Consider the following 288,358-nt stretch of genomic DNA (forward strand, 5'->3'; position numbering starts at 1 on the left):
CTCATGTCTCTGTTTAATGTTAGTCTTTTCCTCCTGCTCTTCCTCCCTGCTCTGTTCTTAGTTGCTCTCATTATATCAAAGAAGACATTTGGCATTTGTTAAAAAGATCAATTTAAATCACTCATTCACACAATGTTGACTTTAAAAAAAGCACATGGTACAGAATAGAGGACACAGTAACCAATCCACAAAACTACAACTATCTTATATTTGATAAAGGGGCTAAAAGCATGCAATGGAGGAAGGATAGCATCTTCAACAAATGGTGCTGGGAAAACTGGAAATCCATTTGCATCAAAATGAATCTGAATCCCTATCTCTCGCCTTGCACAAAAGTTAACTCAAAATGGATCAAGGAGCTTGATATTAAATCAGAGACACGGCATCTGATAGAAGAAAAAGTTGGTTATGATCTACATACTGTGGGAGCAGGCTCCAAATTCCTCAATAGGACACCCATAGCGCAAGAGTTAACAACTAGAATCAACAAATGGGACTTACTCAAACTAAAAAGTTTTTTCTCAGCAAAAGAAACAATAAGAGAGATAAACAGGGAGCCTACATCCTGGGAACAAATCTTTACTCCACACACTTCAGATAGAGCCCTAATAACCAGAATATATAAAGAACTCAAAAAATTAGACAATAAGACAACAAGTAACCCAATCAATAAATGGGCAAAGGACCTGAACAGACACTTCTCAGAAGAGGACATACAATCAATCAATAAGTACATGAAAAAATGCTCACCATCGCTAGCAGTCAGAGAAATGCAAATCAAAACTACCCTAAGATACCATCTCACTCCAGTAAGATTGGCAGCCATTAGGAAGTCAAACAACAATAAGTGCTGGAGAGGATGTGGGGAAAAGGGCACTCTTGTTCATTGCTGGTGGGACTGCAAATTGGTGCAGCCAATTTGGAAAGCAGTATGGAGATTTCTTGGAAAGCTGGGAATGGAACCACCATTTGACCCAGCTATTCCCCTTCTCGGTCTATTCCCTAAAGACCTAATAAGAGCATGCTACAGGGACACTGCTACATCGATGTTCATAGCAGCACAATTCACGATAGCAAGATTGTGGAATCAGCCTAGATGCCCTTCAATAGATGAATGGATTATAAAAATGTGGCATTTATACACAATGGAGTATTACTCTGCATTTAAAAATGACAAAATCATAGAATTTGGAGGGAAATGGATGGCATTAGAGCAGATTATGCTAAGTGAAGCTAGTCAATCTTTAAAAAACAAATACCAAATGACTCCTCTGATATAAGGGGAGGAAACAAGGACAGGGTAGGAACGAAGAGCTTGAGACGAAGATTTTCATTAACAGGGTTGAGAGGTGGGAGGGAAAGGAAATGAGAAGGGGAATCGCATGGAAATGGAAGGCGATCCTCAGGGTTATACAAAATGACATATAAGAGGAAAGGAGGGGTAAGACAAGATAATTCAAATGGAAGAAGTGATTTACAGTAGAAGGGGTAGAGAGAGAAAAGTGGAGGGGAGGGTGGGGAGGGGGGATAGTAGAGAATAATATAGACAGCAGAATACATCAGACACTAGAAAGGCAATATGTCAATCAATGGAAGGGTAACTGATGTGATACAGCAATCTGTATACGGGATAAAATTGGGAGTTCATAACTCATTTGAATCAAACTGTGAAATATGATGTATGAGGAACTATGTAATGTTTTGAACGACCAACAATAAAAAAAAAAAAAAAGCACAAATAAGGGGAAAAAAATCCATGCCTTTCTGTTGCAGTCTTGTTTTGAGTTGGGGTAACAGAGTCTATTTTGAGATCTTTGATCTCTGTGCACATGGGAGGCTCTTGTAGGAAGGCTATTTCATTTCTTAAGTGCTAAAAGTCTATACTACCTTTCCTGTGGAACTGAAATGTACTTTATTTTTCTTTAAATTCAACCTAAATTTTAAATATCAGCTGAAGATTTTGGCTGAGTGCATTATCAAGGTCTTTGTTCTTTTCAAGCCAACCACTGAAAAGGCAGTTTTGGAAAGGCATACATTTCAACAAAAAAGGGAGGAAGTGTATAAATTAACATAGGAAATTGCACATTACTTGAAAGTAATCCGAAGTTGTGTGGGTGCTTCAATTTTAAATCAGAGTTATGTAGTAATATTTAACAGTACTGAATAATACTCCATAAGTCCATTGTGCAGCTCAGAGATTTTCAAGCTTTATCATTTACATTATCAAAAGAGAGAAACAGAAAGAAAAGAAGAGGGACAAAAAAAGAAGTAATAAGAGAGAGAGGGAGAAGAAAGAAAGGGAATAAAAAGGGAAAATTACGGGCTGTGATGCTGGTAACTTTCCACACCTGCATCATGGACAAGTTCAAAGTGAGCTTCATAGTCCCCCCCCCCGCTTTTTTTAAGAGAGAGAGAGGGAGAGAGAGAATGTTTTTAATGTTTATTTTTTAGTTTTCGGTGGACACAACATCTTTATTTTTTTTTTTTTTATGTGGTGCTGAGGATCGAACCCAGCGCCCGGCGCATGCCAGGAGAGCGCGCTACCACTTGAACCACATCCCCAGCCCCCATAGCTCCCCTTTTTATCAGACCTGGGCTTCTGGAAATAAATCAACTGTCCAAAATAGTCATCAAATAGTTCGTTCTTGAAAGTCGTGTCTGTAGCCTTCGAAAACATGCATTCTTCTTTGAGGATGGAGAGGAGGCCCATGGGCTATTGGACATACACAAAGACAGCACATTTTTTAAAACTCTAGAAACAGTGTATCCAATGGGGAATCAGTATGCATCCATTCCCTAATAATTGAAAAAGAAGAGAATATTCACTGCATGTAACTAGCCAATCATCCTTTCAACAAAAATTAAATACCTACAATTCAATAGTGATAGATACCTGCAGCAGCTGCTGATGCTGCAGTGACCACAGACTCTCCTCAGGATGCTTACATTCTGGTGGAGCAGACAGATCACAGTCAAGTAAACAAAGATATAACAAGAAAAAATAAATAACTTAATCTCATATAACTGCCCTGAAGATGCAAAGTAAAGGGAGACAATACAGAAGGGAGCAGGCTGAGGAAAATCTACTTTAGATGGGAGTGATCAGAGAAGACCTCTCTGACTTGAGTGAGAAGAATAACTTGAAAAAATCTGGGCACAGGTATTCCTGGCAGAAAAATGAAGAGCACAAAGGCCCTAAGGCAGAAACACACTTGACAAGTTTGAGTCCTATCGGAACCAAATAGGGACAGAAAACGGCTAGCAAGGTAGAGTTAAGTGCAGCTGGATCCCAAAGAATTTATAAACTATGGTAAGACATTTGGACTTTACATGTAATGAGAAGCCTTTGGAGACTTTTAACATGAAGTGACATGATTTGATTTATCCTCAAAAAGAACCATTGATTTAGAACAGGAATGGGCGAAGTCGATAGGGAAATCATGAGCTAACAATGATTTTTTATATTTTTAAAGGATTGTAAAAACAAAAAAAGAATGTTGACAGAAAACCCTATGACTGTCTTAAGCAAATTCTTCTCTAAAGGGTCACTGATTCTCTTTCATACCTTTACATCCACTCAGTAATTGTGGCACTGAAAGCAGCAGTTAACATGTAAAATAAATGAGTGACAATGTTCCAATAAAACTGTATTTACCAAAACAGATAGCAGGCTATATTTGACCCACAAAGTTATAGTTTGCTGACTCCTAACCTAGACTAGTCAAAGTGTTAGAACTCATCAGAAATGTGATGTATGTTGAAGGTAGAGCTTTCACAACTTCCTGATGGATAGAATGTTAAGTGTAATAAAAAGAAGTTCTTGGCCTGAACAATTGGATAATGGATACTTCCATTAACCAATATATACATACATATACAAAAGGAGACACATGCAGAAAACAGGCTTTGGGGACAAGGAAGTATCAAGGAATCTTATAGTTGTGTATGAATTTTTATATCTATAGATTTACTTATCTACTCCACAAATATTTGGAAGTGCCTTTTATAACCAAATCACTGTACTGAATACTTTAGTTTATATCAGAATGAATCACATATGGGTTTTGGTTCCAGAGCATCTAGCTAAGAAGATAAGTAAGACAGCAAAACAAACAAAACAGAGGTACAGATAAAATGTCATAAGCATTTCAAGGTATAACAAGCAAGACAGAACATGACCCCATACTCCATAACATATATTTCATGATTTTCTACCAACTCTTTGTACTTAAGAACCATAGACAGCCAGGTTCAGAAGAGACACTAAAGGTGTGATTGAATTTTCCTAATAGAACCTTGAATTCCCTTCAATTCCCTTCCAAAAGACTGGTTAGCATATGCTTGAATATCTTCCTGGAAAGAAACACACTGACTCAGAATCAAGGCCCTGAATGGGTGATATAATAAAACAAAATTTGTTTAGAGGTTAAAGTTCTTTTTTCTAAATTATTCCACTATATATATAAATGGGTCTAATTCTTCTATGTGGTGGTTCATCAAATATTTCAAAATCATGTTTTTTATCCACCTGAGTCTATCACTCTAATATGTGTATGTACCATGGCTTTCTACTGCTTTTGTATTTTCTTGTAGACAAAATATATGGTACAATATGGACTCCTAGCTTCTAAAAGCTCACACCAGTGCATCAGCTGTATAATTTATGGGAGTCCTTATTTCCCTTCTCCTCTCCTTTTTTCCTGTTCTTCCTTCTCCTTCCATTCTCCCTTCTTTTTTGCCAAAAACTCACAAGGTCAGTGTTGTCAGGATCAGGATAATGTTGATTTCATTTGGAGTACTCTGTCTTCATTTACAATGGTTCACCTACTTGCTTTCTGCATCATTCCCCACTTAGATGCTTGGGAGGAAGTATGGTGCTCAGAACTCTTCAACCACTATTGCTAGAATATTGTTTAATATTCTTTGAAAAAATGCTTTTAGAGGCTTGGAGTCCATCTGACACCATGTATTTTGCTACAGATCTGCATCCTCCAGCATAAGGTAGAATGAATAATTTTAAAATTTAAGTGTCTAGGAATGTACCTGTTAACAAAAGGGTTGTGGCAAAACCTCACAAGAAGCAACCATTCCCATCTCAAGCAAAGTCATTTCACACACATGAGAATTTCTGTTTTCCTGGTCCTCAGTCAAGACAACTTTGGGATGGATGGAGGTTTTTTATGAAGCAAGCATATTTCATATTTTAAAATGTTACCATAATAACAACACTGAAAAGACAAAAACAACTTCTTCAAGTTCTTATCTATTTCTCAAGTTGTCACAGGTGTAGCTTCTAATAAATATGGGGCTTCCCAGCAAATTCATTTCCAAATACATTGGCAAAAAGTAATTATTTTCTGCCCCATAGCATCAATTGTCCTATATAATACAGTAAAGTATTTCAGTCAGTTGCCTATGTCCTCTCCCTCTTCAAATATTATCAATTTTCTTTCTTACTGTCTTTATCTTTGTCACTTTCTCACAACTTGCACTTCTGCTGTCCTGGGTCAAGACAACTCTTGATTTCTTACCCATACTACTATACCAGCTTCCTACCTGCTTATGATAATCCTGTCTTCCCATCCCAGACATCATGTACAAACGTACCAGATTAAACACAAGCAACTCTGACTTCTCCATTACCTAGCTCAGATCCCTCTTTGACTCCCATTGCCTTAAAATCGGGTATAAGTTAATTAAAATTCCTTTAGAATCTGACCTTCCATTTTTCTTATAGGTACTTCCTTCTGCATGTACTGTGCTCCAACTAGATTACCTAACATCTCAGAACATATTCTTTGCTTTCCTGTCTCTATGCCTTTGCTCTGACTTGCCCCCAACCTTCATACCATCTTCCTATCTTTACCTGCTAAAATTATATCATTCTTTAATATCTAACCTAAATTTAGCACTTCTCTCTACCAGGCCTCTCTAGATTCCTATAAGCAGGAATTTGTTTTCATTGAAAGAATAAGTAAATTTGTTTAGCAACAAACAGTTACCTGCTTCCTCCTCACCCCACTGGTAGAATGATTCTTGGCTTAGGGTTATGGGGATGGCTGCTCATCTCTAGGCCTTTCTTTGTCTATGCCTTTTATTGTATTTATATTACATTTAACAATTTTAAATGCATTTCTTCATTTATTAGACTTACTTGATTGCATATTTCCTAAAGGCAAGCACTGCTTATAACAAATGTTACATTTTCTATAGCATTTAATTCAAAGTCTTTTACAGAGTAGTGTGCTATAATTAAGGCCCAATATTATGTTTGCCTTGACATCTGGGGAAAATTAAAAGTAGCTCAAGTGACCTAATCACAAGTTTCTTTCCCATCATGGTCCCCAGGTTAGGTCCCCCAGCAAACAGTCCTACTTATGACAGATTTCTAGGAACAGTATTTTCTCCTTATCCCTGAGAAACAGGTTTTGATTACTTCTCAGCCTGTGGAATTATGCAAACAAGCAACCCATTCTTTTGTTTGAACATAGCGTCTCACTCACCATATGATTGCTATAAAGCCAACTTCCCAGAGTCCCTGCTCATTCACTTTATTCTGAATATAACACTTGTATGGCCCTGGTGTGGGATATCTACCTCTCTGGGGATGTGAACATTTGTGACTAATAAGATGCTGATATCATCCATCCAGTGTTGGATGTCATATGTTCAGGCATCCCCATAACCCTAAGCCAAGAATCATTCTACCAGTGGGGTGAGGAGGAAGCAGGTAACTGTTTGTTGCTAAACAAATTTACTTATTCTTTCAATGAAAACAAACAAATCATAAATGTCTTGGTTTTTAGATATCTTTCCAATTATATCAGCAGTTCCTTGCGTGCCAGGATGATGCCTTCTGGCTTTGCATTCCTCCAAACCTTTAGCACAGTAGGTCCTGAGGTGACTAAATTGTAGGGCTTCAGCAAGTTTCACCTGAGGGATTGATTGACAGGTAAACACGGAAACATGCTCAGATAGGAACAGTAGTACATGCCTGTTATCCCACTGACCAGGGAGGCTGAGGCAGGAGGATAGTCAGAAGTTCAAGGCTCGCTTTAGCAACTTAATGAGACCTTGTTGCAACATAAAAATAAATAAATAAAAAGGGCTGGGACATAGGTGGGTAATAGAGAGCCTCTACGTTCAATCCTCAATACCACAAAACAAACAAACAAACAACAACAACAAAATATATATATATATATATGTGTGTGTGTGTGTGTGTGTGTGTGTGTGTGTGTGTGTGTATATATATAAATTAGCACATCCAAAGATCTCCTTTTGGGAGACAACATTTATATAATTCCAAGATGCTACCAGGGTTTAACTATTTTAGAACTTGATTTGTAATAGTTTACACCACTGACTACTGACAAGGAAAATTCCTGCTGCCTGATGGCATATCACTGTATAAAAATTATCAAAAGTTTTCAGGCCAAATTAGTTAAAAAAGGCAAATAAGATAGTATGGACTCAAAAACTAGTAAGATGATAAATACTGAAATGAATTTTCTTTTTTTTTTTTAGGTTTTTCTTTTTTTTTTTTTATTGGTCGTTCATAACATTACATAGTTCTTAATACATCATATTACATGGTTTGATTCACGTGGATTATGAACTCCCCCTTTTACCCCGTATACAAATTGCTGTATCACATCAGTTTCCCTTCCATTGATTGACATATTGCCTTTCTAGTGTCTGATGTATTCTGATGTCTGTCCTATTCTCTACTATACCCCCTCCCCTCCCCTCCCCTCCCCTCCCCTCCCCTTTTCTCTCTCTACCCCTTCTACTGTAAATCATTTCTTCCATTTGTATTATCTTGTCTTACCCCTCCTTTCCTCTTGTATGACATTTTGTATATCCCTGAGGATTGAATTTTCTTTTAAGTATTGTATAATTCTAAACTCTTAAACTCAATCCTGTAAGAGTATTTCCCAAAAAGTTGAATTATTGGAAGAAGGATATATTCTTTCAAAGTTGCTATACTACAAGAGTAATAAGATTTTAAGTGTATAATTTTTGTTGTATTTGTTAAGAAATAATAGGGATAATCATATATAAATGTAAATATGTAATCACGATAATATGTAAATCATTGACAAAAGTTCTAAACAAACTAGAATATTTAAAGTAACAAAATAAGTATATATTTACAGCATATATATGAAAGGAGGTCACTATAAGCTTGAAGACCAGATTAAAAATTAAAATTGGTGTTAAAATATAGTTTAATTCTGTATAAGATAAACATTTTTGTAAACTTAAAAATATAAACTTTTATGTATGAAAATTTCTTTTCCTTATACACAGAATAGACATGCTATAAGACACTTTGGACTTATGGATGTATTTTAGTTATTTTGTATTTTTAAAACTCCCCATTATTTATTCTTTTGCAAGAACTAAGTATCTAGACCATTAATATTAGCTACAAGCTTTCTTCATAGACCTCTAATCAGCATAATGAATCTTTTAAAATTATAGGATCTTTGCAAGATATGTTTTGCTATTAATATTCCTGACCTAAACTGAATTCTTTGAAATTGTTCATAGAAAACCAAAGACTTATCTTTGCTTTCTACTATCTGTTCAGTATTTTTTTTCTTCATTTTATCATATCAGTAGAAAATACAACAGGAAATTACATCCATATTGGCTAGCAAAAATGAGTTAAAAACCTTCAGGTCAACTAAAAGTAAATAACATTCTCAGACATATCACGATCTGAACAAACACTATATCCCATCTTTCTGCTTGAAAATAGTGTCTTGTCATAATGAAAGTAAGCAGATGTCACAGGTAGCAATTAAATTTCCAGAAATTAAATCTGTCCCTCTGAGGACCTCCAGTTTTCTTGTTTAATTGCTAGTCAGAAAACTACAGTTTTATAATGCCACAAAACATCTTCCAGATATTGGTTGGTTCACTACTATTTTTAATGAGCGTATAGTAAATCCATTATCATTTTTTTTCGATTGTGCCTGTCCTCCCCCCCCCACTAAATTTACTCATTAGAAAATAAACAAAATCAATGTGTGTCCACCTCTGTTAGGAACATATTATTTTAAAGGAAGATATAGTCTTCTCTAAAGCATAATAAATAAAACTGATAGGGTACTGATTGATAAAATCTGAGATCTGAAAAGGAAAATGAGAGGTCAGTCATCCCAGATCTTTCTTGACAGGGTCATTGAGAACTAAATATAACAACATAGCTAGAGAACTTTCAGAAGGTCAAAGGCTTTGGACTGTCCAGGTCTGTCTCCAAAATTCATTGCGGTTCTTGATTACAGCAGGAAACAAGGGGCATGTAGCTGCAAGTATGCCACTGTGCTTGTTCATGTGGATAAAGTCACAGAAAAGACCATCAGAACTCCAGTAACAAATCTCCTTAATCTTTTCCAGAGCACGGGGAAATTTTTAGAGTCCAGGGACAAACTAAATTCAGAAACCATACACTGCAGCTAATTTACTAATAAATGATGAAGTACTGTCATAATTACTTAAACTAACTGGTACTTTCCAATTAAATGAACAAACTACATTCTGCAAGGTAGTAGCCTTGAGATTTATGGCAGTTATTTGTTTGCATGTTAATTTGCCAAAATTTGTTAAGCATCTTTGAATCTACACATTCACTATATGTTAATCAGCCACACTCTACAGTGCTCATAGCTCTGTTTTTATTTTTTTTCCCCAATCAAGAATGTGGCCATTTTTAATCTCAACAAATCTCCTCACATATTAATGGTAAAAGTAATGCACAAGCTGCAAATATATAGCCATAGTCTGCATTAGAAATGATGGAGTAAGAGGAACTGCTGTGAGAGTTTAGTTAGAATGCCAAGAGTGCTGCACACAAGGATCATTAAAGAAAATGTGCAGTACCTTCTGGCCCTATTTCCTATTCTCTGGCAGAGGCTTATGCCTGGCATGGATCAACATGTCAAGCAGAGACAATTCTTAAATGAAAATGGATGGGGAAAAATATATATATTCCCTTCTTAATGAGATCTATGCAGGCTTGTAAAACCAGAACAAAGTCAATGAATACCCAGTCAATGCTCTCTTTCCTGTATTCTTCTTGCATCAAAATAAACGTATGCTGATTGAAGAACTGTTGTCATTTTTCCCTGGTAAAATTAATGCAAAGTTGCTCAAGGCTATTATACTTCAAAGATATGAATAGGTAAGAAGAAGAGATAAAAATAATATAGAGTTCTAATTATAAGAATACACATTAAAGAGAAAATCATACCCACTATCATATGATGGCAAATAGACCTAGACAGCAAAAAATGCTAAAAATAAAGTCTTCCCTTTTCAAATATATCTACAAACTAAAGATTATTACAATAAAATAATATATAATATAATTGTAATTTAAAATCACAGAAGATTTCTTCACTTCTGTTTACCTTTATGTAAGGCTTAACTAAGACATTAAATTCTTGCACTAATTCTAGTAATACTAATTATTATTAATATTGATTGTAGCTCTTTTCCATGCAATAGAGCCTTTAAGGTTTGTACATAATAATTCTTATCATGCTTTGGCCATATTTTCCCATGTTCAAGTGACATTTTTCTAATCTATATTAAATATTCATTGATTTAATTCTTAGTATATATACTGCCATCAAGGATTTCAAAACCAGTAATGTCAAGCATGCTAATGAAGAACTGCTTTGACAGTTTAGCATCCAGGACCTGTCAATACATGCCACCAGCCACTTAAGCATCCTTTCACATATTGACTTGGACAAGGAACCAACAACACAGGTTACCTAGAAGTGATATTGAAAACACTACTTTATCTCACAACAGTGTTCATTTTAATCCCGGGTAGCTCTCAGGAAATACCATCTAGTCAAATCATGATTTATTTATTGACCTTCTGTGGTTTTACCTTTCTGTGGAATACAATAAGAACAAAGAAAAGAAGAAGAAAGGAAGGAGAAGAGGAAAAAGGAGGAAATAAGGGCAGAAGAAAATAGTGAGCTAGCTTCCTACCGAAAGCACAGACCAGAGAAATCAGATTTCTACTAATAAAGAACTAACTACTGGGGATAGGGTGTGACAATGTGCTCTTAAAGCCTTCCTATTCAGTGTGATCCAAAGACCAGAAACATCACATTATTTGGGAGCTTGTGAGAGATGTAAACTCTTAGTCCCAATCCCAGACATACTGAATCAGATTCAGTACTCTAATACTATTCCTAGATAATGCCTATTGTCAAAAGCTCTCTCCTTAGCCAACTTTAGTTAGGCAATCTTATCTTACTTGCTCTGTCTTTAGTCTGTCTAGCCCAGTTGCAGCAAGAATCACTTTAGGGAAATTTTCCCCAACCTTGATATCATGTTCCTCAAAGTCCAAATTTTATGTGTAAAGTCTTAGCCTGTCTTCAGCAATAAACCTGTTAGGTCAGATCAGCAAGAATACTCCTATCCTTGAGGTCTCCTTTAGTAATTTTCTATGCACTGACCTCTTCCCACTGTTATTTGCCTACAAATCTCATTTGACCTGGATGTATTTGGAGTTAGGTTCAATGTCTCACCCTTATTGCAAGTCCTTAATAAAGTTTTCCTTACCTTTTTTAACACTACACACAATTAGATTTGAAAAGTATTTTTATAGTGAATTAGAAATCTGTAACCTCTAAACTTTGTTCTGTTGCTACTGTTGCTGTCACTTACAATTTGTATAACTTTTGGCAAGTGACTGACTCTCTCTAGAATGCAGTACCGTCTTGCAAATGATGGAGTTGAAGGTTCTTTTCTAGTCCTTGCTTCCAAATCTTCATTATATTAGATCCCAGTGTGAACCTCATCTCCCTAAATGGAGAATGACCATTTTTAGCATCATTCTGGCTCAGATTCTCTTACTGTCAAAGTGAGGCTGCATGTCCCTTCCCTGGAGGGCTGTGGCAAAGGCTTTCATGCAACCTACAGGGGACAGATCCAATCTCTGTGCCTGGATGATGCCATAGAAATGCAGATCCTGCCTCCACAATGCAAAAGTGCTATTGTAATAGCAGGTTTCTGACAGAATCCAAATAGGAGTGAATTTTATCTGCACACTCTCCAAACCAGGAAACAGAATGTGTCCCCAAAGTGTAACTTGCAAAACAGGCCTATCACATGCCTCCTTCTGCCCAGGAGAAAACACACAGCAAGGTCAGTTAGTGTCTGGTGGTGATTTAGTTGTAAGTCACCTCTCTAATCAGTTATCTTGAGTCATTGTCACAGGAATCCATAAGTTGGATGACATCAGTTCTTAATTATGAGAGTTAAGAGCCCAGTATACAAAGAAAATATCAGGAAGATTTTTATCTTCTGTTAACATCAAGGAAATTACCCTGTCTATAGTGGTCAGTTTCAAACTTTAAAAAAAAAAAAAAGGACTAACTCACTTATCCATTTTATTCTCTAAATAGTCAAGAAGTGGTTTGGTCAGGAGTGGGGAGTACTAGAGAAACACAGGAAGAAAGTCTGGAGAGGTAAGCAGAAGGAGACTGTTATGATTTGGATATGAAGTTTCCCCCAAAGCTCCTGTGTTAATGCAGGAATATTCAGAAGTGAAATCATTATCTCATGAGTGGTATAACCTAATCTGTCCATCCTAGTTTGGATGATTGGCTGGTACCTGTAGGCAGGTGGGGCATAGCTGAAGGAGACCGGTCACTGGTAATGTGACTAGAAAGGTATATCTTCCCTGAGCCCCTCTCTCTCTTAGAAAACAGAAGTGAACAGATTTCTTCTGCAGTTATCCCTCCAACACGATGTTCTATTTTATCCTAGTCCTAGACCAATGATGCTGACCAAGCATGGACTGCAAACCTCTAAAACTGTGGGCCAAAATATACTTTCCCTCCTCTAAGTTATTCTGGTAAGGTATTTTGATCACAGCAATGAAAAACTAACCCAGAGATTCAGAATGGTGTCTACTGAGTTAATTAATGAAACTTATAGAGCAATATACTGCTGGATAAGTTATAATTCTAATAATTTTTTTTCTGTCCAATGAAGAAGGAAAAAAGGAGCTGAAAATATACTTCTACATTTCAGGAGTAAATGGATACATGCCACCATGCCAGGCTTACTTAGCTCTTTTAAACAAAACTTCATAGAAGACTTTGATTATTGTAGGGCACTAATGCATGATAGAAAACAAAAACATATAAAAATGAAATGGAATTAAATAGTCAAAATTCAACCATTTTGATATTAACTTTCATCTGTAAGAAAACAACAAAAATATACATTTCTCAGGGGTGTTGTGAGAGATCTAATGAATGAGAGAATGTAAATTTCTTTAGCATAACACTTGGAGTTAGTTTCCAATAAATATTAGTTTCCCCTTTCCATCCCTTTATCATTCATTATCCCTTCTTCATGCTCACCTAAGTATTTACTAGCTGTGTCACCTTGAGTAGTCAATATTTCTAAGAGTCACTATCTTTATACATTGGAAATATTAATTAGGGCTACCTTTCTGGCTTATTATTAGATTGAATTAGGTACTTCATACAAATCCTTTAGCCAGCATTCATAGTAAGTAGTCAGTGCTTATTGATAATTGTTATTGTTTTGCCATCATTATTAATCTTTTTAAAATTATATTTACTTATTTCTAATAGAGTTATAATTCATGCAATCATAAAATACTAGACCTGTAGACCTTAGTTCTTGGTAATTAGGTATAGAGGTTTTCAACTTGGGAGAAGTGCATTTGGAAGATGGGGGGCATCTTTTGGCTGTCCTAGTGACTAAAAATGCTTCTGGTATTTAGTATATGGGGGTCAAAACATTTACAAAGTATAGGACACTGTAATCCATAAAAATCGTCCCATCTTATTAAATGCCAAATACCTCTCCATTGAGAAACAAAAAATCATTCAACCTCTTCACTGCAGAGCTCAGAGAAATGAAGATATCAAAGTGAAGTAGCATTAAAGTTAGAGCTAAACTTTGTATAGATTATTAATGCTGCAGAAATTTTCCCCATCTTTTGCAAATGCCATTAACAAAGCATACACATTTCTATTCTTAGCAGTGGTAATTATCTCTATAAAGTCAGCAAACTTTCTAAAAATCCTTTTAGTATTCTTTCTTACTCTGTCTCCAGGAAAGAGAAAGAAAATGAAGTTCATGTTTTATGTTGAGTAATAATATATTAAATTACTTAGTGTGATAGTAGAGACTGGAGTGGTAACTCACTCCCCCAGAACACAATACTAAAGGGGCAAAGGTTTGATTTTAGACCTCTTATGGGCTCATTAGTTTTATAAAGAGAAAGGCCCTGTTCTATAATCATGAATGTCATACATATGCATGTTACAGTGAATGTCTAAGAAAGCATGAAACTGCCAAACACCTCTAACCCCAATGGAAAAAAAATAGCTCAATTATTGTCCTGCTGAACATGATTCAATTTCCACTCAATTCAGTGTATTTTAACATTTGGGGAGCAATTACGAGTTTCAGGGAACTATGCTAGATGCTGGGATACTAGGACGAATCAGACACAGTCTATGGCCTCAAAGTGCTTAGGTCACCAGGAAGGACAAAATTATAAGGAGATAACTTCAATATAGTATAATTAATATTACAATAGAGGTTGAATTACTGGTTTATAAAGTAAGCTAAGCTATAAAATTGATTTTGTTTAGTTGTCTTAATGTTTTAAATAACAGACAAATTAGATACCTCAATATAACAAGGGAAACAGTTCAATGAAGTCAAAATAATTGTCTTCTATTCCAAACTTCATCATTTGTCAATCTCCTTTTCAGATTTAAAATGTAATACAATTTTGAGTGTCACATGACAACTAGCTGAGCTTTCTTTGGAATATTAACTATATTTCCTTAGCTTCAGTCTCCTCAACTGGAAAAATATAGTATTCCTGCTCTACTTACCTCTGAGTGTTGTAAAATAGAAGAATAACATACCTGTGAATGCTTTATACATGTTACAGATTTCAAAAGCAATTGCCACTTCACTGTATCATTCTCTCTTTCAGAAGATAATTTGACCAATTCTTACCATTGGCATATTAATGAAAGCGATATTCCCTCTACCCTGACACAGTTGAGATGGCTATGCTTCCTCCACAGGTTATCTTTCCCCCTTGTGCAGCAACTTTGGAGACCATGTGTACCAGTTGGCATAAGTACAGAATGGATGAAAGCTTTGCAATATATATTGGACTTGGTTGAGTAAAAATAAATCTTTTGTTGTCATTGAGATTTTAGTGTATATTAACTGCAGTGTGGCCTATATTATACTGACTAATACATATAACAGATGTAAATTATTATTTTGAAATATTTCAGCATATATAATTGATCATATTATCCAACACCCTTGGGAATATTTATTGCATAGACAAGGCCCAAGTTCAACAGTCCTCAAACTATTTGTTATTCTTTCATCATAACAGCCTTCTGTATGCTAAGTAAAACTTACATTGCCTTCCACCTCTCCTATCTGTTCAATTCCCTGTACCTTCAAATACTAACTTCAACATATGTTCTGAAACCTTTTCTCAACTAATGTGCCACCGTGTGTCTGTTACTCTAAATAAATCAATATGCCAAATAGTTAAGGGATGCCAATTTATCAATTTAATTCATGTCAGAAATCGATAGTTATGAAAGATTCTTAACTGGACAACTAAGATGTTGATTGCAATACATGATGGGTTTGTCTGCATCTACAAAGAAATTGTTACATAAGGGAAAACTGTCAAAACATATTGCAGAATAGAAAGGCTCTTAATTGAAGAGTTTTTTGATATGATTTTCATTATACATAAAAATATCTGGAATACTCATCAAAGTAGTTCTTTTGTTCTTTTTATAGAAGCCCTTATTGCAGTCATTCCCAGTAGTTGCAAAATATGCAAGTACAATGTGTATACAATTATAACAAGATGATGTAATTATAATGCCCTTGAAATATCACCCTACCTGTTCTATATTTTGACTTCTGGAAATATATCCATTACCAACTTTGATTTTAGGATGGACCGAGCCCTTCACGAACTCCAAAGAATCAGTGCCCATGAGGAACACAGTTTTGTCGGCACCTGGTCACCAGAAAGGAAGAAAAGAAGGTGAGAGTGAGGAGGAGGAAAACAGTGTAAAACTTCATTACAGGATAGCCAGCACACTACCCAAAGAACTGAAGGATAGATATATGTGTCAATATAGATTACATCTTTGAAATAAATGACTAAATTTGAAAGTATAAAAGAAGCTATTGTTTTGAGGATGCAAATCAAAGCTGCACTGAAAAACTTAGAATGGCTATAATATCTAAAAAGAACAACAACAAAGAGTGGCTATAATTTAAAAAGCCATAGATAATAAGAAGTGTTGGTGAGGATGAAGAAATTTAGAACCCTCTTGTGTGCTGTGGCCACAATAGTTTGATCATTACTCAGTAGTTAAGCATAGAGTTACTATAGGACCTAACAATTTCATTCTTAGGCATGTACCCTGGAAAAATGAAAACATATTTACAGACAAAAAAATTATACATAGTATTCCTAGCACATTATTTATAACAACCAAAAAGTGGAAAAATGCAAATCAACTGGTGAATAAACAATATGTGGTATATTCATACAATGGAATACTATTTTGCTATAAACAGAAAAAAGTAAATCATGTATGTTATGATGTGGCTGCAATTTGAAAACATTACACTAAATGAAAGAAGAAACAAAAGACCACATATGATATAAACTGTCCAGAATGAACCAATCCCCCCAGTGAAGGGCTGGAGAGAGGAGAGAATAGGGAATAATTGCTAATTGGTACAGGGTTTCTTTGGGGAAGATGAAATATTCTGAATTCACTTAGTGGTCAAGATTGTATAATACTGTGAATATATTGAACTATATACTTTAAATGGGTAAATGTTGTGGTATGTGAATTATATTTCAATTTTTAAAAGAATCTATTTCTTTATCGTCCTCTTTTAAAAAGAACTGTATATAGGACATGGAAAATCTCATCTTTATTATTTGCATTCTCCTTCTATGAAAATAGTCATTTATTTCCCCATTCTTATTTTTAAAATGTTTATTTTTAAGTTTTAGGTGGACACAATGTCTTTAATTTACATTTATGTGGTGCAGAGGATCAAACCCAGTGCCTCGTGCATGCTAGGAGAGCACTCTACCACTGAGCCACAACCACAGTCCCTTATTTCCCCCTTCTATGAAGACATATGCTTGTAGATTTTTTTCAGTGGGCTGTGGAATTTGATCATCAAGGCAATCACCGATTGACACAAGTCTGGATACCTTTCCAGTATCTATCAGAAACTTTTCCTTTTCCTGAGAAATTTGTTTACTCCATAGTGCCCTCTGATGCCCAACAGGATTACATACACCCCACAAAACTAGTTTTATAAAACAGAACTTTAATTTTCTGAAGAAAGAAGTAGAGAAGAATAAGTGCTGCCAGAAGAAAATATAAATAAGCCTTTATTCTATTGAGGGTTAAAATATGACAGTAATAAAAAAAAAGAATACCCCAGGCAAAAAGTTATAAACACATTTCAAATTGTTGATTATTTCAGTTACTGAAAAAAATATTCTACTCATCTGAAAATTCTTCCTGCTATGCCTTCAATTTTAAATGAGTCCTGAGATATACCAGTTTTTCTGCATCATCAGAAGAGCCTGAAAAACCTAATAAAGGACCTAAGGACTAGGTATATTGAAATGGTTTAGGGTCTAAGCCACTCTAAGTTTATCATGTTACTTAGGTCATTCTGATACTCGGAAATTTTCAAAGAAAAAGTCCTTATTAAAGTGGTTTTCAACCTTGCCAGCAGACTGGGATAACCTGCAATGGTAAAAACAAATACTAATGACTTCATCCCACTCCCAAAGATCTGTTTTCTTTCATCTGGGCAAGACTCTTACTTCAGGAATTTAAAAATCCTTCAGGTGGATTCTGGTACACCACTAAGTTTGCAAAGCAGCATCTAGAAAATGGTAGAAAGATTTGGTAAGCACATTTATTAAGTCAAGAAGATGGAGAGAATAAAGTACATGTTATGGTTTGGATATGAGTTGTCTGCCAAAAGCTCACGTGTGAGACAGTACAAGAATATTCAGAGGTGAAAGGATACAATGGAAGAGCTGTAAACTAATCAGTGGATTAATTTGCACTTGAATGAATTAACTGGTAACTCTAGGCAGGAAGGGTATAGCTGTAGGAAGTAGGTCATGGGGACATGACTTTGGGGTTTATATTTTGTCCCTGGTACCTCAATCTCTCTTTCTCTCTCTAATTCCAGGCTGACGTGAGATGAACAGATTTCATCTGCCATGCTATTCCATCATGAATTTCTATCTCACCTCAGGCTCAGAGTTATGGAGTCAGCCAGACATGGACTGAATCTCTGAAATCTTTTTTTTTATAATTTTTTATTTGTTTTAATTAGTTACACATGACAGTACAATAATCTTGACATATTATACATTTGAATCAGATGGGATATAATTTCTCATTTTTCTGAGTGTACAGGCTGCAGAATCACATTGGTCATGCAGTCACTTATATACACACAGCAATAATAATGTCTATTTTATTCTGCTGTCCTTCCTGAAGGGGGAAAAGGAAGGACAGCAGAATCTCTGAAATCTTAAGCCAAAAATAAGTTTTTTCTCAACTTTGATGCAAAGCTGACTAAAAAAGTACAACTTTACCAAAATCAGATAATGAAGTAGAGAAATCTGAAATTTTCAACTTTACAATTCTATACCAGTGCAGTCCCATCTGTAAATAACCAGATATAAAAGAAATAAACAAAAATGACTTTTGTCAATATAAAATATGACAAATTTGAGGAGGGGTTATGGCAATGACATTAAATTAAGTCTTTCATGAAGGATTAGTGATTTCTGAACTGTTTGCATCTTATTATTTTATTGAACAAAATTTTACTAGGTACTTACAATATGCAAACCTTGCTACTAAATGCTGTAGTAAAAGATAGATAAGCCAGACAAAATTCCCTGGCATCAAAGAGTTTATCAGTCATAAGAGTAAATAAAACACAGTTATAAGTTGCCTGTCAGTAAAATAACTACATAAGAAACACAGAAATTAAGCATCATGAAAATCAGCAATAGAGAAATGACTCTATGAACATGGAAGTTCGAAAAATAAACAATATTTGATGTGAAAATGAGCCAGAAAGTAATAAATTTTGAGACATAGAATAATACAACTTAAAACAACATAGGTGAACGAGTTCAAATTATGGTCTTAGTATTTAGTGCAGACAAACTAGACCATGATAAACTGAGAAGTCAGTGATTTGTGGTTTATTTAAGACATCTGATGCCATTTTCAAGTATTAATCAAACAATAGAGAAAATGTTAAAGGAACTTTGAGCAGAAAAATGGCATACTTCACATTACACTATGGGACAATTAATTTTATGGAAGTGTGCAGGGCAGATCAGAATGGGAAGAGTCTGAAAGTACAGAGACAGTGCAAGATGCCCAAGTGCAAGACGGGAAGGTCTAAACAAGTAATAGGAACAGGAATAAGAGATCTAGAAACATAGCTAACATGTTTCCAGTCTGTGAAGTACAGAGAAGAGCAGTATCATGAATATAAATAGAAGCCAATAGGAAGATAACACTTGGGGAGAATATGATGCCCTAAATTTTAGCCCTGGAGAATTTAGGATACCAAATAATATACAGTAGAAAGTTTATAAATGTGGAGTAGGAAGTCAAGAAAGAGGTAAAGGCTAAGATGCCCTTTTAGGTTTGAGTGCCCTCCCCTTTCCACTTACTTCTTTATTGGTTTTAGTCAACTTTTCATGTTTATGAACAAAATACCTGACAAGAATAATCTAGAGGAAGAAAAGTTTGTTTTGGCTCACTATTTCATAGGCTCAGTCCAAGGTGAGCCAACTCCTCTGCTCCAGTCCAAAAGAACATCCTAAGAGAAGAGCATGGTGGAGGGAAGCTGCTCAAAAGCCCAAAAGCAGAAAGAGAGGAGGAGAAAGCATCAGGGTACTAAATATAAACCCTAAGCACACTCTCCCAGGGACTTACTTCCTCCAGCCATCCCACCTGCCCATAGTTACCACCCAGTTAGTCCCTTCAAATTATTAATCCAACAAATGGATTAAATCATTGATTAGGTTACAACTCTCATAATCTAATCATTTTTATCTGAGCATTCCTGCATTAAACAGAAGCTTTGGGGGGATACTTCATATCCAAACCATAACACCATCTGTCCAGCTCCTTCAATTTTATCCTAAATGATTAATTCTAAAAGAAAAATCACAAAAGCTTAATAAATTGAAAGCCCTGAGACATCAATTTTTTTTAAAAAACTCAGCACTTTAATTTCTAAAATAGGCTACAAACAAAAATTCATGAAGAAACAGTACAAAATGATGACAATATAAAAAAAGATTGAAATGTAAATTAAAATACAACCTATCAACTAAAAATAGAAAAAAAAGTATGAGTAATAGTGAAGATAATAAAAGAATTACTCTCATGCTGCTGATAGAAATATGATAAAACAGAGCAATTTGAGAAAGAAACTTACTTTTGGATACTTATTTTAAGAAATTTATATATATAAATATATATATATATAAATTTATATATTTATATATATATATATATCTTAAAATCTATAAGGATTTTCACCAAAAATTTTTAATAATGGAAATAAATATTCAATGAGATATTTAAATTATTTTGTTACATAAAACTGAAATATTTTAGCCACATAAATGATAATGCAGGAAAGATGAAGTTGAAACATAATGAAAAGATTAAATATAAAACAACATTAAGATTATGGTTGAATATTTTTATTTAAAAGAGTCTACATGCATTATGTTCAACCAGAAAAAGATGAAAGAGGTCCTATGGCATTAAATGATTGTTTTTTGAGCAGATAGGATTCATTAAACAATTATCTACCACTATGTGCCAGGAACATTTTAAACCCTGGAATATAGCAGTGAACATACTGATTAGATCCATGCTCTTATGGAGCTTACATCTGGTGAGAATTGATGTAGGTAGAGGTTAGGAAGGACAGGTAATTTATATATATATATATATATATATATATATATATATATATATATATATATCTGTAGGAATCACGAATAAAAGAATTCAAGGAAAAGGGATGATATTGGGGAGGTAGTAGGTTGGTCAAAGAAGGCCATATATCCAGGGCTTATAGTTTCTCCCCATGACCATGTCTATTGCCACCACCTAGCCTGAGACACAATTTCTTGACATATTATTGCAATAGTCTCATTATTGGTCTCCCTGCCTCTACTCTCATCTATGGTAGGTTCTTTTGCACACAGAAGCCAGTGCCAGTTTTTTCACAGTATAAATCAGACCACATGTCTCTCCTCTATACCTAACAGTGTCTCTCACCTTACTCTAAATACAACCCAAGCCCTGTAATAGCCTCCTTGTCCTCTTAATACCTTTCTAAATCTCTCTCTAATCTCATTTCCTGCCATTCCCTATTCTCTCACTCCCCTCCACTTAGGCCCATGGCTACTTGGCTCTTTTTTGAGAAAGAGAACATTTCTTTGCAGGAATTTTTCTCTAATCCTCTCTCTGTCTGGAACGATTTTCCTAGGTATTTTCATGGCTTACTTCTCACTTTATGAAGGTGACTTCTTGAGTTATCTCATAAGAAAAGCCTTCTCTCATAAAATGAAAAAGTAAAACAGTGCTTTCCTGAGACTGGGGGAAGTGGGAAAGAGCTCTTTCAATTTGGGATGATGAAAGAATATTGGAGATGAACATTGGTAATGGTTATACAACAATGTAAATGTAGTTAATGCCACTGAGCTATATATTTTTAAGTGGCTAAAATGATAAATTTTGTTATGCATATTTTGCCACAATTAAAAACATAAAACAACTATTTGCAAAATATGAATGAATGCAAAAGAATTTTAATATTAAATGTAATAACTGCAGTAGATACACTTCCTTCTAATAACTGTGGTTTTTCTAGTTTAATTATCATTCTATACAGATCACTGAATATGCCTCAAATCTTTTTGGTAAGCAGGCAAGAGTATAGATTGTTAAAATGTGAAAACAGAAAATGATGTCTTATGTTTTCACCCTTTTGAATTAGTTATTTTGTTTTTAGAATTCCAAGAGTCTTTGTTCACCTCTCCAAGCCATTTAAAGTATTTTATGGTAATTTGCTCCCTTCTCTGATTTCCCACAGTTTATATGCTAAAGGCAGAGTCTAAATCAATCCTATTTCACATAGGTATAGGAAATTCATGGGTATCATCAATTATTAATTGAGGAACGCTTCTTATTCTTCAATAGGCAGATACTCCATCAGAATAGTGATTAAAAGAATAAATTTTAGGAACAAAATTGAGGATGATAGTATTGGTTATCTTCAACTTTTTCCAGAAAAAAAGTGAGCTTAACTACAGATAAAAAGGAGTGAGCTTAGAGTCAGGAATTTGAATAGAGGTTAAGCCAGAGTAATTCTTACTTTCTGTGCCATCTGCTTCCAGTTGCTTCTTTCTGGGTTTCTGTTTATATTTCATGTTTCCAAAATGCATGATGGCTCCCGGGAGTCTGTAGCATCCATACTTCTTATGTGGAAGAAAACACAAGATGTCCACGCCTTTCTGTAAAAAGAGAAACAGATGATCCATCTTCTTTTTCCTAATGGCTGCAGTAAGCACCTACCCTACGGTGTGTCTCACCTCCCCCACTAGGATATAAACTGGCAGGAATGAGACACCACAGACCCAGGATTGAAAACTATGTTCTAAGAAATGCAAATAGGCCCTGTTGACAATTGATTACCAGCAATCTCCTCATCCCTTTTTTTTTTTTGACTTGGTACTTTGCCAAGGAGCTACATCTCAGTCCTTCTTATTATTTATTTTTGAGGCAAAATATTGCTTGGTTGCTGAGAGTCTTCCTACATTGGAAAGGCTGGCCTTAACCTTGTGATCCTTTATGCCTGGCTTCTCGACCCCTTTAAAAGAGACTTAGGAAGGCACAAGACTTGGCTTATTTCATTTTCAGTAATTTTAGAATTTTTCCATGAGAGCCAGGTGCAGTGGTACATGCCTGTAATCCCAGTGACTCAGGAGGCTGAGGCAGAAGAATCACAAATTAAAAGCCATCCTCAGCAACTTAGCAAGGCCCTAGGTAATTTAGCAAGACCCTATCTCAAACTAAAAATGGTGAAAAATGTGGCTCAGTGGTTAAGCACCCCTGGGTTCAATCTCTGATACAAAAATAACCCATCAGTACCATGTTCCTCTCCTCTTCCTTCTAGCAATAAATCACTAACTTGCTATATAAAATTAATTATTTTGCCTTTCACAATTATGGCAGCAAGCGCTATATATCTATTGGGTTGCTCATTCTTTGATCCCATATATTCTTCCAGAGCAGACTCATTTCAAGGACTGGCAAAAGGAAGTGTTTAAGAAAAGCCACATCATCACAGAATTGTATCCTAAGAAGACACTGTATATCATATGATGTCATGAGCAGTATATAAATCATTACTTTGAACTATGTAAACCCCAGACAGTAAGACACTGCTTCTGGGAATGCTGTGGTGTTAAGAGTGCTAGGGGAACACCCATTTGAAGGTGACCCCTGTGGATAAGGAAAATTATTCCATGCTTGTCATGGAATTCCCTAGTTCAAAAACATTGATGTCAAAATCCCAGCTACCCAGAGGTAGAAGAGATGGATGTAACTGCTAAGCCCCCACCAAGTTGTCTTACCCAACTTGGTGGGGGCTTTAAAAACTTTTGGGCATTAAAAACTTCACCCTGTTTACCTCAAGAAGTTTTTCACACTGAAACTCTTTAATGCTCATACCTATATAATAAATGCTCAGGCTTTTGTTCCATTGTTAGATCTAGTCTCTATCAGAGCTTGGATCACCCACTGGATTTTCATATTCTTCGTCTTTAGTTCTTAATACAATTCTTTTTGACTTTTATTTTCTCAAGTCGGCTCACAGTCTGCATTTAGTTAACTGTTTACTTGCTATGTGGGCTGCAACAGACAATATGATGTGCATTCTTATATACTCCAGGAGGGAGAAGTTTACTAAAATTTTTTTAATGGTTAATTTAGAATATGCATCATGAGACTATAAAAAATTCATATTCCTTGCCTAGTAATTTCACATCTAGGAGTCTAGCATAAGATGAATATGATATGCAGAAAAAGCATTTACCTACAAAGACTCACCAAAGTAGGGTATGGGGCAAAAAAGACTTGAGTCCATCAACAGGAGACCATCACAATAAACAATAGAACAAATCTCTGATAAAATATTGATATTAATTTAAATGTTTCTAAATAATTTATAACAACATTTGGAATGCTTATAAGATGAAATTAAAAAGACAAACTCTATAAACCAAATAATATATAGGCAGTGTGATGATAAACTTCTGTTGAAAAGCAAACAAAAAAAAAAAAACCATAATGACCACACAAAAGTAACCCAAATGAGAATAAAGAGTATAAAGATATACACCAAATGAAAGAGGTACTTGCCATTCAGTTGAAATCTTTTTCCATAGTTCCAAAGTTACTCCACTGACAATGTGCACTTTTAATCAGTAAGCTTTGGACAGAAGCAGCCCTCTCCCACCAGGGTCACTTCTGCAAGTCCTTTAAGAAGAATGGAGCACTAAGCTGCTTTCTATCATTCCTCATTGTCATCAACAGAGTGTGCTTTGACAATTAACAAACCTTACTTCTGTGGCCAGCAATTCTTCAGCACCATTCGGGCTCTCCATAGCAACTACTGCACAGGAACAAATATGAAAGTCAGAGGGATTTGCAGACACCAGGAATATGACTATAGTAGGGAAACCCAGTTTAGAGAGATCCAGAAGGCCTGAGAAAATTTTGTTGAACAATATTCACAGCTTATTCTTATAGCTTATAGCATGCTTCTAAATAAGCCTTATAAAATACATGTTCTAGAGCCAAACCTCTTTAATCAATTTTTGTCTCTTGTCAGTCATGTGTTAATGCTTCCCAACAGAAGACAAGGCTAGCCAAATCCAAAAACTCAATTGCAGCAGCAGCTTGAATTGGTATTGGGGGGAAAAAGCAGATAAAAACAGGAATTTGAGCTAAAATCATGGCTGAGGGCCAGAGAACAAAAAAAAAAAAAAAAAAAAAACTTTTGTAAAATTATAAGTAGAACAGACCTGAGCTTCAAAGGCTAGGTAGCAGCCAGACCCTGGGGTCAGCACCCAAGGATCATCAGCAGTGTAGCCTGTCACATCACATTCTCACTCTTAGGAGGTTAAGTCTGACTTTCAAGGGATCCATAAATCAGCTACTGTGTTTAACACTGACATGCCTGACTCCAGATGTGATTCACTTCATCAGGAAACATGATGCAGGTCAAAGCCAAGGCAGGCTGTCAGTGACTTGGCAGAATCACTCCAGCCTCACCAAGAAACACTTGCTCCTGAGGAAGTTTTTTTGAGCTGGTCATATTTTCCTATTTATCACTCACTGAAGTGAAGATCTATTATCCTGAATCTCAATCTCAGAAACAAGAAATCAGACTACAGGAATGCTATGCAGATCTATTTGGAAACAAGCCAAATATCTATAGCAGTTGAATGAATTAACAACTGCTGTAATATCCACACAGAGGATTGTTATTCAGCAAACAAACAAAAAAAATTGCTGCAACATGGAAGAATGTCAAAATAATTATGCTGGTAGAAATCAACCAGACAAAAAGAGTATATACTATATAATTCTGCATTATAAAATTCTAGAATGTACACTCTAGTCTGTAATGACAAAAAGCATAACAGTAGTTGCCTAGGGATTGGGAATGGAGGGGAGAGCTCCAATAAGTGAGGAGGGACAAAAGGGAGGGATTGTAAAAGATCCTGAAGAAACTTTTCTATCGGTATGTGAATTATTTTGATTTTGGTAATGATTTCTCATATAAATACATATACCAACACTTAGCTATTATACACTTAAAACATATGAAGTTTATTTTAGGTCAATGGTACTTCCATTAAGCTGTTTCATAAAATAGTTTTTTACAAAGAAAGTGGACTTTCCCAAAAGAACTCAAGCAATGGCAAATATAACACATTATTTTTAATGAAAATGCAATCCATAATTTTAAGTATTTATATTTTAAGTGATTTTTCTTTGTTAATTGACCAAAATTTTGTGTATTGTCAACATGGTGTTTTGAGATATATATATCTAGATATAGATAAATGTGTGTGTGTGTACACACACATATGTATTTTGGAATAACCTACTTCAACTACTTAATTTGGCCACTACCTTACATACATATGTTTTTTGTGATAAGAACATCTAAAATTTACTCTCTAGCAATTTTCAAATACATAATACACTGTTATTAGCTATAAACACCATGTTGTATAATAGATCTACTGAATTTAATTGACTCTGAGATTCCATGAGTGAGATCACACTGCATTTATCTTTCTGATAAATTACTTCACTTAGCATAATGTTCTTCAGATTCTTCCAAGTTGTTGAATATGTCAAGATAGCATTTTTTATTTGAATGAATAGTATTCCATTGTGCGGGTAAATCACATTGTGTAATAGATTCAACTTTGATGGAAACAGGTTGGTTCAGTATTTTGGCTATTGTGAAAATGCTGCAATTTCATTGCCTTTGGATATATACCTGTGCTTGGATTACTACATCATATGATAATTCTACTTTAATTTTTTGAGAAACCAACATACTCTTCCATGATGGCTAAACTAATTTACATTCCCAGTAATGGTATACAGGGTTGACTTTTCTCCACATCCTCACCAACACTTGATATCTCTTATCTTTGTGATAATAGCCAATATAACAGACATGAGGTGATATCCAATGTGATTTTGATTTGTATTTCCTGAGAATCTATTTTTCACAAGCATTTTTTTCACAAACCTACTGTATGTCTCTATTGTAGTCCTTTGCCAACTTTTAATTAGTTTGTTTTATTGCAACTGAGTTGTTTGAGTTCCTTGCATACTTTGAATATTTATCCCTTATCAGATGTATAGTTTATAAATATCTCCTCATATTCCATAGGTTACTTCTTCACTATTTATGATTGTCACACACTGTAGGAAATGAATATTAGGGTGCTAGGCAAAGTGACAAAGATTCCATAAGGCTAGGACTTCTTGGTCACTGATCTCTATTCCTAAAATTTATTCACAAGTTGAATAGCAAGAATGAGCACAATGAATAAAAAAATGGAAAGGGTACCAGAGAGTATGTGTGTAGGATGGGGGGACATAGGTAGAAACAAGATAAACAGATGGTAGTAAGAAGTAAAGGATTTTGAAGGAGTCATATCTAAGAGAACTGAGGCAGTGAGTCTCAGTCACATCTGAAACAAAGATCAGACTTAATTAAGAGTCAAAGAGAGAACAGGAATCCACAATAGATGGGGGCTGGCTCTGTAGTAACACATCACCTCATTTCCTAGGCTTCTTCAGTGAGCAGGCAGCTTCTCTGCTGTAATTTTCTATACCAGATTCTTTTATAGTACAGACAATTGCTTTTACTTTAGGAGATCTGGACATAATCCTCATATTGCTAAAATGTTCCTTCTTATATCAATCCTCATGATTCTCTGAAACTATTATTTTGCAAACAAGGATGGAAAGAGTACATAATTTAAAAAAAATATTTCTCAAAATGACAATGGATGTATAATAAATATGGAAAAACAAGTAGAGTGACAATACCCAATTGTTACCACCAGATGTCAGGCATTGCACAGTAATCAATCTGAGCAGTCCCCAAAGACTCAACAAGATAAATGGTTTCAGTACACACATAAATGTTCTAGAGAAGTCCCAAAGCTTCAGATGGCTCTACATTATCAGTAATCATAGATGCTCAAAGAAATATTAAGGTCAGAATTGGTTCCTATCTAAGACCATATTTAACAGGTACAGCATAGAAATTAATGTTAAGAATGTTAGATTTGACAAAACTAATTTAAAAAAAATCTGTTTCCAAGTTTAGGTAGAAGAAAGGGGAGGAAATACGTGTTGCTTATGTATCACGAATTATACTCATGGGAATAAAAATTTTCTAGTTAGAACAGCTTTTCCCATCTGATCTGAGTAATTAGGAGTTAAAGACCAAGTAATCAAAATGCTGCCAGATTTCTACCATTCTTTATCTAAACATAATGGACTGGGAGAACTGTTCCCCAAAATCTGCTCGCCTGTATCTGCAACTTCAGACCACATCCACTCTTGTGGGAATACTGCTATCTTCAATGTCTTACCTGAAATGCAACTGAGTAAGTTTGCCATTTTCCCCTTCCAGAGACTTCCCATAGCACTCAAAACACTAAGTGCTCTCTATCATGGCCTGCAAGGTGCTACATGATCTGGCACCTGCCTAATTCCCCCTTCCTCTCCACTACCCACAGAAACTACTTTGCTATTCCAAAAAGAAGCCAGATATGTTCCTGCCTGGAAGCTTTCACACTTATCATTTGATCCTCCTGGAATTGTATTTCTGGAAATCTTTCCCTCTTGCTCTCCCATTCATTCATGTGTCTGCAAAAATATTGCCTTCTCCTAGAGAAATTGCTTGACTGTTCTATCTAAAATAAAATGACCCACAACATTACCAAACCCCATTCTCTCTAGCCCTCACCCTATTTTTTTCTTTATACACCTACTGCTCTCTGAAAATCTCTTATTATTTATTTGTTACTTGTTTATTGCCTACCTTCTATACTAGAATGTGATTTCACAAGGGCAAGGAACTGTTTGTACCACTCTATCCTTCATGTTTAATTTGTAGCTCCTGCTGCACAGAGAGCAATCCTACAGTATACGTATTTGTTGACTGAATACATGAAATCCACTTTCTGGCCCAATAATTTATGTTTATCTTTCTGTTCATAGCAGTTATCCACATTAACTTGCTAATAAGTTTTGAATAATCATTCTACCTCATTCTTCTATTCATTCAGTAGCAAGATCTGTCAATTTTTCCTTCTCTTTTCCTTCCATTCCCACAGACACTACCTTGGGTAACTGTCTTCTCATCTTACACTGACTCTATTACAGTCACTTCCATCATCATTTTTTTCTTTTTGCCTCCTAGCCATCCTGCCCATCACACAAGCTTAATCACCCTAAACACTACTCTTGATACGATCAGTGACCTCATATTATCCTATCAATGCCTACAACACACAGATGCACATACAGCCTCCCAAGTCCCTGGCTGCAAAACCCATCAGAATAAAATCTCACTGTTCCTCTTATGTAAAACCTTTCTTCCAGTCAACTTGCACTCTGCTCCTGCTCTTGGTTTGCCCTGTACTGGCATTGTTTACCTTATTCCTTCTTCCATAAATGCCTTCAATCCTCAACTCTCTGTTAAATCCTATTACTCTTCTTCATATCCCAAACCAAATTCCTTTTCTTATAAAACTCCCACTGACCACCACACACCATGTCTACCCGCCCAGGTGGTTCTAATAATTTAAGACCTTAAATCTTCTAATACTTTTAAAACACACACACACACACATACTAAACTGTACTGGGCGCACATCTTTTCTACCTCCAAGAATGCTTCTTTCTTTTACTACCACATTGAAAAATAGTGTCACCATTTATATTGTACCCATATAGAATTATGGAACATTGGTTCTATAATTGGTTTAGTTCCCTAAATTGTAACATGAATAAACTGAGATTTAAAATGGCTAAGAGAATGAGGCTCAGTGACTCATTCTGAGTTATGTATAATACGAGTTGGCATATAACAGTACACCTCTGTTATTCAGGAGGTTGAGGCAGAAGGATCTCGAGTTTGAGGCCAGCCAGGGAAACTTGTCAAGAAAATGTTCCTAAAGAAACATTTTCCAGAGCCCAGAATCTGTCAACTTTTCTTTTTCTTGTTCTGCAATGACCCTCAGCTCCACAATATTGCCATGAAGTTCTTTTTTTTTCCAAATAGAATTTGAAAGAATATATGGTAGTTCCTCTCTCCATGCTGCTGGTAAATCACCCGAGGTTTCTCAAGTAAATCTGAGTGGGTGGAAAGTGAATGAAGATGCATATTTAGATGTTCCTGCAAAACTTAGGGGAAAAAAAAAAAAAAAGAAAACAGGTGCTATAGCTCAGTGGTAGACTGCTTGTACAAGGCCCATGGTTTGATCCCCAGAATGACAAAAATTGAAGAAAAAAGAAAAGAGGAGATCCAACATGGTGGCGGGCGCGGAGAGATCAAGTCTCTGACCTTTTCAGCTGCACAGGCATAGGGAGTCGTAAACTGTCTAAATGCTGTTAGCTCAGGATCACTAGGCAATGCTGAGCTGATGTGGATCTTGGGTAAACAGTCTGGGCCCCTCAGAACACACACCAAGCCCGGATCGGCTGCATTCAAGCTCCGGTTCGCCTGCTTCTCAAGACTCAGCACTAACAATCCCGCTGAAATAACTGGTCAGCCCTTCTGAACTTACAGAGGTAAGAGCCAACCGAGCCTTCATAGGCAGTGGCCACAGGATTGAAACGGGGCTTGGGAGAGACAGTCAGGACCCACCCGTTGCATTGGTCACCTGGCAAAGGGAACGAACAGTCACCATTTGCATGGGATACCACCATGGCAGAGAACTGACGTCACCATAACACAGCGGAGGAGATAACTTCATTGAAACCAGCAGCGACGGGGGTGTAATCCCCTTGCCATCCCTCTCCACACAGCGGGGAAACCTTTAGGGCCCCTCCCAGCTCTCCCATGAGCGTGATAGCCAGACCGAGGGAATCAGGAGTGGAGCGGGACTCACAGCGCGGAACTCCCGGCTACCGCTCCCACCAATGCTGACAACTGAGGTCTCTTACACCAGCTACCAGGGGTGTGGCTACCGGAGGGCAAGCAAATTCGCTGGGGGTTCTCAGCCCCAAGCTCTACAAACTTAGGGTCTGAGGGAGGCAAACAGGAAAAGTGTGCCCAGGCGTTCATGAAAACAGGGCTCCCAGGAGCAGCAGACCTGGCGTGTAGTCAGTATTGTGGTGAGTGTCACAGGTGAGCGGGGACTGGCTTGAGGAAACTCAAGAGAAGGCCCTAGACACTCAGGATTGGAGACCCGGCCAGTCTGGGAGGAAGAGCTGCTGCACAGTGATTGGTTCCCACCTATTGAGAGGAAAAGCTTGGCCCAGTGGGCATAGCTCCACTTACTGGAAGAGGAGTTAATCGAACTCTAAGACTGCATTTATTATTATTATTTTTTTTTAATTTGGGTTTTTTTTTCTTTCATTTTCTTTTTTTGTTGTTGTTGTTCTTTAACTTTTTTAATGTTTTTAATTTTTTATTTTATTATTATTTTTTTTAATTTTAATTTTCATTTTTTTATTATCATTATTTTTTTTAAAAAATTTCTTTCTTTCTTTATTTTATATATTTTTTCTTTTGTCTTTTTATTTCTTTTCAATTTTCTTATTCCCCCTTCCTTGAATTCTACCTGCCTACTCTCATTCTCTTTAGTGACTTCTTCCCTTCCCTTCTAATATCTTCCCTCCCAAGCATCAAATAAATTTATAGAGTAAACAGTAACTCAGCAGTCAAACAGAACAAGAAGTAACATGAGCAGCATAAAAAAGCAAGGAAGAAAAGGAGTACAAATAATGAAGGACAGCCTAAATATTCAGGAGGACCTAGAGTCATCAGAAAAATGGTCATATAAAGAACTCAAGGAGTACCTTAGACAGATGGAATGGAACCTTAAAGAGGATACGAGACAGCAAATCCAAACAGTGAAAGAACACATTGAAAATGAATTACATAAACAGATAAAAGAAGAAGTTAAGCATCTTTATCAGGAGATAGAGATTATTTAAAAAATCAAACAATAATTCTAGAAATGAAGGAAACGATAAACCAAATTAAAAACTCAATTGAGAGTATCACTAACAGAGTGGAGCAAGTAGAAGCCAGAACATCAGATAATGAAGACAAAATATATCATCTTGAAAAGAGTCTAGCCAACTCAGAAAGGCTGGTAAAAAATCATGAGAAAAACATCTAAGAGATATGGATAACATAAAAAAACCAAACTTACGAGTCATCGGGATAGAGGAAGGTACAGAGATTCAAACTAAGAGAATGAGTAACCTGCTGAATGAAATAATTACAGAAAACTTTCCAGAAATAAAAAAGGAAACGGATATACAAATTGTAGATGCATACAGGACACCGAGCACACAAAATCACAGTAGACCATCGCCAAGACACATTATTATGAAGACAGCCAATATACAGAACAAAGAGAAAATATTAAAAGCTATAAGAGAAAGGAGGCAGATTACATTCAGGGGTAAACCAATAAGGTTAACAATGGATTTTTCATCACAGACGCTGAAAGTGAGAAGATCCTGGAACAACGTATTTCAAACACTGAAAGACATGGGATGCCAACCAAGAATTCTGTATCCAGCAAAATTAAGCTTCAGGTACGACAACGAAATAAAAATCTTTCATGATAAACAAAAGCTAAAAGAATTTGCAGCCAGAAAACCAGCACTGCAAAGCGTCTTGAGCAAAACACTACACGAGGAAGAAATGAAAAACAACAACCAAAACCATCAGTGGGAAGTGCCTCTGTAATGACAGAGGGCGGGGGGGAAAGCTAATCATGGAGAAACAAACTAAATTAAAAAAACAAAATAAAAAAGATAAATAATCAAACATGGCTGGCAATACAAACCATATATCAATAGTAACTCTAAACATTAATGGCTTAAACTCTCCAATAAAGCGACACAGGCTGGTAACATGGATTAAAAAAACAAATACAACAATATGTTGCCTCCAGGAGACACATCTGATTGGAAAAGACATACACAGGCTGAAGGTGAAAGGTTGGGAAAAATATACCACGCACACTATCCTCGTAAGCAAGCAGGGGTGGTCATCCTCATATCGAATAAAATTGACTTCAAGACTAAGTTAATCAAAAGGGATAAGGAAGGACATTATATATTGTTAAAAGGAACCATTCACCAACAAGACATAACAATTATCAATATTTATGCACCAAAAAATGGTGCTGCGAAGTTCATAAAACAAATTCTCCTCAAGTTCATGAATCAAATAGACCACAACACAATAATTATGGGTGACTTCAACACACCTCTCTCACCATTGGACAGATCCTCCAAACAAAAGTTGAATAAAGAAATTATAGAACTCAATATCACAATCAATAACCTAGACTTAACTGACATATATAGAATATATCAACCATCATCAAGTGGATATACTTTTTTCTCAGCAGCACATGGATCCTTCTCAAAAATAAATCATATATTATGCCATAGGGCAATCCTCAGTAAATATAAAGGGGTGGAGATAAAACCATGCATTTTATCTGATCATAATGGAATGAAACTGGAAATCAATGATAAAAGAAGGAAGGAAAAATCCTACGTCACATGGAAAATGAACAATATGTTACTGAATGATCAATGGGTTACAGAAGACATAAAGGAGGAAATCAAAAAATTCTTAGAGATAAATGAAATACAGACACAACATATCGGAATCTATGGGACACAATGAAAGCAGTTTTAAGAGGGAAATTCATCGCCTGGAGGTCATTCCTCCAATAAAGGAAAAACCAACAAATAAATGAGCTCACACTTCATCTCAAAGCCCTAGAAAAGGAACAGCAAAACAACAGCAAATGTAGCAGAAAGCAAGAAATAATTAAAATCAGAGCAGAAATCAACGAAATTGAAAAAAAAGAAACTATTGAAAAAATTAACAAAACTAAAAGTTGGTTCTTCAAAAAAATAAATAAGATTGACAGACCTTTAGCCATGCTAACGAAGAGGAGAGAGAACCCAAATTACTAACATACGGGATGAAAAAGGCAATATCACAACAGATGCTACAGAAATACAGAAGACAATTAGAAATTATTTTGAAAACCTATATTCCAATAAAATAGAAGATAGTGAAGACATCGATACATTTCTTAAGTCATATGATTTGCCCAGACTGAGTCAGGAGGATACACACAATTTAAACAGACCAATATCAATGGATGAAATAGAAGATGCAATCAAAAGACTACCAACCAAGAAAAGCCCAGGACCAGATGGTGGAGTTTTACAAAACCTTTAAAGAAGAATTAATACCAACACTTTTCAAGTTATTTCAGGAAATAGAAAAAGAGGGAGCTCTGCCAAATACATTCTATGAGGCCAACATCACCCTGATTCCGAAACCAGACAAAGACACCTCAAAGAAAGAAAACTACAGACCAATATCTGATGAACCTAGATGCAAAAATCCTCAATAAAATTCTGGCAAATCGGATACAAAGGCACATCAAAAAAATTGTGCACCATGATCAAGTAGGATTCATCCCTGGGATGCAAGGATGGTTCAATATACAGAAATCAATAAATGTTATTCACCACATCAATAGACTTAAAGATAAGAACCATATGATCATCTCGATAGACGCAGAAAAAGCATTCGACAAAGTACAGGATCCCTTTATGTTCAAAACATTAGAAAAACTAGGGATAACAGGAACTTTCCTCGACATTGTAAAAGCTATCCATGCTAAGCCTCAGGCTAGCATCATTCTGAATGGAGAAAAACTGAAGGCATTCCCTCTAAAATCTGGAACAAGACAGGAATGCCCTCTATCACCACTTCTATTCAATATAGTTCTCGAAACACTGGCCAGAGCAATTAGACAGACGAAAGAAATTAAAGGCATAAAAATAGGAAAAGAAGAACTTAAATTATCACTATTTGCGGATGACATGATAATATATCTAACAGACCCAAAAGGGTCTACAAAAAAACTACTAGAACTAATAAATGAATTCAGCAAAGTGGCAGGATATAAAATCAACACCCATAAATCAAAGGCATTTATGTATATCAGCGACAAAACTTCTGAAACGGAAATGAGGAAAAACACTCCATTCACACTATCCTCAAAAAAAAAAATAAAATACTTGGGAATCAACCTAACAAAAGAGGTGAAAGATTTATACAATGAAAACTACAGCACCCTGAAAAGAGAAGTAGAAGAAGATCTTAGAAGATGGAAAAATATACCCTGTTCATGGATAGGCAGAACTAACATCATCAAAATGGCGATATTACCAAAAGTTCTCTATAGGTTTAATGCAATGCCAATCAAAATCCCGATGGCATTTCTTGTAGAAATAGAGAAAGCAATCATGAAATTCATATGGAAAAATAAAAGACCCAGAATAGCAAAAGCAATTCTAAGCAGGAAGTGTGAATCAGGTGGTATAGCGATACCAGATTTCAAACTATATTACAGAGCAATAGTGACAAAAACAGCATGGTACTGGTACCAAAACAGGCGGGTGGACCAATGGTACAAAATAGAGGACACAGTGACTAATCCACAAAGCTACAACTATCTTATATTTGATAAAGGGGCTAAAAGCATGCAATGGAGGAAGGATAGCATCTTCAACAAATGGTGTTGGGAAACTGGAAATCCATATGCAACAAAATGAAACTGAATCCCCTCCTCTCGCCATGCACAAAAGATAACTCAAAGTGGATCAAGGAGCTAGATATCAAATTAGAGACTCTGCGTCTGATAGAAGAAAAAGTTGGCTCCGATCTACATATTGTGGGGTCGGGCTCCAAATTCCTTAACAGGACACCCATAGCACAAGAGTTAATAACAAGAATCAACAAATGGGACTTACTTAAACTGAAAAGTTTTTTCTCAGCAAGAGAAACAATAAGAGAGGTAAATAGGGAGCTTACATCATGGGAACAAATTTTTACTCCTCACACTTCAGATAGAGCCTTAATATCCAGAGTATACAAAGAACTCAAAAAAATTAGACAATAAGATAACAAATAACCCAATCAACAAATGGGCCAAGGACCTGAACAGACACTTCTCAGAGGAGGACATACAATCAATCAATAAGTACATGAAAAAATGCTCACCATCTCTAGCAGTCAAAGAAATGCAAATCAAAACCACCCTAAGATACCATCTCACTCCAGTAAGATTGGCAGCCATTATGAAGTCAAACAACAACAAGTGTTAGCGAGGATGTGGGGAAAAGGGTACACTTGTACATTGCTGGTGGGACTGCAAACTGGTGTGGCCAAATTTGGAAAGCAGTATGGAGATTCCTGGGAAAGCTGGGATTGGAACCACCATTTGACCCAGCTATTGCCCTTCTCAGACTATTCCCTGAAGACCTTAAAAGAGCGTACTACAGGGATATTGCCACATCAATGTTCATAGCAGCACAATTCACAATTGCTAGACTGTGGAACCAACCCAGATGCCCTTCAATAGATGAATGGATAAAAAAAGTGGCATTTATACACCATGGAGTATTACCCAGCACTAAAAAATGACAAAATCATGGAATTTGCAGGGAAATGGATGGCACTAGAGCAGATTATGCTTAGTGAAGCTAGCCAATCCCTAAAAAACAAATACCAAATGTCTTCTTTGATATAATGAGAGCAACTAAGAACAGAGCAGGGAGGAAGAGCAGGAAGAAAAGATTAACATTAAACAGAGACATGAGGTGGGAGGGAAAGGGAGAGAAAAGGGAAATTGCATGGAAATGAAGGGAGACCCTCATTGCTATACCAAATTACATATAAGAGGTTGTGAGGGGAATGGGAAAATAAACAAGGAGAGAAATGAATTACAGTAGATGGGGTAGAGAGAGAAGATGGGAGGGGAGGGGAGGGAGGATAGTAGAGGATAGGAAAGGCAGCAGAATACAACAGTTACTAATAGGGCATTATGTAAAAATGTAGATGTGTAACCGATGTGATTCTGCAATCTGTATTTGGGGTAAAAATGGGAGTTCATAACCCACTTGAATCTAATGTATGAAATATTATATGTCAAGAGCTTTGTAATATTTTGAACAACCAATAAAAAAAAAGAAAAGAAAAGAAAAACTAATCAAGTACCACAATGGTGACTTACAGATCTTTATGTCGGCATATAATAGTACACCTCTCATATCAAAGTTCATCCTGATGAATTTTCCCTAGCTGAACACAGAGCTCAATTTCCTATTCAAACTTCCAAACAATCACAATAGTTTCTTTATACATATGATTCTCAAAGTGAATATTTCCCCAAAAGATTCAAACACATGGAACATAGGCTGGGTGTGGTGGCACACACCTGTAATACCAGTAGCTCGGGAGGCTGAGGCAGGAGGATCACAACTTCAAAGCCAGCCTCAACAACTTATCAGGCCCTAAGCAACTCAGCCTAAGACCTGTCTCTAAATAAAATACCAAAAAGGAGTCTGAATGTGGTTCAGTGGTTAAGTACCCCTGGGTTCAATCCCCAGTACCAAAAAAAAAAAAAAAAAAAAAAAACCCTGCAACATGGGCTTGAGAGGATATAGAACCAGTTAATGTTTGGAGGGAACTAGAACAACTGCCAGAACTAGAGTGGTCCTGATTTCTATTCAGATCTATCTCTTGCTACTGTATATTCTTGAACGCACTATGGAATTTCTAGGTGTCCTGATATTCTTATTTAAAATTGAGAAATATAATATTTTTCAGCATAATTCTTCATTCATTCATTCATTCAACAAACATTCATTGAAAATCTGCTAGAATCCAGAAAACCTGCTAAGCACTAGAGATACTACATAAGAGAAACCTGCATGATCCCTACCCCTTTGAAGTGTGTATTCTGGAGAGTAAGTAGCTGCTACAATAGTTCTAACACAGAAATATTTGGTATGTTTTAAATTCTAAAGAAAATCCAGTTGTATTGTGTTTTAGCAGATAAGAGAAAATAAAATATATGACAATCTAAAAGACAGATTAGAACCATATTGTATGAAACATGTAGGACACAGTAAAGAGTAGGGCTTCATTTCATGTGTACTCAAAGATATTTAGAAATTTTAAGAAGAGTAGTTATGTGATATGATTTATTTTCAAAACATACCTTGGCATAAACAACAGTAGGGCACTGCTCCTTCCTTTACAAAAAGCCATAAGCCTGATGGAGGTCACACCATGCCAGAAAGGCACAGCAGAGGACAGCAGCCTGGCAGCAGCAGGAGAGTAACTACGTGCTGGGGGATTGAGCTAGTAAGTTAAAAATTGTAGGACAATGGGAGCCACGCACACAAACATACACATGTATAATTGAACACATACAAGAGTGTACATATGTATATGTGTATGTATATACATTTAAATATATGTCTACATACATGCATAGCATTAAGTAAAAGAATTTAACTTTGATTTCTTGATTTTCTCTCTTTCCTTCTCCCTTTCTTCATTGCTTCCTTCCTATCTTTATGTTTGTTTAGTTCTCGACTACCTTCAATTCTTCTAAATTTGTTTTTTCTTATTCTCTTTCAATTTCTTTCTTTTCTACTTTATTTTTCTTTCCTTTCTTCCTTTTCTTTAACTTTCTACAAATCCCCCCTTCCATCTTTTTCTTATTCTTGTTTCTGCTTTCCATCTTTCAGCAGAAAATTTCTTAGCACTCCAACAAATTTCAAATTTAGCTGTTGTTTATGTACCAGTTATTAGTACCTACTGTGACCAGGTAGATACTGCAAGTAAATATAAGTGTGGACACAGCAACTCTAAGACTTTGAATGGCAACTAGGCAAATCAGCATGAGATCATTATTTAATTATGCCCAGAGACTCAAACAGAAAGCCTTCTTCAAATTTGCTTGTAAATTATATGGTGACTCCTTGCTCTCATTCATGACATAAAATGCATTTGTAAAACTAGATTTTAAAAATCAAAATTCTTCCTCTGTCATGGGACTTCTGTTATTAAAAAGTACATAAAAATATTTTCCTAATTAAAAATTCCTCTGCGAAAATATACAGATATATGGAGGCTATAGGCAAGAATAGAAAGAATAATCACAATAAGAAAATTAGAAAATACCTACTAAATTCCTTGTAATGAGGAGTATTGAAAATTATGTAGAATTTACAAATCTGTAAAATTTAATATGAATTTACTATAATACAAAAGAAAAACAAGCTTTCCTCCTTGGAGGGGAAAGATAGTTCAAACTATTAAGATAAATACTTTCTTCCTGAAATTGACCAAATCAGAGCTGCTCAAACACATATTTATAGGTAGTGTTAATTATTTTAGCAATGAAGAAAGTTAATTTTTTTCAGGCATCTAACCCTACTACTATAGACTTTAAAAGACTTTCTCTGAAATTCTAGATTTTTTTCATGTGTTTAGACATGAGTTTACCATTGCTTAAAAATTAAAGATTCCGATATTATGATAATTATGTTACTTACAAAACAAGAGAAATTGTCATTTCTCAAGGTCTGGAATTTCCCAAATGCTTCCAAGATAGGATTCACTTGCATGATTAGAACTCCTAAAGTCCTTGAGAAGCATAAAAAAGAAATATAACTACAACTGATTAACTTTAATGAGAATTTTATAATATGACAAGTCCTCCATTTCCAGGTTCATCACCATTCTTGCTTTAATAACCAGTAGCTAAAAGCTCCTTCCAAACTTGGTCATAAAATGTTTTTTGGGGATGGAGATTCAGAAAAACAGATGGATGAAAGACAATGTATTGCTCTTATGATTACATATGGAAGCTCATTAATTGGTTTTAATCATTATTAGCCTGAGTGGGAAGATAAAGTGGTTATTTAACAAAACAAAACAAAAATACCACATTCTATTTCCACACAAACTTCATTCCATAATATTTCTCCATTGTTAATCTTCCTGTCTTCCCTCTCAATCTTCATGCCTGGAATGATATCCTAGGATAATATAACAGACTTTTGCCATTATTAAACTATATTTTTGCTTCCTGCTATTCCTAAGTAATCTAGAGTTTCACACCAAGCAGTGACTTGTAATGGTACTGACCTTGAATTTGTTTAGGCACATTCAAACAAATGGGACCAAACAGGTCATCTACACAGAGTAAACCTGAATGACCAGCCAGTGGCCACATTTCATCATGTCTTGTGGTTTTCTACTCATCCTCAAATATCCATTTTATGGAAATAATTACATAGAATATAGTATTCAAGAATATGTTGGGGCTGGGGATGTGGCTCAAGGGCAGCACGATTGCCTGGCATGTGTGGGGCCAGGGTTCGATCCTCAGCACCACACACAAACAAAGATGTTGTGTCCGCCGAAAACTGAAAAATAAATATTAAAAAATTCTCTCTCTCTCTCTCTCTCTCTCTCTCTCTCTCTCTCTCTCTTTAAAAAAAAAAAGAATATGTACAGTTACAAATATTATATCCCTTCTAAATAATATGCATTCACTGTCCTTTAAATAAGTAAAAGGGCTATATGAGCAAAGACTTTCATAGAAGTGCTATGTATAATGAAGTGTTATGTATTATGAAGTGTTATGTATTATGTATCATCATACATTCAATGGCTAGACCTACCCATTAGAACACACATCCCCCCACACACACACATAAGCCTAAAATGCATGCTAAAACAAATTTTTATCTAGAAAATAGTAGAGTTCAAATAGTAGAAATCAATCAAATTCAGAAATATGGTGGTTGGTTGGAAAAGTAATTTCTATAGATTAAAGATGAACCAGATGGCTATTTTGAAATACTTCTTGATTAGCAAAAACAGCTGGCAACATCCAGAATCAAGCTGGAAAAGCAAACTAATAAAGCCAAAAGTGAAAAGGTTTTAAGTTTAGCAGTTCAATAATTCACTAATTTTGAGTTATACTCAATATTACCTAATCTTGTTTTACATACCAAATGTAATGGTCTAGTTATCTTTAAATTATTATATAAAAGCCCACTAACCTATCAAGGGCTAAACAAACTAGGCTAAATTAAAAATTGCCAAGGATCAAAAATAGAAAAATAAAGTAAATTTTTTCAGAACATGGATTGTGATTAAAGTTGAGAGTATATGCATCAAGAAATCAGGATTTGATAACAGGAGTTAGGAGCAAAGGAAGCACACTTCTTTTGTGCATATTTGTGGAAATCTAACATCATACTATAGCCAATGAAATTAAGAAATATCAAAAGTGGCCATTGAAGGAAGTCAGATAGCTTGGATCTTAAGGGCATAACTTACAAAGGATTGAACCAACAGGATCTGGCTTGAAGCAGATCTGAAATTACATAAATTATCAGATTATTAGTATAGGGCACTTGAAGATCCTCTCAAGGGGTAGAGGAAAAATATAAAACAAGACTTTTCTTAACTTTACTAATTGTTCTGTGGTTATTTCCACCTACCCCTCAGGTGGTCATGGCAAAGCTGCCATGATCCAGTGGATAGAGCCATTTCACCTTTGCTGCCATGATATTTGAACACTTACCAGCTTTTTCCTGGTATCACTCATGGTGACTATGGTAGCAAAATATTGCAAAATTTTTGGTGTTCATAATCTTTCCAGCACCAGATTCTACTCTGTGGTTTGAAATTCAGTGACTCAGTTAACTAGTTCTGATTATCAGTGTGATGGAAATTAAGTAATTTTGATCAAATCCAATCCTCTTCTCAGAAAAACATCCACCAATTCTTTCACCAGGCAATTTTGCTTTAGGCTTCCCCCTTTACATTTCATACCCTGCTAACTCTATATTACCTACAGTATCATAGGACAAAGACCTTCCTTTGAGGAACAGGCCTATATATCTACAAAAGTCTGAAGTCGAACTACTCATCTAGTGCTATGATTCTGAGACCATGTACCCCTCCTGGGATAGCAGAAGCCAATGAGGAGCCCAACACACAAGGTGACATCATCATTGCATGGGAAAGCCAAGTACCTGAGCACCTTACAGGGGTGGGTCTTTGTCACCTGGTGATATTCAGCTGTCCTGCCAGCATTATTTTCATCAAAATTAACATATAAAAAGGTATTACTAAGGCCCTGTCCTTCCTTCCTCTTCACTCTCTTCTCTTTTCCTTCAGAGCCACATTTTTTAGTTTTCACTGTAACAGTGGTTCACTTTCTGCTTTGAGTATTCTGCTTTTTGACCAGCAGGTGGCTTATTTTAAAACTGATTTTTTTTTCTTTTTTTTTCCTCTCCTCTCCTTCCCCTCCCAATCCTGGGGCAGCGGAAGCAAAATTAGCATTCTTCCCATCCCAAATTAGTTACCCTGCCTTTTAGCTCACTGACTACAGGAATGAAGGATTCTGTGTCAGTAAGATAAATGTGAAGACCTGGGAACTGGTGCCAGTAGGGCTGTTCGATGGATAACTCCAGGTCACCATTTTAACATGAATAATGTCGTCTGACAGGCATACCCAGAGCCTAGTCCCTGAATTTCCTTATAAATCCTTTTATTTCCCTTTGGGAGGGGGACAGTAGCTCCTAAGACACTAGATTGCTGCTCTCCTCATTTGATGGCAAATCAATAAAACTTCTTTTTCCTTTTATTCAAAGCATTCTCCTCATTATTTGGATTGGCACCGGGAACAAGACTGAGCTTTCAATAATACCACTACTTACAGTACCTTGTCCTACCCCACACTAGCTGCCCACGAAAGCATATTTTCTGTTCTGTGCTCCCATCCACTGAATTTTCAGTCCATCTTCTTTATTAGTCAGTACAGAGATCTTTGAATGTGATCATTTGGAAAAATAGAACCCAGCTTGTGTACTATGGTTTCTAAAGTGTCCGTTGAAATGATGGAGCCAGACTACCTGATACTATAATTGAAGTAATCACTGACAGAAGCATTATGATAACTTGCTGAGTATCTTATTTTCACATAGAATGTATTCTACATCCAAAAATCAAACAATTCATAGGTGTTAAATTTAAGTTTTATTCTCAGTGAAACATATCTCTTTCCACTGAAACTTAGTGCAGGCCCCAAACAAAACAACAACAAAAAAAAAAACATGGCAAACACTTTTATGAAGAGTATAGACTGGTTCTCTTGCTCTACAAAAAAAGAAAAAGAAAAATGTCAAAATATTCTTATGCTATAGGCACTTTTATTTCCATGAATTTATCCACAATTTCCTTGGCTGCAGTTTGAAGTCAGGAACAAGGGAAAGTATTTGTTTCATTTAATTAGTTGAAAAAAAAAACAAAGCAAAACATTTAAATAGGATGGAATAAAATAGATTTCCCTATGTACATAAAAAAGTCATAAGAACATATAAATTCCAGGCCTATTGTCTTCTCTAAACATAAATTGAAGGATATGGAAAACGACAACCCCCAGGGAAAAAGGAGAACAACAACCTCTGGAGAGAAGGCAAATAATGGGCTCTGAATTTTCACCATTTCACAGCAACAATGGTCTTTGAACTTGCACAACCATTTCCCTGACTGCCTAACCGACACATTCTGTTAATGATTAAGTCTCTCTAAACTCTATAAAAATCAGACCCCTTTTGTAACCTGTTGTCATTTTCTCTCCTGAAAATGTGTCTTTCTGCTGCTTAATAAAGAAAGCTTGCTGATCTGTTGAGGTCTGTTCTCCATTTCAGTTATGTTTTGCTTTCATAAATGGAAAACAGGTAATGGCTTATATTTTTGCAATTCTAAGCCTTTTAAGAATGTTTAATAAGAGCTATAGAATAACTTCTATGTGTCAAACGATACAGTAGATGCTTTGTGTGATGAAAGCTGATGTCTAAAGGGTGTTTACTCTGGGCCAGTCATCAGCCACAACTCTATAAATGCATTATTTCACTCTGAAGTCTAAGCTAATTGTCCCAATCAGCCTAGGAGATATGCACTATTTTGCCCACATATTATTCAGGAGGAAAGAGGGGCTTCACCATATTAGATACCTGTAAAGGCCAGGCTCTGCACACAATGCTTACGTGCCACTTGGTGACAGAGAAATCGCAGATCAGATGGTTTTGCTTTTCATTTTCTCGGGCAGCTACTTATATGAAGCATATCCTGAAAGAAATTATCAGCAAAAGCAAAGATATGAGCCTCCAAGCACCTCTTCCCTTTGTAGGCAGGTACGACTTCTTTCTGATACACAGAAAACCACTTGTAAGGGTTTATGGCCACGTAGAAGAGACCTAAATATGTCTGAGGAAAGATCAAAACAGATTTCAGAAAATAGATTAAAATACATTCAAGCTTGTCAGTTCTTCCCCTGTCAGGTAACATGTGATCAAATATTTACTCATAAAGGAATACAAAAGAAGAGAACTTTTAGATTCTTATACAGAAGGGACTTCTAACTGGAAGATACAGAACCAGGTTAGACTAACATAAGGACCTGGGACTACCTCTTCCTTGAGAGATTTGCTGTTATGGTATAGATATGAGGTGTCCTCCAGAAGCTCCTATGTTAATGCAGAGGTAAAATTATTAGATTATGAGAGTTGTAACCTAATCAGTTCATTTTAGTTTAAATGGACTGAGTGGTAACTGTAAGCAAGTGGGGCATGACTGGGGGAGGAGATTCACTGGAGGCATGCCCTAGAAAGGTTCATATTCGCTGTGGCACATTCCCTTTTTTTTTCTCTCTCTGCTTCCTAACTATCTGCCGTGCCCTTCCACCATGATGTCCTGTCTCACTTGAGCCGAGAGCCGAGAGCAATGGTATTGCCCTACCATGGACTAAACCTCTTAACTATGAACTCTAGTTGCATTAATTGAATATTTTGGTCACAGCAAAGCAAAACTGAGTAAAATATCTACAAACTGCTAACATGTCTAATACAGACAGCTTTTGAAGACAAAGAGAACACTAACAGCAGGAATTTTGATAAGTATCCATCAGATATTTGAGGCTAGAAGGGAATCTCTGTCTCAGCAAGATTAACACCGAGAGAAAATAAATAGCTCCTGTGGGTCAGTCTGTCACTGAAGTGGTTGAATTATGGATCCCAAAAAATATGTTTATATTGTGTATATTCTAAGCCCTAGAACAGGGTTTAGACAAAGGTTGGTGAACAGTGTGGTATTCATTATTACCATTGGGCCTATAAATGAAACATGTTATTTTTTCATTAAGTGATTCATTAAATACGTGTTTATTGCACACCTGGTAGGAAAATCAAAGCATGACAGAAACTTGGTGTGTCTTTAGTGGGCTCACAGTCTAATGGTCACTATAATGCATAAACTATCTGATCGCCAGGATGACAATTTCTATCATCGATACATGTACACTTTAGGGGTTCCGCTCATTTCTTTCTCTAATGCCATGTAAGATACTCAATAACTGCTTTTAGGAGTGTTGAATAAATGATTATCTATCTCTACACAGGTATTCATGTGTGTATAAATATGTTGTGTGCATATTCATGAATACAAGCAAACCCCATAAACTATGTCAAAAGAAAGACAGCTCAAATATAATTTCCACTCACAAAAATTTCTTAAAAAGAAGTTGAGGGGGCTGGGGTTGTGGCTCAGAAGTAGAGTGTTTGCCTACCACATGTGAGGCCCTGGGTTCAATCTTCAGCACCACATATAAATAAATAAATAAAATAAAGGTAAAAAAAAAAAAAAGAAGTTGAGAAACTTAATTGATAAGGAACAGAGTTAACCAGGTCTATCAGGATCTAAGACTTATGCTTTTAACTTACCCAAATGACCTGTGGGAAGAAACATTAATGCTGACAAAATAAAATTGAGGAAATGCTAAGATAATTCCCTCCCAAATGGGTGTTCCTCAAACACAGTTCCTATGTAAGTGTGCATTAGTTAAATGTAAAATATCACCTAGGAGAAGTGAGTGCAGGCATGATATTTTATCAGTAAACAGATATACATACACAGATCATCCGATGGTCATAGCGTCTCTTAAGGGTACGTAGCACAGATGTTTCTTTGAAGTGAGTCAGCACTAGCATGTCTTCAATCATTTCAAAGATTCATTCCCCATCTCTCCTTTGATTACTCATTTTAACTTGTACTGGAAACAATATTCAGAGGAAAAAAAAATGCTTTCTTAGAGATAGGACCAGAAGAAATTAAGAAAATTTCCATGGAAGAAACAGGTTCTCCCCCTAGAAGAAACAGTTTCTCCCCCTACCAAAGCCCCCTTCTTGCCTGAAAATAAAGAAAAGCATCATTTTATAGAATCAAAATTTTCTATCTTACAATGCCCTAATTTTACGGTTTTTCACTGACCCTGAGGAGCTCTGAGAGTACAAAGAGCACACTATGCATGATTTAGCCCTTCTATTGATGTTCCAACATATGTTAGAAGTTCTGAAGAAGCAATCTGAAGGGCAGAATCAAAGATGTAGATATCATCCTTTCAGATATAGTTCAAAACCTAAGTCTCCCTCTATCAACTATCCTAACTTGTAATTTTTTTCCTTTGTTCATTCTTACCACATATACAACCTATACTACTGCCTTGATATCAGTAACTTGTGTGCATATTTTAATGACTATGTTAGATTATTTTACAACTACGTTATAAGTGCCTTAAGAAAAATTTAGATTCTGTCTTCTGTAGCTACTAAAGCACCTCTTGCAATGACAGGGACATTAATCACTCATATTTTTTTCAGTACTGACAATTGAACCCAGGGCCTTGAGCATGCTAGGTGAGTATTCAAGTCACTTGGATTATAGGAGTACGCACCCCACCCAGGAATATTAATATTTTTTATTAATATATGTGCATCGTTACTATCAAATTGTTGCTTGGGTTTTTTTTCAAAGGTTTCCTACTACCTTTGTTACAACCCTTTTTCTTGATTAGAAAGTACTAATGTCAAGTGACTGCCCCATTTTACTCCAGCTGACGATGCCTTCTTCTTTCAAGGCTCTCATTCTCTTCGTGGTCTTGATCCAATTCCCATCCATAGGAACTTTGACAGTGTTCCAGCAGTAATCCCTTCTCTTTGGGGGTTACTTTGATTTTCAAGTTTTACAGATTCCTTCTCTTCTGCCTTTCAAAAACATATAGAACATATGCCAATCCCTACATCATCAAAAACCTCCTTTTAGCCTTGATTCTTTCTATTTTCTGACGTGACTAGTTTTTTTTCAATGCATGATACTTTATATTTACTGGCTTTATTGGCTTTGTTAACATTACAAGCATCATAGGAAATCAAAAGTTTAATAACTTCTAATATGGGGATGAAGAAGACTGGAGCCAGGGAGATATATTATGAGGTTGGGAGAATGAGACCTCCATTACACAGTGGAAGATCAAGCAGGACACAGTAAGTCACCTTTAGACTCCTCCTTCTAGATGCATTAATGTCATACATGTTCTTCTTCCAATGATTTCCTTTTATAGTATAACCTCATTGTATTTACAAATCACTTTAAATATTGAAGAGACAATGAGTTTAACAAATGTGCTCAGAAAAATAAACTTGTATTTGGAGGCCTAATAAATTGCTTTGGACATTATCAAGAAAGTGAAGACAATAAATAGACGGGGAAAAATATTTGAAAATGATATATCTGACGAGGAACTTATCAGCAATATATCTGAACATGCAGCAAAGTTCAAGTCTGAGCTTTTGCTTTGGGGAAATGATGGGATCATGAGGGTTCTGACCTCAACAGTGGATTAATCCATGGATGATTGAATGAACAACTGGGAGGTAGAAACTGTAATCAGTACATACAGTTGAAGGAAGTAGGTCACTGGGGGTGTGACCTGGAAGGCTATTTCCTGTCCCAGCTCCTTCTCTGCCCCCTGCTCATTCCCACACTTGCTCTCGCCCACCCCCACCACACACTGCCTGGTTACCATAAGTTGAGAAGCTTTCCTTCTCTATGCTCTTATGCCATGATGTTCTAGCTTTCCTCAGACCTAAAGAAATGGAGTCAGCTAAGCAGGGACTAAAATCTCTGAAACCATCAAACAAAATAAACTTTTCTTCCTTTAAATTGTTTACATTGGTTATTTTGTTTACAGCAACAAAAAGCTGACTTTTTGTTGAAAGCCCTGCCACTCTCTGTCCTCTTGTAGCTTCCTGACTAACAAGCAAATGATCCCCTTGGTCTCAGATGAACTTCTTCCACTGTGATTCCATTTGTCACAATAGTCTCACCAGCACCAAAGCTGACAGTGGCAACATGTCCTTGAAGCTCCATAACTGAGAACTAAATAAAATCATTTACATAAATAAAGTTACCCAGCTTCAGGTATTTCAGTGTAGTAACAGAAAATGGACTGCTACAGAAAACAGAAAACCAGTACCAAGGAATGAGGTTGATACTATAACTATACTTGAAAACATTGAGATAGCTTTGGAACTGGGTGATAGGAAGAAATTGGAAGAGTGTGGAGAAGCATGCCAGGAAAAATACAGAATGCTTAAAGCAGAAATGTGGGGAGATTCTCTGAATGACCATTCCTTCCAGTCCTGATACACCAGCCTCTGACCAACCACTGCATCCATTGTGGCTTGGGCGGTGACCTGCTTGGACAGCAAGGCCAGTCTTCCGAGTAGGTATACCCCTGGAATTGAGCTATACTCACCTATTCTTTTGTAATCCTACCCCTTTGCCCTGTTCAGAATAGAATGTTTCATGGAAATTTCCTTTATGTGTCCCCTTCTCTTGCTCTGCCCTTGGTTGTGACCTTCCTAGATGTCAGTCAATCTGCTGACAGCAGACAACATGAAGCTAGACTCAACCCCCTGAAACCCTTGCCTCATTTGAATGGCTTCTTTCCAATAAAAGGGTTCTACACATCCATCTCCATCTCTCTCTCTCTATCTCTATCTCTCTCTCTGTCTCTTTCCCCAATTCCCTAAGGTGGGAACAGCTGTCACAGGACCCAAAGAAAAAAGTATTTCTCTGTCTCTGTGTGGTTATTTTGTGCAGCCCAGTTTGCCTGGAGTGACCTTGATTGTTTAGTCATGGAACACGACACAGAATCTTATGAGTGATTCTGTTGAGTGCTTCAAAGATGAAAAGACTAAGAAATGGTTTCAGATGAAAAGAATGATTCAACTGGAAATTGGAGAAAAGATCATCTTTGTTACACAATTGCAAAGAACTTCAATGCATTGTGTCCATGCCTTAGAACTTTATGGAAGTCTGAATTTAAGAATGATGAACTAGTTTATTTAGTTGGAGGATATTTCAAAACAACAAAGCATTCAGGCTGCAGAATAGGTATAATTGACTGCTTGTAGTCAAATTTATAATTAAACTTGAAATAAAAAATAAACAGAGTGGAAAGATTTGGGAAAGATTTACCTAGAAAACAGAGTGGAAAAGTGTATTCAGTAGAAAAAGACTAGGGTGAAGCCTGTAACTGTTTGCTAACATAATTAGCATGGATAAAAGGGAATCAGTTGCTTTGTACCAGGACCATGAGAAAAAAAAATCCAATGGCATCACAGAAACCTTTGAGGCTACCCCTCCATCATATTTTAGAGGACAGGAAAGGCATAATTGTTTCAGGAACCTCTCCCAGGGAGCTCTCCATGGGAATGTTGCCCAGTACTGCCCCAGGATTCATTTCCTTGGATTGAGTCAGTGAAGCCCTCTATGGCTCCCTCTCAGGTACAAGTCATTCCTTACACTCAAGCTAGTAGTGGACCTTGTAGCATCAACATGAAGCTGGTTTTGCAAGCATACAAAATGCAAGATTTTAAAGGAGAGTCTGGGGATCAGGCAGAAGTTTGCCACAGGTATAAGCCCCTGCAAAAATTATGAGGCCATACCAAGTGGAGTCATTAGGGTGACTGCTGACCTCAAAAAGTAGAGTGATGACAACATACAGTTCTTGCTGGAGAAAGCTCTACACATTGTGAAGATGCAACCTGAGAGAGTAACCACAAGGCCTGTGACAAGCAACGCCATAGAGGTGGGGCTGCACAAAGTTGTGGAGACTGCTATAGTTTGGATCGTGGATGTCCCCCAAAGACCTCTGCGTTAAAGACTTGGTCCCCAGGGTGGTGCTATTGGGAGAAGGTGGGGCCATTAAGAGGTAGGGCCTAACTATCAGGTCTCCTGATAATTGGGGGCATAACTTTGAGAGATAGAGTGATTAGCCAGACTACTCCTCATTCCTAGTCATAAGCTAAGGAGGTCTTACCCTGCCACTTGCTACTGCCATTTTGAGCTGCCTCACAACGGGCCTAAAAGCAACAGGGCAAAACAACATTAACTAGAACTTCCAAAACGGAGTTGAAATAAACCTTTATTTCTCAGTTAATTATCTCAGATAGATTGTTATAGTGACAGAAATCTGACTAACATAGCCCTCCCCCATAACAATTTGAACAGAATGCCAGACTTAAACTTTAAGATTTAATGTCCACTTTACTGAGTTTAAGGCATGCTTTGAATTAACTACTTCTTTATACTTGCCTGTTTCTTCCATTTGAAATAAGAATGTTTATCCTGTATCTGTTCTTCCACTGGATTTTGAAAGTATATAACATTTTTTTTTTCCTGTTTTTACAAGTGCTCCTTGCTGGAAAAAGTTTGTCTTAGATCTCAGATAAACTTTTGGACTTGAACTTTTAATTGATGATGGAAGGTAAGAATTTGAATTACTGGCATGGAATGAATACATTCTGTATTATGAGACGAATGTGAATCTTACGGACCAGGGGCATGATGTTATGGTGTCCCTCAGCTGTTTATATATTGGAAATTTGATCCCAGCGTAGCAATGTTGAGACATAACATGGAACACTTGAGGTGGGGCTTAATAGAGATGTTTAGGTCACCGGGAATACTACATTCAAAAGGGAATAGCTAGTTCTTAAGAGATCTTGAATTAGTTCTCAAGAAAGAGTTGTTATAAAAGAACAAGTCTGGCCAGTCCCTATTGTCTTCGACTTCCAGACAACTATGTGATCTCTCTCTCTCACATGTACTTCTACCATTTTGATACTATCCACCATAAGATCCTCACCAGCGCTGAGTTTATCCTGGTACTATGTCCTTGAACATCCAGAAGTGTGAGTAAATTAAATCCCTTTACCTCATAAATTTATCAAGAGAGATAAATTTCATTATAGAAAATGAACTAATACATAACTCAATAGCAGAAAGGCAATAACCCAATTAAAAATGGGCAAAATTCTTAAATAGATACTTTCCAAAGAAGATATACAAAGACAAGTACATGAAATAACGTTCAACAACGTTACTTATTAGAAAAATGCAAACAAATTATATCAAAATACTCCTTTACACCCATTAATATGGATGTAATCAAAGAGATACTATCACTATCATGTATTGGTGAGAACAAGAAGAAATTGTATCACTTATGCATTGCTGTTAGGAATGCAAAATGGTGCAGCTACTATGCAGTTTGGCTAGTCCTCAAAATGCTAAACATGGAGTTATATGACTCAGCAATTTTACTTTTACATCTCTATCCAAGACAAATGAAAATATATATTGAAACAAAAACTTTCACACATTAATGGCAGCATTATTTATAATGGCTAAAACATGTAAACAACCCAAATAACTATCAACTGGCAAATGGCAAAACAAAATGGGCTATATTTAGCTATGAAAAGGAATTAAGTATGTATATATGCCACAAAATTAAAGCACTTCAAAAAGTTTTCTAAGTGAAAAATCCAGACACACACAAATATGCAAAAATCTATTTTATGATCCCATTTATATGAAATGGCTAGAACAGGCAAATTTATAAAGACAGAAAGCAGATGAGTCATTGCATACGGGTACTGGGGGAGACAAGAAGGAGTAGTGATTGCTAATGGGCACAAATCTTCTTTTGGAGATGATAAAATTATTCTAAAATTACATTATGGTGATGGTTGTAATATATAACTCAGCCAAAATTCAAGATAATTATTACACAGACTAAATATGTTTTTACTCTTATTAACTTTATTTTGTATTTTCCTTATAAACTGGCTAAATGTTTCCTGTTAATGTTTTGTAGAGGTATGACTTCAAGAACAAAACCTGGGTTAATTTAAGATAATAAGCTATCACCTATAGGGCAGATAGGATATTACAGGCCCCAATTAATAAAAAGGGTAAATGATTATAAGGTTATAGACATTAAGGTTAAAGCCCAGTACTCTTAATTTAAGACTGGTGAAACCTATTTGCTAGATGTTTAAGATCAAGACTTAACAATTAAAGTTAAATTAAAAGGGCCAAGAAAACCAATATTTAGCTCTTGCCCTTGAGTCAATCTGAATCCAGGGAACAAGGAACTTCTCTAAAGAGCTTTGCATCTGTGGGCCACATAACCTCCTTCCAGGGAGATTAATGAGACCACTGGAGAACAGAAAGCCAATCAGTGTACTTGCTATGAACAGGAGGTTCATTGGAGAAGGGAGACATCCAAGGGAAGCCACATACTCGCAAGACCTGTCCTCATCCTAGCACAAATGGCACTAGCATTTTTTTTGTTATCTTATTGTTTAATTTTTTGAGTTCTTTGTATATTCTGGATATTAGAGCTCTATCTGAAGTCTGAGGAGTAAAAATTTGTTCCCAGGATGTAGGCTCCCTATTTACCTCTCTTATTGTTTCTCTTGCTGAGAAAAAAACTTTTTAGTTTAAGTAAGTCCCATTTGTTGATTCTTGTTATTAACTCTTGTGCTATGGGTGTCCTATTAAGGAATTTGGAGCCGGACCCCACAATATGTAGATCGGAGCCAACTTTTTCTTCTATCAGACGCAGAGTCTCTGTTTTGATATCAGGCTCCTTGATCCATTTTGAGTTAACTTTTGTGCATGGTGAGAGAAGGGGATTCAGTTTCATTTTGTTGCATATGGATTTCCAGTTTCCCAACACCATTTGTTGAAGATGCTATCCTTCCTCCATTGCATGCTTTTAGCCCCTTTATCAAATATAAGATAGTTGTAACTTTGTGGATTAGTCTCTGTGTCCTCTATTCTGTACCATTGGTCCACCCGCCTGTTTTGGTACCAGTACCATGCTGTTTTTGTTTCTATTGCTCTGTAGTATAGTTTGAAATCTGGTATTGCTATGCCGCCTGATTCACACTCCCTGCTTAGAGTTGCTTTTACTATTCTGGGTCTTTTATTTTTCCATATGAATTTCATGTTTGCTTTATCTGTTTCTACAAAAAATTCCATTGGGATTTTGATTGGCATTGCATTAAACCTATAGAGAACTTTTGGTAATATCGCCATTTTGATGATGCCTATCCATGAACAGGGTATATTTTTCCATCTTCTAAGATCTTCTTCTATTTCTCTCTTTAGGGTTCTGTAGTTTTCATTGTATAAATCTTTCACCTCTTTTGTTAGGTTGATTCCCAAGTATTTTATTTTTTTGAGGAAATAACCCAATCAACAAATGGGCCAAGGACCTAAACAGACACTTCTCAGAGGAGGACATACAATCAATCAATAAGTACATGAAAAAATGCTCACCATCTCTAGCAGTCAGAGAAATGCAAATCAAAACCACCCTAAGATACCATCTCACTCCAGTAAGATTGGCAGCCATTATGAAGTCAAACAACAACAAGTGCTGGCAAGGATGTGGAGAAAAGGGTACACTTGTACATTGCTAATGGGACTGAAAATTGGTGCGGCCAATTTGGAAAGCAGTATGGAGATTCCTGGGAAAGCTGGGAATGGAACCACCATTTGACCCAGCTATTGCCCTACTCGGACTATTCCCTGAAGACCTTAAAAGAGCATACTACAGGGATACTGCCACATCAATGTTCATAGCAGCACAATTCACAATTGCTAGACTGTGGAACCAACCAGATGCCCTTCAATAGATGAATGGATAAAAAAAAAATGTGGCATTTATACACCATGGAGTATTACGCAGCACTAAAAAATGACAAAATCATGGAATTTGCAGGGAAATGGATGGCATTAGAGCAGATTATGCTAAGTGAAGCTAGCCAGTCCCTAAAAAACAAATGCCAAATATCTTCTTTGATATAATGAGAGCAACTAAGAACAGAGCAGGGAGGAAGAGAAGGAGGAAAAGATTACCATTAAACAGAGACATGAGGTGGGAGGGAAAGGGAGAGAAAAGGGAAATTGCATGGAAATGGAAGGTGACCCTCATTGTTATACAAAATTACATATAAGAGATTGTGAGGGGAATGGGGAAAAAAAAACAAGGAGAGAAATGAATTACAGTAGATGGGGTAGAGAGAGAAGATGGGAGGGGAGGGGAGGGGGATAGTAGAGGATAGGAAAGGTAGCAGAATACAACAGTTACTAATATGGCATTATGTAAAAATGTGGATGTGTAACCGATGTGATTCTGCAATCTGTATACGGGGTAAAAATGGGAGTTCATAACCCACTTGAATCTAATGTATGAAATATGATATGTCAAGAGCTTTGTAATGTTTTGAACAACCAATAAAAAACAAACAAAAATAAATAAAAAAATAAAAAAAACAAATGGCACTAGCAGAACTAAGAAGCTGCTCTCAAGTTCCCTCAAGAGTGACTCCCATGGGAACTCATCTGACTCTTAACAATAGATAGAAACAGAGTCAGTTTGACCTGCTTCATCTTAAACACCTAGCAAAAACAGCTAAAACAAAACACAGCTATTCCTGAACATTTAAAAAATAATAATAGTTAAATGTAACTTAAGATATACACTTGTGTTAGCCTCCCAAAATAAATAAGACTGGAGACTATAAAAGAGAGATTCTTAAGAAGGAACACTTAATAACTATCAAGTGAAACAGCCAAGTCAGAAGTTTTTAGCCAGTTTAAGGCTTACAGATCTTCCTAACCTCCTACACAGGTAGGATTAATATTTACTAACATGATTATCTAGCCCTAAGTAATAGACATAAAGCATTCTCTACTAGACACAGAGGTCATACAACTACAAAGATTTTACGAGATCAGATGACATTAAGTAGCTTAACTACATCTTATGGTAATGGACATCTGTAACATTAAAAGTTAAATGTGTGTTTACCTTCCTGATAACTCTGAGGATGTTAAAGATTTATATTCCCAAATAAAAGCCTTGTCCACTCTGGCCTTATTATGGGGACAACTTCTCAGCCCTCACACCCCCTGGTGAGAGAACTTCTATCATCTTCATGTTATACATTGACATGTTCCAGACGCTGAAATGTTTACTCAGTTCTCATGTTTTTGTTTCTCTCATGGAAGCACCCATCCCCAGATGACTTTACAATCTGATCTTCCCCAACCAGATTTCAATCTGACCCAAATTCTAAAAGGGAAATCCAAACTGCTTGCCTCACCTCACGTCGAGCTCCCACACTCAGCTCAAAGAAGCCAGAGCAGTCTTTGCCCCTTTTCCTTACAGTAGTAAGGAGTTCCTAAAATTAGAGTGCGGAATGAAGCCAGAATTAGACAGGCAATAAGTATTGGTAGGTAAATCGAGTCAAGTCAGATCAAGGAGGCCAAATTTGAGTGAGTCCAGGAAGTTGGAGACTGGCCTCTGAGAGACTGAAGTGTTAATTTCTTTAGAGCCCTTCCTTCATCCTTATCAAGAACTTGCCTCTGCTCCCTGTTGCTAAGGTAACCTATCCCAGGAATTGCCCCTCCCTACAGGGAGCTATAAGGTTGTTAATTATTGTATCCAGGGCTGCTCTGTCCTGCCCTTTCCCCTTCATCCCACCTGTTTCCCATCTTTTGACCATCCCACTGAGTATTCCTGGGCCTGCTCTGAGGCTACCAAGATACAGAACTCATCACCGATAACCGGTGGTATTATTGCATAATTCTCAACCATACTTGTTAAAACTATTTACTGTAGACTTTAAGGAGGTGAACTATATAGTATGTAAATTTTATCTCAATAAAGTCTTTTTATCTAAGTTGACAATTGGGCTGGGAGGATAACCCACTGGTAGAGTGATTGTACTAAGAACCTCTGATTGATCCCCAACACCAAAAAGAAAAAAGAAAAGCACAAACAATGATGGAAAAGAGATAAAAGACATTTAGATCTACGTTTTGCTTTTTTTTTCTTTCTTTTTTTTTAAAGAGAGCAAGAGAGAGAGAGAGAGAGAGAGAGAGAGAGGAGAGAGAGAGAGAATTTTTTAATATTTATTATTTAGTTTTCGGCAGACACAATATCTTTGGATGTGGTGCTGGGGATTGAACCCTGGCCGCATGCATGCCAGGCGAGTGCGCTACTGCTTGAGCCACATCCCCAGCCTCTGCTTTTTTTTCTAATACTATATTATCTCAAAGCAAATGTCCCTTTGTGTCCATACTTAACTGAATCAGGGCATTCTGAATTTCCCGTTGTACTTACCTTTTAAAAAGGACCACTTTTAAAATTTTTCCTTAATTCCATTACTTAGTTATAAAATCCATCAAATATGGGATTATTTTACACACAGATATCTACTCTCTGGAAGACATTAAAGAATGGTATTTACAAATGGCATCCAGAATTTTACAACTGCAAAGGCACTCCCTTAGATTAAAGTTATTTCAATAAAAAGATAAGAACATTAAAAAGATAAACTTTGGGGCTGGGAATGTGGTTCAAGTGGTAGCGTGCTTGCCTGGTATGCGCGGGGTGCTGGGTTCGATCCTCAGCACCACATAAAAATAAAATAAAGATGTTGTGTCCACCAAAAACTAAAAAATAAATATTAAAAAATTCTCTCTCTCTTTAAAAAAAGATAAACTTTCTTGATAGTAATTATAACTGTTCATTATAGGTTATGACTTGATTCAAAGTAGGGATGGAAAAGAATTAGAAAGAATTCAGAGAAGGCCAAAGAATTATCTATAAAATCCACAAAGAAGTGTTCATCAAAGTCAGGCAAAAATGTTCATTCTGTGGGGCTAGCAGATCAACACCAGGTGAGTGATAGAGGTGAAGGTTCTGAGAGTGAGCTGTCTCCTCCTACACAGCTGCTTTGAATGTTGTGATGATAGATAGGTAAAAGAGGTTGGGGGCTGTCTGTCATGGTTTCATGTCACCTTTCCCCTTGAACCTTACAGTACTGTGACACAGCACTTGACCTAATCTTTTCTTTCAGAGGTCATAATTCTGAAATTCAGGCTTATTTTTTTCTTTTCTTTCTTTCTTTCATTGTCTTTTTCTTTCTTTCTTTCTTTCTTTTTTTTTTTTTTTTTTGGTACTGGGGATTAAACTCAGGGGCACTTGACCACTGAGCCACATCCTTAACCCTATTTTGTATTTTTATTTTGAAACAAGGTCTCACTAAGCTTCTTAGTGTGTGAACGTCTAGTGCGTTCGGGTCCCTGGGTAAGGGTCGCGAAATCACCGGGACACAGGGGATGCAGAGCCAAGGCAGCAATTGCAACTGCATGCTGAGGTTTATTTGCAAGTTCCTTTTATATTCTTCTTCTAACAAAGCAAGCAATTCTTCAGTAACACTTCATCCACATTGCCCAAATATCATGCCTCAGCGGGTACACAGAGCTAAATTCAAGTTGTTCCTGTTCTTTTTGATAAGTACCCTCCCAAAGTTCTTTGTAGACATTATCTAATCCCCAAATGTACTGTTCCCAGGTCCAGTATGCAGGAAGCTTCTTCCTCTAGGCCAAACCATGCAGAAGCTTGTGTCTTGTGATAAGGGGAAGAGGACTTTTCCTCCTCCTAGCGAGGCATGCCTTCAGCTGACCTAAATCACAGCCACAGCTTCTTGCAAAGTGTCAGGCTGAGGGAGCTAAACTCTGCACACTTAAACCCCAACATTAGTGCCTCACTTTTGTTGAATCTGGCTTTGAACACACAATCCTCTTGTCTCAGTCTCCCTCCTGATTGGATGGGATTACAATCTTTCTTCAAGCCTTCAATGTCTTTCTCTAGCCTTTGACATAATTGGCCATTTCCCCCATCTCTTGGCTCTCTGACACTGTGCTATTTTTATTCAGATTATATACCTCTTCCTTTATCCAACAAACATAACTTGGTTAATAGATCTATTAGGTCATTATTTACTCCAAGGTCAATCTTAAAAAAAAAAAAGACCTTGAACCATTGATGTAGAAAAGGACATGAATTTCAGATCCTATGATGTTTGCCATGGCAACTGTTTTATTTATTAAATTGTGTTCATTGAATCTTTGATGGTAAGTAGAGGAGTACTTTAAAGACAAGTGCGATCTCTGACTGGTATCAGTGCCATCTCCTACCCCAGGTTTTTAATGAAAATATTAGAGAAAGGAAATGTTTAATGACTGATTAAATAGAGAACATTACCAAGATGAATTTGATGTTCTTTTACCTTTCCCTCTCTAGTCTCAACAATTATTTTTCCATCATCTTCACTCCCTTTAACCATAGCCTCAATATATGAATTCTTCCCATCACAAACCCAATATTTCTTCTTCCCTGAAGAGAAAACAACAACAAATATACTACTGTTATACTACTTGTAGAAATATCCACTGGGTATGTTCATATTGATTGACATGATCTCATTTCTAGTAAATCTGCTTATTGACTTGGAGCCATCAAAATATATAAAATTGTAAAAGTCATATAAAATCGTATCCTGAAAATGCATATCCTGAAAATACACTCACATGATGATTCTATAGGAAAAAACAATGTCTCAGCAAGCAGAGGTTTATATTTCCATCTAACTCATTGCCCTCTGGCTTTCCATTTGTTGTTTGTCTTTTAAATACTGGGTTTGCTTTGCATTTAATATTCTGATCCATTTATGCAAACAATGATTTTGTTTTGTGTTGTGTGTACAACACAGCACCATAGAACACTTTGTTGCAAGAATGTTACCTACTATACCAGCGAATACTTACCTACTTTTCCAAACCCCATAACCTATCTCCACTAATAACTCCATGCCCTAGGCCATTACCTTGGTCCTTGTAAAATTTCCTCAGTTCCCCTTAAAAATCTTCACTCAGAAAGGTCTGGTTACTGCTAAACAAAATTTTGGTCCATGGTCTTCATTAAATCTTTGATGATAAGTGGATGAGCACCTTAAAGACAAGTGAGGTCTCCAAAGGAGGTCTGTTGCTCAATACTTGTTATTATAATCTATGATGTCCTTCCTTCTGTTTCCTTGATTACAAACAATCTGCCACTAAAGCTTCTTGGTAAGAATATTTTATATTTCCATCTAACCCATTATATACTGGTTTTCCATTTATTGTTTGTCTTTTAAATATGGGGTTTGCTTTGCATTTAATATTTTGGTCCATTTATGCAAACACTGATTTTGCTTTGTGTTGTGTTTACAAAAATATGCTTGTTTTTTAAAAATTCCCATTTAGCATATATTTTGTATGTGTATGCTTCAAGTAAATGCTGTGCATTTCAAAACAAATATCATCAATTGAAAGAAATTTGAAGATAACCTTGAAAAGTGTCTCTTCTCCCCCATTTTCTTAGTAAATAATCCAGGAAGAGAGAGATGTGCATAATACCATAGTTACATAGCCAATTAGTGACAGTCAATAAAACAATGATTCTATAAATTAGATCACCCACCTCCTAAATCAGTGCTCCTCCATTATAGCATACTTTCTTTAGCGAATGCTTAGCTTTTCTACCTCCAATTTTTTATCTCAATCAGTAGGTTCACACTTGCCCCATGATGCACTCTATTTCATTACCTCCAGAAACAGTAGGAGAAAGTAGTTTTTGGAAAACCTTTCCTATGTGAAGTTCAGGCCCTTGCAGGGATATTTTAAAAAATGAAGTACATGAAATCTGTCAACTTTTAATTCCTTAAGATTATAAACAATGCAGAGCTGGAAATGCAAACTGCAATGTATTTGAATCAGGCAACATGAATTTTACTACTGACTTTCCTACTTATGATATATAAAGCAATCATCTCATCTCTTAGAGACTTGATTTTCTCATATGTAAAGTGAAATTTTTGCTTACATGATTTCATAGATTTAGATGATTAAATATCTTGCACAATATAAAGATGACATCATTTATTGGAGAAAACGTAAAGAGAAATGTATAAAGAATTTAATAATCCACCCACAAACAACTCAGAAGTAACTGCTATTATCTCTCTCTGAATATTTTTTTATGAGTCTCTTTCTATGGTATTGAATAAAATTAGAAGGATTGTTCAAAAAAATTAAAAATGATGTTGACTGGTATATTTTGAGTAACTATTTACAATGCTGATTCTACTAAATGAATCATCCAATCATCTCTAATATTTTGGTTCAATTTTGATTTTCTTCCTGCCACCACTATTGTCTTGTCCTTAAATGTCTAACTACCTGTGATAAACTTGTGTATAAACAGCCAGACTTCAGGAATGCTTCTATTACTGTATTTGACTTGATGGATTATAATTAGGTACTTTGAAATTTAATCACAGTAATGAAATCCAATGACTGGACACTGGGAACTGATCCAAGTCTGATTGATATGATGGAAATATAATGTCTTAAATAACTAGCTTGAGTTATAATTGATATTACTAAAGTCTAATGTTAACTAATTCTGGATACTAGAACAAAATTCACTTTTTATGGTACACTGTTAAATGACTTTGGAATTAAAACACATATGTGACCTGATTCTAGACCACACTGTGAATCTGATTTCTTAATCTCCAATTAGCTGAAACTTGGAGGATGGCTATGTAGCCCAGACATGTAAAGGGAAAGGAGATAAAAGGTAACATGTATTTAGAGATTTTAGTGTAGAACTTGGCCTTTTTCTTGAGACTAACCTTATTAGCCTTTGTTCTTGTATAAACGGACCAAAAAATTATGAATTGCAGTAAGTGAATTACCTTTCCTTTAGTGTCGGCCCCTACCTCTAGGTTAAGTCACTGTCTAGTCTCTCTCTCCTAAGGCATTTATTCACCTACAACTAAGTCTTCTAACAATGTCTTTATTGGTGGTCCTCTCCTGGGTCATACATGTTGTAATAGTGGCTTCTGAAAAAAATACAACTGTCTGAAGGCCAAGTGAGTAGGGCCTGGGCCACCTCCCAGCTGTCTTTCATTCCTAGTGTGGACACTCTGAGCTCTTCATTGCTCAGAGTCAGAGATTCATAGAGGCTGACTCAACCCCAAGCAATAAGTTTGGCTCCAGAACTGATGGCTCCTCTCAATCAATCAAATATCATAGTTACCACCTTGAAGTAGTAAAATGAGTGAAGCCAACAGACATCATGAGTCTTACCAAGGTCATGGTCTGGAGCAGAAGCAAGTCAGCTTCACTTCTGAGGAAGGTTGAAGCTTCATCAAGCTCTAACAGATCCATGCTTCTAAGGATATTCTCTGAAAAAGAGTAGGCCTAAAAGTGAGCTGAAAGCATTTGCTCAAGATAGGTAAGGAAGCATCATGTGCTAAAGTGAGAAATGATTCACCACAGACACATAAAAGAGGGTTACTTTTCTTTTATCCATCTGTGCCCCTTTTTTCTCTCTGGCACATCTCAAGTTCATGTAAAACAGAACTCAAGAACATCTGCCTCGGGCTGGGGATGTGGCTCAAGCGGTAGTGCGCTCGCCTGGCATGCGTGCGGCCCGGGTTCGATCCTCAGCACCACATACCAACAAAGATGTTGTGTCGGCCGAGAACTAAAAAAAAATAAATAAATAAATATTAAAAATTCTACCTCTCTCTCTCTCTCTCTCTCTCTCTCTCTCTCTCTCTCTCTCTCCCCCTCTCTCACTCTCTCTTTAAAAAAAAAAAAAAAAAGAACATCTGCCTCTCACAAAGCTGAGTCACCTATCAGGATGGAAGTCACAATGCCAAGGGCCCACAGTGCTCTCAGGGACGCATGAAAATGTTTTGTCTTAAGACAAATCAGAAGAAAAATATGAGTGTAATATTAATGACAGATAAAATAAACCAGCCCAGATTATATTTGTCTTTACATCAACACAACTGTAAACCTACCTTAATATTTCTTTGTGGATAAAGGGTCCCCACAAGATAAAAGTGCCTGCCTAGGACCTGTGAAAATCACAAGGCAACTTTTACCCACAGAGTTTGGACCTTGGCAGATGCTAGAATGGGCCAGAGCAACCAATATCAAGCTGTAGAGAGTAGGGGCCTTGGTAGGAGTAGAAGAAGGGCTTTGAAATATGTACCTGTATCCAGGTATATTGAGCATCATAGCCAGAACATGATGACAAGGGGAGGAAGTTATTGAGATACAAGTTCAGTTTTAGAGAATAAAGGAATGAAAACAATGAGTATCCTGACAGAGAAGATGGTTTACAAAAACTTCACATAGGCAGGAAGACTGGATTAGGGCAGGGGTGAAAAAGCAGGAAGTGGGAGCAAGCAGGTTGTGGGGAGAAGGACATGGAGCAGGTTTGAGTGAAGGAGTTCATTGGCTTAAGTCAGTATTGGAGGGATTGAGTTACTGAGTAAGTAAGGCTAAATGCATTGGACATTCTCCCTTTACCAAATAATTTACAATATTATTTCATTTTCATACTTTATATTGATAACAGGGATAAGAAGAAAGGGAAAACAGGTCATTGTGATCCCAAATGAAAGCTCTCTTTCTCTGAGTGGACAAAAAATTCTCCCTCTCCACTCAAGTGTGCAAGGCAAGTATCACTGGCCCCATTACAGAGCAGAAGGTGGAGAGTCACTCATCCAGTTTGCTTAACTCAGATGCTGCACCAGAGGACTCCTCAGCACCCCAGTCTACCCACTCCAGAATGAACTGTGATTACTTTCTTGTGTTACTTGTACTTACACACAGTAACAATGAAGAAACCCAATAAACTAATGCATTTACCACACTTAACTCTTTTCTTCATGGCTGCTTGTTAACATATCTGGAATTGATTTTAATGAAATGTAGGGTAAAGCAAAAACTAGTGGTCCAGGGTAAAAGTTATTTCTATCACTTTCAGAAAATAGGCATGAGCCTTGTAGGAAATCATTTAATCCTGGTAGGCACAGTTTTCTTACCCATGCCATGCATGGTTTAGGTATAATGTATAGGAACATTCCCTGAGCTGAAGAGGGGAAAAGATCCTCAAGTGAAACAACATAAGCAAATGTCCAGGAGATGGGACTGAGTTGTGATATTTCTCAGGGGAAAAAGATAAAATTGACCTTTCTGCAGGTAAGCATTCACATTTAAGATTTGTAATTATTAATAATGTTAGGAACACTATTAGATATTTTAATAAATTGAACAGCATGATTAAAAAGCTCAGAAACTTAGCCAGAGAAATTGAGAAATTGATTATAGGAAACATTATTGACTCCTGGAGCAGAGACATGTAGAAAGCAGTACTTTAGGAAAATAGCCATGGCAGCCTGTCTGGATGGATTGGGACAGGGAGAAGCTATAGTCAGAGAGACAAGTTGTATGGTGCATTTGGAGCAAAATTGTACTTTATCCAATTCTGATCTCAGTGGTGACTTCCTCATGGTTTGCATTCAATGGACAGTAGAGTTCAAGGAGTATATTTGTGATATTGAAGATATCTAAAAGTGTGTGTGTGTGTGTGTGTGTGTGTGCGCGCGCGCGCGCGCACATGTGCACATGCATGTGTACAAATTTCTAGAATGTACCTAGGAAACAAAATGGGAACAAGAGATGTGTGAGAAGAGAGAAGTAAGTTTCATTAAACTCCATTCAAACCTCTTTCTATGTATGCTATTGCTTATACTCTCATACTTAACAAATTTTTTAAAAGTAGTTTTATCACTTAAAGGCATAGAGCAAACAGCTATGTAAATCTCCTTTTAAGTTTGAAGCACTTAGCATATTTTGAAGGCTTACAAGGAATAAAATGTGTAGGAGCAGGCACTAGGTATTAGGAAACACAAGTGTCATGAGCAGAGAGGACCTGGAAACCAACCATTTGGAGGGAGATAACTGAGCCCAAGAGACTGACTCACTGAGCAAGGAAGGATTAGAATCCTCCCTCCTCTGTGACCTCCCTCAGTATCCATTAATACCCTAATATCCTTCTGATCTTTAGATTCCTTTAAGTTTGAAAGAGAAGGAGAAGGAGAAGGAGAAAGAGAAGAAGAAAGAAGAAAGAAGAAAGAAGAAAGAAGAAGAAGAAGAAGAAGAAGAAGAAGAAGAAGAAGAAGAAGAAGACCTACCCAGTTAGCCACTTAACTTTGAGTCACTTTTCCAGGACTTCAAAACTTGAAAATGACTCTCTGGAGTAAAAGGCTTTCAGACTGTTTAAATAACTTTGGTGAAATGATGTTAAAAAACAAAATACAATTCTGAGTTAGATTCAACAGCTCATGCAATCAGTTTTCACTACTAATGGCTACTTTGGCATAACTATTCCTCAAACCAATTAATTCACCATTTCTCATTGGGGAAAAAGAGAAGATAGTAGAGACATCTATATTGAATCATCTTACAGTAATAATTGAGAGTAGAAATAGACTAACAATAAATTCTGAAGCACTTACTACAAAAATTATAACTAATTAGTTTTACTAAAAATATCAAATATGACAGTCTAATTGAGATGATCTTTGTTGCTTCTTACAAGAATATGCTTTTAATTAGAATTTGTAAACTGACAGTCAACAGTAACCTCACAGAAATCCCAGGCCATATGAAATAAAACTAGAGAAACATCATCCTGACTGGCTTTTGATTTGTATGACATGGACATTAGAACTTGCCATGTGATTTTAGAAAACAAGTGTGGTATGTTTGGACATTTTAAAAAGAGTAAATCCAGAGAAAGCAGACAGAACAATTTAACTTGGATTTCAATAAGCTCTAAGGATTCAAAATATCCAAATGTAGAAGAAACTAACTAGACTGATCTTCAGAGAGGTTTAATTCAGAATTAATGACAGGCAAATGCTAAAAATCATAAGTCTGTTTTCATTTCTGACTGATCTGGAGACATGCACTAGTAGGTTCTGAAGACATATGGTGGGGAGCAATGGAAGGTGTGTATAGTAATGGTGGTATAGGTGTTATGACTGTGTCTGAAAAATAATAAGTCCCAAGAAAGGGAAGAATCTGTGAAATGCTAATGTGGCTTAGTTGATAGTTGGTAGATGCCAAATGTATAATGTAAATAGGCATGGCAGTCGGAGATTCATATTTGACCTATGATATTATTATATTACTACTTAGGTGTAAGAGACACAATTACCTCTTCCCTATGCTGAATAAAGAAAGGGAATTAAAATATGGGCCTAAATATTAAGTAGTGACTTTAAAAAAATCAGGTGAGCCAGTCCTAGGTGGCACATGCTTGTAATCCCAGTAACCCAGGAGGCTGAGGCAGGAGGATTGTAGGTTCAAGATCAGGCTTTGCAACTTAGCAAGACCCTAAGCAACTTAGCAAGGCCCTGTCTCAAAATAAAAAGCAAAAAGTCTGAGGATGTCAGACTCCCATGAGTTCAATACCTGGTACCAACAATAACAAAAACAGCAACAACAAAAATCAAGTAAGAAGTATATTCTGTCAACAGTTGTTATACTCAAATGATCAAATCTCATAAATAATTGGCTTGAGAATAAAATGAAAAAATTATTCTTAAATATAGAGGACCCTTTGAGGATCTCTTATAAATTAATGAACACAATTCATTCCACTTAAAATGTAGTTGATCAAATACTCTAATATACAGAACCCAAAGTCAGATCTCAAATCTTACAATAATTTCTTCTAAAGAGGAAATGTTATGCAGCATTGACTGTACAGACATTAATCAATTGTTTGGGAGCCAAAGAATTTATATTCTTAATAGTCATTCTTTCTCCTTCCTAAGATAGAAGGGTTGATATCATAGAAGATGTTATAATATATTACATGCTGGAAAGAGAAAAAGAGAATGATTTCCATATACAGATTTGCCAAAGATTTATTATGAAGTAAAGAACAATGCTTTCAAACCCTCTTATTTCCCTTCCCAATTTTCATTGGGATTTAAGAATGAGAACATTTGTGAAAGAACTTGATATGTGACTAAAGAAGCAATAGTTTAATATTTGTTATAATGTAAGATCATATGCTTCTGAGAATTATTAAAGATGTTTGTAAACTTAAGAATGAATTGCAAAACAGTATCTGTGGGAATACACACATATATATGGAATTATGGATTTAAAAAAATATTTTGTATTTTCTACTCTTCCTACAACATATTTTTATGTAACAAGATGGTGACATTGCCGAGCATGGTGGTGCATGCCGGTAATCCCAGCAACTTGGGACGTTGAAGCAAGAGGATTATAAATTTGAGGTAAGCCTCAGCAATTTAGTAAGGTCCTAAGCAAATTAGCAAGACCCTGTCTCAAAATGAAAAATAAAAAAGGGATTGAAGATATGACTCAGTGGTTAAGTGCACCTGGGTTCAATCCCTGGTACCAAAAAAAAGAAAAGCTGGTATTTCTTGATATAAAATTAGGATTAGAATTCAGTATATGTCTACAAACATGTATATATAAAACATATAATTAATTCTATATATAAATAAGTCAAACATATTCTAAAACTTGGTTTTTCTTGGCTTGCCTTTTTTCTGTTGCCACAACCTATATCAGGTCTTCATTCTTCTATCCTTCCACTCACAACATTCCTCTTGCTTTTAGCCACCCCATATCTAATCTTGGTTAGCAAGTGTTTATTTATTTATTTATTTGTTTGTTTGTTTGTGTGTGTGTATGTATGTGTGTGTGTGTGTGTGTGTGTGTGTGTGTGTGTGTGTGAAAGAGAGAGAGAGAGAGAGATATGCTGGGGATCAAATTCAGGGCCTTGGATATGTCAAGTTCTCTACCACAGAACTACATACCCAGCCCTTGGTTAACAATTTAGAATGAATTTTCAAAATTTTTATCTATGTTTTTATGTTTAGGTAAACATATTGACTCATCTTACACTGGTGTTAGTTGTTTAATAAAATGGGATCAATCATATATATATGATTGTGTGTATATCCTTATGTTCCGATTTTTCTTACTCAAAAATACTACTTAAAACGTCTTTCTGCTGGAATCTAAGGAGTATTTATTATGCCCCCTTGTGGTGAATTATTGATCCTTTTACAATTTTACTTGAAGTGCTCCACAATTATTTCGTAACTTTATATAACTTCAGTGTGTTTTGGAACTATGTATTTTTTATTTTTTACTTAAAATCCATTTTTTGTTATATGATACAGTTTAGTTAAGGACTATAAAGTTGGGGCTTTGCCTTATAAATTTATTTCTGCTGGAGAACCTTCTTGGCTGTCCTGGAAATGCATTCCCAAAGCTAGATAACTGATCTAATTGACTTTTATAATGCTCATGCATTTGGGGAGTTTCAGAAGGAAATTTTTCTTCATCACAAATACTAAATTTTGTAATTCTAAATTATAATAAGTCATTCAGTGTTCATTTATGGTGCTTTTATTTTAACTTAAAGGCATCTCTCTGGGTTTCATAGTCCCTGATTTTCTTAGATTAAGAAATAAGGAAATAGGATGAGGCTTTTTCACCATGTTTACATAAAACATCTCAGAAAACTAGAAGATAATTTGGCTTCCTTACTGCTTCACTGTATTTCCTTTGAAAATCTCCCAAAGAATATAATAATGATGAAATTATGGTCTTCATTAGCACCTCAACCATTTCTTTAGATTTTTGCTTAAGAAATATGAATTTTAACAATATTTCATCATATAGTAAAACTAGGGCTTGAAGTCTCCTTTAAAAAATATTTTAACATTCCATGCAAATTTTGACCTATTATTAACAAGTTACAAATATTCCTGTTTTTCTAAGTACCAAAAATTTAAGTTGCTACCTATTGATGATAGAAATTTTTGAACGTTAAGATTTTAATAGGGCTGGGCATGGTGGTCCACAATTGTAATCTCAGTGACTCTGAAGGCTGAGGTAGGAGGATTGCAAGTTTAAGACCAGCCTCAGCAATTTAGTGAGACCCTGTCTCAGTAAGAGGAATTGGGGAGGTAGCTCAATGGTAAAGCACTCCTCAGTTTAATCCCCAGTACCAAAAAAAAAAAAAAGGACATGCAAATAAAATAAAATCCATTTCAAGGAAAAAAAAAAAAAAGAAAACCTGCCTTATCAAGTTACCACTTCAATTCATTATTTTAATGACTGCATGCTTTTCCATATCATATAGTATCATAATTTATTCAGCAAGTATCCTATCAAAGTTTCCAGAAGTTTTGTTGTTGTTATTCTGTTGTTATTTTTTTTGTTTTGTTTGCCACTTTGAAAAATATTGCGATCAGTATTCTTGCATATTTCTCACCATTTTTACTTGGAAAAGTGTTCCAGAAATGGGAATGTTACATTTTTAAAAATGCATTTAAAACTTTAATTGATATTGCCAAATTGTTTTCCAAAAAGCCAGTAACAACTAATAATTTCCCCAGCCACCAGCCATGCATGAAATCACTCTTCTTCCTGCATTACTAACAGTGATAGACATTCTCATTCTTTTTAACTTTTGACAGTCCAAAAGTAATAATATCTCATTGTTACTTTAATTTCCCTATCAAAAGATTGGAGGACCTTTTCAAATGCTTTTAAGGCTTTTGGATTGGTTCTTCCTAAGTTGTTTGTTCTGCATTTATTTTGTCTATTGTTCTATAGGGATATTTGTTTTCTTTTTCCAAATGCAATTGTTCTTTGTACATTTTATATCCTAATGCCATGTCTGCCATTAAAGCTCATTAAATTTACCAAATCCTTTATTTTATCTTCTAAATTTGTTTATGGTAATTTTTAACACTTTGATATGGTTAAATTATTTATCTTTTCTTTTTATTATTTATGATTTTTCATCCAGTTTTGGAGGATTGTATTTGGTTGTATTTAGTCAATGATTCTTGATAGTTCCTGTATTAGCTACCAAGGGGAACAAAAACAATAACAAAATTGATCTTTGAAAGTGGACATGTTAAAAACAGAAACCCCCAAAATAACAATGACAACACAGAAGTTTATTTTCTCTTAAGAAGTCTGGAAGGAGTTAATCCATGGCTTTCATGTGTATCCCAGTATAAAGGATCAAATTTCTTCTAGCTTGATGACATTCTCTATAACAAGTTATGATTCAAATTGTTAGAGACCCAACCATTTTGTCCATTTACAATTGGCAAAAATAAAAAAAGGATAAAAAGCATCTTTTGCAACTTGGTATAATAAACCTGCTAATGGGATATAAAGAGTGGTAGACAATTTCTGTGGAAAGAAGAACCATATCCTTTAAGGATTTTTTTTCCACAGAAATTGTCTACCACTCTTTATATCCCATTAGCAAGTTTATTATACCAAGTTGCAAAGGATGCTTTTATTACCCTGGCCACTAGAAACAGTCTTAATTCCAGGAGCCCTCGTGCCCAGCTCGAAACTGAGGGTTTCCAATAGTTTGGAGAATAAAGAAAATGAATATTTGATCACTGCAAGAGACTCAAAACCATAACTATCTGAGCCTAGCATGGGCAAGGTTCTGGGTCCAATTTTGGAATTAAAGCAAAACAAAACAAAACAAAACAAAAAGTCCTAAATAATTAACTGAGATACTTTGAGACTAATGATTTTGGGGAAAAATATATCTTTTTTTAAAACTTAATGTTACTTAATAAAGACATAATTAAACAATGCATGAATAAACTCAATTCTAATATTTTTCCAGAGCTCATTTATTCCTCCTAACCTCTCCCTTACAACATGAACACCCCCAATCATCATTTTCTTCTAAAGCTAGGTGGCACAGATATTTTAACAGATGATGTCTACTTGGAAAATTGTTATAACTGGAAGTGACCAAGTACTACCGCATAGATTTTTTTTTCTCCTCTCCACTGCTCAGTTGTATCAGTTGCTCACTCTACACACCTAATAGTCTCAACAATCTGTAAACTATTTTGTGAGTCTGGTAAAATGATCCAAGAAAGAAGATGCTAGAAAAGAATATTTTACAGACAAAAGTGTTAATGCCACTTGGTGTTTTTTTAATGAGTGGGTAGGTTTAAAGGAGTAACCTCTGCTTAGATGCTCTTATGTAAAATGCTTATTTTAAATAAGGTTACACATTCAAATGAATATAATAAATGTTATCTGTAACAGATAAGTATGGAGGCAAAGCCATGGCTTATAATGTAGATTATAAGCCTGTCTGCCTTTTGGAACTAGATGGATGCCACAATACATTTCACCAATGTCTTATGTATATTAAAAATACTGTAAACTTCTTGAGAAAATCATGTCTCTAAATTTGAGTTATGTTTTTTATTAAAGAAATAGTCTATAATTAGAATTAAGAGCACAAGATAGGCAAACAAATCTCTCTTGATTTTTTCTTTGATCAGGTATAGAAGTAATGAAAAAGAGGAAAGAAATATCTCGTATCAAACTGATCATTTATAATTTCAAAATATCTAAAAATTCCTGGAGTATGATTCAGAAAGACAGTATCTTTCCTCATGATCAAAATTGAATACAAATATACAAAATGGGCAAACAAAGCTAGATGCTTATTCAGTGATGTTTCAATAAACAAACTCTCCATGCAGTACTTTATTAATCAATTTATGCTACCAATGAGCACTTTAAAATTATAATCATGCAAATTAAAGTTACCTGATTTTGCAGCTACTAGTATATACTTCTAAGTAGAGCTTTGATTACCCTTCAGTAAACCGAAGAAGACAAAGTTGTCAAGTCTGAAATTTATTTCCTCATTCCAACTTTTCCTTTTGCTATTTCTGTTCTCTTAATTGTGAAGTTAATGCACGATGATGTTTTCATTCCTTTCCAGTCAGTTCAGCTTGTGATAGTTTATTGAGCAGCTGGCTCCTTGTCAGTCACAGGAGAAACACAAATGAATTAGGAAGGTAAGTTTTGGATTAATATCATTCTGCTTTCTTAAAAAACCTAGGTATCTTATTAGTATTCTGTTAGCATTGTAATGATTTGTACAGCGGCTAAGATACTACAAAGATAATATACAAGAGTCCTTACATTAATGACAAGAAATGCCCTGGTAGTAATCCATATATAGAAAATAGGAATCTTTCAAAAAGCTCTTCAGATTTATAAGCCTATCTTTTTCAGAATAAGTAGTTTTTAAAATGCTGATATGAAGGATCTACTTGGTTCTATCTGATATCTCTCTTTACCTTCAAGCCTGCAACACATCATTTATTTTCATCTGTAAATTCAGCCTCTTAAAATATTCTGAACTCAGTCTTGGTTTTGACTAGTAGGCATTAAAAAACAAAACAAAAAAATTAGGGGAAGGTAAGGCAGGGGTTACATGTTATTGAAATCAATGATGTTCTATGTCCAGATTCTACTACTTTGACTTTTGTTTTTTAATTAAATCCTAAATTACAAGACTTATCAAGTACTAAAATATTAAGTCCTAACATATCACATGTATTCTGCTTTCTGTATAGAATTTCAATTCCTCCATAATTAAAGACTTGATTAGTCCTCATATCTTTCAAGAAATACAATCCCAAATTTCTCCTCATTGTCTGAGACTCTACCCTCACTTTCGAAGACTTTTGCTTGACTCTTGAGGATTCAAGTATATCTTCTTGTGAATGATCATATATAATTATGCATAATAGTGGGCAAAATCAATATTTGTACAGGACTTTAGCTTTGAAAAATTACCATTACCTTTTAAAGTATCCTGATTTGAACATCAAAAGTGATGAAGTGAGTATGGTGGTGGTGTTTCAATATAATTTAATAACAATTTAATTTCAGAGACTCTAAAGCTCAGAAGAACTAAATAAGTTGCCTAGGATTCAGAACTAGGAAATAATAGTCACTTATACAAAATCAGGTTTTATGAGCATAGTTTATATATATTTTTTCATTCTCACTCTCCTTTTGTGCCAGAATTTCCTGAAATTCTGGGTAGAAATTTCTGCCTGATGTTCTTTCTACTGCTTTCTGTTGGGACCTTTTCTAGGGCAGCAGTCTGCTTCCAGATCAAACTTGCTCTTGCCCATTTTGTCTACTCCTCTCTGCAAAACTAATAATAAGAAAAACTGCTTTATTGTCCTTCAAAATATTTTACTAATTTGAAAATAGGAAAAAAATTCATGAAAACCTAATTTATCTCATAAAGCAGGCTCTTGGCTTATAGAAAACTTTATTTAACTGTCATCATGACCATATCATTGTTCATCATCAATTACAATAAAGTTATGAAGTATTAGAACACTGGTAAAGTAGAACTATAGCCTCAATAGCAAATTTGTTGGCTTGACAATACTTATTTATTCTTGATGAATTAATCACCCCAAAGGGTATGGCCTGGAGCTTTTTACTTTCTTATACACATTAACTTTTAATTTTAACTAAATTTTCCTAATAAGGGGTTGTATATTCTAGTTTTATCTTAAAAGACTACAGAATTTCTGGAATCCTCAGAGAAAACCCTCATAAGATGTGATAGACATGTAAGCAACTATGGTGACAGAGAATCAATTCAGTGTATCTAGAGAGATTGTTTTTAAAAAGGGACTTCTGATCGTACAGGCTGAGCAGCCTCAAGATCTGTAGTTGGCCAGATGGCGACACAAAGAGTTGATGGAAATTTCTAGTCTCTAGGCCAAAAGCCTAAAAGTTAATGGTATAATTTCCAGCCCCAAAGCTGGCAGAGTATAAAAAAAAGAAGACCCAGTGTTTAAGTTAGAGGCTTCACAGTTTGGATCTGTAATGTACTCTAAAAGCTTAGGTATTGAAATCTTGCTTCCCAGTTGGTGGTACTATTAGGACATTGTGGGAACTTAGGAGGTGGGGCCTAGTTGGAGGAAGTTCACTAGGAACATAGCCTTGAAGAGATCTTTTTTTTTTTTTTTTTTGCTTTGAAGGTTTTCAATTTTTATTTCTTAAAGTATTTATACAATTGTAGATTCACATGCAGTTGTAAGAAATAATACAGAAATACACCATGTACACTTTACCCAGTTTTACCCAATAAAAATGCCTGGAAATTTTGTAGTACTCTTTCACATTTAGGATATTGGTATCACCAAGATAAAATAGCTGCATTTCCAGAAGGTTCTCTTGTGATACCCTTCTCAGCCAAATGTATCTGTTGGTATTATACAGCAATTCAATGGATATTTGTATATCCTAAGTTCAGATGGTACTAAACTCAATAGTTATGAGACTTTTCTTTGTATATTCTGCAATTTCCTACATAGATAATCATGCCATATGCAAATAGAGACTATTTTATTTCTTCCATCCTGATTTTTATACCTTTTGTTTCCTTATATTGCCATATTCAACTGGCTAGAACTTCTACAACCCTATCAAATAAATTGATAAAAGTGAATATCTTTGCCATGTTCCCAAATATTGTGGAAAGATTTCAATCTTATTAAGTGTGATGTTAGCACTGGGTATTTTTGTAGTTGTTCTTTGTCAGGCTGAAAAAATTCCTTTTTATTCCTAGTTTTCTGAGAGTTCTAAATTATGAGAGGATATTTAATTATTAAATGAATTTTCTGTATCAATTAATATAATAAAATGATTTTCTTATTTAACCTGTTAATATGTTAGATTAATAAGATAAATCACATTTGATTGCTTTTTTCTTAAAATTTTTTTTATTAGTTGCTCAAAACATTACAATGATCGTGACATATCATACATTTGATTCAAATGGGGTACGTAATCTTAATCTTATTTTTCCACGTGTACAGATTGCAGGATCACATTGGTTATACAGCCACATTTATACATAGGACCATACTAGTGTCCATTGATTTTGTCCCTAGCACCTTCTTTTCTTTCTGACTACCAAGGTAAGCAGCTTTGTTCCACCAACCCCTTTTCACCATGATGTACTGCCTTACCACAAGGCCAGAAATAGCAGAGCTGGCTAACCAGAACTGAAAGTTCTGAAACCACGTACTAAAATAAATATTTCCTTCTTTTAATATTTTTCTTCATGCATTAAAAATAATGGGATTCATTGCGATATATTTGTTATCACAATGACATAATTTGGTGAGTTTAATTAAACATTACCTCCACCACCACCACCACCACCAATTCCCCATCCTATACTCTACTGGTCTCCCTTCTTTGACTCATAAAAATCCTCCCATTTATCTCTCTTCCACATGTGAGAGAAAATATATGGTGCATGACTTTCTGAGTCTGGTTTATTTCACTTAATATGATGCTCCCTAGTTTTATCCATTTTCCTTCAAGTAACATAATTTCATTTTTATTTATGGCTGTCTTGAACTCAAATGTGTATATATAACCACATTTTCTTTATCCATGAATTTGTTGATGGCACTTAGGCTGGTTCCATAACTGAATTATTATGAATTGTGATACTATAAACATGAGAATGCAGGTAACATTAGAGTATAACGACTAAATCTTTTGGATAAATACCAAGGAGTGGTACCACTGGGTCATATTACCATATGGTTCTATTCACATCTTTGGACTGTTTCCTAGTGTTTGTACTAATTTACAATACCATCATCAGTATATGTGTTATTTTTTCTACACATACTCACTGGAATTTATTTTTATTCTTTATGACTGCCACTCTAGCTGGAGATGAACTCTTGGTATAATTTTTATTTGCTTATCTGATTGCTAAAGATTTTGAATACTTTTTCACATATTTGTTGGCCATTTGTATTTCTTGTTTTGAGAGATATATGTTTAGTTCATTTGTTCATTTATTAAATGACTAAGTAGGCTTTGAGTTCTTTATATATTCTGGATATTAATTATCTGTCAGAATTACAGTGGACACAGATTTTCTCCTGTTCTGTAGATTTTTTTTTTACAATCCTTTGTTTCTTTTGCTGTGCAAAAGTAGCTTTTTAGTTCAATGCCAACTCATTTACTAATTCTTGGTTATATTTCTTTGGCTTTAGGAGTCCTATTGAGGAAGTCATTGCATCTACGTGTTGGAGTTTTGACACTACATTTTCTTCTATCAGTTGCAAAGTGTCTGGTCTAATTCCTAGGTCTTTGATAAACTGAGTTAACTTTTGTACAGGGTAAGATAATAAATAGGGCACATTTCCATTTTTTTTTGGTATTTATTTTTTAATTACTTTTATTTTTTAAATACATGACAAAGGAATGCATCACAATTCTTATTACACATATAGAACACAATTTTTCATATCTGTTTGTATATAAAATATGTTCACACCAATTCATGTCTTCATACATGTACTTTGGATAATGTCCTTCACATTCTACTATCATTGCTAACCCCCTGACCCCTCCCTTCCCCTCCCACCCCTCTACCCTATCTAGAGTTCCTCTATTCCTCCCATGCTCCCTTTCCCTACCCCATGATGAGTCAGTCACCTTATATCAGAGAAAACATTTGTTTCTTTGAGATTGGCTAACTTCAATTAGCATTACCTTCTCCAACGCCATCCATTTACCTGCAAATGCCATAATTTTATTCTCTTTTATTGCTGAGTAATATTCCCTTGTGTATATATGCCACATTGTTTTAATCCATTCATCTACTGAAGGGCATCTAGGTTGGTTCCAGTTTAGCTAATGTGAATTGTGCTGCTATAAACACAGATTGGCTGTGTCTCTGTAGTATGCTGTTTTTAAGTCCTTTGGGTATAGACGGAGGAGAGGGATAGCTGGGTCAAATGGTGGCTCAATTCCAAGCTTTCCAAGAAATCTCCATACTGCTTTGCATATTGGCTGCACCAATTTGCAGTCCCATCAGCAATGTATAAGTGTGCCTTTTCCCCCACATCCTTGCCAACACTTATTGTTGTTTGTCTTCATAATAGCTGCCATTCTAACTGGAGATGGTACCTTAGAGTAGTTTTGATTTGCATTTCTCTAATTGCTAGAGATGATAAACTTTTTTTTCATATATTTGTTGATTGATTGTATATCCTCTTCTGAGAAGTGTCTGTTCATGTCCTTGGCCCATTTATTGATTGGGTTATTTTTATTATTATTATTTTTTTTGGTGCTTAGCTTTTTTGAGTTCTTTATATACCCTATAGATTAGTGCTCTATATGATGTGAGGGGTAAAAATTTGTCCGTTTTTCTTTTATTTATTTATATTGGTAGGGGGGACTGAATCCAGGGCACTTAACCACTGAGCCACATCCTCAGCCCTTTGTTGTATTTTGTTTAGAGAGCATCTTACTGAGTTACCAAGACTCACTTTGAAATTGCAATCCTCCTGCCTCAGCCTCCTGAGCAGCGGGGATTACAGTTGTGTATCACCATGCCCATCATGCTTCCATTTTTCTATATGTAGATATCTAGTTTTCCCAGCTCCATTTGTTAAAAAAAGGTGTCTTTTCTCCAAGATATGTTTTTGGCAATGTTGTCAAGGATCAGTGTTTCTGTGTGGACTTGTTTCTGTCTTCTTTTCTACTAAAATGGTCTGAGTCTATTTTTATTCTGGTACCACACTGGTTTTATTACTATTATCCTATATTAAAATGTAAAATTGGATATTATGATTGCTCTTATTGCTCAGAATCACCTTGGCTATTCTGGTTGTTTTTGTTCTTCCTCATGAATTTTAGGGCTACCCCCCTCCACCTCGCTAGTTCTGTGAAGAATGACAATGGTGTTTTGATGGGTACTACAAAAATCTGTAGATTGATTTTGGTAATATGACCATTTGAATAAACTTAAGTCTACCTATTCATAAACATGGAAGTTCAAGATGAGAAGATGCTAGAGTGTCTTCTTCAATATCTTTCTAGCTTTTGAGGCTTTATATTATAAAAGGAATGTTTTCCTAATTTTTCAGTGGATTAATTATTGATGTATAGACAAACTAGATTTTTGTGTGCTATTTTTTGTAGCCTGCTACTTAGCTGAACTTATTTGTCCGTTCTAGAAGTTTTCTGATGAAGTGTTTTTGGATTTCCTAAGTATAGAATGGTGATAATTTGACTTCTTCTTTTCTTAGTTGTATCTATTTTATATTCTGTCAGGGGCTGCCCTGATCAGGAGCTATGCACACAACTTTAAGTCCCGAATAAAGAGGTATTGGATTGGTATTGCACCCTGCTATGCAAGTGAACTTTACCTCAGCTGGGATAAATAAGAAAGGTACAGTTCTGGGAGTGGGTGTCACCTAAATGGGGTTGAATTACACCCACCTGTTTGTTGTAGTCCTACTCCTTTGCCCTTTTTTTGGATAGAATGTTTCATGGATTAGCTCCTCCCATTAATAAAACCTGGGTTTGAGGCGTGCTCCCTCTTTTTCTTGCCTGCCTTGCCGCCTTTATGGGAGCTGGGTCAGAGGGGCCAGTCACAGAACCCAAAGAAAAAGGTATTTGTCATTAATTTGTGCCAGTCCAGTTCTCCTTGAGTGACCCTGACTGGTTTAGTCGCGTGCCGCAGGCAACACTTCTCTTGCATAATTTTGCTGATTAAAATTTTGAATACTATATTGAATAGGAGAGATAAAGAGTAGACATCCTTGTCTTATACATGATTTTATAAGAAATGCTTCCAGTTTTTCCTCAACCAATAGGACATTGGATATTGCTTTGCCATATATAGCCTTTATGGTGTCCAGGTAAGCTCTTTGTTATGGGTTTTGTTGCTTTTTACATGAATGGATGCTGCATTTTGTTGAAGGTTCTTAAGCATCTACTGAGATGATCATGTAATTTTAGTTCTATTTATGTGGCGAATTACGTTTATTGATTTGCATTTGGTAAACCATCCTTGCATCTCTAGAATAAAACTAACTTGATCATGATATATAATCTTCTTAATTATTACTATAAATTGTTAATATTTTAATAACTCTTCTATGTTCCTTAGAAATACTGATTTGTAATTTTCTTTCCTGAATGTTTATCTGGTTTTGGCATTGTTAATATAGGCTTCATAGAAGAAATGTGGGAGTACTACCTTCTCACTTGTAGTTCATGAGATAACTTGAAAAGCACTAACATTCTTTATCTTTTTTTTTTTTTTTAAAGATCTGGCTATAGTCAGCTGGGAATGTTTGCTCCTGGGTTTTTCCTTTATTGGAATGCTTTTTATTACTGCTTCAATTTCACTGCTTATTATTGATCTGCTTAGGCTTTTCTATATCCTGTTGGTTCAATTTATGTAGGGTGTATTTGTCCATTTCTTCTTGATTTTCCAACTTATTGGAATCTAAGTTTTCAATATACTTGCTAATGATCCTCTGGTTTTCAGAGATGCTATAGTGATATATCCTTTGCCTTAATTTTACTAATTTGCATACATATTTTCTCTTTTGGTTAATTTGCCTAAGGAATTCATCAATCTTGCTTATCTTTTCAAAGAATCAATCTTTGTTTCATTTTTTAAAATTCTAGTTTAATTTTTGCTTTCTATTTTAGTTTTTTTCCTCCACTTCTTTTGGAATTGAATTAATCTTGTTTTTCTAGTCTCAAGATTCATATCTAATTTAATTCCATTACAATCTTATAAGATGCAGGAAAATTATATCAATGTTTTTGTATTTGCTGACTTGTTGTGACATAAAATATGGGCTATTTTGAAGGTTTCATGAACAGATAAGAAAAAAGTGATTTCAACTGTTGTTAGATAAAATACATACTACAGATGTGTATTAGGCATATTTCATTTAAACCATTTTTTAAAATCTGAAAGGCCTTTATGAATTATATCCGAAAACCTCTATGGATGAGAAGGTGCATTTAAATCACCCAGTGTTGTATGTGGGTCTATCTGGGCATTTATGTCAATGACTTTATGTAAACAGGTACAGAATTTTGTGGCATGGATATTTACTATTGTTATTTCTTCTTGTTGGAGTGTTCCCTTTATCATAATCAAGCGATCCTCTTTGTCTCTTCCAATTAACTTTGATTTGTAGTCTGCTTTCAGAGTAGCCACTCCTCTTGCTTTCAGGCTTCATTCACAAAGAATATCATTTGTCAATTTTCACTTTCAGCCTAGGATGTCTTTGCCTGTAACTGAAGTTTCTAGCAAACAGTTGTATTATTTTATTCTACTCTGCCAGTCTTTTAAAAGGAGAGTTATGATTTACACTGATATTTGAGATATTTTTATCTCCTGTCATTTTGGTCACTTTATAATTTTTTAAAATGTTTTTTAGTTGTAGATGGTCAAAATACCTTTATTTATTTTTATGTGGTGCTGAGGATCAAACCCAGGGCCTCGCATATGCTAGGTGAATGCTCTATTGACCAGCCACAACCCCCAACCCACTTTATAATTTTTGACTCAGTCTGAGTACTCATTAATCTTCTCTTCAGACGAGATTTGTCCATTTGTGAGTTATAGAGTTTGCTCTACATAAGTATTTTCTGCAATGATGTCTTAGTATCCATGTTTTTTTTTTTTTTTTTTTTTTTTTTTGTACTGGGAATTGAACCCAGAGACACTTAACCACTGAGCCATATCGCCAGCTCTTTTTGTTTTATTTTAGGACAGAATCTTGCTAAATTGCTTAGGGCCTTGCTAAGGCTAGCTTTGGACTCCTGATTCTCCTCCCTCTGCCTCCTGAGTTGCTGTGATTTCAGATGTGTGCCACTGTGCCCAGCTCCATGAATTCTTTCAGTTTGTGTTTATCTTGAAAGCTATTTTTTTTACTACATTCTGAAGAACAACTTCTCTGGACGCAGAAATGTTGGTTGGCAATTATTTACTTCCAGGGCTTGAAGCATCACTCTAAGCCCTCTTAGAGTTTAGAATTTCTGCTGAGAAATCAGAATTATGATTGATTTACTTCTAAACGTTAGCTAATTAATTTCAGTCTTTCAGTTTCCAATAGTTTAAAGTCCCAAAGTTTCTGATCATATTTCTTATTTTATTGTATTTATTGCCAAGTGCTGAAGTTCATAGACCTCATTCTCAATAATTGAAAATCTTTCTACATGACCTAATCGCTTAGAGAGACTTTCAACTGACTCGATCAAGTCTACCATCTCCAACATTTCTATTTGGTCCTTTTTCAGAATCTCTCTTTATTAAAATGTTATTTCACCTCCTGTATTTTCTCTCTTTCATTCCTTAGGTCTTCTTGTAGTTCACTGATATTTAACCATCAACTTTTAAATTATCTGTCCAGGATTTCATCCACTTCCATACCAATAGATCGATTCTGTTATGGGATATTAGAAACTGAACATTGTCATGTTTCTTTGCTTTCTCATGTTACCTGCTTTTCTATATTGAGATTTGTCATATGCTGGAATGGATCTCTCTCCCATTGCTACTGGGAAGATTCTTCAGTTCACTGTTTTCACTATATTATAGGTCGCAAGCCAGAGGTCTATCTCTGTGTCAAAGAATCCACTCAATGTGTCACCATGCTTTGATCAATCCTTTATGCCACTCTGTAGGGAGAAGATGATCCCTTTAACTGTGAATACTTGAATAATCATAAAAACTTATTAAAAATGTTTTTCTATAACTCCAGTAGTTCAGAAGTGAAAAGAGGGAGCAATACCTTAGTGTAGGTTAATGAAATAGTTTTAAAGAAAGTGGAATTGATATTACACTAGATAGGGTATTTTAAAAAATAAGAAAGAAGAGGCATAAGGAGGAAAAATATAAGTAGATGGAGAGAAGACAGGTGGAAAACAAAAAAGTGAGTAGAAAAAAAAGGATGGGAGTTAAGAAAAAGAAGAAATGTATAAAAAGAACATTAACACAAGGAAATGGACAAAATAACAAAAACAAAGTAAACAAGTCAGCAAACAAAACTAAAAGAACAAATTAAGTGAAAAAAGAAACAAAAAAGCACAAGAATCTGAAAAGAAAATCTAAAAACCAACCAAAAACAAAACAGGGAAACAGGTCGAGGGTAGGCAAAGAAAGGGAAAAGTGATGAGACTGAGATAGAAAAGACAGCAAGTACAGAAAGGAGTAATAATAAAAACAGAATGATTAAGCCCACTAAATACACTACATCTCTGTCTCTCTCATTCTCGCTCTCACACACACAGCTAGGCATGGTGGCTCTTTCCTGCAGCTCCAATCACTTGGAAAACTGAGGTGAAAGGAATGAAAGTCCAAGGGCCACCTTGGCATATGCTGGAATGGATCTCTCTCCATTGCTACTGGGAGAACCTATCTTCCAATTTTTTAGTTGAGAATTTCCCTACATATGCACTCTTATTTAACAGTCTTCATTTTAGAGAACCTATCTTAAAACAAAAAGTGCTGGGGAAGAATTTTCAGTGCCAGAGCTCCTCTGAGTTCAATCCCTTCACCAAAACAACAACAATGAAAACAGCACCAAAAAACAAACAAACAACAACAACAATAACAAAACCACAAAATAAAGCCATCCTACAGGGAGAGGCAGAAGAAATAGCAGGCATAGATATACAAGAGGGTCAGAATATAACCAGAGAGAATAGTAGTTTAATACCTCTGATTAACACATTATAACATTAAAGATAAAAAATGTATAAAATCAAATTAAGAAAATGCAATATCAAAGAGTCAACAATTTTTGAAGTATCTCAAATGGAGGGAATTCTTACTGAAGATTCCTTCTTTGGATTACCCCACATGATTGGCAGTCATTTATTCAAGCCTTGATTGCACAGTCTGTATGTCTGGGCATGGAGGCAGCAACCATATCAGCCAGCTCTCCTTAACCTGTCTTGATCAGTTGTCCTCTTAAGCTTCCCAACACTCAGGTTCATTTGCCTTTCCATCCTGACTTCTACCTTTCCAACCTGGTGTAAACACTTGGAGTTCCAGTGTTTCCATAGCATTTCAAGTTGCATGAAAGCTTTTAAGAGGGTCTGAGGGATTTACCCAAGTGTCTTCAGTCCTATTGCCTGCTTTTACCCCAGCTGAGAGAGCAACTTTGTGTTCTGTGGAAAACGCTGTGTCCATAAAGCTAAACTCAAATACCTCACTCACCTTTCTTTTGGTTAGTAGGCAACTCTAAAAATAAAAGCACCACACAATGAATCACACCAATTGGGCTAGATGTGTGTGCACTTATGCTCAAGGGGTTAGTAACAATTATCTTGTCTGCCCATCTCCTGCTCAGCCAGAGTATCTCTGAGAGCACTGTCCACTGATTCTGTGGTTGAAGTGAATGCCTTACACTTCTTCAGGGCAGTGGGGAAGGGTCTGAAATTCCCTGCACTGAATCTCTAAAATGAAGACTGTTAAATAAGAGTGCATATGTAGGGAAATTCTCAACTAAAAAATTGGAAGATGGAAAGATTTCCCATGCTCCTGGATGGACAGAATTAATATTGGCAAAATGGCCATACTATGAAAACTTAAACAGATTTAATGCAATTACTATTAAAATCCCAATGACATTGTTCACAGAACTAGAAAAAGGAATCATGAAATTCATATGAAAAAATAAAGAGACCCAGAATAGCCAAAGCAATATTTAGCAAGAAGGGTGATGCAAGAGGCATCATAATACCAGACCTTAAACTATACTACAGAGGTACAATAACAAAAACCAAATGGTGTGGGCACCAAAAAAGAAATACAGACCAATGGTACAAAATAGAAGACACAGAGACAAACCTACATAAATACAGTTCTCTCATTCTAGACCAAGGTGCCAAAAATATACATTGGAGAAAAGATAGTTTATTCAACAAATAGTGCTGGGAAAATTGAAAATTCATATGTAACAAGATGAAATTAGTCCTCTACTCTCACCCTGCACAAAACTCAACTAAAGGTGGATCAAAGACTTAGGCACTAGAACAGAGACCCTGCACCTAAGAAAAGAAAAAGTAGGCCCAAATCTTCATTATGTTGGCTTAGGGCCTGACTTCCTTAATAAGACTTCTGAAATGCAAGAAATAAAATCAAATATCAATAAATGGGATTGATTCAAACTAAAAAGCATCTTCTTGGCAAAGGAAATAATCAATAACATGAAGAAAGCACCTACAGAATGGGAGAAAATCTTTACCACACACATCTCAAACACAGCACTAATCTCCAGAATATATAAAGAACTCAAAAAACTTAATACCAAAAAAAAAAAAAAAAAAAGAAAAACCCACAATAAAAAAACAAATAACCCAGTCAATAAATAGGCTAAGGAACTAAACAGACACTTCATAGAAGAAATACAATCGATCAACAAACATGAAAAAAATGTTCATTATCTCTAGCAATTAAAGAAATAAAAATCAAAATTACTCTAAGATTTTACATCACTCAAGTCTAAATGGCAATCATCAAGAATACAAGCAATAATAAGTGTTGGTGAGGATGTGGGGAAAAAGGGACACTAATACATTGCTGGTATGACTGCAACCACTATGGAAAGCAATATGGAGATTTCTCAGAAAACTTGGAATGGAACCACCAAGTTATCCCACTCCTCAGTTTATACTAGAAAAACTTTAAAATCAGCATACTATACTGACACAGCCACATCAATGTTTATAGCAGCTCAATTCACAATAGCTAAACTATGGAATCAAATTAGATGCCCTTCAACAAGTAAATGGATAAAGAAAATGTGGCACATATACACAATGGAATATTACTCACCTTTAAAGAATGAAATTATGGCATTTGCAGATAAATGGACAGAAGTAGAGAGTATCATGCTAAGTGAATTAAGACAATCCCTCCCAAAACCGAAGGCCAAATGTTTTCTGATAAGTGGATGCTAATCCATAGTGTGTGTGTGTGGGGGGGGGTGGGGGGTTGAGGGAGGGGCAGGGTGGGTAGGAAAAATGAAGGAACTTTGGATTGTGCAGAGGGGAGTGAGGGGAGAGGGATGGCAGTGGGGATGGGAAGGATGGTAGAATGAAACAGACATTATTGCCCTATAATAATAACACTTAAGTTCACACTACTGGTGTGACTCAGCACCTCATACAGCCAGAGAAATTAGAAGTTATGCTCCATTTGTCTACAATGTGTCAAAATGCATTCTGTCATGTATAACTAATTAAAATAAAAAATGGGAAGACCACTGCTAGAAAATACTAAAATATTATCAAGCAGTAATAATAAAAAATTGGAAAGATTATAAAAGTATAAGTGAAAAAATTCATACAAAAAATACAGCATAAGCAAAAAAAATCGTCAACTGAGTGGGAAAATGTATTTGCAACTTTTACTATAAACAAATGGAAAATTTACAATCTAAAGTTTGCTTCCAATCCAGTAGGAAAAAATAACTGGAGAAAATTTGGAAAGTAATTGAGATAGCTTTATATAAACTATTACTATAGCTTGATAGAAAAGGAAACAGAGTTTCTCTTTATATTTACATGTTTATATATATATGGCAGCTAAGAAAATGCTGGATCACAATGCAATGAGGAAACAAGGGAATAACCATTAATGGTAGGATGTTAAAAATGCATACACTTCAAGTAATTCTATTTCAAATGACATCTGTTTAAGGATATTAACTACAATATCTTCATAACAACAAAAATAATTTAGGGGTTCATTAATTTGGGTTAAACAAACTTATGAAACTGTCAGAAACTGATCAAGTTCTAAGTGTATTGCTATTCTGGAAAAATTCCCAAGATATGCCATTTTAACAAATGGGTGTTATGTGTTCACTCTTATAGTATTGTGCAGAATAATTACCACTGCCTTAAAAATCCCCTTTGATCTAACTCTTCACCTCATTCCCCACCAGTTTAAACACTATCTTAGTTTTTACTTTTTCAGGTCATATAATTGGAATCATATAATACTTAACCTTTATGAATTGGTGTTTTCGATTAGGGATGTACATTTTATGTCTTCAAAGATCGTTTATTTTTAGCACTGAACAATCTTCTATTGTGCGCTACAATAAGTTATCCATTAAATCATACTTGGTTTTATATAATTATTTGTTACACATTATGGAATTCAGATTGATATTACTTGGTTGGTCTGATATTGATATTCTAGGATCTTTTTGTGGTTTTGGTATTTGGGCAATGCTGGCCTCAGAATGAAAGGAAGCAACATTTCTACTTTCTTTTTTTCCTTAAATGTTTGCCTTAACACCAGTGAAAGTGTGTGCCTGATGCTTTCTTTTTTAAATTTATCTTTTAACTGATACATTAAAACAAAAATTATACATATTAATGTGGTAAGATCATGTTTCAATACATGTATATACTTTGTAATGCTTATTAAGTCAGTTAAGCAAACTCTCTTCAAATGTTTATAATTTATGGTGAAATTTTTCAAAATTCTTTCTTCTAGCTGTATATTACTGTTACCTAAAGTCACCTTACTGTGAAATAGCACACCAGAACTTTTTGATTCTAACCAACTCTAACCTAATTGCCATTGATCAATCTTTCCACATCCTTCCTCTAGTGTACTCGTTTTGGAAGGCTACTGATTGAGCAGTTCTTTGATATGGGCTTTTCATATCATCTATTGCTGCTTATATGTATCTCGGTAGTCTGTGCATCAAGATACTGGTCATTTCATCTAAGTTACCAAGTCTGTGGGCAGAGTTGCATTGAATAATAATAATCCTTTATTATTCTTTTCATATCATGGGATCAGTACTAATGGCCACATTCATTTAGTGGATATGTGCGATTAGGCTGTAACCTTTACAAGTTCTTTTATTTATTTATTTAAAAAAATCTCCTTCAGTGAGACTTGAAGGCTAGAATTGGGTAATTTGCCCTCTGCTCCTCTGATAAGGCAGTTCTTTTCCTTGTTAGGTAGACATACTACAAAAAGTCTGTAGAATGTTCTGGGTAAATTTCATTACTCTCTTTGCTCCAACTTGGGTTAAAAACGAAGGAAATTTTGTGTGATGACCTTGAAGAACCTGGTGGAGCTGTCAGGAGAAAAGCCTGAGCAAGTATCAAGGTAGAATGAGAACTTATTACAAACTTCCAACAGCATTTCAATTTTTCTATTCAATATCCTGTTCTGATATTTCCTTGGTCCTTTTCATGCAAATGCCCAAATGCTGTGTATTGACAGAAGACAAGCCAAGTCTGGCAAATTCCTAAAGTTCTCAGTGATTACTCTGTCTTTCCTACCTGCAGTCATTACTCTTCCTACCAGTTTGGTGGCCAATTTGAATTCAAAACTGCCTCCTTTCTTTGTTCCTGAAGTGAGCTTGGGAAGGTACTACCTCACAGTACATTAGCCAGCAGGAACCCCATGGGTTTGTTTCAAGTCCTCAGATCCACAAAAATTCTAATGACCTGGGCCAGTTACGTAACTCTTCCACACTGAAACCCAGGATAGCTGATATGTTAGTGCTTTTGCTCCCTGTGGGACATTTTACTATTGGCTTGATGGGTTTAGAAGGACACTGGGCAATTTTTTTTTTTTTTTTGAATTTGTGGAACTTCCAAACTAGCTAGTTGAACCATATAATCATTGCTGCCTTGCTACCTTGAGTCCTTGGGGAAAATATGTATTTTCATGGTGTTCTAGCTGAGTGTCATAGTTGCCTATGGTCCTCCAAAGGAAGGCTGATTGGAAAGGTCCTACAGGTCTAGCTAGTTCAGGTTCTAGCAATTTATCAATGTTACTATTAAAGTGTTCCTATCAATGTTTCAAGTACATTTATATATGTATGTATGCACCTATGCATATTTATGTATTAATCTATCTCTATTGTTTTCAGGATGGAGGTTTATCTGTAACTTGAATTATCTGATGGATGTAAGAAAAACAATAATTTTTTTTTTCATTTTCTTCAGCTGTCTTCTTGTTGTGAGGGTGAAAGACAAGTTCTCTGTATGTCAGGTAGAAATTGGAAGTAAGGATCCTTTCTAAATTTTGAATTTGGCATCATTTACTTATATTCAATCCCTTAATTTCCTTCAATTCCCCAAACAGAAAATCTCATTTATAACTTACATAAAGTTAAGGTGATACTATTGCCCATATAAAAGGACGGATATAAAAGGACATAATAAACCAAATTTAACCATATGTAATAATCAATGAACTAACCTTAGGAAGAAACACAGACTGAAATCAGCACAATGATCTAAAGTTAAATATACATCCAAAAGACCTAGCAAATCAGATATTATACTACTTGGATCAACCTACAATAGCAATAACCAAAGTCTCTTACTCACTAGCTCAAAGATAGTAGCAATTCAACTGATGGCTTCAATCAGTCTAATAACCTCCTGGGTATTTGCATAAAATGCCATTCAGACTACTTGGTTCAAGGTGACCTTGCTTATCATTCTCTTCAGTGTTTTAACACAGCAAGCCCCAAATATGTATTACTAATTTATTGTTCTTCTTTGCCATATTTCAATTTTCTAATACTCTTAAAACTCTTTCTTTATATTATAACCAAAGATTTATATTTTTCACTATTTTTGTAAAAATCATATGTAAGTCTTTACTTTGGGTACACAGAAATAAACATTTATGGACTTTTTAAAAGAAGCTAAAAATGACAAAATAGGTAAACTAATTTATATTAAGTTGAAAATTAATGAGGCTATTACACATATGTAGCTTAAGTAGTTAAGTATAATTTAAAAACTGGTTTGTTCTTAGCGTTCATAAATCTGTCAAGAGATAGAAATACAATGAGATCCAAATCTGAAATATATTGTTTTGTTATTAAAATATGGCAAACTATGTCTAGGCTTTCTATATATAATCGCTTCTAGGAAGTTGAAAAAAATATGAGGTGTAACTTCAGGACAAATTTTACAGGCACTCATTAATTGGAAAATACTGTGACATTCAAGGGAAGGCAGATTTAAAAATCCTCTCTCCTAGCTATTTTGAAATACAAAAGTAATTGCTGTCAACCACAAAGATAAAAATATTTACTTCTTAAAAATAGCTATTTAAAAGAAATAAATTATATTGAAGTGCAATCCAGACTAGTAGTCAATAAAACTGTCACTCTAGTTGTAGACAAACATGATATATAAAGTTTTATATTCCATTTCCCATCAAGGAAGATAAACACTAATTGATAATCTAATTAAAACCCATAAAGTTCATTTCTGAGTTATTTTTCTAATAAGTGCATATTATTCTCATTTCATAGAATACTAAAATGGGTTAAATACAACTTTCTTTGCATAAAACCAAAAGTCAAATTATATATAGTCAGAAAATCAAAACCTGGCTTTAAAAAGTTAAGTCAACATTTATTATAAAATCTAAGAATACCAATAAAGTTAATCATAATTTCATTATTTGGAACCCATCACTGTTCAGTTCTCATTATACATTCATGAATACATATATACACACATATATCTTAAAGAGAGACATGTAAATCTTTTTTTTGAGTTTGGTTTATTGCTTTTTCTACTTCACAAACTGAAATCAATTTCTATGTACTTTAAATATATTTCAAAATCTGGATGTATTTTATACTGATTAACCAATCTCCTACAATATATAGTCCATAGTATATAGGACAGTTTCCAAATTTCATGCGAAATTAATGTTGTACACAACTACTAATGTACCTAAATCCATCCTTATTTCCTTAGGATAAATTCCTAGAAGTAAAATTGCCCAAAAAACTCATCTTAAGTTTTTTGGTGGGGTGGTGATAAGAGAGATGGAACCATGGTCCCAAGCATGCTAGGTAAGCACTCTCCTACTGAGCTACATTCCCAACCATTTTAATTTTTGAGACAGTTCTCACTCAGTTGCTCAGGCTGGCTAGAACTCCACTGGCTGGGATTTCAGGAATGGGCCACCATGCCTAACTATACCTTAGGGGAATTTTCAATCGAATTGGTTGGTCTATGTTTTGAATCATGGGTCACTCTTCCTGAGAATACCACAGAACTTTAAATATCTTATTCTAAACTAAGAAAGCTAAGCTGTTTTTAGAATCCTTTCAGTTCTAACATGCTGATTAACTGTATTACACAAATCACTAGGTAGGAATTCATATTACAATTCGTGAGCAAATAAAATCTCTATTTAATTGAGCATGAACAATGCTATTTTTTGCTAGCACTAATAATAAGACTTTGATAAAAGGATAAGGATAAGTTTGATAAAACGATAAGGCCAGATACTCTTACTAAAGTACTTTATTTTTTTGTTAAGTGAAACAAAAATACAACTCTCAAAATAACTGAAGATAATATAATGGAAAGGCAAACTCATTCACTACCAAATCGTTGCCAAATGCTCTGCTTCTTACTGGAAAATTAGTTTTAAATATAATAAAACCAAAATCTGGGCTATTCTTAATCACTTTGAAACTGCCATTCTCTTATTAGATTTTTTTGTAGGTATACTAGGATTAGCCATTTTCAAGATTCTAAGAGTATAGAAACAGTAGGTCCTTGAGGAATTAGAAACTGAAGAAAAAAATACAGCTAATATAGAGGAAAAATGCTTACTTCTCTTCATAATGAATGGCTTCTATGAAGAAATATTTGTAGCTCAATAAGCAAAAAAAGAATTAGGACAGCATATATTCATGGGATATGATAATTAAATTTTCTCTAGTGTATTTAGGAAATGCTTAGATGAAAACACGTAGAAACAAAATAGGCCACCCAGTCTTTGAATACCAACAAGAAAGTCATTTTTGATACAAAATGCTTAACAGTTAAGACCATATAAAATTTCAATGTGATTTGCATATTCAAAAGAACCCCTTTACTTTTACACTACAACTAAGTACTTATCAGGATCATTATATATATTTTTTTAAAAAAGCAAAACATCTGCCTATTTTGTTTTAAAATTATCTTGAATGCTAGCTCAGTGAAGGCTAGAAATGTATAATTATGTTCTTAATCCAAAAGACATATTCACTGAGGATAATAAACATTTAATACTTATCAGTGATCACTGACAGAGCCCAGGAAAGTGATGACCCAAACATTTGTAATAAGAAGGTATTAAGAGACAGAAAGTGATGAAGAATATTAAATTGACTTACCTTGAGCGCTTAAGTATGGATTTTCTTCTTCAGAAAAATCAAAAGTAGGTTAAGATTATATTTTTAACAAGTCTATTAAAAATATACATATAGAGTACAATAAGTCTCCTCATTATCTACAGAGGTTATGTTCCAAGATATTTAATTCCTGAAACCTAGTACCAATTTTTATAATATATTCTTTCCAATAATACATATTTACAAATAGATAAATAAATTAGGTACAGATTAACAATAGTTAATTAAAAAAACAATTATACAATATACTGTAGTAAAAGTTACTGAAATATGCTTTTTCTGTCAAAATTTTATTGCACTTTTTTTTTTTGTGTGTGTGTGTGTGTGTGTGTGAGAGTAGGTAAGATGATACTAAAAGATGCACTTAACTGATTTCTCTCCAGAATATCCAAATTGTCAGCAGTGCTACACTTGTAGTTTGGGCTATTAGTAAGTACTGTAAAATAAGAATTACTTAAACACAAGCACTCACTACAATACCTCAGCAGTTAATTTGGTAACTGTAATGACTACTAAATGACTATGAGTAGGTAACACATAAAGCATAGACACTGGATAGAGATGATTTATGTCTCAAAATAGAGTTGAATGATTCCATCATAGTACTACTAAGTATGATAAACAATTTAAAGCTTATGAATTGTTATTTTTGGACCAAGATTACCCATGATAACTGAAAACGAAGAAAGTAAACTCACAGATAAAGTGGGAATACTTCATTTGCCTATCCAGGTCTATTTAGGTCTTTAAAAATAGGCAAATTGAATTCTTTAAATAAACACATACTTTCTAAAATCAGGTTAGAGCTTCACTGTCCAGTAGAATGGTCAATAAAATAAAATGAAATTAAAAATCCAATGCATTAGTTGCACTGGCTACATTTGAAGTACTAAAGAGCCATAAGTGATTAATGGTTATGGTAATGGACAGCACAGGTAAAGGATACTACTATCATCACAGAAAATTCTACATGGCGGAACTGGGCTAGGCTATGCCTAGAGATGCTTAAAAAAATTTTTTGGGGAGGGGGGTACTGGAGATTGAGCTAATGGATGCTTAACCACTGAGCAACATCCCTAGCCTTTTTATTTTTTATTTTGAGACAGGGCCTCGCTAAGTTACTTAGGGCATTGCTAAATTACTAAGGCTGGCTTTGAACTTGTAATCCTCCTGCTTAAGCCTCTCGAGTCACTGGGATTACAGGCGTGTGCTACTGTGCCCAATCAAGAAATGCTTAAAATTATAAAAATATGATTTTCCTTACTTTTTAGTTATTCAAATATTTTTTAACTTTTAGTTTTCACTTTGTAAAAACGTTCATTCTTCAGTTATATCTATCCATTTGTAGAATTTCTCACATTAAAATATACACATAATTGCAAGAGACTGAACCTCAATAGAATAATTTAAAATGTCTTACTCTGCACAATACTTTTAAAAACAATTTGCAGAACTGAACAAAATGTAGATAAATATAATAAAAGTAGTGTAGATTTATATTCCTTAATGCAATAAAATGCAAAAATGTATTTAACTTTTAAACATAAATTCAGAAAATTAGGGTTGAAAAACAGAAGTGCAGCTAAATTCACCTGAAACAAATAGAGATATAGTGAAAAGAGCAAATTAATAGCTATAATTGTATAGCAATAAAATCAAACAAAAATACTAAAAAATGTTCCTTTGAACAAAATAATATTTAATCTATACTTTTAAAATTAAATGGCACAGAGGTTTTCAAGATGGAGGCATAGAAATTGCTTGGCTGAGTGCTCCATGGCACAAAAACAACAAAGCAGATATGCAGCTTCTCCACAAATGAAGTACTGAAAACCTTTAGGAACACTAAAGTCAACAAGGTAGAAACTCTACTGCTTCAGATCCATACTGTTAGATGGGTAGACATACAAACAGCATGAAAAAGCAAACAAACTAACTGCCCCAAACAAACCAAGATACTCTAATAGTAGAATCCATTGATACCACAGTGGAAAAAAATGTCAGAGAAGAAGTCTAGAATGTACATAGTTAAACTGATCTGTGAGGTAAAGGATGGTACAAGGAGTGAAATCAGAGAGAAAATACAGGGAGTAAAAGATTATGTCAATAAAGAGGCAGAGATCCTGAAGAAAAAGAAAACAAAAAACCAAGCAGAAATCCTCAAAATACAGGAATCAATAATCCAAATTAAAAATTCAAATGAAAGCATCATCAACATTTGGAAGACAGAGTGTCATGCAATGAAGACACAATATATATTTTGAAAACAAAGTTGAACGTGGAGACTATGAACATAACTTTCAAGAAATAGGGGAAAACCTGAAAAAACCAAATTCAAGATTTATTGGGATAGATGAAGGCTTGGAGATACAAATGAAAGGAACACACAATCTTTTCAATGAAATAATAACTGATAATTTGGCAAACCTAAATAATGAAATGTAAAATCAAATACAGAAGGCTTAAAAGACCCCAAAATATACAAAATTAAAACAGATTGACACCAAGGCACATTATTATGAAACATTCAGAATATGGACAGAATTTTACAGGCTTCCAGAGAAAAAGGACAGATAATATTTAGAGGGAATCAACCCAGACCCTCAAAACTAGGAGGTCTTAAAATAATATATTCCAAGCTCTGAAAGAAAATGAATACCAGTCAAGAATACTATACCCAGCAAAATTAAGCTTCAGAATTGATAAAATAAAAACATTCTATGATAAACAGAGTTAAAAATTCACAACTAGAAAGTCTGCACTACAAAACATACTCAATAAAATATTTCATAAATGAAAATTAAAAACCAGAAATAAATCAAAATGACAGGGAATAAAAATCATCTCTCAATAATAACATTGAATGTAAGTGGCCTAAATTCATCAATCAAAAGACATAATGGGCCAGTTTGGATGAAAAAACTGGACCCAACAATATGCTGTCTACAAAAGACTCATTTCATAGGCAAAGATATCCAGTAAAACCATGGGGAAAAACATATTCACACGGAGCTCATCAACAAGCAGGGGTTTCCATTGTCATATCAGATAAAGTAGACTTCATGCCAAACTTAATCAGAAGGGACAAAGGACATTTCATATTGCTTAATGGAATAATACATTAACAAGACATAACAATTGTAAATATTTATGACCCAAACAATAAAGAATCTATGTACATCAAACAAACCTTTCTCAACTTCAAGAATCAAATAGACCACAACACAATAACACTGGGTGTCTTGAATACAATTCTCTTACCATTTGATAGCTCCTTCAAATAAAAACTAAATAAACTATGGAACTAAAAAATACAATTAATAACTTAGACTTAAAAGACATCTATAGGATCTCATCCATCAATGACTCAATATACTTCCTTCACATAGATCCTTCTCTAAAACAGACCAAATCTTAGGCCACAAAGCAACTCTTAACAAAAATAAAAAAAACAAGGATAATATCTTGCATCCTATCAGATCATAATAAAATTCAATTAGAAGTCAATGATAAAACAAAAAACAGAAGGTATTTTAACACCTGGACATTAAATAATATGCTATTGAATGATGAATGGATAGCAGAAGAAACATACTTAAAAAATACTTAAGACTTAAAATAAGAATAGTGATTCAACATAACAAAATCTCTAGGGTAGTGCTAAGAGGAAAGTTCATTGCATTGCACTCATTCATTAAAAGAACAGAAAGTCAATTAATAAATGACCCAGTTACATCTCAAAGTCCTAGAAAAAGAACAAATCAATACCAAAAGCAGAAGACAGGATAGGATAGTAATTAAAATCAGATCTGAAATCACTGAAACAGAAACAAACAAACAAACAAAATAACTGAAAAAAAATGGCAAAACAAGTTGGTTCTTAGACCTACACAAATTGAATGAGGACAACACAGAAAATTTAAATAGATCAATTTCAAGCAATAAAATTGAAGATGCCACTAAAAGCCTACCAAAGAAGTAAACTGCAGGACCATAGGAATTCTCAGCCGAGACTTTAAGACCTTCAAGAATAATTAACACCAATCTTCCTCAAAAAATTCTATGAAATAGAAAAGGAGAGAACCCTTCCAAATTCATTCTATGAAGCTAGTAACACCTAAATACCAAAATGAGACAAAGACATATCCTGGAAAGAAAATTTCAGACCAATATCCCTGATGAACATAGATGTAAAAATTATTCATAAAATATTGGCAAATTGCATACAAAAACATATTTAAGGGGATGGGGATGTGGCTCAAGTGATAGCGAGCTTACCTGGCATGCACAGGGCACTGGGTTCGATCCTCAGCACCACATAAAAATAAAGGTTCTGTGTCCACTGAAAACTAAAAAATAAATATTAAAAAAATAAAAAAAACATATTTAAAAGATAGTGCACCATGATCAAGTGGGGGTTCATCTCAGGGATGCAGGGTTGGTTCAACATACGGAAATCAATAAACATAATTCATCACATCAATAGACTTGAAGACAAGAACCACAAGATTATCTCAATAGATGCAGAAAAAGAATTTGACAAAATACAGCCACCATTCATGTTCAAAACACTAGAAAAACTAGGGATAGTAGGAACATACCTCAGCATTACAAAAGTTATATATGCTAAACCCAAGGCCAATATCATCCTAAATGGAAAAAAAAAAAATGGAAGTATTCCCTCTACAAACTTGAACAGAACAGGGATGCCCTCTTATACCACTTCTATTCAACACAGCCCTGGAAAATCTAGCCAGAGCAATTAGACAAAGGAAAGAAAGGGATACAAACAGGAAAAGAAGAAGTGAAACTATCACTATTTGTTAATGACATGATTCTGTATTTAGAAGATCCAAAAAATTTCCATCAGAAAAGTTCTAGAGCTCATAAATGATTTCAGCAAAATAGCAGGATATAAAATTAACACCTATAAATCAATTGCCTTCCTATACATCAGTGTCGAGTCCACTGAAACAGAAATTAGGAAAACTACTCTATTCATAATAGCCTCGAAGAAAATAAAATATTTGCAAATCAATCTAACAAAGGAGGTGAAAGACCTCTATAAAAAAACAAACAAACAAACAAACAAAAAAACTACACAACACTAAAGAAAAAATTGAAGAAGAATTTAGAAGATGAAAAGATCTCCCATGCTCTTAGATAGGCAGAATTAATATTGTCAAGTTGGCTATACTACCAAAAGCACTAAACAGATTCAATGCAATTTCTATTAAGGTTCTGATGATGTTCTTCATAGAAACAGAAAAAGCAGTCATGAAATTCATTTGGAAAAACTAAAGGCCGAGAATAGCCAAAGCAATCCTTAGCAAATGTGAAGCAGAAGGCACCACAATACCAGATCTGAAACTATACTAAAGAGGTACAGTAACAAAAAAACAGCATGGTATGGGTATCCAAATAGAAATGTAGACCAATGGTACAAAATAGAAGACAGAGACAAACCTACATAAATACAGTTATCTCATACTAGACAAAGGCACCATTAACATATATTGGAGAAAAGATAGTCTCTTTAATAAATGGTGTGAGAAAAACTGAAAATGCATATTTAACAAAATGAAAGTTTGTCCCCTACTCTTACCCTGCACAAAACTCAACTCAAAGTGGATCAAGGACCTAGGCATTTGACCAGAGACCCTGCACCTAAGAGAAAAAAAAGTAGGCCCCAATCCCTCCACTATGTTGATTTAGGAACCAAATTTCTCAACAAGACTCCTACAATGCAAGAAGTAAAATCAAGAATTAATAAATGGGATGGTATCAAATGAGAAAGCTTCTTCACAGCAAAGGAAACAATCAAGAATGTGAAAAGAAATTACAGAAAGGGAGAAAATCTTTGCCACTTGGACTTCAGATAAGAGCATTAATCTCCAGGATATATAATAACTCAAAACACTGAACACCAAAAAAGACAAATAACCCAATCAATAAATGGACAAAGAAATTGAACAAGAACTTCACTGAAGAAATAGGATCGGTTGACAAATATATGAAAAAATGTTCAATATCTCTAGCAATTAACAGAAATGCAAATTAAAACTACACTGTGATGTCATCTCACTCCAGTCAGAATGGCAATTATCAATAATACAAGTAACAATAAATGTTGGTGAGGATATAGGGAAAAAGGCACACTAATACATTGCTGGTGAGACTGCAAATTGGTACAACCACTCTGGAAAGCATATGGAGATTTCTCAGAAAACTTGGAATAGAATCACCATTTGATGTTAGTTATTCCACTCCTTGGCACATACCCAAAGACTTGAAATCAGCATAGTATAGTGCCTCGGCCACATCAATGTTTATAACAGCTCAATCCATAATAGCTAAGCTATGGAGCCAACCTAGGTGCCCTTCTACAGATGAATGGATAAAGAAAATGTGGCATATACACAGTGTAGTATTACTGAACCATAAGAAGGTTCGCATCTGTTAGTAAATGGATGAAACGGAGATTATGCTAAGTGAAATAAGCCACTCTCCCAAAACTAAAGGCTAAATATTTTCTCTCATAAGCAGATGCTAACTCACTCATAGGTGGGCAGTGAGTCGGGAGGTGAGTTTCACTAGATTGGATAGGGAATGGGAGAAGGGAGGTGGAATGGAAATGGGAAAGACAATAGAATGAATCAGATATAACTTTCCTATATTCATGTGTGAATACATGACCAGTATAATTCCACATCATGTACAATCACAAAAGTGGGAAGTTATACTCCATGTACGTATGATTATGTCAAAATACATTCTTTGTCATGTATAACTAAAAAGAATAAAAAATTAAATGTCCCAATTAAAAATTATTTACACATTAAATACATATCAGTATAATTAACAACAAACACATTTCTGAATATGTAGCAAGAATAGAATTTAAACTCTCCTTATGTAAATCATAAGAAATTTATAAGCGATGGGAAGTGTAGTTCAACATACATTTTACAAAAAAAAAAATATATATATACAAACTAATATACCTTACAAACTGTTCTTTAAATTAGTTTTGTTAGATGATGTATTCATTCAACAGCTATTTCCTAATTTTTATACATTATTTCTGATAATTATTCACTGTATTTTTTCCCCCAAATTTAAGTTTCTGCTATTTATCTTACTTCATGTTAAATGCAATAATAATTATTTTAAATTCACTGATTTCTCTTAGGCTACTTTAGAGACAAACTTCTTTGCATCATATCTCTTTTTACTAAATAACTGTTTTCAACATATTAACCTTTCAAAATGTTATTTTAAGAAAGTTTGATTTTAAAACCTAAGTAAGGTCATGTGCCCAGTGTAATGTCATTTCCTTCAGTAACAGACCACATTTACCATGGTAGTCCCATAAATGATACTGCCTAGTGATGTCTTAGCTATCTTAGTTTGTGTAAATATGACCTATGATGTTCTCACAATGAACAAATCACTTAATTATGTATTTATCAAAATGTATCCTTGTTAAGTGACATATGACTATAATCACAAATGAGGGTAGACAAGGAAAACAGTAGTTTAGAAAGACAATAATGCAGGTTTCTTAAGAATACTCTAATGTAAGAAAGAAAGCTTTAAGCAATAAAAGCCAAAAACAGAAAGTAAAAGTTTAAAAAAATTTCTAATTCAAAACACCAAATAAAACATGCATCAAATTATGATCTTTACTAAATTATTAACTAAATAAGAATTTCCCATTGTTTTGGAGTCACAAGTAACCTTCTTTAACCACCCCCCTCCAATACATAAATACACCCAAATTATCATTATTACAAATTCCAAAATGCCATGATGTCTATATACTAAGATTCACAGTTTCTGGACTTATTTTTCCACCACTTAAACTGTGAATCATTGCTATCATATGAGAGTGTTTGTTCAACTCTTCTTGTTGAAGTTTCACCAAATTTTCTTTTTCTTCCAAACGACCTTCTAATTGAGCCTTTTGAACCTCTAGAGAGGAAGCCTATGGAATTGGGGATTGGGGTAGGAGAAAATGAAAAATTGAGAAGAAAAATAGCTTAGTATGATTTCTCTTTAGGTATTTTAAGATCCTTTATTTTTCATTTGTGTGTAAGACAACCATTTCAAGATAACTATATAATGTGTATTATATTGCAGTTAGCCAAATTATATGGTAAAGGTAAGTAATAATATAATGTAAATTAGGAAGATACTTTCAAATTATCTTTTTAAGTCAATAGCTAGCAGCTAAGGTTTTGCAGAAACTACTATATACTACTACATTAAAAATTACTAAAAAATGCATTAAGGCAGACAACAAAAAATGTAAAAGTGGTATTAAATTTTATGTCTCTCCTATTACTCATGGTTTATAATAACTGGTAGCTTAATTGGCCAGAGAGAATAATTCATGGCTAACACTCAAGTTGGGTGACCATAAAATAGAAAGAGCATTATTTTTATTTTTGGAATATTTATGACCATGATTCTGTTACTTCAGACTTCATTTTTTCATTTTTAAATTACATGTATTAATATTAAAGTATTAAAACAACATTTGTTAATCTGAAGAAAATTAAGAAAAAATGTTTGTGTCCTTTGCAAATTACAAAGTTCTAAACAGCTATGAAGGATGATTATAAGCAGAAATATAAGTACTTGCATATGACATCAAGAACCAAGAATCCCTTTCTATATTTTTTGAACACTTGAAAGCTGTAAGTGCTGGTAATGCAGTATACATTCAATAAATGTTTGATGATTTTATGAAAAACAGTGTTAGAGAGCTCTCATAACAAGTGACAAATGGCTTTGAAATCCTAATATCTTTTAAACAAAATTACAAATAAAACAGAACATAAATTTATCCAAATTTATCCTTTTCAAATGCAAACGAGTCTTACCTTAATGCTCAACTCTTTTCTTATCTGTTCTGTTCTGTTTAATTCTTTCCTAAGGATATCAATGGATTCTTCCTTATCTTCCCTTTCCTTTTGTAAGACTTTAATCTTTTCTTCTTGTGCTTTTGTTTTTTGATGCAAATCTTAAAACAAACAAACACCAGCTATGTATTCATTTATTTATTCATTGGTCTTATACTGATATTACCTTAAAAAACATTAGTAACTATTATGAAAGCAAAAAAAAAAAAAAAAAAACACAAAACACAAAAAACAAAAAAACAAAGCAATGAGTAAGATATAGAGATATCTTGCTGGGGCTGGGGCTCAACTGCAAAGTGCTCGCCTAACATGTATGAGGCCCTGGGTTTGATCCTAAGCACTACATAAAAATAAATAAAATATTGTGTCCAACTACAATTATTAAAAAAAAAAGAGAGAGAGATCTTGCTGCAAATACATGTTTTTACAGAATTTGCTGATTAGAAATTACCATGAAACTCTTCCACTATGTGAGTATAATACAGATATTACCAAGTATTCATTCCATTCCCTGTTTCCTCTGTTATGAATATAAATATAGTATACATCAAAGACAGGAAGAACAACTCTTAAGAGCATAAGGGTTAGGAGAAAAAACAGTGGGAAGAAAACCATGAAAAATTATATAGGTATGTTTCTGTGCTCTAAGGCAAGTGAGTTAGAACAAAATGTTTTTATACATCATTTCACAGACGCAGCATTAAGAAACTAGAAGCTAAAAGTTACCTAGCACTGCCACCTGCTGTTATGCCTCTTAAAATTTTTAAAAGGAAATTATTTCTTGTACCCCTAGATTTAATAAAATATATATATATACATTGTCTTTTCAACTTGGATCAAGCTAAGGAAACTACTTCTATGAAATATTACAAAAAGAAAAGGGAAGTTGTGAGTCTCACTTAAGGTTTAAAAAAGTTGAGAAGTAAAAAGTAATTAAAAAGTAAAAGAAGCCACACATGCATTTCTTCCAATGCAAAACATGCTAAAAATAGGCAATGTATTAAACAAGAAGTTACTTACTTGCTAATTTACATTCTCTATCTACTAACTGGTTTTGGACTTCTTTTCTCTGTTCTTCTTTTTCTAGCAATTGGGTAATAGTTCTGAAGTTAAAAAAAGAAAAACCATTGGACCACATTATTTGTGACATTTTGTTCCCAAGTATTTCTTTTCTTTTTTTTTAATTATTGGTTGTTCAAAACATTACAAAACTCTTGACATATCATATTTCATATATTTGATTCAAGTGGATTATGAACTCATATACAGATTGCAGAATCACATTGGTTAGAAATCCACGTTTTTACATACTGCCATACTAGTGTCTGTTGTATTCAGCTGCCCTTCCTATCCCCCCCTCCCCTCCCCTCTCTCTACCCCATCTATCTTAACTCATTTTTCTCTCTTTTTTTTCCCTTTCCCCTCACTTCCTCTTATATGTAATTTTGTATAACAATGAGGGTCTCCTTCCATTTCCATGCAATTTCCCTTCTCTCTTCCTTTTGTTCCCAAGTATTTCACAAGAAAATATCACAAGAACCATAATTACTTGTGAAATCTGCCAAATATATATTTTTCTTTTGTAAAATCCCAACTAGAATATATAAGATATTAGAATAAAGAAATTTTACTTTTCATTTTGTTGCTTGAGTGACTCATTCAACTTTTTCACTGTCTCAATTTGTTTATTCAGGGAATCACATGTGATCTCCAAATCTTTATTCTTCTGTTCAGTAGTTTCATTTCTGAAATGACAATGAATTGGTAACTTTATGAAAGAAAACACAATGGAAAAAATAGTACTAATAAGAGGAATGTTATGAACAAACCGATTTTAATGAACTCTAAGATAGTAAAGATATATTCAGGTTGACTGATGTGGTTAAAAATTAATATGAAATAGAAATATGTGAGACAAGCTGGGTGTGGTGGTACATGCCTGTAATCCCAGCAGCTTGGGAGGCTGACGCAGGAGGCAGGAGAATCCCAATTTCAAAGCCAGCCTCAGCAACAGGTAGGCAGCTCAGTGAGACCCTTTCTCTAAATAAAATACAAAATAGGGCTGGGGATGTGGCTTAGTGGTTGAGTGTCCCTGAGTTCAATCCCTAGTACTAAAAAAAGAAAAATGATATGTGAAGAGCTATGTAATGTTTTGAACAACTAATAATAATAATAATAAAAAAGAAAACAAGAAATATGTAAGACATTAGCCTTATTTTATGGATATAGTGTCAGTTTACCTACTAAAAGTTTTAGTTACTTACTAAGCCACTAAAGAAGTTTTATTTTTGGTGGACATAAGCAGGTCACAGTAAAAAGATTAAAACAAACAACTAAAAAACCCTAATCAACAAAAATGGGTGCCACTGGCCAAATGTGGCCAACAGAAATATTTCATCTGTGGTAACCACCTATTAAAACCCTTCTCTCTCTGTGAGAACTATTTCTTTTCCTCTTGCTTGAATCTTACTCTTTCACACTCAAAAAAAAAGAATAAATAAATAAATAAAGACTTCATCTATCACACAGTATACGAATTTGAATACTTTTATTGAATTTGAATACCTTCAGATATTCCTGATAATTAAAATGAACACTCCCTAACAATTAGCTTCCCTTTATTACCTACCTACATGGCAACTGAAATTTTACTTTTGGTGGCCACAAGTAGGTCCCAGAAACCATGTATTTCTTTTGGACCACAGCTTACATCCTTACATGTTAATCTGATTTAACACAGAGTTCATGTTATCAGTGGTGTCTCAAAAGTTGTTGGGGGAAACTACCCTGTTTAGAAATGAATTAGTCACCACAAATATTCTAGATGCTGCTCAACTTCCACTATTTTTATTGATAGACAAATAAACAAATGAACCTTGCAAAGTTAAAAATTTCTACATCTATATTAACACAATTTTAAAATAAGTTAAAAAAAAAGTTCCTCAGAATGTTTTCATTTTTATTGTTTGCTAGAATATACATAATTCCTGGAAATTCAGAAGTTTTAAAAATGGTCTGAAAGTTTGACAAGGGAGGAAAAAAATAATCAAACCTTTTATTAGTAGGAATAAGAATTATATGACTATAGATCTCTAGAAGTTCTTATAGATGAATTGTTGTGTATAACCTTTTTAGATATAAATCTGAAAATATCTGTCAAAATTTTAAAATGCACATACTCCAGTAATTCACCTATAAAACTTATTCTACAGATCTGTAGTCATAAAAGAAAATACATATAATTTAACATCATTAAGAGATGAATTAAACACAACCAAATCTCTCTGCTATTAAGGTTGAAAGTTAGGAAACTACCAACATACAACTATTTTTTGAACTGCAGAAATGACAACTCATATGGTTTGACCTGATGATAACTGTAACAACTAAGTTCATTCAACAATTAATGAGGTGCTTAATTATGTATGAATCAAGCACCATTCTAGGCTTTAGGGATTTTTCAGTGACCAAAAAAACAAAGAAATTTGTTCTTATGGAGCTTACATCCCATATGATTGGTGACTATATGAATAAAAGAAGCAAAGTTAACTGCAAAGAAATAAAGACACCTGTATTCTATTTCCAAATTTACTAATGAGTTTGAGGAAGCAATAGTTCATTTCACCAAGACTCAAGTTTCTTGATAACTACTTATTTTATGGGGTTAGCAAAATATATGAAATGCTTGCAAAAGAATCTTAGTATCACAGAAAAAAAATATAGTGTGTTCATTCTAGGTTGTAACCTTAGACAGAAACCTTATTTACCTCTGAAGAAGTTCCATGTAAGATTTTGTCAGTATTTCATGTTCTTCGGCCACAGTCTCTAACTTCCTATTATGCTGAAAGAGATGCTCGATATCACTTTGGGCTCTTTCTGACTCAACTTGTTGTGATTTCAGTAATACACTAAGTTCTTCATTTTTTCTTTCAACTTCTCTTAACATACCAGCAAGTGTTCGTGCCTTAAAAGAAAAAAGCAGACTATCATTTATATATAACTATGCATCATCCATAACATTTCAGTTAACAAATCACGTGTACAATGAGGTCCATTAAGAATTTATACATAGCAATTCACCTATAAGAACTTATTCTAGAGATCTATAGTCATATATCTTAGTGCATATAACTTAAGGTCATTAAGAGATGAATTAAATACCAACACCAAATCTCTGTACTATTATGTTAAATGATATGAAATTGCCAATATACAACTACTTTTGACCTGCAGAAATGAAAAAAATGACATGGTTCAACCTAATACTAATTGTGACAACTAAGTTCATTCAATGATTATATTGCTTAGCTATCCATGATTTAAAAGATTCACCCAGTATCAAATAAGTCAGTATCTACTGACTATAGAGAGTTACATTAATCATATATACTTATTACTTAACTGAATTTTTAATAAATAAGACATAGGGTGAGTATTCCTATCCCCAATGCTTGGAATAAAAGTGTTTCAGATTTCAGATTCTTCAGAATTCTGGATTATGTGTATATACATAATGAAGTATCTTGGGGATAGAGCTCTATCTAAACACAAAATTCATTTCTTTCAAATACACCTTACATAGATACTCTGAAGGCAATTTTATAGAATATGTTAACAATTTTGTAAACAAAACAAAAAATTTCATGGTAAGAAATTTTCCTTTGGATTTTGAAGTGTTTTGGATTTCAAAATTTTGCATTAGGAATGTTCAACTGTGTTATTATAGTTTTATATTTAGTAAGTCATTCTCATAAAAACAATTTCAGATGACCAGGCTAAAGGAAATGAACAAAAATTTAACATAAAAGTAGCTGTAGGGGCTGGTGTTGTGATTCAGTGGTAGAGTGCTTGCCTAGCACTTGTGAGGCGCTGGGTTCGATACTCAGTACCACACTAAAATAAATAAACAAACAAATAAATAAAAGTAGTTTTAGCTATAATTAAAGGTTAGCCATTAAAAATAAACTACTAGTTGCATACGTCAGTTCTTCCATTTCATGTAAGAATTAAGAATAAGACCTTAGTTACATCACAGATCCTTAATACTTAAAATTAAGGTGGCATACTCAAGAACATAGCAATATTTAATAAGTGACATGAAACATTAAAGGATAAAAGTAACTAAAATGAGAAATGGATTATCCCTACCCTTCTAGCCTTAAAAATACTACTTATTTTCAAATGCCAAATAAAAACCTACATCCTACTCTTGTTTTTATGACGTAGACTATAAAAAAGTAATATCAATTACTGTTGTTTTTATGAGAAACATTTCTAGTACATGAATAAAATATTAAATTTTCTTTTTTAATCTTTATTTACCTATTTATTTATTTATATGTGGTGCTGAGGATGGAATCCAGTGCCTCACACATGCCAGGCAAGTGTGCTACCACTGAGCGACAGACCCAACCCCAAATATTAAATTTTCTAATAAAATGCAAGACATGTCCAATAGACATAGAATATAAGAATGCACTAGGAGAAAAGATGGAAAGAAATTATTTCAATATCATTAATTTTTTAAATTGATACTTAAGTTCAATATGTCTCACTGCTTTTACTGCCTTTAAAAATCCAAGCAACTTTATCATATCATAATTCATTACAAATAAAATTAAATTGGGTAGATTTGTTTGTGACTGATGGGAATTTCATATTACTGAATTAAACTCAGACCTATAAGGTATACATCTTATATATATTTGTACATAGCCAGTATCAATCTTACCAAGCATCTACCATATGCTAAATATGTGCTATGTATGGCTTAGAGATGCACAAAATTTCCAATGTCCCAAGTAAGGGGAAGATAACAGTATTTGCACATAATGTGAGAAACATTATTAAGCACAGCATTGACACACAGTAAAAGAACAGGCAAACACATGAATGGGTTGGAAAAGATCATAGCAGAATTCTGGGAAATAGAGGTATTTAAATTGCAATCTGAAGACTATAAGGAGTCAGGCAAAGAAAGACAAGTTGTTCTAGACAGGAGACAGAAATTAAAAAGATAAGGAAACACAAAAGTATGGCAAGTTTTAGAAAATGCAAAGTAGTCTAATATGGTTGACTTCACTAAATAAGAAGCACTAGATATGGATTAGGAAGTAGTTGTAATCCACATATGCTACACTAAGAACAATCAATGATATTCTGAGAGCAATGGCAGCTACTGTGAAGGATATTCAGCACAGAAGGGATAATCATATTATTGCTTCAGAGATCTCTAGGGGTGGGGTGAAGAAGGGCAGAACCAAACATAGGAACCAACTTTGGCTTTAGTATAGAGGGTGGCTAAAAATAGAGTACTAGACTCATGCAGGAGGACTCATTAGAGGTTCTGTTGTGACTCTTCCTATGAAAAAGAAAAAGGAATTGACCTATAGTAAACAGAATTAGGAACAGACATAAGGCAGAAGAGTGTAATTTTTAGGAGGTAGAATCAACAGGACTTGGTGAATAATTATAGGATGTAAACTGTAAATTTTAGATATCTTACTTGGAAACAGAACAGCGGTGGGAATACATAAGAAAAAGTTTATGGTTTTTTAAAATAATTTTTAAAGTTGTAGATGGACACAATTCCTTTATTTTAATTATGTATTTGTATGTGGTGCTGAGGATTGAACCCAGTGCCTCACAGGTGCAAGGCAAGCACTCTACCACTTAGCCACAACCCCAGCCCAAGAAAAACGTTTTTTAAAGGGAAAGGTGATTAATTCACTACTAGTTATGATGGGTTTTAAGTATTTGCTGTACATTTAAATGTAGCTGTATAGGAAGCTCTAAATGTAGCACAGGAAAAAAAAATCTGTGCTTGCCATAAATTGGGAACACTAACATTTTAATAATGGTTAAAACCAAAAAATACATAAAGAATATCAATTAGATAGAAAACAAAATCAAAAGATAGACTTAACCATAATTAAAGGGAAGAAAGTTTCAAAGTGGAGTAGATGCATCAAATCCTCAGGAAAATACATTTTGATTATAGTAATAAAAATATAATATCGTGCATATGATTTACTTCATTCATTAAATTTTCTACTAATCAGACGCATCTTTATATCTGCACATACCTCTGTTTCAGCTTGAGTTCTTTGACAGCGATACTGAGCAATCAGTCTATCAGCTTGTGCGAGAGCTAGAGCTTTGGCTTCCAAGAGATCTTGTAATCTGCTTTCTTTGGACTGTTACAAAAACATCATTAATTTTTATCAAATTCCAAAACAACTATTAAAACTTTTCAGAAATAGTTAAAATAAACTTATACTCACAGCTAATGTGGAGAGTTTCATCTCATAAACATCCATTATATCAGATATTCTCACATCATTTATCTGATCCTTGACCTAAGTTTTTAGATTCAAAATCAGAAAATTGTTAACATGACAAAAATCATAAAATAAATTCCTACTTTGCAATTAAATCATTAAAACTTAATGATGAATAACAAAGAAAAATAAAAGAATGTTATACATCAGATGCTCGCTCTGGCAGCACATTTACTAAAATAGGACTCCTTTGGTGCAAGAATTAAAATCAAGAATCAATAAATGGGATAGATTCAAACTAAAAAGTTTCTTCTCAGCAAAAGACACAATCTGTGAGGTGAATAGACAGCCTACATCTTGAGAGCAAATCTTTACCCCTCACACATCAGATATAGTACTAATTTCTAGTGTATATAAAGAAATAAAAAAAACTAAGCACCAAAAAAACAAATAACCCAATCAATAAATGGGCCAAGAACATGAACAGACACTTCTCAGAAGAGGATATACAATCAATCAACAAAAATTAAAAAGTTCATCATCACTAGCAATTAGAGAAATGGAAATCAAAACTACCCTAAGTTTTCATCTCACTCCAGTCAGAATGGCAGCTATTATGAAGATAAACAACAATAAAGCATGTGGGGAAAAAGATATACTCATACACTGCTGGGGGGACTGCAAATTGGTGCAGCCAATGTGGAAAGCAGTATGGAGATTTCTTGGAAAACTGGGAATGGAACCATAATTTGACCCGGCTATCCCTCTCCTTAATCTATACCCAAAGGACTTAAAAACAGCATACTACAGGGACATAGCCACATCAATGTTTATAGCAGCACAATTCACAATAGCTAAACTGTGGAACCAACCTAGTTGCCCCTCAGTAGATAAATGGATTAAAAAAAAAAGTGGCATATATACACAATGGAATATTACTCAGCAATAAAAGAAAATAAAATCATGGCATTAACAGGTAAATGGATGGCGTGCGTTGGAGATAATGCTAAATGAAGTTAGCCAATCCCAAAAAAACAAATGCCAAATGTTTTCTCTGATATAAGGAGGCTGATTCATAGTTGGGTAGGGAGGGGGAGCATGGGAGGAACAGAGGAACTCTAGATAGGGCAGAGGGGTGGGAGGGGAAGGGAGGGGCATGGGGTTAGAAATGATGGTGGAATGTGATGGACATTAATATCCAAACTACATGTATGAAGAAACGAATTGGTGTGAATACACTTTGTATACAATCAGAGATATGAAAAATTGTGGTATACATATGTAATAAGAATTATAATGCATTCTGCTATCATATATAAGTTAAAATTAAAAAAAAATTTACATAAGGTGGGTCACAAATATTCACTAACCTGGTGGGGGGTAAGGAGGAAGAGAAAGAGGAAAGATTTGATAAGCTTATAGCAACTTTAAAACTACTTCTTAAGCTGGCTGGATGGTAGAAAGGGGACTAGGAAGGACTGATAATTGTGTTAATAAAGGCTAAAATTTTATGACTGATTTCTGTTCCTTTCCTTTCAAAATTTCCACAATAATATACTTTTTATGTCAAAAGAAAGTTTCAGTGATGAAATGAACATTTAAGGTTATTTAAATAAATGTTATCATTGGAGGTAATTTTTAGCTGGGAGATACCAGGCATCATCCCATTTAATATTGGTATCACTCACCATTACTCCAGATTGAAGTTTCTCTATTAATTCCTCAATGTTCAACCCAGGAACATTATCTTTCAAAAGGGGAGGTGTTAAACACTTTACTGATGTTGGAAAACTGTGACTTAATGATTGAAAAGGCATTCTTCTGGGCATATGTTCTGTTTCCTGTTGTCTATATGCATTATTTGCTGCTATACTTTCTCCAAGTCTGAATGAGAGTAAAAAAGAAAACAAAGTAATAACAAAATAAAGTTTAAAAAAGTGCATAATTAGGGAATCTTTTAGACTTTTTTTTCCAAAATATTTATTTTTTTGTAGTTGTACACAATAACTTTTATTTTATTTATTTTTAATGTGGTGCTGAGGATCGAACCCAGGCCTTGCACATATGAGGCGAGCGCTCTACCGCCAAGCCTTAACCCCAGCCCCTAGAATGGGTCTTTTTGAATAGAAATCTTTAAATCTTCTCAAAATAATATTGGAAAGCATGAAAAAACGGGTTTTGGGAAATGTCCTAAATTTACTAAAGAACTTACTTTTTCACTTAAATCCTTCATTGTAACAAATCCATCTTTGGTTTGGAGGTATTGCAGAACTAGTTTGTGAGTGTGCATTATTTGCAATTTTACAAAATTATTGGTAGTGTTCAAAGCAACCTTTATGCCATGAGAGAGATCACCTGGCCTTTATGTCCTTGATTTTTTTTTTAAACTCTGTTCTCACCAACCTGACTTCCATCCTGCCCACTTAAAAGCCCATCTTGTTCCCATCTCAAGGCTTTGTATGAGCTCCTCAGATAGGTCTTTGCTAATGCCCTATGCAATATTAATATTAAGCACCTCTCCTTCCCATAACAAAATGTACAAAATGAACTCACCCTCACTTTTAAATATTCTCCACTGACTATACTGTAAATTTATGACAGCAGGAACATAGTCAATTTACTGCTGCGGTCATAATGTCCAGAAAAGCGAATGACACACAGTCATAACCCTTACCAAATGTTTGTTAAAGGTTAATAAATAAGCATATACAGAAAAATCTACTTACTTATCCATCCTATAAATTCACCTTATTGAATTGCCCAAGATAATATCAAATAAGAACACTAAACAGTAAACATAAATGAATGTTTTGAGAAAAGTATCTATAATACAAGACAAGGATGGTCAAAATAGTGAAAATGGTAATGAAAACCTCATGTACAGAGGCAGAGGTTCAGATGCCCATGTTCATTGTGGATGCAGTCTTCCCTCTGAAGCTTGAGAAATTTTTAAATATTAACACTATTAAAGCAATCAAGCAAACACCAAATGGAGCTGCTACATTTATAGACCATTTATATCTTGTTAACTTTAGAAGCTTCCTGTATGACCATTTATTTGATGACCTTTAGTAGACATTTTGATGGCAACCATTTAGTTTACAGAGAACTACTCCCAACACAACAATTTGAAATTTTTTTAAACATCATTGCAAGTATTCTTTTTTGTTATTTAAAATTGGTGAGCATAGAGAAAAAAATCTTGCCTGGCCAGTGTCTATTCCATTTTCTGATAAAAGCACAGAATTTTTCACCAGGAACCTTTACAGCAAGCTTATCCAAATAACTTTTAATCCATGTAGTTTTCACAGCTAACCCCTTCTGGTCAAGGATAGTTATGCTTATACTATTCACTTAAAACAACTAGAAAGGAAAAGTTCTTCCTATAAAGGAACTAATATGGTAGGATCCAAGTGTAAAAAGAATCCTGAACCTACTACATTTTTAAAAACAGGCAGTAAGAGACAAAGAAGGATGGTATCTGGATAACATCTTTTACTTCATGGATCTAGTGTTCCCATGATTGAGTACATGTCTGGCCCTTTCAGTTGTAGGAATCAAAATTTTATTTTAATCGAATGAAAAATTACTGATAATCACAAAATCTTCAATTCAGTAATCTATTCATATTAAGCATTACTGCACAAATAGTAATCATTTCAATAGCATAAGAGATACATTGCAAATAACCGTAACTCACACCAATGCAGGAAAGTCTGGCAGTGGAGCAGCTTCCAATAATATTCCCAATCCAGATTGTACTTGTTCTCTATTATCTGACGTTAAAGCAAAAGCCAAAGGAGTAATCAAACGAGGATCCTAAACAAATCAGAAACCAGAAAATGAGAGGCAGAAAGAATATGTCAGGTCTTTAGAGCAAAGTGGCAAATTCTAAAATGTCTCTATTTAATGTCTGAATGCATTAATGGACTTTACTTGTTTATAGCTATTTACACTGTTATGCAATCAATATGAACACTAGCTTAAAAATTTAGCAAAAGTTTGGGATGCTTTCAATTATGTCTATGAAAATTACATCTTAAATATTTTGATGAATTTAAAATATCATTCACACCTTACTAATGTTTAGAATCACTGTTTACTTTTTCTAATTACCATTTAATGAAAGAAAAAAATGGCTAATAATGTCCAAATTGGCAGTTATCAATTAAAAATAACTACCATTTAATGAAAGAAAAAAATGGTAATAGTGTCCAAATTGGCAGTTATCAATTAAAAATTCAAATGAACTCAAATCAGAAAATTTAAGTTTAATGACTAAAACAGTATAAAGTATTAGTTCTCTATATTAGTAAATATTTTATATTGGTACTGTCAGCCCCAAATCATCCACTATGAAAAACATCCCCTAAGAACATAAAAATCACATTTTTGGACTCAATTCTTTAAAAGGCACGTTGTTAATAAAGATATTAATATATAAGTCCTTTATACTTAAAACATTCATTAGGTGACTTGTAGGTACTCAAGCATAATTTGTGCTACAGAATTATGGTAACAGCAGGTCTTTAATTACACAACCCTCAATGAATATCTTTCTTTATAATTTCTCCCACAAAGAAGAATCCAGTTTGCAGTTTGGAAAATTTAAATATAGAGAGAGGAAATTACTCACTCAAGCCTACATCAACAATGGGTACAGTCAAACTCTGAATCATTTCTATGCTTTTACACATAATACTCTCAAAAGTGTATAAGTGGACGTGCCTAAAAAGTTTGTTTTGGCTTCTACCCTTTCTATACATTTTAGAGATATCTTTGCTAAGTTACGGTACTAACAATTCAGCATTAACAGTAATAATTAATTAAACATTTTTGCTAAATACCTACAAATGGCAGGTGTTATTAAAATAGACACTATTAAACAAATGTTGATCTAGGCCCCAGAAGATCAGAAATAATAAGAATGAAGTCATTTGTACTAAATGTTACATAATCAAACTGAACTTTGATTTGAGTGTTTTTAAATACAAACAAAAATGACCAATTGCTTTTTGTTTCTTGTTTCTGGATTTTTTAGAACTTTTTCTATCTAGAAAGCCAATCTTCCTTTGCCTAGCTCATGAGAACACTTATTTTACTTGATAGAACGAGATGTTGCCTGATTCTAGAACTGTAAATAAAAGGCCAATTAGATATTTAAACTAATTATGGTATTATTGTCTTCTTTTTTTAAAAAAAAATAGGATTTATTTGAAACAGTTTTAGGTTGACATACAAACTGAACAGTCAGTATATAAAGTTCTCAACCCTACCCCAGTTTCCTTCTTAAAAATGCTTTTAGTTGTGCATTATAATTATGCATAATAGTTAGATTTGGTTTCCTTTTTTAAACAATTTGCCATAGTGTTATTTATTTATTTATTGCAAGGACTGAACAAATGTTAGTAAATTATTCTTTTTTAAAAAATTTTTATTATTAGTTGTTCAAAACATTACATAGTTCTTGACATCATATTTCATACATTTGATTCAAGCGGATTATGAACTCCCATTTTTACCCCATATACAGATTGCAGAATCACATCGGTTACACATCCACTTTTTTACATACTGCCATACTAGTGTCTGTTGTGTTCTGTTGCCTTTCCTATCCTCTACTATTGGTATTATTGTCTTCTGATAACATGTAGAGCTTTTTTCATACACTACCGTTTTGAAATCTGAGTGAGCTATTTTCTGCACTCTTCCTCTAATCTTATTCTTTTTCATAACTGAATTGAGTCCTCTTCTCCTGTTAGCTTTTCATTGCTATGACCAAAAGACCTGATAACAACACTTTAGAAGAGGAAAAGTTTATTATGGATCACAGTTTCAGAGGTTCAGTCCATGGCTAGCTCTGCGCAGAAGGTGAAGCAGAACATCACAGCCAAAAGGTGTGGAAGAGGAAAGTAGCTCAGGATAATGGCAACCAGGAAGCAGAGAAAGTTCTGCTCAGGAGGGACAAAATATAAATCCCAAAGGTATGCTCCCAGTGACCTACCTCCTCCAGTCACACTTTACCTGCCAAACATCACCACCCAATTAATCCATATCAGTGTACAGATATAGCTATGTACCAATTAAGTTAAGGTTCTCAGAACCCAATAATTTACTTTTGAACTTTCTTGCACTGTCTCACACATGAGCTTTTGAGGGACACTTCATATCAACCATAACAGACATTTTCCTGTCCCCTTAATATTCTCATCAACCCTAATCTAAACAAAACAAAACAAAATCTAAAATAAATACCACTTTCCTAATGCCAAGTGAAACACATAAAGAAATCCTCAAGTATGACACAAGAAAAGGATGAAGAGTATTGTTATCACTAACATTCTATACATTTAAATCAGGAGCACTTAATATTCAGTTTTGGGGAAAATATGTAAAATAACAGTATAACGAGAATATCAAAAGTACTGATAAAAGTTAACTTTAAACCGTCTTCTGGTGGCCAATTCTAAAATAAATATCCTTTAAAGATTTAGAATATTAAAACAAATATATTCATTAGACATCAGTTATATATAAATCAACTTCACTGTTTAAGAAGTTTAAACTCACCTGAAGGATTTTGTAGAAGCTTACTTCCATACCAGGAATCAACTGTTTAAGTTTGTTCATCAAATCAAGAGTTTTCAAAATTACATCAGCAGCAAGTTTGCTTTAAACATAAATCATATTTAAATTAGATAACTAAAAAAAATTCTTTGAGCTTATTTCTGTTCATAATTCTAAAGAAAATGAACAAACACCGCCCCCCTCACCTTAAATGGAACTGGAAATTAAATTCAGGGCCTCATGCATCCTAGGCAAGCACTCTAACACTAAGCTACATCACCTGCCCTATATCTTTGTATTTAAAACTCAAGAAGATAAGGAATTACGTCTGCTGATGAGTAAAAATATTAGAGATCAATATTCTTAAAACTCAAGACCCAAAGAGAACAAACTTGCATTAGTAATCTAAGTTTAAACAGTGTTTCTTTTTCTGTTCTCAAATAGCAATATCCTTTAAGCTGTATTGGAATATGACCCATTTAATTCTTAGTTTTGTCACTGGATTATAAAAGGGAGGGTAATCTTAGGTAATTAAGAATACCCAATACAAAGTGAAAGAATTATACTAGGCCATGTTCTCTGCTCCATTCCTCAGAGTATAAAAAGTAACAAAGAGATAATTTTTGTTAGATTATCTTCGTTCATGATGAGGAAGAAGCATAAAAGAATGTCTTCTTACTATCAGTGAAAATCTACCTTTAACCACAACTCCTGACAGGCCAAGAAAAGTTGTCTTTGTTAAAAAACTATCAGCAGTGATTCATTATCTTAAATAAAACTATCCCATTTTCCCCCATACATTTCATTAAACATTATGAACAAAACTCTATGAACAAACTCATTAAACTCTATGAATGAAGATATTAAATAACGATTGAGGCAATATAAAAAAGAATTTCCAGAAAAGGAATGTGCAGGACCCTTAGCTATTCACACATGCACATACCCAAAACCCTAAACAATGATACAAAACCACAGAAGTTAATAATTTTCTTAAGAAGTACACAATCTATAAATTAAATGTTTTTAAACAAATTCATTATGAAAAAATACTTTAATTCTCTGCTATACCTTGAGTTAACTGAACATACACTAAGATGATCTTTAAAGATGAACATCACCATATCTTTGATTTTTATTGCCCTTGATTACTTTGCAATATGAATTTCTTATACTCACCATAACTCAGAATCTGCTACCTTTGTTCCAAACCCCAAGTCAATTTTGCCATATGTAAACTGCTGTTCTATCAGAGTGGTACATTTGATAGTAGTCAGAATTTTTGCAATGTGCATTTTCAAAGTATCATCTCCACACAGAGGTTAAGTTTTGTTAAGACACAAACAAAAAATTCTCAATATACTATATATTTGTGTAGTACTTTATAACAGAATAATTTCACATTAATTATTTATTTGTCACTGCAATCCAGTATAATTACTGTTATATTTCCTCAATGACAGAAAACTGGAACTGAGGGTAGTAAAGTGACTGGTAAGTGGCAAGTGAAGAACTCATATGAAGTTTCTGACTCAAAGATAAAACAGAAAAGATGGGGGCTGGGGTTGTGGCTCAGTGGTGGAGTGCTCACCTAGTACATTCGAGGCCGTGGGTTCGATCCTCAACACCACATAAAAATAAATAAAGTGGAAGTATTGTGTCCAACTACAACTAAAAAAAAATATATATATATATTAAAAAAAAGATGTTTTTCCACCGGATGTACACGTTTTCTTAGCAAAGATCACGTTTCAATAAATATTTATTGAATTAAGGGAAGTTATTTTCTCACATTTTGCATATTGTAAATTACTGTGAATATCTACCACCAAAAAGAGGCTGTTACGATGGCATTCAATGAACAGGCCTGAGTATATCAATTGCAAATATCTATAAAGTCAAGCAGAATAAACATGAATCTGTAAAGCAGTGGTTCTCAAATCTGGTGGCATATTATAATCCCCTAGACTGATGAATCAAACAAACAAACAAAAAGTCAACACACAGAACATACAATCTCCACTAATCCTAAGGTTTCAAAATTACTTTCATTACATCAGATTCACTGGAAGGTTCCTATGTCTAAATTTTTTTGTTTCTCAAATAATTCTAATACCAAACCAGAGTGCTGTAAAAAGTTGAGTATATTCTGGTTCCTCTATACAGCAAGAAACTTGACCAGGTGAATTAAGAGATCTGGTTAGATTTGCTTATGGGGGAGAGGGTATTAATTAAATATTTTAAAATGGGATTTGCAATTAATTAGCAACTCAGAATTAACTATATAGAAAAAGCAAACACAGGAAAGAACTAAAAATGAAGTTAGAAGTGAAACTAATTGTACTTAAGGTTTTCTTTTAAAATAAAGTTCTGTTGATAACACTTATTGATGGACCTTTATTTTTATTTATTTGTATGCGGTACTGAGAATCGAACCAGTGCCTCAAGTATGCTAGGCAAGTGTGCTACCGCTGAGCCACAACCCCAGCCCAAAGGCTTTTATTTTTAAAACACACAATTAAAAAAAAAAAAAAAGAAAGAAAGAAAAGCTGGGCTAAAATCATGACAACTACATAAATATTTATTACTGATATACTCCACTAAAGACTGGCAGGACTTACACAGGGGTAACAATTAGAATTAAAAGCAAAAGACATAAGATAATCTTAGAATGCATCTCTAAATCTCAATTTATAATACAAATGCTTTCAAATTAAGATTAGAAAGCATTTATTAAAATGCACTTTAGTTTAAACATTTTACACAGAAAAGAGGGAAAGTATATATAACTTCTTAGAGACTTTTTATTGTAACTTTTTAAAATTTTCAGTTTTAATATTTCTGAACAGAGATGATCATTGGAAGTGACAAAATACAAAGACAAAATGTAATAAATGAAGTACTGGAAAAAAATATCATTTCCATACTTATAACAGCAAAGGATATTTAACAAAACTTCAATGGCCTTAACCATCCTTTCACATTTTTTTCTTAGTAAGGCCTCATCTAGATTTTGTTCTGTGAACTGAAGCTGATCAAGGATTGTAGGCAACAGAAGGGTCACAAAACGATCAGCTGAGGAACAGTTAGCAGTATCTATGGCATCCTAGAAAATTAATAGTCAACAATGATTAAAAATAAAGATGAAATACAGAGTATAAAAACAGTCATCATCCAGCTGTCACAGTCTCTTTAGATGTCTTATTTACTTTAATACTTCCTTGACTTGAATCTCCTGTTTAAAATTTACCTTTGCATCCCTTTTTGAGGGCCATGATGGCTATTTTTTTCCTCAAAGGGAATAATAAGATTTTGCAAATAAGACATTTTTAAAAGACCTGGTGATTTAAAATTTTTCAAAATAATTTAAGTATTTACTAACCACCCCCCAAATTTGCTAAAAATAATTATAATAAATAATAACAGATTGGTCTTAATGGTTAATAACCATAATTTCCATCAAGAATCTCAAAGGCTTTTTAAAAAATACTCAAACTGTTGAGAATCAAGATCAAGTTAAAATAGGATAATTTGTGCATAATCTTTAATGTATGTAATCACTCACACAAATATTTATTTGTAGTTCAGAAGTATCCACCAATGAGAAAGGAAATGCTTTAGGAAGACAGTGGAATATAAAAAAAAGTAAAAACAGGGAAAACAGTAGAGAATGCTAATTTGCAGAGATAGTAGAATCTATTGACTAAGGTGATTTTTTTCTCATATCCTAAGTGCGTAGCATATAGTCTGGTATGTTCACTCTATCTTATATTCAATTAAATTTCATATTCTATCTTTACAAACTCAACAGCTAATAAGGACAATGAGCAATTTCTACTGAGAAAGACAGAATGTGACTGTTAAAAGTATAACCATACAACAAAACTATACAATTCTCATCAATACCTTTACTTATTAAATAGAAACAAGAATACAGAAGCTATTCAATGAAAAAGGGAAAAGTAATGAATGTGAGTTTGGCTGAAAAAACACTTGGTAGTTGAATACAGCAAGTAATTCTAGAGTGACTGTTTCAGAATAATTTTCCAAAAGTATACAAACAATTGGAAGTTTACTATGAATGTTCTTGAAAACAAAATGTTAAGGGTAATGAAAAGTAGAAAAATCAATTTGTCTATTATTTTATTACCTCAAATATTTCCCTGAACAACTCCAGAGCTAAAACAGAACAGTTTTCTGATCCATCCAATGGTTGGTTCAACCAGCGAAGCAAAGCCACAGTAGGTTCTAAGCACTTAGAACGGCTTCCCAGAATGGTATTGCCAGATGCAGACTGTTCAAACATCATCTGAGTAAGCACATGGCGTAGCTGAGTCACTGAACAGAAGGCAAGAAGTAATTCTAAAACCTGTATAATATAAAGTCTTCATTTAATGTCAATTTCATCGGACTGCATCATACAAAGCATGATGAAGCTAAAACGCCATGTTTTTAAAGAAAATATTCTCAAAGTTAAAAGTGGCTTCCAATTTATCTTTCAGTATTATTTTTCAAATGTGTGATAAGTTTCGGGGCTATAAAGAAATTTGTTAACAGTGCTTACCTCTGATAAGCAGGACTATGAGAACAAAACAGGGAAGGGTGACTTAAACTAATGTTATACTCTTTTTATAGTACTTAAATCATTTTAAAACACAAGCATGTTTTGTTATGACAAAAACTTCAAAAGAATTAATCCTCAGTGTCAAGAATCAGTATAAAGTATACTGTAGGATAAAATAAAAAGTGGCATCTCAAAACCTTAAAACCATATGGATGAGTGTTTCCATACTATTCTTTACATACTTGTTAGCATTATGACCCTTAGCTACCCTACTATACTCAGTTCTCCATTTTGTAAAGTGGGCTATAACCACTACATTTATCACCAGTCTGCTTATTAGCCATCAAGTTAAAATCTATCTTATTTCATGTACTATCAAACTAACAAAAGTTTTTTATTTGCTATCTCTTTGCCTATCTACTACTTTTTAAGTGACATAATCAGGATTTGCATTTTACTCAACATGACAGTATCTGATTTTAATAAAATTCATCCCATATTCATGTATGGTAATAAATGATGAACAATCTTTAATTTACACTTGCAAATATAAACTACAGACTTTGTTTCTGAATAGGTAAATAGATTCACAATGCTCCAAAATCAAACCCTGATCTCTAGCTCCAGAAACTTTGACCTGGAGACAAGCAAAGTTTATTGTGTATTTCACAGAGCTATTTTATGCATATTTAAGGAGATAGTTTTCCACCCATATTGATTTTCTTAAAACATTCATAAAGTAAATAAATCAATCATTATTTCCTATATTTTGTTTCCTGTTTAATTTTTCCTGCTTAACAAAATCTTCGTCTATCCCATGGCTGTGAAGATATTCTGGCTAGATGTTTCTGTTAAAAGCTTCACTGTTTTTACCATTCACATTTACATCTACAACTTTTGTATTAATTTTTGCATTTGGTTCAATATAAGCTTAAGGTTAGGGCTTTTTTTGTTTGTTTCCTAGACATATATTCAACTGATATAGTGTCATTTAAAAATCACCATACTTTTTAAGAGTCTACTGCTATCAATCAGAAGACTATGTACTTTGAGTCTGGTTTAAGACGATACCGTGTTCCATTGGGCTAGCTATCTTATCATTATGAAATCATCATTCTGCTCTATTATGGTAGTGTTACATTAAGTTTTGGTATCTGTACTATGAATCATTCAATTTTGTTCTTCAGAACAGTTGAGGTTATTTTCAGAACTTCTATATATCCATATAAATTTTATAAACAGTGTCTCAATTTTTATATAACACCCAAACCAAAACTAATGCTAAAACAAAAACAACCAAACCTGCTGGGTTTTGATTAATTACATATTGCAAACTCTTCTAACCAAAGAACTTGGTATACTCATATTTGCTTAGCTGTGTTTTTCTAAACTGTTTTGTAATTTCACAGCAGAGGCTCCGCACACATTTTGCTACATTTATGCCCTAATCATCTGATATTTCCTTAAAAATCAGTAAATGCCATCTTAAGAACTTTATTTTCCATTTATTTGTCACCAGAATAAAAAAATAAAATTTAATTGTATGTACTGATCTTACATCCAGCCCAACTTGCTCAACAGGTTCACTTAATTTTTATGATTTCTATAGATTCTAGATTTTCTATATTCACAATAACATCATCTGAATAATAAATTTTATTTCTTCCTTTCCAATTTCTATAACTTTTATTCATGTTCATTTTCTTACTGGGCTGTTTGGCATCACCAATAAATACTGTTGAATACAACTGGTTATATTGAACATTCTTTTCTTAATTCTAAAATGAAGGAAAGTTCTCATAATTAGCCATTAGAAATGATGATGCAATCGATTTTTGGTAGTTATTCTATGAGGGAAAGAAACTTCTGTTTATTCCTACTTTGCTAATCTTCATCATGAATGACTATTAAATTCTATCAAATGCTTGTTCTTCCTCTAATAAGTTAATACCATTATTTTTTTGCTCTTATTAATGTGAGAAATTATATTATATATATTTTTCAAAAGTTAAACCATTTTTGTATTCCAGGGATAAATCTCATTAGGTAACAAAGCATGATCCTTTCTAAATATTGGCTTTGATTTGGTAAATATTTTGTTTGGAATTTTCACAACTAAGTTCATGGACAACATTAATATATAATTTTCCTTTCTCACATTATTCTTTCAGTTTCTGCTATCAAAGTCATTGTGGTCTTATAATCAAACATACTTGCATGCTATTTTATATATAGACATTACACACACACACACACACACACACACACACACACACACACAACTATATAAGACCAATCCCTTTGGTTCCATGATATTTAATAAAGCATATGTATATTCCATGACAGAGCAATTCTGCTTTTAGGTACACAGCCAAGACATACATGTCCATAAACTCACCAAAAGACATGTAGAAAATAGTTAATATAAGATTCTTCCCAATAGTCAATCAACAACAACAACAGCAGCATCTGTAAAGCTTTACAAAATGTGGGTAAATCTCAGAACAACAACAAAAAATAAATGCAAAAGTACATGTTTTGTGTTTTTGTTAACATAAATTAAAAATTAGAAAAAATAGCCTATCAGAAGTCAGTTTGTGTCATCCTTGCTAAGGAACTGGCAGGTACTGACTTAAAAGGGAGAACAAGAAGAGTTACTAGGGTTCACATAATATTCTACTTCCTGGTCTCAATATTTATTACACAAATGTATTAAGAAAGCAGTACACTTGGATTTTTCTGCCCATTATAGTTTATAAAAGTTGAAGACAAAATGTGTTTTTACATACCTTTGAGGAAGAATCAGGATCTTTAGCATTAAGAAGACCTAATACTTGATTAAGGCATGAAGAAAAGTGTTCATACCTAGGTTTAAATAAAAAGCATATATCAATTAATGATATATTAAAAAGGATTTATTTATAACATAAATGAAACATAAGTATTTCTTCCACTATTTATTTATTCTAATATAGAACACAATTTTTGTAAAGTTTACACAGATACTTCTTGACTTATAATGCAGTTATGTCCCAATAAACCCGACCTAAGTAGAAAGTATTTTAAGTTGAAAAAGTATTTAATACAACCTTATCTACTTAATAGCTTAGCCATATAATACACTACGGAGTATTGGTTGTTCAGTAGCTTACTGGTAGCTGGTTCCTTATAGCCACCACTCAGCATTGTAAGAAAATATGACACTACATATTGCTAAAACAAAAGATCAAAATTCAAGATCCAAAGTATAGTTGCTACCAATCTGAGTATTTCTTTTACACTACTGTGACGTCAAAAAAATTCTTAAGAAGTCAGATCACTGAAAGTTGGGTACCTATGTTTAAAATCTGGAATCTATCTTATACTATTATAAACATAAATTGGCCCTCTCTTTATTGAAACATAGTAACTCACTTGGCAATAATCATTGAATTTTAATATCTCAACTGTCTTATGTTGAAAAAGATTTGTGTTCATTTTATAAAAATTCAAAGGTCACAGGAATATACTAATAAATTACATATCTACTTATTTATATAAAACATCTAAAATTGGCAAGCATTAAATTAGGCTCTGCAAACACATGATACTGAACTCAAGGAGAGGTACCATTCATGCTATGTTCTATATAACTAAATTGGAGAGAGCTCACAGAAGAAGTAATGTAAAACATAACAGTATAATGGAAGAACATGTGTGATGATACAGAACAAAGAATGGGTATCAGGCCTAGACTTGGCAGGGCAGGCCTAATTAGGTAATGATGTTTCTTAGACTTAAGTATTAGAAGAATAAACATGAGTTAGAAATACAAAGTTTTTCAGCCTTACAGAGGAAATAAAAAAAGAAAGTGTGAAGAGGTTGCCAGGGACCCTGATTTTGGATGAAAATTTGGATATACACCTAAAAAAGAAAGGACATATGGTTAAAAGAAAAGCTGACACTGAGCATGTTTATAAGAAAAGGAGAAAGAGACAATTCAGTGAGAGGTACAAAAAAGATGGAGAAACTGCTAACTATAGGACAGAATAAGACTTAACACGTACAATAAATAATATTTATTAACGAAACAAGAACTGGTATAAACACAAATAAATTTGTCTGCAGACACAGATTTGAGCAAATTCCAGTCAGATGGGATTCCATTTCATTTTTTCTGTGTGTTAAACAAAGATAAGGTAATGTGCACAAAAGGTGGCAAGAAGCAACAAATATTTGAAAGAACCATTGTAAGCAATGAGAAAGGAAGTCAACTAGCAATCAATAATTCATGAGGGCTGGCCCAGATAAAGTTGTGTGATTTGTTGAAGTTGTGATTAGTAAGCTAGGCATTAAGTTTGAATTTGGAACAGACTTGGGACTCAGGTTTGCTAAATGGTATAACAGGTCTACAAGTAGACTTGTAATTCTTGGGTTCTAGTCTTCTTGGATTCTAGTCTGCACAGAGGAAAAAGTAAATAATAAAACTGTGATATTTTCAGAAGCAGTGATCAAACAATGTCTTACTAATGCTAAAACAGATTATCTTTCTATACTCCTAGGAAGATATATCTCAAAGAAATTTCCAGTATACAAAGCTGTCAAGCACTATCTGGTAGCCAGAATGAATACACATGGATACTGAGACACTTATAAAAGATGAGAAGAGGCAAGTAAAGGGAGGGCATGTGGAACAAAAAGTGCTCTCATTTATAGAAGTTTAAAAGAAAATAAAGTGAAATACTAATGTAAATTCCTCTAATTTTTTTATTTTGAGACAGGGTCTTGCTAAATTGCAAAGGCTGGCCTTGAACTTGTGATCTCCTTCCCTAGTTGCTGGAATAATTGCACCAATCAGCTTTTTGTTTGTTTAAGTTCTTTTCTTTTCTTTCTTTTTTTGGTGGGTTAGGGATTGAACCCAGGCCTGGCACATGCCAGCAAGCACTCTACCACTACCATTGCTTCATATCCCCAGCCTCTCCCTTTTAAATTTCTTCATTCTATGTTTTTTTTTTTTCCCCTTTCCTTTCCTTTTTTTTTTTTTTTTTTGGTACCAGGGATTGTACCTGGGGTGTGCTTAACCACTGAGCCACATCTGTAGCCTTTTATTTTTCATTTTGAGACAGGATCTCGTTAAGTTGCTCAGAGCCTCAATAAGTTGCTGAGGTTGGCTTTGAACTTGCAATCCTACTGCCTCAGCCCCCCAAGCCCCTGTGATTACAGGCAAACACCATTGCATCTGGCACTTGATTCCATGTTTCTTAAAAATCAGGAACTGTCTTACATTTTGCTACTGCAAGAACCCATCCTTCCTGAGTGTCTGATAATAGTAGGAGCTCAATAAACGCTTTCCTATTTGTGAATGATGACTTAATTTAACTCTTTAAAGTGTTTTCAACAATTTCTTCAGTCGGGACCACAGTGCTGCTTAGGCACTATGGAAATTTAACTTAAGATGTTAACAGACCATGAGATCTTTGGAAAAGAGCTACAACCCAATCTCAAAAGATAGATGGTTACATGAAACTCACTGATAGAAAGGACATATAAACATTTCATTTTAACTATGACACAAAAGTGGCATGTACCAAGGAAAACATTAATATTTTGATAAAAAAATTTAAAGTCATAGACATACTAACATAAATGTTAATAAAAATATTATTTCAATGAATTATAATGTTCAAGATTTAAAATTAATTTTAAAAGATACTAGTTAAGAATATCTACATTTTTAGAGAATGACAGCAGAATCCTACTGATGTAAGACATAGTTGAAATATACATATACCACCCCATCATCACCAACTTGTTATATTTTGTTATGGTTCAGGAGAAAAAGAATGGGAATTAATAAAAATATCAAAACATTTCAATTTAGTATTCTATGAATCAGTAGAATGCAAGTTTATCATCTTAAAAAGTAGTTTTATTTAGCAAAAACAACACATCTTAATTAAAAAAGAAAAAAGAGAGAAAGAGAGAACCTATATTTAATAAAGAGTGTCATACCTGGTAAGATAATCAGCAATTTTTGGATTCTTGAGGAGATCCATAAGTAGATCAACTGAATACTTTCTTGTTAGGGTACCATCACCATTTATAAGAATATTGAATATTAGTTGAAAAGTCTGATGAATGTTTCGAGCATGAAATAGCTTAAAAACAAATTAGGAAAAGTATATTACATAAAAAAATTTAAGTTGACACCATACTAAAATGCAAAAAACAGCTTCAATGATTTTTTAAAATATCAGAGACTATAAACACTCCATATATAATAGAAAAATAATTATATTTACCTTTTCCCCCACCTCTTCATTTAATGTCAAACTGGATAATATTGAAAGTGCAAACACAACCACAGTTAAACTACTATGGGCTAGGAAGGTTATAAGAGTTCGATAAAAGGATTTCACATTACTCTGAGGAAGAAAAAAATTAAAAATGAATTAGAATAAAAAATTATAAGTTTTATATTTCAGTTTATAAAGTGAATGTTGCACAAAATGGGTGAAAGTATCAACTCTTTTTAATAATGATTGCCATCTTTAAAAGATGAATGCTCTAAAGGAGCAATTTATAACAAAGATAAATTTAAATTTAAAAACTATTTGACTAATTTTATAAACAAAAAGGATCTACAGAAAAAATAAAATTTGGTAAACATGTCAAATTGGTGGGAGATCAATTTTTCCCAAGCTTTGTCACTTTAGAATAAATAATGAACAGATAATAAATGTGTCCCTTCTAATAGTTCAAAATGGATACAGAGAAAGGAAAAAACTTAAATACTACGGGAAGTTGTTTTACCATTTAAGTTAATAAAAACAGTAATGAGGAACTCTCTTAATTGTGGTATAAAGCAAGAAAATATTCAGTCAATTAGACAATTTATCTTATTTTGAGGTAGCAATGAACTTTTCTCATTTGCTAATTACCATTTAGACTTATGAGACCATTCATGAGGTAAGTAAGATCGGTAAGTTCATAAACTACTAACAGTAGTACAGATAAGTACAGTCTTGGTAAAGAGCAGTTTCTACGTAAGGAATTATGAGCAAATGTTTATTATTTATTATATTTAAGTGTTTTCTGCATATGGACATTATTTTTGATTCAGAAATTAAAAACAGGTGTGTATACCTACCAACCCACCCATACATGGAAGCTTTCCTTTTTCTAAAAACCTTTCAAACACTTTAAAGGCTCAAAAATCAACTCCACTTCCAAAGTAGTCAGACTAGGTCAGTAAAACCCAGCACTTGAACAATTAAAATAGCATTTAATTTAAAATCAAAAAGATAATTCAGAATATTGCACAGTAGAGATGTGTTCAAAAGCAATTCAAGTAATCAATCAATTTTCCCAATTTATTCTACTTCTATATGTGATTCTGTTAGTTTATTTGGATGCTTTCACTTACAACAAGTATTGATAGTTGATATTAGGTGATTACTCATGGACCTTTCTGGAGGAGTTGCCCTTGACAATGCAGACTTAGGTAAATGGGAGTGCTAGTGACATGCCTGCATTATTAGCACAGAATAACTTAACAATTCTTGCCTTATTCCATGTGACAATGGGATACTACAGAGAAGGAAACATTTTAGATATCAATATTTGCATTAACTCTGAACTTACATCGTCTTTAAGAAATAACATATACAAAACTAGAATATTTCAAGTCTTTATATGACAATCTGACACTACATTAACTTTAATATATCTGCTGGATGGTCTTAAATTAATCTTTTTTTTTTTTTAAAGAAAAATGTGTAAAAACAAACTTCTTACCAAAGTCTTTATGTGTGTTTGAACAGAAAGATTGTGCCGACATAGATTTGCCAATAATCCTAGACAAGGCATTGTTAACTCATCTTCAGATGATTGACTGTTATTGTATATTGGTGTTTTTTTTTAAAAAAAAAAAGACAAAAAAGATTAAATACATTCTAAATCAATCAAAAAGATAAACTAATTCATACATCTAATTCCTTTTTATATTTAAAAAGTTTAACATCTGAAGACTGTCAAGCTCTAAATAGTAATTAATAATTATTTCACTCTTTGAAACCAAATTAGTCAACTGCATCATAGAAATATGAAAATAACTGTCAGAGTGACAATGTGCTATTTCATTGATATATTTCCTATCAAGAAGATTAAGCATATATACATAATGTCTACTTTCATTAACTTTTTTCCTACCCAAACCAATGTTTCGTGACTCCTAGCTATGAAAATTGAAGCAGTTCTGTTTTGATCTTTTAAATCATCTAAGAGGACCAAATAAGAGTCAGTCTCACTTAGTTTAAAAAGTAAAAAAAATAAAAACAAACCTAAGAAAAATTAATCTACCACATCATTTTAGTTTAAAAATAAACCAATAAATTATTTGGTTACATGTTTAGTGCATACTCACATATGATCTATCAAGAATGTAATTAATTCATCCATATTGGCACCAGAATGGAAAACTCTGACATTATAAGTTAACCTCTGCAGAAGCTGAATGCACTAAGAATAAAAAAATATTTATGAATATAAACACATAAAAACCCATTGGTACCTACTCACATGACTGGGAAGTTGCACATATTATGAGAATGTCATCATTTGAAGAGGCAAAGGTTAGGGCAAGAATTTTGTCATTTCTTAGAGCAATATTTTTTTCCTTTTTTAAAAATTTCAAACACATACCAAGTAATGAGACTAATAGGAAGCTTTGAGTTTATCACTTAATTCACACATTTCTACACATTCTATATGAAAAAGCACATCAGTGTTAACAATTTGGGAGTGGTATAATTGTATCTCTCAGGGGGTCACTGTTATTAAAGGTTTGATTCCCAGGCTGATGCTATTAGGAGGTGGTGGAACATCTGAGAGGTGGGGCTTGGTGCTAGGTATTTGGGTCACTGGGTACATGAAATCTTTCTCATGTGTCCTCTTTGGTAGTTCTCAAGAGAGAAAGGTTGCAAAAGGAGCAAGCTTGGCCCTATTATCTCACTATGATTATGCTCTTGCTATTGCTATCTGATATGATGTGACTGCAGCCATAAGGGCCTTTGTCAGAACGGAACTGATATAGATGCCATGCTCCTGAACCTCCCAAACTGTGAGCCAGTAAACCTTTTGTCTTTAGTGTACTCTCTCAAGTTCTGAAAACTTAGTAACATAAAACTAACATAATCATCAACATTGTTCACTTAATCATCCTACTAGTGAATACAGAGTGAAACACATACATAGCTCATTAATTGATTAAAAGATATTTTTTCAAATTTAATCAATTCTAAAATTGCATGCCAATTTAATTGCTGATGTTTCTCCATCTTACAATTGCTTACATTTTAGATTCAATGAAATTTCACATTTTTAAGAGCTTTCAATCTTTACTAAATAAAACTATGACCATAGCTTTAATTTTTGTAGGATGTTTCATCAATAGATTGAGACTAGATGCCAACTCAAGTTACATTTTAATATGAATAGCTTACATTTCAAAATGCAGACATCTGTTATAAAGTAGATTTAGGTTTCTTCAAGAATGATTATAGTATGGGTAAAATTCCTTTCTCTAGAAACAATTACATGTGTGACCAAACAGCTCTTTATGACAAGAACCATGCCTAATCGTGTTGTTATATCATCATATATAGTTTAACAGTTTATAACAGATATTGTCAGTTTTGATCTGGAAATAAGTGTTACAGCATACTATGTGGGTATGCATACCTGCAAAAACACTGAATCACTGTGGCATGTGCTGCTCCGACAGATCACTCCTGCCAGCACACTATTCAGATTATATGTATTCTGAAGACAATCTCTGGTTTCATTGTCTACAGCTGTAAGTTAAAATAAAATGGTACAAACTATATTTTTTAAAAATTATTTTTAGGTATATATAACAGTATAGTGCATTTTGACATATTATACACACATGGAGTATAACTTCCCATTATACGTGATGGTTGTACCCGAAGTAAAGCTTCACTGGTCGTGTATTCATATATATATGAACCTAGGAAAGTTAGGTCTGATTCTACTGTCTTTCCTATTCCCTTCCACACTCCCTTCTCTTCATATTTTTTTTATATGGACTTCATGAATGAAAGGAAAGTAATTTTAAATTTATTTCACATAAGTTGTCATTTAAGAAAATAAAGTGTGAAAATATGGTTATTTATCAACACCCTCCAATTCAGAAACTCAAATGATTTCTCTATGGAGAATAAATTAATATCAAAGAAAAAACTCATTTTACATCCTTATAGAAATATTGCTATTAACAGATTATCACTTTGACTTTTGTTGTAAACCAGAAAGCTTCTACAATATAAATCTATTAATTAAAAGTATATATAACTTAAAAATAAAGATTATCACTTAAAAATTGTCTAGTATATTTAAATGTTGAAATTGCACCTAAATTGTTGGTGGGTGTTAGAAGAGGAATAAATGTTTTAAAAGCAATTTATGCAGGTGGCACACCCCAGCCAGATGCTAAGGAAGCTGAGACAAGCATATTGGAGATTCAATGCCAGGCTCTGGAACTAAGTGAGACCCTGTCTCAAACATAAAAAATAAAAAGTGTTGGGGATATAGCTCAATGGTCAATAGCCCCTGGTTTCAATCCCTGGTATATAAAGAAAAAAAAAAAAAAGCAATTTACTTCCTGTAATAGCTATTCAATTTTAAAATGACCTGAAAATTTTACTCGGAATTTTTGAGGGAAATTACGTAAAAAAATGTTCATTGCACTATTGAGTTTATTTATTTTTTGGTACTAGAGATCAAACCCCAGAGGCAGTCACTGGGTTTACACGATGCTGTATAGACAGGGAATGGCAGAAGTTTAGAAGAATGAATAATCTTCTTTCACACTGATACCCATTTCTGCATACTCAGCAGTTGTTTCCATAAGTTCTGCACAAAGGCATTCACTATCAATGCCCCCATGCCCAGCACACTATTGACTCTAGAAGCAAAAGTTGAAAAATAACATCACCATTAGGAAAATGGCTACATAAATTATAGCACCCTCTAATTATAGTAGCAGACAGCTACTAGAATTATACTGATATAGGATGAAACATCTGGTGCTCTACACCACCAACTGCATTGAAAACAACCATCTAAATATCTAAAATCATTGTTCTAAAATAGAAAAATATCTAAAAAGATACATATCAAACCAAAAAAAATGAGATTTCATTCCCCAAAGTGAATGCAATAATGAGAAGAGCTGTGGTAATGAGTAAAGACTCATCCCATCTTACTCTACAACTAGGCTTACTAATTTGGTAGCCATTATGTTATATATGTGGTTATTTATATTTAGATTAATTAAAGATTTAGTTTCTCAGTATTCTACCTATACTTCAAATGCTTAATGGCCCTGTGTAGCAAGTACTTACTTGACTGGACAATAAGGATCTAAAAAATTTCTATCATTAAAAAAACTTCTATTCTTCTATTGGACAATGCCTCCCTGTGCTAGTATTTCCATATCACTTGAGTTTATTAAGCTTATCTTCATTTTACAACTACACACAGAAATATTCCACTCCTTCCACCTCATGCTCAAATGGGGGATGGGGGCTAATCATTAAGTAAATGCAAAGGGAAAAAAAATTAGAAAAAGCAACCACAGTATTTTTATCCCTAGTTCAAAATTCTCTGTAATGTCTATCACAGAAAAAAATGATTTTTTGGTTGGTAACTATGATTTTCTGAATGGTGTATTCAATACTGCCATTATGTAGGTACAGATTTTTGTAGTTTATAAATTCCAAAGCAGCTTAACATTTCCCAAACTGCATTCTTTCCTATAAAACATGGAATCTTTGAAATGCTTTTGATTCCTTGACCTAATATTTTAAGAAATAACATATTATCCTTTTTCTAAAGATTCACAATGCATAGTAACTCTGAAAAGTTCTGCAATGAAGAAATCTTTTGAATGTGACTTGTTCTCTAAGGGAATTTATAATTAAATTTGGACTACAGAAAATATTAAATTCATATATTTTCCAAAAACTGGGAATAAAAAAAAAGAAAGAAACTAAATGCATTACCTAGTTGAGACAGCAAACTGATAATACTTAAGATCAGTGAAGCACTTATGTTTGGGTCTTCCAGTAGCTCCACAAGGCAACTCAAGCATTCACTTGGTAGTATCTGATTTGAGGTAAACAGTCGTGTGAGCTTTTGTCCAGAAATTACCTATTAAATGGTATACAAAAAGTGTCAGTTAAGAGTTGGCAATTTTCACCTCTTCTTTGTTTCAAATAATAAGCTCAGTTTTTTCAAAGTGCTACTGCCACTTTCTTTCCCATTATGAAAAATTCACACATCCTAGATTATCTAATCCTCCCTCACTAGCTACAGTAATCACTTGGATCTTAGTTTAAATTCTTTCCTTCCAGTCAATTTTTCTTAAGTCACACCATATAAGTTAGGTTGACTTGTAGCCTACCATACACTATACCTCTTTTTCATGTGGTAGCAAACTTTTGACTATCTAGTAATATTTGTCTTCCATACTATATTGAACACTCTACAAAACTCTAGACTAAAAATTTGCCCTTTATTACTTATACATTTATTTTATAAATGAATTCTAGTTTCACTGACTTTGAGGGAGAATGAAAAAATGAAACCTCAAGGGTAACTATGGATTGCTCCTTTGCAAAGATAAGACCTAAGTCCAAAAAGTAAGAGATAATAGAGAATATAGTTAAAAAAGAATTTTAAGTAGCCGGGATAGGCATTACAAATTTAATTTTTGTTTATTCAATTTTTCATTCCTCTTTTTTTTTTTTTTGAGAGAGAGAGAGAGAGAGAGAGAGAGAGAGAGAGAATGAGAATTCTTTAATATTCATTTTCTAATTTTCGGTGGACACAACATCTTTGTTTGTATGTGGTGCTGAGGATCGAACCCGGGCTGGGCCGCACGCATTCCAGGCAAGCGCGTTCCTCTCTTACAACCAACAAAGAAAGGAGAGTCACAATGTAAAGCTTGGATTGAAAAATGAAACCAGCTGGCAGAAAGCATGAATTTTCAAAATGCTTTACAAATTATTTATTATTAAGCATCCTTTTATATTAAGATAGAAAAACCATTAGTTACTTCAAAATTAGATTAAATCTGTTCTAAATACTTTAAAAATTTTCTGCTTTATTATCCCTCTAATTTTCTTTGCCTGCTTTATTATCTCTCTAATCTTTCTTTTCTGATCTTTTATTCCCTCACCCATGTTAGTTTTCTTTGAAAGCTTTGGTGTTAAGAGTTTCATATTATCTGTTCCCAAGGAGTATAGATTTTACATTGATAACTGTAGTCCTCTAGAAAATTAAGACCATACTTTTTGTGTATTGGATACTGGGGATTGAACCCAGGGCACTTTACTACTGAACTATGACCTTTTCAAAAAATTTGAGACAGGCCCAGGCTGGTCTTGAACATATGATGTTCTTGCCTTAGTCTCCCAAGTAACTGAGATTACAGGCATGCACCACCAGGCCCAATCTGAATGCTACTTTTAATTTCTAGTCACAAGGTCACTGTTGTGAAATCACATCATCATCAAGAATCAGCTCAGCCTATAAAGAACCAATTAAGAAACTATGAACAGGGGATGGGGATGTGGCTCAAGCGGTAGCATGCTCGCCTGGCATGCGTGCGGTCCGGGTTCGATCCTCAGTACGAAAGATGTTGTGTCTGCCAAAAACTAAGAAAAAATAAGTATTCTCTCTCTCTCTCTCTAAAAAAAAAAAAAAAGAAAGAAACTATGAACAAATAGAAGGAAGACCACTACAATAGTGGAAGTGGAAACAGGAGGGAGAAAGAGGGGGAAAGAATAAGTACTAGCGACTCAAGTAGAGACAATTATATTCCATGCTTGTATGATTATACAAAATGTACCCCAATATTATGTATAACTATAATACAAAAAAATCAACTCAACTTAGCTTTGTGAATCATAAAAAATTCAAAGCTCAAGTTCTGCATGGGGCTATATAGACAAAGTATGGAGGAAGTTCGGAAGAATGGATAATCCCCTTTCATGCTGATACCCATTTCTGCATTCTCAGTTCTTTTCTGAGATCTGCACAAGGCATTCACCATCAGAAATATAAATATCACCTACCTAATGGCAAAATTAAAAACTATGAAAACACCAAGGAGTGGTGTGGATGAGTGATGGTAAATTTCATATATTGCTGGTGGGAGAGTAAAATTCCCATCTTTCAGAAAACTATTAAGCAATTTCATCTAAAACTGAACATAAATCTATCTTATGACCCAATGATTCCATTCCTAGGTATATTAAAGAAATGGGTAGGTGCATATATCCCAAAAAGTATATGAAATGTTTTTTAATAATTTTATTCACAATTCCATCCAGAACTGGAAACAACTCAAATGCTAATTAACAGGAGAATGTATGTAAATTGTTTACATTTGTGCAATGAGATTCTAGACAGCAACAAAAAAGAATGCAGTACTGGTACATGAGCAACCTGCATAAATTTCACAGATTATAGTCAGACAAAAGAGTACATGTTGTTTAACTCCAGTTATTTGAAACTTATGTGACGGGACAATGAAAAAAATTATGGGGATGCTGAAAATGTTCTATAATATGATGCAGGAGATAGCTACTAAATGTACACATATGTCAAAAAACCTATCAAGCTCTTTACTTAAGACGAATACATTTATATACTGTGCTCTAAATTACAAAAATAATGTCCCTAAGAGTATTAACCTAAAGCCAGTGCGCTTTGTATCTTTAAATCAATAGTAAAAGAGTTTTCTGTAAAATTCTTCAAAGTTTAGGTAAACAGCATTCAAGAAGGACTAGGACTCTATGTCCCAAATTTCCTTAGTTTCTTTCAGTTCACAATAGCATTACATTCAAATTCACAACAACCCTGTTCTTGAAGAGAGGTCATGTTTTAGGTTGGTATTTCTAAGTGTTTAACTCCTAATTCTTAAATAAAACTGACGACCCTAACCTTTTGGCTTTCTGTAGTCTGCAATGTTCTACCCTAATTGAGAAGCTCAGCCTTAAACATTTAACAACTAACACCTTAATTATTAGGTTTGCAGGGGCTTTCATGGAGTAACGAATAAAAAAAAAAAAGAAATGTACAGCAATAAAGTTTAAGGGAACAAAGATACATTTATTAACTCCAGTTTCTCTAAAGACTGATGCTGCTGTACTTTTCACAATCGTCTTTTATCTGTAGCAATCACAGGTACTATCTGCTAATAATAATCATAGGGTTAATATAACACATAGAATGTATTTTAAAATTCTGTTCCATTTTAACAGGGAAAGCTCAGAGAAATAAAATAAGCTTTAAATGAGAACCTAAATTTAAGAGCCTAAAACAGGACAGCTTATACTAAAATCACTGGGAACGAATAGCAGGACTTTCTCCACCTCCGTCCCCGAAGATCGCTGAACACTGGGACGGCTCGGTTTCAACGGGGGGGGGGGGGGTGACAAGAAGCAAAGGAAGTGAAAGGACGGCTCTGAGCTTTCTTTACCTATAAGAAACAGCCCAAATTTCCCACCCGCTCTTTTCCTGGAGTCCTCCGTAGGCCCTCCTCTCTCGCTGCAGCCACCTGAACGCTTATACTCACTCGCCCTCATAATACAAAATGACAGTTAAGAGAGTGAAGAGCTGTCCTTTCTGCCCCAACCTGGGGCCGCCACTCCCCGGCCACACCAGGATCCGTGGTAATTTTAAGGACGGAGAACCCAATTTGTCCCACGCCGCGAAATCCTTTACCTCCAAGTGCCGCAAAAGCTGAGTAGCGTTCGCTTCTGACTTAACGGCTTTGTATTGACTGATGGTCAAGAGCAAGGACTTCAAGCAGGCGGTGGAGTCCATCGGGACAGTCCAGTCCGCAGTGCTGATCAAAAACCCGCCCCGTCTCCGTCCGCTCGGGCTTCCAGTGTTCACCGCGCTTTTTTCGTTTTGCGGCTCCACCCACTCCCAGTTGTTTCCGGTTCCGGTCGAGCTCCGGAAGTTTCGAGACACTCTGAGGGACTGCTAGGTCTGCGGGGAGGGGTGGGCCTAGGGGTCGAGGCGCTCTGTGGGTCCGGAAAAGGGATTGAGAGACGGCCTCTTAGCCCCTCTTACACAAAAGGCCGCGAGGTTTCAGATTGAGCTCCGCGAAGACGAGAAATCTCGCGATAAACGCGTTTGCGGCTTAACTTGTGGAGGGGCGGTTAGGCTCCGGGGGTCGGTCCTGGCTAAGCAGTGTGTTCTGTTTTCGTGTGTTTCCTCGGCCTTCACGCTGGAGGGCCAGTTTTTTTCTTTGTGCATCATCTTCTACCAGAGAAATGGTCGCTTTCCCCTAGTCTAGACACGGTGAGGAGATCTGAGGAGAAGAATCTTTGGGTCCTGGATTTTGACGCGGCCTGGGAGGGGCCTCAATTTTAAGTCTTGCTGCAACCACCTCTTATGCCTAGGAGTGAATATTTCTCAAGAGAGGACCTGTGTGTGGTACCTGGGGTTCTACAGCAAGTTAGTCATGCCCTTACCTAGTGCCAAACTTCCTCCAGAAAGCTACCTCGGGGACGCCTGGGCCAGGTATTGCTCCGGAGGATGTTCTCAGCGTTAATTTTTGTAAGCGAAGTTGTCTGTGTGTCTAGCATGACTTGTAAAGTTCGATGATGACGAAAATGACACTTTGCAGTAATATGCATGTGTAGAGTGAAGTGAGTAACTGATTCTGGAACTTTCAACATAGTGTATGACGAATAAAACCTTAAAAACCAGGTTGTAGAAAATTGTGCGGATACAGCACAAGTCCGTTTAATTCGGAAATCACGTTTTGTCAATTGAAGAAACTTTCTGTGCCAGTACTTTTGTTAAGACACACTGTATTTTTATATTAAAACTCGATTTAAAATTAAATGGGATAGTTGAAAATCTTTTGGGCCATTGAGACATTCATGTAAAAGTTTGGGGGTACCTAATGTATTCATTTATGCATTTATTCATTTCCCATATTAAATAATTATTGAATGTTTATGAGTTAGGTATTGCCAGTCTGAGAACAAAGAGAAGGAAGTACCCCCTGCTAGGAAGGAACTGTCTGATAAGGTAAATAACCTAAATAAAAAGTATTTTAGGAATTCACCACATAAATGAAAATCTCTTATCAGTGATTGTAAAGAATGGAACCGTGTTTTTTTACAAATCATTGCTTCATCTTTGACTATGTGACTCCAGGCAGGTTCTCACTGTTCCAGTCTTTTCTTAAAGTAAAATCTAAGTATGTTCTGTTTTAACAGGATTTCTCATTCAATAAATTAATTCGTTGAGATTCTACCATGTACTTGTTCTAGGCTCTAGAGATTCAGTGAATAAACACCAAAAATCTTAGTGGCATAGAACTTACATTCTGGTAGGAAATCTGTAATAAACAGAAAAATAAGGAAAACATAAAGAGTATTGTTACCTCATAGAGAAGCAACATTTGAGGAAATACTTTTAGGAGTTGAGAAAAAGCTATATTCATTACTGGAAAAAGTTTCTAGTTAGTGAGAATGGTGAGGACAAAGACAAAGTGGAAATGTGACAACATACTAGGAATACAGAGTAGAGAGCAAGAATGAGTGGTAGAGATACAGAGATGAGGTCATATAAGATCTTGCAAGACCTTTGAGTTAATCAACATAAAGAATGAATTATTGAGCGTGTACTGCATATGTCTCTAATTCCAGCTACTGGGGAGGCAGGAGGATTACAGTTTCAAGATGAGCTTCCATAAAGTAGCTAAATACAGCTGGAGATGTAGTTCAGTGGTTAGCATCCTTGGGTTCAATTCCCAGTACCAAAAAAAAAAAGGAATTATTGCTTGACAATTATTTTGTGTTAGTTACACATGTTGGTAAGTGGAGTGTTAAGATTTTGGTAGTATTACACTTTTTCACCTCCAATTACAGGAGTAAGCATCACCATTTTTTAGCACCTGCAAAAGGCTCCAACTCCCAGGGTGTGAGCCTTCTTTTGAATCTTGCATTTTAACTTAAGCGGTAACAAAATTCTGCATTTTCTTCTGTTTATTTTAATATAAAGTAATTTTTTCTCGTGAAAAAATCTTCACCAAATTTAATGGAAGCTTAGTAATATGAACATGTTTGTAGCTGTGAGAAACCTGGGCATTTTTAGTCAGTGATACTTGCATTCGTAATTTGGTAAACAGAACCATGTTTTTATTCCTTAAAAAGGGTAGAGAGTAGATGAAGGAGATGACGCTCAGTCCAGGTGACTAAAGGCCTTGGGCTTGGATTCCAACTTGAGTGCTGTAGTGATCTCTGTTTTTAAATTGGGACCTTATCTAGTCAATTTGTGTTTTAGATTGATTACTCTGGCTGATGAATGGGCTATGATTTTGAGAGGGGAAACACTAGAAACAGGGAGACTAATTTGCTTCTGTCTTTGCAAAGGATAACTAGGATAATTGATTTGGAGATTTAGAAGGGGTAAAAATTTGAGAAATATTTATGAGGTCAATTTGGATTCAGTGACTATATGTGAAGATTGAGGAGAAGGATTGCTCTAGAAGGATTTCCAAATTTCTAGGTTGTGTAATTAGGAGAATACAGGTATTGCTGAGGTAGTCAATCAACAGTATTTGGGGTATATTTTTTATTCAGTGAAATTTTATATAGTTTATCATATAATTTTGTACCATTGAATTATATTTCTAGGTATTTATAATTTTTTATAATTTTAAGAAGATTCTCTTTTTCTCTTACAAATTTTTGTTATTACTCTTAAGAAATAGATGCTAATTTTTTGGTTTGCCTTTAAATCAGGCTACTTATCAAAATCTCTTAGTAATTTTTTTTTAATTTAAAATTTTTTTTTAGTTGTGAAGCCTCAGGACAATGAGGCAATACTTTTTGATTACTTAATGTGATGTACACAATACTTTTTTTTTTTTTTTAATGTGGTGAGGATCAAACCCAGTGCCCTGCACATGCTAGGCAAATGCTCTACCACTGAGCCACAACCCCAGCCTTTCTTAATAATTCTAATAGAGTTGTGTTTATTCTCTAGACTTTCTTTCTTATATCATTGGTAAATAATTACTTTATCTTCCAATATTTATTATCTTATTGTATTAGCATAATCTTGAAAGTATGAAAAATCATGATAACATTGAGTATCTTTAATGAGAATGACCAGTATTTGGGGGGAGGTTGCCCGGAATTGAACTCAGAGGCACTCAACCACTGAGCCACATCCCCTGCCCTTCTTTGCATTTTATTTAGTAACAGGGTCTTACTAAGTTGCTTAGCGCCTTGCTGTTGCTGAGGCTGACTTTGAACTTGCCATCCTTCTGCCTTAGACTCCCAAGCCCCGGGATTACAGGCAGGCACCACCACACCTGGCCTAGTATTTTTTACACTCAGTATAATTTGTACTATTGACTTGTTATAAGTATTTTATATCATTTTTAGGAGATTGCTCTTTATATTATGTTGCATTTTTTCTTGGAATAATAATTACACAGACTAATTGAGCATTTGTCATGTGCCAGGCACTGTTCTAAGGACTTTCTACCTATCTATTTGATATTCATAACAGCTCCCTGCTATAGATTCTGTTATAATCATCATTTTACAGATGGAAAAAAAAAAAAAAAACTAAAGTAAAGATGAAATAATTTTCCCAGGGTGACACAGGCAGTGGTAATAGACCCTGTTTTGCTATGCTGTAGGTTTTGATTTTTTGATATTTTATTCAGGTATCATTATCTATGTTTTTAAGTGAGACTTTACAATATTTTTTCTTTATTCTTCTTTGGAATTTGGGTATGTATTACTTTTGAAAAATGAATTGCAGTGTTTCATTTTTAATGGTATAGAATAATGACAATCATATAGGAATTACTTGATCTATGCAGAATGAACACAGAACTGGCCTAATAAATTAAACTTGGTAGATTGTATAGTGGTAGATCTTCAACAAATTATGAATTTCTAATAAGATTATGAGTCTTATAATTTTCAACCTTTTCTTTAGTTATTTCTGGAAAAAATATTTAGCATACTAAATGTTTTCTAGATTTAAAAAGTATTGATATACAACAAGTTGCATTTAATATTTTATTCTCTTAACTTCTCCCATGTAGTTTTAAATTTCCTTTTTCATTCTAATGTCTTTTTTTTCTTATTTGCATTTTTATGCACCTTTTCAAAAGAACCAACTGTAATTTGTTAATTCTTTTCCATTCATTTTTGAATCATTAATTTTGCTTGGCCTTTATTAATTCTATCCGCATACATAAATTTGATTTTTTTTTTTTTTATAAAGATTTCTTGTTTAGTTGTAGATGGACACAACACCTTTATTTTGTTTATTTTTTTATGTGGTGCTGAGGATAGAACCCAGTGCCTCAATCATGCTAGGCGAGCACTCTGAGCCACAACCCCAGCCTCCATACATTTGGTTTTTTTCATAATTTTATAGAAGTTAAAGGCTTAGTACATTTTATATTCTGTATTTTTATAAAGAACACTTACTTTACACCAGTAATTTTAAAAACCTAAAGTCAGAATCTTCATTTTTACCTTTTAAAAAAAAAAAGTCATTTTAACCAGTCAGGAAAATATAATTGAAAAATGCTACAATCAAATATCTACTGAGTGCCAATACTATTTTCAAAGAGGTTATACTCTTTTGGGGAACCAGAATAAGTACTATTAAGAGAAATAGAGAATGTTGTAGAATATACATTTTTTTAAGGATAAAATGTTAAGTATCCAGTTCCTTCATTCTTCAAGGATTGGCATAAAGTATCTCTTTGTGAACTTTTATTACTGTTTGTTCTTTATATTTGGCTTAGATATTTTCCATAGTTTAGGAATCAGGCTTCAAGGAGTAAACAACACTTGGTTAGGATCTTATAACACGAGTTTATGCCTGACTAGTTCCTTTATTTGTTCTGGAAAAACCTAAAACATGCTGTCTTCAATTCTGAAAATACCAATTTTTAATCTCTTTTAATCAGGGTTTAAGCTATGTTAAATGAATCAGACTGAATGAAGATGTGAATTATAGTTTTTACAGAACTGTAGAGTTTGTAGAATACTGAATATTGTAACATGAGAATTGTACCAGAATTGTAAACAGAGGATCAATTGTTCATTCATTCATCCACCATGTACTTAATGAATACTTAAGTGCTAGGTATATTTCAAAGGATTCTGAGGATGTGGCAGTGAACAAAATAGACAAAAAATTCTGCCCATGTAGTTTTTATTTTACTTTCTTGTCTGTCTGTTTTTAGTTTTTGTCTTTCCCTTCAGTGCTGGGGAATAACTAAAGGACCTCATAATGGTAGGCAAGTGTTCTACCACTGAGCTACAATTCCAACCTTGAGTATTTTTTTGAGGGATAAAGATAATTAGACACATAAGTAAATGTTAGTAATAAGATTTATGGGGGGAGACAAATGGAGACAGAATAGGAACTATCAAAGTCAAATTAAGGCGTTGCAATATTTGCTAGGGCAAAGTGTTAATTGGTTTTGGCTGAATAACCAAGTCACCTCAAAAGTCAGTGGTTGAAATCATGAACATTTGTTTCTTGCCCACAGGTATGTGTGTTGATCTAACCTAACTTGTCTGAGTGGCTCTTTTCAGTCATTTTGTGGGAAGGTGCAGTTATCTGGAGCTCTGTTTTAAATGTCTAACATAACATCTGTTATATGTCAACCAGGCTACTTAATTTAATATTGGTAATTAAAGGAGAGGTCAGGGCTGAAGGAAAACAAAAACCCTCCAGACTAAGTGGTGTAGAAAGTCAGTATGAATAGAGAAGACACATCTGAAATCTAAACCCCAGGGTACTTAAAAGTATTTAGAGAGATGTGGAAGAAACAGCAAAGGACATGGAGAAGTTTACTGCCAAAGAACACGAGTGCTGTCTTGACCTCCTGATCATCTTGACTTTTTTTTTTTTTTTTTTTTTTTTTTGGTACCAGGGATTGAATTCGGGGGCACTTGACCACTGATCCCCAGCCTTATTTTGTATTTTATTTAGAGACAGAGTCTCACTGAGTTGCTTAGCACCTTGTTTTTGCTGAGGCTGGCTTTGAGGCTGGCTTTGATCCTCCTGCCTCAGCCTCTTGAGCTGCTGGGATTACAGACTTGCATCACCATGCCTGGCCTCACCTTCCTCCCTTGTTCTCCCTCCCAAACCCATTTTGAGTCACACCCCGCCCCCTTATATCAGAGAAGACATTAGGACATTTGTATGAAAGGATATTCTTCATAACCATAAGCTTATTCTACCTCTCACCTTACAAATGTATGCCTTTCTAAAAGGATTGGAGTAGCCACTGAGTCAAGTTAGCGATGGATAAGGTAGACTTCATCAATTGGTACAGACAGGTGCACAAAAAGAAGAGTTCTGTACTCCTTATGTAACAAAACTCAGTATTCTTTCTTTGTGATTATTGTCTAATGACTATTTTTTTTAATTTGCTGAAGATAAATTTCACTTTTAGAGAATATGCTTTCATAGTATATGCTTCTTCCTTTGGTACCTACCCATATTTCTGAGCAGAGTGGTATTTGCCTGCTTCCCTGCATGCCCTTGTTCTAGCCTGCACATGGGCACACCTGCTTGCTTGCTCTCTTGCGTCTCTCTCCCTCTCTCTCTCCCTCTCCCTCCCTCTCTCCCTCTCTTCCTCTCTCTCCCTCTCTCTCCCTCTCTCCCTGTTTCCCTCTCTCCCTCTCTCTCTTCCTCTCTCTCCCTCTCTCCTCTTCTCTCCCACCCTCTCTCACCCTTTTCCTGTGTGTGTGTGTGTGTGTATGTGTATGTGTGTGTACACACGCGTGCATGCGCGTGCGCGCGCTGCCGCGCGAGCTCACTCTTTCTGTGTGCGCGCTGTCACCCGCGCGCTGGCACACCAGCTCACTTTCTGTGGGCGCACTGACGCGCACGTGTGCGCACATGCACCCGCGCACACACACACCCACGCGCGTACACACCCGCGCGCACATATATGCACTGGTTTGGGAATCAAGCTCGGGGCCACACCCACACTAGGTATGTGCTTTTTCACTGAATTACCTATCCAGTCCATAACACCTTGGTTTTCAGGTGGACAGTTTCATGTCGAAATGTTTTTTTTTTAATTTTGTTTTTGTTTTGCGGGACAGGGTGGAGGGTCAGAGAAATCCTAACCTGTGTATTATGGATACATTCTAAATATTCAAAACAAATACATGTGCGTATATGTTATACACATATTATGTAGGTTTGCCTATTTAACTCCAGAAATAAATTACTGAATAGATGTAAATAGAATTAAAAACCTGCTTCTGACAATATGCTAATTTGCCTTAGGCTTGTTTACTTTATTGGGAGGAATGTGTATATATTTCAAGACTTCTCTGTGGTAAATTGCTATCCAGTGCTAACAGTGATCTTTGTGAAGTAGAACACAGATGGACAGTGGGTTAGGAGGGACAGAAAATACGTGATTAAAATTTCTGTTAAATTCTGCAGAACTTCTGGAATATATTTAATTCAGTGTTGATGTAGTAAATCTATCTTTCTAAAATAGGTATCAAATTTTTATCAAGCTGACTATTTGAGGTTGTTTAATGTAGCATTGTTTGTAATAGCAAATCTTTAAAAAAAAAATCCCAGACACAGCTAAGTTTTATCAGTAATGATCTGGTAAAAATGACATACAATGGCGTATGATGCAGATCAAAGACTATAGATAGTAATATGTACTGATATGAAAATTCAAGGTGCTGCATACTAATTTACAATTTGCATTGTGTGTATATATTTGAAAATAATTTTTGTTCCATTTCTTTTTTAATTTTTTTTAGTTCTTGATGGACTTTTATTTTATTCATTTATTTATATGCTGTGCTGAGAATTGAACCCAATGCCTCACACATGTGAGGCAAATGCTCTGCCACTGAGCCATAACCCCAGCCCTTTTGTCCCATTTCTTAAATCTCATGATTATTGTTTCCTCTCATAATAGCTTTTGCCCATCACTGTAGAGAATTAAAGGAAAAGTAAACTAATTTTGTTGTAAACCTAAACAATTAAGTGATGAAGATGGTGATGATATGAACACTTTTTAATAGTGCTTAAATGTGTTTACAACCCTATGAAGTAGGACCCATCATTACCCCCATTTTTCAGATAAAAGGAAGCACAGAGAATATTAATTTCATATAAAGTTGGATAGCTAGTATGTTTTAGAGCAGGCCTTTTTACCTCTATAGAGTGATTCCAAAATTTTTGTGCTCATTATTAGTAATATACAGTCTTTCAAATTTTGACATTAATGGAAATATAAATGAAATACTTTGTCATTTCACTGTCTTGTGGACAAATGTTTTGTTTGTGTTTCTGTTTGCTAGACAATAATCAGTATGACCTTATTTTTTCCTTTCCAGAACAATTTGTTTTATATCCACATAATTAATCATCCTAACTCATTCATTTATCTTTAATTCTCAACCCAGGGCAATTTTGTGCCCCCAAGGGAGTTTTGGCAATATCTGGAGATATCTTTGGTTGCCCCAATAGGCTGAGTGGTGTGGAGAGGCTGCTAAACATCTTAAAATGCATAGACAGCTTTACATATTAAAGAATTATCCAGTCCAGAATGTCAGTTGTGGTAAGATTTAGTTTGTATAAGAGAAGTTCTTAATAACTAAAATATGCAACTAAAATATACCAAAGATGTTAATTACTTTATTTTCAATCTAGTAGCATTGACAAAAGTGTGAACTCTATTTTTTGCATCGTTACTCTCTTTTTCCTCCTGGCATTGTGTAATGTATAAGTGCCAGAGTTGACAAGGGTAGATAATTCATGGAACATCAATCTACCCATTGAAATGTGAATTTATTTGCAAATTAGAACCTTTAACTTGGTTAGATAACTTAGTCAAGATAAATATATGAATGGATTTTTACAAAAAAAATGTGTCCACCGATCTCTTAGGGAGGTGACAATAGAGCTACAAAATAAATGTTTAAGTGATTAATAAAATAAACGAGCTGTTCCTGCTTTGGTGTGAATAAGCACAGCTTTAAAAATCGAAACTGAAACAATTTTTTTTAATTTATTGATTTTAATTTTTAAAAATACACGACAGTGGAATGTATTACAATTCTTATTATACATATAGAGTACAGTTTTTCATATCTTTGTATATAGAGTATATGTTCATGCCAATTCATGCCTTTATACATGTATTGTTTTTGCATTACAATTCTTATTACACATATATACCACAAGTTTTCATATCTCTATGTAAAGTATATTGACACCCAATTCAAGTCTTCATACATGTACTTTGGATAATGATCTTCATCACATTCTACCATCCTTGCTAATCCCCTGCCCCCTCCTTTTCCCTCCCACCCCTCTTCCCTATCTAGAATTCATCTAATCTTCCCATGCTCCCCCTCCCTATCCCACTATGAGTCAGCTTCCTTATATCAGAGAAAACATTCAGCGTTTGTTTTATTGGGATTGGCTAACTTCACTTAGCATTATCTTCTCCAACGCCATCCATGGAAAATTGCTCTTTTCTCTCAAAACTTTTTGTATTAACTGTTGGTATTAATCAAATACAGAATAGTAGTAGTATCATAGTTAGGAATGTTTTACAGATGATCCTCACATGATTTCTTTTAGCCTACACACCAGTGCTGAGCTGCCCTTTCCTTACTAAGCTCTCCAGTAAGAATATACTCAGACCTCCAGGCTTATAAGAGTTCAAATTTTGCAGTTACTTGTTGTCTCTTTGTGTTAAATTAGTTTTGGGGCTTTAAAGCAGGATCAACATCATATAAAACAGTGTTTCTATAGTATACTATTTGAATTCTTAATTGGTGATTTATAGTTGATTTTCTGGAATATATTTTTTGATTTGGGAATTACTATGTTACATTGCTTTTTATTAATGTGCCTGTAAAAAGCTGAACCAATCTGATTTGTAGGTATATATTAAATATGCTGTTAGATAAACTGGCTCCCTTGTTACTGAAATAAAGTTGTTATAGAAGGAATAAATGAGAAACTTTACCCAGCCTTATGCTGCAAAGCAGTGTAAATCTGTTATGTTTATGATGTTGCTGCCACTTTCCTTTCTTTTCCTCATCATTTCTTCCTTTGCCCAAGAACATTTGTCAGTAGTTATACATATGCTTGCTTTAACACTTTCTGGACTTAAAAAGGGGGATCAGACAAGGAAGCCAGCCTAGCAGAAGATACTTGAGTCTAGAGGCTTGAACACTTAATAAAGAAGATCAAATGGCACTAACTTGGAATAAATAGCTGTATAAATAAATGAATGCTAATGACGCTCTATCTTTTTGTTTTCATTTGTATTATTTCGATTTTTTTTCCTTCAGGAAACATCCATAAAATCCATTGGTATTCTAACCAAAGATGTATAAGATCTCTTTACATCCCACTTTCTATTTATAGAGTTATCCAATCATAAAATTTTGGATAAAGCAGCTACATGTCATTTTTAAACTAAAATGAAGTAAAATAATTAATACTATTAAGGTTATATAAAGCAGAAACTCATACCTCTATGGGAAATAAATTATTACAAACCCTTCAGGAAGCCATTTGGAAATATGCACTGAAGTCTTAAAATGCATTTTGACCTAGAAATTCTCCTAAGAAATTATCAGAAGGAAAAAAATCATAAATATAGAAAAGTGTTGTAAACAATGGAGTTTATCACAGAGAAATATGAGAACTTTATTTGTCCAACTATTAGAAAATCATCAAGGAAACCCCAACCAATTGTTGTGTAGCTATCAAAAATGTTGGCTAGGAGGCTAAAATAACATGAAAGATGTTTTTTTGTATATTATTCAGTGGCTAAAAAAGAGTGGGGTAAAATATTTTCATTCAATATGATTATAAATTGAAAATATACTTATGCCTAAAAAAATAAGTACATTAAAGTATAGGCAGACATTGTGTTAGGAAGGGGAAACTATTTTCCTTTTATAGCAGTTTCAAAAAGTTTTAATGACTGTAGTTCTTACAGGAGGGATAAAGAAAATAACTTTACTAATTAAAAATATTACTTTCCTTATAGCTTTAAGTAGCAGTAGTAAAAGTCAGTTTTCAAGCATTGGAAGACTTATAAAGGAACATTGTGCAACATGGAATCTCTACCAGAAGAATTTTTTGTGAGGTAAGGAATAGGTTGACAAAAACAAACTCATTTGTTAAGATTCCAAAGGCATGACATTAGTCTTTTCCATGTAACCTTGGCAGTCTATTATGAATTAGATATCCTATGCTACAAGACAGTTTTTGATTAATGGGGGAATGAGGAGTGGGTGAAGTATAATTTTAGAGAAGTTTTCTACCAGGGCCATTGAAAAATGTGCTACAACTTGCTGTACTTGGGACATTCTCAACAAAATACTTTTAACATACACTATATATACTTGCTATGTTGGGCTGGGGATGTGGCTCAAGCGGTAGCGTGCTTGCCTGGCATGCATGCCGCCCAGGTTCAGTCCTCAGCACCACATACAAAGATGTTGTGTCTGCTGAAAACTAAAAAATAAATATTAAAAAAATTCTCTCTCTCTCAAAAAAAAGAAAAAAATGTGCTACAACTTGCTGTACTTGGGTCACAAAATAATTTTAACACACTATATATACTTGCTATGTTGAGACATTGTTTTTAATGCTTTTACAAATGATAATTTATATAAACCTCATAAAACTTATGAAGTAGATGCTGTTATTTTCACTTTAAGAAAGTAACTTAAGCATAACACAGGAGACCCTGTGGTAATCTGTTCCCTCCAAACAGTGCAAATTCAGCCTGCCTGTATGTCTTCCATAATATTAGAGATATATAATATTAGAGATGCTGTGGCTGTGTTTAAGAAGGAACAATTATTATTGACTAGGAATTGAGTCAGGTTCTACAATATCAACTTGCTATTTTTTCTACCATCCATCATCCAGTAAGGTCTACCTTAACTTCTTTGATACTTACTAGGATTATCTAAAACTTTAGACAGAACTCAATTGTTAGATTGATTGCTACTATAATTCGTGATCTTTGTAAGGAGATGCTCTGAAAACACCTCTCTTACTCATTTTCAGTAAGGATTCTACTGTGGAAGAACAGACTGAAGAGGAAACTGAGAATAAGATAGAAAAATCAACCAGTCAACTGGTAAGAGAAAATTTAATTTTCATTTATTTTTAGTTAATTAATAATGATTAATTATGTATGAGAATGTAATGCTAAATTTAGTCAGTAATCTTAAAAGCTTTTGAATGAGTCCACTTTTCTAAATGAGTAAGATGATTATAATTAAATATTTCTTGCATGATTGATACTATATATCAAAGTTATCATTCTAAGTACCAATTCTCACTGTGAGTTAAAATTAATAGAAAATTAAATTCACTCTCCCAGAAACATCTCAACAGTTAGTTTTAAGAAATTTCTCATTTGTGGCCAGGCTTGGTGGCTTATACCTTAAACCTAATATGATGACGGCAAAGGGATTACAAGTTTGAGGTTAGCCTGGGCCACTTAGTGAGATACTGACTCAGAAATATGAAAAGGCCTGGGGATATACGCTCAGTGGCAAAGCATTTAGTATTCTATGTGTGAGGCTCTGGTTTTGATCCCCAGTTCTTGGGGATAAGAAAGAAAGAAATTACTCATATCTTTTTCGTGTGTGTGTGTGTGTGTGTGTGTGTGTGTGTGTGTGTATTCCTGGTGATCAACACATATTATGTAACTGCTCTACCACTGAGCACATCCCTAGCCACCTCATTTGTCTTTTCAAAGGAAAATTCAAGAAAAATGAAACTACAAACACATATGTGAATGCAATCACATATAAAAATTTTATTTATTAAGATGTTTTGCTGAATTGTTTATGAAGTTACTTTTCTTTCTTATTTTTATTATCTTTCCTGTTAAAAATTCTAGGCCTAAATGAGAAGTTCTGCATTATGCATTGATGTAATTTTTTTATTGTCAATGACAAATACTTTATAGTTGATTAAAACATTTATGTGAATACTATATATCATATTTATTGAACGTTTTTTTGTTTTGTTTTGGATTTTTTGGTACCAGGGACTGAATGCAGAGGCACTTAACTACTCAGCCACATCCCCAGCCCTTTTTATTTTTCATATTTTATTTAGAGATAGAGTCTTGCTGAGTTGCATAGGGCCTCACTAAGTTGCTGCAACTGGCCTTGTACTTGCAAACCTCCTGTCTTATCCTCCTAAGTGCTGGGATTACAGGTTTGTACCACTGTACCCAGCAAGAAAAAAGTAAAGAATAATCTATATAATATTGTAATTAAAAAAAAACAAAAAAACTTTTGATACTGGGGAATAAACTCAGGGGTACTTTACCACTGGTTCTTCCCCAGCCCTTATAGTTTTTGAGACAGGATTTCACTAAGTTGCTTAGAGAACAGAGAGACTATCTTATTCTTACTTGCATTCTATGTGTCTGTCACAATGATATACATATATTAGGAATTTGACTCTATTTTTAATACTTTTGCTGGTTTTAATCACTAGAGTAAACAAGAGTATGTAGAATTGTATAAATTTTTAATGCATAAATGTCTTGTAGGACAAACAGAAAAAGGACATTCCTACTGACCTTGTTCCAGTTAACCTGCTATTAGAAGTTAAGAAGTTATTAAATGCAATTAATACTCTACCAAAAGGTGTGATTCCTCACATTAAGAAGTTCTTACAAGAAGATTTTTCTTTCCAGACCATGCAGGTAACATTATAATTTGTCTTTGAGGCAGAAGTAATAGCTCTATGTAAATGATTTTTTTTTAACTCATGCAGTGTAACTCAGGTCTTGGAATCTTCATTTTACTACTACTTCTTTTTTTTAAAAGAGCTTTATAGTAGTTGGGTTATTCCAACAAACTCATACATGCATGGAAATCAGTTGCAATTTATGACCCCTATCATTTTTTGTGTGCATATCCTTTTATAGTTACCTTATTTCTTCTAGGACTTCTCTCTGTTTTTGGTGTATGCATAAATGCCAAGGGTGTGACCTAAGTTCCCTCTGATTGTTCCTCCTTTGATTCTTGTTGGTTTGGGACTTTTGTCTCCTTACTTCTTTAAGTTGGAGTAATGTTAGGGAATGCTTAGTTCTGTAGCAGTCTCTAATCTGTGAACTTTTAGTGTCCCTATAAATTCCCAGCACCTCACAGAATGGGGCAAAATACATCATAATAACAACTGTTGCAAACAATAAACAATACACAGTGTTAAAGCAAATTGTCACTAATAAAGAGGAATGGTATTTTAGCACTTGTCAATGGTAAGAACAATAACCGTGAACTAGATCTGGCTTGAAAGAAAAGAGCAGGTGTCAACTGTATCATCCACAACACTAATGACTGTATTTAGCATTAATGCTGGGGGTATGAGTTATATAGACCAATAAGTTCTGAAATGTGGTAAAAGTAGAGTTATTTACTGGAAAAGGAAACATGTTAGGTAGTTAAGAAACACTTTACAATATCAGAAAGTGAACAGAGAATGCAGAAGAGATGTATCAAGTAATCTTTATAATGAAAGAATGGAAAAAAATACAAGCAGCATGTATCAAGAAAGAAGGAATGAAACAATAGAATTTGGTTATTAGCAGGAAAAGAGAAAGAAAAACAAGAGAAATAAACAAATGAAAATAATACAAAACCAAACTAAAATATACAGTCTAAAAAGTCTGAAACCTCTGAAGGTAATGCTAGGAAAAAGTAATTACAATATTTTTTTAAAATGCTGAAAATCAGGGGGGAAAAAATAAGTATATGTATATGATTCTGAACCAATCAACACAGCCAGAATTCACATGCATGCACACTTTCTGTCTCATATACATACACATATGGAAAGAATAAAAAATAAAATAACTTTTAAAAATTCCAAAATCTTAGTGAAGAATGAAGGAACTTTCTCTACTGAGGTAATCAAAATAATTGACCAGAGTAGATGGGCACTGCTTATGTCCAATAGACTTTCTTTCCATTTCTTTTTAAGTAATGTACTAAGAGCAAAGGGTAAAAGTTGTTAATTCCTTCCTGTTTTTGTGTTGCTCTCTGAACTTCCAATTGAAGTGGTCTAAGATGGAAGCTGTTAGATCTAAGACTCAGCTTCCCTTCTTATCAGTATGAGGTGGGATGGGTTAGGATGTACTGCTTGGCATTTTGTTCATTTGCCAGGAGAGTGGACTGAGGTCTAATCAGGCTTTGTTGGGTAGAGCCTTCTTTGGAGTGACTAGATTGACACCTAGTGCTAGACTGACTGTAGCTGATCTCTTTGGAGGTTGGTTTTAAAGAGCCTCTCACAAAATCCAGTCTGCTGCCCAGGATCACAGCCTTCCTGAGCTTAATCCCTGAGTGTATTCACCCCTACCTGTGGAGACTCCCAGCCTGCTTCATATACATAAGATAAACACAAAGGAGAGGTGAGTTGGGTTCCCTTTCACCCTTCTGACTCGAATGCCCCTGGGTATAGTCTACTCCGTGTCTGTTTCTCATGTTTCATGAGGCCCAGCGTAGGTCCCTCAAAAATGGGTACTGCTGGGATGTTGTCACTGTTTTTTTGGTTTTTGTTTCTTTTGCCTCCTGATTTCTTAAATTCCAGAATTGCCATTCTGGCAGTGCACTTGTCCCAAGATGGCTCCCACTCAGCTCTCCACACCCTGTTGACATATACAGCATGATTTTTAAGCACCAGCATGCAATGCAGCCTCTGAATCTGTTAAGATTAGACAGCATTTTTTATCTCACATTTCTTTCAACTAAGTCTGTGTTTGTTCCCTCTTCCTCTGTCTGTGGTGAATCTGCACTGGTGGCCTCCAGGTTGGTTCCATGTAGCCTTCAGAAGCTGTACATCCACTGTTTTAGCTCCATGCCATGGCACAACTTGGGATGTAGCTTTCCTTTACTCCGCCATCTTCCTAGCCTCCTTCATTGTGACACTCTGGCACAAGAGAATGTTTTTAGTTTTCTAATGTTTTACTAAATTTTTTTTCAAAAATGTAAAACAGAAATGATATGCAAAACTTTTGGATTTTATGAGTGAAATTCATATTCTAAAGAATATATAGATTTCCATCTTGCAAATAGTTTCTCTAAAAAATAATTTGTGCTAGCTTCCAGTATAGTAATGGAACTATTTCTTAAAATAATAGTGTTTTCCAAAGTTAAGAAAAATGATATACTCTTTAATCTGTGTCAGTTAAATGGCAGTGGGGGCAGTACACCGTAGGTATCTTAAAAATACCACATTTGTACCTTCTATATGTAAAAAATACATGATTGTTTCCATGAAATAAATTAATGCTGTTACAATTAAAAATTTAAACTCTGAAACTTTCCCTACGATTTTATATGTAGTTATAACCTTAAACTGAGATCAGTTACTGTGATTGAATCTGTCTTGACTCCTTTTTTTCCTCTTGTACTTTGAAAAATATCAAGAAACAACTAGACTCAGAAATCAATAAACCTTATGTATGCATAGTCAATTAGAAAGTAAGAATAGAAGAAAAGTTTTTGTTTACAATAGCAAAAAAAAAAAAAATTAAATACCCAAGAAAACAACTAAGAAATACATAAGAAAAACTAGGAGTTTTCAAAGTTCATCCTTAGTCACTCACATGATAATATCAAAACCATATATAAGTACTAAAGAATCAAAATCTCTTGGGGTAGGTCTGGGAATCTGCAGTTTAGCAAGCATTTACCCTGATTTTATTCACAGCTAAGTTTAGAAATCAATGCTTTCTACTAAAACAATAAATAAATATCTCTAAAACCCTATGAAGAGTATAAAAAAAAAGGAGACCTGAGTGGAAAATATGCATGTAGCTCTCTATACATGGTATAATAAAGTTCTCAATTTTTCCTAAATTAAATATCAACTAATTCCAATTTGAAAAGATTTTTGTTATTGTTGTTACTAAAAGATAATTCTGAAATTCAAATGAGAAATAAGAGCAAAAACAACCAAGAAAATTTTCTAAGAGAACTGTAGAGGAGAAGGGCTCAGAAATTTGCTGACTTACATATTAAGACTTACTAAAAAACTGTAATAACTAAAAGGTTGTGTTACTTGTTCTTGACATTACACATGAATAAGACTAGAAAATAGAACCCAAATTGCAGATGAAATAGAGATATATACATACGGAACTTTTATGAATGATAAAGTGATAAAAATTGAGCATGGTGGGAGGGGGCGCATATCTCTAATCAATGCTTGGGAGGCTGAGGCAATCGGATTGCAAGTATGAGGCCAGCCTCTGCAATTAGTGAGACCTTGTCTCAAAATTAAAAATAAAAGGGTTCTGGATGTAGCTCAGTGGTAAAGCATTCCTGAGCTCAATCCCCAATACTGTAAAAAATAAATATATAAATAAATAAAAATAAAAACTGAATAGTAAAGGGACAATGATCAATTTCAATGGGAGATTTTAATACTGTCCTTTTTAAAACTGCTGACACAAAGTGTGTTGTCATATAGCAAACTTCATCCCATTGGGGGACACAAGCACAATACACTACTTCCAACAGTGGTAGAATATACATTTTTTAAAAAGTGCATATAGAACATTTACAAAAATTGGCTAAGTCACAAGGCGAGTCTCTTTAGATTTTAAAGGATCAACTAACTCATAAAAAGCATATAGAACATCAGCAATTAGTCTAGAAATAATAATAAAAATATAAAACTAGGAAATCTCATGTTCTTAAGATAGATGCTTGTAATCTAGGGTATATATAGGTCAAGGAAGAAATTGCAATGGAAGTTAACATTTTTGAACTGAATAACAACTATATATTAAAACTTACATTATTAGCTAAAGCAGTGCTATGAGGAAAATTTATAGCTTACAATTCATGAGTTAGAAAAAGAATCAAGGTTGAATATCAGTCATTTATGCATGAACTTTAAGACATTAAGAGAACAGAAAGTTAAACATAAAAAGAAGTAATAAGGATAGTTAAATGAAATAAAACATAAAATAGAATCAATAAAACTGACTAGTGCCTAATAATATTTGAAAAAAGAAAGGAAACAAGAGTAATCCAAGTAATCACAAATAAACATAAATATCAATACAAATTCCATAATCATTGAAAAGATGACAGTGAATTCTGCTACTTGCAGTAGTTGCCTGAGTTGTTTCAAAACAACTTCCTGTGAAGAACTAGAAAACAGGAAAAGTCTGCATATTTTCTAGTCCAGAATTATCACCTGAATTACAGATTTATCCACCATTTATTCAACATTATTTCTTAAATTTGATTAGGCATATAAAACATAACACTGAAGTTATCATCTCTATCAAATAGGCTAGGTAATTTTAGATCAATTTTCCCATTGAGAATGACTAAAAATGCTAAACAAAATATGAAAATCAGGGGCAGGATTGTGGCTTAGTGGTAGAGTGCATGCATGAGACACTGGGTTCGATCCCCACAGCACATAAAAATAGAAACAAATAAAATAAATGTATTGTGTCCATCTACAACTAAAAACAATACTTAAAAATATGAAAATCACTGAAAGCAATGGAAAGCCATAATAGCACTGAAAATCTCTGAAGCCAACATGCAGGAGAGGTGGAAGTCCCTTCTCTTTGATAAGCCATGCACTCTAATTTTCCCCTAGTCTTTGCCTATTTGCTTTTCTGTTAGATTTAAGTAATTCACCCAAGGATTGGAATAATTCTAAACTTACTTCTGTTTCATGAGAAAGGGTCTGTTGTCAGTGCCTCGCACATATTCTTTTATTTATTTATTTATTTTTTTAAGTATTTGGCGGATACAACATCTTAGTTTTGTATGTGGTGCTGAGGATCGAACTCGGGCCGCCCGCATGCTAGGCGAGCGCGCTACCACTTGAGCTACATCCCTAGCCCCTCGCACATATTCTTGAAACACTATCTTTTCAGTATGCTCTGGTCAGTTGTGTTTTAATATCTACATCTATGCCTCAAGGCCTGTTTAAAACTGCTGAAAGCTTGTACATCTGGCATTTCGGAAGTTCTTATTAATCCCCCCACCCAAAAGCACTCAATCAATGTATTAAAAGTTATGACATAAATTAGAAGTTATTATATAAATACTCCTTTTCCATTTCCCCTTTAGTCAAGTAAATCTTAGGCTTTTATTTTTCAAGAGTCCAGAGTGTCGCTGTTATATGAACCCCAGTTGCCCATTGTGCTTTATTAAAAGCTTGCTTTTCCTTCTCATCATTTTCCCCTTTCTAACCATTATTCTCTACCTCCCAAATAAACTACTTGCATTCAGGTCTTTTAATTATAGTCTGCTTTTATTAGAACCAAAACAAAAGAATAAGGTGTTTACTAGAGTCCCTGCCGTGCCCTCTAATTTTTCTCTAACTCTGCCTATCTCCTGAGAGCTCTGCCTGGCATCTTAGCCACAAGTGAATTTGGCAGTTGCTTTAGAAAAGTTGTTCTAAGTCTATCTCATGACTTTGGGTCTTCCACCTCTCCTGCATGTTGGCTTCAGAGATTTTCAATGCCGTTATGGCATTCCATTGCTTTCAGTGATTTTCATATTTTATTTAGCATTTTTAGTCATTCTCATCAGGAGGATTGATCTGAAATTACCTAGCCTGTTTGACAGAGGTATAACTTTAGTGTTATGTTTTATATGCCTATTCAAATTCAAGAAATAATATTGAATAAATAGTTGAATATATGAGTCTGTAATTCAGGTGACAATTGTGGACTAGAAAAATAAATTCGGAAACTATCAGTTTGTAGATAATATTTTAAAATATAACAGTGGATTACTTTAGGGAATGTGTGTTGATAACAAAAGAGATTTATTGAGTCATCTGCTGGGGAGACTGAAATACAGTATCTAGTTAGTTAGGAGAAAAGAAGGAAAGTATTATATACTGGAAATCAAGTTTACAAAGTGTAGATTAGGGCTGGGGATGTAGTTCAGTAGTAGAGCACTTGCCTAGCCTGTGTGTCCCTGGGTTCAATCCTCAGTAACACACAGGCACACACACATACAAAGAAATTATAGATTAAATTTTTCACAGGTTATATACATCATTAAATACAATATAATTTAAAGCATTTGAGGGTACAACTTTGAGGAATCAGCACACAGAAAAGACATAGTTCTTTAATTTTATCCATGTGAATAACAAAGTAGGTAGAAAACAAAAGTGCATATTAGCTCATTTCCTCTAATTTGGTATAAAATGCTTGTCCTGATTTTTGATAGTACTGTCATAGTTTCTATTTACCACAGACTCAGGGCTGGAAAGAAGATTTTACCTATACTTGTGAAGAGAAATAATGAGAGTAAAGTAGGATTACTTCTTTTACTCTGAAGTAGGAGTTGATGTTGCCAACCTCTTGCTTTTAGTGTTTATAGGAAATAGTTACAAACGAGATTCATCAACTACTTATAATTAACAAACATGAGTATACCTGGGTGCTGTAGATTTTTTGAAAACCATCTTTATCTGTTCCAATTTTTCTATAGTGAGCATGTATTATTGGTATAATATAAATATCTATAGGTATTTGTTCTAACTTAAAGAAATTCTCAACTAACCTATTTTTCAGAGAGAAGTTGCAGCAAATAGCCAGAATGGGGAGGAAATTGTTCCTGCTTTAACTTTACGTTTTTTGATAACACAATTGGAAACAGCACTTAGGAACATTCAAGCTACTAATTATACTGTAAGTATATTCCTTGAAATAATGGAACTTGGTCAGCATTTATTTTTTTCAGAGCCTCAAAAAAATTTATAGTCCCATTGTCTCAATGTAATATCCCTACTTGACTTATATGCCCATATTAACAAGTCAGGAATTTAGAATTGCCTCACAAAATTGATTTTTCAAGACTATCACTTAAGTGATAGAAACAGACTAAATAAAAAAAACTGCAGATGAAGTGGAACAAAGCAGACTGTACAAAGAAAGCATTTGGGGGAATGTCACAAAAAAGACGTACAGTTAGTCATCCATAGCCACAGGTTCAATAGATCTGAATTTAACCAACTACAAACCAAAAAGGTAGTTAGGCCTATAATAGTTGTATCTGTATTTAATATGCACATACTTTTTAATCATATTATTATCCCTTAAACAATAGTGCATAATAACTAATTTTGTAGCATTTACATTGTATTTGATATTGTAAGTAATCTAAAGGTGATTTATAATATGTGGGAGGATTTTAGTAGATTACATGCAAATACTCTATCATTTTTAAAACCTTTTTTTAATGTAGATGGACACCATACCTTTTTTATTTATTTATGTTTAGATGTGCTGAGGATGAATCCCAGCACCTCACACATGCTGGGCAAGCACTCTAGCACTGAGCTACAACCTCAGCCCAATAGTCTATCATTATATGTAAGAGATACAGCATCTCTAAAAGGGGTAGGGTCCTGGAACCAACCCCTCATGATAATAAAGGACAACAGCAAGCACTGGACAATATTCTATGGTAATACATGATAAGAACAAGTTTTACACATCTTAGAGAGTACCCAGGACAGTAAGTATGCGCCATTACACTGTGTCACCAACATGTACCTTTAACCTCTGCTTAAGAGTGCTTATTTTTACTCATTTTGCCCATGATCATCTTAAGTGGACAGCATGTTTTAATGCAGGAACATCAATGCATTTTTATTTAGAGGTGTAAGCCGATTTATCTTTTCTTCTTTTACCTCTAGAGAAGAGTACATAGAATTTATTTCCTCCCTTTATCTTACTTCCATATGTGACTACATCTCTATAATGAACTTATTCTAGCTCTCTATCAAAAAACTGTTTGAGTTATCAGAAACTTGAACTTGTAGAACTATGCTTTCCAAATTAGGAATGAAAAGTCATGAACTTCAAAAATAAGAATAAGATGTTTACATAGAAAGACAAAAATTGCATGAATAAGGTGTTTACATAGAAAGACACTAATGGCATGAATAAGGTGTTTACATAGAAAGACAAAAATTGCATGATGTCACTGATATGTGCAATCTAAAAAATGTTGAATTTGTACAAATAGAGAATAGAATAGCACTTTTCCCGAGGATAAAGAAGGGGAGATGGAGATATTGGTCAAAAAAAAAAAAATAGAAAATTTCATTTAAATTGGAGAAATAATAAGTTTAAGAGATATTATGCAACATTGTGGCTATAGTTAATAATGATATATTGCATTTTTAATAATGTGAATTAGATTTTAAGTCTTACTACATAAAATGATAAATATGTGAGATCATGCATGTTAGTTATCTTGATTTAGCCATTCTGAAACCGGTTATAGCTAGCTGGGTACAGTGGCACACAACTGTAATCCCAGAAGCTCAGGAAGCTGAGGCAGAAGGATCAAAGCCAGCAGGAGTTCAAAGGTAGGAGTTCAAAGCCAGCCTCAGCAAAGCAACTCATCAAGACAGTGTCTCTAAATAAAATACAAAATAGAACTGGGGATGTGCCTTAGTGGTCATGTCCCCTAAGTTCAATCCCTTGTATCCTCCATTAATTTAGCCAGTTTACTTTACTACTACTACCATTACTACTACTACTAACAATAATAATAATAAAAGGGCAATAAAATAAAAAATCAATTTTTGGTATAACTTGAATCTGTAAACTGAATTCTGCATATATGTAGAAAGATAGATTATGGTTATCTTCAAAAAGTACTGTTTAAGTGCCATAAAAGATAGTCCTAAAATAAAATATTCCATATTATAAGGATGTACAAAGGGGTTAAACATTAATCCTTATTTAGTTTTTGCAGAATACTTGCAGAAATAAAGAGGTTCTAGATGTATTCAAAAAAGAATCCAAAGAAAAGGAAGTTTGCATCTTGGTATCCCTAGGATGTGTATCTACTGCTGCTTGCTAATCAGATTGACAATCAATGAAGTATAACAGTATATAATGAACATTGTGCAAGTTTTTTCAAAGATGAATCTTGAACAGAAATAGGAAATGGAAGAGTTCCCTCTCTTGGTAGCACTTGTGAGCTGACTTTTAATGTTATGATCAAACCTACTGCTATATCCAAATTGTTCTCCTTGTCCTTGAAGACCATCAAGGAGGAGCAAGACCACTTTGTTTGTAAGAGGCAGCACTGGGTTGCAGGGGTGGAGTGTAGATGCCAGTCACATCTGTAGCCATTTGGTTCTAGTACTTCAAATCATCTTTGCTAACTGGGATAAGATAGGGAAAAAAGGGCAGAGATAAGGTCATATGTCGGACCACCCTCCGACAGAGGTTGAGGAGAATCACTAGACCAGCTAGTGAGTGTCTCCGGGCTGAGCGAGAGGGTGAGTGTCGTGACCCGGCCCGCCACCCTGCCTGGGAAAAATCACACCGAGTTGGGAGTTGAGTCAGCCGAGATGGCGAAGCAACTCAGTTTATTGTGGAGGGAGAGGACTTATATAGAGAGGAGAAGGGAGGTGGGGGCAAAGGCAGGGGCCAATCAGAGATCGGAGAGTCCCCCAGATTGGGGTAGCCTAGGCACCCCAGTTACAGAAACAGATCCCTATTACCCTAGTTGCAGAAACAGAGCCCCGTTACCCTAGTTGCAGAAACAGAGCCCCTTTACCCTAGTTGCAGAAACAGAGCCCCATTACCCTAGTTGCAGAAACAATACCCCATTAGATATGTGTGCCCCGTTGCTGGGGAGTTATTCTTTGTGTTTGTGGAAGCCATATCTTGGGGCCGTTCAGGCATGTATATGGAAGCCATTTCTCAAGCTCTAACTGTCATGTACATGGAGAATCACAAAACCAGAATCCCAAGACTGGGGATTTCTTTTTCCCCAGCAATTGCACTTCTGTGGTCAGCAGAGGTCCCAACAGTCATAAATATGCTGCTTTTGAAATTTCTGAAGTTTTTTGCCCTCTGATTATAGTATTACCACAATTCTGCATCTTGTTCTCAAAAATGTTTTTATTTAGAATTGCATGAGGCACAGACTATTGTACAAAGCTGATTTTTTTAAAAAAATTGCAAAATGATAACCACATTTATTTAATGTTTACTACATGATAGCCAGTTTTCTGAGCACTTTGTAAAGATTAGTTTATCTACTCTTTGTAATATTCCCATTTTTTAGTTTAGGAAACCGAGGCATAAAAGTTAAATAACTTGCTAATTTCCAGGTAGTAAGTAGTAGAGTTAGTATACAATCCATATAGTGTTGGCTTCAGAGTCTATGCTCTCAACTATGACATTGTACTGACTCTTCAGAGATGGGAATTTTAAGGTGGAAACCAGTTAGAAAGTACAGGAAGTTTGTAAACTTATTTAGTCCATTGAAAACAAACATGACATCTGTTTCCACAACTTTTTGAAGCCAAACTTCTAATTCTCTTCATTTGTCTCACAGATACATACAGTTGGTCATAAGAAGTGTGCTAGGGTGAGGGAATACTGTTAGATCAACATAAAAAGGAAGTTTATATCTTAACGGATGTTAATCATCCTTATACCTGGAAAAAACTTGCTTATGGTATGAGGCAACCCCCATTAGAACACTTCACGTGACAGTTGTATAGAGTACAGTTGTACTCTTCAGTCAGTATAGAGTGTAAGAGTAGTGGACTTAAAGGTCTTCAGAGAAACAGAACTAGTTTATGTTCTATATACACACACACACCAAAATATGTATATACACATATATATATATGATTTATTATGAAGAAAGAATGTGTATTATATCTGTGTGTGTGTGTGTGTGAGTATACACATACATACATCTACAGCTGGAAACTCAGAACCAGAGGAGCCAGTAGTATATATCATAGTCCAAGAGCAGAAAATAAGATTCGTTATCCTTTCTTAGACAAGTATACAAGAAGCAAAAATGGTGACTTCTTCCTTCTTTGGCCTTTTGTTCTATTCAGACCCTCAGTGAATTGAAAGATGCCTACCCATGTGTGGAGGGTAATCAGATACTAAGTCTATCAATTCAAAGGCCAATCTCTCTGAATACACCCTCGCAGACACACCTAGAATTAATGTTTAATATGGGCCGCCTGTAACTTGTCCAGTTGACAGATAAAATTAGCCCTCATTAATAGAATGAAAAATATTTTTCTCCACAGATAATTGTTTTAACTTTTCATTTTAAGATAATTATAGATTCACAAATGTTCTAACTGTGTAATAAAAGGAGATCTTAGTGTATCCTTAGCCAGTTTACTTCCAATAGTTATTACTTCCAACATTTTAAAGGTCGGGCGAGCATTGGAGGAAGAGACCACCAAGAGACTGTCTCATGCAACAGCAAGGGGTTTATTTGGGGTCCAGCATGCTGGGGCTCAGAGCTCACTTGAATAGAGCAAAGAGAGAGAGCCCTGAGAACAGCTTAAGCAGAGCTTATATACTTTTCTTGGAGAGGGCAGGGAGGGAAGTTCATTGATGGATGGGTCAGGGTGAGTGGGTGGTTTGCCTGCAACCGGATGAGTTGCAGTTTGGCAGTTGGGGGACAGCACATTCTGGGAACAAGATTAGCAAACAGTTCTCAAGATAATTATAGATTCACAAATGTTCTAACTGTGTAATAAAAGGAGATCTTAGTGTATCCTTTAGCCAGTTTACTTCCAATAGTTATTACCTCCAGCATGACTACAGTACATTATTAAAACAAGAAAATTTACAGTATTATGATAATGTTCTGTCACTGGTCTTTAAGACACCTTCATTCATGTTCAGAGACTTGCTACAAGGACTAGAGTCAGCATATTGTACTAATTGCGAAAGATTTATTACACTGTTGTAGTAAAGATCTATAACAGATCACAAGGGGAAAAGACACAGATAGAATCTCAAGGAATCTATATGTAGGTTTCCCTGTGTTTTCTCCTGCGTGTACTCAGGGCATTGTATGCTCTCCCTCTTCCCTCTCAACCCCAGTAACACAAATGTAGCAACATCTGTATTGCTTCTGCCAGGGGTAGTCCATTAGACATTCAAGTGTTCCACATTTTTATTGGTTGGTTGTCTGAGGGATCCTTTGCCTGGTATGTATCAAAATTTCAAATTACCAGAAAAAAAAATTCCCAGATTTTCAGCATAAATCTCATTATCATAAATTTCAGTTCGACAGTTGAAGCCCAGCAAGCCATCTTCAACGGCTAGAAAATAGTGGGGGAAAAAAAATGAAACCCAAGTTCCAATACAAAAGCTAAGGATCAACCTTGTAGGCAGGCCTTAATAAGGATATTAGTATCATGCCAGCTATGTTGATTATTTTATGCACAGGCATGTATAGTTCTGTGACATTTTATCACAAGTGTGTATTTGTATAATCATTATCATAGTCAGTTCATGCTACCTTTGTAGTTATACCTTTCCCTTCTACCTCGCTTCCTTCCCTTATCCTTAATCTGTCTCCATCTCTGTAATTTTGAGTAAACGCTATTTAAATGAAGTAAATATCTACACATTTAAAATTTTTTACTGAAGAAATGATAAGCTTTATTTTTATATTTTTAAAACAAAACCAACATGTGGAGAGTAAAGGATTTTGATGTCAGAGATGATTGAATTTTTTTCAGATGGGTGGTAGATACTTGCCTGTTCATTATTATATTATTTCCTAAAGTATTCTTGATACATAAAATATAGAATTTTTAAATTTTTAAAAAATTTAATATAATGAATTACATTTGCTTTTATTTTTAAAAATTTCTCTTCTTAAATTATAAAATTGATCTAAACATGCATACTCTATAGTTTTGATTATATAATTGACAAAATAATAATTCTTAACGTTTTTCATAATTATTAAGTAGGCCAAGGATATTTAATTAAACTTGTATACCAAGAAGTAGCTTGGTCTGTTTAACATATATTTTTTTTTCTTTGCAGGCATACCAAATTAATATTGGTTATTATTTGACATTACTGTTTTTATATGGAGTAGCACTCACTGAAAGAGGAAAGAAAGAGGTATGTAGTATGTGTTATTTGCCCATTATGTTAACTTTATTTTAGCAAATTAAAATGCTGACTTTTAAAACTTCTCTAGAAATTGAAACCTTTCAGTGCCTTTTTTGACATGTATTTACACTGCTCTAACTTTACCTTTTTTAAAGTGATTTTTTTAGATGCTTACCATTTGTGTAAAATAGAAGATTGATTTGCTGCTTTAACTTGTACAGCACATTTTACTTCATTTGCTAATATGCCTTAATCTCTATGTTCTTAATCTTACCCCTTTTGTAAAATATGAGTTCTACCGCAAAATTTTTTGTTAAATAAAGTGCAAATAAATAAAAATTGGGGAGTTAACTAGAAAATTTCTAAAGTTTCCTTCAAACTTACATTTTCTTTTTTTTCACTGATTTTTAATGTTTTCTTTGCAGCCTCGAGATTTCTTTCACTTTTTTTTCCTAAATGGGTATTTTTTACATGATATCATAAACATATAAATATGACTTATTAGGTGAACTAGAATATTTTTAAGTATAAAAACTGAGGACATTTCTATTTTAAATAATTTCATGTAATACTAATTATCATTCTGTCTGATGTACTAGAGAACATTTGTAAGGCTTTGAAGGATTTTTTCTGCTTGCTTTTTCCAGACCATTGCTATTATACCTGTTTTATTATTTATAGCTAAAGCACCTTTTGGAATTGATCCTGAGCTTTACCTCCAAATCTATATTACTTATGATCTATCTGTTGCTTTCCCAAATGAGGTTATATCTATGGTCAATGAGTCACTTCTTTCCAGTTTGAAAAATTAGAATTCTGCTATAATTAGAAGGAAACATTAAGAATGACAGAGAATTATGCTCTAGTAGTGATCAGAAAAACACTTATTTTGACTAGTAATATTTTCCAATTTCAAATACAAAAATTGTTATATAACTTTCACTTTGAAACACTGGATAAAGATGTTATGATTAGAGATATTGTATTCTTTCATAAATATTTTCAGTTCTGAATGCATTGTCTTTGTGATCATATACATAGATGGTAAGATTGAAGTTGTAAATAAGTGAAATGATTGGATCATCCTCAAAAATGCCTAATATCTCCAGTTTGGGAAATAATTGTTTATTATAAAAGAACAAAATTCTTTTCACATCAGCCAAACCAGTTTTATGTCACTACAGGATTATACAGAAGCTGAGAATAAATTTCTGGTGATGAAGATGGTAATTCAAGAAAATGAAATTTGTGAAAACTTTATGTGTTTAGTTTATTTTGGACGTGGTTTACTTCGATGTGCACAGAAGAGGTAAAGATTTTAAATAGTGGCTAGATCTTTCAGCATCATCAACTTTTAATTTGTGAAATGGAAATGACATTTACACAGTATGTCAGGCATCATAACATTGTGAACTCATACTGCTTTGTCTGTCTTCATCTTTTCCTATAGAAAATAATTTATTTAATATACTTGAGAATATTAAATACCAAACTTAACACACCATGACAATAAGAGGAACTCTGACTTTGACATTAGCTTTGGAGTCTGACAAACCTGCATTCAGATGCATTTTCTATCACCCTAAGAAACTTAATGTTGTTAAGACCTATCGTTTTTTTCTTATCTCTAAACTAGAAATAATATAGTGTTCACCTCATAAGGACGTTATAGGTGATGAACAGTGCCCAAGACACAAAAAATACAATACTTAATAAATGAACAGTGGTTGTAGTTATTAATGTTACCATTGACTTAAAATAATGTTGTCAAAATATAAGTAAACTTGTAAAGAATTGAAAGGGTACAAGTGCTAAGTTTGGGGAATGTTTTAAATGTTTACATTTTTTTGGAAAGTGAAATTGTACAAAGGAAACTATATAGATTATCTATTCACTTCCTATATGGATATCTTTTACTTTTGTAGCATCTTTCATTCATTTTGTTTACTAAGCATCTGTCATATTCTAGAAATTGTGCTAGGTATTAAGAGTATAGTAGTTTAAAATTGTCTTATTTTCATGTAACTGACAGTATGGTGAAAGATATAGACCTTAATTAAATACAGTTATAAAATATTTAATTATGAAATGTGATAAACGGTGAAGGGCTATGAAGGAAAACATAATGAACAGTCTAAGTCTTTACTGGAACTCCAATTTGGTTCTGAGAACCAGAAGTCTCCACTGAGGAAATTGTGGTTCAGTGAGATCCGATGGATGAATTAGGGAGTTTACTTAAGCAAACCCTTGTAAGGGAGTAGGTCAAATAATTGGATTCCTAAAAGTGTCTCCTGTGTGGTAGTTTTTGGTTCTATATAAGGTTTATCTACTACTCACTGGCATACCTGTTTTTCACTGGTGTATCCAGTAGACTTCTCACTTCCTACTTACTATGACTGATTAGCATGATACCATCAATGTAGTGGGCTAGTGTTATGCTTTTCAGAATTTAAAGATGATCAGAATCTTTTCAGCCTATATTGTGACAGAATGTAAGAATTAACTGTAATCTAAGACAAGACAAAGAATATGTACTGGTGTCTTTCCCTTAGAATGCAAACTACTTTTTATTCTCTTTACTGATGGGCAAAGGAGGAAATCTATTTTCTAGACCATCTATTAATAGAAAACACAGTTGTATGGCAGCATCATTATAGAGGACAACCACCACTGAGTTTCTCAAGGCACTGGTGCTTTTCTTAACTCTTTTTCCTGCATTAATGAAACTAATGTCTTCTCTCTGAGCCTTTCCATGAACATTATCTAATAACAGGTTCTTTCTGGACTTTTTTATTGTGTGTGGGTGTGTGGGGGCCAGAGTTTGAGGGGAGAGAGAGAAACAGAGAGAGATATGTGCTGGGGATTGAACCCAGGGCCTCATGCATGCTAGGCAAGTGCTATTATCACTGAGCCACAGCCATAGCCCAGGTTAAGTCCATTCTAACATTCTTACCTCCACAAGCCTCCTGACTCTTTCAGTAATCTGCCAAAAAATGCTTAGCATTTCTTCTTCATTTACTGTAGGCCATCATTCAAATTTTTAGGAGCCTCTCAGCAGCATGTCAGTACTGGCTTCAGGTATCCTTGCTAGGAAAGTAAATTTTAAATTCTGTAAGAGTTGTCTCATATCAGTATACAGTCCTCTATCCAGCCCATTGGCTTTGCTTTCTTGAGATCTACTCCCACACTTGTTGTTGCTTAAATATGCATACCTGTAGGTTCTGCAATTCTTAGAATAAGCTTTTTATTCCCGAGACCCTTTTATTCCCTTTTGGACCCTTTTATATTTGACCCTAGACGTACTAGTCTGAAGGTAGTGACTATAGGTTGAGGAAGATCTTGAGAAGGAAGGGCATCATCCTTTGGGACTTGTGTCTCTTGTGTTTTTGTATAGTTTCTAAGTTCAAGGAGGCTGTTGTCTTTTAACAAAAAAACGGTCTTTGCCAGTTGGATGATTCAGTCAGAATTTAGAGAGTCAGTGTTTCTGAGCACATTCCATTAAATATCCTCATTTTAGATTTTGCAGAATCCTCTCATTCCCCACAAAAGCCCTGACCTAGCAAAGTAGTCCTGTTGTGGCTATGCATTTGAATTTTTTTTTTTTTTTTTTTTTTTTTTTTTTAGTTTTACCCTTGTAACTAAATCCCAGGCCTTATTTGCAGCATAGTCTACCCTTATCTCTAGAGGAGGTGAGAATTCTTTAAATGTTTCTGTCTTCTAGTTTTATAGTGTACTTATTGATAGCTGCAGTCTGTAGAGGCTTATATATTAGGTCTTATTTGCAGTTTATTCCATTTTAGGATTAAAATCTGGCCCTTTTAGCACAAATTATCTTTATGGATACAGAAGATGAAAGTCTCTTTAAATGCTACCTTAGAGCCTTCTGGCTTTCACAGTATATTCTGGGATAATAATTGGCTGACCAGTGTCTGTCTCTTTCTTCAGGGCCTACAGGAGAGTTAACAAAAGCCATCCAGTTAACAAAGCTAACCTCTTTAATTACTATGGCTCCCATACTGTTAAAACTTGAGCCACTACATAATCCATTGCCTCCCCTTCTATCTATATTTCAGCCCAATCTTCCACAAATGAGAATCCTAGAATTTACATGACAGAGGTTATTACAACCCTATTTACCACACAAACTTGATAACTTGTTATGTCATTTTTAAACTATACAGTATTAGAGTTTCATTCAAACTAACCTATTCTAAAATGCCTTACAGATATAATGGAGGACTGCTAGAATTTCATAAAAGCTTACAAGAAATAGGAGATACAAGTGATCATTGGTTTGACATAGATCCTACAGAAGATGGAGATTTACCTACAACTTTTAAAGTAAGAAATTATTTAGGAATAACATTTCATTTCACTAATTGGAATCATGTTTGGTAAATTTTATTTAAAAACTACATTATATTCTATGGCAAGCACCCTCTTTTATTGAAAATTACCTTTTAAGAAACAACTTTGATTTCATTATCTATTCTATATGTAATGTAAGTATGATTCGTCAAGTACAGAGTAGCAGCATTTTCCATAACAGGAAAGTTAATATCCGTACTAGTCTAGTACTTCATGAATAGAACCAAATGTAATAGATGGCATTGTTTTTTTCTAATTATTTATTTTTGTTACCTAATTTAATTCATAATGCACTAAATGCTTTGTTCAGAAAACTTGGAAAATGTAAAACTATCCAAAGATAAAAGTTAAATTCACATGTATTTATTCAGTGAAAAAACAATTGTTAACATTTTCATTTATGTCTATTCACATATATACCTATGCATATAAACACATACCCTTTATTTTTTTTATACCTTTATTTTTGCTAAATTGCTATATTATATACATATATTTGTAGCCTGGAAATTTATAGTGTTTTAATTTTCTAGTAATTAGATTCTTATATAATATGATTTTTGCAGTTCCACTTTAATTTACTTAACCATTCCCTGCTATTAAACATTTAGTTTGTCCTAAACGTTTCGATTTTTAACTCTTAATATGAAGTGATCTTTGCATATTTCTCACATCATTCCCTTAGAATAAATTTTCTAAGTTTGAATTGTAAAACAAGTGTTTACACACTTGTAAAGTTGTTGATAATATATTCCTATATGCTGTTTCAGGAAATTGTGCCAGCTTATAGTCTTAAGACAGTGTAAGAGTCCCAGTCCCCTGAACTTTTACTCTTTTTCTTTTGGGTAATTTTTATTCAAAGCCATGTAGGTCTCTTTTTAATTTACTTAGTATGAAAATAGCTATACCAGGTTTCTCCTGGTTAATGTTTGAATGGAATGTGTTTTTCCAAGCTTCTAACTTTAAACCTTTTTGTAGCCTTATATTTTAGTTGTCTTTAAGGCCAAAAATATTCTTTAAACTAAACAGGGACATTTCATTTTAAAAAAATGAGATTAGATTATCCTGGAAGCTATAGCAATTCAAAATTTATATATACCTAGTAATATAGTCCCAGAATACATAGGACAAAAGTTGACAACTGAAAGAAGTAATCAAAAAATCCCAGTCACTGTGGGTGTGTGTATATCTGTGTACACCCAAGGTCTCACACATGCTAAGCAAGCACTGTACTACTGAGCTACATTTCCAGTCTACAATGGAATATTTTAATATACCTTTTTCACTTAACAATAGACTTCATAAATGGCCTTTGGCATTGTCATGATAAACATATGAAGTTTAACTTTAAATTATTAATTAGCAATAATTTTGTATACTTTTTAGGTATTAAACTATATCACCCTAAAGCATTCCCAGCATAATCTTTACTGTTTGTTTTTCCTTCTTTTAGAATAATTTTCTATATTATCCAGATTATGTTCAATGAATTTTTATATTATGCAGTGTAATACAATATATGCAGTTTGACAAAAAGACTTAAGAGTTCTTGCTTTGCCATTTCTAACTACAATTCCTGCTCCCTATATTTGACTCCTTCTAAGTTTTTAGTCATTTTCTTTGTTTTTTACATATTTTTCAAAGAAAGTACTGCTATTTAAAAAAAATTTGTCCATTTTAGGTTTTATTTTGACTTTCCACTATAAGGGGTTAGCCCTCTTATACAAAATACATCTCTTTGACTCTTACACACATACACAAACACACAACAGCTCCCATCTTACTAGTAGTTTTAAATTTTTATTAAATTGTCCTTATCCTAGGGATTTCCTTTACTTCTCTCCTGTGTAGAATCTTTCATGTGTCAGAACTCAAGTTTTCTCTTTCTACTTTGCTCCTGGTTTTGGTGTTGCACCTCCTGCAGCAGCTTTCCATAGAAGAGTGCTTCCTTAGGAAGTAAATTTTTTAAGAACTTTAAGTCTCAAAATAATTTATCTTTGTACACTTTACTTATATGTGGTCATAGAACCGTAGGTTGAAAATAATTTTACTTCATTTTTTAGAAATGTTTTTCTGTTATCTTCTAGATTCTAGTATTACTTTTGAGAAATCTGATGTCATTCTGGTTTTCAGCCTTTTACATGTGACCCGTTGCATTGTCTTCTTTCCATTTTCTTTCTGAGGATTTTTGAAGGATATCTTGTATATCCCCAGTGTTCTGAACTTATGTTTTTGGTTCTGAAATATTTTCTTGATTTATGTATCTGATAATTTCTTTTTAATTTTCTCTTATTTCTTTTTAGTTTTCTCTTATTTCTGCTTATTATTCACATACTTTGTATATTTAACCCATTAAATAATATTTATAATTAGATACAGAATTTCTAATATTATATTTTATCATTTTACCTTCTTGCAAAGGTTTTCAGCTTTATCTTCCTGAATGACTGATATTCATGAAATAATCATATGCTCTCAGAAAATTAGCAGTAATACTATTTGAAATGTTCTAATACTATCCCTCTAAAGGATAAGTGTTTATGACCTTATTAGTTAAGACCTGATAATGTGTTTTTCACTTATCAGCAATTTTAAAATTAGAAGTTGTATTTCAAGTTGTAACCTTGGCAGTTGAAAGCATATTTTTGTACTGTACTTTTGCCAGTGTCCTAGGGCCCAATTCTGATATTGAGATATATATTATATATATATTTATCTATCTACCTATCTCTCTATATATGTATATATAATATATATATAATTTCTTAAGCAAGTAATTCTTGATAGGAACATGCCAAGTGTTTTACTATAGGTTAGATGGAAAAAAGAAACATAGCTTCAAACATACATTTTTCTCCTTTCTCCATGTTTCTATCACTCTGTAAAATTCAGTATTTACAGTTTTGTTTACTTTTCATGTAGGAAATACCTTCTCTCACTATTTTTAAAATGCAAATCCTTCAAAAGGGGATATGATATGGACACATTACTTAAGGAAAACTTTGGAAGTATTGTTATTTTAATTTATTGTTATTCATGAGAATATTTTTTATTTTGAAATCTAGGATCTTCTCAATAATTTTATCAAGACAACTGAAAGTAATATAATGAAACAGACCATTTGTAGTTATCTAGATTGTGAACGATCTTGTGAAGCTGACATTTTAAAGAACACGAATTACAAGGTACCATATTTAATAATTTACTGAGTATTTTAATGTGATTATAAAATTAACTTAGATGAAATTATTATATCATTATGTTCTGAAATATTATTTTAAAAGAGTTTTAACTTAATTACAATGGTCATGCAGTTGAGAAGATGTTTCATTATCTCTGAGAATTTCAATTCAGAATGAGCAATAATTATTCACGATCTGTACGTTAGTTAAAAAGTAATTAGTTTTGTCAAGATTTTTGTAACACATACCTATGAAATTGTAACTATTATTCCTGTTATCGTACAGTGAAAATGATCTAGAAATTCTTATTACTTTATAGTTAGAAATGTTAAGGAGCATTTTACTAAAGAGAAAAGTTGCCCCTCCTCAGTAATTTTGATATTAAATAAGTTCTCATTGCCACTTCAGTAGGCCTTCTAGAAGGGAGAGGAATGAAACTCTTCGAGTTTTAACTTGAATAAATTCAACAATCATGAGTATATCAATATGTAAATCAATGGAAGTGTAACTGATGGTATTCTGCAAGCTGTATACGGGGTAAAATGGGAGTTCATAACCTGCTTGAATCAAAGTGTGAAATATGATATATCAAGAACTATGTAATGTTTTGAACAACCAACAATAAAAAAAAAAAATTCAACAATCAGAATACTTCTGATAGATCTCTCTAAATCAATCAGAATAAAACTACGTGATATCATAAGATGGGACAAGAAGATTGATTATCAGTGCAAAATCAAACACCACTTCTGTAAGATAATTGCAGTCTCACTTGCAAGGAATGTTTATAACAAATGGAGAAGGTGGAGAAAAGAAGGCCAAGACATTTCCTTACGATAAGACAGGGATTGATAAGTGGGCTAGGTGAGGTAGAGTTCTCAAAACAAAGCATGTTCTGTATTGGGTTAGGTAACATGGTACTATGTTATTTAATTATGAAATTAGTTATTTAATTATAAAATTAGTTATTTAGTTATGAAATTTCCTAGGAAAGCCTGGGAAAATAAAGTCCTGGACATGCAGCTTCAATATTTGTAATATAAGCAGAATTCCTACATAAGGAGAAACAGGGCTATAGTTCCCAGGGAGGGCATATAGGAAGGACAAACATATCCATACCTGTGATAACATAGTAACCCAGGAACTGTCACTATGGAACAAATCTGAGGTGCAGTGATGGGTTATATAAAAGAGATTCAAAGAATAATGGTATGGAGTTGGAGCTGGAAGAAAAAAAGATGTAAAAATGAAGATAATCTGGGATCTACTGTATTTTCCTTCTTAGAGGTTACTCTCTGGGTTCTGTTATTTTATTGTACATAGAATATGGAAAATATTACATTGACATTCAAATCATTGCCCTTTTTAAACTGTCTATATTGTAAAAATGACATGTAAAGTTCTTCAGTGATCTCTGTAGGTAAATTTTGAATGCCACGCAAAACTCATTATGATAAAATACTTTTAAAAGTAACTTGAGGAGTTTGCATTTTTTTGTACTTACATGAATTACTATTTATTTCCATATCAATTGCTTACTTTTATTTTTTCAAGGGATTTTTTCAGTTAATGTGCAGTAAAAGTTGCTGTGTTTATTTCCATAAAATTTGTTGGAAAAAGTTCAAGAATTTAAAATATCCAGGTGAACATGATCAGGTATATTTGCTTTTCTTTCTTAAAACTTTGCTACAGCACTTTTTCTTCCCTTTTCCATTTTGTCCTTATTCTATTTATTTCTTCCTATGTATATTTTCCCTGTTTTTTCCTCTCTCCATTTTCTTCTCATTTCTCTCTGATGCTTATCTTCCCACCATTCTTTATCCCTCATCATTATTTATTAAATAGCTCTTTGTAGCAGGTATTCTGCTAGTTGTTTTGCCTAGTTATTTATAACAATTCATTTTCTTGCCTCTAGATGTTTATACTCAAGAATAGAAATATTGTTCCATATATTCACATAAAGGATATAAAATCAGAGTAGAACTGCTTAATAAATACACAGGATAATTATACAATTTTAAGGATAATTTCTTTTCGGGGGGGGTGGTATTTGAACCCAGGGGCACTCCTACTGAGCCACATTCCCAGCCCTTTCTATTTTTTATTTTGAGACAGGGTCTCACTAAATTGCTGAAGAGCCTTGCTGAGTTGTTGAGGTTGGTTCCGAACCTGTGATCCTCCTGCCTCAGCTCCCAAGATAAGCCACTGGGATTATAGATGTGCACTACCATGCTCAGTGATAATTTATATTTTTAGGCATTGAGAACAAGGACAAATTTGTTTTAATATTTGGATTTGTTTATATTTAGTTTCTACTCATATAATACTCCTCTTTCCTACTAAAATTGAAGTGGAATTCCATAACACAATTTTGTATTTTTCTTTAGTGAGTTAATGACCATAAGTTGGGTCTTAATTTTGATTCTGTAGGGTTTATATTGTGCAAACAGTAAGAAAACCTTATAAATTGTGATGTATTATAAAAAACACTGGATATAGACTTGGGAAATATGGGTTCAACTCCAGATTGAGACATTTATTAATTTTATTACATTTGACTGGTAATGTAGCCATTCCAAGACAATTTTTTTTTTAAGTTCTAAAGTAAGGATAAGGTAAACCTATTTCATAGGGCTATTGTGAGGAACTGACATTATAAACTGCACAAAGAATTATATAAGGCACTACTATTCATTTTTAAGTGGTATTTAAATACTTCTTCAATTTCTTTTATTATTAGGACCATTAATATTGCTCAAACTTAAAAAGAGAAGTAAAGGAAATGTAAAACTAAGCCAGAGATAATGGCAAAGTCAGAATCAGAGAAAAGAATGATGCAACATTTGTATTTTTCTATTTTCTCAGGAATCTTTGAGTATCTGGTAATTCTGTATTCAGTAAGAAATTCAGTATTCTTTTATACTTCCTCAATTAGAACATGTTACATAAAGTTGCTTTCCTTGGAACAGCAAATACATTTTAGGCTGTAATATAGCTCTTTAAATATTTGGAAATAGAAATGACTAGAAAAGAAAGTGAAACCATACATCTTAAATAGAGTATTTGTTGATATGAAATAGATTATCTTTGAACAATTTCCAAATGTTTATTCACTAGTTAGTTTACTATTTGGCAACAAGTGCTTCTACCTATTTCTTTATTTAAATTTACTCACATTTGCACATTAGTGATTTTTATTTTTATTTTTTTCTATTAACTTTAGAGTTTTAGTGGGAAAAAATGTTTGAAGGAAGGATGTACAGGTGACATGGTAAGAATGCTACAATGTGATGTACCTGGCATTGTTAAAATTTTGGTGAGTATCTTCTAAAACTTTTCTTGGTTTCCTTTACAAGAATAATATTTTTTGATTTGAAACAGATTTTGTAATCATAATAGAATCCTAGTCATATTTCTTTGCCATTTCTATTCATGTGAAGTAGTATTTAAGTGGTCTTTAAGAATAAAAAAATTTTAAAAATAAGGATACAGAAACATGAGAACAGATGAATATGCCATATGCATATGAATGAGGGAAAGTATCATCAACTAAGAATTATAATGTATTTACTTCTGTGCTACCTAAAGTTAAAAATAATTTTACTTTCTGAAACTCTTATAGTCTGTAAATACCTTCCTATGAAAATATCTGTAGAGCAACCCCTATAGTAGTACTTGTCACAGTACACGCAGATGGTATACATTTTATTTTTAATTAATGAAATATCTTATTGATATTATGACAAATTATGAATAGAAATGAATCTCATTTACTTCTTTACCTTCAGATATGTATTTTTATTTTTCAAATTTGTCATTTAGATTGTGTAGTGATATAAAGTTGAATTTGTTTTAAAGGCAACTCTAATTTGTTGTTTCAACAGGACCATGTATTGCTCACCTTTCAATTACGTTTTCTTTATTTTATATTCATGATGGTTTTACTCTGATTGTCTCTTTTCAAGTGTTAAGGCTAAGAACTAACATTAAAGAATTTTGGAAACTGAACTACTTTAGGGCTACTTTTTTTTTTCCCATCATTTGCAGTTTGAAGTTGTGAGAAAGGATGAATATATAACCATTGAGAATTTAGGAGCAAGGTAAGCTTGAAAGAGAATTTTCTCTTACTTTTTTCTGAGTATGTATGTGTTTTTAGTTGCTGCTTCTGTGCTTTGTCACCTGTTAGAACACCATTATGTTTTAAGGTAGTATTTAGATATATGAAAAAGTCGTATTGAATTGCCTTTTATTCCCCCTTCTGTGCTCACTGCTGTATGCATTTACATTGTAAAGCAGGGAACAATAAATTATGTGGATACTTTTCTCTTGAGAAAATGAAACATTTTTTTCTTACAATTAACATTTAAGTTTGTTTGATAATAATCTTTCTTCAAAGCTCATCTAGACCTCTAAGGTTATCTCACAATTAGACTTTTCCTGTTCCTTAGATGAAAAAATATTTTAAAAAGCTGAATACATACACACACACACACACACACACACACACACACACTTTTTAAGCTAAAAATTCATAGAAGTATAGAGAATTGCTACTAAAATGAAAAATTCCAATATAATGTTTTTCAAATTCACTGATTCTCTTTTTCTTCTATTTAAAGTATAAAACATATATACCATTTCAGTCTACCCAGATAGATATCAAAGGCAATATTTTCACTTATGAGTTAATGAAACTCAAATCTTGTCTAAATCTTTAACTCTAAAAAGTCCTCTAGCAATTTGACTTCTTAATATATTGGAACTTTTTCCTTATTTCTGCCCTGCCTGCCCCCTTTAACTAAATTAGATTATCGTTGTTTCTTATTTGGAATTCTAAATAGCTTCTTAACAGGTTTGTTCCTAGCCTTGCCTTTCTCTAGACTGTTGTTCACATAGCTAGCTGTCTGTAGGAATTTTCTAAAATAAACATTGAAATACATCACTTCTGTGATAGCAAATCTTTCATAGTCTTCTCATTGCTCTTAAAATTTAAATTCAAATTCCTTAGCCTGGCTGTTCAAACATTTTGGACCCTGCTGAACTCACTAGTGTCATCTCTTGTTATTCTGCTGAATTTATAGTTATATACTGTGCATTAACTATACTGAGCTTCTTTTACTTTCTTGGGTGTGCCATCTCAAGAAATGTCCAGATTTTTATTTGGAAGTAAAAATGTTTTACTCTTTTATGGGCCTTGCATGGAGTACTTTTCTTCTTTGACTTTCCCTATTTAAAACTACTGGATAGCCTTACTTAGATGAAAGTAGGTGTTTCTATCATGTATTGCTGTTACTTCTGTCAAAACATTCACAAATTTATTACACTTTCTTCCTATCTTCACCCTTTGACTCTAACATCTGAGGGGGCAAGAACTATATCTTACTGATATATTCTCAGCACATAGCTTAAAGCCTTGCATATAGTTGGTACCAAGTAAATGCATAATAAATGTAGAGATTCTGAATTCCATTATTCTCCAGTGAGTAATTTACTTTTGTTTTGATAGGCAGTTCACTTGGCTGGTTGTAAACTGTGGACTTTTTTTTCTTGGAAAATGGTTCCAGTGTCAGTCCAGATCTTTTGCCATTAACTGAACTGCTTTTGGTTTGTTCCACATTTAGTCAAACCCAGGTGTAGGATAATGGCAGTCAAGATTTGGCTAAATATTTAGAGATATCTTCTCTTTCTATCTCTTCCTTCTGGTATTCTCTCATTTCTTCAGTGGACGTAATTCCACGGGTTCAGTTTTCTGATGTCTTTGGACAGAGAGTTTGGATCTGTAGTAATATATCACCTTTTTCATTTCTGATTTGACAATATTTATTTTTTTGTCTTTATTTTCCTGACCATTTTCACTAGAGATTTATCAATTGTGCTAATCTTTTTAGAGTCAGTTTTCATTTCACTGATTTTTCTCTTATACATTTTTATTTTCAATTTCACTGACTTTTGCTATTTGTTATTTCCTTGTTCTGCTTGTTTGGGTTTTTAGTTTGCTTTTCTTTTTCTTAAGATGAAAGTTTTTATTATTGATTCAAGATAGTTTTCTTTACAAACTGAATTTACATTAAGTACTGCTTTAAATGTGTCCCATGTATTTTGGTACTTACAAATTTATGATTATTATTGTCATTAAATTCAGAATGTATTCTAATTTCCTGTGTGTGAGTACCATGGTTATTTGGAAATAATGTTGCTTAATTGCCAAGTATTTGGGAAATATTTTAGCTGTTTCTCCACATACTGGTCCCTACTTTTAATTTTATGTGATTGCAGAATATATTTTCTAGTTCTATAGTTTTTAATTAAATTTGTGGGGGTTTGCTGTATGAGACATAATATTATATATTTTTATGAATATTATATTTGCATTTGCAAGCTATATTCTGTTCTTTTTAAGTGGAGTATTCTCTACATTAGACAAAGGTATTTTATAGTTTCATTTCAGTGTTCTATATCATTAATAATTACTTGTTTACTTTATTAGTTCCTTAGAGGGAAATATTGAAGCTGCTGTTGTTATTTTATCTTTTTCTATTGTCTGTGTATTTTGAAGCTTTTTTTAAAAATCCTGCATATACATTTTAAGATTTTCTTGATGATTTTATCTCTTTACTGTTATATAACATTCTCATTGTCTCTGCTAATAATCCTACTTTAAATCTTTGTCTGATATTAGCTACTCCAGCTTACCTTTGTAAAAAATTTTCTTTAATCTGTATACTTGTGATTATTATTTGTGTGGCATATGTGTTTGTATTCATATATATATATATATATATATATATATATATATATATGTATATATATGTTATTTTAAGTTAATTTTTTTTTCTTGGTAGATGGCATAGGTATTGCTTTTTGTTGTTGTTGTTTTGATATCTCATCTTACATTCTCTGCCTTTTAAACTGGAGTTTTTATTCCATATAAATTTTCTAATTATTTATATGATTGGATTTAAATCTACTATCTTATTGTTTTCAGTTTTTTCTTTCTGTTGTTTTTCTTTCTTGGTTTGGTTATTAGTTTTATCTTTTCCCCCACAGTAATTTTTCCAGGGTTTATAATATACATTTTCAACTTACCATGTCCATTTTTAAATATTATACTACATCATATATAGCATAAAAATCTTAAAATAATATCTTCTTACGTTTTGTGCTATTGTTTTTAATTTGTTTCATCAGCATTTTATAAATTCCACAATATATTGTTACTTATAAGATAATTTAAAAAGTTTTGAACTTCATATATTTGGAAAATTTATGTTTTATGCATTTTAAAGCTATATGCTTATATAATTTAGTCTTATTATTACTTCATTTCATAGTTCTAACTTTATGTGTAACCATCATAGTCATTCTACTGTTGGCAGCTATTTGTGTTATATCTAATTTCAGACTATAACATTAGTGATACAAATGAACATTCTTGTACAAGTTTCCATTTGAGAATGTGTAGAAAATTTTTCAGTATATATACATAGAATTAGAATTGCTAGTCCATTTGTGTATATACTCAACTTTATTAGATCTTGCTGAACTGTTTTCCTCAGTGGTTTTACTGGTTTATACTCCCTACCAGCAGTCTAGCAGAATTCCTTTTACTTATTGTCTTAGCCAATACTTCATAATGTTCAGAAGTTTTAAATTTTTTCAGTGTTGTGGGTGATTGGCAGTGTTATAGGTGATGCTGTAGATAAGATCAATTCACAGCGGTCAGTAGTCACACCAAACTTTCTGTCATGAAACTTACATTCTAATGTTATGTTAAGTATTTTTTTTGTTTTGTTTGTTGTGAGAGGGTTCATTTCAAAGCCAAGCCACACATTTTTTTCCATCTGCTTAATGGCAATATTTACTTAGTTCTTAAGTATGTTTAATAAATTTGGCTGCTACTCAATTTTTTTCTAATTATTTGTGTTGATAGTATGCCACTTTATTCATTTTCAAAATCCTAAACATTGTTTTAGTCAGCTTTTTCACTATTGTGACCAAAAGATGTAATAAGACCGATTAGATGAAGAAAAGTTTATTTGGGGTCTTACAAATTCAGAGGTCTTAGAACAAAGAGAGAGTTCCACTCATTCATTCAAGACTCTATACCCAAAGACACAACCTCAGGGACACACCTCTTCTAGCCACACCCTACCTACCTATACTTACCACCTAGTTAATCCCTACCAGGTGATTAATGCACTGATAAAGGCTCTCATAACCCAATCATTTCACCTTTAGGCTCTCTTGCATTGTTTAATACATGAGCTTTTGGTGCACACCTAGTGTCTACACCATAACAATGAGTAAGTTGGGTTCTATTAGAATAGTTATTGCCAAAAAATTTGGTAAAGGGAAGGTCAAGAAGAAGTTCCAGGTTTGCTATTTTTTGCTTTTGTTTTGTTGACAATGTAAGCCATTTTTCTTTTTTTCTGCTACAACAGAGCCTTCTTGCAGATAAACTTTTTACGTGATTCTTTTCTGTATGAATCTACCAATACTGTTTGCCTCTTAATTACAATGAAAATGTGTATGGTTTTGTTAGTATTTTATATTTTATATTCGATTTTTTCTTTTGCTTTTGAATCATTTCCAGTAGGAGGAGAAGAAAATACCCATTTAACCATACTTATACCACAAATATTGACTGACTTTTATATTATTTCACGATAACTTAATTTTTTTCATTTACAGTTATAAGAAGTTGATGTCTCTGAAAATAACTGATACTGATATAAGACCGAAGATCAGTTTAAAATTTAATACAAAAGGTATTATTTTAGTTTTATATGACTCCTTTTGAAAAGTATGTGAACATATTTTACTTTCTCTGTAAAGTGTCATGCCATTAACAAGCATACCATCACCTTTATTGGCTGTTCTCTAGACTTGGGTTTATACCAGTGAGCAGCACCTTTTGTAGGCTAGAACTCACAGACAGAAAGATTAGCAGTATATGGGTATCATATTACTTTGGCATTCTATAGTACGGCATGCCAGGTAGCTGTGACTACACAATAAGATTTGCCTCAGCAGAGCTTTCCTCCAACTCCTCTCCCATTGTTACTATTTTTCCTTTTGATAGAGCAGCATTTAGAGCATCCTAACATGGGGTAAATGAACATTCTCATCTGTGAGCCAAGTAGTCTAAACTAAGGTGCCAATATTCAGGAATGTGCTAGGAAATGCTCTCTCCAGCACTTAGAGATATTACAGGTCCTTGGTCCCAAGGAAGACTAGTTTGGTGGCAGTCCTTTGTGCTAGGGGAAATGGATATCCCTCTTAGCAGCCAGCTTTTTATTGGGCTAGCTGGAGAAAGCTCTTTGAGTCATTTTATTGTTAATTTTGTTCAGGTCCACAGCAAATGTGAGGTATACTAAGTATAAATACTAATTTAAAATTTTATTAAAACATGAAATCAAGAAGGATAAAATAAGCCACATTCTATGATAAATACATTTTGATATTGATATAAGTACTATCATATACCAAATACTATCATATACCAAATTCTTACTACTTTCTAACTCATCTTAGTCTACTTTCTTTCTGTGAAAGTACTACTAAACTAGGAAAATACTGAATAGTTTAGTCTCATGCCTATTTTATTTCATTAATGACATACATACTTTATCATTAAATTTATTTTGGGGTGTAAAAACATGAAGTTTACTAGATTAGTGCTTCTAAGAATTTGTATGTATTTAATAAAAATCTGATGGTTTTATTAAAATGCAGGTGCTAATTCAGTAGATCTGGAGTGGGCCTGAGATTCTGCATTTCTGACAGGCTCCCAGGTGGATGCTGCTGCTCTTGGTCTGTGGATGACACTTTGAGTAATAAGGATTTAGATTTTGTTTCATGTTTCTTGATATAGACATGTGCTTTCTAATATGATAACAACTAGCCTATGGCATAGTTTAAAGATTAATTAAAATTAAATAAAATTTAACACTATGTTCCTCAAGATAAGCAACATTTACAGTGCTCAGTATCAGACAATTTTTAGACAATGCAAATATAAAACATGTTTGTTATATAAACTCTATTGAATAGTGTTAAAAATTAGGATAAAGTATAGTTGTTTAAGTGAAGTATAAACATTGCAATTATCATTCCTGGAAAATTTTAGAGGCCTAATACTTTGATGACATTTGGTTGCCAAAGCTCATGTACTTGAATGAAACCTTGGATGGTTGAAAGGTTCTGGTGATTGCTTTTGCTTGGGTACATATTGTTTTTGTTTAAGGTTTTTTGACAGCTAGATAGAAAGCAGCATGTTTATTTAGCACCAGTTGTGGCAAAGCACTATGCTGTGCTTCATTCCTTAGGAATAGTTTAGGAGCTTAGAATGTAATTCAAGAGGCCACATAGAAAAAGAGCATTAATGTGGAATGTCTTGACTTCTCAAAATTCATTTTCAGATGAAATGCCTATCTTCAAACTTGATTATAATTATTTCTATCATCTGCTTCATATAATTATTATTTCTGGTACTGACATTGTCCGGCAAATATTTGATGAGGCTATGCCACCCCCTCTTTTGAAAAAAGAGCTGCTTATACACAAGAATGTGCTGGAATCCTACTACAACCATCTTTGGACCAATCACCCATTGGGTGGATCATGGCATCTTCTCTATCCTCCAAACAAGGAGCTACCACAGTCCAAACAGTTTGACTTATGCCTCCTCTTAGCTCTCATAAAACATTTGAATGTATTCCCTGCACCAAAAAAAGGCTGGAATATGGAACCACCATCATCTGATCTCTCTAAGTCTGCAGACATCCTGAGGCTGTGCAAATACAGGGATATCCTCCTTAGTGAGATTTTGATGAATGGTCTCACTGAGTCACAATTCAGTTCAATTTGGAAAAAAGTTTCAGATATTCTTCTGCGCCTTGGGATGAAGCAAGAGGATATTGACAAAGTGAAGGAAAATCCCATTGAGAATATCTCCCTTGATTACCATCAGCTATCCATCTACCTAGGCATACCAGTACCAGAAATCATCCAGAGGATGTTATCCTGCTATCAACAAGGTACTAAGTAATTGTTTACTTCAGTCAGTAAATCTCATTGAAAGTGTGCTCTGTGCCAGGCACAATGCAAAGGGTAGAAAGAGTCAGTGAAGTTGAATTCTTGGTAGAATAGATTCAATAAGAAGGTGATGAGAAAAAAAAATGAAGGTGGTAATGGAAATTATGGTACTACAGATATTTACAGAATATGTGGGATGTCCTCCCTCAAAGGAGTCTTAAAAAGCTTTCTGGAAAATATAATATTTAAGGAATTCTTAAATGATCTAGAGAGGCTTGCCACATGAAGAAGATGAGGAAAGGATATTTCAGAGGAAAACAACAAATTTATAGAAATGTAATAATATATTATGATGCAGGAAACTAAAAAAATTGGTATTAATGACATTAACGTAGAAGGGAGTTCATAGAAAAAAACATACTCAAGAGGATTTCTTTTTTCATATTGAGAAAGCAATTATTAAGACTTTTTTTTCTTTTGGTACTGGAATTTAACCCAGGAGCTCTTTATTACTGAGCTGTGTACCCAGACCTCTTTATTTATTTTTTAATTTTAATACAGTTTCTTGCTAAGTTGCTTAGAGCTTCACTAAGTTGCCAAGGCTGGCCTCTATATTGTGATCCTCCTGCCTCAGCCTCCCAAGTCACTAGGATTATAGGCATGCACTCTCATGCCCAGCTTTAAAAATTTTTAAATAAAATGATTTTATTACTTCTCCAAAAGTAAATATGCCTAAAACCATGAATTACAGGTGCTGTGTGATTTGAGGATGCCTTTATAGACACAATAGGTATATATTTCTTTTCCTCTTCTTTTCAGCCAAACCTTGATGTTTATTTTAAAATTTTAGCAGCTATCCATTTGCTGTGGGTAATTAAAATATTAGATATTAGAAGTGTCTGAATTCAGCAGTTCCATTCATAGACTTGTCTCTTGATATGTGAAACACTTTGGACTTTCTCTGCTACATCCCAGGATTGCTTCTCAGATCTGCTCTTGGGCAATAGAGTTCAAAGCCTGTCAGCATCATTGAAATTCTTGCTGTGCTATTCTGAGTGAATGTTTCTTGTCCCCAAGTTATTAGCCTAATGAGTAACTGATGACCACACCTATACTATTAAATGTACAATTTCCCAAGTTTCTAGTAATTGTTGAACCTGGTCCAGGTTTTCTTCAGAGAAAATTACTTTGTCTCACTCCCAGTCCTGGTAGTAAGGTTCTGGGATAGCTTTATTTGATTAATATTTGAGAGCCTTTTTATAAGTGTAAGGAGACACTGAGTTTAGTGAAATGGGAAAATTAATAAGGAAGAATTCTTGATTTATAAATTTACTTACTAATTGTATTTTTCAAAATATATTTACTGTATTAAGATTTTAAATAGCAAAAACTCATGAAAATGAGGTAATATTTGGAAAGGGCTTTAAACGCCAATTCCAGGCATTTCAAGCAGTTTTTACTTGTATAGTCTGAAGAGCTTATTGATCAAGTTCCTTTAATAGTGGCTTTCTTAGTATCTTTCTTCTCTTTCCTCAGTTATTAAACTTGCAGTTTTTATTCATTTATCTATGAATATTTGATAAATACCCATTGTCCTCACTAAATCTCCATGAAGGTTGTTATTTTTTTTTCACCCTTCAATCTCTAGAGATTAACACAGCCTGATGCATATCATAAGTGCTCAATAAATATTAACAGACAAGAAGAGTGGTGCTGACCAGGATAATTCAGATTGCTAAAAAAAAAAAAAAAATCACAAAGTTTCAATGGAAATTTACTTCATAATTGACTGTTATACCTTCATGGCCTTAAATTAACAATAAGGAATTTTCTGCTTTGTTTAAGCACTTATATTCTAGGCTTTTTCTCTTATCAACTATTAAATTTTTGTGTAATTTTCTCTCTTTAATCATGAGCTTATAATTTTTTTTTAAAGAGAGAGAGAGAATTTTTAATATTTATTTTTTAGTTTTCGGCAGACACAACATCTTTGTTTATGTGTGGTGCTGAGGATTGAACCCGGGCCACATGCATGCCAGGCGAGCGTGCTACTGCTTGAACCACATCCCCAGCCCAGAGCTTATAATTTTTATATGATAATCTAGGTTGTGCCTTATCTAAATTGCTTTGATGACCATAAATTGCTATTTTTATAGTTAATTATAGAATGAATTGGTGCTGTGTAAAAATCTTACTCTTTTCTTAAACTTAGTCAGACCTTTGTTGGTAGCATTTGTAGTTGTACATCTAAATTTTTTTATTTTTATTTTTTTGTACCATAGGAATTGCTCTGCAGTCAATAACTGGCAGTCAACGTAAGTATATTTAACAATAAAGTAATTAAGAGTGACCTTTTAATTTGTGATACCTAAGGGATAGCTATAGGATTTATAGTTGGTCAGATTAACTGTTTAATAAACTGTAAACTATACCTATTTATTAAAAGCTTGGGAAATCATTTGTTCATATTAATACTAGCCAGCTAAATCTTGAATGAACCTTGGTCTTAGTACATATACTTCAGGTTGTTACCTAAGCATGATGTTTTTAACTTGTTGTCAAACATGTACAGCTTTATCTGATTAACAATTAATTGTTTATAGCTGTATTTTTTTTTTTTTTTTTTTTTTGGCCAGGTGATGAAGTGAGTTAATGTATTTTTAAACTTCCATTTATTTATTTATTTGATTTTTTTTTTTTTTTTTTTTTTTTTTGAGATGGGGTTTTCCTAATTTCCCCATTATGGCCTCTCAAATTCCTGAGCTTAAGTCTTTGTCTCCAAAATACCTGACACTACAGATATACAACACCATACCTGGCTTTTTTATTTCCATTTTTGTGTTGTTGTTGTTTTAAATATAATTAACATTCAGCTTTTTTTTAAAAAAAAAAAAAAAGGATCTATTTAGAGGTAAATGTTGAACCATCCAGGTGAAGTTTTGGGCTGAGTCTCTGTGGCAATAACAAGGAACAGTGTCAAAGAGAGCACATAATAAGGGGCTGATATCCTTCTTATGATAAAGAAAAAATAGGTATTTTAATTTTTCCTTATCTTCTTTATGTTTCTGATTTGTATCCTAAAATAATACTGGTTACAGTATTTACAGGGTCAGTGTCAAAACTCAGAAACAGTATTTTGTGTCTACTTAAGTTCTAAAGTAATTAATTACCTATAGTCTACTTAAGATACCAACAAAATTTCATAGCATTTTGGTTCATACAGATTAATTCCAGGCTAATTATATGTACCTATTATTTGATCATTGATAGACATTGTATTTTTATCTAGTATTTGGAAAAAGTAAGATTTATTCTGTATCTCTTTTTTTGGCATATGTTATATATATATACATATACACATACAGATATTTAGGCAAGCATTTTTATAATCATAATAAGAGACTAAAATTGCTTGCATCTAGATTCTGAGTGCTTTGTCTTTAAAAATTAGGTATTGAAATAGAAGAGTTGCAGAATGAAGAGGAAGAACTAAGTCCACCATTCATGGAATACAATATAAATGTGAAATCAAACACTGAAATACAGTTAGCAGAAATGAGTAAAGATGGAGCCTCAATACCCAGTGAATCTTCAACAGAATCTATTAAAGATCTCCAGGAAGTATAAGCTTTCATTAATATTTGAATTTCAAAAACTTAATCTGGGCCTTTAGTTGTGTGTACTATACTTAAGGCATTATGATTTTAGCTTATATTTAACTGTGTTCACACAGAACTTGAATTGGAATACTTCTTTCCTCAGTACTTTATTCCATAATAATTCCTGCCATTACCATTTATTTTATCAACATTTATTGAACACTTTACTCTGTGCCAGGCTCCATGCTAGATTTCTGAGTACAATTCTTCTTCCTGATTAATGGAAGTCTAAGTGGAAGGGTAGCAGAAAGAAAAAGAGTGTATAATGGGGTATAGAGCAGAGAGAAAGAGAAAATTGAAATATTTCAATGCCACTTGCACAGAAGTAGAATTTAAATCATCTAGGATAGAATCTCCATGTTTCTTAATAACTAGCAAAAGTTATTATATAGTCACTAAGTTTTTCATGGGCTTAATCGTTCATCTTATGAACATGAATATGTTGCTCTTTTAAAAGTGCTTTCTTCCTCACATATCTAGATGTTTGAATTATAGGATAAGCAGCACTACAATACAGTAAAAAAGAGTTGTAAAATAAAAGTGCTTTCTTTCTTTGTTGGTCACATGCATGTGTTCAAGTGAGCACCTGAAAGCATTTACCCTTAGCCTACTTATTGACAGAATATTCTATTCCTTTATACTTTATTGATTTGTCAAGGACAAAAAACTAAGACTAAAATAAAAATAAATGTTTCCATAAAACCTAGAAAGAAATATGATTTATAGTAGTAGAAGACAAACTATCAATAGTTAGAAGAAGCATGCAAAATAGCCCATTGTATACTTTGAGCTGCATATTAAATGATTTATTTCTTGCCTGCTAGGTTAAGAGTAAACCAAAGAAAAAGAAAAAAACTAAGAATAAAAAGGTAAGAGACTACATGAGCATTATAATACAGAGTTGCCTGATTATCAAGTCTTCATTTTAATACATGAATTCATTGTTAGAACTTAAATTAGTCCAAGATAGACATGTAGCATGAATGACTCAATGGCATGTTGAGTATAGGATTATAGAGAAATCCACTTACATTGTATATAGTTGAAACAGTATATACAACTCTAAATCATAATTTTCACTTTTCAGTATATAAATATGTTGATTGAATTAGTCAATTTAAAATTCCCTTAATTTCTGCATACCACTGTCATTTTAAAAATGTCTACTGAGTATTTTAATAACAGCTTCCTTTGTCATATTTCTACTATGTAGAAGCATTTTTCAACATGTTTAGAAATCTTATTTTCTTTTGTGTGTCTGAGAGTCTGCCAAAAATGCAATAATGTGCAATAAAGGAACAAATGCAACCTTTTTCATTGCTCTTTCCTCATGTCTACCAGTTCCAAAAAAAAAAATTCAAAAAGTCTTACAGTTTTATTAAAAAGTCTTCTAATCACGTAGACAGTTACAATGCAAAGTGAGGTGTTTTTTTAACCTAGACATATTACTGTCCATTTTGTGGTTCATACTTAGTGGTGAAAAAAAATATTGTTTTTCTAGTCTGAAACAATATATTTAAAATCTTGATATCTTTGTTTATTATATACTGAGTGATTGTAGTTCTCCCAGCTACAATCTGGTGAGACCATAATCTTTGTCATTTGGAAGTATGCACAGATTTTAATCATTGATGAATTTACAAAGTACTTACTGATGTGAAGAACAAAATAAATAACATGTCAAAATATTCTGTCATATGTATCTAAAAAGAAAAAAACAAAAAACAAAATAAAGATAATTTATACATTATATGATAAATAAATATCAGTATTATTTTCACAGTTTTCATAACCATCATTTATTGTAACTTATTTAGCTCCAAAGTTTTGAAAATTAAATTGTTTTTAAAATTCAGATATATGCATTTTTTTTTAATTTTGGAGAGTTTTTCCTTATAAAACACAGTCCAGTTCACTAGATTAGTGGTATATTTTATTTCTGCCAAAATATTGATAAGTCCCAGGTCTAAGACTATCTAAAGCTGGACAAGTAAATTCACAGCTGTCAAACCACAAAACTAAGTTCTATGTAGTATGTCTTTTCTCTGATTCCAAAAAAATTAAAATATGATAATTCTCAAATTCTCAATTTTAGTTAAATAGAAATGTCAAATTGAAACCAAACAGAGAAAATACAACTAGAAATAAATGGAAATATCACTAAAAATTTCATACATATGGATATTAAAAATGTTTTATTAAATGTCAACAAATATCTAGGTATTATCTTGTTTCCTTAACATCTTTTTTTCTAATTTAGTTTAAGAAGTTCAAATACTTTTGAAATAAATTTTATTAAGATAAAATTTGGATATTAGAAGAGAGATCTTATATCTTTATCTTGTATCTTTTATCTAAATTTTTAAATATTTAAAAAATGCTTAAAGTTACACAAACAATTATTTTATATGGAATAATCCTATTCATATGCTTAAATTGCTGTGCTGTAGGTGCAAAGAATTGTCTAGTTGTAGCATAGGCAACCAGTTACAAACAGTGACATCAACCAAATTCTCTAATGAGGAATTCTTACAAAAAATTTTAACATTAAATTATGCTTCTTGCACAAAGCAACAATGACTGTTGTAGTCAGCTATACAATGCTGTTACCAAAATGCCCAGCAAGAGCAATTTGGAGGAGGAAAAGTTAATGTGGGGCTCATGATTTCAGAGGTCTCAGTCCAGAAATGGCCAACTCTGTTGCTCTGGGCTTGATGTAAGGTAGAACTTCATGGTGGAAGAGTATGGTGGAGGAAAGCAGCTCAAGACATGGCACCAGAAAGCAGACAGACTTCAGCAGAGACAGAATATGTACTATACAGGCACACCCCCAGCAACCCATCTCCACCAGACATACCCTGTCTACCCTCCTAGGTTACCACCCAGTTAATCCATTCAAGTGGATCATAACCCAATCAGTTCACCTCTGAACTTTCTTGCATCATTTCATGCATGAGCTTTTGGGAGACACCTCATATCCAAACCATAGCAGTCATTTGAAACCATAGCAGTCTCTGCATGAAATTATATTCTCTAATAAAATATCAAGAAAAGGTAGAATTTGTATAGCATATAGTGGGGACAGTACACACTTTGTAGCTATTCTGTATTTTCTCTTTCTTCAGTTAGGTATTGAGTATTCCTTCTAATATAATCTGAATTGTAAATAACTCTTTTGGATATTTAGATCCTTCCATCTCCTTCCCAGGGTTGGAATTGGGAAAAGAATAGAAGTCTTTTGTGATGAAGCCTTGTGGGAGAAAAAAATGACAGAAAACAAATCTAGCTCTTCAGATTGCGTGGCCTTGCTACAGAACAGAAGTTGCAGAGATGAATTCAAGAGAGATTGATGTATATTGGCATAAAGTTGTCATAGGAACAGCTAGAAGGAAATTTGAGAAATAGTCTAGAAATAATTTATACTATACTAGGTATACTTATTATGTACAACTAAAGATCTTTTCAACTTGGGCATTCAAGTGCACAGGAACCAAAGTCAGAGTCAGTAATTCTAAATTGTAAAATCAAATTGGCATTGAACATTGAACGTAAGTCAGAAAACTGAAACATCAGAATTTTCTTAGTGTACTGGTAACAGCAGAAGAGCATTGTCTGGGGCTGGGGTTGTAGCTCAGTGGTAGAGAGCCTACCTGGCATGTGTGAGGCACTGAGTTCGATCCTCAGCACCTCATAAAAATAAATGAAATAAAAGGTTTTGTTTCCATCAACTACTAAAAAAAAAATAATAATTTAAATGAAAAAGACCATTGTCTGTATAGAAAGAAACTCTGAATTTCTTGTAAACAAGAGATGGTAGAAATTAATTCTTATATAGTATTCCTAATTTATGTCATTTCTGTTACCTTTATTTGATACATTGTTGCTATAGTTTTAATGAAGATAAAATTTAGGGACTTTTTAAAGATTTCTTCCAAACTGAGATCTCCTGAATACTTCTCTGTTATTGTTTTTTGTTGTTGTTGTTTGTTTGTTTTTCTTTTGATTTTGTTTCTACTGGGAATTGAACCCAGAGACACTTAACTCCTGAGCCATATCCCCAGCCCTTGTTTGTATATATTTTTATTTAGAGACAAGATCTCACTGAGTTGCTTAGAGCCTCCATAAGTTGCTGAGGCTGGCTTTGAACTTATTCATTATCCTCTTGCCTCAGCCTCCTGAGCCACTGCAATTATGGGCGTCTGCCACCGGTCCTGGCCACCTTGTTTAAGATTGTTAATGTTTTAGTCTGATTGCACTTTACATGAAGGTTTCCAAGAACCCTTGTAATTAGCATTGGAATAAATCGAAATTACATATACCCTTTTCTGAATTTTACCGACAGTTCAAACTCGACCCCAATATTCACCTTCATTATCTGAGTCAGTGATTTTTAATGTTATATGTCATGACTTAGTAGTAGATTATAAAATCAATTTAATAGATTAGAACCACCATTTTAAAGAAGGTAGAATAATAGAAATAAACAATACCACAGTCACTGTTCATTACAGATAACATGAATATTTTATGAAATTTATATTTTAATTTTTCACTTGTGAGTAAAGATATAGATAAGTAAGCATATATGGCATCATGATATAAAATGTATTTATTTGGTTGTGATCAAAAATATTTGAGAAACACTGGATCTAAATGAGATATCACTATGCTATATTGATATAGTTGATATAGGTTATTAATTCTTAATGCTTTTTTTCAGAATAAGGACTCAAAAGAAGAGCAAGTGTAAGTATTATTTAATTTAATTTTTAAGTTTTTCTTAGTATTTGCAAAGTGTGCTTTGTCCATAACACTCAGCTTTCCTTTGAAAAATTTTTCACTAAGAGAAGAAAAAAAACAGTTATTTTTCTTAACAAGTTGCTGCTATGTTACAGAAAATGACAAAAAGTTGAAATATTTAGCTTAGAAGAATAGTCTCTCACCATTTTTTCTCTGAGGCTACTTAGGAGTCATCTAGTGCTCACTGATTCATTCAAGAAATAACTTGAGTTCTGCATAAAATATTTTTAATTGTATTCTATATTGTAGTAGCCAAATCTAGACTAGATCTAGAATAAATCATTGTTATTCCCCAGTGACCTCTTTAGAAGAGTTTGATTTAATGTGTTTTTATTTAACCTAAAGTGGTGGTGGTAGTGGTGGGTTTTTTTGTTGTTGTTGTTTGTTTGTTTTTAAAGAGAGAGAGAGAGAGTGTGTGTGTGTGTGTGTGTGAGAGAGAGAGAGAGAGAATTTTAATATTTATTTTTTAGTTTTTGGCGGACACTACATCTTTGTTTGTATGTGGTGCTGAGGATCGAACCCAGGCCGCACACATGCCAGGCGAGCGCGCTACCGCTTGAGCCACATCCCCAGCCCCTGTTTGTTTGTTTTTTATCTCAGTTATTGACAGTGAATTTTTAACTTTTAACATAAACATTTCAATGTCAAAACACCACTAAGAGATATTATATAACCATGTGATTGATCACAATATAGTAGATGAAGGAAGGGGATAGAACATTTAATGAAGAAACAACATTATTTCTACCAAAATATTGGTAACTGTTTATTAGAAACATTAGAAAATTTCTCAGAACATAAATTGGGATATCTTTTAAATGAAAGCAAGAACATATTTTGTAAACTTTAAAGCTATTATTTCTAGTAAATATTTCTTATGGACACAATCCACTTGTTGAATAAATAATTCATCAGTGGCACATGCCTATAATCATAGTGGCTCAGGAGGCTGAGACAGGAGGATGGCAAGTTCAAAGCCAGCCTCAGCAAAAGCAGGTGCTAAGTAACTCAGTGAGACCCTGTCTTGAAATAAAATACAAAATAGGGCCAGGGATATGGTTCAGTGGTGGAGTTCATCCCTGGTACCCTTCCCCCACAAAAATTAGTTCATCAGCCAAGATATGATTCTGCTTTCTTTGGCAACATATTGAGCCACTAGAGCAACAGGTTTTTGTTTTGTTTATTAGTTTGTTTCTTGGCTTTTTCTAAATGCCATAAAAATTACTTAATAAAAGTGACACATTGTCAGCGATCTTTTTTTTTTTTTTTTTTTTTACATTGTAGATCCAAATCTATGTAATGATCAATATACCCCAGAGGCTTTGTTTTTAAGTGAGAATTTTCAAATACCCACAAAGTAAAGAGAGTACTATATATACAACAGTATAAATACCTATCATCCCAATTCATCAGTTAATCATTTTTTCACATTTGTTTCATACTTTGTTTGACATTCTGTTCTGTTTTCAGTTTTGAAAATTATTGTAATTTTACCTCTTTATACTTCAGTTTTCAACTGTTAAAAATATGAACATTTTCCTATATTTCCCAGTGCCATTATTGTACTGAAAATATTTAGGAATAATCTTGGGAAGCTTTTAAAAATGCAAATACATATATATATATATATATATATATATATATATATATATTTTTTTTTTTTTTACTTAGAGGGGTGCCTGGAAACTTGTATCTTTTTTTTTTTTTTAAGCTCTTCAAATAAGTTAAAAAATTGAGTTCGGGAAACTGGTCCATATAAACAATTGATTCCATTGAACTTTCTAAATGTTTAAGTCACTCTAGAATATCTCAGTTATGTCTAATGACTTTTATAAATTCTACAAACGTTAGATGTTAGTGTTCTAAAAAAGTAATACTGTATCCTAAAATTTTATTCACTTGCAAAATCAAGTCATCTATATTGTGTTTTAAATAAAAGTACTATTTCTAGTTATCATTCAGGAGATTAGGGAAGAAATTTAGAGTTACTAAATAGTAGGCCAAGTAAAAGATTAGTAGCATGCATTTAAATTTAGACATAAGCATAAAAATTGGACACTTGACATTATATATTTAGTATTTTTATTTTTTAGTGGTTCTTATTAGTGGTGTAGTTACTGAATGCTATGTTGTCACTATAGTTTTATTTAAAAATTCTTTTGTAAAAGAAACTTATATTTGATAATCTATTTTATGTTGCTATGCATAGCCCTCCATTTACACTGAAGTTGATTAAACCAGCCTACTTGTCAAGACAATTTTGGGTGGTAGGGAATGTTCAGATGAATAAATAATAGAGCAGATGTGGACATGCTTGCCAGTGTTTCTCAAAATATTGTTTTACACGTCAACTGATAATTCAGTTATAATTTGAGAAACAAAATAGATACTTCTCAAAAGAAATACAAATGGTCAACAAATATATGAAAAAATGTTTGACATCTAGCAATTAGAGAAATGCGTATCAAAACTTTTTTGAGATTTCATCTCACTTCAATCGGAATGGCAATTATATAATAGTAAATGTTGACAAAGATGTGGGGAAAAGGTATACTCATACATTATGGGTGGGACTGCAAATTAGTACAACCACTCTGGCATGCAGTATGGCGATTCCTAAAAGGAGAAATGGAACCACCATGTGTCACAGTTATCCCACTCCTTGGTATGTATACAAAAGATTTAAAATGAGCATTCTACAATGATGCAGCCACATTAATGTTTATAACAGCACAATTCACAATAGCCAAGCTATGGAACCAACCTAGGTGCCCTTCAACAGATGAATGGATAAAGGAAAAGTGTGTTTGTGTGTGTGTGTGTGTGTGTGTGTGTGTGTGTGTGCATGTATACACACACAAATATATACATATGTGTATACACACAGGCACACACACGTGCGCACATACACACATACACACACACACACACACACACACACACACACACTAAGCCATAAAGAAAAATGACATTATGGCATTTGCCAGTAAATGGATGGATCTGGAGACTGTCGTGTTAAGTGAAATAGCCAGTCTCAAAAAGTCAAAGGTAGAATCTTTTCTCTGATATGCAGAAGCTAATCCAAAATAAGGGGGGAACATTAAAAGACAAAGAAAGGAAAAAGGTAGCTTGAATTTCATTAATATAGAGGAAAGATGAGTGGAATAGACAAAGGAGATTAAGGAGGAGAAGGAAGAGATGGGAAAAGGGAAAAATAGTAGAATGAATCTGACCAAGCTTTTGCATGTGAATGTATGAGTGTGGCACAGTGGGTCCCAGCATCAGGTATATCCACAGGACACTAATTGAAAAAAAAAAAAAAAAAAAAAAACTATAAACGGATTGAAGTAAGATTGACTGGAGAGGACTGGGAAGACAGGGAGAAATAGTGGAGATTGAATTGGAACTGCTTGACTTCCATACCTTTGTGATAATGACAGGGTGTAAGGTTACACCTTACACAGGTGTGTTTTATACAACTAAAATAAATAAATAAATTTATTGTGTTGAATAGGATTTAATAGTTTCTTTTAATGCTCTTTCAAATATTCTGATATTCGTTGTGAATGTTGAAGAGAAAAATATGGTATGAGCACTATCCAAACATTCTTTAACCATGACACCTTCTAATTCTGGGCATCTCATGAGACAAGTACAATACTAATTTAAGAAACAATAGCTTAGATGAAAAGCAATGTATAGTTAATAAAAAATCACATTGATCATATCACCACTACAGCTCATATATGGTAGAGAAGGAAGAACAGTTGAAGAAAGAACAAACAAATCCACAACTCATTGGTAGATTTATGAAAGACGATGCAAGTGACATTCAAGAGGATTCTGCATCTGAAGACAAGTTTTATAGCCTGGATGAATTGCATATTCTAGACATGATAGAGCAGGTAAGTGTGAGTGGAGAGGGAACAGCCCAGATTCTGTATTCCAGAAATAGTTGTTAACCTTTATTTTTTTCCATATTCTTTGAACAGGATGACTTTTTTTTTTTTTTCAGTTGCTGATAGATCTTTATTTTCTTAATTCCTGGTGCTAAGAATCGAACCCAGTGCCTCACACATACCAGGCACATGTGCTACCACTGAGCCACAGCCACAGCCCCCAGAATGACTTTTTTAAAAACCCAGCGGTTTCTGCTATTATAAGGAGAAAGTAAAAACAGAAAAGGAGATATGGTTTAGAGGGTGAAGAATAAAAAAAAGAAGGGGAGAAAAAACTTTAGGAACTGGAAATGTTTCATATTAGCCTTTAAATCGTTTCTTGGCCTTCACTATTGGCCAAAGTGATTACAAATGTATTCCTTGTAAAAGGTTTATGGACACCACAAGGGGGAAAAAAACTAGCATAATTTTACTGGATTCAATGTCATGACCAAAAATAGTTTTGTAAAACATACTTACTTTTTTTTTAAATTAAATCTGGTTTTTATCAAGTGTTTACAAAAATATAATGTACAATATTTTTTTCTTGTTCCCTTGGTGATAGTAGTCACTGTTTGTATATTCACTAAGAAGTATTTGTCAGTACAGATGATTACCTGACTGGTAGTACAGCATTCATATAAATGGTCATGCCCAATTTTTCTCCTTCCCATCTACAGTATTCAAATATGTACATTTTAACTGAAATTACATACTCTTAGTTTTGGATATCATGGTAAAGTTTAATTATGGGACCCCAAGTTTTTATTTAGTATCCAGGAGAGCTCTAGCAACTCAAAATTAGAATAAAAATGTTACATACCTTTCAAAAATGTTTATTCATTTAAGAAAAGACAAAAACATTTATGATGTACATGTTGCCAAGACATTATGTTAAGACATGGTCCCTGTTAACAGTGTTTACAATCTAGTGGAGAAGTTGAATATTAAAGTGAGTTGATAAAGTGCAGTGAAGAGGTTTGGACAATTAAGACTGCCTAAGTTAGAAATTATATAAATTAGAATTATATGAGGAGGATAATTAAGTTAGAAATCAGGTTCCTCCACATGCTGTGTGACCTTGGGCACGTTGCTACTCCTTTTATCTTAAAATTGGAATAATGAGTGTCTGACTCATTATTACAAAAAGCATACTTTAAAAAATGTTAAGTATGAGCGTAGATGTGATCAAAATACATTATTTGCATGTATGAATATGACACAGTGAAACCCATTATTTTGTATAATTAAAATGTACTAGTATAGGTAAGCATGCTGATGGCGTTATTCGACAGAAGCAGCAGCAGACAAGTAACTGTTGTTAGTGAAGGGTGTAATTTGGGAGAGGTGAGTTTATCTCATCAGAGAAGTGATGTTTTAGTTGAGACATGAATAGTTATTAGATGGTATCTTTAAATCCCCTGTAAATAACAATATAGTAGTACTTTTTTAAAGAGGAAAATAAGACATGCATTATTTCATTTTCTTAATAGGGTTCAACTGGCAAGGTAACTACAGACTATGGAGAAACTGAAAAGGAAAGGCTTGCCCATCAACGGCAGCTTTATAAATTGCACTATCAATGTGAAGTAAGTACTTTTCCCACTAGATCTGAGGAAAGCAAGAAATATTTCAAATGTTAAACTTAATATTTTTGCTTTTTAAAAAGAATACAGTTTAGTTTTTCTTTCAGTTTCTAATGATTTAAACCAAATTAACTGTGAAATAATATTTTTCATTGACCAGGATTTCAAAAGACAGTTGAAAACGGTGACATTTAGATGGCAAGAAAATCAAATACAAATTAAAAAGAAAGACAAAATAATTGCATCTCTTAACCAACAAGTGGCTTTTGGAATCAATAAAGTCTCCAAGTAAGTCCAAATTTTTTGATAGAAGGGAAATTGTGGGTTTCCCTTGTTTATCTAATAAGGATACTTATTTTGGCCACTGGATGGCAATATGACTACACAGTCAAAATTCCAAACAGGGCTTGTTTAAAAACCGACTATATTTTTGCCTTGCTAATTGAATTGAGAAATAACTAGCTGCTCATGTATTGGCTAAACAAGTGTGAAGGTAATAAAATTATATGAAGAGGATAATTAACTTTCAGGTTGTAACTCATAATTTGTAAAAATCTGATTGATGATTGGCTGATTCTTTATTGCATATTGTAAGTACATTTCTCAAAGACACCTATGGAATCATGTGAGTACTTCTTTATATTGGTGTGTCAGTATTTGTGTCATGGAGACTCTTCCCATATTTACCAAATCTCTCTTCTTTTATAGTCTTAAGTATTAAATGCCAAAGTCCCCAAATTCTGACTGATTAGGGAAAAACGATTCACCTACTTTATTTTTTATACTAATAGCTGCCTCCCACATATCTCAGTTGTAATAGTAGCATAGTTTGTAACACATTTGCTTATTTCAATAAACAGTTGTACTATACAACACCAGCCATACATGAAGTCTATTTCAGATTCCATTGAAGTTGCTAGAATTCTAGTAGGAAGAAGAGACAAAAACTAGCAGATGTTTTATAGTAAGAGAGTGCAAGATATGTCTTATAAAATTGGAGAAGTATTGGCAGCAATTTAGATCTAAATTTTCTATCACATGTTGTTAGCTTAAACATAAAAAGGGTTTTATAAAGAACTAGATGCCATAGTTTTGACAACATAATTTCAATTACCAACACCTTTAGATTTGTCCCTATTGGAGTAAGAGAGATCCTGTGAGTTCAGAAGGAGATGAGGACCTAAGAAAGTCTAGGCAAACTGAGCGGGCCACAATCACTTACTTCACTTATCTATACTTCAGGATTTAAAACTATCTTTTAGCCTGGAAAATGATAATCAATCCAGAATATGTCATGTAACATCAGAGATAAGAAAAGCAATTCTATAGAAAAGCAATTCTATCAGTGTGGATGAGCAGCCTCTCTTTTGCCATCAAAGAATATTCCTTCTCAATCCATAGGGCTACAGCCACCACTCTGTAGGATGCATATGTCTTCACATCAGAGCATTCACCAAACATATGTCAGGTGCCCACTGTGTCAAGAATTATATAAAGCACATGTAAAAGATAACAAGATGTATGCACAATTTATTATGAACAAATGAATACCATAGATTAACATGTAAGAATTAGAATTACATATAACAGGAACTTTTAGGTCCAACAAGATACAGTAGTCCCATTCTTCTCAGCTCCCTGCATCCTGGTTATAACACAACCAAACATAGGAACACTCTAAAAGGTTAAAGAGGAAAATAATATATACAATAATATATATATCTAAAGACTTTGGGGTTCGTTGGAACAAAAATGACAGTAAGTGTTCTTGTTGCCTCCCATATGTATCCCAGACAAGATACTTCAGAAGCTAGAACTGTGAATAACCACAGAAAGAAAAAAAAATTCTAAGAAGTTTGTTTCCTCTAGTCAAAGGATCAGGAAAAGGAAAGTATAACAACAGTAAACACTTTGATAGTGACCACCCTACTCTAGCTAAACACCAGTGGCCCCCATACCAACCCCTAGAAAGTAATCAGTGCAATCTGAGTGTCCACCTGACAAAGAGGTGGCAGTATCTATTTCCCTATCAGGATACTATCAGCAATATTGAGAAGGCAGCTGACCTTATCATGATGATGATGTATTTATTTGTTTATCTGGGGAATGAATCCAAGCAGCTGATCTTATAATCCCCACTAGACAGAAGGAGGTAATTCACCTAATTCATCTGCCAGGGTGTGTCAGGTGTGATCTAGTGGATAAGAGCTGAGCCTGTACCTCTAACCAGCATCAATGAGACTCAACAAGGCAGTTCCTGGTGGGACTAGTCAAGACTAGGCTTCATCCCTCCTTCTCCCATGGAACGCTAAATCTGTCCCTGGAACTAATTGCATTCCATTTCTCTCCCCCCTTATTAGCTGGTGACAGAGGAGCAAGCACATAGGGAGCTTCTGCCTCCATTCTAATAAGAAAGTGGTGTGATTCCACTCTTGTCAGCAGGGCCAGTAGGGAGCTGATCTTATGCTCCACTTGGAGACAAAAGGTGCCTTTTTTAGTATGAGTTGGTGCTCCTTCTTCATGGGAAGATATCAGCTAGGCTCAATGGGGAGCTAAACTTCTACATCTTTCAACATCATTGAGGCAGTGTAATTCAGTGCCCACTTCTGTTAGAGTGCTTTCATTAGGGACCAGTGTAAAGCTGTACATACCCATTTGGCCCTTATATTATATCTCAAGAGGGGTACTGTTTGCTTAAAAAAAGGAAGATTAAATAGAACCCAGAGTCATAATATCCAAAATATCTAGGCTACAATAGAACATAGTTATAATACCAAGAATCAGGAAAATCATGTTAAAGAGAACAAACCATGACAACATTAAGATGAATCAGATGTTGGAATTATCTGACAAAGATTTTAAAGCAACTGTTATAAAAATGCTCCGATAAAATTGAATTTTCTTGAAATAAATGGAAACCTGAAGGCCTATAATCCCAGCTACTCAGGAGGCTGAGGCAGGAGGATCATTGAGCCCAAAAGTTTTGTGACCAGACTGGGCAACATAATGAGACCCCCATCTCAAAAAGAAAACCTAGAAAATACCAGGTTATAATAAGAAACAGTAAGTTATAATTAAATACAATAATATAATAATTAAAATTAATTTAAAAATACTGACTATAGTCACTAAAGATGACAGGAGTGAAACAGTGAACTTGGAGATAGATGAATAGAATTTGTCCCATCTGAAGAGCAAAAGAAAACAGATTGGGGAGTGGGTGGATCTAAAAAGACAGTTTCAGGGACCTGTTGAATAATGACAAAAAGCTAAAGTTCTTTTCAGAGTTCCAGAAGGAGAACAGAGAGAGAAAGTGGACTGAAAAAGACTGTTCAAAGGAATAGTAGAAAACTCTCAAATAAATGATAGAAAACTCTCACATTTGAGAACACACATAAATTTACATGTTCTAGAGGCTAAAACAACCCTAAATGGCAAAAACTGAAAGAAATCCATGGCAAGACACATCTTAACTATGTCTGTGACAATTAAAAACAAAGAATAATCTTAATTGTAGGAGTAGTCCTCCTTAACCACAGGGGATACATTTGAAGATTAGGTAGTACCTGTGTATACAATGTTTTTTTTTCCTAAGCTTACATATCCATAATAAAGTTTAATTTTTATTAGGTACAGTTAGATATGAACAGTAACTAATACTAAAATGGAATAATTCTAACAATTATACTTAATAAAATAGCATCACTATTCTTCTTTTATGGGAATATTATTAAGTAAACCATGGGTTTCTTGAACATAAGCACTGTAGTGCCAGGACAGTTGATCTGATAGTCAAGATAGCTACAAAGGAACTAATGGGTAGGTAGATGTCTTGGACAAAGGGATGATTCTATATCCCAGCCAGGACAGAACACGAGGGTGCAAGATTATACCACACTGTTCAGACTGAGAACAGTGGAAAACTTACGAATTGTTTATTTCTGAAATATTCCATTTAATATTTTTAAACGATGTATGACTCTGGGAAAGGAAGGAAGCAAAACTACAGATACCAGGAGCAGGGAGGATATTGTACCTATGTTGGAACATTAATTGGAATTATAGCAGAGTTTTCATCTAAAATCATGGGAGTCAGAGGAAGTAGCACATTATTTAATTACTGATAAGAGAAGAATTGAAAGAAAAGAATAGACATGAATCCTGTATTCAGCAAAAATATTCTTCAGGAATGAAAAGAGAGACAAACTCAAAGGGAAAGTATAAGAATTTTTTGGTAGCAAATCTCCCTTACAGAAGGAGAAAAGGAAGTTTTCTAAACTTAAAGGAAATAGAAGATTAAAAAAGGAATAATAATATCAGAATCAGAATGAGTGGGAAAATAAAAATAATGAGTCCATTCTAATGCTCATTCATTTCTTTAATTGTACCACCTCATCTGGAATGTAACATATAGAAAAAATACAACAATATATTTTACAAGTGAGGAGGGTAAAAGTACCTAATTCAGAGTATGATTTCTGAATTTCACTTTAAGAAGGAAAAGATGAATACCAGTAATTGTGTGTGTGTGTGTGTGTGTATTTTCACACATTAATTTGTAATTTTAATTCTGTAATTTTTTTGTAAACCACTGAGATGTGTTAAAAAATACTATTAAATAAGTCAAGATGGAACCTAAAAAAATGTGTTCGAATAACCCATAAGATGATCAAAACAAAAAAAAAAAAGAAAAATGAGGGATATAAATAGAAAGCAAATTGTAAAATGACAGTTAAGCCCTAACATATCAATAATTATCTAAGTTGTAAACAGCAATTATAAGGCAAAGACTAAAAGAGTGAACTTAAAAACAAGCAAACAAAATATGTTCTAATAATATGTGGTTTACAAGAAACTCAATTCAAATTCAGTAACAGTTTGAAAGAAAAAACATGGTAAAAGTGTAAACTATTCATATCAAATAAAGTAAACATCAGAGCAAAGAAAACTACCAGACACAAAAAGAGACATTGAATAATGACAAAATGGATCAATCCACTAAGCAGACATGAGAATTTAAGGTATGTATATCAAACAGCAGATCATTGAAATACATGAAGCAAAATCTGATAGAACTAAAAGGAAAAACAGAAAAATCTACAACATAGTTGATGACTTCAAACCCTATTCTCATTACTTATGGAACTAGTAAACAAAAAATCAGCAAGGATTTAGAAGAGTTCAGAACCATCAACCAATATTATCTAATCAATGTCAGACAACAGCCAGATACACATGCTTTTAAGTGCCCAAACAATACTCAACAAATTTAAGAGTTGAAAATCATACAAAACATGTTCTAGAATCATAAAGGAATAAAACTGGAAATAAATAACAGAAAGATAATAGGAAACTTCCAAATATATGGCAACAACTCAGGTCTAAATAATTCAACAGTTAAAGAAAAGATTTCAAGGTAAATAAAAGTATATTGAATTAAATTAGCATGAAAATACAATATATTAAAATTTTAGGTGCTTAGCTGACAGTTCTAAGACTATATAGCACTAAATAATACAATCATTAGAAAAAAGGAAAAAGTGAGAATTTTCAAATGAATAATCTAAGCTCTCATTTCAAAAATTCCAGTGCAAATTAAACCAAAATAATCTCAAAGCAAATGGAAGGAAATAATAAAGATTAAAAATAATGGAGGTGGAAACACTAAAACAATAGAGAAAATGTATGAAACAAAAAACTGGTTCTTTGAAAATGTCATTAAAATTTGGCAAAACTGAAAAAAGACATGAGTTATCATCATCCACAAAGAAATAGTGATATCACTAAAAACCTTGAAGACATTGGGGAATTATACTGAGTTGAAAAAAGCCAATCCCCAAAACTTATACATTATAAAATTCCATTTCTATACCATTCTCAAATTTTTATTTGAGAATTTATTCTATTTTAAAATTTGAGAATTTATTCTATTTTAAAAATAGAAAATAGTTTTATGGTTCCAAGGTTATAAAAAAGAAAAGGGAGCAGCTATCAGAGGGCAAAATGAAGGATCTTGTGGCTTAAACTGTTAAATTAATCACTCTGAATATCCTAATTATGATATTATACTACAATTTTGCAGTCTGTTACCATTGGTAGAAATTTGGGAAAGTGTGCATGGAATCTGTTATTAGACCTTCATATGATTCTACCATTATTTCAAAATAAAAGTTTAACTTTTGAAAAGTACATATAAATACCAAAATTCACAAAGAATTTTATAGAGTAAAGAAATTACTTTTGATTATTTGGATGAGAAAGAGCTTCCTTCAGTGAAGAAAGAACTTCATTGAAAACATAATACAGGAGGGAGGGAAGATGGCGATGAAGGGAGTGCATCACCCCGTGTACCTCGTCACTGTTCGGGAGAATGATGAGTTAGAACAACTAAAAACTATCTTGTGAGGAATTTCTAGCAAAACTGGTGTGCTCCAAAACCTAGTGGAAGGATTTTCATCGCACGAGGGTCAGCTACAGGGGCTCAAACGCGAGCGATTTGTCCGCACGGAGGGTCACGCTGCTTATTCAGCAAATCGCCCTGTGGCTAGAATCTGCGGCACGCGCTGGGAAGCAACGAGATAACAACGCAAAGGTACAGCGCTGTGGATTCTGTGGGCTCGTGCCAGCTGTGCAATCACTGTACACAGTGCTGAATTTTGGGTTTGAGATGGGGGAAGGAAGCGGTCCAGTTCGGTTCTCCACACCGGTCAGACCACAGAGGAGGCCAGCGGCTGCCATCTTGGAGAGCTGACGTCATCATCCCTGTTTTCGACTGATCACAGCTCATTCCACTATAGAATAGGTAATTTGAGGCTGCCATTCGCCTGCGTCTTGCAGACAAATTACTCAGGCTCAGTGCTAAAGAACATGCGGAAACTGCTTCTTGGAGTCTGCTCCTATCAGAACATACACCGAGCTCAGAGCGGCCGAATTCTGGCTCTCAGAACTACTCTAGCCCAGGGCTAAAGAACCCGCGAAAACTACTGCTCGGTCCGGATCCTGCTGAATACTGTGGAGGCCAGAGGGGCAGAGCAGAGCCGCCGCCCGCGCCCGGAACAGCCCCAGCAACCCGCCGGTGTGGTATCACTTCACCCCAACTGCAGTAGGGGCAAAGCAGAGCCGCTGCCCAAGCCCGCAAGGTAGGCAGACCAGCCACCGACCAGAGGAACAGGCCCAGAGGCCTGCCGGCATGGTAGACACGTCACCCCAATTGGATTAGGGGCAGAGCAGAGCTGCCGCCCGCCCCCGGGACAGGCCCAGCGGCCCGCCGGCATGGTAGTCACGTCACCCCAATTGGAGTAGGGGCAGAGCAGAGCCGCCACCATTACCCACAAGGTAGGCAGGCCTGTGACCGACCGGTGGAACAGGCCCAGCAGCCTGCCGGCGCGGCAGACACGTCACCCCATTTGGACTAGGGCAGAACAGAGCCGCCGCCTGTGCCCACAAGGTAGGTAGGCCTGCGACCGACCGGAGGAACAGGCCCAGCGGCCTGCCGGCATGGTAGACACGTCACGGCAATTGGAGTAGGGGCAGAGCAGAGCTGCCGCCCGCCCCTGGGACAGGCACAGAGGCCCGCCGGCGTGATAGTCATGTCACCCCAATTGGAGTAGGAACAGAGCAGAACCGCCACCCGTGCCCACAAGGTAGGCAGACCTGGGACCGACCGGAAGAACAGGCCCAGCGGCCTGCCGACATGGTAGACATGACACCCCAATTGGAGTAGGGGCAGAGCAGAGCCGCTGCCCGTGCCCACAAGGTAGGCAGACCTGCGACCGACCAGAGGAACAGACCCAGCGGCCCACCAGCGTGGTAGACAGATCACCCCAATTGGAGGAGGAGCACAGCCACTGCCCGCCCTGCAAGGGAGACTTTTCAACTATACAAGAGCAATATAAATATATAGGGGGAAAATTTCAAAAACACAATAGTTTCACCAAGCAGAAAGAAACGCGGGCAGTATGAAATGACAAGGAAAGAAAGGACCACGAGCAATGCAGGTCAATGTCGCGACCCCTCGCCGGCGAGGGAAAAAACGACACAGGATTCTTCCTTCAGCAGTTTACTCATAATGAAAAGACAGGAACAAGAGAAGAAAGCGCGCGCCCCCAGTGGTCGGTCTGCCCTAGCTTAAGTACCCAGCCTTGCCAATGAATCAGCACCACGTGGAAGAGTCCAATAGGTGCAGCGCAGCGGAAGCAGGCCAGAGCCCAGCCCACAGCCCAACAAGGAGTTGTTTAACAACTCTAACCGCTGAGTCATCAGAAGCAGGAAGCCAGCGCCATTTTCAGGGTGCGGTCGTCGGCTCCCAACAGGTCAACTCAACTTTAGAAGAGGTAATAGCTGCAGCAGATGGAATGTCAGATAAAGAATTCAGGATATACATGCTTCAGATGATCTGGAGTCTCAAGGAAGACATTAGACAGTAAAATCAGACAATGAAAGATCACTTTGACAATGAATTACATAAACAAATCCAAGAAGCAAAAGATCAACTATACAGGGAGATAGAAGTAATAAAAAACAAACAGAAATCCTAGAAATTCAGGAAGCAATAAACCAACTTAAAAACTCAATTGAGAATACCACCAGCAGAGTAAAACACTTAGAAGATAGAACATCAGACAATGAAGACAAAGTATTTCAACTTGAAAAGAACATAGACAGCTCAGCAAGACTGTTAAGGAACCATGAGCAGAACATCCAAGAAATATGGGATAACATACAGAGACCAAACTTAAAGAGTCATTGGGATACAGGAAGGTATAGAGATCCAAACCAAAGGAATGAGCAACATATTCAATGAAATAATACAAGAAAACTTCCCAGACTTGAAGAATGAGACAGAATCCCAAATCCTAGAAGCCTACAGGACGCCGAATGTGCAAAATCATAAGAGATCCACACCTAGACACATTATAATGAAGATGCCCAGCATACAGAATAAGGAGAGAATTTTAAAAGCTACAAGAGAAAGGAAGCAGATTACTTTTAGAGGTAAACCAATCAGGATAACAGCTGATCTTTCAACACAGACTCTGAAAGCTAGAAGATCCTGGAATAACATATTTCAAACACTGACAGAAAATGGGTTCCAACCAAGAATCGTGTATCCAGCGAAATTAAGCTTCAGGATGGAAGATGAAATTAAAACCTTCCACGATAAACAAAACTTAAAAGAATTTACACCTAGAAAACCATCTCGTCAAAACATCCTTGGCAAAACATTTCAGGAAGAGGAAATGGAAAATAACAATGAAAACCAACAGTGGGAGGTAGGACAGTAAAGGGGGGAAAATAATCAAAGAGGAAAACAAACCATGTTTAGTAACATAAATAAACAAATATGGCTGGAAGAACAAACCATATCTCAATAATAACCCTAAATATTAATGGCTTAAACTCACCAATTAAGAGACACAGGCTAGTAGAATGGATCACAAAAGAAGACCCAACAGTATGCTGCCTACAGGAGACGCATTTGATAGGAAAAGATATACATAGACTGAAGGTGAAAGGTTGGGAAAAATCATATCACTCATATGGACTTCGGAAACAAGCAGGAGTGTCCATACTCATATCTAATAAAATAGATTTCAAGCCAAAGTTAATCAAAAGGGATAAAGAGGGACACTACATACTGCTCAAGGGAACCATACACCAACAAGACATAACAACCATAAATATATATGCCCCAAACAGTGCAGCTATGTTCATCAAGCAAACCCTTCTCAAGTTGAAGAGTCTAATAGACCACCATACAATAATCATGGGAGACTTCAACACACCTCTTTCACCACTGGACAGATCTTCCAAACAAAAGTTGAATAAGGAAACTATAGAACTCAATAACACAATTAATAACCTAGACTTAATTGACATATATAGAATATACCACCCAACATCAAGCAGTTACACTTTTTTCTCAGCAGCACATGGATCCTTCTCAAAAATGGATCATATATTATGTGACAGGGCAACTCTTAGACAATATAAAGGAGTAGAGATAATACCATGCATCTTGTCTGATCATAATGGAATGAAACTGAAAATCAACGATAAAAGAAGGAAGGAAAAAATCATGCATCACTTGGAGAATGAACAATAGGTTACTGAATGATCAATGGGTTATAGAAGACATCAAGGAGGAAATTAAAAAATTCTTAGAGATAAATGAAAACACAGACACAACAGATCGGAATCTATGGGACACATTGAAAGCAGTTCTAAGAGGAAAATTCATTGCTTGGAGATCATTCCTTAAAAACCGAAAAAACCAACAAATAAATGATCTCATACTTCATCTCAAAATCCTAGAAAAAGAAGACCAAAACAACAGCAAAAGAAGTAGAAGGTAAGAAATAATTAAAATCACAGCTGAAATTAATGAAATCGAAACAATTGAAAAAATTGACAAAACTAAATTTGGTTCTTTGAAAAAATGAATAAAATCCACAGACCCTTAGCCATGCTAACGAAGAGAAGAAGAGAGAGAACTCAAATTACTAGCATACAGGATGGAAAAGGCAACATCAGAACAGACACTTCAGAAATACAGAAGATAATCATAAATTATTTTGAATCCTTATACTCCAATAAAATAGAAGATAGTGAAGGCATTGATAAGTTTCTTAAGTCATATGATCTGCCTGGATTGAGTCAGGAGGATATAGACAACCTAAATAGACCAATATCAATTGAGGAAATAGAAGAAACCATCAAAAGACTACCAACTAAGAAAAGCCCAGGACCGGATGGGTATACAGCAGAGTTTTACAAAACCTTTAAAGAGGAACTAATACCAATACTTTTCAAGCTATTTCAGGAAATAGAAAAAGAGGGAGAACTTCCAAATTCATTCTACGAGGCCAACATCACCCTGATTCCTAAACCAGACAAAGACACTTCAAAGAAAACTACAGACCAATATCTCTAATGAACCTAGATGCAAAAATCCTCAATAAAATCCTGGCTAATCGGATTAAAAAACATATCAAAAAAATTATACACCATGATCAAGTAGGATTCATCCCTGGGATGCAAGGCTGGTTCAATATACGGAAATCAATAAATGTTATTCACCACATCAATAGACTTAAAAATAAGAACCATATGATCATCTCAATAGATGCAGAAAAAGCATTCAACAAAGTACAGCATCCCTTTATGTTCAAAACTCTCGAAAAACTAGGGATAACAGGAACATACCTCAACATTGTAAAAGCAATCTATGCTAAGCCTCAGGCTAGCATCATTCTGAATGGAGGAAAATTGAAGGCATTCCCTCTAAAATCTGGAACAAGACAGGGATGCCCTCTCTCACCACTTCTGTTCAACATAGTTCTCGAAACACTGGCCAGAGCAATTAGACGAAAGAAATTAAAGGCATAAAAATAGGAAAAGAAGAACTTAAATTATCACTATTTGCAGATAACATGATTCTATACCTAGCAGACCCAAAAGGGTCTACAAAGAAACTATTAGAGCTTAAATGAATTCAGCAAAGTGGATAAAATCAAGACGCATAAATCAAAGGCATTCCTGTATATCAGAGACAAATCCTCTGAAATGGAAATGAGGACAACCACTCCATTCACAATATCCTCAAAAAAAATAAAATACTTGGGAATCAACCTAACAAAAGAGGTGAAAGACTTATACAATGAAAACTACAGAACCCTAAAGAGAGAAATAGCAGAAGATCTTAGGAGATGGAAAAATATACGCTGTTCATGGATAGGCAGAACTAACATCATCAAGATGGCGATATTACCAAAAGTTCTCTATAGGTTTAATGCAATGCCAATCAAAATCCCAATGGCATTTCTTGTAGAAATAGAGAAAGCAATCATGAAATTCCTATGGAAAAATAAAAGACCCAGAATAGCAAAAACAATACTAAGCAGGAAGTGTGAATCAGGTGCTATACCGATACCAGACTTCAAACTATACTACAGAGCAATAGTAACAAAAACAGCATGGTACTGGTACCAAAACAGGCGGGTGGACCAATGGTACAGAATAGAGGACACAGAAACCAATCCACAAAACTACAACTATCTTATATTTGATAAAGGGGCTAAAAGCATGCAATGGAGGAAGGACAGCATCTTCAACAAATGGTGCTGGGAAAACTGGAAATCCATATGCATCAAAATGAAACTGAATCCCTTTCTCTCGCCATGCACAAAAGTTAACTCAAAATGGCTCAAGGAGCTTGATATCAAATCAGAGACACAGCATCTGATAGAAGAAAAAGTTGGCTACGATCTACATACTGTGGGGTCGGGCTCCAAATTCCTCAATAGGACACCCATAGCACAAGAGTTAATAACTAGAATCAACAAATGGGACTTACTCAAGCTAAAAAGTTTTTTCTCAGCAAAAGAAACAATAAGAGAGGTAAATAGGGAGCCTACACCCTGGGAACAAATCTTTACTCCTCACACTTCAGATAGAGCCCTAATATCCAGAGTATACAAAGAACTCAAAAAATTAGACAATAAGATAACAAATAACCCAATCAACAAATGGGCCAAGGACCTGAACAGACACTTCTCAGAGGAGGACATACAGTCAATCAACAAGTACATGAAAAAATGCTCAACATCTCTAGCAGTCAGAGAAATGCAAATCAAAACCACCCTAAGATACCATCTCACTCCAGTAATATTGGCAGCCATTAGGAAGTCAAACAACAACAAGTGCTGGCGAGGATGTGGGGAAAAGGGTACACTTGTTCATTGTTGGTGGGACTGCAAATTGGTGCAGCCAATTTGGAAAGCAGTATGGAGATTTCTTGGAAAGCTGGGAATGGAACCACCATTTGACCCAGCTATTCCCCTTCCCGGTCTATTCCCTAAAGAACTAAAAAGAGCATGCTACAGGGACACTGCTACATCCATGTTCATAGCAGCACAATTCACAATAGCAAGACTGTGGAACCAACCTAGATGCCCTTCAATGGATGAATGGATAAAAAAAATGTGGCGTTTATACACAATGGAGTATTACTCTGCATTAAAAAATGACAAAATCATAGAATTTGGAGGGAAATGGATGGCATTAGAGCAGATTATGCTAAGTGAAGCCAGCCAATCCCTAAAAAACAAATGCCAAATGTCTTCTTTGATATAAGGAGAGTAACTAAGAACAGAGTAGGGACGTAGGGACAAAGAGCATGAGAAGAAGATTAACATTAAACAGGGATGAGAGGTGGGAGGGATAGCGAGAGAGAAGGAAAATTGCATGGAACTGGAAGGAGACCCTCAGGGTTATATAAAATTACATACAAGAGGAAGTGAGGGGAAAGGGAAAAATAATACAAGGGGGAGAAATGAATTACAGTAGAGGGGGTAGAGAGAGAAGAGGGGAGGGAGGGGAGGGGAGGGGGGATAGTAGAGGATAGGAAAGGCAGCAAAATACAACAGACACTAGTATGGCAATATGTAAATCAATGGAAGTGTAACTGATGTGATTCTGCAATCTGTATACGGGGTAAAAATGGGAGTTCATAACCCACTTGAATCAAAGTGTGAAATATGATGTCAAGAACTATGTAATGTTTTGAATAACCAACAATAAAAAAATAAAATAAATGAATAAATTAAAAAAAAAAACATAATACAAGGTGCTCAAGGAAAGAATGATAGCCAGGCAGAAGGAAAACATGAACTCCCTGTTAAGCTTTTGAGCCTTTTATCTTATTTAATTCACTGAAACTTTCCTAAGAGTGTGTGATACAAATGTAACATTTCCTTAATTATAAATATTGGTTTCTTTTATCTTATAATATGGAGATTTTTAGAAAACAAAAAAATAGTTTTCCCTTTGACCCAAATTCCATGCCATGCCTACAATAAATGTTTTGCAAATATTTGTTAAGATTTATATGAAAGTGATATTTTGTATAAACTACAATAAGCAGTTAGTAAATGTCAAGAAACTGCTATTAATAAAATTTATATAACAAACTTGACAGCCAGCCTGAGTTAGCTGGAAAACTTTAGATCTTAAAAGAAAATCGAAGAATTTTATCCAACATGAGAAAAATAGGACTGAGAAGTTACTTACAAATGCCTGAATACATATAGCTGGTTCATATCCATGCTGGATAGTGGGAATTGTGCCTACCTACCCAACAATATTTAAGAATCAGGTCTTCTGAATTTCCCATTGGCTCTGTCAACTCTTTGTTTTATTTTGTTTCGGTTTTGATTTTTTTTTAATTTATATATGACAGCAAAATTCATTACAATTCTTATTACATGGGGCTGGGGTTGTAGCTCTGTGATAGAGCACTTGCCTTGCATATGTTAGGCAGTGGGTTCAATCCTCAGCACCACATAAAAACAAATAAATAAAATAAAGGTATTGTGTCCATCTACAACTAAAAAAATATTTAAAAAACAATTCTTATTACACACAATAGGACACAATTTTTCATATCTCTGGTTGTATACAAAGTATATTCACACCAATTCGTGTCTTTATACATGAGGCTGATTCATAGTGGGGTAGGGAGGGGGAGCACAGAAAGAATAGACAAACTTTAGATAGGGCAGAGGGGTGTGAGGGGAAGGAAGGATGGGGTTAGCAATGATGGTGGAATGTGATGGACATTATTATCCAAAGTACATGTATGAAGACATAAATTGGTCTGTCAACTCATATTGCCCATTCTACTCTTACATTGGGTAAAATACTGAAATAATTGAAGTATATAAGGAAAAAGATGTTCATCTTAGAAATCTTACCTCAGTTATGTGCTATCTAACAATGTTTTGGCCATTGAGTGTGTATGTGATGGTTGTCCCATAAAATGATATTGTCTAATGACATGATAACCATCTTAGTTTGTGTAAGTACACCTTATTATATTTATACTAACATTTCTCTGAATGTATCCCCATCATTAAGCAACATATATGACTAACTTTTCATTTCTGTCTGCATATTTCTGTGTATTATATTGTAACAAAGCTTGTATTTCTTATTCTTCACTTGAGAACATGATCTCTTCTACAGAAAGTGGGGCCTGGTTTCTTTTCATTGCTTCCTCAGTTGAACAGAACATTTAAGTCAACAAGTTTCAGAAAACTTAAAGTAAAGGTGAATGGGTAGTCTCTAAAATCTAATAATTCAGCCAACATTGAAGTCACTATTTTAAGGACTTAGCATTCTATAATGTATATTAATCAATCGCCTATGTATCCCAACAATCTGAACTATAAAGGACTTAAGGAGAAATGTATTTTTCCTATAAATCTCTTCATATTGAAGCTAATTAACAGGTTTATAAAAAAGCTTGGTTATAAGAATAAATATGGCAGCACACAAGGAAGGAATCTTAAAAATGGTGTATGACTACATATGTCAGCCAAAAGGTATTACTTTATATTTCTCTTAAGAATTTCTTGCATATTAATCTTTAATCTGATCCATAGGTTTTTTTTTCTGATTTATACAAAATTTTTACCCAATCTTTCCAGAACTAAGTCATGTGACTCCCAAGTTATAATTTATACTTTTAATTAAAATTCTATGTATACAACCTCATTACTTCTATATTTAAGGTCTGATTTTTTTTTTAAGATCTTAATTGTTTGATAATTTGCATGACTTGATACAACAATCTCGTTAAGGAACTTAAAGTTCTGGATCCCACTACCATTTTAGAAAAAAAGATGATACTATCCCTGTTTTCTAGTGGGTAAAGTCTAATGGGTAAACTGTTTCCAAATCATTGAGCTGAGATACAAGATAACACTTTTCTGTGGCTTTCTAATGTACTGGGTTAGTACATAATTCTCCTTTTTTTGAGAAGTCAGTAAATCAGACTCAGAAATCAGTTAAGTTCAAAAGGACCAGGTGTAGAAGTTGTATTAGGATTCTCTAAATGTACAGAGCCAACAGGATATTTATATGAATGATTATAAAAGGGGATTTATTACATTGTCTTACACAATCAGATGCTGACTAGTCTCTAAATGTCTATCTGTGCACTGGAAAGCCAGATGACCAATGATGCAGTCCCAGTCTGAGACTGAGGCCTAGGGACTTCTGGAGAATATCTGTTGAGAGTCCACATTGGAAGAATGAAGGAGCTGGTGTCATGTCCACTGGCAATGACAGCAGTCATAGATGTACCTGCTCAAAAGAAAAAAAAAAAAAAAAAAAGAGCTTTCATCTACTGCAGCTTTCTTCTTCCACCTTTTATTCCATCTGAATCCTCAACTGATTGGACAGTGCCAACCACATTCAGGGCATGTCTTCCCCCATAGTTTACTGTCCCACCCACATGCTAGTGGTTTTTATAAATACTGTCATAGACACACCCAGAGTATCTTAATCCTAGGCATTTCCTGGTGTCTCCCAGTGCAATCAGACATAGTTAGTTGGTCCCCTTTTTGGCTACAGGTAGAGCTATTCTAACTGGGGAAAGGCGAAAATTTCTAATGTTATATGATTTACTTTCTTATTCTAGATTACAACGTCAAATCCATGCTAAAGATAATGAAATCAAGAACCTTAAAGAGCAACTTTCCATGAAAAGGTATAAACTTAGCTTTTTCTTTGGTTGGTATGCCCTTTCTGAAACTCCTTATTTCTCTCTACATGTTATGGATAGGGTAGCCATATAATGTGTCATCCAAACTGGGTACCTTTCTTTTTTGGGGGGGTACTAAGGATTGAGCCCAGGGACTGTTAACCACTGAGTCATATCCCCAGTCTTTTTTACATTTTATTTTGAGATAGAGTCTTGCTAAGTTGCTTACGGCCTCACTAAATTGCTGAGACTGGCCTGGAACTCAGGATCCTCCTGCCTCAGCCTACCAAGTTGCTGGGATTACAGATATGCACCACCACATGTGGCCAAACTGGGTACTTTTGAGCATGATACTTAGCAGCATCAGTAATTACATTGGGACAATAGATGTAAATTGGAAGTGTGCTAAGCAATTTGGGAGGTCTGATCCTGAAAAAAATGATGAGAGAGAGTGAATCAGCAATGTTATAGGCCTATAACAAACTATTGCCTCAGACTAAAACTTCAGAGTTATTTTTTTTTTTAACCCTAATTAATACTACTGGTTGTAACTGCTTTGTGAAATTAGCCAAGTTTTATTCTCATTCACCTATTGTTTGTAGGTAAAATTTTTTGGAACAGCTTTTTTGAGATCTAATTCATATAGCATAAAATTCACCTTGTTAAAATGTACAGTTTGGGCAAGGCATGGCACATGCCTATAATCCCAGTAATAATAATAATAATTCTCCTGTCTCAGCCTCCTGAGTTAGGAGGATCCTAAGTTTGAGGCCAGCCTAGACAACATAGCAAGAACTTATCTCAAAATAAAAAATGAAAAAGACTGAGGATATGAAAGTTGTTTGTTGGTTTCTTAGTATATTTGTAGAGGTATACAGCGATGACCACTGTCTTTTTACAGAACATTTTTATCACCTCCCAAAAGAAACCTTGTACCCATTAAGTCATTCCCCCTTCTCTTCTCCTCTAGCTCTGGCAAACACTAATTTACCTTTAGTCTTTATAGTATTTGCCTGTTATGGACATTTTATGTAAATTAATCATAACATGTGGCCCCTTGCAATTAAATTCTTAACATAATGTTTTCAAAATCCATGTTGTAGCATATATCAGTTCTCATTCTTTTTTATGAATATATAATATTCTATAAATATAACACATTTTATCTTTTCATTAATTTGTTGCAAATTTGGCTTTTTACCAAGTTTTTGGTTTGTATGTACAATATTGTGAATACTGATGGCATTTATACAGAAAGACTTTGTGAATGTTTTTCTGTCTTTTGAATATATACTAAGGAGAAGAACTTCTGGGTCATCAGTAAACTTTATGTTTAACTTTTTGTTCTTTTTGGTACTGGGGATTAGATTCTGGGACATATCCTCAGCATTTTTTTTTTTTAATTCGGGTCTCACTAAATTGCTGAGGCCAGTCTCAAATTTGCAGTCCTCTTACCTCAGCCTCCAAAGTCACTAGAATTACAGTTATGCAACCACCATGCCTGGCAATGTTTAACTTTTTGAAGACCTACCAAACTATCTTCCAAGTAGCAGCACCATTTTTATAGTCAAAGTAACTATATATAGAATTTTGATTTTTCTACATTCTTACTACACTTGTTATCTATCTGTATTTACCCGTTTTGTTTGAAGCACAATGTCATTATGCATTTCTCTAGTGATTAATTATGTTTAACATTTTCTCATTTTTTTTTAGTGTAGATGGACACAATACCTTTATTTTATTTATTTATTTTTATATGGTGCTGAGGATCGTACACAATGCCTCTCACATGCTACTGTTATGGTGAGATTGTAATAAATCACCAAGTCAATCTCAAAGCAGGAGATGGAACACCAGCTGGCTGGCCAAGGGGCAGGCTGCAAGTCTACACCCTTCAACCCCCTTCAAGGGTTAGAGCACACTTTTTATAGTCCAAAATCATAAGTAAATCATATCAGTACATTAATTATAAATAGCTGTTGCTATGATTCAAAACTATAAAGAAAAATCATGAGATCTAAAATCATAAGCAGAAGGAGAAGTGGATCAAAACAACACTGGTTATGTACAGTTTAAAGAATAGTTACTAACGTCTAGACAATCATTCTCTGATAGGGTACATTTACCAAGAAAAATGGAAACCAAAAAAAGGAATAATTTTACATTGTATAAGAAGATCAGAAACATTTGCATTTCTAAGCAGGGTGTGCTAAGCAGGATCAGGTTGGCAGAGGCAGAGTTTTTTCATGGAAGAAGCATTTCTTACATGACATGGAGTCTCAGGGTAAAAATGGAGTCTGTTTGGTCATTGCCTATATAGTCTGGCCCATAACACTAGGCAAGCTCCGCACTACTGAGCCACAACCCCAGCTCTTCTCATGTGCTTTTTAGTTATCTATCTTCTTGGAAAAATTTTTACTTGCTTGCTTTGCCTATTTTTAAATTTGATTGTCTTTTTATTATTAAGTTTTAGGAATTTCTTGTATTTTGTGGATACAAGTTTCTTTGAAGGATACTCTTCCATTCTGTGGGTAATCTTCACTTTTTTTTTTAGGATATCATTTAAGTCAAAAAATTTTTTGATGAAGTACAATTTTTTTCTTTAAAGCAAATTTTGCACAATATTTAATTGCATAATCATTTCTATTGGATTAATTTGTCTATTTGAGTATTTTGTGGTTTTTATTTTCTCCTCAAAAAACTCTGGCCTTAATGGTATTAATAGTATTATTGTCAAGCTTCTTATCAATATTTGTCAGGCACTTGAGCTTTTTAGTGCTTCTAATAGTAAAACCTTGAGAATGGTTTTGTGACAGTCCCTGTTACAATGTTGGATTTTTGTGGGGTTTTTTGTTTTGTTTTGTTTTGTTTTTAAGAGAGAGTGAGAGAGGAGAGAGAGAGAGAGAGAGAGAGAGAGAGAGAGAGAGAGAGAGAGAGAGAGAAGTTTTAATATCTATTTTTTAGTTCTCGGCGGACACAACATCTTTGTTGGTATGTGGTGCTGAGGATCGAACCCGGGCTGCACGCATGCTAGGCGAGCGCACTACCACTTGAGCCACATCCCCAGCCCCAATGTTGTATTTTTGATTGATTATTTTCATTAAAGGTATCTGGTTGTGGTGATGCCAGTAATCCTAACAACTTGGGAGTCTAAAGCAGAAGGATCGAAAGTTCAAGGCCAGTCTCAGCAACTTAGCAAGGCTCTAACAACTTAGTGAGACCCAGTCTCAAAAGTAAAATATAAAACAGGCTGAAGATGTGACTTGAGTACCCATGGATTCAATTCTTGGTATAACACACACACACACACACACACACACAGAGTTTGGTTTGTATTTACTATAGAATTTTGGGACTCAAGTATAGGAAGCTGAGAAGGGATAGGAAAAAAAGAAAGAAATATTATAGGAAGCCATTTTCCATTGTATAAACAATGTCCTGACTTTTATGTTTCTCCTTCCTCAAGCTATGTAGAACTTGCTCTTATTTTAAGGTATGAAATGAGAGCACTGATAAAACCAGTAAAATATTTTATGACAATAATAATGAAAACTTTTGTGGTTTTATTGTATTGTTAGGATACAAAAGGGTTTATGGAAACTTGATGTAAAATTTATTAACAAAGATAGTGGCTAACATTTATTTAGTATGTATGTGCCAAGCACAAAGTGCTTTATGTATATTGTCTGAATGAATTTTCACAACAGCTATTTTTAAAGATAATACAACTTTCTTTTTACCTGTGAGGAAAATGAGGTATAGAAAAGTTAAGTAACTTGCTGTCTTACTTTGAGCTGTTAAAAAAAAAATACCATTGACTAAGTAGCTTATGAACAACAGAAATGTATTTCTCATAGTCCTGGAGGCTGGAAAGTCCAAGATTACGGCACTGGTCAGTTTGGTATCTGGTAAGGATTTGCTTCCTCAATAGACAGCCATCTTCTCACTGTCACCCTACATGGCAGAAAGGGAAAGTCAGCTCATTCAAACCTCTTTTATAAGGATACTAATCCCTTTCATAAGTGTTTTACTTCATAACCTCATTAACACACAAAGACACCGTTTCCTAATACCGACATCTTGCAGGTTAGGATTTTAATGGGGGTATAAACATTCAGTCCATTGTATTCAAGTAAGACTTTACATTTAGTAAGTTGTAGAGCTAAGATTCATCCTAAGACAACTTGATTTTAGAACCAAGTCTTAGATAATAACCCATATTCTGACAACTTTAAAACTTCTGCACTCTTGATACTAAAGGATAACAGTAGGGGTTGAGCAATGTCTTCTCTTGTTCTCACGTGTTATATAATTTTCCAAAAAATCATTTTCTACTCATGTATAGTTTATATTTTTCTTCCTCCTTAATAAGATGAAAAAGGTGGTTCTTGCTATAATGTTGATAACTCTTTAATGATCATATATTTCAGATCCCAGTGGGAAATGGAGAAGCTTAATCTGGAAAGCACAATTAAAACATACTTAAGCAAGGTGAATGCAGAAACTAGCAGAGCCTTAACAGCTGAGGTAAAAAAAAAAAATATATATATATATATATATATATATATATAAAGAGTGAGGGAGGGTGTTTTACTTGTGTAATACTGGTATCCTAAAGAATGAAAAAAGACTGGTTTTGAATAATCCAAAATAAGATATTTTAGTACTAAAAAGGAAAACACAGCTTAAACTCATGTTTTTTTGACTCACTGGAATACTGCATATGAGTACTTCAGTGTTTATGATCACATGTTGTTTTACTTCAGTGATTCCAAGAAATCATTGTGTTGTGGTATTGTACAGGAAATACATAAACCTTGGGGAAATTTTCATGAAGCCAGATCACTTAGCCAAACTTTAAAAATAAGCCAATACCTAAAAACCAAAGGCCGAATGTTCTCTCTGATATGGATGCTGATCCATAATGGGAGGGGGGCATGGTAAAATGGAAGAACTGTGATTGGGAGAGGAGAGGAGGGAGTATTGGGGCAGGAAAGATGGTGGAACGAGATGGACTCATTACCCTAGGTACATGTATGATTGCACATATGGTATGATACTGCATCGTGTACAGAGAAATGAAAAGTTGTGCTGCAATGTGTACAATGATTCAAAATGCATTCTGCTATCATATATACCTAACTAGGATAAATAAACTTATTAATTTTTAAAAAATAACATTTCACTGCTGCCATAATATTTCTTTTCTTTGCCACTTTCCATATACATTGTATACCCCAGAGTCAAAAATGAACTTACTTTCCAGGCCCCTAGAAAGTCACACAATTTCTTCTAAGTTAGCTTATAACACCATAGCTGGTATCTCTCAAAAGAAATATAATTGTATATGTATATGTAATTTTTATTTATAGATAACCAAACTTGATATACAATAAGATTCACATTTTTGGAGAATTTGCTGACATTAAAAGCATTACAAACCTTCCCACCTCTGTCATTGTTAAGCTCTATTTTCTAGCAGAGTACTTGGGATTCCAGAATTCAAGAACCAAGGAGTATATCTGAACTCAAAATCTGTGGAGTGGTTTTGAAGTACTAGCATTAACAAAAGAAAAAGCCCACATAACCTTAAAAGTTCAAGCTTATATTCTTCTTTTTTTACTACTTTAATCAAAAATTTATTTCTGCTTCCACTATTAATTTTAAAAAGGAAGGACTTTGTAACAATGCTGTCCAATAGTACAATTTGTAGTGAATATTGTGTGATGAGTAGTTAAAAACAGAGGCTAGGTGATTATGTATCAGTTATGACTTCGAAAGGATTTCTGATATTGGAGAAACTCCAAGGCCCTTTGGACTGTTATCTTTCTGTGTGGTCTGATTCATTATTTGCCTATTCATCAAGGGAAAAAAGTAGCAGGACTTTTGAGTGTTCTCAAATTTTGCTGCCTATTATGATTACCCAAGTTATTATCCTAATGCTCAGGTTAATCCTGTTATCAATTAAACTGGAATCTCTGGCACCAAAGCATCATTTTTTTGAAGTTTCAAAAATTATACCAGTATGTGTGCAAGTTTGAAAAGTAACATTCTTGGAATGTTTACTAGCAGTAACCATTGAATATGAACATTAGAATTATAGGATTACATTCGATCAAAAATATTTAAAGTGTATCTTGAATGATGAAGAAGTTCAGGTGCTATTGGGAGAGATTGAAAAATAGCTTAAAATTTACTTGAGCCAATATTCACTTACAAGAAGGACACCTTCAACTTCTTTCTTTTTCTGTCAAAATCCATAGGTGTATTTCTTACAGTGTCGTAGAGATTTTGGTTTGCTTCATCTGGAGCAGACTGAAAAGGAGTGTCTCAATCAGCTTGCCAGAGTGACTCACATGGCTGCAAGGTAACCTTTTCCTCATAATGAATGCATCTTGATCTTTGAGGTTCACAAATGTCTTCAAGGTTGAACGTAATCTACAATGTATTTCACGTAGAGTATACCAGAATCTTTGGAGTAAGGTAGCCCCCCCCCTCCACACACACACACACACACACACACACACACACACAGCCATATATATATATTTCAGAAGTTATTTAGTCACTTTGATGGCTGTACTTTTTGTTGCCTCTGCTGAAGCACTGAGTACAGTAATAGCTGTGGAAAGATTTTTTCTTTCCTCCACAGTGAAATATATCAGAAGTCTCAGTCAATTGGAAAACTTTTTTTCTAGTTGTTTTCCCTAATATTGCTTGTTTTTATTTATTTTTTATATGAGAAGTAAAAACTTTACTCTCACAGTATTATCAAACAATGCTATATATTGAGGACATGTACAAGTTTTACCTGAACATAAATACATCTATAATACATACATAATGAAACTTCATTGAGTAGTGAGTATTCAGTTAGACATTTAAAGATTTTTTCTGCAAGCTCATATCTAATGTCTCTATTAATAATGCTTATATCAAATGCTATTAGGATACCTTGAGGGAAAATCAGTATTAACACCTAAAATCACATGCTAAGGGCAGTTTCTTACTATGTTATGTAAGAGTAGTTTTCAAATATTGAGCAAGTTGAATGAAATTTTCCTTAAATTTTTAATCTTATGGGGTGTACCTTTGACATTAAACACTTAATTTAAAAAGAATCTCTGTAATCAAGACATCCTTAATTTTTTAGTGATTAGCATTTTAATAATTATTATTCTTCCAAAAATCAGAATCTCTGTTTAGCAAGATTCCCGGGATGTATTGATGGGCATTCAAGTTTAGGAAGTACTGTTGTAAGTGATTGGTCTTCCTTTGCTTGCTAGAGAGAGAAAGAATGTAGTATAAATGAAAATATTATGAGGTCTCTTTCTATGAGATGATCTTAGTGAAAACTAATTCTGCTCTTTTAAAATTTTTGAGTTTAGTAATACAAGTATGACAGTGTTTCAAAAGATAGACATTTTAGACTTCCACATGAAGTCCCTTCTAAAGATGACAGACCTGAAGATTCAGAGTTGTTAAAACTTAATTATTTGTTGGACATGGCTTGACAAAGCTACTGTGTTTGTGCAGTTTATGCAATGCACAAAGTAATCTCATTCATACTCATCAAAAAGGTATTTGTTTCTAATTTGCCCTGCCAAAGGCAGTATCTTTTTCTAATTTACAGAGGAACCAGGTAAGCCAGCTCTGGCTCTGTGATGTCAGAGTTAATGTGAACATGGACCAAAACCTTCTTCTAAGATGGGTCAATATTTTTTAAAATGCTCCTGTAGTATATGACTAAGGCAATTTCCATATAGCTTCCCTACTTCACTGGAAATATTCCTATGCAAAGGTTTTATAATATGGTCTCTAAAATATCACCAAGTGAAAAAAACTGGCATTCTGGAAGACTAAGGTTGATTTTCTTTTGAAAAAACAATTTATATATATTATTAGTTTTGTTTTTATTTTTAATAATAAACTCTTCCATACACAACTTTGACCCAATTTAAGGGAATTATTGGTGATAGAAGTAATTTTATAGTTATATGTTATTTACATGTGTGCTAGAGAACATAACGGAAATTTGCAGAAGCCTAGGTGTTATATAAAAAGAATTTCTCTGTGTTTCTTTGTTTACACCAGCAACCTAGAATCACTTCAATTAAAGGCTGCAGTAGATAGTTGGAATGCCATTGTGACGGATGTTAGAAACAAGATTGCATTTCTCAGGGTAAGTCCTGAAATATATTTAGAGCAAATTGGCTGATTGTTAAACAAGACATCTAAAATAAAAGCAATTACAGAAATTTAGGGAAGAGCATTTTTTGTTGTTCTTGTTGTTATTTTGTTTTTTCAGATACCAAAGTTTAAGCTTTCAGATTGAGATTACTTTCATGTATTTGATAGTAGAGAGCATTCTAGATTCATACATGTGGCCTTTAGATCCTTAGTTCAGGTAATGATAAACTCAGAACTTGTCCCTTATACCTGGTTTCCCTGAAATTCCAAAGCTAATGCTACCCCATCAAAGATAAGTGCCTTAACTAGCTTTAAGTAATAATATGCTCAACTTAAAAGAAAGATCAAATAGGCCTGTACTCATTTTCAGTTTTAACTTTGTATATAATTATTCCATAATGCAAACTAATTCTTAATCAATGATTTGCTTGAATTGGGATAAGGGGAAAGGTAATCTAAAGAAGTAATTCAATAAATACTTAGTAATTAATTTAATTTTAGAATCTTTTTTTTTTTTTTGGTTTTAGAATCTTTATATCTGTAAAGTTGATACATAATGTTGATTGTTTTACAACAGAGCAAGAAAGTATTGGTGCTCAGTTGTGAGGAACTACCTCAAAGACTATATATAGACTTGTACAGTTTCTTCCTTGGTGGTTTTGACTGTTTTTCCCCAGACTCTTCTTTACTCAGTCTTTAGTGTGTCTTTAGCATATCTGTTGGTGTCTAAAGAGCTGTCAATTTTTTCTCTATCTTTATTTTCTTCCAAGCACACATCCTGTGTGGAAACTTCTAAATGTTTTGTTTTATAAGACTTTCTTTTCCTGCTTTTGTGGGTTGTTTGCCAAATAATATTGTAAAGCAAGATGGAGAGAGTGGCCCAGAATGTTGAAAACATAATGATAAGCCTCCAGGATTGAAGTTTCATTTTTGGCAAAATCTAAAAGAATAAAATACATGTGGAGTAAGAGCAAGCTAAAGGTATATACTTTTTGAGATAAACAAAATGTGGACATTTAATCAGTATTCCCAAAGTTTTCCCTTTAGTTTTTAAAAATGAACATATGTAAGTAGTTTAGCTCTTTGTTAAAAATGCTTGTTTTCCTGTGTATTACTTGACTCCTCTGACTTAGATTCTTTCTATACTTTATTTCAGTGATTCCTACTTGGCACTTAAACTTACAGAAACAAGGAGTTATACAAGGAACTGTGAATTATGTGTCACTGTTTCTTGTCAGTCAACAAACACATCTAAAAAATATAGTATTTACAGTGGGGATAGTGGTTTATAGCATTGGTCTTATGTTGAGAGCTTATGGGTTGAGAGCTACTATTCTGTTGGATTATTCAAAACTATATCAAGTATATTATTTCTTTGAAGTTGATTGTGCTTTAAAGTATCTTTTCTCTTCCACCAGACACAGTACAATGAGCAAATTAGTAAGGTGAAGCAAGGGTTTGCCTTGAGTTCCTTGCCTCCAGTTCAGCTTCCTCCACCACCACCCAGTCCTGAAATATTGGTAAGAAATATGACATTTTAGAAAATTGCCAGTTTATTTTTGATAATATAAGGATGTAAAACACTGATTATGCAATATATTTGATGTTGCAATTATCTCCATATCTACTAATATAATTAACAGATGATAATTTCCAAATGATATAATAACTGGCTGACTCAATTGAAGCCAGTGCAGTAGGGTTCTATGAATGGATTTTAGTGATTTGTTTGCAATCTAAAGAGTAATATTTTCTCATCCTCAATCTCACCTCTATTGTAGGAGATACCTGATGAATACTCAGAATTTCTGGTTCCTCCATGTTACTACAGAATAACTGAAATATTTCAGTAACATTCCCTAGAAAGCATTTACTAAGGATTCACTCCTCTCTATTTCTACATTAGACTCTTTTCTTTAACTTTTATATTCTAGTTTATTTTCAATGCAAGGACAGATTACACTTATTCCCATTCCCTGCTCCTTACGGGACAATGAATCTAACCAGATACACCATATACGTATTTCTGTACCTTCACATCCAGTGAATTCTCACGGGTTTTCAAAAGAACTTTTAGGATGATAGCATTAGGTAATAATTTTTTATAATCTTAATAGAACTGGTCATAGTAAAAGAAGAAAGGTATAAGATTCTTGGAAGCAGATGACTATTGATATCAGCACTCTACTGCTTGTAGTAGAACTCATGGTTGAATATAAAAACTTAAAAATTATGTGAGTTGTATGGAGTTAACACTGCGCATTTTGAAAGCAGAATCCAAAACTAAAAGAACTTTATGATATACACCATGAGCTTTAGTTTAGAATAATAGTATTGCCTTTTATAATTTTGGTTAGTTCAGTTTCTACAGGAACAAGGTTTTATGAACATTGTTGTTCTAGAGTTAGCACATCATCAATACCACGTACCCTGAGAAGAAAGTAGCTGACAGAGAAATTTCAAAGATTATCTATTACAGGAAGCAACACATATTTTTGGTAGGATTTCCAAAAATCTTATACCTTCTGCCCATATTAAAAATATTGCTTATAGGCTGTAATCAAACTTTCCCGTGATAAAAGGGCTCCACAAACTGAGAAGCTGAATAGAATTCTTTTAAAGAGTTTTCTGGAATGAAACCAGCATCAGCCTTGACTGGAAGATACCTGTGATACTCTACAACTAGAAAACAGTGAAATCTTGACCCCCACACCCTCTAGATCTTTATGCTGTTAGAGACTATCTTTGTGGCTTACCCAGTTTTAATAAAGGGCATAATCCACTGGCAGTTAGGCTCAATGGCAATTTATAAGCATCCTTTGTTAATGGTCTGAGGGGTACACATATATATATCTTCTGTACTTACTAACCCAGCTCACAGTTGTGTAAAAATGCAAGCACTATTGGCCATTGAGCAGCAACAAAATACTTTTGAGAGAACAAATACTAGAAATGTTAATGTTATTTGTATAAATTGAGGTGGTATTATACAAGACAAGTACACTAAAGGGGACTGGGTTTAGGTCCTCACTGTATGAAGAGCTATGTTGGTATTGGTCAAATGAGCTGTCCTGGACTTTGGTTTTCTGGGTTTTCCCATTAATAAATTAGGAAATTGTCCTAGATGATCTGATCACTAAATTCCCACCCATCTCTGAAGTTCTAGTGTTCAAGAAATGATCACTAGACTTCAAAGTTATAGAACTCTACCTGCGAAGTCTGTGATAATGTGAATTATTCCCAGTGTACGTGTGTGTGTTTTGTTATATCTTGACTCATGTACCCTGGCTTTTTAATTCTCAAAGAATTGTTAGGTAACTGTGGTTCTTAAAGAGAGCATACTGTTAACTCAGTTACCCACCATTAATTTATTATTTAAAAACTTATGAAAAATTTGAAACTTACATAAAAATATTATAACAATCTTCTGCAATCCCAAGAGCAAGCTTCAATATTATCAGCATTGTTTTATGTCACCCCTTCTTCCTCTCCTCCCTGAGAGGAAGCAAACCCAAGACATCATATAATTTTATCCATTTATACTTTAAGTTATACCCAAAAGATGATGAACTCTCATTGGATATACTCATAAACACCATTATCTTACCTAAGCAAATTATAAGTAATTTTTAATATCCAGTATCCAATTCAAATTTGCATTCCACCATATGTTTCAGAAATGTTTTCTTTTTTACCTATAAGATATATAATGTCTGTCCTTTAGTGGTATTAAAAACCAAGTATCAACCCAATCTGTTATAACGCTCTCCTTTAGCTTTTCATTTGCCAGTTTTAGGATCATTTTTTAAAGTTATGTTAATGTTTGTTTTTTTTTTTTTTAATTCAGCAAAACAGTAGAATGCCTATTTAATGCTTTGTGCAATGCTAGTCCTGGCACATGATAGTTCCTCAATAAATCTGTCCTCTTTTGTACTCCAACCAACAAGTTTTCTCTCTCATTGAGAACTGCTAAAAAGGTTCAGGTTTCCCCAAATCCCTAGTAAATACAATGACACTCATAAACATCTGGAAGTCACTGTAGAGAATTTATCTGCCAGGTCTATCCTCCTTTGTTCTTCTATTCCTCCTGGTGCTAAACCTGAAGCTGTGCATCCATTAGGTGGTATCTTTAATACATAACCAAAAAAAGCAATATTTTCTGTGGATAACTTTTTGAGTTCTTTTGTGAAATTTCAGCATAACAATATAACAATACTAACAGCCAACATGACCAGCACTCACCAAGAACCTCCTTTACATAGTCCTTTATTATACAAGTGGGAAGGAACCTTAAAGATCACCAAACCCATCTTTCTTATTGTATAGACTAGGAAATTGGCATTCAAGGTTAAGCTAGATGGAGAGAAAGTGGAAATAAAACCCAGTTCTCTTTTCTGACTCTCAATGTTCTTCCCAATATATCTCACCACACAAGATATTTATATATTTAACAAATATTCTAACATACATTGTTTCTTAGGCAGTTTTCTGTCACTGTGATAAAATATCCAAGATAAACAAAAGGAGGAAAGATTTGTTTTGGCTCACACATTCACAGGTTTCAGTTCATGGTTACTTGGCCATTTGGCTTTGTGACTTTGGCAAAGCAGTACATCATGGTGGTGAGTGAATGGATGAGGAAGCTTTCCACCTCATGGCCCCTGGGAAACAGAGAGCGAAAGTGGCCAGGGTCCCAATATACTCTTCAGGGACATACCCTTATCTCTACTCTGTGACCTAACTTCTTTCCAGTAGGCCCCATCCCTTAAAGGTTCTACCACCTCCCAATAGTGCTGCAGCAGGCAACCAGGCCTTTAACACATGGGTCTTTGTGGGACATTTAAGATCCAAACTATAACATATTGCTTCTGATATATTTTGTATCTGAACTTCAACATGTTTATCTTTATATTGCTCTATGAATTTAAATCATTGCCTGTATAAGTATATAAATGTGTATAGTTTTTTTTTAATTTTTTAAATATTCTCTTTTAGATGCAGCAGTTCTTGGGAAGACCCCTTGTGAAAGAATCATTCTTCAGACCCATACTTACTGTTCCTCAAATGCCACCAGTTTGCTCTGGTGTCATCTCTACAGCAGGCCAACCTAGAACCCCCCTGGTAAGTCTTTCTTGGTGAAATAGATATTAATTAGTTGTTTATCACTATTATGGGCTTCTTCAATTCGTTTTTTATCAACTGACAGTTTGGTTTTGGGGGCAGTGGTTGGGTAGAGAGGATACTAGGGTTTAACCACAGAGCTACATCCCCAGCTCCTTTTTGGTTTTTGTATTTTATTTAGACACAGGGTCTTACTGAATTGCTTAGGGCCTCGCTATGTTGCTGAGGCTGGCTTTGAACTCCCAATCCTCCTTCCTCAGTCTCCTGAGCCACTGGGAATACAGGCGTGAGCCACTGGTATTACAGGCGTGTGCCACTGGGATTACAGCAGTGCGCCACTGCATCTGGCTTGGTTTTTGAATAAGAGTCATCACATTTACAATTTTACTTTTGTAACAGGCAACAATGCTTAGTAGATTGGTATGTATAATAGATAATTTATTTTTAGCATGTTTGTTGGGTGGAATGAAAAGCAAAGAAGCCAAATCACTCCAAACTAAATTATGCCATGAAGCTAAAGAAAAAATTTATACACGCATGTACTGTATAACACTTAGGAGTACTTTAACTATATCTATAAACAAACAATATAAGTACCACCACCTTGGAATATATGCTTTCAAGTAACAAATCTTCCTACCTACCAATAGTCAGATAAGCTTTATCTAAGCTTGAAGAAGTAATAAAGAAATTTAAAATTACTAGAATTATTTGTTGTCTTGGCTAAAGTAAAGTTTTATTTGATTAAAAGAAAATCTTTCTCAAAAAGAATGATGTTACATGTAATTAATGAAAAAAATTATAACTTTTTTGTATGTTCTAAGTAATTATGTATATATGTATATGAAATTGTAATAAAATTTTCTTGAAAACATTGAAATACCTTAACTTTCTATTAATATTATTTTCTGATTGCTAAGGGAAAGCTAATACTGAGGCAAATTTTCTGAGCAGTATTCTGTTTCTTACTTATAAGACTTTATTCAAGTTATTCCAGTGACTGTTAACAGTTGCTAATTTTTTTATGACTTCTTAAACTTTTTCTGTATGTGCATATGCTTAGACATTTAAAAAATTTTTTAATGTTACAAGAAAATACTTTATGGCAGAAAACTAGATGTATTTCATGGACATCATTCATGCTCCATAATCTAGATTTTCTTTTAGTTACTTAATTAGATCTACCCTAACTTAGTCATTCTCCTCTTTACAGTCTTTTGGTTGTTTTCAGTTTTCCACTATTTAAAAAATACACCAAAAACACTGTGCATTTATGTACATGTTTATAATTACTGAGGCAAGCATGTCTTATTTTATAATAAATAGTTAGGTAACAAATTAGAAATGTTGTTGCTCTAGTTTAAAGGATCTCTGAAAAGGGAATGTGAGTATCAGTGTTATTCTTCATTGTAGTCATTTTCTGAAGTATGTAAGTGTCATGTTGGCATGGAATTGTACCAGTTAAAAATAATGGGTTATAACTTTCTGCTCCTTACAGATGACTGGCATAGCCTGGACTATGCCAGCTCCTGTGGGAGAGACTGTGCCTCCTGGTACAGGTCTGGGAAATGATCCTTCCCTGATGAATTTGGAGAGGATTACAGACAGGCTGAAAACTGCTTTCCCACAACAAACCAGGTACCTCAGTTTTTATTTAGTGCTTGAGATCATATTATACAGTTTCCATAGCCATAACTGTGACAGTGAAACTTTTCAGAGAAACATAAAATTCACACAGAAATATAAATAATTCTTCACCATGGTCTTGGTAAGGAAAATGAAATTTACCAAGAAAGGATAGTATTCAACAGAAATGCTAAACTTCTTCACTAATATTATTAGACTTTAATTATGAGAAAATAACATTTTAAATTTAGGTTTGCTCATTTACTGAGAGTATAAGTAGTGGTAACTGATCAAATTTTAATGCTACCAGCTGCAATATTTACCTTGATAACCTATTTTCAAAGGGGCTTTTAAGTTAATTGTATGCTAAATAAGCCCAAACATCATCGGGTTATAGTTCCCTATTTTCTTAATTTTATTGAAGATTCTTATAATGTCTTTGTTAGGAAAAACAGTTAAGTGCAAGAAATCATGATTTTATTGTGCTCTTTTTTTCTATAGTCTGACTTTGGCAGAAGGATATTTAATTCTCCAACACAAATGACGTTTTTTTTATTTCTTGTACCCAAGGGTGTAATTTGAATTTTCACCAATATTTTCATTCAAAAACTAATACTTTACTATGCCTACTGATGCTATTTGGATTCGATGATAAGTTTATAATTCATAATAATAAAATAAAAGTGAAAAATATAATATACAGAGTTGTTATAAGTAGATAAGTATAAAATGAATAAATTATAAATGAAAGGTAAATATATAAGGCTAATTACACTACTCTTCATTTGAGGGAGAAAAATATTTGATCCTCTCTTTCATCAAAAAAGTAGTTGTAGGCTCAGTGGACTTTGGGAATTGAAAAGGAGCATAATGATTAAAACAATTGTAGGTTCCTTTATCGAAAAATGTGGTTTTTAATTTTTGCTTTTCTATTCCAAGTAATTTTTTATTTTTCTCTACGAATTTTAAAAAGTTAACTCTTAACAGATAAATAAGAAAGAAAACACTAACAACCTAGGTAAAAGAAATATTTTAGTCATAAGGGAAGTTTGAGAGAAAAATATAAAAACTTAAGTACACAAATAAGTAAACTCAATTTTTATATAATGAGCTCTCAAAAAAAGGTTATAATCTGTTTTTTGGAAAGAAAGTAAATATTAAATTTTATCACTAATGAAAACATTAAACATCATTATTAAACAGAATTAGGTGTTTTCATTTTGGCTTAATATAATTGCAGATGGACCTATAATCAATTGTTTTAGATCAGAAACCAGAAGGGTTACATTTGTATTCTACATACATATTATGTAACAGGGTTTTATGTCTCATTTGGAGGGTATATCCTCAAGTCAGTAGGGAAAATCACCACTTCTCTCTCTTTCATCTCTTTCAGAAAGGAACTTACAGATTTCTTACGAAAATTGAAGGATTCTCATGGGAAGACCTTATCTGGGCTGACATTTGATGAAATTGTTTACAAAATTTCCCAATTTATTGATCCCAAGAAATCACAGGTAAAAAGCTATATCTCTCAGGCTAGGGGTTTATATAACTCGGTGGTAGAGTGCTTGATTAGATACATGAGGCCGCAGATTCAATTATTATTTCATATCTTTCTGCTTGCATCTAATAGTTGGTTATTTTAACTATTTCCATAGCATGCTAATAAAATTGATAACCTCTAGTCATATAGCAAATAATTGATTAACAGTAAATAATTTAATAACTTTTATTTGAAAGAACAAATATCCTTGAATGGACAAATTTAAATACCTTTCACCAGATCATTCTAGAATAAAACTGACCCTCTTGAAATTTTCTCTAGGTTACTTTGAATGATTCTAAATGGTGACTTTTTTCCTTAATTTTCTGTAAGGATTATTTAATTTATTTGTTAATGAAAAGAACATATAGAGTTATTTTTGTCTTCACCTAACTCTGACAAGTATTGTCAACATTTTGTGTCAAGATTCCTAATGAATCTGATTATTTACCCTTTTGCTAATTCTTCTTCCACCCCATTGTCTGAAATTCTATGTTTATGCTATTTTAGAACAATTCTAAACTATCAATATAATATTCTTATTTTCAGAGTCAAGGAAAATCAGTACCAAATGGCAATTGTGCTTCACCCAGTCATACCTCATCACAGCCTAATGCTCCCCAGACCCCCAAACCAGCTTGGAAACCCCTCAGTTCACAAAGTTCTGCCACATGGGAAGGAGCAAATAATTTGGTGAGACTGAAATTATTGAATTGTTGAAACACTTACGAACACATTTGTGTTTTCAGGAGAAACAAATAGGCCAAATTTAACATATTTATTTTTCCATAGGATAATGAGGAGGAAGAAGAGGAACCTTGTGTAATCTGTCATGAGAATCTTTCTCCAGAAAACCTTTCAGTTTTGCCTTGTGCTCACAAATTCCATTCTCAGGTAACCCTTTAATCAGCTAAGGGAGATTCATATTACCTTATTTAAAATCATATACATGCATCATCTTCCTGTGACAAGATCCACTAGGTATAACTCTGAACTTCACATTTGGGTACCACACAGAAACATTTATACTTTTCTCCTGTTCTTACAATATCTACGCTGTGCTTTCTCATATTTCCATATACCTTACAGGAGAAGAGACTACGTTGAGATTTAAATGGTACACGGTAAGCAGGTCTCTGAGAAAATATTGATTGACATGACAATTTAGTGGCAAAACTAGCAACACAACAGTGGCACTTTACCTTGACTTGCTATAAATTCCTCATAGTATACTCTGTCTATACCTTTGATGCCTGCCCCCCCATTATTAAGCATAAACCTATCTTAACAGTCTATCCAGGCTCCTATATTTGCATTTGAAGATGCTCAGACTTGAGTTTTAATGTTAGAAAAATGTTAAGGCTGTAATATCTCCTGTTTATTTTTGGCATTTATATGAATCAACTCCTAGTGTTGCTGCTATGTAAGTGCTATTCATATACAATATACAGTCTAAGTCCTCTGTGGAGAGATGTAATTTGACATGGGAAAAGATAGTCTAACACAAAAAAGCTTCTCAGAAAAATAACCAGCTCATTCAAGCCATGTTTGTAAAACATTTCAAAATTTCAATATGTAGTACCTGGTACAAAATTATGTATTGCATTTACATTGACATGAAGAGATATACATAAAATAGTTAATCCCAAAAGAGCTCCAAGAGAGATTCTTAGCCACCTGACATTCCTATTTTAAGTTTTAAAAGTCCTGACAATTTATAATAAAAAGTAAATATTTAACAAAATTTATTTTGCTCTTTGTCATTGCCAATTGAATACAAAGCACATAATTCATTCAGGTTACTTTCTAGGATTCGGGTTAGTGAACCTCATTTATACTGCTTAATTCTTAATCCTCTCTCATCTGACCTGGCTCTCCATTATTCATACAGGTCAAAATTACTTGTTTTTATAAAGTCAGTATTCAAGCAGATTCTTAACAGATAGTTTATAGTTGAATATCACTGCCATTTTAACATAGACGACAACCTGAGTTTATTCATCACTAGGGATTTTAACTTCTGAACATAATATGTATTTTATACAAAGTATTGATAAATTTGTATGTTTAGTTTTGACTTTTTCTGGATTATATGAGCATAATATGTAATGAAATAAACCAGAAAGATATTATAGCAAGTTTCCTGATTTTCCTTGTCAGGAAGAATTGCTAGTCATTGTGACAACAGGTTGGGGAAAGAATCTTAATAAAAATAAACTGGCTAAAAAGTATTCTACAGTTACCAAATAATATTGCTCAGCAAATCACAAATCACATAGTTATCCACTGGGTAAGGCTTAAGCTTTAAGGTTCATCAGAAGACATGTGGTTGGTATACAGAGTGACAGCTGCCTCTACTAGACTAAATCTAAGAGACTGATGTGAATCTTTTTGCTCCTTAGTGCATTAGACCATGGTTGATGCAACAGGGGACATGCCCAACCTGTAGACTCCATGTTTTATTACCAGAGGAATTTCCTGGTCACCCCAGCCGACAGTTGCCCAAGGTGTGATATAAGGCAGGTGACTGCAAAGGAGGCTAAGTTTTCATACTCCAGAATTTAGTTCTGCCTTTTATTATGAACTGATTGTGTGAGTAGTGTGAAGCAGTGCTCTCCTATTATGCTAAAGAAGCAAGCTAATCTCATTGAAGAGGCAGCCAGAGGAATCAAGACAAATCTTCAAGACTTGTGAACTGAACTAAAGAGGTTTAAAGAAGATGAGTTTTGTTAAATTATATTTGCTCTTATCTTCGTAAGTGTTTTTTCTCCTGTAAACACGATAGCTATATTGCTGAATTTCTTAAGATTTCTTGTCTTTCTTCCTTCTTATTCTACTCATTCTTTACTTTCTGACAAGTACACTACCTTATAATTTCCTGAAAAAAGTTTAGGAGAAAAAGTAGAATAGTGAAGAAGAGAAGTAGAAAAATCCCATGGATTTTAGTGTTCCTCTTAACTTTTAAATATTAGCTATAAAAGTTTAATTGGATTATTTAAATTGTATTTCTCTTTCCTATTGTTTTCTGTCCTCTAAACTATGTACCCATGAAGAGAGTGTGAGCTACCTGATGGTAGAGACCACACTATCAGGTAGCTCACAATCTCTTCATAGGTACATATTTTAGAGGTATGTTGGAGCTGGTTTGTAATGGCTTATGAGGGATAATTGTTAAAGTTTCAGAAATTTTGCAAACTAGGTGTCAAATGGTGGAAGGAAAGCTGCTGTGGTGGCAGTATTTATACAGTAGAAATTGGTAAATACTGTAAGTAATGACTTGTCTTTCCTTCATGAGCTGGTTCTTAAACATTTGCCAGAACACCACAAGACATTTGTGTTCCCAATGTCTTGCATAATAGGTGCAGAACAAATATTCTGAGAAATCAGGACATGGTAAAAGAGGGAAGGAGTACTAATATACAAATTAGTTCACTTGCCAAATTGAATGATTGAGATTTTATGTTCATTTGTATACATGCTCTTTGGACCTTAATAATTTGCATTTTGAAGGAATTTATTTTCTCTTTAGAAAGTCTTAATTTTCTTCTTCTGGTTAAGGGGGAAATACTGTTTATATGTTGTTGCTTCTTGTGACAAAGTTGATGCCCACTGGGCTGAATTGCATATATAAAACTTGTCACTGAGAATTTTAATTCTTAGCAGTCAAAAAACTATTTTGAAAATAGTATTGTGTAAATGCTGTGTTGTATATGTCTCTAGTTGCAAAATTAAAGTAATTTAGAGTTACTTTTTGATTCATATGTTCCTTGGCTCACATTCACAGTCTCAATTTCATTAATTTATGGAAAAGAATAAATGTTTTCTAACTCGTCAACTTTTTGAACTATATATTTCAGTTTAGATATTTTGAAGTTACTTTAAAATCTCTATTTAAAATATCTATTTCTGTAATTGAATGCTAAATGGTTATTTTTCTGTAATGAGAAAATGTGAGGGAAAATATTCAAAAAAGTTAGCAGTCATCATACATAAAATGCCAAGAATATGTATTAGAATTACACAGGGCCTTTAAATTAATCTAGCACTTCAAAGTCATGGTCTAGTAGCAAGTTGCTTTGTAAAATTTAGTTTATGTTTACAATGTAATTCCATTTTATGTGGTAAATAATAAATGTTTCTTAAGCAACTATTTTATTTGTGTATTTTATCTTCAGTATACCCAAAACTACTTTTTTTTTTTAGAGAGAGGGAATTTATTAATATTTATTTTTTAGTTCTTGGCGGACACAACATCTTTGTTTGTATGTGGTGCTAAGGATCGAACCCGGGCCGCACGCATGCCAGAGGAGCGCGCTACCGCTTGAGCCACATCCCCAGCCCCCCCAAAACTACTTTAAATCTCTATTTTAAACATCTGTTTCTGTTTAACTGTGCCTAAACTTTTTCTTCTGTTTTGAAACAGGTTAGGAAAATGTGAAGGAAAATATCCAAGAAGAAGTGAGTATCTAGACTTACAAAATGACAATTATGTCTTGGAATCAGCGTGCCAGAACTTCTTAGGCCCTTGATGATCTTATAATCTATCCTCTCATTCTATGGGCATGTCAATTTATGTGACTAGATAGTGGCAAATCTAGTCTCAATACCTGATGTCCTTATGCTCTATTACATACTTCCTTTACAAATTCATGCTGTAAGATTGGTGCTGACCTGCCATTCTTAGCCCCAAGGAAAAGCCAGATGACTTAACATAACAGCCAGTGTATGGTAAGAATGTACATAATAGGACAGTGTTCCTGAAAGTCCTGTCTAGTTCTACAGGTGCTGAAGATAATGGGATTATTTTTCTTTTTGATGTATAATTTCATAGTACAGAGAATTATTATCACTGTCATGCTTGTGTACTGAAGGATGGTCCAGAAGAACACTCTACTGTGCCTAGAGATGCAGTGAGAACCAGAGAGCATCTGATGTTGCAATGTGTATCAAACAATCTGCAGGTATAAAGTAATATAATTGAAGCTGCTGCTAAAGGATATGTCTTCTATTTTCCTTCATATTTTCCCATGTGATTAACATTTTACAGTTTTTAAAGGACACCTTCACTCAGCACCACAGAAAAAATAAATATAAAGGATACCTTCAAATGTGATTGGTACCTCATTTGATCCATTAGTAAATCTGGACTTGATGTCATTATTCTTTATAGGTGAAACTAAGAGTCAAGCAAGAAGAAAATAATTTGTCCAACAGTTTAGCTCTTGGCATTTTGGCATTTGAATACAGACTTCTGTCCCTTACTTGGTATTCATTTCTAGTACTTCCCAACTCCATCCTATTTTGAGTTGACATTGCATATAAGAGAAGTAGTATTTTATTCCTTTTAAATAATATTCTTCCAATTAAATTGATTACACGCTAAACTCATTGATTGTTTTGTACTAGGAATGTGGTTTTGAGTATATAATAGTAGTAGGACATCATGAAAGACGTTGGACTCACTTTTCCCTTCTATGGTTTGCTTAGGATAGTTCAAATTGGTGCCTGTTGTCTTGACATAATTATTCGTTGTTCTTTCTTTCACTTTCAGAAGTGTCCCAGTTTGGATGATGAACTTTATCTCAATTCAGGAAAGGCAGGCTTAAATACTTTTTAATTACCAGATTCAGAATTAGCAAAAAATTCTCTGTATTTATAAAATGCTCTTAAATACCGTTTCTGTAAGCCTCTCAGGTAAGAATTCTGGGATTGGAATAGTTTTGAGATTATTCTAGTTTATAGCCAGATAAAAACAGCAAATGATTACTAATTTATTATAAAAATACATGATTTCTGATTTTCTTGAATAGGCTGTTTTCAGTAACCAGCTGTGTACATTTGAAGATGCTACTTAGTAGAGCTAATGGGCTGTTGTATCTTATCCTAGACCAACACCTCATTACATGCTGTGTTTATAAAAATTCCAGGAGGCCATCTAGAAATTTGCCTTGCAAATGAGCACCATAGGTGCTCTGATACACACTAAATTTTGGAAACTACTGGTGTTAATAGAAAGGTACTTTCTCAAACAGATCTATGTTTGGATTTTTGAATTCTGTATTTGACATATTGTGTGTTTATAAATGAATTACTTTTCTCAACTAATTCTTTTTCTGGAAAATGGAGAAAAAAATTATAATCTTTAATGAACATTTATTAGTCTTTACCAAAGCAGTAAAATTTCCACTATTCAACCTGTTTAAATTTACTCCTTAATGACAAAATTCTAAAAAATTTGTTTAACTACCATTATTAAAAAGAGATGAAGAGAGAATATGACCAAAGTTCTACTTCCAGCCTCACAACGCCCCAAAATGTTCAATATGTTTATTTCAGGTAATCATACCCTCATAAACATTTGATTGATTCCTTTTAATATAATGGAATACTGCCTCAAGGGTTGAACAACTAACAATGATTTTGAAGACTGAATGTTTTGAAGGCTTATGGCAAAGATTTCATCTTCATTTGGAAGATAAGAACGCTGAAGAATTGATTTGCCAAGGTCACACAACTATTAAGTAGGGCCATGATTCAAAGTCAGAGTAACACCATACTGCCTACTTGAAAAGAACAAACAAAACTATTTGAAAATCAATAAGTTGTTTCTTTGGATAAAGACAGAAGCAAAACAAGATTAGAACAATCTTAGCACAAGGAAATACTATTATAGCTCAGAATAAAGCCAAACTTACAGTCTTCTTGCATCAAGGTTAATGATATTTGATCAATAATTCAAATAAAGACAAAGTTCAGGACTGGGGTTGTGGCTCAGTGGTAGAGTGCTTGCCTAGCATGTGTGAGGCACTGGCTTTGATCCTTAGCACCACATAAAAATAAATAAAGGTATATGTCTATCTAAAACTAAATTATGTTCATCTACAACTAAAATAAAAGATAAAGGAAAGATATTTCACCTTTTTAATTTCAAATATCATCTTGGTGCTTATTTAGAACATGTCCCTAAGGTTGCATCATTTTTTTAAACCATGAAATTTTACAATTACTACTATGATTTCAGTATCACACCACCACAGTTCTACAGTATGAATTATCTCTGTCAGTGTTACAGGCCTTTGATTTTGTTTTAGAAATATTTTATGACAAAAAAAGTAGGCTAATTATAAGCAATAGTTGTGAAGTTGTGCATTATTTTAATCCAAGGAAAATTGTTTTAATTCCTAAGGTCTATAATAGAGTTATGCCTCAGCAACTAATAATGAAATATTTTCAGTTAAGAAAAGTAGATTATTTTTAATAATGTTAATTTATCAGATCACTACAAATAAAGTTCAAGACCAATAGATTTTAAATATATTTTTTGAAAGCAAAAATCTATTACTACCCTCTGCTCAACAATATCATTAGTCTAGAGTTGATATGCTCTTTGAAGTTATGACAACATCACAGAATATTATATCAGACTCCTGTGATCATACTCATCAGTATTTATTGAATGCTTGTTAAATGAGTACAATTTTGGACTTTCTGTATACAACAAAACAATAGGACATAATTTCTGACCTGAAGAAGCTGAGTCATGTGGAAAGCAAGCATCTCAAATTGATAACTCATATTACGATGTAACATGCATTTAATGCCCAATGAACTATAAGCAAGTACTATTAACAAGAGTTTGGCCTGGTCATTGTAAGCTGAGACAATTGGAACCTCTCTTGGAAAATGAAGAAATGGGATGTACCTTGGTGATTCTTTGTCATTCTTACCTTTCCACCTGGACAATTCCTCATACTCCATGTTTCACACTCTCTTCATTCAGTTTTTTACTCAAATGTCAAGCTTTCCTTAACTACTGTAATGTAATTATCTTCCTCAACACAGATACTATTTTCTCTTATTATCTAAAATTCAGTTTGTTGATTTCATCTTTCTCACAATATAAGATACATGTCAACAAGACTCTTGTTCACCATTGTGTATCTATTGTCTAAAACATTGTCTGCATTCAAAATGGGCCTTGTGAATTACATAGAACTTACATAAGATACAGAGTACCACTTAAGGCAAGGACGGTAGTTTGAAACTCAAGTGCTTCCTAAAGAATTTTTTTCAGTCATGGCCAATAGATGGCTATTAAAATACTTTACAAATACTATTGACATTTTGTTATATTAATAGTATTTTTTAATTTTGGAACATTTAAAATCTAGATTTTTATGGGATTTTTAAGAAGTTCTAAAAGAGAAAATAAGAATGTATTAAAATTTTTCTGCTTCTGTTTTTTATGGAGAACTGCTATCCTAATAATACTTTAATTAAGAAAACCTATAAAAGCTGGGGGGGGAGGTTAAAAAGATCTGATGAAAATATTAAAAAGTAATGAAGGATAGCCACAACTCTAGAAGTCAACTTTCCAAAAAGCATATAAACACTGTGATGAACTCTGCTTAAGGCTGCTTTTTTTCCTCCACACATTTTCATATTTAAGGCTGATGATAGAAATAAAGCATCTACATATTGCATGAGAAACTAACATATTAGGGAGGGGAAATGCATTACTAAGATATACAGAACTAAAGTACCAGTGTCCCAGAAACAAAAAAGGACCATAGAAAAGTAAAACACACTCTTTCTTACATTTTCCCTCATGAAACATCTGCAATTTTCTAAGCTGTACATGGGCCAGGTAAGACAAAAATTAAGTGGAAAAGAGTTGCTGCTAAGAGGCTAAAAAGCTAAAGTTGAGATTTGGGCATTATCGTGATTCCAGAGATCAAATTGGGGTTCAGGGCTTACAAATGGCAGGCATTCCATTGAAAACCTGAAAGTTCAAGGGGAATGGACAAACCAGAATTAGCCAAGTTCAACTGGGTTCAAGTGATTTGATCATGATCTACCTGTCTTCTGGAGAATAGAGATAATCATAAACGGGAGTTTCCTAATTTTTTTATTCATGATGAGTAGCATTCAGCAACAACAGCAAAAACTTACAAAGCATGCTAAAAAACTGACCTAAAATTTTTAAAAGCTAAGAGAGAAACAACAAAACAGAATTAGACTCAGAGGTGTTCCAGATATTGGAACATTAAGATTAAAAACTCTGTGACTAATGTATTTTAAAAGAAAGATTAAAAAAATGTTAAATTGGAATTTTTTAAAAGAACAACTTAAAAACTAAAGAAATTCAATAACTATAATCTATGGTTCAGTGAAAGAGTTTAATAATATATTAGACACAGCAAAAGAGAGGATTAATGAATAGGGAAGTATAGCAGTAGAAAATATCCAGGCTAAAGCTTAGATTTAAAAAAACGGAAAATGCATTCTAAAATGGAAAAAATCATATAAAATTTAAAAATGGAAAAAATGTAAAAGTGAAAACATTAGTATATATGTATATAGTCATATTTACATATTTATATATATATATTCACAGAAGAAAAGAAAATTGAATGTGTCAGAAGCCTCATTTGAATATTAACTGAGATTTTTTTCCAAAGCCACACATTGAAGAGCTATTCAAATGCCAAGTAGCATTTGGTGAAGAAGATGTGGAGCCATTGTCCTCACCATCATACTCAGTCACATCATAGATTAACTTCTGGGGAAATGAGACCTCCTAAAAGTATTTTAGACCCTAAATGAACAACAATGAAACTGGACACTGATTTTTCACACACACACACACAAAAAAAAAAAAAAAAAGCAAGCCAATACATAATGCAGTGGTGTACATAAAATGCTGAAGGATGAAAAGTGCCAATTCAGAATTCAATTATCAGTAAATATATCCCTCAAATCCAAGGATGAATCAGTGTCTCTCAAACAAACATAAACTGAATCTACCCTGCTGCCCAATGAAACAAAACAAACAGATAAAATTAACAGCAGTTCTTAGAATATTAACCCAAGCATAATGGGACAGTGAACCCTGACAAATCAGAAACCAGCAAGATGAGCTTTACAGTTGACCCATTTTGCTACTTTAAGAAAATTTCCAGGCTGCTGTGGGGAGAGGAAGCTCAGATAAGATCTATAAAATTCCCTTCTTGAGAGAATAGAACTAGGAGTACACTGCAGCATAGCAACTTAGTTTTGCAGAGCAGAATGCTAAAGACCTAACTGTGTACCCCATGGAGTATTCTTTTTAGTAATAAGCAACTCATACACTTGAGGAAACAAAGGCTGAGAAGAGAACCACAAATAACAAACAGAATAATCTCCAGGAGGTCATTGATTGATTATCTTCTAAGAAGGCCTTTAGTGCTATACATTTCAAATACTGTTTAATACTTAGCTTTAGTATTTCTACACTTTCCTAATTTCAATATTTTGTATTTTAATTTTTATTCGGTACAAAGTATTATCTGTTTTACCTTTTATTTAAGAAACCACTGAACTGTTATACAAAGTGGCTATGCCATTTTGCATTCTCACCAAAAAAGGAGAGTTCCTGTCATTTCATGTCTTCACTAGCATTTCATGTTGTCAGTGTTATGTATTTAGATTCTTCAAATATGTTCATAGTACTATCTCAATTTTATTTACTAACTTAATTTTATTTCCCTAATGACATATTAAGTAGAGCATCTTTTCAATGTGTATTTACCATCTGTATTCTTCTTTGGTGAGGGGTCTGGGTCTTTGTTCATTTTTAATTATTCTGTATTAAGAGGTCTCTGTACATTTTGGTTAACAGTTTTTTATTAGCTATTTGGTTAACAGTTTTTTATTAGCTATGTCTTTCTTATTTTCTTCCAATCTGTGTCTTATCTTCTCATTCTTTTGACAGTTGTCTTTTATGGAGATGAAATTTTTCATTTTTATTAATTTTTTTCATGGATCGTGCATTTGGTTTTATACTTGAAAAATCATCACCATACTCAAGGTCATTGGATTTTTTTACTCTGATATAGTTTTATGCTTTTGGATTTTACTTTTTGGTCTCAGGTGCATTTTGAATTAATATTATGACCAATATAAGGTCTTAACAACATTTTGAAAAGTTGAATTCAATAGTACATAAAAAGGATAGTGCATCATGATCATATGAGGTTTATCTCAAGAATATAAGGTTGAATTAGCATTTTAAAATCAATGTAATTCATTATATTAACAGACTAAAGAAAAAATATCTGATTCATCCTAACAAATGTAGAAGAAGCATTTAATAAAGCCTACATCAGTTTCTGATTTAAAAAAACAATACAAAGAAACTTATTCAATGTCATAAAGGTCATGTATTTTTAAAAAATAAACAGAAAAAAACAACCTACAACTACCACTTAGTGGTTGAAAATGAAATGCTTTTTCCCTATATTCATTTGGCAAGGATGCCAACTCTCACTATTGCTCTTCAATATTATGTTAAATGTTCTAGTCAATGAAATAAGGCAAGAAAAAAATAAATGAAAAGCCCAGTTTCAAAAGAAAGAGGTAAATTATTCTTTATCCAGACATGAAATTATTATTTTTGTAGAAAGTCTGAAGAAATCTAAAAAAACTGTGTTTATTAAATTTGAAGATACAATATTATTACATGAAAATCTATTGTTTCTGTGTAATAATAATAATAATAAATCACATATTAAAATTTGAAAGCAATAAATACGTTTATAATAACATTGAGAATATATGGAATATTCAGTAACAAGCCTAACAAAGATAAACAACATCTTTATAATAAAAACTACAAACATTGCTGAAAGAACTTAAGAAAGACCTAAATATATGGAGAAAAATACCACTTGCATGGATTGAAACATTCAATTTTGCTAAGATATCATTTCTTCCAAAATTGAAAAAAGACAATCTCAAAATCCCAAGAAGCCTTTCTTTATATATAGAAATTGAACAAGCTGATTCTGTAGTTCATTTAAAAATTTAAAGCACTTAAAATAGCCGAAACAGCATTAACAATGAACTTAAAAGATTAGGAAATTCCACTATTTGACTTTGCTAATTTTAAAGCTACAATAATCAAGACAGTAAGGCAGTGGTATATATCTAGATGGAAAAATATATGAATGAGAACAGAATAGAGATTCCATAACTAAATCCATGCATATATGTACAATTGATATTTTATAAAATTTAAAGATAATTGGGTGGAGAAAGGAGACTTTTCAAATAAAAGCAAAAGAAACTGCTCAATACCCTGTGGCTGCATCATAGACCTCAATGTAACATTTAAAACTAAAATATTTAGAATCAAACAAAGCTTTTGTGACTTTGTGATAGGTAAAAGATTTAGGTACAACATTCAAAGCATAAACCACTAAAGGAGAAATAGATGGATTGGACTTCATCCAAAGTAAGAATTTCTGCTCTTTTAAGATGCTATAAATAAACTCATAAGACAGAAAATATTTGCCAAGCATATAAATTTTTGATTGAATTATGTACAGAGAACTCTCAAAATGTAATAATACAAAAACAATTCAGTAGGAGGGAGACAAAATTAGTCCAGAAGCTTCACCAGAGGAATATACATTCTAAATAAGTTCATGAAAAGATTCTCAACATCATTAGTCATCAGGAAAATGCAAATCTAAAATAGTGAGGTACTACTATACATTTATTAGAAAGTCTAAAATTAAGAAGACTGAAGACATCAAGTGTTGGCTGAGTATGTGGAGAATAAGGGACACTCACACACACAAACACACATACATACAAGTGTACTTCAGAGATTGTGAGTTTGGTTCCAAATCACTACAATAAAGCTAATTATCACAATAAAGTAAATCATAATTTCTTTGGATCCAGTGCACATAGAAGTTATATTTATACCAAACTATAGTTTATTAAGTGTGCAATGTTATTTTGATAAAAATAATGTATGTACCTTTGTTTTAAAAGATGTCAATGGGGCTGGGGATGTGGCTCAAACCATAGCATGCTCGCCTGGCATGTGTGCAGCCCGGGTTCGATCCTCAGCACCACATACCAACAAAGATGTTGTGCCACCAAAAACTAAAAAAAAAAATTAAATCTCTCTCTCTCTCTCTCTCTCTCTCTCTCTCTCTCTCTCTCTCTCTCTCTCTCTCTCAAAAAAATAAAAGATGTCAATGATTGTCTCACCCTTTGAGTTGTATTCCTTTTCCTGGTAGAGAATCTTACTTCACTGTCAGTTGCTGCTGAATGACTAGGGTGGTCATTGCTGATGATTTGCATAACCATTCAATTTCTTAAAATAAGAACATTGAAGTTTTCCATATTGATATTTTGTTGTGAAAACGTTATTGAAAATTTCTTTGTAACATGTAAATGCTGTTTGGTAGCACTTTATTCAGAACTTTAAAAATTGAGTAAGTCTTCTCAAACCCACCACTGTATATCAACTAAGGTTTTTTTTGAAAAATATTTGTTGGCATTTAATGAACCTCCAGAGCTCCAAGTGGCTTTAAGTCACCAGAACACAGGCATCCCTAACACCCTTAATCTTCTCCTCATCTCTTCTGCTGAAGAATTTGGCCTTCACGATGACAGCTGCTTTGGGAGTTTTCCGTTTCCCAAAACTTTATAGTAACCTGATTGCACTACATCAATTATAGGAGCAGCTCCAGTCTTGTTTGTAGCAGCATTCACTCATGTCTGTTCACTGACCAATGTCCACAATTTATCAAGGTTGACAGTTGGGCAGAAGCTCTGGTTTCTCTTTAAGTGGTAATGCCTCATACCAACTTTCCCAAAGTAACCTGCTTGATATTTGTCAAAGTGAATCCTGTGGTGATGCATGCCACCCGCATTATGTGGCCATGGCCATGGCTCACATGGCCCTGAAGTTTCCAAGTCTTCCTCAGTCTGGAAGGCATGTCGGCTGCCTAGAGGAAATTTTGTAATTTTGTAAATGCTGTATAGTCATTTCAACAAAGTTCACAGCATCTTTACCTGGAGTAGATTTCATATCAGGAGACCACTTTCTTTTCTCATCCACAGGAAGCAACTTCCCATCCACTAAAGTCTTTTCATGAGATCACAACACCTTAAAAATTTTCAGACTCCACTTTTAATTCTAGTTCTCTTCCTATTTCTACCACATCTGCAGTTACTTCCTCCATTGATGTCTTGAATCCTTTTAATTAATATATGAGCATTACAGTCAACTTGTTCCAAATTCCTGTTAATGTTGATATTTGACTTCCTCTCACAAATCATAATTTGCTTGTGTGTGTGTTGCTGAGGATCAAACTCAGGGCCTTGCACATGCTGAACAAGTTCTTTATTACTGAACAACATCCCCAGCCCTCACAAATACTTCTGTGAATCCTTTCCAGAAATTTTTCAATTCACTTTGCCCAGATTCATCAAAGGAATCACTATGCAGGGCAGTTATAGCCTTATAAAAAGTTATTTCTTAAATAATAAGGCCTCAAAGTTTAAATGATTTTCTGTTCCAAGAGCTGCCAAATGAAGGATGTATTAGAAGGCATGAAAATAACATTAATCCCATTGTACATCTTCAGAGATCTTGGTGCATTATCAATGAACAGTAATATTTTGAAATAAATCTTTTTCTGAGCATTAGGTTTCAACATTGAGCTTAAAATATTCAGAAAACCATATTATAAACAGATGTGTTGTCATCTAAGCTTTGTCGTTCCATTTATAGAGTACAGGCAGAATAGATTTATTATAATTTTTAAATTCCCTAATATTTTCTAAATGGGAAATGAGCATTGGCTTCAACTTAAGTTACCAGATGCATTAGCTCTTAACAAGAGAGTCAGCCTGTCTGTTGAAGCTGTGAAGCCAGGCACTGACTTCTCTTTACCTATGAAAGTCCCAAATGATTTCTTATTTGAATATCTGTCATTTAGTGTGGCCATTTATCTTCATTAATCACCTTAGCTAAATCTTCTGGAAAACTTGCTGGAGCTTCTACATGAGTACTTGCTTCTTCCCCTCGCACTTTTATGTTTTTTTCTTTTCTTTAAACCTTGAGAAACAACTTCTGCTAGATTCAAACTTTATTTTGCAGCTTTATCACCTCTCTCAGACTTCATAGAATTGAAGAGATATAGGACCTTGTTCTGAATTAGGTTTTGGTTTAAGGGAATATTGTGGCTGATTTGGTCTCTATCCAAACACTAAAACTTTCTCCACATCAGCAATTAGGTTGTTTCACTTTCCTGTTGTGTATTCACTAGTATAGCACTTTTAATTTTCTTCAAGAATTTTTCCTTATGTTCATAACTTGGCTATTTGGTGAAAGAAACAGCTTTTCTCCTATCTCATTTTTCAACATACCTTCTTAACTAAGCGTAGGATTTGCTTTTGATTTAAAGTAAGAGACATTCAACTTCCCCTTCTGCTTGAAAACTTAGAGGCCATTTTAGGGCTATTAATTGGCCTAGTCTCAACGGTATTGTGTCTCAGGGAATAGGAAGGCCTAAAGAGAGGCATCGAGACTAAGGTTCAGCTTGTGATACCCTAAAATAATTATAGTAACAACATCACTGATCACAGATTACTATATTGGGTACAATTAAAAGATTGAAATAGTAAGAGAATTACAAAAGTGTGACACAGAGACATGAGGTGAGCACATGTTGAGAAATTGGCACCAAGACTTGCTCAACACAGGGTTGCAACAAAACTTCAAATAAAAAAAACTATGCAAATCACGACAAAACAAGATATGTATATACTGCTTTTGGAATATAAAATGATATGTTGGAATACAAAATTCCAAAACTAGTTGGAATAAAATAAAAAGTTAAGCATTACATCTTTTGTATGGCTCAAGCCATTCCACTCCAAGGCATTTATCCAAGAGAACAGTAAACATATGGCCTTACAGTGCCTGTATATGAATGTTCATGGGAAGAGTATTTCTTTCATCCCCAAGTTGGATAATCTAAAAATACCTCCGCAGGTAAGTGAATACACAATAAAAAGAATGAACATTTCATAATGCAACTATTTGGATGAACTTCAATTACGTTGATTTAAAGAATACAGACAAAAATGAATATATACTGTTTTAGCCAGCTTTTTCAATGCTCTGACTAACAGACCCAACCAGAACAACTTTGGAGAAGAAAAGTTTATTTAGGGGCTCATAAATTCAGAGGTCTCAATCCATAAGCAGCAGGCTCCATTCCTCGGGGCTCAGAGTAAGACAGGACATCATGGCGGAAGAGTGTATCAGAGGAAACTGGCACACACGATGATCAAGAAGCAGAGAGAATCTCCTCTCCAGAAACAAAATATATACCCCATAGTCATGCCCTAATGAACCACTTCCTCCAGCCACACCCCACCCAGTCACCACTTAGTTAATCCCATCAGGTATTAATGCATTGATGAAGTTAAGGCTATAATACAATCATTTCTCCTCCAAACCTTGCATTGTCTCACACATGAACTTTTAGGGGACACCACACATCCAAACCATAATGTATGCTGTATGATTTCATTTGTATAAAATTTTAGGAAATGCAAACTTATTTGTATTGACTGAGAACAGATGAGTGGTTGCCTGAGAACAGAGAAGGTACAGAAAGGGATAGGAATGAATTATTATGTAGAACACAAAAGATAATTAGAAAGAGACAATAAATATACTTCTTGATTGCGGTGATAGTTTCATAAGTGTATACTTATGTCAAAACTTAACAAATTATATACTTCTGATATGTGCAGTTTACTATATGTCAACTATATCTCAAATCACTTTTTAAAAATAAGCAATAAATTAATGGTCATTACATCCTAAGATTGCAGTAATCAAATGGAACAAAAATGAAAAGACATTCTATCCAGGATCACCACCAGGTTGCTTGGATCTGAGGTCCTCTACTTTTCTACTGATAAGATCCTTAAAAACCTCCTAGTTTGAATCCCTATGCTCTGTTCTGATGAAATGTTAGTCACCCAACTTCTATCACTCCTGAAAACATGCTTTTGCTTTTTTAAAATTCATATTTCCTGGGAGGTAAAAGTTATCTCCCTGACCTCAGTTCTTTCCATTTAAAAAAATTTTAACACTTCTTGACAGGGTTGTCTTGAAGGTAAAAGAATGTAATAGAATACCTTGTGTATTAATCAGCTGCATTATTGCTACAACAAAATATCTGAGGCAACTAACTTATAAAGAGAAAAGGATTATTTAGTTCACAGTTTGGGAAGTTCAAAGAGAAGGAACCTATATTGGCTTAGTCTAGTAAGGGTTGTGGATTATGGTGCACATAGGAGCAAATTGATTAAATCTCCAGCCAGGAAGCAGTGAGAATTCTTGACTAGACAGGGATCCCACCTCCCCTTTGAAGGCATGCCTTAAGGACCCACCTCTTAAAAACCCATAGGCACTTTCATTGGAGACCAGACCTTTACATAGGGACCTTTGGGGTGAAAGGAGCAGCACAATAGGAATGACTCTTATTTCTACTATTTGAGTACTATCCTCAAGCCATAATTGTATATACTCTTATTATGCTATGGGGACTCCAGCTGAAGCCACATGTGTAAACTGTAAATAAAGTTCTTAACTAGTGGATCTCAAGCTTGGCTACATATTAGAATAACAAGGGAAACTGGAAAAACAAATACCTCCCCCCAAAAATGATGTTTAGGTTTTACCCAAAAATTTTGATTTAATTGACTTGATGGCACAGCTGGGCATTAGGATATTCAAAATCTTCCTAAGACATGTTAACACGGACCCAAGACTAAGAAACACTGCTTTAATACTGCTTAAATTTTAACATACTTTGAATCATTTGTGGTCTTGTTAAACTTTGCATTCTGATTCAGTAGGTCTGGAGTGAGGTATGAGATTCTTCATTTCCACTAAGTTCCCAAATTATAATGCTGATGTTGTTGGTCCTGGAGTGGTAATTTAAGTAGAAAAGCTAAGCCACAGGGTGAGTCAGAATCAATTAGAGATCTTTTTTGAATCTGAAGAGTCCCAGATCCTGCCCCCAAGATGGGGCCCCAGCCGCTGTATTTTATTATAGGCTAACCAAATGAGTTGGGTGTGCTTCTCTGAGCAAGAACCATCTTGCTAGTTTGACCTTTTACACATGAAGATACTGTATCAGGAAGCTGTTTGACCTCTATCCTAATGTTGCTTTCTCCTGGGAAACTTCATTAGTGAACAAAACACATTTTCAATGGGAACATTTTCTGGTGTCTAAGTTCCCAGTGTGGATTGGGGACTGCCATCTGCAGCGTGAATCGAGCGTGACGGTTTCATTAACACAGCTCAGAACCTAGTGTGGAGCAGCCTGTATGATGAATGCAGTATTGGGTTCTACTTGAAGCATTATCACATAATATATCAGTTTTATGTCACATGAACTGATGGTTTTATGGCCTTTCCATTCAAGTTGATAGGCCCCTTGTCACAAGCTCTTTTTAATATGGTTTGAGGGCATTTTTTGGTGGTGATGACATAATGATTTATAAAACCTACTTCATGCATCAGCCACACATATGTAGATCAGAAATATTTCTTTCTGGAAAAAAATTACCATTCTGTGATAAATAGGTACGTATTCCATGAGCAAGCATTCATCAATTTACAGATTTGAATTCATGTTTCTTTATACCATAGGAACAAGCAATTAGCACTGTGCCAAGGAAATAGTCTTGTTAGTAGGATCCTCCCAAAGGGAAGACTTGCATTCAAACTTAGTGCCAAATTGACCTTCACTGTACTGTGGACTTGCTGGAGATGCCATCAGTCTGAATGTTGATAGGGAAAAGGCGCTTAAAAGGAAGCACCACAGATAGAAGACAGAAAGTTTTTCATCTACATTTCAGGGTTGTTATATAACTTACTATTTGCCATATTTTATCCTCGAAACATCCTGCAAGGTAGGAATTATTATCTACAATATAAAGAAAACTTAAGTGAGGACTCATGCAAGGCTTGAAACTAGGTCAGTCGGACTCCAAAATCCACACTTATTTTGCTATATTACAATGTGTGGCATAAAACACCTACAGGTCAATGTGAGTTAATTATGGTTACACCAGTTTTACAGATATCAAATCAACTCTTTGTAATTGTTCCCATTCTGCTTCCTTGGCCCAGCTATGAATCTGTAGGGACTTGACATCAAAAGTGTTAATGCTATGTCTTGAAAAGTTCAAAAACATTAAGCAAGTAAAAACTCTCTTTCATTGATAAATGAAATATTCTTCATTCTTAACTGCTTGAATGAAATAATATCATCAGTAAATTTTAAAACCTCCTAAAAATCATTTTGTAACAGAAATAAAGTAAGTCTGATGGCAATATTTTTACTTTATAAATATTTTTGATATTTGTTGTAGAGAGACAATGATTAGCTTCTGTACAACTTTTAATATTTGCAAGTCACTTTCACAGATATTGTATGATCCTCATGACATTGCTGTCATGTTAGCATTAATCCATTTTTAGATAGGAAATCAAGGCTCAAAGACTCAGCAATCAGGAATCCCACCCTCAGAAATGGCCACAAAGTCAATAATGAAAAGACAATTCCCCACTCCAAGTTCCAAGTTTCTCATTACTCCAGAGAATATAACTTAAAAAATTACTTTTCTGCTTTTACAAGTCTCCATGTCAAAACAAGAAAATATTTACTAAAACAATTTCAGTTGCAAAATATTTTAAAGAGTTAAGAGAATTGTCAACTCAAATATCTGGGGACTTCCTAGATAATTTAAGGATCCAAAATGTTTTTGAATTGTAATTACAAATCTCTGTTTTCTTCATTATATCCTTTCTAAATATAAAACCAAAAGATGAATATTTGGTAGAGCGGGAAAAAAATGATGGCATCTGACCTCTAAACTTAGAAAAAATATACCATGTAAACAGAATGCCTTACAAAAATGAAACAAAGCAAATGGAAATCAGAGATTAGTGGTCTAGGTTCTGCCAGCAAGGAGGATGCACAGAGGAGTTTTTGCTTAGAAGATTGCTTTTGTATTCTAGAAATTAATTTTTTTTAAAGAGAGAGAGAGAGAGAGAGAATTTTTTAATATTTATTTTTTAGTTTTGGGCGGACACAACATCTTTGTTTGTATGTGGTGCTGAGGATGGACACCGGGCAGAACACATGCCAGGCGAGCGAGCTACCGCTTGAGCCACATCCCCAGCCCTCTGGGAATTAAATGATGTGAAAAATATGTGGTGTTTTTATCCTGAGGTGGCTACTTGGGGTGCAATGGAAGTGTGTCTAACCAGACCATTTCTTGAAAGGTGTGATTTCATCTCACTCCAGTCAGAATGGCAGCTATCAAGAATAAGTGTTGGCGAGGATGTGGGGAAAAAGATACACTCATACACTGCTGGTGGGACTGCAAATTGGTGCAGCCAATATGGAAAGCAGTATGGAGATCCTTGGAAAATTGGGAATGGAACCACCATTTGACCCAGCTATCCCTCTCCTCGTACTATACCCAAAGGACTTAAAAACAGCATACTACAGGGACACAGCCACATCAATGTTTATAGCAGCACAATTCACAATAGCTAAACTGTGGAACCAACCTAGATGCCCTTCAGTGGATGAATGGATACAAATAAATGTGGCACATATACACAATGGCATATTACTCAGCATTAAAAGAGAATAAAATCATGGCATTTGCAGGTAAATGGATGAAGTTAGAGAAGATAATACTAAGTGAAGTTAGCCAATCCCAAAAAACCAAATGCTGAATGTTTTCTTTGCTATAAGGAGGTTGATTCATAGTAAGATAGGGAGCAGGAGCATGGGAGGAATAGATAAACTCTAGATAGGGCAGAGGGGTGGGAGGGGAAGAAAGGGAGATGGGGTTATAAATGATGGTGGAATGTGATGATCATTATTATCCAAAGTATATGTATGAAGACACGAATTGGTGTGAGTCTACTTTGCATACAACCAGAGATATGAAAAATTGTGCTCAATATGTGTAATAAGAATTGTAATGCATTCCACTGTCGTATATAAATAAAAAGTAAATAAAATTTTAAAAAAGGCAGGAGTTAAAACTAAAGAGAGAAGGGTAACAACATGAAGCAGAGGTCATCCTTGGTAGCCACAAAAGAAGAGAAAGCCTTCAGACTGGAGTAGTCTGCAACCTGGCAGGAGAGGAACTTATAACCTCTTCAGGTGGCAGTATCCACATTTCCACTTTGTGCTAGGAATAATCTGGAAATCGCGTCAGTGACTGGAAATGGCCAGTCACTTTGGGAACATTGGAGAAGTTGTATGATATACCAAGTCTGCATCTCTTCCCACCATATTCAGTCAAGTGGGTGAATAATAATATAAAATTTAAGGTAGGCATCTTTATATCATCCTTACAATATATTTATAAAGTGAAATAGTGATCCTCGCTTTACAGAGGAAGAAAGCTTAGAGAGTCTGTAGATGCTTTCCCCAGTGCCTTTTGCAAAGCTGGAGTCAGGATGCAGGTATGTGCCTGCAGTATGTTGAGCATACAGTTATGTGGTTGAGTCCAGACCAGAGAAATATTTAGGCACTACTATATAAATCATTTTTATTACAGGACAGTAGCCTAGAAAACACTTTTGAGATAAGAAAATATTCTTGATTAGCAAAGGGTGCAAAGCAAGGCTATCTACACACAATTGGCTAATAGGAGTTGTAAAGCATGAATTAAAATAGATATGAATACCTGTTAGTTCTAACTAGGTAAGGAACCTCAAATATAAGCAGTTAATGTGTAAGTCTATCTAAACATTCAAATACTTGCATTATTATTACTAGGTAAGGTCACTTCCTTGAGAGGCTTTCCAACTTCTGGACCTGGTTTACTCTCCAGAGTACTTGTCTCTATAATACCCTGTCTACTCCTTAACACTTGCCTGACTTGTGCTTGCTTTTGTGTTTGAGTAGAGCTGTGATTGATTGGTTCTCCTCTGGACCCCATTGGTTAACAGGGTTGTAAGCAGAATTTTTAAAATATATTTTTCATCAATTTTTTATAACTTTATTTAATTAATTTATTTATTTTATTTGGTGCTGAGGATCAAACCCAGTGCCTCACATGTGCTAGGCAAGTGCTCTACCACTGAACCACAACCCTAGCCCCTATAAGAAGCATTTCCAAAGATAATCTCTGTTACATTCAAATGTTAAAATTTTCAACAACGTGGGAAATTTTTGAATGATGATTATGTAAAAAAGCAATAGGTTAAAAAACTATGACATTGTGGTGCAATTTTTCTTAAAATTTGTTGTATATGCACAATACACTATAGAGATAGTCTAAGACATAATTGTGGTTTTATGGATGGTATATCATACATGATTTTCTTTTTTCCCCTGATTTTGCTTAGCCATAGTTTTTAAATTAGTAATATTTTATTATAGAGAAAAAATAATAATAGACTACTTTTAGGCTCCATAGAAAAGAACTAAGGCTGATTAAAATGTGAAGAATTACTGATGGTTAATTCACCCTGTTTACATGAATCTAAGAAAGAAGTATAAGCTTCAAGTGAAAGGTAATTTAGGATATGGCTAGAAAGGGGTTAGGAGAAAGGGAGGTAATTGAATAAAAAGAGGGAAAGAGTCGGCAGGTAGGGAGGAAACAAATTATTTGACACCTTTATCGAGAAAATAGCCAACCCTTCTTAATAATCCTTAATAGCTAAAGAAATTATATCCTTGGTTAATTTGTCTTTAAGTTATTCAATAAAGTCAGGTCAAGGCAAAGTGATGGTGTTCTATGACCCATTATCACTGGAGTCAACTCTTAACAAAAGATAATTCATTTCTGTATGTGGCTCACACATTACATTAAAACTTATAGTTTTTGGCATTCTTAATTAAAATTCTAAGATTACTGCCAATAACTTTCAAATACCATGCATTTTCTAACATTTAGATGTTTTCTTCTAAGTCCTCACATTGACCAGAGAGGATTTTTTTGGTGATGATTTTGAGCAGAGAAACATGGAAAAAAAAATGATAAGAAAGTGGTTAGTTCTAGGTCACCAGGCAATGGGTCTTTTTTTTTTCTTGTTTGCCTGCCATTAAAAAAATGGAAGGGGAACAAAAAATCATTGAGGGCCAGGTAAGGTGACACATGCCTGTAATCCCAGCAACTCAGGAGGCTGAGACAGGAGGATGGAAAGTTCAAAGCCAGCCTCAGCAACATCGAAGTGCTAAGTAACTCAGTGAGACCCTGTAGCTCAGTGAAACCCTGTCTCTAATAAAATACAAAAATTAGGTTGAGAATGTGGCTCAGGGGTTGAGTTCCCCCGAGTTCAATTCCTGGTACCCCCTTCCCCTAATTTTTTTTTTTAGGAGAAGCACAGATACTTTTTTCCTTTGAAACAAAAGTTTAGGGACCATTTGTGTTTTCACTGATAAATGGAAAATACTTTATAAATTTTATGAAAAACATCTTAAACTTTTTGTGTGTGTGTGTGTGTGATGCTGGAGATTGAACTCAAGGCCTTGTGCATGCAAGGCAAGCACTGTACCAACTGAGCTATATCCCCAGCCCAGTTTTAAAAGAGTAATAGAGGCACTCATATTGAAGATATAAATCCATCTGTTGAGACCTGGGCCCACATGCTTGCAAATCCTACTAATTGGTAAAAATATTATGAGACCCTGATTATTGAGCACAAGTTTTATCAGAGGCATTATATTAGTCACTTATTTAAATTGTCTCACATTCTCACAATAGTTCGTTAAAAATTTCAGAAACAGATGACAAGGAAACTAAATTTAATATTATCCCACGCTTTGTCATATAGAGTTACCTAGGTTGTTTTAACCACTGCAAACCTTATTTGTAGTGGTTGCATGATATTTGTGTCTGTTTTTCATTCATTTAATCTATTGATAGATATTTAGGTTTATAATTTCACTATTTTAAACAATGTTACAGAAGTGGTATTATATGTATTTTGGACTCTTGTACAATTGTTTGTTCAGAAGAAATTTTTAGAAATGAAATTACGGGTTTAAAGAATGTGCCTTTTAAAGAACCTTTTAAAACTGTTAATTTTCATTCTAGAAAAAGGAGATTCAGCTCCACTCCCGATAGTGGTATGTGAAGGGACCCATTTCCTTACACATCCACATTAACACTAAATAATACCATTTCTTTAATCCATGCCATTTCAATAATAGAAATGTTACTTCAATTTGCATTTAATTACCAATAGTTTGAATGCTTATTGTCAAGGGAGCTATTTTTCCATTTTATAGTCACCCTATAAAATCCTTGTATGTACCTCAGTAAGAGAGATCATGGTAAATGAACTAGCATTAATCATAACATAATGCTCAATTCAACATTATTATTCACTTTATATGCGTTTTAATGTTGAAAGTTTTTCTTTTCCCTCAGACAGTGAACTATGGAAAGGCGGGATTTTATTCTGCTCATCTCCACAAAGTCCTACTTTCTCCTAAATCTTAAGGCATATACAGTAACCCATGAACCTTTTGCAATGTATCAAAATAGAAATGGGGTTGCAGGGCATATAGCAGGGCTGCCTTTGCTTTCCTAGGTTTTGCTCATGCTTCTTCCCAGGGAACTGAACTCAGAGGGAGCTTAAGAAACTTGTTCAAAGCTAAAATCTAATTGGTGGCAGAGCCAAGCGGAGAACTCAGGTCTTCTCTCTTCTTGTCACTCTGTCTGCATAATCTGTATGCCCTCAAATCTGAACCCAAATGATGACTTTTAAGCTGAACATACTCTTAATTATCTACTTTCACTAACTGCCCTTGGCTAATCATACCTCTCTAAGTAGATTTTCAGTGCTTTCAGAGAAGCAAGTTTTACTCTTTTGCTCTTTCCATTCATAGTACCTAACGTGGTGAGGCCAGGAGTAAACCTTCAATAAATGCTGGCAGGATGCTGAGCCTATGTCAATCTCTCTGCTACATTTCTTATAATTTCTATAATGAAACCTCTCAAAAATCTCCTAGTCAGTTGTTTTTAAAAATTCCAAAGATCAGACACATTTAAAGTTGCCTGGTTTCAGAATTTTTGTGCCCTCATTGCCTATATAACATCCTTTTTAATCACAGAATTGAGAGAGTATTTGTTGTAAATGTTAATTCATCTTGAATCTTACAAGAAATTGTTTTTCTTTTTTCCTTGCTAAAATGTTCCTTTAATACTCACTAGGTGATTTACTGTGCACTCAATTTGATTCATGGGGAACATAATATACCAAGTTTCATTGGTGATTTTTTTCTGTTTTTACCTTTAACATCATTAGAATCTATAATGTTTCTTCTTAGAGGAGGAAATGATTAAACAATACTACCTCATCCCTTCAGTCACTAACTAGACAATTTGATCTAAAATGGAACACATTTTCTTTTCCCTAACATGACCAAAACTAACTTGATCCAACTTCCTTCTAACACAATAGAACCTTCATGGGATGTTAAATTCCTCTAAGAGAAAAACAAAACTAAAAGCCTATCACTGAAGGGTTTAAAAAAAAATCCTGCTAATCACATTGGCTTTTCCTCCCTGGGGAGGAAGGAACTACCATTCCCTAAAAACACCCAAAGCTGGTAAAACAAATTATGACCAGAGAATTTCCTGTCAATGGCACTCTCATTTCCTGTCTGAATTTTTCTGCAAGACTGTCAACAGAATACCTAGAATTAGAGTGGACAGTGCTTCTTCAGCAATCTTGGTTATCAATGTTAATTCTTGGATCTCTTCCATCCATGGGGCTTTAGCAGATAAATAACACCATTATTCTTCATCTTTCATGCTCAGGTATAAGTCTCACTCAAGAACAGCTTAGATTTATAGGTGATGTGATTTAGAATTCTAGGCCCATAAGTTAATGCCTCACAAATGTCTACTTTATCTCTTTGAGGATGATAAATGGACTGATCCCTGGCACAGCTCCCCATCTTCTTATTTGGTCTCTTTGCTTCTGATAATGGCCTGATTCTGCCAGATTCACTACTGTTTGCAGTAGAAAAAGCAGTGATTTGGTATAGACAAGAAAGAAAGATCAATGTCAATGACAGAGCAATGTTTTTGAGATGTCATCTCAGGAGGATAAATAATAATATAGAGCACCTATTAGGTACTAGGCCCTGGATTTGTACCTCAGAAAATTAAAATGTATTTTAATTGTGCATCAGTTAAAGCCTATATTTACTTGATTTACATATATTCATACACATTAATTCATTTAATTCTTTCAATAACCATATTAGTCAACTTTATATTGCTGTGACAAAAACCTGATAAAATCAACATCAAGGAGGGAAAGTTTGTTTTGGCCTCTGGTTTCAGAAGTTTTTAGTTCATGGTCAGCTGACACTATTTGCTTGGGCCTGAAGTAAGGCAGAACATTATGGAAGCAGGACAGTGGCAGAAGAGTCTACTCTTCTCGTGATAGGGAGCAAAGAGAGAGAATGAAGAAGGGATGGGGAACGTAATATACCCTTCAAGGACATGCCCCCAGTGACTATTTCCTCCAGCTAGGTCCCACCTCCTGAAGTTTCCACCACCTCCCAATAATTCCATCATATTATGAACCCATCCTTGTACTAATCCACCGGTGAGATCAGAGCCCACTCATGATCCCGTCACTTCCTGAAAGCCCCACCTCTGAACATTGCTGCATTGGGGACCAAGTCTTTAAAGCCTGAGTCTTTAGAGGGCATTTCAGATTCAAACCACAACAACAGATCTATGACCTATGTATTGTTACTATTCCTACTTTACAGATGAGGAGACTGAAGCATAGATTATACAATGATCTCCAGTTTACGTAAGAAATGGCAAAAGCAGGGTGAGAAGTCAGCCCACCTGTTTCCAGAGGCTATGCTTCAACCATGACTATGTTAAATGAATTAAATTCTAAAGGTAGTGGAAATCCCACTTGATGACACTCCAAATCTAGTCCCCTCCAATCATGTTATTTTATGCATTTATATGCATACATGTTTGTACAAATACTTGGATTTTGTTTTGCTGCTGCTTTGTTTTTGGTTGATTTCTCACATATCAGTATTAACATGTTATGTATGCTTTATTTTTTGAGTAAAAGTTCCTTGAATTGTATGTTTCATCCAGGGCCTTTTTGATCATGTTTCAGTTTGTTCTTTTTTTTTTTCATATGTAAAAGGGAGTTTTTGCTGTCTGTTTATATGAAATAGTGGGTCCCTGAACCCTTCTCTAAATGTTAGGTGTGGGTGCACTGACAGCTATCATACTCTTCAAGAAAGGCATTCAGGCAATCATGCATTTTTCCCCAATTTTTTTCAGTGTCATGGCAACCTATTTGATTCCTGTTAAGTCAGGGCATTTAAGATGTTAGGGCAATATCTGGTCAACATAGAGGTTTACAAACTCAGGAACATGATTTAGATATGTCTGAGCCCAGGCAGCATTTCAAGCTCCCTTGTTCAGAAGGACTTTCTGTACTGTGTCTGAAAGATGGAACCTTCTCAGCTCTATGTGTCACTCATCTCAATCACCTCTCCTCTGAAGTGAAAGGGCTTGTGGATTGGTTGACAGTGGTACAGATCATAAAGAAGTCCTTCAGTGGAAAGACCAAGTGCACTCTACAGTGTGTCTAACAAATTCTTTTCCGTTTTTAGATTGAGTAAACTTCTATGCTCATTCTAATCAGATACAATCCACCCTATACTGTAAGTCACTTATTATCATTAAGACTACTTGGTGGTGGTTGAAACTAAGTCAGGGCACTTTATAACCCTCGTGGTGGTTCTTTGGTTTTCCTCAGCCCCTTTTGTGATTGGCAAAAAGCAGCAAGAGAGGCCAAAAGATTCCTATTCTGCTGATTATAGGTTTCTCTCTTATCACATGGATGTCCTCCGACTGTATTCTTTTAGGACAAACTGATGAAATTTCAAACGATCCCATTCTTTCCTACTCAAGAACCAGCCCACTTTCTTGAGGTTAGAGCACAGGAGGGCCAATAAAATGTCCATGCAATGAGCCCAGATCCTTTAAAACCAATAATCTCCTACCTCAGATGTGATCTAATGCCTCTGATGTTTTGGATTACAAAAAGAGAAAGGTTATGTTTTTCAGATTTCACCCCCACACACACAGATTCAAATTAGCTAACTCACGGATGAAAAGCTATATTATTCTAAGGCTCGATTACATGAATTTCATAGCCTACTCATTTTTTTTAAGATGCGATATATTCCCTCCTCCATTTTCTGAGTCTACATGAGTATTAACTGTCTTTGCTACCAGTCAGTTCCTAACCTTTTGGAACCCTTGATTAGAAACAGCTCCATAGGAACTACATGTCAGAGATATTTCAGTCATGGCCAGAGTCAATTACTTGTAACATCCATAATAAAGAAGGTTATTTCCCATTTGGGAAACATAATTCCCATGCAGTTGCTCTGTATCCTTCCTTATGTGACATTAGCATAGGGAAGAAGAGAGAGAGAGTTGAGGGTTACTGGTAGATAGTAGGTGGAGGTTCTTGTTTGCTTATAAGTGGATACAAGGCCAAGACTATCCCTCCTGGGTAACACTTTCACAGATAATACTTTGGGTCCATGGCAGGTCCATACTAAGTACCAGTATATTTGCCATTCTCAAGGTACGGTAAACATACATTGGAGAAAAGATAACAAAGGGTGCTGGGATAACTGTAAATCCATATGTAACAAAATGAAATTAGACTCATCTCTTACCCTGCACAAAACTCAATTCAAAGTGGATCAAGAACCTAAGCATTAGAACAGAGACGCTGTGCCTACTAGAAGAAAAAGTAGGCTCAAATTTCTGTCATGTTGGCTTAGGAAACAAATTCCTCACAAGACCCCTAAAGTGCAAGAAATAAGATCAAGAATCAGTAAATGGTATGGTATCAAACTAAAAAGTTTCTTCTCAGCAAAGGAAACAATAAAGAACATGGAGAGCCTACAGAATGGGAGAAAAATCTTTGCTACCTGCACCTCAGATAGAGCATTAATCTCCAGAATATATAAAGAACTCAAAAAATTTAACACCAAAAAAACAAATAACCAAATCAACAAAAGGGCTAAGGAACTGAACAGACACTTCACAGAAGAAGAAATACAATCGGTCAACAAATATATGAAAAAATGTTCAACATCACTAGCAGTTGGAGAAATGCAAATTAAAACTACACTGAGATTTCATCTCACTCCAGTCAGAATGGTAATTATCAAGAATACAAGAAACAATAAATGTTGGTGAGAATGTGGGGAGAAAGGTACTCCCATACACTGTTGAGGGGACTGCAAATTGGTGCAACCACTCTGGAAAGCAGTATGAAGATTTCTCAGAAAACTTAGAATGGAACCACCATTTGACCCAGTTATCCCTTCTCATTATATACCCAAAGGACTTAAAATCATCATACTGCAGTGACACAACCTAATCACTGTTCATAGCAGCTCAATTTACAATAGCCATGTGCCCTTTAACAGATAAATGGATAAATAAACTGTGGTATACATACACAATGAAATATTATTCAGCCATAAAGAAGAATGAGATTATGGCATTTGCCAGTAAGTGGATGGAACTGCAGACTATCATGATAAGTGAAATAAGCCAATTCCGAAAAACCAAAGGCCAAATATTCTCTCTGATACGTGGATGCTGACTTGTTCACAATAGGCTGGCAGAGTGGGGGAGGTATATGGGCAGAGTCGGGGAGGTATACAGGCAGAGTTGGGGGAGTGGGGGGAAGAGATGGGGATGGAAAATACAGTAGAATGAATCAGATATAACTTGCCTATGTTCATGTATGAGTACATGACCAGAGTAACTCCACATCATGTACAACCACAAAAATGGGTAGTTATATTTCATGTGTATATATGATATATCAAAATATATTCTACTGTCATGTATAAAAAGAACAAATAAAACATTTAAAAAAATTGTATTTACATAAGAATATGTAACAAAAAACATATTTGCCATTCTCAAGCTTACTACTCTGTCATTCTGATGAAAAGTGAGCAGATCATTTTTACCAGCAGTGTCCACATGTGTACAATGTTCCCACTAGCAAGTTGCCTCCCTATAAACATAGTCTGTGGCCAGGTCATCTCTAGTGTCCAAGATCTAAATAATAAGGTATAATTTCACACATAAGGGAAACAACCAATAATACAAGAAGCAACCTGAAATTACAATGGACACATATTGGAGGCAAGAGAAAATCATAGTCATTGTGGACTAAGGTTGTTCAGAGAGAGCTTCAATGGAGGATGAAGTATCTACTTATGGTCTTCAAGGACTGATAGCTTTCTGTGGGCAGGAGTCAGGTCTGAGATATGGGAAGCATTACCAGGATGGTATTTAGGATGGGAAATGATTTGAACAAATACATGGAGAAAAGAAGTACAGAGTGGATTAGACTATAGGAATTAGGGACATTTGAATGGAGTAAAGAACCTTTATAGAAGAATTAGAAAATAAGTTTGGAAGAGTGGGTTGGAATTAGTTGTGGAACACACCATTGCAAAGTTCAGTAGGTACTGGGGGACTGGTCAAAGTTTTTGAGATGGGTATTTGACAAGACAAGATTTTGGGGATGAGAACCTCAACATTAGCAGAGTGGTTTGCAACAGGCAAAGAAGGGTCAGAAAGAACACTCAGCCAGCCAAAGTGGAGGTCCACACTGGAGGACAACCTGGCTACGGAAAGAGCGGCTTTAGATTCAGACTTCACAGTCTCCCAACCATGATTCTTCCCAGCTGTGTCTCCTCAATTCCCAAGCAATTTTGGGAGTGGAGCACCAATCCAAACGTAATGTACTCTCAACTCACTTAGGATTTCCACTACCATTGTTAATCATCTTTCTCCTCTGGCTCTGAAAAGTGGGGGCTCAGACTGGGGAGGAGAGTGGGTGTATGTCTGAGTCCCTTCATGGGTACACAGGTAGTCTCATAAGTAGTTATATGCCTCTGAGTCCCCCTAACCTTCTTTTAGAAAAAAAGGGCTTTTCCTTGCTGATGGTAAGGACTTACCAGACAGTGTATCCTCCATTTTTTCTGCCTGATGATTTAAAGGAAATCTCTATGCTCTTTGCCTTTATTTTGTAAAGCCAATTGTTTAGATTATAGAAAATCCCTTGTCTTTTTCAGTAAATCTTTGACCTCAAGAATATTGCCTCACTGTGGATTTAAAGATACCAGTTTAAAACCCAAAGCTGAGAGATGACCACTTTTCCCCTAGGCTTCATGTTCTTTACACTTGGATTCTGAGATTATTAGGTACTAACAGTTTGAATGATTAGTTTAAAAACATATTTTTCTCATTTTCTGCTGCTGTGTCGCAGGTTCTCTTGTGTCCCCATTTATATTACTTACTTTAAACCTTTGCACTGTCTTCCTTAGCTTTCATAAGTCTCTCCCCTATCGGTGACCCTATTTTTAATCTGCCCCAGTACTGTCTAGAGACATCATAAACTTCTTTAAACATTTTCCATGCTTTGTGTATACTCACTTAGGCTTCACCTGGAGCATCCACAGATGATTCCCCTCTGCTTGCATGTGGAAGAATCTAGGCACTTTTAAGCAAGTGTCAAATAGCTTTTGGAGTCCTGAATGACCCCCACCATACTCAAGCCCTTTTCTCACAAAACCATGCTCCCTTTTTCCCCCTTCCATCATCTGCTCCTCAGTTAGGGTACCCTGTCCCAGGAAGCTCTTGGTAGTCAACATATTCTTACTTCCTTTTCCTGTTTCCCTACAGGGCTTGACTTCATGGCTGACCACAGTTAAACACTGAAATAAATAAAATTTGCCTTTGTACACTTTAGTTTTCACTGCCCTTACCATTATGCATGCAATATTGTTCAATAAAGCTTAAAGTAGAAACTTCTAGAAGTTTTTTTTTTTTTTTGCTAGAGAACTCAAAGTTTTATAAACCTACTCAAATTAAGCTAATTGTAGGATTTGAGCCACAGTGTAGAACAACATTTGAAGAAAGAATTTTCTCAGAATCCCTCAAAGGCTACCATGGGTCTTGTAACTAAAATCTTCATTGTTCAGGAAAGAGTTGTCACTGTGGAGGTACAGGATTGTTTTCCTGTAGCTTCTTCTTTTTTGGTAGGGGGCGGGGGGGGGGTACCACAGATTGAACTCATGGGCACTTGACCAATGAGCCACATCCCCAGCCCTATTTTGTATTTTATTTAGAGACAGTGTCTCACTGAGTTGCTTAGTGCCTTGCTTTTGCTGAGGCTGGCTTTGAACTCTCAATCTTCCTGCCTCAGCCTCCCAAGCAGCTGGGATTACAGGCATGTACCACCGTGCCTTTGTATGGCTTTATAAACTAATAACCTGAGAGAAGAACTGAGTCATAAGCAAAGATTCCTCTTCAGTATCTTTTTACCACCTAAGGGATTGTGTCCTACACTTGCCCCTATAGTCCATGAAGGACCTCTGTTTTTTGTTTTTTTTTGTTTTTTTTTTTTTTTTAAAAAGAGAGAGTAAGAGGCGGAGAGAGAGAGAGAGAGAGAATTTTTAATATTTATTTTTTAGTTTTCGGCAGACACAACATCTTTCTTTGTATGTGGTGCTGAGGATCGAACCCGGGCTGCACGCATGCCAGGTGTGCACGCTACCACTTGAGCCATATCCCCAGCCCGGACCTCTGTTTATATGACTTCATCTTCTCTGTTTTTTTTTTTAACATATATTTTTTAGTTGTAGATAGACACAATATCTTTATTTTATTTATTTATATTATATGTGTTGCTGAGGATGGAACCCAGTGCCTCACTCATGCAAGGCAATCACTCTACCACTGAGCCACAACCCCAGCTCCTTCATCTTCTCTACTTTTCAAGGGTTTGCCAAGAGGAAAAATAACAGTCACCACCTATCATTTCAATAAAAGAAGAGATTTATTTAATGCAAAAGACATTTATTATTGCATAAATAGTGTGTCAACTGGAGATAGGGCCCAGCAATGGCTAGTAGAAGAATGAAGCCTTTACAATACCCTCCTTGTGTTAATGCTGAACAATTGTCATTCTTGTGGCTTCTGAGAGTAAAGACGAAGGTAAAGTCAGAGGTGAGTGTGAACATGTAATTCTTTAGTTTATGAAATTCCGGAAATGCCAAGTAAAGAGATGTTTATTCTAACTTTATGGTTGGTCATTCCTTCAGAACTATATATCTGCGGCTCAATATCGCTTCCCGACACTTCCATGTTTCTCAGTTTGAACTCATGAAGAATTTCCCCTTTAATTACTGTAATGTTAGGAACAAATGCTCAAAGAAACTATAGTGGCTGAATTTTGAAAATAGGATGATCATGGGATTGATTATTACTCAGGCAAATTTACAACTATTTCAAGGAGCCTGGGGGCAATTAGAGTCAAAGTCATAAATCCAAAACCAGCAAGTCTTAGGAGTGCAGTACATTTTTATTTTTTTAACTTCTGTTGATACTTTTTCATTATATCTTTATTCTGAGAAAAGGGGACATGTGCCTTGAGAAAGGAGGCCACAAAAGGTAAGGCAGATACACTTTTGTAATATTCAGAAAGGAAAACTTCATGCATAGAGTAGAATTTAAGGTTTTGAAAATTTCCTTTACAGGTTTATTCTCTTATTATCCCTGTATTCGTTGCTTCAGGGTTTGAGGGTCCATTGTATACATATTTAGTGTCTTTCTGAGAGATTAATCTTTTGAAAGTATTACATAATAATCTTTTTGTCTCTAGTAATTTTCTTTGTTCTGAAGTCTGCTTTATCTGAAATACCATGTAAAGCAGTATTAGCCAATCTCAATATTTGCTTTCCTTTTTTCCCTATTTTTCACCCCTTCATTTTTCTTTTCATGCTGGTTATTTAAGCAAAATTTTTCAATATTCTACCTTGATTTATCTATTGTGTTTTTGAGTATATTACTTTCTATTGGTTGCTTGGTGTGTGTGTGTGTGTGTGTGTGTGTGTGTGTGTGTGTGTGTTTTGATTTATCACTCTTCTCTGATATCAATTTACCACTTTAAGTGTGGAAATCTTACCTTTGTTTATATGACTTCATCTTCTCTGTTTTTTAACATACTTTTTTTTAAGTTGTAGATAGACACAATATCTTTATTTTATTTATTTGTATTATATGTGTTGCTGAGGATTGAACCCAGTGCCTCACACATGCTAGGCAGGCTCTCTACCACTGAGCCACAACCCCAGCTCCTTCATCTCCTCTATTTTTAAATGTTATTGTATTAAGTATCAGATGGTCTTATAATTTTTGTTCAGTCATCAAATATGATTTATTAAGTTTATGAAGAGTTTAGTCTACTATATTTGCCAATAATTTTTGCTTTCTCCGTTTTTTTTCTTCTTCCTGATACTTCAAATATCTTCACTTTTTGATTGTTTGTTTGTTTTCTTTATGTTTGAAGAAGTTCCTTTAGGGTGTGTCTGCTAGTGACCCATTCTTTGTGTCTTTATTTCCTCTTCATTCCAGAAGGATAGTTTCTCTAGATTTGGAAATTTCAGTTGACAGTTCTCTTCTTTGGGCACTTGAAAAATGTGTAACTTCCTATGACCTCTTGGTTTGAGATGAAAAATCCATTGTCATTCAAAATGACATTCCTTATTTGTAATGTGTCATTTTTCCTTGCCTGTTTTCAGGAATTTATTCTTTGACTTCAGTTTTCAGAAGTAGAGTTATGATGTATCTTGTCATGCATTTCTTTGTTTTTTTTTCCCCCACTCGGGGTTCTCTCAATGTAATAGACTAACTGCACGTGCCTCGCCTAACCAGTTCATGTGTGGAAATCATAACCCTGAAAATTAAAGTGTTGATCAACTTAGAAACTACATTAGAAATCACCTCAATCATCTTATAAACTAAGTAATTCTGAACAGAATATTAATAGAAATAGGGATGGAAAGGCCATCCTGATGAAGAATAAGTTATTGGATAACAGAGGGAAAAACATTATTTTTATAAAATGACAAATAATTTGATTGAATTAGGTTTGTGCTCTTGTGTTTTGTGTAAGGTAGAATTTTCCAGTGATGAAATTAGCTATTTAGCTGAGGCAATATGTAACCAAAGATTATTCTCCAGCCATAAAGTATGAACTTATTTGGAACTGCCACACTACTCTTCTCGGCCAGTGCCAAACTCTACAGAGTCTAACCTATTCTCCAGTTCTCCCCAGTGTAAGTAAGATGTGTATTTAAGCAATGGAAACATTGTCTAGGAGGTAACAACTCTGATGACTAAATCACAATATTGGAAGAAGAATGTCTCCAACAGTGTGAATAATATCTGTTTGATTTTTCACAGTGTAGACATGGAACATTGGCTTTTGGTAAACTGTAAATCAGACCATGAATTTCTTTATGGAGGAAATATTTTTAAATTCAGCTTAAATTCTCTCCTTTGGAAAAATCCCAATTTTAAAAAACAGTTATCTTTTTGGAAATTAAAAATTTCTTCAATTCAATGGATGAGGAAATATTGGGAAAACTAGGAACTAGTTATTTCTGGGAACACAAATGTATTAAATATTTTTTAAAATTATATCAATAAATATTTTTAATGTCTTCCTAAATTATATGTGTGTACAATGTACACAGCTATTATTATGTTATTAGGACTGATATGTTTTATTCTTTTTTAAAAGTTTTAATCTTAAGGGTAATAATTCCAGTTAGAGGAAACCACACCCAATGTAGTTTAACCCATGTGTATATGTGTACAAAAATCAAGAACAGACTGTAAGGGTCTGGCGGAGCGTCGGAGAAAGAGACCACACAAGAGACTGGCTCCATGCAATTGGCAAAAGGGGATTTATTGGGGATCCATTCCAGTGCCCTGGGGCCCCGTGCTCACTCAAGAAGGGAGAGCGGCCCAGAGCCCAGAGCAGAGGTCAAGCAGAGCTTAAGTACACTTTCTGGAGAGGGCGGTGGGCTTTGCATACATCAGAACAAATCATCATGAGGCGCAGGAAAATTGAACAACAACTCTTGAGACATGATTGGCACATTCATTGGCCGGAACAGGTCGGGCGGGGGTGATTGGTCACTCCTAAGCGGGATACACATTCAAACTGATTGGTTCGGGCCCTGTGACAAACTGCACAAGGCCCTAGGCTGAATGGCCAGTAGGGCGTTGTCTTAACTATCTCAGGAATCTGGGTGTAACAGAGGACCTTAATAATACCTAATCTTTTACATTTTAATTCAAGCTTTCCAGCTTAGAAACTTTACCCTTTTAAGACAATACATTATTCACTATTGAATTGTCTAGATAGCTGTACTTTTCCTTATTTGCCTTAAACTTATGAGCCTTATTGCGCATATAAGTTAAGCTTGGAATTAAGTTTTGCACCAGGTTCTTTCCTTTTGAAGCCTGTTGTTTGGCTGCAAAATTTCTACCAACTATATGCCAATGAGAGCCCACAAATTTCTTCCTGGGATTAATGAAGCCCCTAAACCTCACTTATAATAAATTGTTTTCAGAATGCAATGGGAGAAAGCCTACCTTTTTTAATCTAAGCACATTCAGTCTCAGGTCCTCTTTAATCTCCTTTTCTATTGGGGTAAACACTAGTGAGTGCCTAGCAATACTTGTTCCAGGCAGTGAAATGAGAAGGACTACAAAGAATGTTGATAACAAAGGAAATAAAGAAATGAAATGGGCCACTTCCCTTGTCTTCAGTCTTCAGGTGAGGATCAAAGCACAGTGATCAAAGCACAATGTACTCACAAAATATCTAAAGAATTCCATCTGCCCAGAGGGCATGCAACCTATCCCACACATTCCCTGGTTTATAGGCCGGAGTGGCCCTCCATTTCACAGGGCTCGCCACTGCTGAGGAGTACAGGAATAATAAGATGTTTAAGCCCTCTCCATTAAGTCCTCCAAATTCTTTCTTTGGGATTGGAAAATTGTATGCTGGGGTCTTTGTAGTCCTGGGGTTGAACATCATCTCTGTCTGGTCCACCCTTCCCTCCTGACCCCTTACAGACATATCTTCACATCCCTACTATTTATAGCACTTTCCCCTCAGCTATGGGGCCTCTCCCAGGGAGGGAACAACTTTTCTTCCACTTCCCTCTTATTTCTCTCTGAGGCAGAGCTTTGAATATATACAGGGTGAATACTGTAAACTTTGCCTTGATAATTTTTAAAATTTAGCTTCTATGATTCCTCCCATTATACAAACCACACTGTCCAGAAAAGCTCAGAGAGGGATTAAATATATTTAATATATGTATTTAATTAGAAGGCTCAGAAATTTCTAGTCCCTTTTGCTTTCCAAATTAATGTAGTGTTACTATTTAAGGTCAAAAAGACAAGGGCATTTAAAAAAGGGGAGTGTTCTTAGATTCCCTCACATTATACCACTACTCATGCAAATGATCTTCATTGCTTAGGTAAGTAATGCTTCTGTGGAGTTGTACAAGTCCTTCTGTTGTCTTTTCAGATTATTTAGAGCCATGCAGGAGTTTCTGTTCATCATCCAGGATCTTCTCTTCTACCTCCAATCCATATTCTAAGAGATTATGTCCAAGTCTTAGTACTAACATTTCCTTATCTTATAGATTATGTGTTTGACATTTCCTCTCTATGGGTTTTCCAGAAGAAAAAATAATAATTCCTTGCACCTAAATAAAAGGAGATTTATTTAGCTAAAATAGCACAATATCTCAGAAATAGGGTATGCGACAACTAAAAATAAGAGTCTGATGATGGTTTATTAGATTATCAACGTTTCCCATTATAGTCCCATTATGTTTTACTGCACAAATATACAGAAGCTCTGCCTTCTGACACCCAGAGAGCGCACAAGGAAGTAAATACAATTGTCATGTAGACAAATAAATCATGGGGCGCTGCTAGCATAAATCCCTTTCTTTCTTATAGTTTTTTGACTTCTGTAGAACTGTAAATCTGCCACTCAAAATATTTCCAGGTACTTATGCATTGGTCAGTTTAAGCCTGTGGAAGAAATGTACTTCTAATTGCTAGCATGTGATGAAGAAGTGTTAAAATCATTTATTTGTAAAGTTTGGGGTTCAGGTTATAAGCAGCCCTTATAAGAATTAGGGAACAGAGATACATAGGTATTATTAGCCTATCAATAGATGTCTTTAGAAAGATAGTACTTTTCACTTTGTTAATACTTGTTCTAAGTGTTCTAAGTGAGAAATAGGGTCATCTCTCCCATGATAGAAGCATATACTCTAGCACTGAGTTTCTTAATGTAAATGTATAAGCTACCAACATTTTATATAAGATGATTCCTCATATGGCCTCTCCTGTGCATTGCAGGATATTTCTCAGCATCTGTGGCTGAAATTCACTAGATGGCAATATATTTCCCCTGTCTTGCATGACAACCATAAATATATCTGGATATTTGTAATTTCTCTGGTTGAAAATCACTTTTGCAGTGTAAAAGGAGGATAGGCCTGCTATTCTAGATATCCAAAGGGCAACATGTGAAGTTTACATAGAGTGTATTAAGCATTTGAGTAAAGAATGAATAAATGCACATAAATAATTTTTTCTTTGCTTTTCTTCTTCTTTCCTTTCTGAATGTTCCATCTCTCCAACCTCATTGTGAAAATACTAAATTAGCAAAAATCACTGAATAATGTGTAGGTTTCTGAAATTTTTCCTCTGTTGTCTTATTGTCATGGTATTTTTAGGTTGTGGGTTGTAAAGATTAGTAGTTGTTGGCCTGTGTTTGGGTGATTCCTTTTTCCCTTATGGATTATTGGCCTACATGAGAAGAACAGTAATAAATAGATATTTGTCATATCTGTTTTTCACTTGAGCCTTCAAAATAAGTAATTTAACCTAAAGAGTTTTGAGGAGCAAGAACTTTGCTGTAATAATCATAGCATGGCAAAAGGGAGGTGGAAAGGAATAGAGGAAGGAGATGAGAGAACAACACTATAACATCTGACTTGCGATACCACCAGGGTTCTTGCATTGGTGTTAGTCAGCTTTTCATTGTAGTAACCAAAATACTTGCCAAAAATAAGTTAAAGGGGGAAAAGTTTGGGGTGGGGGGGCTTATGGTTCCAGTCCATGGTCAGCCAACTTCATTGCTCTGGGCCCAAGATGAAGCAAAATATCGTGGTTGAAGGGCATGATAGAGTAAAACTATTCTGTTCATGGTGGATAGGAAGCAGAGATAGTAAGGAGAAGGAGCTGCAGGGAAGATGAACCCTTCCAGAACATGCCCCCAGTGACCTACCTCCTCCCTCCTTGCCCCACCTGCCTATAATACTTATTACTCCATTCAATCTAGATTAGACTGATTAGGTTACAGCTCTCATAATCTAAATATTTTACCTCTGAATATTCCTGCATGAACATTGGAGCTTTGGGGGGACATCTCATTTCCAAACCATAACACCACCCTCCCATAAGAATCTAAGAGGCAATCATATTTTTCTAGTTCTTCCAATCATATCTCTATGATGGGAGCCTTATCATGGAACCATATTCTGAACCACTATGTTTCCATCTGTAGGGAAGGTATGCCTAGTATCATGAATATTTATACTAGACTTATGGGAAGGAGAAAGAGCACTAGAGAGTGGTCCCATTTTTTCCCTTCTTTCTTTTTTTGCCCCCACAAATTCAGCAACTAGGAATATTATCTTTTATTGTTAATTTAATATTCTAGAATTGAAGTCAACTTGTCTACAAATCATAGATAAGCTATCAGATTCTATATCAGTGATGATTTATGTTTTTCCTTTAGAACCAGTCAGCCTGAAACAAATGATTGTAGATTGCAAAGGTTGGGAGCTAAGTGTTCATTGCATGTTCAGTGTCTGATGCAGGTAATGGTTAACTTCCACAAACACTCTGGCAGTACTTGGGATCTAAGGAGGCGGGAAGGACTTCAGGCCTTCAGGAGGAGGATTGGACAATCTCAAGTGCATCCTAAGAAGTTCTAGTTGCCTTTGCTCTGCTTCTCTACTTAGGGAAGTATTCCTGACTTTTTCTTTCTCCCCAACAGCCCCACAAACCTGGCAGCTACCCTGCCAGGAATCATCAAGTTTGATGACATCTCTCAATATAGGCTTTTCATTTATTGCTTCAACAGGAAAATCGAAGTATAAAATGTATGCCCTGGTAGTCATCTGCTTAGATAACATGATATTGCCCTAGATTAATCCTATCCAGAGGAATGCAACAAAATTCCTAGCCAGAAGGCTTAGAAATAGAATGCAGACTTTATAAAGGTAGTAATCATTACCTATTTTGGCCCCTGCTGAATCCCAATGCCTGATATAGATAGAATTTAATAAATATTTGTTAAATGAATAAATAAGGATGTTTATAAATTCATTATTAAGAAACATGTTTAAATGTTTCCAGAGATTGTTCAGAGGTGTCATAATATAATTGCAGCCCTGGGTTCCTTTCTTCTTTTCTGTTTTACCATTCTAATAGTTCTCTCTAAAAGGTCACAAGATGGTTGAACTTACTTCACAGACACAAGATGGCTGACAAAGCTCTAGACATCATGTCCTCACACAAATTACCCAAGAAACAAGAATCATGGACAATTTTGAGTCTCTGTTTTTATTTAGGCACTAAACTCTTTTTCAGAAAGCCCAAGACAAATTTTCCTATGGCCTGATTTTGGTGGCCTGCCACCGCACGCAATTCTACTTCATGCAAGATTCAGTGAGGGCTGTAGTCTTCTATTGTGGCCTGGGAGAAAGGCAGTGGTGAAAGAAGTCACTTTGATCAAAGCACATCTCGGGTACTTGAGTTTAAGAAAGAGTACAGATACATGCTGAAAGTCTAGAAACTATTTCTTTAAAGCTACCCTTACCTGCCTATACTTTGGAAAATTCTTTATGCCCTCAGCTTATAGCCCACTATTTTTCCATAAGAGCATGTTATTTCACTTCTCTGTGCCTCATGCCAAGCAATATGCTTGACATTTTTTGTTAAGTGATGAGGGAGGGGAAGGCATGTCAGTCTAATTTCCCCCGTTCTTCCCTTAGCTTTCCTAACCACCGATCCTACATGCCATACTAAGATGTAATTCCTGAGATACTGAAAATATTTTCTGGCTAGAAGAATCCCAAGCTAAGGTCAATAACATCAAAGACATAAATGCAGGGAAGTACCACGTTGGTCTTTATTTTCTTTCTTTCTTTTTTTTTTTTTTTTAAGTTGGTCTTACTGCTCAAGAAACAGTATTGTAATAAATGATGTTTCCTGGTTGGAATCACAGTTTCATTATAGACATCATCACAAAATTGGGTTCTCGGCCTCCTTCTTCTCAGGCCAGATGGCAGCAACGGGCAGTGGTCCAGTCTATCAGAGAACACTGGCAGTGACATGTGGTTGTTCCCCGTACATCCCAGGAACCACAGGCATAGCCACAAGCACAACCAGTGACGACCATACCTGCATGGACATGTGAGACACTGACATCAGAGCCCTTGGATCTTGAGAACTGGAAGGCACATTTGTAAACATCTTTTATCCCCGTGAAGCCCAGGGATAAATCTAGGTTTTGTGGGGGCTAAATTACAGTCAATGTTGACAGTCTGTTTTAAGAATAAAAAAAAAAAATCCCTAAATTACAGAAGCAACAACAGTTTCTTTCTTTTTTTTTCTTGAGGTTACCAGGGATTGAACTCAGGGGTACTCAACCACTGAGCCTCATCCCCAGCCCTGTTTTATATTTTATTTAGAGACAGGGTCTCACTGAGTTGCTTAGTGCCTTGCTTTTGGTGAGGCTGGCTTTGACCTTTGATTGTGATCCTCCTGCTTCAGCCTCCCAAGCTGCTGGGATTGCAGGCGTGTGCCACCACGTCCAACTCAGTTTCTTTAAATTGATGATAAATTCACCTCTGTGAATGCCCCAAATCACCACCACCAACACAGAGGCATAGAACTAGAGAGAGACTAAGGCTATCACTATGACAAGGCAGTTGACGTGAATGGGCTGGTGTGTGGGGGCAGAACAGTGGGGAGTAAAAGAATAGAAACTCAAGATCTCTCAATAGCATCCTAAGGAAAACGGGATGGGAAGTTATCTCTGAGAAGCAGAAATTACGGCTTGGCTTCAAGGTAACACAAACCTGAACTTGGGGAACGTATATGTATTAGGGGATGGGCAGGGAAAACAGGGGCATCTTACCCACAAGTCTTCCACATGGTGTTACTCACCAGCGGGACAGGAGGACAGTCTTCCTGAGCTTGTGATGCTGACACACGAGAGTGTCTTGGTTGGGATGGAGGGTTTATACTCTGAGTAGGAGAGAGACATATTGCCCATCATGATGCTTTCTCATAATCCCCTTCCAGATCTTCTTCTACCTTGGAGGTATCACTGTGTCCACAATCATAACTTTTAAGGTTTAGCTTCCTCATTTGTAAAGTGGAAGTTATAGCTGTACTTACCTCATAAAGTGGCTGTGGAAATTAAACTAATCAACATAAATCTATGTATTACATTTGAACGTTTTATAACCATCCCTCTTCTCCTCCTCCTCCTCATCAGGAAAACTTGAGTCAAGAGCCCAAAGTGGGTAGAAGAGTTAAGGAAGCCCTGGGCAGAAAGATTGGGCTCTGGTGGGCTGACCAGGACTGACTTAGGATGTGCTAGGGGTGAAATTAGGGTTTAAAACAGGAGGCATGAGTAAGGGTGAACTTCCCATTTCTCCCAATTCCCGGCAGTTCCCTATACCTTTGAGAGCTTCCTTAATTCTTTTATTCACTACAGAGTCTAAGGAACACTGAGAACTCCCCGGAGTCATCAGCTGAAGAAGGGAGATGAAGATGAGGAGGCAAGAAGTATGCTTCATCCTGTAGGAAGTCAGTGTCCTGGAGCTGGGAGGGAAAATGGAAAGAAGCTGAGATCGCTGAGGGACAGTCTCAAGGGAGCAAGGATCCAAGAAGAGCATTACCAGTACTGGATCTCTTTAAGCTCTTTGGAGAAGCAGAGAGGATTTTGGCAGTGCAGACTCACTCACCAAAAAGTTCAGAAAAGGTTTGCAAGGACTAGGCAAGCAACAAGGCTTTAATACCCAGTGGTATTGACTTTGGCACCATTACCACATAAGCGTGACACAGGATTGTGATAAACTTGAGTGTGTTCATGATAAGCAACTGCTGCCAAAGTGCTGGTTCTTTGCCAGTGGGTGTGCTCCTGCCTTATTGTTCTCCTCTCTCCTCACTTACTGGCAAACTGATAAGGCTAGCACCTGGGACTTCTGTTGCCTGTCCCATATTAGAACCTCTTGTTTGATCCTTCATCAGGAAGTGGTTACTTTGTGGTCTGCTGAGTGAGGATCCTATTTGACACCTGTTCAGACACATTGTTATATTGTACCTGTCATATCCCATCTGGGCCATTAACAGAGAGACTGAGTAACCTTGGCTGAAAAATAAGGGAGTTTTCTATTTACTTAAGAAGAATATGAGGCATGATTCCAGGCTCCTTTGGGGATAGGGTTGTTATTATTAGTTTGATTTTTTTTCTCTCCCCCCCCCCCCGACAAAATTAAATTCACCTTTTCATCTTGGCTCCTCACAGACACAGGTGGCAAGTACCACATCCTCAGTCCAGACCCTGAGCACGAAGCAAGAATTGAGGCAAAACCATTCTATTTGAGGCTTGGCTTTTTCATTTTGGAAGCAGGATTCTTTTTTTTCTAGAAGATCAAAAGATTCCCTCTTAGATTTTAGTCTTTAGTTCTGGGTCATATGGATATCCCTTTCCACCACATGTGGCTAGGAAAGTGAATCAGACTCAGCCACCTCCATCGTCTAAGACCTCTGAGCCCAGACATGTTTCACAAGTCAAAAGAGTTCTGATTTTGGAAAGCCAGACAGAGCAAATTCTGTATTTTATGTTATACCAGCAAGAAAAGTCTATAGCAGCACTCTGTTAATCAAACACGTTCGTATATCTGTTATAAAATGTGTGAACATTAACATGGAATAAATAATGGTCATAAAGAGCCACATAAGTTTTCCTGACAAGTGAGTTAGCATCAAGTTTAGATAAAAAAACATTCTTGGCTTTCAGAGCTTTTTTTACATTTTAGAATTGTGAATGAGAGAATGAGGAGTCATATGTGACCACAAAAAGCAAAAGTTCTCCAATTCATCATCCAGGATGGGGCAGGTGGCCACTGCGAATAAATGAGGTTTAAAGAAAAACAAAATGAAGAGGCAGAGAATAGCTGCTGGGGGTGACTATTACTGGAGGCAGTCAGAGTTGGAAAAGCCCACTCTATTTATGTGGCCAGGCTTTCTGCCTCCTTCCCTAGAGATGCCTGCTAACGAACTGCAATTTTTTCTACAAAGTTCTGTCAAGCAAACATGAGAGTGAGGCCCAGAGATGCCAGGCATTCTCAACAACCAAGTAGGAGTTGAGGAAGGGAAGGAGGGAGAGTGAACAAGAAAGAGCAGAGACTGGACTTTGGTATAAAAGTAGGGTAAAACAATTCATTGGTTAATGGGGTGAATATTTGTAGAGCCTCTCTGTACCAATTCTAGCTTTGGTTGACTCAGCCGTGGGCAATGCAGACAAGATCCTTGCCCTCTTGAGACTACATTCTAACTTGGGAGGTAAAAATACACAACAATGTAGATGGATAATATGTCAGACACTGAAAAATGCCCTGAGGAAAAACCAACCAAAGCAAGGCAGTAGGGTGTGCTGGTGTGGTGTTCCACGGAGCGTAGAGTGTTCAGGGAAGGCGTCTCATAAGAGGTACCCATGACCTGAAGAAGTGAAGGGGAAAGCCTTGGGGAAAGCTGGACCAGTGTCCCAGGCTGAGGAGAAATCAAGTGTGAAGAGCCTAAGGCGGGTGACTGTCGGTATGTTGAAGGAATGGCAACAACGGCAGCATGGCTCACCCTGAGTGAGGTAAGGGACAGATGAGCCAGGAGAGGCCAGAGGTACCACCTGTACTTGGTTATAGAGAGCTTGTGCACTGGTGTCATGGCTTTGAGTTTTGTGAATTTGGCAGAAAATTATGGAAGTATTTTGTTCAGGCGATCATTTTAAAAGCTTACAATGGCCACGGTGGAAGAAGTCTATGGATGGGAAACAGATAAGCCCGGAAACCAGACGGTAGCAGGATTTTACAGATTTCTAGGTCTCAGACAGGAGTTGGGGAAGGAGTGAAGACTGGATTATGTGTAGAAGGTTGAGCCTCTATAGGGTTTACTGGATGTGGATGTAGGAGAACGAGAGAAATGAGGTATCCAGGTGTTTGTTCTGAGCAACACATTGAAAAATAATGGAATTCACTGAAATGAAGTTCTCTGGGGGGAGAGTAGATATGGTGGGAAACTTAAATCATATTTGATCATGTCAATTTAATCTGCCTCTTCGGCTTCCAGATACAGTTGTAGCATAAAGAATTGGGTACACAAATCTTCTGTTCACTGAATAGGTAAGGGTCAGTGATATAAATTTAAGAGGAATCAGTACACAACTGGACCTACTAAAATATACTCTAACAGGAAAACAGAAACCTCTATTTATTATTTATGAATCAGGTAAAGAAAGTGATAGTCTGAAAGTGGATGACTACAAGAATATAGGTTTAGGTACATGAATTGAATTACATTGACCAGACAGTTTGTTGGGAATGGCAAGGAAAGAGAACCTGATTGTAGGAGAGTCAAATAGGTTATAATGAGCCTGGACCACAGGGATGGGGACCATCACCTTTGGGGAACGTTTTTAGTCAATGGCATGTCCAGCATATTTGGCACATAAGGAGTCACTTTTTAACACCCCTGTCCTATATGTAACAAAATTATTTTCAGTAGTGATTACATAACGATTAGTTAAGATCACTATTCTTGATTCAGAATCATCTATGATTTTAAGACAAAAACACTGTCAAAGAAAAAAATCAATCTTAAAAATATTAATGGAATTCATTATAATATTTTACATGTGAACTGAAGTTTGTACTTATCAAAGAAAAATATCATACCTCCTGGTTTTCACTGTTTCAATTTTAATTTTTAACACATTAAATTCATATAATCATATATAATGGTCACATGAATGTAATTCAGTTTCTGTTAATTTGTCTTTGCAGTCACTGGACTACATTCATTTAGAATCTGCTGTTTAAATACAGGAATATATTGTAGTATAGAGATTGGAAACACAAGATATGAGAAATATTTTGAGTCGTTACTAACTTTTGAAATGAAAGTGGGTAACTGAGTAAGTATATAGGGGCACCTAGCTAACTGAAATTTCTCTGAATTAACTTCCATGTAGAATACAATGTTTATCAAAGGACGAATAATAAAATGTGCTAATCAGAAGCTTTAAATACATATGACTAAAAATCAACAGTAATCACCACAATTATTTAGAATTTAGATTAACAACATTTGGGGCAAAGGAATATTTTACTCTTGATAGTATTTAGAATTGCCATGCATGGTGATAATAAAAATGGTATTAAACTTATTTATTCTTACCTTTACTTTAAATTTCTCTAAAAATGATGTACTTTAAGTGTTGCCAAAATGCTCACCCTTGGTAGTCTCTGCTAATGATATAAGGACATTGCCCTGGGATCGAACATCCTGTTTATAGGACTTCAATCTCAGCAATCCTGGAAAAATGTTCATAAAAATGTTCATAAATGTTCAAAACAGAAAGAGTAGAAGAAATGTTTTTGTTCTTCCATAATTTGTAGATAAACTAAGTAGTCTTTTTTTGTAAACATTCTTCTGTTCCTTAGAGCTACCTTCTTTCTAAAGGTGCACCCTTTTCCCAAAAACCCAAATGTGCAGTTATCTTTTAACTCTTTATTCCCTACCTCATCCAAATCTCCACTGATTATTTTGTATTTTATTTTACATGTAAACAAAGTTTAAAAAGTTGTTAGCATAGGGTTGTTACTACAAAAAGAGGACCATAAATCTGAACCTGGGCAACTGGAAAGGTAAAGGCAGAGCAGATGGGGATGGAGTTGACAGGGTCATCCATCTGAGGTTAAGCTGTAACTTCACAGCATGGTTTTGTAATGACTTCCCTTGTGTGTGGGAACAAAAGTCTTCAGTGTGGAATGTAGAACTCCAAAACGTGTGCAGGACAATCCCTGGAGTTATAAGAAGTAAATATTAGATCTTCCATTTTCATTTATTTTTTCATTATCTAACATTTTCTATATTTGTATTTATTTTATAGTGAACAGAATAGTATTACATGTTTATAAATTATATTTAAAGATAGTTTGATTTTTAAAACTCACGGTACATCTAGATTTAAAAAAAATGAGACCCAGAAACAAACAAGTTTCTAAGCTGTGTTTTAGGCTAGGGTTGAGGAACTCTCTGATGAGACATTACATGCTGATCATTTTTGATATTCAGCAAAATGAACCTTGTTGACTCATATACATTAGCTATTTCCTGATAAATAAAAGCAATGTTAGATATAATTTTGGGAATCCAGATTTGTATTATCATTCAAATCAGAGGTTAATTCATTCTTGAATAGAAATTAGCTATCGGTTCTCTCGGTAAAATGTCCTTCAGAATGATGTTGGAATCTGCTCAAGGGTTGTATAAAACCTGATTAAGACTGCAGAGTTCTGTACCATCAAGGGGGTGGGGAGATGCTTTCAATTTGTTGTAAAAGCTTAAAGAACCCTTACTCACCAAGGCTTCAATCAGGTACACATGTCTTAAAGGAGATTGCATTCCAGAGTGGCTGAAGAGAGACTTCATGTGTCCAACAAATAAAATGTTGGAAAATGTCTAATAATGACGTTTATGAGATATATATTCTTGACAGTAGTCACAAAAGGTTAATTGTGGTACTACTTGTCTATTAAGTTCAGCTATTGGGTGTGGCTGATTTTAGATACATTTCACATTTCTGTGGTCATAAAAGAGTGAAGTCAAGTAAATCACGAAACCAAAAATGTTTTATGCAATACCATAAAAATTGCAATAAAACAGTGAAGTGATTCCTTTTTCTGGATGCAAGACTGCTGGAGAGTGGAAGATGCAGTTTCACATGTCATATTCTTCCTCAACAATGTTGTTTTCAAAACCAGATGTCTGGTGATGGATGTTGACTCTCTTCTCTCCTACTGGGTAATTGATATTTATTATAATACTAAACAGGAGCATGCCGGGTTTGGGGAAAAGAATTCTAACAACTGCTAGTTTCAATATTCAATTTTTCACAGTTCATCTCCTCCAACCATACTCCTCATGGGTGTTACACTTGTTGACATATTCCTCTGCAATCAGTTTCCATTATTATTATTTTGTGTCTCCCATGCTGAGCCCTGGCCAAAAGCCATGATCTGGGAATGAGACTTCAAAGATGTGTTATCAAATAGACCATGATCTTTTGTCGAATACACAGACCTGGGAATTGTGTCCGTAGATTAGAATCCAGGAGTTATCTTTGCTTTGAGGGTCTCTTCCTTTCCCTGCTGCCTTTCTTCTCTGGATCTAAGAATTTCCAACACAAAAGTAAGGAACAATTTAAACCACTTGCTCTCACTGAAGTTGACTGAAGCCTACCATGACACGTGACCTTGGCATTCTCTGTTGGCATCAAGTTTGGCACAAGGCTTCATGGTGACTGAGCTTTCCTTAGTCCTGACAGCCTCTAATTTTTGTTGGTATTCTGAGTTCTCATTCATTACACTTTACTGCCATAAAAATAATAGGCTGTACTTACACAAATCTGGCAAGAGCCCAGGATATTTGAGAGGTTGTCACTCTTGTTTTGCGTGGAACTTTGACCACCTGCTCTTCATTGGGTGGCTGGCCTGGAAGTCTAGTGTTAGGGTTGCAAGTCTGGGCAATGTGTGGTTCCAGATCTAAAAAGCTGGAGGATGGCTGTAACCCTTTCTTTTGTAGAGATATATTTATTAAAGTAAAGTTACAAGCATGGCAATTGGACCACAATAAGATCCCAAGCAATCAGGGGTTGAGCAGATCCTGAGACAAAGTGAGTAAAAGCAAGGCTGGGAATAAGGAAAGAAAGTCTAACACAACAAAAGTTGCAAATTTTGGCTAAAGAGCTTGACATGCACAATATTTTGAAAAAAAGTTACTTAATTGTCTGCATTAACAGAGGGAATTTCCCATTTAAAAGCCAGACTTCTATCTTCTCTTGTAGGCAAGGGAAGACTGTATACTATGTGGAGCTTTCTCTTCAGTCATTTAGCTTATCCCAGAGGAAAATGATCATTCCAGATTTGCAGTTCTTGGTATTTAATTTCCAGTTTCTTTTTCATTTTCCTAATAAGCATTCCATTTGTTTTCTTTCTGAGAGATGGTTCTCCACTGAAACTGTGAAAAGATTCCTGAGAAAAAGAGAAATGTGTCTGACAATTTTTTTTTAAAGTACTGAAGTTTGAACCCAAGACCTGGCACATGCAAGCAAAGTATTCTACCACCAAGCCTAGTCCTCCATCTGACATTTCTGATATTTCCCCTGTCCATGCTATGATTATTTTTTATCCAGATCCTTTCTCCAAATCTCTACTTTTGGGGAAGAAATAACATTTTAAAGCCCATTCTTGGTCATGGTGTCACAATCTTAAGAAACTAAAATAGATATTCCAAAAATTTTAAGAATACCTTTTTAACATCCTTGCACTTCCATGATAGCTTTCATACTCTTCAGTACTCATTAATTATTTTTCATATTCATTTATCAAAACAAATATTCATTAAGTGACTATTAAGGGGTCAGGTATTGGATCACCAACAAAAACACATAGTCTCTGCTCTTGTGGAGATTATGGTATAGTTGGAGAGAAAAACATTAAATATTATATAAATATTCACAAGAATAACTACATACTTACCATGTATTAAGAATTTAGGTGAAAGAGTCTCCCCTGGAGAAGTGTCATTAACAAGATGTGAAGATAAGTAGAACAGCATGGTGTTCTACTTCCATCAGAAAACAGTCACACTGGGGTGAGGGGAAACATCTCTCTTAAATACAACTCCACTGATTAGGAAACTACTAGACAGAACTGGGTTTTTCCATGCCAAGTTAATGGCTTATTATATTATTTCTAGAACACTCAAAAAATGTAGGATCTGCCTGAGATTTCATCCAGGAATGGAGAAAGAGTAAGTCCAGAAATGCAGGTTCCAAGGTTGATGGGAGAAGGAATAAAATTGCCTTGGAATTCTACTCTATCAGATCATATTCATTCACTTAAATAGTTCGGGAGTGTTTTATGTGTTGAAGATTTGCATTTTGAAGTCTAGCTACTGTGTAGAGGATGGATTAGAAAGAAGTAAGAACACATTCTGGAAGAGCCTAGGAGTGATCAATAATCCTGGAGGAGGGTGTTAGCAGGATACTTGTAAGAAGTGCAGACACTTGACACAGAAATACATTAAAAAAACTGCTTATGAATTCAGTGATACTGTTAACCTGCTTGCATTTATTATACCAGCATCTTTATGCATATGAAAAATAGTCAAATATTTTGTGGTAGTTTGGGTCCTATGAGGTGCAACTGCTCAGATGGGATGAAAGACACAAAGATGTTTATTATGGGCCACACTTGAGAAAAGGAAGTAGAGCAAGGGACAGGAAAGCCTGGGTGAGCATGACATTGTGATGCACTTCTGGCCTGGAGTGAAGGAAGACTGAGTGGCAGCAACCCAATATTCAGTGTGGGCATCAAGGGGTCTTTGAACCATAGCTGGCCCCCAAAATGAGGCCAGGAGTGGGTCTTCCTTGTTATCCCCTCTGTGCTCAGTCTGAATAAGTAAGAGTTCAAGGACGGTGATAAGAATTAATTTGTGCAAAATTATTATGGTAGCTTATGTATAACATTTAGTAAATGTTAATTATTATATCTATTAATAAATTGTATTGTTGCATGATCATTCTCTTCCAAATCAAATTTTTGTAAACCAGCCATTGGTTAATAGGATATTGGAGTTTAACTGGCTTATTTAGGATAAAGAAGCAAATTCTTCTGCTTTGTGAAGGTGGTTACTTGGTTTGAAAGATGAAGCCACAACTTGTTATCTTCTGTAGTATGTCTCTAAGGCTGAGACACTTAATAAATCATACCCAAACTCAGAAACAAGTAATAATCTCATACCAAACACATTCTTTTTCTATTCAGAAATTATTGATAAAATGCAACAATTTACATTCATATAAGGACAGCACTCACATATGGGAGAAGGTAAAATATTGATGAGCTCATGGACTATCCTACTCAGTCTGCTCCTAGGATTTGAATTTGTTCTTTGAATTTGGGTTCAGCTGTTTAGTTCCATTCTAGGTCTTCACTTTGGGTCAGAAATGACATCTGTTTCTATTTAATGACAGCTTTCTACACAGTTGTATTAATTTCCTTAGGCTGCTGCCATAGCAAAGTGCCACAGACAGGGCAGCTTAAGCAATAGAAAATTAGAAGACAGAGCAAGGTGTGGCAGGGCTGATATTATTTAAGATTTTTTGCTTAGGCTTTTCATGGCTTCCTTGTCCCTCTGTCTTCATATGGTCTTCCCTCTGTGTGATACCTGGGTCCTAACCTCATCTTCTTATAAGTCACCCATCTTATTGGCTTAGGGTTCACCCTAATAGACTTTCATCACCTTAATTTTAAAGTCTCTATTTCCAGATACTTATACTACGGTACTGGGAGTAAGGGTTAAAACATGTTGATTCTGAGAAGGACACAGTTCAGCCCCTAACACTGTTACGGGGGAGAAGCTGAAGGAAATCTACTTCTATCAACAATTAATGGTTGCTGTCTATCAAATGGGGCATCCAGGCAAGGAACTCAAAGTGCATATTGGAATGAAACATCTTTTTTCACAATGTATGGTGATAAAAGTTTAATGAGACACTTCAATAAAAATATACAAAGATTTGTTTTGAATACAGCAGGACAGCAAAAATAGCAGGTAATTTGGATGTCAAAAGGGGAATAGAACCTCTTGGTATGAGAAAATAAACTAGAAGAATGTTTTATTTGCTGATATAAACATCCTTTTACTGCTATTTCAATTCTTGGAATATAAAATAATGAACTATTTGTGCTGAATAAGTAGCATTCTCTAAATTTCAACCAGAGATGCAATTGTGCAGAATTATAGGTACTGACAAAGAGATGGAGGGTTGGGGGGAGCTCTCATCTGTAAACAATGTCCTCAGAATAAGAGTCCAAATTAGTTCCAAATGAGCTCAAATCCTTTCAGCTATGGGGCAGTTTTTTTCTGATGGCTTAAAAATAAATCAATATTAACAACATCTGAACATGGAGGTTAGCATGCCTCTTCTCTTAGAAAAATATTTTGTTATCTCTTTCCCCGAGAAGATATCACTGTCTTTGCATCTCTCACTTAGGCAAATACCTAACAGCGAAAAAAGGAAGCACTTCTAGGGTTTAGTCCAAACTTCTCCATGATTTAAAATTATATACAAGTAGAGTTTTTAGAAGATGAGCTGGAACATTCTCAACACATAGTTGCCAGAAGTCTTGCACTACAATTTAACTTGTTCTAGAAGATCTTGTTGTCAAATTAGCCTTTTTAAACCTAAAACCTCCCTCTACCTCACTATAAAATAAAAGTTTTATTGTTCCTTGTGGCAAACAGGTAGTATTTGTATATCATACAATTGTATTTAAATAAGTCTCATTTATGTGGGTGTATGGATTTCCAGGAAGGTAACTATCACATAGTTTAAACAAATGAAACATGAAATTCTTGCAGTGGTTCTATAAAAATCCTTTCTTGGTTCTGAACATTTGTTGAAAGCCTAGTTTGGCCCATGTGATATGTCTAGGCACTGAAGATACAACTATAAACAAGATACAGTTCCTATTCTCAAAGAACATACTAGCTGATAGGAACCTGTGACTAGACAATTAGAATAACAGATAAGAAGGAGCAGGTTATCAGGTGCTGAGGAAGGGCACAGAGAGACACCTAAGCTAGCTGGGTGAGAGGAATCTCAGGTTCAAGTTTTGAAGCATGCTATGTACTTTAGCATGGTTTTTATAGAGAGATAAATAAGAGATTACAATTCATTAATTTTTTCATGGTAAATATGGCCTCATTCTCATTTTTCAAGTAAGGAAACTCACTTTCAAAGGTCTCTGTGATTTATCCAAATTCATAGCTGCAAAAGTCATGTGCTTCCTACTGCTGTTCCCCAGTACCAATCAATATATTTCTTCAAGAAGCATTCAAAACTGCCCAACTTCTGTTTGTTGCTATAAAAAAAAATGAAAGGATTTTAAAGTAGCTAAGACCAGTGAGGCAACTACTACAACACCCTTGATTAAAGTAAGCCCACAAATGCTTTGTTTATGGTATACATAGAAACATTACTAATAGATGGTTAAGGTTTTTTTTTTTTTTTTTAAAAAAATTAGTTCTAGTCAGTTATACATGACAGTAGAAAGCTCTTGGAGTCATTGTACACAGAATTTTTCACTTCTCTGGTTGCACATTATAGCTGGTTAAATTTTATGTTTGTTGTTATGGTAAAAATAGTAGGCATTGTAGACTTGGATAGAAAGCAATATATTGATTTAGATAATTTTTACGCACAGAATTTTTCCTGGAAAGTCAAGGTTGCCAACTTTTTCCTGCATTTCTTCATGAGAACACTTATTCTGACATTACATCTTAGATCAGCTAACTATTTCAATTTTTCCATCTATTGTCTAAACATCCTACATATCCATCATGTAACTCACTAACTGATTCTGAACATTTTGTCAGCATGAGCTTTTAAAGAACTGAGAGGGAATTTTAATTTACCCATACACCTGTTAGGAAAAATAAAAACATCCTTTCTCATCAATCTGGACATGTGTCCTATCTGTTATAACAGGCTACCAAAAATCATGTGAATGAACTGAATCTTTACAAATCCATGATTGACACAAAATGGAAAATGCCCTTTATGGATATTTGCTGCCTGACAAATTTTAATCTGTCTGTAAAATTAAGATTTTTAATCTCTTATCTCTCTGTAAAAATCATGCTAAAATCCAGTACTTGCTTATATACATAAAATAATTTGGTTTTTTTCTCTTCCTAATATTTGGGATGTAAAATTTAAGGGTATAATCACTTTGATTCCATCTAACTGCTCCTCTTCATTCTTGTACCGTTGAAAAGTAAGTAAATTGATAGGATTCAGTTCTTGAGTTTTGCAAAGCTATATGATGCAAGAGTTTATTGAAACAGGTATTTTTCTTCAATGAGTTCCTAAAAGCAGAGAGAAATTGAGCATGAATCTAAAGTTGACTAGAAACCACAAAAAGTGAAAACAATCTCTGAATGTCAGAAATTAAGTTTCTAGGAAACAAAGGAATGAAGAGGTAGAAAAAGAACAAACGTTTTTATTTTTGGCAACTGTAATATCAGAAAGGAAGAAGAAAAGTAGATTAAATTTGTGACAATTTCCTCATTTGTGGGACCACAAACTCAGTACTAAATTTGGTCATGTCGGAATGCAAACTACCTTTACTTATCTCTCAGGGTCCAGTATATTGGGTGGGCTCAGCTAGGTTCTCTCTTGGGGCTACTAATATATTTGTAATCAATTGGTAGCATCTGAAGGCTCAACTGATCTGGGTTTTCTGGCATTTGGCTGGGAGCTGACATGAGGCGAGGTGCTACATGCCATTAACTTTGACTTTGGTCAACATGATGGCTAGATTTATAAAAAGCATTTTTCAAGAGCACATATTCTAAGGATGCGTATGGTAGTTACAAGGATTCTTATGACCTAATCTTGAAAATGCATACTATCACTTCAACCACCTCCTTTTAACTAAATAAGTCATTAAGATCAGGCCAGATTCAAATGGAGGGACACTGATGGAAAGGGCCAGGTAAGATTGTGGGGGAATATGTGGGAAAGCAAGTTTTATTACAGCCATCTTTGGGAAATACAGTTGTCTGTCTTCTATCTGGAACCACCATTTCAAATCCCTCTCACACACAAGATGCTATCACTCCCAGAGCTCCAGATCCAGATCTAGGACTGGCAGATGTTTAAGGCTGCTTTATTCTCTAGGTAGCCTTCTGTGGAGTTCTCAGTCTCTTTTACTGGGTCCCTCTGATTGGAGTTCTTGTTTCTGGCCTGTCCACACCTCTCTGACTCACTCTCTTGGTTTCTCACTGCCCTCCTCGCCAGGACTTTTGAGCAAGAGTAAAATAAAGAGTGCTGGTGTGGTGGTGCAGGCCTGGTTTAGTTCAATACTACACTTTTTATTTCAGTTCTCTCCAACCCACCCTCAAGGTTTAACCAAAATGAAAAAGAGGCAAAGAACAAAAGGAAATTGTGGCCAACTGTCTTCCTTCCCATTTTCCCACCTGTGGTCCTGCAGCAGGATGATTTCATTCTTTTGCTGGGGGAAGCCTATAGCTGACTGGGCATCCAGGAAGTGTTACTGGTTTGTCTAGGACTAAAGCTCAACTCTACAGGGCCTCATATTTCCTAACTTTTGAAGAGGTGGAGGCATGAATTTAGTTTCAGATAATATGAACTTTTACACATTCACCATCTTTCCCTGTTTGCCTAGTTCTTATTCACTCAAATCTTCAACAATCTCTATCATTAAAGCCATTTTGTCAGAGACTAAGTTTATTGCCTATTATCTTATTTCTTCTTGAGGTCCAGGCAAAAGGCTAGGGTCCAATATTATAGACTCAACTACTTTATTTAATGAAAGTAATTTACAAAATCAGACAATGTTGGAATTTTTGAACCAAAAACACTAGCCAGATAAAGACAAGGACAAGTAATTTATCTTTATAAAATATGCAATTCATCAAGAAGATAAGGTTGAGACATGTTTAGAGACTAACATCATATAAAGATACATAAAGTTAAGTGATGAATAGAAATAAAAGGAAAAGATTGAAATAAATACAGAGTAGAAAGCACTTCTAACAGAGGTTGATATTTCAAATGATAAAATAACAACAACAACAACAAGAATTACATAAGGGATTTTGAAAACAGTTAACCCAAATTGTTTAAGAGCAATAAAAGTAAAATTTAGGTGCCATATTCTTTGTTCCCTTGTCTAGACAGTCCTTTCCTTCCATCTTTATTTATTTTTTAAAAAATCCTTCCTCAAATGCCAGTTTCTCAGTGGTGCCTTCTCCCCCAGAAGTTTAAACACAGCACTTTACATATTCCTATGTCCTAGACTTACTTGTTTGATTGTGCTTTGAACTATAGGTGGTTGTTTCCACTTTTGGTTTCTGGTAGAGTGTAAGGGCAATTGTCATTTTCCCATCTTTGTATCTCTAACACTTAGCACATTGCATGATGGTTGTAGGTACTCAAAGAATATCTGTCAAAAGAAAAGATAGTGTGATAACGAGGATGCAGCTCACTTCATCAATATAAAGCAGGAATAGTGATAAGAAGATTCTGTCTCATCTGTTAAGGCTTATAAGCAGAAGTGAGGCTTATTTTGAAAAAGCCACAGCCTGCTCAGTGGCTTTCCCATTAAGCCAACAGCAGGCCCATCTACACTGAGGTGGTTTAATTCCTTCTCAGAATAGCAGCATTACCTGAAGTACTTTATCATTCCCCATCAAAGGAAATGTCAACAGAAAGCAGTGAGAAAAGCAATCAAATGAAAAAATGTAATGGGTTCAAGCTATTTAAAGACTGGGGTTGTCTAGGAAAAAGTAAATATAGACCCAACAGCAAAGCAAAGTGTTATCCCCCTTTCAACTAAAACACAGCATCCAGATAAGCCATTCAGACACGGAGGTACAGACTACCTTGGCCTCACATGCCAGTGTGGTTTGAGGTGTACCCGCCCACACCCACTCCCAAGGAGCTGTGCTGTGGCAGTTGAGAGAGAGCTGGGCTCAGCAGCATGCTGCCCACGAGGAAACAGAGCAGGTGGCCGTGTGGTATGCTTGCTAATCTTTGATCCTGGCCTTTCAATAGAGCACCCTGAAGCTGGCATCAGCAGGAGTGGTCTCTGGGACTTGCTAGTCTTGGTTATCACTCTGGTTTTAGAAGAGTTTCTGAGAGGCAATTAGTCTCTGTGAGTAAGAGGAGACATACTTCTCAGCTTTCAGTTGCTCAGTGCCTACATCAGTTCTCGGATGTGGGAACCCCATTTAAACCTTTGATTACCCCATATCATGGTAGTGACGGATGGGAATTTTTATGAAGAGTGTGTTACCACTAAACTGATATAAAAAAGAGAAAAATGAACAGGGAAAACAAGATAGCAAATATACAGCTAAATACATATTCTATTTCATTGGCTCATTTAAGAAGTATTCAGAGTTCAGAGAGGTCCTACTTGGTATTTCTTTCTTTTTTTTTTTTTTAGAGAATTTTTTAAATATTTATTTATTTATTTATTTTTCAGTTCTCGGCGGACACAACATCTTTGTTGGTATGTGGTGCTGAGGATCGAACCCGGGCCGCACCCATGCCAGGCGAGCGCGCTACCATTTGAGCCACATCCCCAGCCCTACTTGGTATTTCTTTAATTTTTATTTTGCATTACAATTCTTATTACAAATATACAGCCCAAGTTTTCATATCTCTGGTTGTTATGTAAAGTATTCTGACATCAATTCATGTCTTCACACATGTACTTTGGATAATGATGTCTATCACATTCCACCATCTTTGTTAATTCCTTGCCCCCTCCCTTTCTCTCCCACCCCTCTTCCCTATCTAGAATTTATCTAATCCTCCCATGCTCCCACTCCCTACCCCAATATGAGTCAGTTTCCATATATCAGAGAAAACATTCGGCATTTGTTTTTTTGGGAATGGCTAACTTCACTTAGCATTATATTCTCCAACGCTATCCATTTGCCTGCAAATGCCATGATTTTATTCTTTTTTAATGCTGAGTAAAATTCCATTGTGTGTATATGCCACATTTTTTTTATCCATTCATCCACTGATGGGCATCTAGGTTGGCTCCATAGTTTAGCTATTGTGAATTGTGCTGCTATAAACATTGATGTGGCTATGTACCTATAGTATGCTGTTTTTAAGTCCTTTGGGTATAGACTGAGGACAGCTGTGTCAAATGGTGGTTCCATTCCCAATTTTCCAAGGAATCTCCATACTGCTTTCCATATTGGCTGCACCAATTTGTAGTTCCACCAGCAATGTATGAATATACCTTTTTCGAGAGGGCCTACTTATGACCAACTTATCCTAAGGTTCTCTGGGAAGGTCCTTCAGAATGGTAGCACCAGAGTTGGATCTTAGATGATCATCAGGGGAAGCAGGAAGGTGGCAGCCTAGCAGTTTTTCTAGGCTGAGTACAGCATTTACAAAAAAAAGCAAGAGAGTGTTGTGCACTCAATAGAAAGGCAAGGAAATTGGTAGTTTGTTGTAGCCAGAGTGAAACAAGCTGATGAGGGAAGACAGTTGAAGAATCAGGTCGTACGTAGCCAAATTACCTCATCAGGATGAGTTTGTTCCTTATTATTTCCCATTCTTAACTGATATACAGACTTCCATGGGGGCCCCCAAATGTTATATGCAAACCATGAATTAATTGTGGCAAATTCTCCTACAGAATTCTCAGGCATATTTGAGAATTTTGGAGATCTTTAATGTTTTTATTACATACATACACAAGTAAAACAAACAGGCTAGGGTCTTCTCCATGTTAACCAGCCTTTCTTTTAAAAGAAAGCCAAATTATATACAATAAATGAAAATTTTGATGTTCTTATGTTGTGAAGTGGAGAGGTATATTCTATTTGTATTTTCAATCAATACAGAAGTTTACCATGGCTGTGAGCCCAGATTATGCAAACTTTTTTTGTGTGTGTGTGTGGTACCAGGGTGAACCTAGGGCCTTGTGCATGCTACGCAAGCACTGTACCAACTAAGCTATATCCCAGCCCTATGCAAGAGTTTTTATGTGACTAGAAGTGGTCCAAGAAAAGAACAAGCAAGCTGGGTATTATTTAATTTCTCAGTGATCCTGTATTTTTACACAGTTTTTAAAAACTTTTACAAGTTTCTTACCTTACTAATCAGTGTCTGTTTTAAGCTTTCATAGTAAAAAACATTGCCTTTTAAAAATTCATTTGCCACATTTGTAAGATTAGAATCAACAAAAGTAAACAAAATGAAAGAAATTCAGAATAACCTAAAATCATTAAGTGTTCTGACAAACATGTCACAGCCTTTGGGGTTGCCTGCTGTCAGTCTGACCAGGGAGGAAATGATGGGTCTACCCAAATAGTGAAGCAGCACCAGTCTATCTAAAAGGCAGAGAAGAGATTTATATTCTTATCTTAAAACATAAATTTATTTCTTGGGAAATGCAAATGCAACTAAAATGTGAGTCTTGTGTGAAAAAGCCCTAAGCAATATAATTGCATGAACCAATCACTCTTGAGGTGACATTTAAAAATCAACCAGGCATAAACCATTCTAATTCTGAAGCCCATATAATCTGGTTTTGACAGCTAAAATGTAATTTAACATATTTAATAATTTGATCTGTTGCTTGGTAGAGCACCTAAGGTAAACTATATTATTTTTATATTTACATTTTTAATTTTTTTATTGTGGTAAAAACACAATAGGAGATTTACTTTATTCTGTATTGTGCACATTTTCTGGAGCACAATACGGTGTTATTACCTAGAGGCAACATATCATATACAAGATCTCTAGAACTTATTCACAATGCCTAACTAAAACTTGTTAGCTGTTGAATGATAACTACTTGCCCGTTCCTAACTCCGACCTGTAGCAAACACCATTTTACTTTCTGTTTCTATGAGTTTGACTGTTTTAGATGGCTCATATAAGTGGGCTCATGCAATATTAGTTCTTCTGTGACCAATTTATTTCATTTAGTATAATATCTTCAAGGTTCATGCATGTTGTCATATATGGGACATTTTCCTTCTTTTTAGAGGTTAAACAAAATCTCATTGTACATATACCAACTCCACATTTTGGCTATTATGAATAATGCTTCAGTGAGCATGAGAGTGCAGATATCTGAAATTTGATTTCAGTTCCTTTGGAACTGAAAGTGATCTCACTCGTAAGTGAGATCATCACATCATGTTGGATCATATTCTAATGTTTCATAGTGTCTGAGCCGTTTTACATTCCTACCAAAAATGTACAAGGGTTCCCTTTCTCCACAGCCTTAACACCACTTTTTATCTTTTGCTTTTTGGGTGACAGCCATCCTAACAGGTATAAGGTGATATTTCATCATGGTTTTTATTTTCATTTTCCTGATATTGATGTAGAACACCTCTTTATATGCCTATTAGCATCTAATTATACACCTTTGCATACCTTTGCATTTCTCCTTTGAAGAAGTTCTTTACCCATTTTTAAATGGGATTATTTGTTTCTTGCTATTGCCATGTAGGCATTCTTTGTAATATTTTGGATATTAGTCCCTTATAAGATATATGGTTTGCAAAGATTTCCTCCCACTCTGTAGGTTGCCTTTCCCTCTGTTGGTTATTTCATTTGCTGAACAAAAGCTTTTAACTTGACATAGTTTCACTGGCCTAATTTTGATTTTGTTACTTGGGTCATATCCAATTCATTGATAAGCCCAGTGTCATGAAGATTTTAACCCATGTTTTCTTCTGGGAGGTTTAGAATGGGTCTTATGTTTTAATATGTAATCCACTTTGAGTTGGTTTTTGTGTATGGTATAAAGTAAAGGTCAAGTTCTATTATTTTTTGCATGTGGATAACCAGTTTTTGCAACACCATTTGTTGAAAAGACTGACTTTCCCCAATTATCTATTCTGGAAACCCTTATCAAAGATCTGTTGGCCATTTTTGCATGGGTTTATTTGAGGGGTCTCTATTCTGTTCCATTGTTCTATTTTTTTAAGCCAGTATCATATTATTTTCATTGCTCTAACTTTGAAATATATTTTTAATCAGGAATAGTGACACTGACAGTTTTGTTCTCTCTTAAGATCGCTTTGGCTCTTCAGGGTCATTTATGGTTGGTTTCATATGAATTTTAGAAAATTTTATATTTCTATGAAAAATGTCATTGAGATTTTGAATTTAGATTTCTCTGGGTAGTATTGACATGTAAACAATATTAAGTCTTCAGTCCATGAGCATTGACTCTGTTTCTATTTATATGTCTTTCTTAATTTCTTTCATCAGTGACTTACATTTTTCTGTGAATAGTCTCTCTGGGTAAAATAATTCCTAAGTATTTGATCATTGTTGATTTTATTATCAATGAGATTGCTTTTTCAGTTTCCTTTGGGGATGGTTCTTCATTAGTGTGTAGAAACACAACTGAAAATCTTTGTTGATTTTGTATCCACAACCGAATAGAATTTGTTTACAGTTTTGATGTTTTTTTTCCCCTTATCACTTTCCATTAGCCATATTACTTATTTCTACTCTAATCATCATTATTTTCTTTTACTAACTTTCGGCTTAGTTTATCCTTTTTCTAATTTCTTGAGGTGTATTAGTTTTATTTTGAGGGTGCTTTATTGCTTTTTCTCAGTATATGTATGCATTTATGGATAACAACTTCCCTTTACTATTGTTTTTGCTTCATTCCATAGTTTTACAATGTCATTTTTCCATTTTCTGTAAGTTGTTCTCATTTCCTTAAGTTCTCACTTCCCCTTTGAAGCAATTGTTATTTAAGAGCACATTTTTAAATTTCTACATATTTGTGAGGTATCCAATTTTCCTTGTATTATGGATTTTTAATTTCATTCTTGCATAGTAAGAAGGACACTATGATGGTTTTCATCTTCTCAAATTTGTCTGGATTTGTATTATAACCTAACATGGAATTTATTCTGCAGAATATTCTGGGTATGCCTGAGAAGAATATATTCTGCTATTGTTTGGTGGCACGTTCTGTACATCTGTTAGGTCCATTGGTCTGATACTGCTGGTTATCTCTGATGAGTCCTGCTTCCTCACGTGTTGAAGTATAACAGTAGAGAAGCAAGCTGAGGCAAGCATATAAGGCAGGGTTTATTTTTAAAAGGGGTAACATAGACATCTCCTGGGAGGGAGAAGGGAGCTATAGCTGGTATCCTGGTATCCCAAGAAGTATTTCCTATATATTACATTATTATATGTCCTAGGCTTCCTTTCTTCTCCTGTTCTCTTCTCCTTATCTTTCCTTCCTGTGTATATGAGTAGGCCCAGGAGATGCTTGGTGGGATGGCCAAAAGGTGAGAAGCAGATGGACTGGGAAGGACTGGATGAAGCAGCTCAGGACACATTAATTAGCAACTTTTACAACTCCCTGTAGGGAGGGGCAGTTCCTGGGACAGGTTACCTTAGCAGGTTATCTTGATGGGGTGGAGGAAGGGCTTTTAATCCCTCAGGGGCAATCTCCAACTTCTGGGACTCAAATTGGCCTCCTTGATTTGACCTGACTCTATTTCCCTCTCTATACTGACTGCGTGTCTAATTCTGGCTTCAGGTCTATAGTGTCATTCAAATCTGTTGTTGTATTATTGGTTCTGTCTGGATGGTCTGGCCATTGTTGAAAGAGGTGTATTGAAGTCTTCCACGGTTAGTGTATTGGTCTCTATTTCTTCTAGAAGGTCTGTCAGTGCTCACTTTATATGTTTAGGTGCTCTGATGTTGGGTACATACACATTTATA

The 288,358-nt window shown here is 34.6% G+C and overlaps 3 protein-coding genes and 1 pseudogene across 10 annotated transcripts; 1 reads left to right on the forward strand and 3 right to left on the reverse strand.

The window, feature by feature from the left end:
* Positions 1-97,626: 97,626 nt before the first annotated feature.
* On the reverse strand, positions 97,627-133,045 carry Cip2a (cellular inhibitor of PP2A). Its single transcript, XM_026394950.2, has 21 exons — positions 132,944-133,045; positions 129,214-129,361; positions 126,869-126,981; positions 125,553-125,647; positions 124,925-125,021; positions 123,430-123,552; positions 123,140-123,285; positions 119,938-120,013; positions 116,735-116,953; positions 115,531-115,690; positions 113,764-113,905; positions 112,588-112,687; positions 109,718-109,836; positions 107,706-107,901; positions 106,021-106,095; positions 105,823-105,933; positions 102,505-102,701; positions 100,369-100,482; positions 99,758-99,840; positions 98,699-98,838; positions 97,627-97,797 (listed from the first exon to the last, which is right to left on the reverse strand). The coding sequence occupies exons 1-21, from the start codon at positions 133,043-133,045 to the stop codon at positions 97,627-97,629; spliced, it is 2,727 nt and encodes a 908-aa protein (XP_026250735.1).
* Positions 133,046-133,179: 134 nt separating this feature from the next.
* Positions 133,180-229,896, forward strand: Dzip3 (DAZ interacting zinc finger protein 3). 6 transcript variants are annotated; one of them, XM_026394686.2, is made up of 33 exons: positions 133,223-133,528; positions 133,630-133,786; positions 144,291-144,389; positions 145,322-145,394; positions 146,829-146,984; positions 153,849-153,965; positions 160,131-160,211; positions 161,387-161,511; positions 164,429-164,543; positions 167,636-167,755; positions 169,307-169,408; positions 170,976-171,068; positions 171,800-171,852; positions 176,444-176,520; positions 178,174-178,791; positions 181,072-181,104; positions 182,241-182,410; positions 183,273-183,317; positions 187,169-187,194; positions 190,988-191,153; positions 192,680-192,775; positions 192,933-193,060; positions 209,256-209,324; positions 213,752-213,848; positions 215,585-215,688; positions 217,416-217,503; positions 218,930-219,031; positions 222,507-222,632; positions 224,131-224,270; positions 225,655-225,775; positions 226,354-226,497; positions 226,597-226,698; positions 228,207-229,896. In XM_026394686.2, the coding sequence occupies exons 3-33, from the start codon at positions 144,358-144,360 to the stop codon at positions 228,315-228,317; spliced, it is 3,630 nt and encodes a 1,209-aa protein (XP_026250471.2). In that variant the 5' UTR covers positions 133,223-133,528; positions 133,630-133,786; positions 144,291-144,357; the 3' UTR covers positions 228,318-229,896. The 6 variants fall into 6 exon arrangements, with proteins under 6 accessions (XP_077651463.1, XP_026250471.2, XP_026250459.2 ...); XM_077795337.1 differs by lacking the exons at positions 133,223-133,528; positions 133,630-133,786 and adding an exon at positions 133,180-133,211; XM_026394674.2 differs by having other exon boundaries at positions 133,223-133,786.
* A 9,274-nt stretch (positions 229,897-239,170) lies between these two features.
* Positions 239,171-239,582, reverse strand: LOC113187233 (large ribosomal subunit protein uL15 pseudogene; annotated as a pseudogene).
* A 27,416-nt stretch (positions 239,583-266,998) lies between these two features.
* On the reverse strand, positions 266,999-268,532 carry Retnlb (resistin like beta). Of its 3 annotated transcripts, none has more exons than XM_026396279.2 (3): positions 268,415-268,532; positions 267,895-267,975; positions 266,999-267,126 (listed from the first exon to the last, which is right to left on the reverse strand). In XM_026396279.2, the coding sequence occupies exons 1-3, from the start codon at positions 268,530-268,532 to the stop codon at positions 266,999-267,001; spliced, it is 327 nt and encodes a 108-aa protein (XP_026252064.2). The 3 variants fall into 3 exon arrangements, with proteins under 3 accessions (XP_026252064.2, XP_077650642.1, XP_026252056.2); XM_077794516.1 differs by having other exon boundaries at positions 267,895-267,979; positions 268,413-268,532; XM_026396271.2 differs by having other exon boundaries at positions 267,895-267,967; positions 268,401-268,532.
* Positions 268,533-288,358: the final 19,826 nt, after the last annotated feature.

This window comes from Urocitellus parryii, chromosome 2 (assembly GCF_045843805.1).
Source record: "Urocitellus parryii isolate mUroPar1 chromosome 2, mUroPar1.hap1, whole genome shotgun sequence".
Taxonomy (NCBI): domain Eukaryota; kingdom Metazoa; phylum Chordata; class Mammalia; order Rodentia; family Sciuridae; genus Urocitellus; species Urocitellus parryii.

Bases quoted from the DNA above. Each gene is read 5' to 3' on its own strand.
- Dzip3 (XM_077795337.1), top strand. From the start codon at position 144,358: ATGGAATCTCTACCAGAAGAATTTTTTGTGAG. The intron at 213,849-215,584 runs GTAAAAAAAAAA...CAAAATCCATAG, and splicing joins GCAGAGCCTTAACAGCTGAG to GTGTATTTCTTACAGTGTCG. The intron at 215,689-217,415 runs GTAACCTTTTCC...TGTTTACACCAG, and splicing joins GTGACTCACATGGCTGCAAG to CAACCTAGAATCACTTCAAT.
- Cip2a (XM_026394950.2), bottom strand. From the start codon at position 133,045: ATGGACTCCACCGCCTGCTTGAAGTCCTTGCTCTTGACCATCAGTCAA. The intron at 120,014-123,139 runs GTATGACACTCT...ATTTAAACCTAG, and splicing joins ATTGCTGATTATCTTACCAG to GTATGAACACTTTTCTTCAT. The intron at 112,688-113,763 runs GTGAGTATAAGA...TTATGTTTAAAG, and splicing joins GTAGCAGATTCTGAGTTATG to CAAACTTGCTGCTGATGTAA.
- Retnlb (XM_077794516.1), bottom strand. From the start codon at position 268,532: ATGAAGCATACTTCTTGCCTCCTCATCTTCATCTCCCTTCTTCAGCTG. The intron at 267,980-268,412 runs ATAGGGAACTGC...TCTCTCTCCTAC, and splicing joins TTAAGGAAGCTCTCAAAGGT to TCAGAGTATAAACCCTCCAT. The intron at 267,127-267,894 runs GTGAGTAACACC...ATGTCCATGCAG, and splicing joins ACTGTCCTCCTGTCCCGCTG to GTATGGTCGTCACTGGTTGT.